The sequence below is a fragment of the Drosophila miranda genome, assembly GCF_003369915.1.
Source record: "Drosophila miranda strain MSH22 chromosome Y unlocalized genomic scaffold, D.miranda_PacBio2.1 Contig_Y1_pilon, whole genome shotgun sequence".
NCBI classification, from domain to species: Eukaryota; Metazoa; Arthropoda; class Insecta; order Diptera; family Drosophilidae; genus Drosophila; species Drosophila miranda.
Window position 1 is genome coordinate 24828808 of NW_022881603.1, and position 278002 is coordinate 25106809.

The 278002-nt window shown below is 46.9% G+C and overlaps 32 protein-coding genes and 11 pseudogenes across 41 annotated transcripts; 26 read left to right on the forward strand and 17 right to left on the reverse strand.

The window, feature by feature from the left end:
- The first annotated feature begins 19014 nt into the window (after positions 1–19014).
- On the forward strand, positions 19015–19949 carry LOC117190546 (inhibitor of Bruton tyrosine kinase-like). Its single transcript, XM_033395606.1, has 3 exons — positions 19015–19258; positions 19317–19579; positions 19641–19949. The coding sequence occupies exons 1-3, from the start codon at positions 19091–19093 to the stop codon at positions 19942–19944; spliced, it is 735 nt and encodes a 244-aa protein (XP_033251497.1). The 5' UTR covers positions 19015–19090; the 3' UTR covers positions 19945–19949.
- Positions 19949–21008, forward strand: LOC117190547. Its single transcript, XM_033395607.1, has 4 exons — positions 19949–20214; positions 20281–20408; positions 20469–20612; positions 20668–21008. The coding sequence occupies exons 1-4, from the start codon at positions 20200–20202 to the stop codon at positions 20981–20983; spliced, it is 603 nt and encodes a 200-aa protein (XP_033251498.1). The 5' UTR covers positions 19949–20199; the 3' UTR covers positions 20984–21008.
- On the forward strand, positions 20984–23452 carry LOC117190544 (inhibitor of Bruton tyrosine kinase-like). The gene is made up of 3 exons (XM_033395604.1): positions 20984–21257; positions 21318–22126; positions 22177–23452. Exons 1-3 carry the CDS (start codon positions 21203–21205, stop codon positions 22411–22413), a joined length of 1101 nt encoding a protein of 366 aa, XP_033251495.1. The 5' UTR covers positions 20984–21202; the 3' UTR covers positions 22414–23452.
- Positions 23453–23556: 104 nt separating this feature from the next.
- On the reverse strand, positions 23557–28444 carry LOC117191544 (annotated as a pseudogene).
- A 605-nt stretch (positions 28445–29049) lies between these two features.
- LOC117190545 (inhibitor of Bruton tyrosine kinase-like) lies at positions 29050–30280 on the forward strand. The gene is made up of 2 exons (XM_033395605.1): positions 29050–29500; positions 29551–30280. Exons 1-2 carry the CDS (start codon positions 29132–29134, stop codon positions 30166–30168), a joined length of 987 nt encoding a protein of 328 aa, XP_033251496.1. The 5' UTR covers positions 29050–29131; the 3' UTR covers positions 30169–30280.
- A 134-nt stretch (positions 30281–30414) lies between these two features.
- Positions 30415–39055, reverse strand: LOC117191545 (annotated as a pseudogene).
- Positions 39056–39658: 603 nt separating this feature from the next.
- LOC117189459 (inhibitor of Bruton tyrosine kinase-like) lies at positions 39659–41500 on the forward strand. Its single transcript, XM_033394587.1, has 2 exons — positions 39659–40110; positions 40161–41500. Exons 1-2 carry the CDS (start codon positions 39742–39744, stop codon positions 40821–40823), a joined length of 1032 nt encoding a protein of 343 aa, XP_033250478.1. The 5' UTR covers positions 39659–39741; the 3' UTR covers positions 40824–41500.
- Positions 41501–41524: 24 nt separating this feature from the next.
- Positions 41525–49260, reverse strand: LOC117189449 (annotated as a pseudogene).
- A 27709-nt stretch (positions 49261–76969) lies between these two features.
- LOC117189451 (autophagy-related protein 9A-like) lies at positions 76970–79737 on the reverse strand. Its single transcript, XM_033394576.1, has one exon. The coding sequence runs from the start codon at positions 79621–79623 to the stop codon at positions 77164–77166; it is 2460 nt and encodes an 819-aa protein (XP_033250467.1). The 5' UTR covers positions 79624–79737; the 3' UTR covers positions 76970–77163.
- Positions 79738–79919: 182 nt separating this feature from the next.
- On the forward strand, positions 79920–81830 carry LOC117191546 (annotated as a pseudogene).
- LOC117191547 lies at positions 81775–82363 on the reverse strand (annotated as a pseudogene).
- Positions 82364–83725: 1362 nt separating this feature from the next.
- On the reverse strand, positions 83726–85625 carry LOC117189475 (annotated as a pseudogene).
- A 307-nt stretch (positions 85626–85932) lies between these two features.
- LOC108159151 lies at positions 85933–86363 on the forward strand (the record flags this gene model as incomplete). Its single annotated transcript, XM_017292148.2, has 1 exon — positions 85933–86363. A coding segment is annotated over one exon (411 nt), but the record flags the coding sequence as incomplete, so codon positions are not given.
- Positions 86364–86477: 114 nt separating this feature from the next.
- On the forward strand, positions 86478–87168 carry LOC108159152. Its single transcript, XM_017292149.2, has one exon. The coding sequence runs from the start codon at positions 86585–86587 to the stop codon at positions 87077–87079; it is 495 nt and encodes a 164-aa protein (XP_017147638.2). The 5' UTR covers positions 86478–86584; the 3' UTR covers positions 87080–87168.
- A 93-nt stretch (positions 87169–87261) lies between these two features.
- On the forward strand, positions 87262–88516 carry LOC117189457 (annotated as a pseudogene).
- On the reverse strand, positions 88503–89183 carry LOC117189473. Of its 2 annotated transcripts, none has more exons than XM_033394607.1 (3): positions 88831–89183; positions 88713–88770; positions 88503–88662 (listed from the first exon to the last, which is right to left on the reverse strand). In XM_033394607.1, the coding sequence occupies exons 1-2, from the start codon at positions 89116–89118 to the stop codon at positions 88738–88740; spliced, it is 321 nt and encodes a 106-aa protein (XP_033250498.1). In that variant the 5' UTR covers positions 89119–89183; the 3' UTR covers positions 88503–88662; positions 88713–88737. The 2 variants fall into 2 exon arrangements, with proteins under 2 accessions (XP_033250498.1, XP_033250497.1); XM_033394606.1 differs by having other exon boundaries at positions 88717–88770; positions 88831–89181.
- An 8598-nt stretch (positions 89184–97781) lies between these two features.
- On the forward strand, positions 97782–98378 carry LOC117189472 (protein atonal homolog 1-like). Its single transcript, XM_033394605.1, has one exon. The coding sequence runs from the start codon at positions 97817–97819 to the stop codon at positions 98336–98338; it is 522 nt and encodes a 173-aa protein (XP_033250496.1). The 5' UTR covers positions 97782–97816; the 3' UTR covers positions 98339–98378.
- A 17-nt stretch (positions 98379–98395) lies between these two features.
- LOC108159143 lies at positions 98396–103387 on the reverse strand. 3 transcript variants are annotated; one of them, XM_033394584.1, is made up of 4 exons: positions 102910–103387; positions 102696–102849; positions 100940–102634; positions 98396–100875 (listed from the first exon to the last, which is right to left on the reverse strand). In XM_033394584.1, the coding sequence occupies exons 1-3, from the start codon at positions 103186–103188 to the stop codon at positions 102228–102230; spliced, it is 840 nt and encodes a 279-aa protein (XP_033250475.1). In that variant the 5' UTR covers positions 103189–103387; the 3' UTR covers positions 98396–100875; positions 100940–102227. The 3 variants fall into 3 exon arrangements, with proteins under 3 accessions (XP_033250475.1, XP_033250476.1, XP_033250474.1); XM_033394585.1 differs by lacking the exons at positions 102696–102849; positions 102910–103387 and having other exon boundaries at positions 98396–99176; positions 99275–100875; positions 100940–102228; XM_033394583.1 differs by lacking the exons at positions 102696–102849; positions 102910–103387 and having other exon boundaries at positions 100940–102228.
- A 3919-nt stretch (positions 103388–107306) lies between these two features.
- On the forward strand, positions 107307–113591 carry LOC108159269 (kinesin heavy chain). The gene is made up of 4 exons (XM_017292428.2): positions 107307–107940; positions 110387–110846; positions 110905–112784; positions 112852–113591. The coding sequence occupies exons 1-4, from the start codon at positions 107794–107796 to the stop codon at positions 113281–113283; spliced, it is 2919 nt and encodes a 972-aa protein (XP_017147917.2). The 5' UTR covers positions 107307–107793; the 3' UTR covers positions 113284–113591.
- Positions 113592–113663: 72 nt separating this feature from the next.
- LOC117189453 (protein arginine N-methyltransferase 5-like) lies at positions 113664–115882 on the reverse strand. Its single transcript, XM_033394579.1, has 6 exons — positions 115457–115882; positions 114949–115393; positions 114723–114888; positions 114510–114672; positions 113940–114451; positions 113664–113868 (listed from the first exon to the last, which is right to left on the reverse strand). Exons 1-6 carry the CDS (start codon positions 115521–115523, stop codon positions 113716–113718), a joined length of 1506 nt encoding a protein of 501 aa, XP_033250470.1. The 5' UTR covers positions 115524–115882; the 3' UTR covers positions 113664–113715.
- A 269-nt stretch (positions 115883–116151) lies between these two features.
- LOC117189461 (coiled-coil domain-containing protein 93-like) lies at positions 116152–117449 on the forward strand. Of its 2 annotated transcripts, none has more exons than XM_033394590.1 (4): positions 116152–116361; positions 116420–116628; positions 116689–116818; positions 116873–117449. In XM_033394590.1, the coding sequence occupies exons 1-4, from the start codon at positions 116278–116280 to the stop codon at positions 117146–117148; spliced, it is 699 nt and encodes a 232-aa protein (XP_033250481.1). In that variant the 5' UTR covers positions 116152–116277; the 3' UTR covers positions 117149–117449. The 2 variants fall into 2 exon arrangements, with proteins under 2 accessions (XP_033250481.1, XP_033250482.1); XM_033394591.1 differs by having other exon boundaries at positions 116164–116361; positions 116856–116975.
- Positions 117450–119847: 2398 nt separating this feature from the next.
- On the reverse strand, positions 119848–122032 carry LOC117189455 (protein arginine N-methyltransferase 5-like). The gene is made up of 6 exons (XM_033394581.1): positions 121638–122032; positions 121133–121574; positions 120907–121072; positions 120694–120856; positions 120124–120635; positions 119848–120052 (listed from the first exon to the last, which is right to left on the reverse strand). The coding sequence occupies exons 1-6, from the start codon at positions 121702–121704 to the stop codon at positions 119900–119902; spliced, it is 1503 nt and encodes a 500-aa protein (XP_033250472.1). The 5' UTR covers positions 121705–122032; the 3' UTR covers positions 119848–119899.
- A 122-nt stretch (positions 122033–122154) lies between these two features.
- On the forward strand, positions 122155–125664 carry LOC117189464 (coiled-coil domain-containing protein 93-like). Of its 3 annotated transcripts, XR_004473412.1 has the most exons (5): positions 122155–122542; positions 122601–122809; positions 122870–122999; positions 123054–124193; positions 124300–125664. XR_004473412.1 is itself a non-coding variant. In XM_033394595.1 (4 exons), the coding sequence occupies exons 1-4, from the start codon at positions 122459–122461 to the stop codon at positions 123327–123329; spliced, it is 699 nt and encodes a 232-aa protein (XP_033250486.1). In that variant the 5' UTR covers positions 122155–122458; the 3' UTR covers positions 123330–124257. The 3 variants fall into 3 exon arrangements, 2 of the variants coding, with proteins under 2 accessions (XP_033250486.1, XP_033250487.1); XM_033394595.1 differs by lacking the exon at positions 124300–125664 and having other exon boundaries at positions 123054–124257; XM_033394596.1 differs by lacking the exon at positions 124300–125664 and having other exon boundaries at positions 122312–122542; positions 123037–123156.
- A 373-nt stretch (positions 125665–126037) lies between these two features.
- Positions 126038–128246, reverse strand: LOC117189456 (protein arginine N-methyltransferase 5-like). Its single transcript, XM_033394582.1, has 6 exons — positions 127828–128246; positions 127323–127764; positions 127097–127262; positions 126884–127046; positions 126314–126825; positions 126038–126242 (listed from the first exon to the last, which is right to left on the reverse strand). The coding sequence occupies exons 1-6, from the start codon at positions 127892–127894 to the stop codon at positions 126090–126092; spliced, it is 1503 nt and encodes a 500-aa protein (XP_033250473.1). The 5' UTR covers positions 127895–128246; the 3' UTR covers positions 126038–126089.
- Positions 128247–128502: 256 nt separating this feature from the next.
- LOC117189463 (coiled-coil domain-containing protein 93-like) lies at positions 128503–129537 on the forward strand. Its single transcript, XM_033394594.1, has 4 exons — positions 128503–128726; positions 128785–128993; positions 129054–129183; positions 129238–129537. Exons 1-4 carry the CDS (start codon positions 128643–128645, stop codon positions 129511–129513), a joined length of 699 nt encoding a protein of 232 aa, XP_033250485.1. The 5' UTR covers positions 128503–128642; the 3' UTR covers positions 129514–129537.
- Positions 129538–132060: 2523 nt separating this feature from the next.
- Positions 132061–134176, reverse strand: LOC117189474 (annotated as a pseudogene).
- A 389-nt stretch (positions 134177–134565) lies between these two features.
- On the forward strand, positions 134566–136377 carry LOC117189462 (coiled-coil domain-containing protein 93-like). Of its 2 annotated transcripts, none has more exons than XM_033394592.1 (4): positions 134566–134754; positions 134813–135021; positions 135082–135211; positions 135266–136377. In XM_033394592.1, the coding sequence occupies exons 1-4, from the start codon at positions 134671–134673 to the stop codon at positions 135539–135541; spliced, it is 699 nt and encodes a 232-aa protein (XP_033250483.1). In that variant the 5' UTR covers positions 134566–134670; the 3' UTR covers positions 135542–136377. The 2 variants fall into 2 exon arrangements, with proteins under 2 accessions (XP_033250483.1, XP_033250484.1); XM_033394593.1 differs by having other exon boundaries at positions 134573–134754; positions 135249–135368.
- Positions 136378–138143: 1766 nt separating this feature from the next.
- Positions 138144–140272, reverse strand: LOC117189454 (protein arginine N-methyltransferase 5-like). Its single transcript, XM_033394580.1, has 6 exons — positions 139937–140272; positions 139429–139873; positions 139203–139368; positions 138990–139152; positions 138420–138931; positions 138144–138348 (listed from the first exon to the last, which is right to left on the reverse strand). Exons 1-6 carry the CDS (start codon positions 140001–140003, stop codon positions 138196–138198), a joined length of 1506 nt encoding a protein of 501 aa, XP_033250471.1. The 5' UTR covers positions 140004–140272; the 3' UTR covers positions 138144–138195.
- A 150-nt stretch (positions 140273–140422) lies between these two features.
- LOC117189465 (coiled-coil domain-containing protein 93-like) lies at positions 140423–142610 on the forward strand. Of its 2 annotated transcripts, none has more exons than XM_033394597.1 (4): positions 140423–140841; positions 140900–141108; positions 141169–141298; positions 141353–142610. In XM_033394597.1, the coding sequence occupies exons 1-4, from the start codon at positions 140758–140760 to the stop codon at positions 141626–141628; spliced, it is 699 nt and encodes a 232-aa protein (XP_033250488.1). In that variant the 5' UTR covers positions 140423–140757; the 3' UTR covers positions 141629–142610. The 2 variants fall into 2 exon arrangements, with proteins under 2 accessions (XP_033250488.1, XP_033250489.1); XM_033394598.1 differs by having other exon boundaries at positions 140629–140841; positions 141336–141455.
- Positions 142611–144223: 1613 nt separating this feature from the next.
- LOC117191548 (protein arginine N-methyltransferase 5-like) lies at positions 144224–145906 on the reverse strand (the record flags this gene model as incomplete). Its single annotated transcript, XM_033396380.1, has 5 exons — positions 144224–144428; positions 144500–145011; positions 145070–145232; positions 145283–145448; positions 145509–145906. Coding segments are annotated over 5 exons (1392 nt in total), but the record flags the coding sequence as incomplete, so codon positions are not given.
- Positions 145907–148682: 2776 nt separating this feature from the next.
- Positions 148683–151371, forward strand: LOC117191549 (protein naked cuticle homolog). The gene is made up of 3 exons (XM_033396381.1): positions 148683–148943; positions 148993–149503; positions 151271–151371. Exons 1-3 carry the CDS (start codon positions 148843–148845, stop codon positions 151316–151318), a joined length of 660 nt encoding a protein of 219 aa, XP_033252272.1. The 5' UTR covers positions 148683–148842; the 3' UTR covers positions 151319–151371.
- A 27-nt stretch (positions 151372–151398) lies between these two features.
- On the forward strand, positions 151399–153918 carry LOC117189471 (protein naked cuticle homolog). The gene is made up of 3 exons (XM_033394604.1): positions 151399–151447; positions 151497–152019; positions 153770–153918. The coding sequence occupies exons 2-3, from the start codon at positions 151513–151515 to the stop codon at positions 153815–153817; spliced, it is 555 nt and encodes a 184-aa protein (XP_033250495.1). The 5' UTR covers positions 151399–151447; positions 151497–151512; the 3' UTR covers positions 153818–153918.
- A 560-nt stretch (positions 153919–154478) lies between these two features.
- On the forward strand, positions 154479–161033 carry LOC117189469. Its single transcript, XM_033394602.1, has 4 exons — positions 154479–154518; positions 158485–158661; positions 158711–159197; positions 160947–161033. Exons 2-4 carry the CDS (start codon positions 158561–158563, stop codon positions 160992–160994), a joined length of 636 nt encoding a protein of 211 aa, XP_033250493.1. The 5' UTR covers positions 154479–154518; positions 158485–158560; the 3' UTR covers positions 160995–161033.
- LOC117189467 lies at positions 161007–165758 on the forward strand. The gene is made up of 3 exons (XM_033394600.1): positions 161007–161123; positions 161173–161695; positions 165672–165758. Exons 1-3 carry the CDS (start codon positions 161023–161025, stop codon positions 165717–165719), a joined length of 672 nt encoding a protein of 223 aa, XP_033250491.1. The 5' UTR covers positions 161007–161022; the 3' UTR covers positions 165720–165758.
- On the forward strand, positions 165732–171122 carry LOC117189468. Its single transcript, XM_033394601.1, has 3 exons — positions 165732–165848; positions 165898–166408; positions 171036–171122. Exons 1-3 carry the CDS (start codon positions 165748–165750, stop codon positions 171081–171083), a joined length of 660 nt encoding a protein of 219 aa, XP_033250492.1. The 5' UTR covers positions 165732–165747; the 3' UTR covers positions 171084–171122.
- On the forward strand, positions 171096–172050 carry LOC117189466. Its single transcript, XM_033394599.1, has 2 exons — positions 171096–171212; positions 171262–172050. The coding sequence occupies exons 1-2, from the start codon at positions 171112–171114 to the stop codon at positions 171857–171859; spliced, it is 699 nt and encodes a 232-aa protein (XP_033250490.1). The 5' UTR covers positions 171096–171111; the 3' UTR covers positions 171860–172050.
- A 29269-nt stretch (positions 172051–201319) lies between these two features.
- Positions 201320–203675, forward strand: LOC117189452 (inhibitor of Bruton tyrosine kinase-like). 2 transcript variants are annotated; one of them, XM_033394577.1, is made up of 7 exons: positions 201320–201561; positions 201618–201880; positions 201942–202515; positions 202582–202709; positions 202770–202913; positions 202969–203558; positions 203619–203675. In XM_033394577.1, exons 1-6 carry the CDS (start codon positions 201394–201396, stop codon positions 203282–203284), a joined length of 1593 nt encoding a protein of 530 aa, XP_033250468.1. In that variant the 5' UTR covers positions 201320–201393; the 3' UTR covers positions 203285–203558; positions 203619–203675. The 2 variants fall into 2 exon arrangements, with proteins under 2 accessions (XP_033250468.1, XP_033250469.1); XM_033394578.1 differs by lacking the exon at positions 203619–203675 and having other exon boundaries at positions 201321–201561; positions 202582–202638; positions 202969–203057.
- LOC117189460 (inhibitor of Bruton tyrosine kinase-like) lies at positions 203676–205790 on the forward strand. Its single transcript, XM_033394588.1, has 2 exons — positions 203676–204427; positions 204478–205790. The coding sequence occupies exons 1-2, from the start codon at positions 203684–203686 to the stop codon at positions 204712–204714; spliced, it is 981 nt and encodes a 326-aa protein (XP_033250479.1). The 5' UTR covers positions 203676–203683; the 3' UTR covers positions 204715–205790.
- Positions 205791–205883: 93 nt separating this feature from the next.
- On the reverse strand, positions 205884–210665 carry LOC117191550 (annotated as a pseudogene).
- A 421-nt stretch (positions 210666–211086) lies between these two features.
- LOC117189458 (inhibitor of Bruton tyrosine kinase-like) lies at positions 211087–212832 on the forward strand. The gene is made up of 2 exons (XM_033394586.1): positions 211087–211517; positions 211568–212832. The coding sequence occupies exons 1-2, from the start codon at positions 211149–211151 to the stop codon at positions 212228–212230; spliced, it is 1032 nt and encodes a 343-aa protein (XP_033250477.1). The 5' UTR covers positions 211087–211148; the 3' UTR covers positions 212231–212832.
- A 103-nt stretch (positions 212833–212935) lies between these two features.
- Positions 212936–216702, reverse strand: LOC117191551 (annotated as a pseudogene).
- Positions 216703–218159: 1457 nt separating this feature from the next.
- On the forward strand, positions 218160–219926 carry LOC117189470 (inhibitor of Bruton tyrosine kinase-like). The gene is made up of 2 exons (XM_033394603.1): positions 218160–218607; positions 218658–219926. The coding sequence occupies exons 1-2, from the start codon at positions 218239–218241 to the stop codon at positions 218892–218894; spliced, it is 606 nt and encodes a 201-aa protein (XP_033250494.1). The 5' UTR covers positions 218160–218238; the 3' UTR covers positions 218895–219926.
- Positions 219927–220029: 103 nt separating this feature from the next.
- Positions 220030–227761, reverse strand: LOC117189450 (annotated as a pseudogene).
- Positions 227762–278002: the final 50241 nt, after the last annotated feature.

The window sequence follows — 278002 nt, forward strand, 5'->3', positions numbered from 1 at the left end:
CAACGTTCCCCCTCGTTATACCCGATACTCAAAATGAGTATTGGGGTATATTAGATTTGTGGTAAAAGTGGATGTGTGTAACGTCCAGAAGGAATCGTTTCCGACCCCATAAAGTATATATATTCTTGATCAGCATCAATAGCCGAGTCGATTGGGCCCTGTCTGTCTGTCTGTCTGTCCGTCTGTCCGTCTGTCCGTCTGTCCGTCCGTCCGTCCCCTTCAGCGCCTAGTGCTCAAAGACTATAAGAGCTAGAGCAACGATGTTTTGGATCCAGACTTCTGTGATATGTCACTGCTACAAAAATATTTCAAAACTTCGCCCCGCCCACTTCCGCCCCCACAAAGGACGAAAATCTGTGGCATCCACAATTTCGACGATACGAGAAAACTAAAAACGCAGAATCGTAGAAGATGACTATATCTTCTAGAGTGCAAAGTCTGAACCAGATCGTATAATTATTATAGCCAGAATCAAGAAAACAATTTCATTCTTTCTCGCTCTGTCTCTCTCTAACACACATTTTTCATGGTCGGTTTTGCCAATTGCAAAATATGAGTTCAAGGATCTCAGAACCCATAAGAGCTAGAGCAACCAAATTTGGTATCCACACTCCTGTGATATCGGACCTTGACCGTTTCGTGTCCAAATTTCGCCACACCCCTTTCCGCCCCCGCAAAGGACGAAAAACTGGGGCATCCACAAATCTCAGAGACTATTAAGGCTAGAGTAACCAAATTTGGTATCCGCACTTCTGTTAGATCTCACTATAAAACGTTTATCTCAGAATTTCGCCCCACCCTTTTCCGCCCCCACAAAGGACGAAAATCTGTTGCATCCACAATATTGCACATTTGAGAAAACTAAAAACGCAGAATCATAGATAATGACCAGATCTATCTATCAGATTGCTGAATCTGGATCAGATCAGATCATTTTTATAGCCAATAAGAACAAATCAATTTGCAGTGGCTACGCAGCGCCCGACGTCACGCTCAGACTGATTTTTTGTCTCTCTCGCACGCACTCTTTGTCGTGTCGTTTAATATTAGCGGCGTCTGCCGGAGGAGAGCCAAACTGACTTAGTATCGGGTATAACCGTAGAGTTGCGGTGTCCGCAGCAACTCACAACGTTCCCCCTCGTTTTGTATACCCGATACTCAAAATGAGTATTGGGGTATATTAGATTTGTGGTAAAAGTGGATGTGTGTAACGTCCAGAAGGAATCGTTTCCGACCCCATAAAGTATATATATTCTTGATCAGCATCAATAGCCGAGTCGATTGAGCCACTCTGTCTGTCCGTGTGTCCGTCTGTCCGTCCGTCCGTCTGTCCGTCCCCTTCAGCGCCTAGTGCTCAAAGACTATAAGAGCTAGAGCAACGATGTTTTGGATCCAGACTTCTGTGATATGTCACTGCTACAAAAATATTTCAAGACTTCGCCCCGCCCACTTCCGCCCCCACAAAGGACGAAAATCTGTGGCATCCACCATTTCGACGATACGAGAAAACTAAAAACGCAGAATCGTAGAAGATGACTATATCTTCTAGAGTGCAAAGTCTGAACCAGATCGTATTATTATTATAGCCAGAATCAAGAAAACAATTTCATTCTTTCTCGCTCTGTCTCTCTCTAACACACATTTTTCATGGTCGGTTTTGCCAATTGCAAAATATGAGTTCAAGGATCTCAGAACCCATAAGAGCTAGAGCAACCAAATTTGGTATCCACACTCCTGTGATATCGGACCTTGACCGTTTCGTGTCCAAATTTCGCCACACCCCTTTCCGCCCCCGCAAAGGACGAAAAACTGGGGCATCCACAAATCTCAGAGACTATTAAGGCTAGAGTAACCAAATTTGGTATCCGCACTTCTGTTAGATCTCACTATAAAACGTTTATCTCAGAATTTCGCCCCACCCTTTTCCGCCCCCACAAAGGACGAAAATCTGTTGCATCCACAATATTGCACATTTGAGAAAACTAAAAACGCAGAATCATAGATAATGACCAGATCTATCTATCAGATTGCTGAATCTGGATCAGATCAGATCATTTTTATAGCCAATAAGAACAAATCAATTTGCAGTGGCTACGCAGCGCCCGACGTCACGCTCAGACTGATTTTTTGTCTCTCTCGCACGCACTCTTTGTCGTGTCGTTTAATATTAGCGGCGTCTGCCGGAGGAGAGCCAAACTGACTTAGTATCGGGTATAACCGTAGAGTTGCGGTGTCCGCAGCAACTCACAACGTTCCCCCTCGTTTTGTATACCCGATACTCAAAATGAGTATTGGGGTATATTAGATTTGTGGTAAAAGTGGATGTGTGTAACGTCCAGAAGGAATCGTTTCCGACCCCATAAAGTATATATATTCTTGATCAGCATCAATAGCCGAGTCGATTGAGCCACTCTGTCTGTCCGTCCGTCCGTCTGTCCGTCCCCTTCAGCGCCTAGTGCTCAAAGACTATAAGAGCTAGAGCAACGATGTTTTGGATCCAGACTTCTGTGATATGTCACTGCTACAAAAATATTTCAAAACTTCGCCACACCCCCTTCCGCCCCCGCAAAGGACGAAAATCTGGGGCATCCACAAATCTCAGAGACTATTAAGGCTAGAGTAACCAAATTTGGTACCCGCACTTCTGTTAGATGTCACTATAAAACGTATATCTCAGAATTTCGCCCCACCCTTTTCCGCCCCCACAAAGGACAAAAATCTGTTGCATCCACAATATTGCACATTCGAGAAAACTAAAAACGCAGAATCATAGATAATGACCATATCTATCAGATTGCTGAATCTGGATCAGATCAGATCCTTTTTATAGCCAATAGGAACAAATCAATTTGCAGTGGCTACGCAGCGCCCGACGTCACGCTCAGACTGATTTTCTGTCTCTCTCGCACGCACTCCTTGTCGTGTCGTTTAATATTAGCGGCGTCTGCCGGAGGAGAGCCATACTGACTTAGTATCGGGTATAACTGTAGAGATGCGGTCTCCGCAGCAACTCACAACGTTCCCCCTCGTTATACCCGATACTCAAAATGAGTATTGGGGTATATTAGATTTGTGGTAAAAGTGGATGTGTGTAACGTCCAGAAGGAATCGTTTCCGACCCCATAAAGTATATATATTCTTGATCAGCATCAATAGCCGAGTCGATTGGGCCCTGTCTGTCTGTCTGTCTGTCCGTCTGTCCGTCTGTCCGTCCGTCCGTCCCCTTCAGCGCCTAGTGCTCAAAGACTATAAGAGCTAGAGCAACGATGTTTTGGATCCAGACTTCTGTGATATGTCACTGCTACAAAAATATTTCAAAACTTCGCCCCGCCCAATTCCGCCCCCACAAAGGACGAAAATCTGTGGCATCCACAATTTCGACGATACGAGAAAACTAAAAACGCAGAATCGTAGAAGATGACTATATCTTCTAGAGTGCAAAGTCTGAACCAGATCGTATAATTATTATAGCCAGAATCAAGAAAACAATTTCATTCTTTCTCGCTCTGTCTCTCTCTAACACACATTTTTCATGGTCGGTTTTGCCAATTGCAAAATATGAGTTCAAGGATCTCAGAACCCATAAGAGCTAGAGCAACCAAATTTGGTATCCACACTCCTGTGATATCGGACCTTGACCGTTTCGTGTCCAAATTTCGCCACACCCCTTTCCGCCCCGCAAAGGACGAAAAACTGGGGCATCCACAAATCTCAGAGACTATTAAGGCTAGAGTAACCAAATTTGGTATCCGCACTTCTGTTAGATCTCACTATAAAACGTTTATCTCAGAATTTCGCCCCACCCTTTTCCGCCCCCACAAAGGACGAAAATCTGTTGCATCCACAATATTGCACATTTGAGAAAACTAAAAACGCAGAATCATAGATAATGACCAGATCTATCTATCAGATTGCTGAATCTGGATCAGATCAGATCATTTTTATAGCCAATAAGAACAAATCAATTTGCAGTGGCTACGCAGCGCCCGACGTCACGCTCAGACTGATTTTTTGTCTCTCTCGCACGCACTCTTTGTCGTGTCGTTTAATATTAGCGGCGTCTGCCGGAGGAGAGCCAAACTGACTTAGTATCGGGTATAACCGTAGAGTTGCGGTGTCCGCAGCAACTCACAACGTTCCCCCTCGTTTTGTATACCCGATACTCAAAATGAGTATTGGGGTATATTAGATTTGTGGTAAAAGTGGATGTGTGTAACGTCCAGAAGGAATCGTTTCCGACCCCATAAAGTATATATATTCTTGATCAGCATCAATAGCCGAGTCGATTGAGCCACTCTGTCTGTCCGTGTGTCCGTCTGTCCGTCCGTCCGTCTGTCCGTCCCCTTCAGCGCCTAGTGCTCAAAGACTATAAGAGCTAGAGCAACGATGTTTTGGATCCAGACTTCTGTGATATGTCACTGCTGCAAAAATATTTCAAGACTTCGCCCCGCCCACTTCCGCCCCCACAAAGGACGAAAATCTGTGGCATCCACCATTTCGACGATACGAGAAAACTAAAAACGCAGAATCGTAGAAGATGACTATATCTTCTAGAGTGCAAAGTCTGAACCAGATCGTATTATTATTATAGCCAGAATCAAGAAAACAATTTCATTCTTTCTCGCTCTGTCTCTCTCTAACACACATTTTTCATGGTCGGTTTTGCCAATTGCAAAATATGAGTTCAAGGATCTCAGAACCCATAAGAGCTAGAGCAACCAAATTTGGTATCCACACTCCTGTGATATCGGACCTTGACCGTTTCGTGTCCAAATTTCGCCACACCCCTTTCCGCCCCCGCAAAGGACGAAAAACTGGGGCATCCACAAATCTCAGAGACTATTAAGGCTAGAGTAACCAAATTTGGTATCCGCACTTCTGTTAGATCTCACTATAAAACGTTTATCTCAGAATTTCGCCCCACCCTTTTCCGCCCCCACAAAGGACGAAAATCTGTTGCATCCACAATATTGCACATTTGAGAAAACTAAAAACGCAGAATCATAGATAATGACCAGATCTATCTATCAGATTGCTGAATCTGGATCAGATCAGATCATTTTTATAGCCAATAAGAACAAATCAATTTGCAGTGGCTACGCAGCGCCCGACGTCACGCTCAGACTGATTTTTTGTCTCTCTCGCACGCACTCTTTGTCGTGTCGTTTAATATTAGCGGCGTCTGCCGGAGGAGAGCCAAACTGACTTAGTATCGGGTATAACCGTAGAGTTGCGGTGTCCGCAGCAACTCACAACGTTCCCCCTCGTTTTGTATACCCGATACTCAAAATGAGTATTGGGGTATATTAGATTTGTGGTAAAAGTGGATGTGTGTAACGTCCAGAAGGAATCGTTTCCGACCCCATAAAGTATATATATTCTTGATCAGCATCAATAGCCGAGTCGATTGAGCCACTCTGTCTGTCCGTGTGTCCGTCTGTCCGTCCGTCCGTCTGTCCGTCCCCTTCAGCGCCTAGTGCTCAAAGACTATAAGAGCTAGAGCAACGATGTTTTGGATCCAGACTTCTGTGATATGTCACTGCTACAAAAATATTTCAAGACTTCGCCCCGCCCACTTCCGCCCCCACAAAGGACGAAAATCTGTGGCATCCACCATTTCGACGATACGAGAAAACTAAAAACGCAGAATCGTAGAAGATGACTATATCTTCTAGAGTGCAAAGTCTGAACCGGATCGTATTATTATTATAGCCAGAATCAAGAAAACAATTTCATTCTTTCTCGCTCTGTCTCTCTCTAACACACATTTTTCATGGTCGGTTTTGCCAATTGCAAAATATGAGTTCAAGGATCTCAGAACCCATAAGAGCTAGAGCAACCAAATTTGGTATCCACACTCCTGTGATATCGGACCTTGACCGTTTCGTGTCCAAATTTCGCCACACCCCTTTCCGCCCCCGCAAAGGACGAAAAACTGGGGCATCCACAAATCTCAGAGACTATTAAGGCTAGAGTAACCAAATTTGGTATCCGCACTTCTGTTAGATCTCACTATAAAACGTTTATCTCAGAATTTCGCCCCACCCTTTTCCGCCCCCACAAAGGACGAAAATCTGTTGCATCCACAATATTGCACATTTGAGAAAACTAAAAACGCAGAATCATATATAATGACCAGATCTATCTATCAGATTGCTGAATCTGGATCAGATCAGATCATTTTTATAGCCAATAAGAACAAATCAATTTGCAGTGGCTACGCAGCGCCCGACGTCACGCTCAGACTGATTTTTTGTCTCTCTCGCACGCACTCTTTGTCGTGTCGTTTAATATTAGCGGCGTCTGCCGGAGGAGAGCCAAACTGACTTAGTATCGGGTATAACCGTAGAGTTGCGGTGTCCTCAGCAACTCACAACGTTCCCCCTCGTTTTGTATACCCGATACTCAAAATGAGTATTGGGGTATATTAGATTTGTGGTAAAAGTGGATGTGTGTAACGTCCAGAAGGAATCGTTTCCGACCCCATAAAGTATATATATTCTTGATCAGCATCAATAGCCGAGTCGATTGAGCCACTCTGTCTGTCCGTGTGTCCGTCTGTCCGTCCGTCCGTCTGTCCGTCCCCTTCAGCGCCTAGTGCTCAAAGACTATAAGAGCTAGAGCAACGATGTTTTGGATCCAGACTTCTGTGATATGTCACTGCTACAAAAATATTTCAAGACTTCGCCCCGCCCACTTCCGCCCCCACAAAGGACGAAAATCTGTGGCATCCACCATTTCGACGATACGAGAAAACTAAAAACGCAGAATCGTAGAAGATGACTATATCTTCTAGAGTGCAAAGTCTGAACCAGATCGTATTATTATTATAGCCAGAATCAAGAAAACAATTTCATTCTTTCTCGCTCTGTCTCTCTCTAACACACATTTTTCATGGTCGGTTTTGCCAATTGCAAAATATGAGTTCAAGGATCTCAGAACCCATAAGAGCTAGTGCAACCAAATTTGGTATCCACACTCCTGTGATATCGGACCTTGACCGTTTCGTGGCCAAATTTCGCCACACCCCTTTCCGCCCCCGCAAAGGACGAAAAACTGGGGCATCCACAAATCTCAGAGACTATTAAGGCTAGAGTAACCAAATTTGGTATCCGCACTTCTGTTAGATCTCACTATAAAACGTTTATCTCAGAATTTCGCCCCACCCTTTTCCGCCCCCACAAAGGACGAAAATCTGTTGCATCCACAATATTGCACATTTGAGAAAACTAAAAACGCAGAATCATAGATAATGACCAGATCTATCTATCAGATTGCTGAATCTGGATCAGATCAGATCATTTTTATAGCCAATAAGAACAAATCAATTTGCAGTGGCTACGCAGCGCCCGACGTCACGCTCAGACTGATTTTTTGTCTCTCTCGCACGCACTCTTTGTCGTGTCGTTTAATATTAGCGGCGTCTGCCGGAGGAGAGCCAAACTGACTTAGTATCGGGTATAACCGTAGAGTTGCGGTGTCCGCAGCAACTCACAACGTTCCCCCTCGTTTTGTATACCCGATACTCAAAATGAGTATTGGGGTATATTAGATTTGTGGTAAAAGTGGATGTGTGTAACGTCCAGAAGGAATCGTTTCCGACCCCATAAAGTATATATATTCTTGATCAGCATCAATAGCCGAGTCGATTGAGCCACTCTGTCTGTCCGTGTGTCCGTCTGTCCGTCCGTCCGTCTGTCCGTCCCCTTCAGCGCCTAGTGCTCAAAGACTATAAGAGCTAGAGCAACGATGTTTTGGATCCAGACTTCTGTGATATGTCACTGCTACAAAAATATTTCAAAACTTCGCCACACCCCCTTCCGCCCCCGCAAAGGACGAAAATCTGGGGCATCCACAAATCTCAGAGACTATTAAGGCTAGAGTAACCAAATTTGGTACCCGCACTTCTGTTAGATGTCACTATAAAACGTTAATCTCAGAATTTCGCCCCACCCTTTTCCGCGCCCACAAAGGACGAAAATCTGTTGCATCCACAATATTGCACATTCGAGAAAACTAAAAACGCAGAATCATAGATAATGACCATATCTATCAGATTGCTGAATCTGGATCAGATCAGATCCTTTTTATAGCCAATAGGAACAAATCAATTTGCAGTGGCTACGCAGCGCCCGACGTCACGCTCAGACTGATTTTCTGTCTCTCTCGCACGCACTCCTTGTCGTGTCGTTTAATATTAGCGGCGTCTGCCGGAGGAGAGCCATACTGACTTAGTATCGGGTATAACTGTAGAGATGCGGTCTCCGCAGCAACTCACAACGTTCCCCCTCGTTATACCCGATACTCAAAATGAGTATTGGGGTATATTAGATTTGTGGTAAAAGTGGATGTGTGTAACGTCCAGAAGGAATCGTTTCCGACCCCATAAAGTATATATATTCTTGATCAGCATCAATAGCCGAGTCGATTGGGCCCTGTCTGTCTGTCTGTCTGTCCGTCTGTCCGTCTGTCCGTCTGTCCGTCCGTCCGTCCCCTTCAGCGCCTAGTGCTCAAAGACTATAAGAGCTAGAGCAACGATGTTTTGGATCCAGACTTCTGTGATATGTCACTGCTACAAAAATATTTCAAAACTTCGCCCCGCCCACTTCCGCCCCCACAAAGGACGAAAATCTGTGGCATCCACAATTTCGACGATACGAGAAAACTAAAAACGCAGAATCGTAGAAGATGACTATATCTTCTAGAGTGCAAAGTCTGAACCAGATCGTATTATTATTATAGCCAGAATCAAGAAAACAATTTCATTCTTTCTCGCTCTGTCTCTCTCTAACACACATTTTTCATGGTCGGTTTTGCCAATTGCAAAATATGAGTTCAAGGATCTCAGAACCCATAAGAGCTAGAGCAACCAAATTTGGTATCCACACTCCTGTGATATCGGACCTTGACCGTTTCGTGTCCAAATTTCGCCACACCCCTTTCCGCCCCCGCAAAGGACGAAAAACTGGGGCATCCACAAATCTCAGAGACTATTAAGGCTAGAGTAACCAAATTTGGTATCCGCACTTCTGTTAGATCTCACTATAAAACGTTTATCTCAGAATTTCGCCCCACCCTTTTCCGCCCCCACAAAGGACGAAAATCTGTTGCATCCACAATATTGCACATTTGAGAAAACTAAAAACGCAGAATCATAGATAATGACCAGATCTATCTATCAGATTGCTGAATCTGGATCAGATCAGATCATTTTTATAGCCAATAAGAACAAATCAATTTGCAGTGGCTACGCAGCGCCCGACGTCACGCTCAGACTGATTTTTTGTCTCTCTCGCACGCACTCTTTGTCGTGTCGTTTAATATTAGCGGCGTCTGCCGGAGGAGAGCCAAACTGACTTAGTATCGGGTATAACCGTAGAGTTGCGGTGTCCGCAGCAACTCACAACGTTCCCCCTCGTTTTGTATACCCGATACTCAAAATGAGTATTGGGGTATATTAGATTTGTGGTAAAAGTGGATGTGTGTAACGTCCAGAAGGAATCGTTTCCGACCCCATAAAGTATATATATTCTTGATCAGCATCAATAGCCGAGTCGATTGAGCCACTCTGTCTGTCCGTGTGTCCGTCTGTCCGTCCGTCCGTCTGTCCGTCCCCTTCAGCGCCTAGTGCTCAAAGACTATAAGAGCTAGAGCAACGATGTTTTGGATCCAGACTTCTGTGATATGTCACTGCTACAAAAATATTTCAAGACTTCGCCCCGCCCACTTCCGCCCCCACAAAGGACGAAAATCTGTGGCATCCACCATTTCGACGATACGAGAAAACTAAAAACGCAGAATCGTAGAAGATGACTATATCTTCTAGAGTGCAAAGTCTGAACCAGATCGTATTATTATTATAGCCAGAATCAAGAAAACAATTTCATTCTTTCTCGCTCTGTCTCTCTCTAACACACATTTTTCATGGTCGGTTTTGCCAATTGCAAAATATGAGTTCAAGGATCTCAGAACCCATAAGAGCTAGAGCAACCAAATTTGGTATCCACACTCCTGTGATATCGGACCTTGACCGTTTCGTGTCCAAATTTCGCCACACCCCTTTCCGCCCCCGCAAAGGACGAAAAACTGGGGCATCCACAAATCTCAGAGACTATTAAGGCTAGAGTAACCAAATTTGGTATCCGCACTTCTGTTAGATCTCACTATAAAACGTTTATCTCAGAATTTCGCCCCACCCTTTTCCGCCCCCACAAAGGACGAAAATCTGTTGCATCCACAATATTGCACATTTGAGAAAACTAAAAACGCAGAATCATAGATAATGACCAGATCTATCTATCAGATTGCTGAATCTGGATCAGATCAGATCATTTTTATAGCCAATAAGAACAAATCAATTTGCAGTGGCTACGCAGCGCCCGACGTCACGCTCAGACTGATTTTTTGTCTCTCTCGCACGCACTCTTTGTCGTGTCGTTTAATATTAGCGGCGTCTGCCGGAGGAGAGCCAAACTGACTTAGTATCGGGTATAACCGTAGAGTTGCGGTGTCCGCAGCAACTCACAACGTTCCCCCTCGTTTTGTATACCCGATACTCAAAATGAGTATTGGGGTATATTAGATTTGTGGTAAAAGTGGATGTGTGTAACGTCCAGAAGGAATCGTTTCCGACCCCATAAAGTATATATATTCTTGATCAGCATCAATAGCCGAGTCGATTGAGCCACTCTGTCTGTCCGTGTGTCCGTCTGTCCGTCCGTCCGTCTGTCCGTCCCCTTCAGCGCCTAGTGCTCAAAGACTATAAGAGCTAGAGCAACAATGTTTTGGATCCAGACTTCTGTGATATGTCACTGCTACAAAAATATTTCAAGACTTCGCCCCGCCCACTTCCGCCCCCACAAAGGACGAAAATCTGTGGCATCCACCATTTCGACGATACGAGAAAACTAAAAACGCAGAATCGTAGAAGATGACTATATCTTCTAGAGTGCAAAGTCTGAACCAGATCGTATTATTATTATAGCCAGAATCAAGAAAACAATTTCATTCTTTCTCGCTCTGTCTCTCTCTAACACACATTTTTCATGGTCGGTTTTGCCAATTGCAAAATATGAGTTCAAGGATCTCAGAACCCATAAGAGCTAGAGCAACCAAATTTGGTATCCACACTCCTGTGATATCGGACCTTGACCGTTTCGTGTCCAAATTTCGCCACACCCCTTTCCGCCCCGCAAAGGACGAAAAACTGGGGCATCCACAAATCTCAGAGACTATTAAGGCTAGAGTAACCAAATTTGGTATCCGCACTTCTGTTAGATCTCACTATAAAACGTTTATCTCAGAATTTCGCCCCACCCTTTTCCGCCCCCACAAAGGACGAAAATCTGTTGCATCCACAATATTGCACATTTGAGAAAACTAAAAACGCAGAATCATAGATAATGACCAGATCTATCTATCAGATTGCTGAATCTGGATCAGATCAGATCATTTTTATAGCCAATAAGAACAAATCAATTTGCAGTGGCTACGCAGCGCCCGACGTCACGCTCAGACTGATTTTTTGTCTCTCTCGCACGCACTCTTTGTCGTGTCGTTTAATATTAGCGGCGTCTGCCGGAGGAGAGCCAAACTGACTTAGTATCGGGTATAACCGTAGAGTTGCGGTGTCCGCAGCAACTCACAACGTTCCCCCTCGTTTTGTATACCCGATACTCAAAATGAGTATTGGGGTATATTAGATTTGTGGTAAAAGTGGATGTGTGTAACGTCCAGAAGGAATCGTTTCCGACCCCATAAAGTATATATATTCTTGATCAGCATCAATAGCCGAGTCGATTGAGCCACTCTGTCTGTCCGTCCGTCCGTCTGTCCGTCCCCTTCAGCGCCTAGTGCTCAAAGACTATAAGAGCTAGAGCAACGATGTTTTGGATCCAGACTTCTGTGATATGTCACTGCTACAAAAATATTTCAAAACTTCGCCACACCCCCTTCCGCCCCCGCAAAGGACGAAAATCTGGGGCATCCACAAATCTCAGAGACTATTAAGGCTAGAGTAACCAAATTTGGTACCCGCACTTCTGTTAGATGTCACTATAAAACGTATATCTCAGAATTTCGCCCCACCCTTTTCCGCCCCCACAAAGGACGAAAATCTGTTGCATCCACAATATTGCACATTCGAGAAAACTAAAAACGCAGAATCATAGATAATGACCATATCTATCAGATTGCTGAATCTGGATCAGATCAGATCCTTTTTATAGCCAATAGGAACAAATCAATTTGCAGTGGCTACGCAGCGCCCGACGTCACGCTCAGACTGATTTTCTGTCTCTCTCGCACGCACTCCTTGTCGTGTCGTTTAATATTAGCGGCGTCTGCCGGAGGAGAGCCATACTGACTTAGTATCGGGTATAACTGTAGAGTTGCGGTCTCCGCAGCAACTCACAACGTTCCCCCTCGTTATACCCGATACTCAAAATGAGTATTGGGGTATATTAGATTTGTGGTAAAAGTGGATGTGTGTAACGTCCAGAAGGAATCGTTTCCGACCCCATAAAGTATATATATTCTTGATCAGCATCAATAGCCGAGTCGATTGGGCCCTGTCTGTCTGTCTGTCTGTCCGTCTGTCCGTCTGTCCGTCTGTCCGTCCGTCCGTCCCCTTCAGCGCCTAGTGCTCAAAGACTATAAGAGCTAGAGCAACGAGGTTTTGGATCCAGACTTCTGTGATATGTCACTGCTACAAAAATATTTCAAAACTTCGCCCCGCCCACTTCCGCCCCCACAAAGGACGAAAATCTGTGGCATCCACAATTTCGACGATACGAGAAAACTAAAAACGCAGAATCGTAGAAGATGACTATATCTTCTAGAGTGCAAAGTCTGAACCAGATCGTATAATTATTATAGCCAGAATCAAGAAAACAATTTCATTCTTTCTCGCTCTGTCTCTCTCTAACACACATTTTTCATGGTCGGTTTTGCCAATTGCAAAATATGAGTTCAAGGATCTCAGAACCCATAAGAGCTAGAGTAACCAAATTTGGTATCCACACTTCTGTGATATCGGACCTTGACCGTTTCGTGTCCAAATTTCGCCACACCCCTTTCCGCCCCCGCAAAGGACGAAAAACTGGGGCATCCACAAATCTCAGAGACTATTAAGGCTAGAGTAACCAAATTTGGTATCCGCACTTCTGTTAGATCTCACTATAAAACGTTTATCTCAGAATTTCGCCCCACCCTTTTCCGCCCCCACAAAGGACGAAAATCTGTTGCATCCACAATATTGGATTGGATGCCGTGACGGCAGCCGCTTGTAGGCACTCTAGAGCCTCCCTGATTGCTATGACTTCCGCTTGAAAGACACTGCAATGATCTGGGAGTCTGAAGGAATGCCTTATGCTTAGCTGTTCAGAGTAGATTCCCCCTCCGACTCTGTCGTCCAGCTTTGATCCATCTGTGAAGATGTTTATGGCCCCATCTGGGCCTGGGAGTCCCTCGAGCCATTCGTCTCTGTGAGGCATGATTGTGTCGAAGGGAGTGTCTGTGTACTCTCTTGGAACTTGGTAGTCTGTTTTTGAGGGGACGGTACTGCTATTATTTAATATGGCTGAGTGACCTATGCACTGTGTCACCCATTGATCTGAGTCTCTTAGACGTATTGCTGCTGCTTCTGCCCGTTCCTTTCCTGCGAGGTCAAGGCTCTGTAGGCATAGGATGGCATTTAGCGCATCATTTGGGGTGGTGCGAAGAGCTCCGCTGATGCATAGGGCGGCAGTCCGCTGGACTTTGCCCAGTTGCTTGGTGATCGCCCTTTTTGATAGGGCCGGCCACCACACCGTAACTCCGTAGAGTAGTATTGGTCTAACTATAGCTTGATATATCCATTGGACTATGCTTGGGATCATACCCCATCTTAGCCCAATAGCTTTTTTGCATGTGTAGAGTGCAGTCATTGCCTTCTTCACTCTGTCTTTGACATTCAGGTTCCAGCTAAGCTTCTTGTCAATTACCAACCCTAAGTAACTGGCACTGTCGCTAAAGGAGAGCCTGCATCCTTGTAGTATTGGAGGGTTGAGGGGCGGGACCTTGTATTTATTTGTGAATAGTACGAGTTCCGTTTTTGAGGGATTTACTCCCAGACCGCGCGATTCTGTCCAATCCGACAGTTGCGCTAGCTTTGTGGACATTAAGTCGCACAGTGTTTGGGGGTATTTCCCCGAGAAGATAATCGCAACGTCGTCCGCATAGGCCACGACATTGCAGCCCCCCCCTTCTAGGTCACATAGAATCTTGTTGACTGCTATGTTCCACAGAAGAGGAGACAGGACACCACCTTGCGGGGTGCCTCTGTTGACATACCTTGACTGGGCGGACGATCCCATCGATGATGTCACCGTCCTGCATGTGAGCAATTGATCAATGAGCATCACCAAGTGACGGTCCACCCCCAGGTCAGTCAGGGCTTCTGTAATGGCGCCCGGTACAACGTTGTTGAAAGCTCCCTCAATATCGAGAAAGGCTATGAGTGAGTACTCTTTGTGATGCAGAGATTTCTCTACCGCTGAGATCACTTCATGAAGAGCCGTTTCCGTGGATTTTCCTTTCCGGTAGGCATGCTGTGCGCCTGTGCGTCCTCGGTTGCAGCCCGACGAGTCTCTCAAAGGTTTTGAGGAGGAAGGGCGATAGGCTGATTGGTCTAAAGTCTTTTGCAGCTGAGTGCGAGCCTTTCCCAGCTTTGGGAATGAAGACTATCTTTGCCTTAAGCCATGTTCGCGGTATTGTACCCACAGCCAGTATCTTCCTGAAGATACCTTGTAGCCAGTTGATGGCCGTATCCCCGGCCTTCTGAAGTTGGGCCGGTATTACCTGGTCTGGGCCTCGCGATTTGAACGGGTTGAAGCTGTTTATTGCCCAGCTTATGTTACGTTTTGTGAGGATGTGATCCATCGAGGTTACCGGTCCCTCTCCTGGAAGATGTGCCGTCTCGATGGTTGTGCACCCTGGAAAATGTGTGTCTAGTAGAATGTGCAGGGACTCCTCACTGGAGTTAGTCCACGTGCCGTCATTCCTTTTAAGATACCCTACCGAGGGGTTAGTTTTTGAGAGAATCTTGCGAAGCCTTGCAGCCTCTGACGTTTCCTCAATTTCCGAGCAAAATTTTTGCCAAGAGGCCCTTTTTGCTTTCCTTGTTTCCTTTTTATATAGTGACAGACTGATTTTGTAGTCTGCCCAGTGGCTCTCCTCGTTCGCGCTTTTGGCCCTGTTGAAGAGGGTCCTGCAGCTTTTACGTAGGATGTCTATTTGTTTTGACCACCAGGGGGGTTTCTTTTTCCCTCTAGGTTTGCTAGAAGGGCACGCTACCGCGAAGGCTTTGTTGCATGCCTCTGTGAACCTGTTCACTAGGCGATCTAGGTCGTCTTTTGTGTCAGGGCATGATGGTGCTTTGGAGGGGAGTAAGTCCTCCAGGGCTGAGCTATATTTTTCCCAGTTGGCTTTCCTGGGATTAATATAGTCCTTAGGTTTCGGACACTCGAGGGATAGTGTGGTCTCGATGTATCTGTGGTCAGAGAAAGAGTGGTCATCAAGGACTTGCCAACTCTTGACTATGTCTAACAGGTTGGAAGACACTAGGGTGATGTCAATAACCTCCTGTCGATTTTTAATTATGAAGGTGGGGTCGTTGCCCCGATTACAAATAAATAGATTTGAGTTAAGGATGAAGCTGAAAAGTGACTCACCCCTTACATTTGTGTTCGAGCTCCCCCATTGAGTGTGGTGAGCGTTGGCATCGCAACCTATTAATAGGTCTATGTCCGACCTCTCGCTGTCGCTGGCTAGTTTGCGAACCAGGTCGCTGGGAGGATCGTTTCCCTCATGGGCCATGTAGGACGACATCAGCCTTAGATGTGTCCCTTTCAGCTCTAGGCTTGCCGCCGTGTTGTCGCTATCGCTATAGTTATGGAGCAGAAAGATATTAAGGTGCTTTCTGGCGAGAATGCAGGTGCCGGTTCTACCTTCATGTTGAGCTACAATTATCTTGTACTCCTTCGACCCTAGTCCACAAACCTTGTCTCCCACTATCCAAGGTTCCTGGATCAGGGCTACGTCTGCTCCGCTCTCTTCGAGGCGGAGTATAAGAGCAGCGGATGCTGCTTTACAGTGGTGGAGATTGATCTGAAGGAGCCTCAAGGACATCCTTAGTGTTCTCCACCACTGTAATGTCGGCATCCGGATCGTCCTCGACTTCCTCGTGGCAACACATCGCCTCGAAGTCGCATCTCAGCGTGCCATTGGTGGAGTAGCCCTCTGGGTCTATCTCTGTGTGATCGTCGGGTGCTTCGATCTCCGAGGCAGCGTCCTGCTCAACTGGCTTGTCGACAGGACGTGCCTCGGCCGCCGCATCCGACTTGTAGACCTTTACGGTCACAGAGCTGAACCCAAAATTGAGCTCGCCTTTGGCAGCCTCAATCGGCAGCACTCTGGAGCGCTTCGGTGTCGGCCCCGGAGTCTCTTGTGAGCGCTGCCTTTTTGGCTGAGGGGCTTCCTTCTTCGGTGCTTCCTTGCCAAAGTTCGGCAGCACCTTCGAGGCCCACTCAACCTTCTTTATCCATTTGTCCGTCGGGCTGGACATCTGGCTTGCGTTCTGCCGACGGAGTATATTGCCAGCACTCCTTCTATCGGCATATGTAAAAGATTTGGCTTGGACACTAGTAGATGGTGACTCATCACCCGCCACTTTACCAGCAGGCAGAGCAGCCGCAGGATTGCATAGCCACTCTGCCAAGGTATCGGTTTTGGGAGCCAATTCACCACCCACCCCGACACCGGGATGGGACCCCTTTGGGCTCTCCCTAGCATCTTCCGCCGCGCAGGTTTTCCCTGCTGATTTGCGGGTCGGGCCAGGCCTTTGGGCCGCTGCCTTTCCCTGTTTGGGATTGCTCCCTGTTGGCATTTGGGGAGTGCCAGACTCATTTTTTTTGTTTTTAAATTCTTCAATTCTTTTCCCACGAGCTGCAGAGAAGGGGTACGGTCCGTCCGGGCAGAGATCCACGTTGCCCGGATAAGGCATACTTAGAACAGGGGGCTGCCAAGTTCCTGAGCTCTCCGTTAACGACTGGGCTAGTTTTATATACCGGGCCCCAGCCAGGCTGACTCTCGGCACGGGTCGAATAACACTCTTAGTCCGGCCCGGTGTGAGCTGAATGTGGGGGGTTGGGATGTGGGTAGGTAGTGTGTAGGGATAGGGGAGTGTGTGAGCTACTTATACGAGGCGGCACCACAAGCGCATCGTCAGTGTTGCTACTTCGCGAACACCCGCTGGCTGTCCGGGGCTGCTTATTTTCGGTACTCTCCCTAGGGATGTCCGATTATTCGCAGCTGACCTACCTATATGACCTGTATATAGGTAGGTCGTTCGCTATCCGCAACCTGCGACCCGTCCGGTGGCCTCAGCTAGGCCCCCTTTGAGCCACCTCACGAGCTCATCAGACCAGATCCTTAAACCTACCAGGAACGATATCTATCTAGAAGCCCGCGTAGCCACTCCCTCAAAGTCCTTGTTGTCGATAGCCAGATGGAAGGATGACGATGGCTTCTTAGTTTCGGATCTTGCAAGGGGTGCGCTTCTGTCCTGCTGGGATACGAGTCTGTTTGGCTGGAATAGGACTCGGTGTGTCTCGAATTGGACTCTATCTGGCGGGGGAATATCGGATACGACTCGGTAGGGTACATGAGTGAGCCGTCGTCGAGCCCACACTCATTCACTCGAACCGAAAGACCAGAAGAGTGAAGTCGCTGGTAAACGATGGGGCATATCGGTGTTCACGGGCACGCAACAGGTATTCCTCGCCACCGGAGGGTGCGGCCTGTTAAAATTAAAGGATTTTATTGAATTAAAGTTTAATATATTATATTATTATTATTTAAATAGAGTAATAAAATAAATAATAACGTTATAAATTTACCTGGCGTGGTAAGAGGAGGGGATCGCGGCATATCAGTTGGCAGCCAGAGAAGGTCCTGGCCAATAGAGCTGGAGATATTGATCCGGTACCACCCAAACGGGTAAGGCCGCCGGAGAGATTTAAAGTGGGAAAATCGCCACAGCGGCGCAGGACACCGAGTAATATTCCACGGAATATCAAAATCGAGGCATATGGTTTAAATTGACGGAGAACGGTTAACCCATTGAAAGCCAAGGGGATATTTTAATATACCGCCGAAAATAATGAAAAATTAATAACTTTAGCGCAGTTCAGGTTAAAGATATCGTGTTTTTTTAAGTTCAGATGAAAGATATCTTGGATCTACAAGGGCTTCTTCATCATACGAGACGCTATATTGTTGTTGCGGAAAACACAATCAAAGCAATCGCGTAGTAGGAAAAAATTCCAGTGTTTAAAATAAGCCAGCCAAGTAGAAAATATGTTCATTATTTGCATACAATTATGTGGGAAGGTCTGATAGATCTATCTAGCTAGTAATATTTGACGCAATATCAAAATCGAGGAATATGTATAACAGAACATTAATTCGTCAGTATATTTACGGTTGTTTAAGCCTTGTTTTAGCTAAAATACTATAAAAGCAAGGACTAAAAACTAGCCAGTCTTGAAAAAAAATTATTCATCAACGGGCTAAAATTATGTGGTCAGAACTAAGGGTTTTAGTTAGCCAGAAGTATTAAACGGATTTCAAAAATTGAACAATATTAACGAATATCCTCTTTCGTTTTTTTGTGTGACCTATTTCGCTAAAACCTTTTTTTCTTTGACCTATTTCGCTAAAACTTTTTTTCAGACAAAATCCAATAAATGCAAGTGGTTAAAATACGCCAGTCAGGTAGAAAAATGATTCATTAATCGGATGAAATTATGTGGGCAGGACTGAGGATTCTATTAAGTTAGTTATATTGCACGGAATATCAAATAGAATATGGAATATGGAATAGAATAGGAATATGTATAATAGAGCTTGTACTCGTCAGTATATTTATGGTATATTTTTAAAATTAAACCGTATATTTTGGTATATTTCTGAGGGTCGATAAAACTGATTTCAACTGCATATTCCACTTACTTGAACGAATTATTGCGGCGAATTATTGTGAAATATCTGCATGTCAACAGCCAAGGCCCAGGAATATGACTGCACTGCCAAGTGTACATGTCGCCAACATGGAAACAGCACTACAGCCGCACTCACAAAGCGCTCAATCGACAATCAAAATCTGGGAGCGTTCATCTTCAAGACCTGCGGAAATTTCGCCAACATCATAGATGACCTGGTAAGGGGAGCCCTAAGTGATCGCCTATGTGTGCACTGACACTATTAAATTTCCCCAGGGCCGCTCAGCTGTGCACATGTCAGCTTCGGTGGCGCGATATGAGATTCTGGAGTGGCTTTTGAACCACGGAGCGTACATTAACGGACTCGATTACGAGTCTGGCAGTAGTCCCTTGCACAGGGCCTTGTACTATGGCTCCATAGACTGTGCTGTGCTTCTGCTGCGCTATGGGGCAAGTCTGGAACTGCTAGACGATGACACACGGTTTCCGCTGCAAGCCATCTGCCGCAAGTGCGACGAAGATTTCACCACAGAGTCTCAGTGAGTCCATCCAGAGCTACATACAAGCAGTCCTAAACTAACCAATTCTGTCGCCGTGCAGGAACGATGTTCTCGTCTGGGGCTCCAATAAGAACTATAACCTCGGCATTGGCAACGAGCAGAACACCAATGCTCCTCAGGCAGTGGATTTCTTTCGGAAGTCCAACATCTGGATAGAGCAAGTAGCATTGGGAGCCTATCACAGTCTTTTTTGCGACAAGAAGGGTCATCTCTATGCCGTCGGCCATGGCAAGGGTGGACGTCTGGGCATTGGTGTGGAGAACAGCTTGCCGGCGCCGAAGCGTGTGAAGGTCTCTTCGAAGCTGAACGACGATTCCATCATGTGCATAAGTGTCTCCCGATAACACTCTCTGCTGCTCACGCGTCGTTCGCTGGTATTTGCCTGCGGCATCAACACCGACCATCAGCTGGGAGTGCGAGATGCGCCCGAGAATCTGACACAGTTCAGGGAGGTTGTCGCATTACGTGACAATGGGGCCATCGACCTGCTGCATGTGATCGCCTGCGACCAGCACTCCATTGCCTACAGCACCAAGTGTGTATACGTCTGGGGTGCCAATCAGGGGCAATTTGGCATAAGTCGCACCACAGTCATTATTATGGCGCCCACATTGGTGAGTCTTTCTATATATTTAGATGAATATAGAACGTAAACATACAAGCCCTTGGTAATATTTCAGATAAAACTACCTGCGCGAACTTCAATCCGCTTTGTGGAAGCTAACAATGCAGCCACGGTAATTTACACAGAGGAGAAGATGATTACGTTATTTTATGGTGACAAGATTAGATACATTAAGACTCCTAAGTCAGTTTAACCTATTATTTATTCCCATATTATTATTGATGTACATGTTCTTTTCTTCAGCTACGAAGATCTCAAAAGCATTGCGGTGATAGGCGGTCATTTAAAGAGCTCCACGAAAGGATCTGCAGCAGCCCTAAAGCTATTGATGCTCACTGAGACGAATGTGGTGTTCCTGTGGTACGAGAATACACAGCAATTTTACAGGTGAGTTATTCCGGATCCCTAATAACCTTTAACCACACAACAATTATCCTTCCAGGTGTAATTTTTCGCCAATACGCCTGCCTGAGATTAAAAAGATACTGTACAAGTGCAATCAAGTCCTAATACTATCTTTGGACGGCTGCGTCTATCGCGGCAAGTGCAATCAGATAGCCGTGCCAGCCGTCATGCTGGAAGAGAAATCCAAGCCCAATATGGATATATGGCACAACAACGATCAGAATCGCACGGAGATTTCAAGAGAGCATGTGATCCGCATCGAGCTGCAGCGTTTCCCAATATTGATCGTGCTACCGATATCTTTTGCGACGAGAGCTTCTCCTCGTTCGCCGTGCTGCAAGAGTCTCTTATGAAGTACTTCCGCAAGCCCCCACTGCCACGCAGGGAGCAAGAAGCTCTACCATGAAACCTGCGAATCGGATGCCGTGCACGATGTCGTCTTCCATGTGGATGGGGAGCGCTTTGCGGCCCACAAGTTTATCCTGTATAGTCGCGCACCAGGCCTCAGGGAGCTCACTCGCATCTACTTGGACAAGGATGTCTATCTAAATTATGAAAATCTCACGGGGAAGATGTTTGAGCTGATCCTAAAGTATATCTACACCAGTTACTGGCCAGCAGAGGATGGTAAGTCGAAATTTATTCTGCATGGGAAAGCTTTTTTAAATGCTGTGTTCCTTCTTTTAGATATCGACTGCATCCAGGAGAGTCTGGGACCCGCCAACCCTCGGGAGCGAAGTCGAGCCTGCGAAATGTTTATCCCTCACTTGGAGATGTTTCAATTGGTCGATCTAGCCAGATACTTGCAGAGCTACGTACGAGATAATCAATTTCCCATACCTAGTACCCGGCAGCGTTTCAATCGGCTGCATCGCTCAGACTATCCAGAGGTCTACGATGTGCGAATCGTGTGCGAGGATTCGAAGGTTCTGGAGGCCCATAAATGCATGCTGGTGTCACGCTTGGAGTACTTTCAAATGATGTTCACGACCTCGCGGGCCGAGCGCACTACAGTCAACATGGAGGGTGTGCCCGCTGAGTACATGGAGCCAGTCCTGGACTATCTATACAGCCTGGATACAGAGGCATTCTGCAAGCAGAACTATACGGAAACCTTTCTCTACAACATGGTCACGTTCTGCGATCAGTACTTCATTGAATCGCTGCAGAACGTTTGCGAATCGCTTATTCTAGGCAAGATCAGCATACGGAAGTGCGGCGAGATGTTGGACTTTGCCGCGATGTACAACTGCAAGCTGCTGCACAAGGGATGCATGGACTTCATCTGCCACAACCTGGCCAGAGTTCTCTGCTACCGCAGCATCGAACAGTGCGATGAGGCGACTCTCAAATGCCTTAACGACCATTACCGTAAGATGTTCTCCAATGTCTTCGACTACCGCCAGATCACGCCCTTCTCGGAGGCCATAGAAGATGAACTGCTGCTTAGTTTTGTCGTTGACTGCGATATTGACCTGGACTATCGAATGGACCCGGTTTGTGTGCCGTACTGTTACTTCCCCTAAATATCTCTTTTCTTTTTCAGGAAACAAAGCTAAAAGCGGCAGCTGAGCTTAAGCAGAAGGACTTGCGGAGGCAAGACGCCCGTCACTACTACGAACAGCAGGCCATATCCAGCATGATGAGATCGCTGAGCGTAAGTGAGTCTGCCTCTGGCCCTGAGGCGACTACCGGACCGCACCGACCGGACCGGAAAGCACTCGAAGCGAGGGCAAGAACTGGTCTCGTGTGGTGGACAAAAAGGAACAGAAACGAAAGCTAGCCGACACTGCCCTGAAAGTGAACAACACACTTAAGCTGGAAGAGCCACCGAGGCCAGAGCTAGAGGTCATTGAAAGGGCTCCCATTAAGGAACAAACGCCACCGCCAACCTCCCCTGCAGAAGAGACCAGTACGCCGCTGAGTAAGAGCTACAATCTGGATCTCAGCTCCCTGACGCCCCTGTCGCAGAAACTGTCGCAGAAGCAACGGAAACGGCTGTCCTCCGAATTGAAGAGCTGGCGTTCGCCTCTGGTGGAGCAAGAGCCCACCACTCCTGTGGTTGTGCCGAATGCCTGGGGCTTGCCACCCGCCACTCCGTCGAGTAGTTCCTTTAGCGACTCACCAGCAACAGGCAGCCTTTCGGACCCCACCTCCTTTGCCAATATGATGCGAGGCCAAGCGGCTGCCGCAAAGTTTCTCGAGGATCCTCGCCGATGAGCGACGACAGCGGGAGTCCTTCGAAAGGATGCGGAACAAGTCACTGGCCCACACACAGATCGAGGAGACAGCCATTGCCGAGTTGCGTGAATTTTACAACGTGGATAATACCGATGACGAGACAATAACCATTGAACGCAAGTCCAGACCCACAGGCATCAACTTCAGTACTTGGTTGAAGCACTGAATGTGGTATATCACATATCACCCCTGAGGCTTCTGTCTAGTCGGATATTTAGTGATCAGAATTAGTCGCCCAAAGGAAAGGAACGTTTTCTAATGTGCATTTTAATTTGTATTTTATTAGAGTGTCCGTATTGTAATTTTAGTTGTAACTGCTCTTGAAGATTAGTAAGAATGTGCCGTCAATCAAATGTAGAACTCGGAGCCACCTGGAAAGGGGCGCATAATGTACTGGCTGGAACTTGGGTGCAATCAGAGGACGACACATCGAGTAACAAACTTTATTGTATGAGTATATAGATATACATACCTATATGTATGCGGATACAGATATTTACAAGCTGTGGGGGACACATTCAACAGATGAGACAACAACAACATATGACGAATAAATAGCCATCTAAGCTTCGCTAACCGAACCGTACCCGAAAATAAAACACGTTGCTTATGCAAATGAGATAGCAATGGAGGGACAGATCAATGGACACAATGGACAGAGAGAACCACAGAGACGGATAGGGAGAGAGAGAGGTGGGATGGCTTCTTCAGAAGCACTCCTTACGAAATGAGAACCCGTACTGATCGCACTTGTAGCGCAGCGTCTTGGCCAGCTGCGGGGGACCGCAGTAGAAGACAGTCACCTTGCCCTTTTGCTGTGCCTGCAGTTGCTTGAACACCTTGTCCCAGTTGGGGCGTCCTGCATTTGTGCGTGTCTTCAAACCCGTGATAAGATCCCGCTTGCCCTGATATAGAAAATAGGTGAATTTTAATAGATTGAATAGCAACTGATATGCTTTACGGATATTACCTTCTCGTGGAGCAGATCCAGTGCTAGCTGAAGACCCCTTTCATGTCGGTCCTCTGCAGGGCACTTGTGATGTACATATGCATGTCCAGGAAACTATAAAACGCAAACCCATCAGCAAATCTCTAGGAAAGAAAAATATTTCTGGGCCTACCGTTCCTTGGCGCCGCCTAGCTCCGCCTGCTCAATCTCCAGCTGGGAGAGAAGATTCACAAACCACTCGAAGGATCGCTGATCGCGGTTGATCCAGAAAAAGTCCACCCTCCGCAGATTCATCACAGACTTGGGGATCTCACTAGCTCACTCAAATTGGCAGCGTGGACAGCTGTGCCGCGCCTTCCAGTAGCGGTGCATGATGGACTGCAAAATGGAGGCGAAGGGTGTGACACCGATCCCGGTGCCGATGAGCACCGCATGCTGGGCCCCAAAGATGTGGCTCGAGGGAGCACCGTACGGGCCGTCAATGAAGATCTAAGAGCGTATGGGAACACGGGGCGAAACAGAGAAGTTGGCAAATGAGATCGGGTAAGTCCCCAGGCCGAGTGGCTGAGTATGTGTGTATGTTGGTGTGACCCAAACCTCCATGACGCCCTCATCGAGTGTGACATTGCTACCGCTGTTAGTTGTGGAGCTACCGCCTCCACCTCCACCTCCGCCGCCTCGGTTGGTTAGGGATGTGGACAAAGTGCGGAGGAATGTGGGACGCCGCAGAATGGATTTTCTGCTGCTCGTACACGTTTGGTTGCTGTCCTTTTTGGTCGAGTGGATGATTGTTAGATTCAGGTGGCAGATCTGTTAGTTCTACGGCTCTTCGCTACGGCAACATACCTCGAGTGGCTTGCACACGACATCCGCTGTCAGGCTGAGCCTGGTCGTATGAAGCCTGTCGCTGGACTCCGCCTTGGCAAGCTGCCCCTGTTCCGCCCTGCTGGCCGGACTACCGCTGTTCTCCGGCGCAATCGTCAGCTGGGACTGCGACTCGTGCTCCTCCATGCTGGGCGTCTTGAAGGCGATGATGGTGGGCTTGTTGCGCATGTACCGGAAGGTCTGGGCCAGCGACTTGTTCTGCGGACTGAGATACGCCAGGCCCACGCTGTTGTTGCGGGCACGGCGCACCCGTTTGTCATCGAAAGTACGCTCCGACTCCGAACGGCCCAGGGCACGAAGACTTCGAAGAGAAAGATGGGGTTACTGATTATTCTGGCTGGATCTGGCGGCAGCGGATATACTTACGCCTTGAGTCGGCTGCGCTTCTTGATCTTTACGCTGAACCTCCCGGATCCTCGCGCTCACCGTCGCTGATGAAGGATCCGTTAACCATGCCCGTCGGACTGGGCTTACCCTTCGGCTCACCTGGCTCTTTCCGGGAGAAGGTTCGCTGCAGGTTTTTCTTGATGCTCCGGATGCGATTCACGCCCGTGGTTTGGGCGGGATCCGGTGCTTGGGGACTGAAGGCCACGAGCTTGCGATGCTGACGAGGAGGTCGCACCGGCGGCTTTGCCTGTCCCACCATGTTTCGGGCCAGGAAATCTGTTTGCGGAGTAGACGTGGTGGTGGCCATGTCTCCGTTCAGCGCGGGATTTCGTGCCTCGTTGAGGAGCATGAAGCTGGGCGTGGGAATGGCGTGCATGTGCTGGCCCACTTCGCTCTTGTGCAGCTTCTGCTGCTCGCTCTCGAAGTAGCGGTAGAGGCGGTTGGTCCACTCGCCCACTGTACGGATGTGTAGCCACTTGTAGTCCTTCTGCTCGGGCGCGGAGCTGATGGTGAACGGGTGCCACTCGTAGTTGGCGATGGCGGGAATGTTCACGAACACATAGTCGCCGGGGCGGAAGTTGAAGTTGAACGGCCGCTTGATGACCAGATGGATTACTTTGGAAGGCAGTAGCAGGCCGGAGCTGATATAGGTTTTGCCGTGCTCGCCCCGCATCCACACGTAGCGCAGCACCCGCTCCACGATGTAGACGAGACCCGGCAGCAGGAACCACTTCCAGAAGTTGGGCCCGTGGAACAGGGTGAGTATCCAAAAGGGGACGTACAGGTGCGTCCAGTAGAAGACCTCGAAGCTGCCCTTGCGCCGCACGAACGGCTGCGAGCACACGAACATCACCACGAGGATGGCCAGCAGGGCGACGCCCGTGGGATTGGCGCAGCCCGGAATCAGTCTAAACAGGCCCGGCCGATCCGTCAGTAGCCACTCCCCGATCGTGTAGTGCCCGGCGTTGATGTTGGGGTCGTTGATCACGATGATGGAGAAGTTGAACAGATGCATGATCGTGTGCACCAGGCTGAGAACCGAAATTGTGATCCCCGTCAGCTTGTGCAGGTAGACATGGTGGTCCAGCGGCAGATACGAAGACAATCCCCGTCCCCTGAGATACGTTAGGGAGTGCCGCAGCATCAGCACCAGGACCCATGCACAGTTGAAGTTTAGGCATTGTCCTACAAGGAGTTTGAAGATGGGACGCTGAAGGTCGTAAGAATCGGAGGTTACAAGGGCCTACGACTACTCACCGCAGGCTCTGGCTATGATGACGAAGCCATTGCTGGCCCGGTACTGGATGGCACGTGAGATGAACAGGCAGAGATTTACGGCTATGTAAAAGAAGAGGTACGTGACAAAAACCTGGTTGTTCTTCATGTAGGCCAGCGTCAGCTGGTGAGGTATCGTGTTCCACAGCCTGCCAGTGCCCGCCGGACGATCCTCAGCCACGGGCACCAGCCAGCGATCGATCCTATCAGATGGGAATCATTCAATTTAGAGTCTCTTTTTCTTTTCTAGAGCTTACGTTATACTGAGGTTCTCCAGGAGACCACCGTGTTTGTTAAGTTGATTTTTGAGTGCCTCGTAAGTGATCTCGCCGCTGTTGTGGGGATCCGCATCCTCGAACATGGCGCTGGTGAGGTCTTCGATCTGATCTTCGGAGAACTCCATGCCATTCTCCTTGATGCAGTGACGTATCACATCGTGCAGCTCCTTGTGCTGAATGAGGCCATCGCCTACGAAGGATGGATATGGATGCGATTAACTGTGGATCCTCATCGGATCCCTACCATCGCTCAACTTACCATCTATGTCGTAGACCTTGAACAAGAAGCGTATCTTATCATCGGCCGACTGTCCCGAGAACTGATGTATGGCATCAATGAACTCCTGCAGCGAAATGGAGCCGGAGTTGTCCTTGACAAATATTAGAAAGACCCGCTCCGTGAAGAAGGGCTATCCACACACGAGAAAGAGAGTTTGTTAGCCTGAAGGTATTTATGGAATACACCACTCTAAACCCACATTCTTGGAGGTGACAATCTTCTGGAACTCCTCGCGGCGAATCTCCTGCTCGTTGCCGACGGTGTTGCGGAACAGGTGCTCCAGGCGGGCCAGAGAGCTCTTGTCGAAGCCGGTCCGCGGCCGGGAGATGGTCAGATGCGATATAAACTCCATTACCTGATTGGTGGAAATGAGATTGGTCCCATCCATGTCTATCAGGCGATACAACTGGTCCAGTATCTAGGATTAGTGGTGGATTAGTGAATGTCGATGGCTGTACACCTGCTGTGGGGGCTATCACTTACTCCGCGCTTATGCCAGATGTCGCGGAAGTTCTTGAAGCTACCTCTGCCGTTCACCCCGCAGATCACATAGGCTACCGATTCGATCTGCTCGGCAAAGTCCATCTGACGGTCGTCGCTGTAACCAGAGTCCAGAGAGATCGATCTCAGTATTACCATTAACGATACCCAATACCATGGCCCCCATCTCCCCATGGCCTGCTCCCGATCTCCTCTCCCGCTGTTGGGCTGCACGCGCTATATTTGTATTTGAATGACTTCATTACGACAGGCAGCCAATGACAGTTTCTGGCGCAGTCTCAGTCTTGGTCTTGGTCTTAGTCCCAGCTCCATTCCCATTCCCAGTCGCAATCGCAGCTTTAGCTCTAGTCTTAGTCTCAGTCTCAGTCTCAGTGCCAGCTTTAGCTGTTGCTGTTGCTGTCGAGGCATGCGGACTATGTTAGCTGTTGTATATGCTAACATACAACACAGATAGCATCGCCATTGGCGATGCCATCGTACGGCAGACTACGCAGTGCGTGTGTGTGGAGTCGAGTGGAGTGGACAGCCTGCATGGCTTACCATTTTTTACTCCTCGCCTTTTTGCTGGCAAGCGAGCTAATTGTTTTGGCACCGTCACAGCACCGATCCGTGGAAGGAGGCGGAGACAGAAAACAGGGCACAGGGAGATCTAACTGCGAGTAAAGCTAAAATCCCAAAAAAAACTTACGTTAAACGCCCCTTGATATGCTCGATCCAGCGGTCTTGTAGAAGATAACCATGCCGTTCGAGATCGAAAAGCTGGAAGAGCTTTTGCTGGAATTCCTGTAAGCAGATCCGAGAAACAAGTTGTAAAATAATGAATTTATGTGTCCAGTTTGCCAGTGAGTTCCCCCATCCCTATCCCCATCCGCATCTCCATCCCCATCTAAATCTCCAGTTCGAGCCAAGTGTTAATTAATTTATGAGCATTTGTTTATGGCCCGCACGTGAAGATTTATACTCGTTCCAGTGTTTACACTGGAATCGGATTGAGATCGAGAGAGAAAGATACTGCCATTTCCACTTGTATAGCATCGTAATGAGCATAATCCAAACTATTCTCGGTTCATACGATCCCACGGCGCACTCAACTATGCGGCAGTGATGGTGATGAATGTTTTGCATAAATTATCCGCTTATTAATATTTTAATGAAATTCGATCGCACGATCATGAGCGCCCAGCACTGTCTGCACATCGAAGATAGAGCAGCCGGTTTGCATTTGGTCACCGATGATCGCCCCTCGAAGAGGAGTCCCAAAGATGATGATGAAAAATGTGCATATTTAACGGATGAGCTCTGGGGGATCGCGCCGCGGCGATGACTGGTTGGACAGCTTTCGGGGAGCCCATAATACGAAATACAGACGAAACGAAACACAAAGCACGAAAGTAAACACAACACACAAAAAATGTAAGCCCATCGAGAGAGACACAAATCAAACGAGAGGGAACGTTGTGAGTTACTGCGGACACCGCAACTCTACAGTTATACCCGATACTAAGTCAGTATGGCTCTCCTCCGGCAGACGCCGCTAATATTAAACGACGCGACAAAGAGTGCGTGCGAGAGAGACAGAAAATTAGTCTGAGCGTGACGTCGGGCGCTGCGTAACAACTGCAAATTGATTTGTTCCTATTGGCTATACAGCCTGGATACAGAGGCATTCTGCAAGCAGAACTATACGGAAACCTTTCTCTACAACATGGTCACGTTCTGCGATCAGTACTTCATTGAATCGCTGCGGAACGTTTGCGAATCGCTTATTCTAGACAAGATCAGCATACGGAAGTGCGGCGAGATGTTGGACTTTGCCGCGATGTACAACTGCAAGCTGCTGCACAAGGGATGCATGGACTTCATCTGCCACAACCTGGCCAGAGTTCTCTGCTACCGCAGCATCGAACAGTGCGATGAGGCGACTCTCAAATGCCTTAACGACCATTACCGTAAGATGTTCTCCAATGTCTTCGACTACCGCCAGATCACGCCCTTCTCGGAGGCCATAGAAGATGAACTGCTGCTTAGTTTTGTCGTTGACTGCGATATTGACCTGGACTATCGAATGGACCCGGTTTGTGTGCCGTACTGTTACTTCCCCTAAATATCTCTTTTCTTTTTCAGGAAACAAAGCTAAAAGCGGCAGCTGAGCTTAAGCAGAAGGACTTGCGGAGGCAAGACGCCCGTCACTACTACGAACAGCAGGCCATATCCAGCATGATGAGATCGCTAAGCGTAAGTGAGTCTGCCTCTGGCCCTGAGGCGACTACCGGACCGCAGGAAAGCACTCGAAGCGAGGGCAAGAACTGGTCTCGTGTGGTGGACAAAAAGGAACAGAAACGAAAGCTAACCGACACTGCCCTGAAAGTGAACAACACACTTAAGCTGGAAGAGCCACCGAGGCCAGAGCTAGAGGTCATTGAAAGGGCTCCCATTAAGGAGCAAACGCCACCGCCAACCTCCCCTGCAGAAGAGACCAGTACGCCGCTGAGTAAGAGCTACAATCTGGATCTCAGATCCCTGACCTCCGAATTGAAGAGCTGGCGTTCGCCTCTGGTGGAGCAAGAGCCCACCACTCCTGTGGTTGTGCCGAATGCCTGGGGCTTGCCACCCGCCACTCCGTCGAGTAGTTCCTTTAGCGAGTCACCAGCAACAGGCAGCCGTTCGGACCCCACCTCCTTTGCCAATATGATGCGAGGCCAAGCGGCTGCCGCAAAGTTTCTCGAGGATCCTCGCCGATGAGCGACGACAGCGGGAGTCCTTCGAAAGGATGCGGAACAAGTCACTGGCCCACACACAGATCGAGGAGACAGCCATTGCCGAGTTGCGTGAATTTTACAACGTGGACAATACCGATGACGAGACAATAACCATTGAACGCAAGTCCAGACCCACAGGCATCAACTTCAGTACTTGGTTGAAGCACTGAATGTGGTATATCACATATCACCCCTGAGGCTTCTGTCTAGTCGGATATTTAGTGATCAGAATTAGTCGCCCAAAGGAAAGGAACGTTTTCTAATGTGCATTTTAATTTGTATTTTATTAGAGTGTCCGTATTGTAATTTTAGTTGTAACTGCTCTTGAAGATTAGTAAGAATGTGCCGTCAATCAAATTTAGAACTCGGAGCCACTTGGAAAGGGGCGCATAATGTACTGGCTGGAACTTGGATGCAATCAGAGGACGACACATCGAGTAACAAACTTTATTGTATGAGTATATAGATATACATACCTGTTAGGTATTATATTAATATCTATATACGGTCACACCATCCAAGGGGGATAGAATAAAAGCGAATCTTGAAGACAACGCGTGCTTAAGTCTGAGTGTCAATACACTACATAATTGGCGACGAGCATAAAATAAAACGTATTAATATACATACACATGTTAAAAGTGCATATAATATATGAATAGCAACATGACGAAAAATGAAGCACCAACATTCTATCAAATGGCAACAATTGCTGAGTTTTCGCCACACCAAGAAACGTTCTGCATTTGGAAGGAAAAATTCGACATACATTTGTGCGAATTGAATGTGAAAGAGGAAAACACAGAAAAGGCAGTTTTGTTGAAGTCGATCGGTACAGCGGCTTACACTGTACTACATAGTTTGTGCAATCCGGTATCACCCGTATCAAAAGCATACAAAGAATTATGTGAAATTTTAAAAACACACTACACACCACCTACACTCATATTCAGAGAAAGAAAAAAATTTCACATGTCCACAAAAAGTGAAGATGAGACTGTAGCGGAGTGGTATGCTCGAGTTAAACAATTGGCATTGGAATGCAAATTTGGCTCAAATCTGGAAGCGTTTGTATTAAACCAATTTGTGATGAGCCTTCCCAACCCTATATATGAAAGAATATGTGAAGAAGACGAAAATCTAACTCTGGCTGATGCACTCAAGAAGGCGATGATCATGGAGACGAAGATCAGCACAAGGAAGACAGAACACAACGTCAACTACATGCATCAAAAGAACGGGACTAGTCAATGGCAGAGGCAAAGAGGCGAGAACAGAGATCAAGCAAAGAGCAACGGCAGAAGTCATTTCAAGGGCAACCGAAACGTGAGTTACAGAGGCGGCAGAAGCGACGGTGACGGCGACGGCGAAAACGACTGCGACGCTGGCAGAGAAAAGAAGCAGCAGCCATGCACACACTGTGGCTGGCGAAATCATAACTCAAACAATTGCAAGTATAAGGCATGCAAATGTCACAGCTGTGGAAAAATAGGTCACTTGGCGAGCATTTGTAAAAATAAATCAAAAAAATCCGTAAATTATGTATCTCAAACAAAACATGACACCTATTCTGATAATAATTTTGATAATGATAATTATAACTTTTCTATCTATAGCGTTGATACAACCTCAACTAATGGAGTATATTATTTACCTGTAAAAATTGATGGAAACATAACGAAAATTGCTTGCGACACTGGTGCACCGTGCACATTGGTTCCAAAAACATTTTACGAAAGCTTAAATACCAGCAGACCACTTAGAAAATGTCTAGTTCCATATGTAGATTACAATGGAGATTCAATCAAAGTTATTGGTGAGTACGATGCAACGATCGAATATCGAGGTCTAAAAAAACAAATTGTTGTTGTTGTAACCAATGCAGTGAGTCCACCTTTGCTAGGTAGAACATTTTTGAGAGCTTTTAATTTTGAGTTAATGCAGGTGAACAATGTGTACGTAAATGAACCAAATTCTGTAATTACAGAACAGATTAAATCGGAGTTTGCTGCAGTTTTTGAGCCTCGTTTAGGTTCATATACTACGAATACGATATCGTTACTATTAAAAGAAGATGCAAAACCAATATTTTTCAAGCCTAGGTCAGTACCATTAGCATGGAAAGAAAAGATTGAAGTGCAGTTACGAAAATTCATAGATGATGGAATTTTAGAGCAAGTTGTTAGTTCTGAATGGGCAACACCTTTGGTACCGATTTTAAAACCAAACGGTGACATACGAATTTGTGGTGACTATAAGGTTACATTAAACCGGTCTTTAGTCGACGTAAAGTATCCACTACCTCGAATAGACGACATTTTTGCAGCGCTTGATACCCCCTTCAAAACTTGACCTGTCAAATGCTTACAATCAGCTAAATTTAGATGAGCAATCTATATACTATATACAGTCCGAAAAGGTGTTCAAAATTAGCTTCAAAGAAATAGCTCGTGAAACACGACGTGACCCAATATTATCAAAAGTTTGTGAGGCAATTAACACTGGTTCGAAGACAAGATTAAAAGGCAGCGAGTTTTCTGCCTACATCTCTAAAACAAATGAACTTTCAGTGGAATATGATTGTATCTTATGGGGACACAGAGTAGTAATTCCAACCAAACTGAGACAAGCTATCTTAGCAGAATTTCATGCATCGCATTTGGGAATAGTAAAAACCAAAATGTTAGCACGTTCTTATGTGTGGTGGCCTTGCATGGATTCTGAAATTGAGAAATTAATTCGAGATTGTATTCCTTGTCAGGAACTACAATCAAGTCCAGAAAAGAGTCTGTTAATACCGTGGAAATCCACAGGAAAGGCTTGGAGTCGAGTACACATAGACTTTGCAGGACCAATTAGAGGTTTTCATTTATTGGTTATTATAGATTCTTATACAAAATGGGCAGAAGTATTCAAAACGAAGGAAATAACTTCATTGTTTACTATCAACAAGCTTAGAGAAGTATTTTGTCGATATGGTTTTCCAGACGTGTTAGTTAGTGACAATGGACGACAGTTTACTTCTGATGATTTTAAAACGTTTATGAAAAACAATGGTGTTAATCACATTTTTACTGCTCCAGGACATCCAGCGACTAATGGTCAAGCAGAAAATTTTGTAAAGACTGTTAAGAAATCACTATATGCAAACATAAAGGCTAATGAAAGACAAGATTTTAATACAATTTTAAATAGATTTTTGATCGATTACCGAAATACGATTCATTGTACTACGGGCGAATCTCCTGCTAAATTATTTTTTGGTCGTACACTAAAAACAAGATTTTCGTTGTTAAAACCACCTACGGTCGAAAGCATAATAAATAAAAAACAGACTGAGTGTGTTGTAAATCACAAGGGGACACGAACACCAGAAGTGTTAAAGGGTCAAAAAGTTATGGTTAGGGACTACAAAAATCCTAACAAAGCAAGCTGGACTCAGGCAACTGTAAAACAACAACTGGGCCCGCGTTCGTATTGTTGTATTTTGGCGAACAATAACAGAGAAATAAAACGTCACCTGGATCAAATTAGAAACCAAAGCACTAACAATCATACATCGCCTAATGCGAAAACACCTGATGTCGAAAGCAATTGTTCAGTAGATGACAATTCCAAAACCAACAATGAACAAATAGTTTCTCAACCAACACCCACCAGGAGAGAGTTGAGACCACGTGAGGCAGGGAAGGTAGTAAAGCGTATTTAACAATAAAATAATATAAAGAAAGGAATTATGAAATCAAATTATGTACAAATTAAACACTGAAACAAATACTAAACAGATTAAGAAGAAAGAAAAATACGAAATCACATAAATTTTATATACGCTAATTAGATTAAGTACACAAATCAAATTGTTATAAGAAAATAGATTTGTAAATGACATGTATATTAAACATCTAAGGAGAGGCGTGTTAGGTATTATATTAATATCTATATACGGTCACACCATCCAAGGGGGATAGAATAAAAGAGAATCTTGAAGACAACGCGTGCTTAAGTCTGAGTGTCAATACACTACAATACCTATATGTATGCGGATACAGATATTTACAAGCTGTGGGGGACACATTCAACAGATAAGACATCAACAACATATGACGAATAAATAGCCATCTAAGCTTCGCTAACCGAACCGTACCCGAAAATAAAACACGTTGCTTATGCAAATGAGATAGCAATGGAGGGACAGATCAATGGACACAATGGACAGAGAGAACCACAGAGACGGATAGGGAGAGAGAGAGGTGGGATGGCTTCTTCAGAAGCACTCCTTACGAAATAAGAACCCGTACTGATCGCACTTGTAGCGCAGCGTCTTGGCCAGCTGCGGGGGACCGCAGTAGAAGACAGTCACCTTGCCCTTTTGCTGTGCCTGCAGTTGCTTGAACACCTTGTCCCAGGTGGGGCGTCCTGCATTTGTGCGTGTCTTCAAACCCGTGATAAGATCCCGCTTGCCCTGATATAGAAAATAGGTGAATTTTAATGGATTGAATAGAAACTGATATGCTTTACGGATATTACCTTCTCGTGGAGCAGATCCAGTGCTAGCTGAAGACCCACCGCTTTCATGTCGGTCCTCTGCAGGGCACTTGTGATGTACATATGCATGTCCAGGAAACTATAAAACGCAAACCCATCAGCAAATCTCTAGGAAAGAAAAATATTTCTGGGCCTACCGTTCCATGGCGCCGCCTAGCTCCGCCTGCTCAATCTCAATCTCTCTCTGGGAGAGAAGATTCACAAACCACTCGAAGGATCGCTGATCGCGGTTGATCCAGAAAAAGTCCACCTTCCGCAGATTCATCACAGACTTGGGGATCTCACTAGCCCACTCAAATTGGCAGCGTGGACAGCTGTGCCGCGCCTTCCAGTAGCGGTGCATGATGGACTGCAAAATGGAGGCGAAGGGTGTGACACCGATCCCGGTGCCGATGAGCACCGCATGCTGGGCCCCAAAGATGTGGCTCGAGGGAGCACCGTACGGGCTGTCAATGAAGATCTAAGAGCGTATGCAAACACGGGGCGAAACAGAGAAGTTGGCAAATGAGATCGGGTTAGTCCCCAGGCCGAGTGGCTGAGTATGTGTGTATGTTGGTGTGACCCAAACCTCCATGACGCCCTCATCGAGTGTGACATTGCTACCGCTGTTAGTTGTGGAGCTACCGCCTTCTCTTCCACCTCCGCCGCCTCGGTTGGTTAGGGATGTGGACAAAGTGCATAGGAATGTGGGACGCCGCAGAATGGATTTTCTGCTGCTCGTACACGTTTGGTTGCTGTCCTTTTTGGTGGAGTGGATGATTGTTAGATTCAGGTGGCAGATCTGTTAGTTCTACGGCTCTTCGCTACGGCAACATACCTCGAGTGGCTTGCACACGACATCCGCTGTCAGGCTGAGCCTGGTCATATGAAGCCTGTCGCTGGACTCCGCCTTGGCAAGCTGCCCCTGTTCCGCCCTGCTGGCCGGACTACCGCTGTTCTCCGGCGCAATCGTCAGCTGGGACTGCGACTCGTGCTCCTCCATGCTGGGCGTCTTGAAGGCGATGATGGTGGGCTTGTTGCGCATGTACCGGAAGGTCTGGGCCAGCGACTTGTTCTGCGGACTGAGATACGCCAGGCCCACGCTGTTGTTGCGGGCACGGCGCACCCGTTTGTCATCGAAAGTACGCTCCGACTCCGAACGGCCGAGGGCACGAAGACTTCGAAGAGAAAGATGGGGTTACTGATTATTCTGGCTGGATCTGGCGGCAGCGGATATACTTACGCCTTGAGTCGGCTGCGCTTCTTGATCTTTACGCTGAACCTCCCGGATCCTCGCGCTCACCGTCGCTGATGGAGGATCCGTTAACCATGCCCGTCGGACTGGGCTTACCCTTCGGCTCACCTGGCTCTTTCCGGGAGAAGGTTCGCTGCAGGTTTTTCTTGATGCTCCGGATGCGATTCACGCCCGTGGTTTGGGCGGGATCCGGTGCTTGGGGACTGAAGGCCACGAGCTTGCGATGCTGACGAGGAGGTCGCACCGGCGGCTTTGCCTGTCCCACCATGTTTCGGGCCAGGAAATCTGTTTGCGGAGTAGACGTGGTGGTGGCCATGTCTCCGTTCAGCGCGGGATTTCGTGCCTCGTTGAGGAGCATGAAGCTGGGCGTGGGAATGGCGTGCATGTGCTGGCCCACTTCGCTCTTGTGCAGCTTCTGCTGCTCGCTCTCGAAGTAGCGGTAGAGGCGGTTGGTACACTCGCCCACTGTACGGATGTGTAGCCACATGTAGTCCTCCTGCTCGGGCGCGGAGCTGATGGTGAACGGGTGCCACTCGTAGTTGGCGATGGCGGGAATGTTCACGAACACATAGTCGCCGGGGCGGAAGTTGAAGTTGAACGGCCGCTTGATGACCAGATGGATTACTTTGGAAGGCAGTAGCAGGCCGGAGCTGATATAGGTTTTGCCGTGCTCGACCCGCATCCACACGTAGCGCAGCACCCGCTCCACGATGTAGACGAGACCCGGCAGCAGAAACCACTTCCAGAAGTTGGGCCCGTGGAACAGGGTGAGTATCCAAAAGGGGACGTACAGCAGGTGCGTCCAGTAGAAGACCTCGAAGCTGCCCTTGCGCCGCACGAACGGCTGTGAGCACACGAACATCACCACGAGGATGGCCAGCAGGGCGACGACCGTGGGATTGGCGCAGCCCGGAATCAGTCCAAACAGGCCCGGGCGATCCGTCAGTAGCCACTCCCCGATCGTGTAGTGCCCGGCGTTGATGTTGGGGTCGTTGATCACGATGATGGAGAAGTTGAACAGATGCATGATCGTGTGCACCAGGCTGAGAACCGAAATTGTGATCCCCGTCAGCTTGTGCAGGTAGACATGGTGGTCCAGCGGCAGATACGAAGACAATCCCCGTCCCCTGAGATACGTAAGGGAGTGCCGCAGCATCAGCACCAGGACCCATGCACAGTTGAAGTTTAGGCATTGTCCTACAAGGAGTTTGAAGATGGGACGCTGAAGGTCGTAAGAATCGGAGGTTACAAGGGCCTACGACTACTCACCGCAGGCTCTGGCTATGATGACGAAGCCATTGCTGGCCCGGTACTGGATGGCACGTGAGATGAACAGGCAGAGATTTACGGCTATGTAGAAGAAGAGGTACGTGACAAAAACCTGGTTGTTCTTCATGTAGGCCAGCGTCAGCTGGTGAGGTATCGTGTTCCACAGCCTGCCAGCGCCCGCCGGACGATCCTCAGCCACGGGCACCAGCCAGCGATCGATCCTATCAGATGGGAATCATTCAATTTAGAGTCTCTTTTTCTTTTCTAGAGCTTACGTTCTACTGAGGTTCTCCAGGAGACCACCGTGTTTGTTAAGTTGATTTTTGAGTGCCTCGTAAGTGATCTCGCCGCTGTTGTGGGGATCCGCATCCTGGAACATGGCGCTGGTGAGGTCTTCGATCTGATCTTCGGAGAACTCCATGCCATTCTCCTTGATGCAGTGACGTATCACATCGTGCAGCTCCTTGTGCTGAATGAGGCCATCGCCTGCGAAGGATGGATATGGATGCGATTAACTGTGGATCCTCATCGGATCCCTACCGTCGTAGACCTTGAACAAGAAGCGTATCTTATCATCGGCCGACTGTCCCGAGAACTGATGTATGGCATCAATGAACTCCTGCAGCGAAATGGAGCCGGAGTTGTCCTTGTCAAAGATTTGAAAGACACGCTCCGTGAAGAAGGGCTATCCACACACGAGAAAGAGAGTTTGTTAGCCTGAAGGTATTTATGGAATACACCACTCTAAACCCACATTCTTGGAGGTGACAATCTTCTGGAACTCCTCGCGGCGAATCTCCTGCTCGTTGCCGACGGTGTTGCGGAACAGGTGCTCCAGGCGGGCCAGAGAGCTCTTGTCGAAGCCGGTCCGCGGCCGGGAGCGGGTCAGATGCGATATAAACTCCATTACCTGATTGGTGGAAATGAGATTGGTCCCATCCATGTTTATCAGGCGATACAACTTGTCCAGTATCTAGGATTAGTGGTGGATTAGTGAATGTCGATGGCTGTACACCTGCTGTGGGGGCTATCACTTACTCCGCGCTTATGCCAGATGTCGCGGAAGTTCTTGAAGCTACCTCTGCTGTTCTCCCCGCAGATCACATAGGCTACCGATTCGATCTGCTCGGCAAAGTCCATCTGACGGTCGTCGCTGTAACCAGAGTCCAGAGAGATCGATCTCAGTATTACCATTAACGATACCCAATACCATGGCCGGAGCCATTGGCGATGCCATCGCACGGCAGACTACGTCTTTGGCCTGCCGCAGCTGGAATGCCTGGAGCACGCCAGAAAGGTGCGTGTGTGTGGAGTCGAGTGGAGTGGACAGCCTGCATGGCTTACCATTTTTTACTCCTCGCCTTTTTGCTGGCAAGCGAGCTAATTGTTTTGGCACCGTCACAGTACCGATCCGTGGAAGGAGGCGGAGACAGAAAACAGGGCACAGGGAGATCTAACTGCGAGTAAAGCTAAAATCCCAAAAAAAACTTACGTTAAACGCCCCTTGATATGCTCGATCCAGCGGTCTTGTAGAAGATAACCATGCCGTTCGAGATCGAAAAGCTGGAAGAGCTTTTGCTGGAATTCCTGTAAGCAGATCCGAGAAACAAGTTGTAAAATAATGAATTTATGTGTCCAGTTTGCCAGTGAGTTCCCCCATCCCTATCCCCATCCGCATCTCCATCCCCATCTAAATCTCCAGTTCGAGCCAAGTGTTAATTAATTTATGAGCATTTGTTTATGGCCCGCACGTGAAGATTTATACTCGTTCCAGTGTTTACACTGGAATCGGATTGAGATCGAGAGAGAAAGATACTGCCATTTCCACTTGTATAGCATCGTAATGAGCATAATCCAAACTATTCTCGGTTCATACGATCCCACGGCGCACTCAACTATGCGGCAGTGATGGTGATGAATGTTTTGCATAAATTATCCGCTTATTAATATTTTAATGAAATTCGATCGCACGATCATGAGCGCCCAGCACTGTCTGCACATCGAAGATAGAGCAGCCGGTTTGCATTTGGTCACCGATGATCGCCCCTCGAAGAGGAGTCCCAAAGATGATGATGAAAAATGTGCATATTTAACGGATGAGCTCTGGGGGATCGCGCCGCGGCGATGACTGGTTGGACAGCTTTCGGAAGCCCATAATACGAAATACAGACGAAACGAAACACAAAGCACGAAAGTAAACACAACACACAAAAAATGTAAGCCCATCGAGAGAGACACAAATCAAACGAGAGGGAACGTTGTGAGTTACTGCGGACACCGCAACTCTACAGTTATACCCGATACTAAGTCAGTATGGCTCTCCTCTGGCAGACGCCGCTAATATTAAACGACACGACAAAGAGTGCGTGCAAGAGAGACAGAAAATCAGTCTGAGCGTGACGTCGGGCGCTCCGTAACAACTGCAAATTGATTTGTTCCTATTGGCTATACAGCCTGGATACAGAGGCATTCTGCAAGCAGAACTATACGGAAACCTTTCTCTACAACATGGTCACGTTTTGCGATCAGTACTTCATTGAATCGCTGCAGAACTTTTGCGAATCGCTTATTCTAGACAAGATCAGCATACGGAAGTGCGGCGAGATGTTGGACTTTGCCGCGATGTACAACTGCAAGCTGCTGCACAAGGGATGCATGGACTTCATCTGCCACAACCTGGCCAGAGTTCTCTGCTACCGCAGCATCGAACTGTGCGATGAGGCGACTCTCAAATGCCTTAACGACCATTACCGTAAGATGTTCTCCAATGTCTTCGACTACCGCCAGATCACGCCCTTCTCGGAGGCCATAGAAGATGAACTGCTGCTTAGTTTTGTCGTTGACTGCGATATTGACCTGGACTATCGAATGGACCCGGTTTGTGTGCCGTACTGTTACTTCCCCTAAATATCTCTTTTCTTTTTCAGGAAACAAAGCTAAAAGCGGCAGCTGAGCTTAAGCAGAAGGACTTGCGGAGGCAAGACGCCAGTCACTACTACGAACAGCAGGCCATATCCAGCATGATGAGATCGCTAAGCGTAAGTGAGTCTGCCTCTGGCCCTGAGGCGACTACCGGACCGCAGGAAAGCACTCGAAGCGAGGGCAAGAACTGGTCTCGTGTGGTGGACAAAAAGGAACAGAAACGAAAGCTAACCGACACTGCCCTGAAAGTGAACAACACACTTAAGCTGGAAGAGCCACCGAGGCCAGAGCTAGAGGTCATTGAAAGGGCTCCCATTAAGGAGCAAACGCCACCGCCAACCTCCCCTGCAGAAGAGACCAGTACGCCGCTGAGTAAGAGCTACAATCTGGATCTCAGATCCCTGACGCCCCAGTCGCAGAAACTGTCGCAGAAGCAACGGAAACGTCTGTCCTCCGAATTGAAGAGCTGGCGTTCGCCTCTGGTGGAGCAAGAGCCCACCACTCCTGTGGTTGTGCCGAATGCCTGGGGCTTGCCACCCGCCACTCCGTCGAGTAGTTCCTTTAGCGACTCACCAGCAACAGGCAGCCTTTCGGACCCCACCTCCTTTGCCAATATGATGCGAGGCCAAGCGGCTGCCGCAAAGTTTCTCGAGGATCCTCGCCGATGAGCGACGACAGCGGGAGTCCTTCGAAAGGATGCGGAACAAGTCACTGGCCCACACACAGATCGAGGAGACAGCCATTGCCGAGTTGCGTGAATTTTACAACGTGGACAATACCGATGACGAGACAATAACCATTGAACGCAAGTCCAGACCTATCAACTTCAGTACTTGGTTGAAGCACTGAATGTGGTATATCACATATCACCCCTGAGGCTTCTGTCTAGTCGGATATTTAGTGATCAGAATTAGTCGCCCAAAGGAAAGGAACGTTTTCTAATGTGCATTTTAATTTGTATTTTATTAGAGTGTCCGTATTGTAATTTTAGTTGTAACTGCTCTTGAAGATTAGTAAGAATGTGCCGTCAATCAAATTTAGAACTCGGAGCCACTTGGAAAGGGGCGCATAATGTACTGGCTGGAACTTGGATGCAATCAGAGGACGACACATCGAGTAACAAACTTTATTGTATGAGTATATAGATATACATACCTATATGTATGCGGATACAGATATTTACAAGCTGTGGGGGACACATTCAACAGATAAGACATCAACAACATATGACGAATTAATAGCCATCTAAGCTTCGCTAACCGAACCGTACCCGAAAATAAAACACGTTGCTTATGCAAATGAGATAGCAATGGAGGGACAGATCAATGGACACAATGGACAGAGAGAACCACAGAGACGGATAGGGAGAGAGAGAGGTGGGATGGCTTCTTCAGAAGCACTCCTTACGAAATAAGAACCCGTACTGATCGCACTTGTAGCGCAGCGTCTTGGTCAGCTGCGGGGGACCGCAGTAGAAGACAGTCACCTTGCCCTTTTGCTGTGCCTGCAGTTGCTTGAACACCTTGTCCCAGGTGCGGCGTCCTGCATTTGTGCGTGTCTTCAAACCCGTGATAAGATCCCGCTTGCCCTGATATAGAAAATAGGTGAATTTTAATGGATTGAATAGAAACTGATATGCTTTACGGATATTACCTTCTCGTGGAGCAGATCCAGTGCTAGCTGAAGACCCACCGCTTTCATGTCGGTCCTCTGCAGGGCACTTGTGATGTACATATGCATGTCCAGGAAACTATAAAACGCAAACCCATCAGCAAATCTCTAGGAAAGAAAAATATTTCTGGGCCTACCGTTCCATGGCGCCGCCTAGCTCCGCCTGCTCAATCTCCAGCTGGGAGAGAAGATTCACAAACCACTCGAAGGATCGCTGATCGCGGTTGATCCAGAAAAAGTCCACCTTCCGCAGATTCATCACAGACTTGGGGATCTCACTAGCCCACTCAAATTGGCAGCGTGGACAGCTGTGCCGCGCCTTCCAGTAGCGGTGCATGATGGACTGCAAAATGGAGGCGAAGGGTGTGACACCGATCCCGGTGCCGATGAGCCACGCATGCTGGGCCCCAAAGATGTGGCTCGAGGGAGCACCGTACGGGCTGTCAATGAAGATCTAAGAGCGTATGCGAACACGGGGCGAAACAGAGAAGTTGGCAAATGAGATCGGGTTAGTCCCCAGGCCGAGTGGCTGAGTATGTGTGTATGTTGGTGTGACCCAAACCTCCATGACGCCCTCATCGAGTGTGACATTGCTACCGCTGTTAGTTGTGGAGCTACCGCCTCCACCTCCACCTCCGCCGCCTCGGTTGGTTAGGGATGTGGACAAAGTGCGTAGGAATGTGGGACGCCGCAGAATGGATTTTCTGCTGCTCGTACACGTTTGGTTGCTGTCCTTTTTGGTGGAGTGGATGATTGTTAGATTCAGGTGGCAGATCTGTTAGTTCTACGGCTCTTCGCTACGGCAACATACCTCGAGTGGCTTGCACACGACATCCGCTGTCAGGCTGAGCCTGGTCATATGAAGCCTGTCGCTGGACTCCGCCTTGGCAAGCTGCCCCTGTTCCGCCCTGCTGGCCGGACTACCGCTGTTCTCCGGCGCAATCGTCAGCTGGGACTGCGACTCGTGCTCCTCCATGCTGGGCGTCTTGAAGGCGATGATGGTGGGCTTGTTGCGCATGTACCGGAAGGTCTGGGCCAGCGACTTGTTCTGCGGACTGAGATACGCCAGGCCCACGCTGTTGTTGCGGGCACGGCGCACCCGTTTGTCATCGAAAGTACGCTCCGACTCCGAACGGCCGAGGGCACGAAGACTTCGAAGAGAAAGATGGGGTTACTGATTATTCTGGCTGGATCTGGCGGCAGCGGATATACTTACGCCTTGAGTCGGCTGCGCTTCTTGATCTTTACGCTGAACCTCCCGGATCCTCGCGCTCACCGTCGCTGATGGAGGATCCGTTAACCATGCCCGTCGGACTGGGCTTACCCTTCGGCTCACCTGGCTCTTTCCGGGAGAAGGTTCGCTGCAGGTTTTTCTTGATGCTCCGGATGCGATTCACGCCCGTGGTTTGGGCGGGATCCGGTGCTTGGGGACTGAAGGCCACGAGCTTGCGATGCTGACGAGGAGGTCGCACCGGCGGCTTTGCCTGTCCCACCATGTTTCGGGCCAGGAAATCTGTTTGCGGAGTAGACGTGGTGGTGGCCATGTCTCCGTTCAGCGCGGGATTTCGTGCCTCGTTGAGGAGCATGAAGCTGGGCGTGGGAATGGCGTGCATGTGCTGGCCCACTTCGCTCTTGTGCAGCTTCTGCTGCTCGCTCTCGAAGTAGCGGTAGAGGCGGTTGGTACACTCGCCCACTGTACGGATGTGTAGCCACATGTAGTCCTCCTGCTCGGGCGCGGAGCTGATGGTGAACGGGTGCCACTCGTAGTTGGCGATGGCGGGAATGTTCACGAACACATAGTCGCCGGGGCGGAAGTTGAAGTTGAAAGGCCGCTTGATGACCAGATGGATTACTTTGGAAGGCAGTAGCAGGCCGGAGCTGATATAGGTTTTGCCGTGCTCGACCCGCATCCACACGTAGCGCAGCACCCGCTCCACGATGTAGACGAGACCCGGCAGCAGAAACCACTTCCAGAAGTTGGGCCCGTGGAACAGGGTGAGTATCCAAAAGGGGACGTACAGCAGGTGCGTCCAGTAGAAGACCTCGAAGCAGCCCTTGCGCCGCACGAACGGCTGCGAGCACACGAACATCACCACGAGGATGGCCAGCAGGGCGACGCCCGTGGGATTGGCGCAGCCCGGAATCAGTCCAAACAGGCCCGGCCGATCCGTCAGTAGCCACTCCCCGATCGTGTAGTGCCCGGCGTTGATGTTGGGGTCGTTGATCACGATGATGGAGAAGTTGAACAGATGCATGATCGTGTGCACCAGGCTGAGAACCGAAATTGTGATCCCCGTCAGCTTGTGCAGGTAGACATGGTGTTCCAGCGGCAGATACGAAGACAATCCCCGTCCCCTGAGATACGTGAGGGAGTGCCGCAGCATCAGCACCAGGACCCATGCACAGTTGAAGTTTAGGCATTGTCCTACAAGGAGTTTGAAGATGGGACGCTGAAGGTCGTAGGAATCGGAGGTTACAAGGGCCTACGACTACTCACCGCAGGCTCTGGCTATGATGACGAAGCCATTGCTGGCCCGGTACTGGATGGCACGTGAGATGAACAGGCAGAGATTTACGGCTATGTAGAAGAAGAGGTACGTGACAAAAACCTGGTTGTTCTTCATGTAGGCCAGCGTCAGCTGGTGAGGTATCGTGTTCCACAGCCTGCCAGTGCCCGCCGGACGATCTTCAGCCACGGGCACCAGCCAGCGATCGATCCTATCAGATGGGAATCATTCAATTTAGAGTCTCTTTTTCTTTTCTAGAGCTTACGTTATACTGAGGTTCTCCAGGAGACCACCGTGTTTGTTAAGTTGATTTTTGAGTGCCTCGTAAGTGATCTCGCCGCTGTTGTGGGGATCCGCATCCTCGAACATGGCGCTGGTGAGGTCTTCGATCTGATCTTCAGAGAACTCCATGCCATTCTCCTTGATGCAGTGACGTATCACATCGTGCAACTCCTTGTGCTGAATGAGGCCATCGCCTGCGAAGGATGGATATGGATGCGATTAACTGTGGATCCTCATCGGATCCCTACCATCGCTCAACTTACCATCTATGTCGTAGACCTTGAACAAGAAGCGTATCTTAACATAGGCCGCCTGCCCCGAGAACTGATGTATGGCATCAATGAACTCCTGCAGCGAAATGGAGCCGGAGTTGTCCTTGTCAAAGATTTGAAAGACACGCTCCGTGAAGAAGGGCTATCCACACACGAGAAAGAGAGTTTGTTAGCCTGAAGGTATTTATGGAATACACCACTCTAAACCCACATTCTTGGAGGTGACAATCTTATGGAACTCCTCGCGGCGAATCTCCTGCTCGTTGCCGACGGTGTTGCGGAACAGGTGCTCCAGGCGGGCCAGAGAGCTCTTGTCGAAGCCGGTCCGCGGCCGGGAGTTGGTCAGATGCGATATAAACTCCATTACCTGATTGGTGGAAATGAGATTGGTCCCATCCATGTCTATCAGGCGATACAACTTGTCCAGTATCTAGGATTAGTGGTGGATTAGTGAATGTCGATGGCTGTACACCTGCTGTGGGGGCTATCACTTACTCCGCGCGTATGCCAGATGTCGCGGAAGTTCTTGAAGCTCACTCTGCTGTTCTCCCCGCAGATCACATAGGCTACCGATTCGATCTGCTCGGCAAAGTCCATCTGACGGTCGTCGCTGTAACCAGAGTCCAGAGAGATCGATCTCAGTATTACCATTAACGATACCCAATACCATGGCCCCCATCTCCCCATGGCCTGCTCCCGATCTCCTCTCCCGCTGTTGGGCTGCACGCGCTATATTTGTATTTGAATGACTTCATTACGACAGGCAGCCAATGACAGTTTCTGGCGCAGTCTCAGTCTTGGTCTTGGTCTTAGTCCCAGCTCCATTCCCATTCCCAGTCGCAATCGCAGCTTTAGCTCTAGTCTTAGTCTCAGTCTCAGTCTCAGTGCCAGCTTTAGCTGTTGCTGTTGCTGTCGAGGCATGCGGACTATGTTAGCTGTTGTATATGTTAACATACAACACAGATAGCATCGCCATTGGCGATCCCATCGTACGGCAGACTACGCAGCTGGAATGCCTGGAGCACGCCAGAAAGGTGCGTGTGTGTGGAGTCGAGTGGAGTGGACAGCCTGCATGGCTTACCATTTTTTACTCCTCGCCTTTTTGCTGGCAAGCGAGCTAATTGTTTTGGCACCGTCACAGCACCGATCCGTGGAAGGAGGCGGAGACAGAAAACAGGGCACAGGGAGATCTAACTGCGAGTAAAGCTAAAATCCCAAAAAAAACTTACGTTAAACGCCCCTTGATATGCTCGATCCAGCGGTCTTGTAGAAGATAACCATGCCGTTCGAGATCGAAAAGCTGGAAGAGCTTTTGCTGGAATTCCTGTAAGCAGATCCGAGAAACAAGTTGTAAAATAATGAATTTATGTGTCCAGTTTGCCAGTGAGTGCCCCCATCCCTATCCCCATCCGCATCTCCATCCCCATCTAAATCTCCAGTTCGAGCCAAGTGTTAATTAATTTATGATCGTATTGTATTGTTTAAAGAAGCATTTGTTTATGGCCCGCACGTGAAGATTTATACTCGTTCCAGTGTTTACACTGGCATCGGATTGAGATCGAGAGAGAAAGATACTGCCATTTCCACTTGTATAGCATCGTAATGAGCATAATCCAAACTATTCTCGGTTCATACGATCCCACGGCGCACTCAACTATGCGGCAGTGATGGTGATGAATGTTTTGCATAAATTATCCGCTTATTAATATTTTAATGAAATTCGATCGCACGATCATGAGCGCCCAGCACTGTCTGCACATCGAAGATAGAGCAGCCGGTTTGCATTTGGTCACCGATGATCGCCCCTCGTAGAGGAGCCCCAAAGATGATGATGAAAAATGTGCATATTTAACGGATGAGCTCTGGGGGATCGCGCCGCGGCGATGACTGGTTGGACAGCTTTCGGGGAGCCCATAAAACGAAATACAGACGAAACGAAACACAAAGCACGAAAGTAAACACAACACACAAAAAATGTAAGCCCATCGAGAGAGACACAAATTAAACGAGAGGGAACGTTGTGAGTTACTGCGGACACCGCAACTCTACAGTTATACCCGATACTAAGTCAGTATGGCTCTCCTCCGGCAGACGCCGCTAATATTAAACGACACGACAAAGAGTGCGTGCGAGAGAGACAGAAAATCAGTCTGAGCGTGACGTCGGGCGCTGCGTAACAACTGCAAATTGATTTGTTCCTATTGGCTATAAAAATGATCCGATCTGATCCAGATTCAGGAATCTGATAGATATGGTCATTATCTATGATTCTGCGTTTTTAGTTTTAGTTAGTTTTAGTTCTCGTATCTTCAATATTGTGGATGCAACAGATTTTCGTCTTTGGTGTGGGCGGAAGGGGGTGAGTTGAAATTTTGAGATATACGTTTTATAGTGTGATCTAACAGGAGTGCGGATACCAAATTTGGTTACTCTAGCGTTAATTGTCTCTGAGATTTGTGAATATTCCCAGATTTTCGTCCATAGCGGTGTGGCGAAATTTTGAAACAAACTCGTCTCGGTCCGATATATTAGGAGTGTGGATACCAAATTTGGTTGCTCTAGCTTTTGTAGTCTCTGAGATCTAGGCGCTAATGTTTTACTCTAAGCAAAGCCGCCTATGCTACGTGTGTGTTAGAGAGAGACAGGGCGAGAAAAAATGAAATTGTTTTCTTGATGCTGGCTATAATAATATTACGATCCAATTCAAATTCTGCAGTCTAAAAGATATGGTCATTCTCTACAATTCTACGTTTTTAATTTTCTCATATCTTTAAAATTGTGGATGCCACAGATTTTCGTCCTTTGTGGGGGCGGAAGTGTGCGGGGCGAAGTTTTGAAATATTTTTGTAGCAGTGACATATCACAGAAGTCTGGGTCCAAAACATCGTTGCTCTAGCTCTTATAGTCTTTGAGCAATAGGCGCTGAAGGGGACGGACAGACGGACGGACGGACAGACGGACAGACAGACATGGCTCAATCGACTCGGCTATTGATGCTGATCAAGAATATATATACTTTATGGGGTCGGAAACGATTCCCAAACGAAACGACGAAACGACGTTACACACATCCACTTTTACCACAAATCTAATATACCCCAATACTCATTTTGAGTATCGGGTATAAAAATGAGTTTCTATTCTCGCATCAGGTAAAGGACCACAACACGACGCGATGACCACAAATATGTGGCACAAGGTCAGACCCAGCAGAGAGCTTTAACTGCACAAGTACCCTGGTCCCATTGTCCCATCCAATTCCCATTCCCAGTGCTCCCATTTGCATGGCATCTCTCCCCGGTTGACGTAATTAAACCCGTTGATATAAAACAATTAAGGCTGGTACATGGTGCAGCGGAAGGAGGGACAGACAGTCCCCAGGGATACGACGACTTACCTCATCCAGAAAGAGCTTGCGGAAGGCTTCACGTGTGTGCCTCCCCTCGCCCTCGTCAAAGAGCGCACTGCACTCTGATATCAAGAGCCAGCGCTGCTTCTCCCGACGTGCCTCCAACTCCATGGAGCTGCAGTTTTTATCTAAATTGAGGTTGTATCGTTCCATGTACAAATTTGATTGCAACTGAGTCGTATTCTGATGTTGATTCTGAATCGGACTCCAGCTCTGATGCTGATGCTGAATCTGATTCGAGTTCGTATTCGCCAGCGTCGCTTCCTGTTTGCCCACGCTGCTGCTGCCATCGTTGGCTATCAGAATGCTGGGAGAGGTGGCGAGCACTAAACCAACTGGGGCCGTCGCCGACGGTGGCGGCACAGCTCCATCCGTTGAGTCCAGGTCGAGTACGGCGGCGCTTGTGGTGCTATCGCCATCTGAATCCGCATTAGCGTGGACTTCCTCTACAGGATGATCGCGAGAACCGCCGTGTAATCTCTCCAGGTACTGGGCCGCCTGGTGCAGCACGTGACTGACTCCACTCGCCTGCAGCGGGACTGGCTGATGGGCCGGGGACTGCGACTCGAACTTTGGGTCCGCTTCTGCTGCTGCCGCTGCCGCTGCCGTGGTGGGCAGCTCGTCAGAGAAGGAGACCTTCTTGGGGAACGCGAGGGAGTGATGGGTATTTCCAGAGACCTGCTCGAGGACACCGAGCCCCTATGGTTCTCCGCTTGACTCTTGGCGTCGTTGTCCTTATCCATTCTAAAGGTTTATCACTGAATACACCACAGTTCGTTCACTTTTACCACATTCTAGATCCTGTCGATCAATATCAATCACTGAATCACGTTAATCTCGATTATTCTCGCGCTTCGGGGTCCGCAGTGATCGAAGTCTAACGGTTCGGTTCGATACGATTCGGTTCGGCACGACGGAGATCCAATAAGCACTTTAATAATAAGTCCAATCGGACGCAGGTGCGAGCAGCAACTGAAAGCGAAAACCCCAACGGCGCACGAATGAGGTGAGACGAGGGCCTCGGCCGCGTCGGGGCTGGGAATCGGATTTACTCGGGTTCTGGGGGCTGCTGCCTGGCTGCCCGCTTGGCTCGGCTGAATGATCGCTTTTGAAAACGCGTTTCGGCTTAAAACGTGCCGAATATCGGTTTAATATTTCAAATAATATTTCTGCCAGCGAGAGACCCACAACCAGAACCAGCGAGCGATCGAGCAAGTTTTTATACCCGATACTCAAAATGAGTATTGGGGTATATTAGATTTGTGGTGAAAGTGGATGTGTGTAACGTCCAGAAGGAATCGTTTCAGACCCCATAAAGTATATATATTCTTGATCAGCATCAATAGCCGAGTCGATTGAGCCCTGTCTGTCCGTCTGTCCGTCCCCTTCAGCGCCTAGTGCTCAAAGACTATAAGAGCTAGAGCAACAATGTTTTGGATACAGACTGTGATATGTCACTGCTACAAAAATATTTCAAAACTTCGCCCCGCCCACTTCCGCCCCACAAAGGACGAAAATCTGTGGCATCCACATTTTTAAAGATACGATAAAACCAAAAACGCAGAATCGTAGAGGATGACTATATGTTCTAGAATGTAAGATCTCAACTAGATCGTATAATTATTATAGCCAGAATCAAGAAAACAATTTCATTCTTTCTCGCTCTGTCTCTTTCTAACACAGAGGTTTCATGGTCGGTTTTGCCAATTGCAAAATATGAGTTCAAGGATCTCAGAATCCATAAGAGCTAGAGCATTGGATTGGATGGATATGCTCATATCGTACGTCTCGTACGCCATACAATGTATGGGGTATGAATCTGTATCTGTATCTTGAATCTGAATATCGAGTCGTAAAATGCCTGCCTATCGCTGAGCGGAGCTGTTGCTGTTGTTGCCCCTGGTGCTGCTCCAATTGCCTTGTCCGTATCTGTGCGTCATTTGGTTGATATTCTAATTTGGTTTTTGCGACTCCCATACGAATGGGATGCCGATGCCCCTGCCCATAACCATGACAGGCAGGTGCAAATAATTCTGTTGTAGTCACAGACGCTTCTTCCAGCGAATCGACGTCTTCAGTTTTTATACCCGATACTCAAAATGAGTATTGGGGTATATTAGATTTGTGGTAAAAGTGGATGTGTGTAACGTCCAGAAGGAATCGTTTCCGACCCCATAAAGTATATATATTCTTGATCAGCATCAATAGCCGAGTCGATTGAGCCATGTCTGTCTGTCCGTCTGTCCGTCTGTCCGTCCGTCCGTCTGTCCGTCCCCTTCAGCGCCTAGTGCTCAAAGACTATAAGAGCTAGAGAACCGATGTTTTGGATCCAGACTTCTGTGATATGTCACTGCTACAAGAATATTTCAAAACTTTGCCCGGCCCACTTCCGCCCCCACAAAGGGCGAAAATCTGTGGCATCCACAATTTCGACGATACGAGAAAACTAAAAACCCAGAATCGTAGAAGATGACTATATCTTCTAGAGTGCAAAATCTGAACCAGATCGTATAATTATTATAGCCAGAATCAAGAAAACAATTTCATTTTTTCTCGCCCTGTCTCTCTCTAACACACACGTAGCATAGCCGGCTTTGCTTAGAGTAAAACATTAGCGCCTAGATCTCAGAGACTATAAAAGCTAGAGCAACCAAATTTGGTATCCACACTCCTAATATATCGGACCGAGACGAGTTTGTTTCCAAGTTTCGCCACACCCCCTTCCGCCCCCGCAAAGGATGAAAATCTGGGGATATTCACAAATCTCAGAGACTATTAAGGCTAGAAAAACCAAATTTGGTATCCGCACTTCTGTTAGATCTCACTATAAAACGTATTTCTCAAAATTTCGCCCCACCCCTTTCCGCCCCCACAAAGGACGAAAATCTGTTGCATCCACAATATTGAGGATACGAGAAAACTAAAAACGCAGAATCATAGATAATGATCATATATCATATATCAGATCATTTTTATAGCCAAAAGGAACAAATCAATTTGCACTGGCTACGCAGCACCCGACGTCACGCTCAGACTGATTTTCTGTCTCTCTCGCACGCACTCCTTGTCGTGTCGTTTAATATTAGCGGCGTCTGCCGGAGGAGAGCCATACTGACTTATTAGCGGGTATAACTGTAGAGTTGCGGTCTCCGCAGCAACTCACAACGTTCCCCCTCGTTTTTTCTCGCCCTGTCTCTCTCTAACACACACGTAGCATAGGCGGCTTTGCTTAGAGTAAAACATTAGCGCCTAGATCTCAGAGACTACAAAAGCTAGAGCAACCAAATTTTGTATCCACACTCCTAATATATCGGACCGAGACGAGTTTGTTTCAAAATTTCGCCACACCCCCTTCCGCCCCCGCAAAGGACGAAAATCTGGGGATATTCAAAAATCTCAGAGACTATTAAGGCTAGAGTAACCAAATTTGGTATCCGCACTCCTGTTAGATCTTACTATAAAACGTGTATCTCAAAATTTCGGCACACACCCTTCCGCCTACACAAAGAACGAAAATCTGTTGCATCCACAATATTGCACATTCGAGAAAACTAAAAACGTTGAATCATAGATAATGACCATATCTAGCAGATTGCTGAATCTGGATCAGATCAGATCATTTTTATAGCCAACAGAAACAAATCAATTTGCAGTGGCTACGCAGCGCCCGACGTCACGCTCAGACTGATTTTCTGTCTCTCTCGCACGCACTCTTTGTCGTGTCGTTTAATATTAGCGGCGTCTGCCGGAGGAGAGCCATACTGACTTAGTATCGGGTATAACCGTAGAGTTGCGGTGTCCGCAGCAACTCACAACGTTCCCCCTCGTTTTTTATACCCGATACTCAAAATGAGTATTGGGGTATATTAGATTTGTGGTAAAAGTGGATGTGTGTAACGTCCAGAAGGAATCGTTTCCGACCCCATAAAGTATATATATTCTTGATCAGCATCAATAGCCGAGTCGATTGAGCCCTGTCTGCCTGTCCGTCTGTCCGTCCGTCCGTCTGTCCGTCTGTCCGTCCCCTTCAGCGCCTGGTGCTCAAAGACTATAAGAGCGAGAGCAACGATGTTTTGGATCCAGACTTCTGTGATATGTCACTGCTACAAGAATATTTCAAAACTTTGCGCCGCCCACTTCCGCCCCCACAAACGGCGAAAATCTGTGGCATCCACAATTTCAACGATACGAGAAAACTAAAAACGCAGAATCGTAGAAGATGACTATATCTTGTAGAGTGCAAAATCTGAACCAGATCGTATAATTATTATAGCCAGAATCAAGAAAACAATTTCATTTTTTCTCGCCCTGTCTCTCTCTAACACACACGTAGCATAGCCGGCTTTGCTTAGAGTAAAACATTAGCGCCTAGATCTCAGAGACTATAAAAGCTAGAGCAACCAAATTTGGTATCCACACTCCTAATATATCGGACCGAGACGAGTTTGTTTCAAAATTTCGCCACACCCCCTTCCGCCCCGCAAAGGATGAAAATCTGGGGATATTCACAAATCTCAGAGACTATTAAGGCTAGAAAAACCAAATTTGGTATCCGCACTTCTGTTAGATCTCACTATAAAACGTTTATCTCAGAATTTCGCCCCACCCCTTTCCGCCCCCACAAAGGACGAAAATCTGTTGCATCCACAATATTGAGGATACGAGAAAACTAAAAACGCAGAATCATAGATAATGATCATATCTATCAGATTGCTGAATCTGGATCAGATCAGATCATTTTTATAGCCAAAAGGAACAAATCAATTTGCACTGGCTACGCAGCACCCGACGTCACGCTCAGACTGATTTTCTGTCTCTCTCGCACGCACTCTTTGTCGTGTCGTTTAATATTAGCGGCGTCTGCCGGAGGAGAGCCATACTGACTTAGTATCGGGTATAACTGTAGAGTTGCGGTCTTCGCAGCAACTCACAACGTTCCCCCTCGTTATACCCGATACTCAAAATGAGTATTGGGGTATATTAGATTTGTGGTAAAAGTGGATGTGTGTAACGTCCAGAAGGAATCGTTTCCGACCCCATAAAGTATATATATTCTTGATCAGCATCAATAGCCGAGTCGATTGGGCCCTGTCTGTCTGTCTGTCTGTCCGTCTGTCCGTCTGTCCGTCCGTCCGTCTGTCCGTCCCCTTCAGCGCCTAGTGCTCAAAGACTATAAGAGCTAGAGCAACGATGTTTTGGATCCAGACTTCTGTGATATGTCACTGCTACAAAAATATTTCAAAACTTCGCCCCGCCCACTTCCGCCCCCACAAAGGACGAAAATCTGTGGCATCCACAATTTTAAAGATATGAGAAAACCAAAAACGTAGAATTGTAGAGAATGACCATATCTTTAAGACTGCGGAAGCTGAATTGGATCGTATTATTATTATAGCCACAATCAAGAAAACAATTTCATTTTTTCTCGCCCTGTCTCTCTCTAACACACACGTAGCATAGGCGGCTTTGCTTAGAGTAAAACATTAGCGCCTAGATCTCAGAGACTACAAAAGCTAGAGCAACCAAATTTGGTATCCACACTCCTAATATATCGGACCGAGACGAGTTTGTTTCTAAATTTCGCCACACCCCCTTCCGCCCCCGCAAAGGGCGAAAATCTGGAGATATTCAAAAACCTCAGAGACTATTAAGGCTAGAGTAACCAAATTTGGTATCCGCACTCCTGTTAGATCTTACTATAAAACGTGTATCTCAAAATTTAGCCCCACCCCCTTCCGCCCACACAAAGGACGAAAATCTGTTGCATCCACAATATTGCACATTCGAGAAAACTAAAAACGAATCATAGATAATGACCATATCTATCAGATTGCTGAATCTGGATCAGATCAGATCATTTTTATAGCCAATAGGTACAAATCAATTTGCAGTGGCTACGCAGCGCCCGACGTCACGCTCAGACTGATTTTCTGTCTCTCTCGCACGCACTCTTTGTCGTGTCTTTTAATATTAGCGGCGTCTGCCGGAGGAGAGCCATACTGACTTAGTATCGGGTATAACCGTAGAGTTGCGGTGTCCGCAGCAACTCACAACGTTCCCCCTCGTTTTTTTTATACCCGATACTCAAAATGAGTATTGGGGTATATTAGATTTGTGGTAAAAGTGGATGTGTGTAACGTCCAGAGGGAATCGTTTCTGACCCCATAAAGTATATATATTCTTGATCAGCATCAATAGCCGAGTCGATTGAGCCCTGTCTGTCTGTCCGTCCGTCCGTCTGTCCGTCCCTTCAGCGCCTAGTGCTCAAAGACTATAAGAGCTAGAGCAACGATGTTTTGGATCCAGACTTCTGTGATATGTCACTGCTACAAAAATATTTCAAAACTTCGCCCCGCCCACTTCCGCCCCCACAAAAGACGAAAATCTGTGGCATCCACAATTTTAAAGATATGAGAAAACCAAAAACGTAGAATTGTAAAGAATGACCATATCTTTAAGACTGCGGAATCTGAATTGGATCGTATCATTATTATAGCCAGCATCAAGAAAACAATTTCATTTTTTCTCGCCCTGTCTCTCTCTAACACACACGTAGCATAGGCGGCTTTGCTTAGAGTAAAACATTAGCGCCTAGATCTCAGAGACTACAAAAGCTAGAGTAACCAAATTTGTTATCCACACTCCTAATATATCGGACCGAGACGAGTTTGTTTCAAAATTTCGCCACACCCCTTCCGCCACCGCAAAGGACGAAAATCTGGGGATATTCAAAAATCTCAGAGACTATTAAGGCTAGAGTAACCAAATTTGGTATCCGCACTCCTGTTAGATCTCACTATAAAACGTGTATCTCAAAATTTCGCCCCACCCCTTTCCGCCTACACAAAGGACGAAAATCTGTTGCATCCACAATATTGCACATTCGAGAAAACTAAAAAAGCAGAATCATAGATAATGACCATATCTATCAGATTGCTGAATCTGGATCAGATCAGATCATTTTTATAGCCAATAGGAACAAATCAATTTGCAGTGGCTACGCAGCGCCCGACGTCACGCTCAGACTGATTTTCTGTCTCTCTCGCACGCACTCTTTGTCGTGTCGTTTCATATTAGCGGCGTCTGCCGGAGGAGAGCCATACTGACTTAGTATCGGGTATAACCGTAGAGTTGCGGTGTCCGCAGCAACTCACAACGTTCCCCCTCGTTATACCCGATACTCAAAATGAGTATTGGGGTATATTAGATTTGTGGTAAAAGTGGATGTGTGTAACGTCCAGAAGGAATCGTTTCCGACCCCATAAAGTATATATATTCTTGATCAGCATCAATAGCCGAGTCGATGGAGCCATGTCTGTCTGTCCGTCTGTCCGTCTGTCCGTCCGTCCGTCTGTCCGTCCCCTTCAGCGCCTAGTGCTCAAAGACTATAAGAGCTAGAGCAACGATGTTTTGGACCCAGACTTCTGTGATATGTCACTGCTACAAAAATATTTCAAAACTTCGCCCCGCCCACTTCCGCCCCCACAAAGGACGAAAATCTGTGGCATCCACAATTTTAAAGATATGAGAAAATTAAAAACGTAGAATTGTAGAGAATGACCATATCTTTTAGACTGCAGAATTTGAATTGGATCGTATTATTATTATAGCCAGCATCAAGAAAACAATTTCATTTTTTCTCGCCCTGTCTCTCTCTAACACACACGTAGCATAGGCGGCTTTGCTTAGAGTAAAACATTAGCGCCTAGATCTCAGAGCCTACAAAAGCTAGAGTAACCAAATTTGGTATCCACACTCCTAATATATCGGACCGAGACGAGTTTGTTTCAAAATTTCGCCACACCCCCTTCCGCCCCCGCAAAGGACGAAAATCTGGGGATATTCAAAAATCTCAGAGACTATTAAGGCTAGAGTAACCAAATTTGGTATCCGCACTCCTGTTAGATCTTACTATAAAAAGTGTATCCCAAAATTTCGCCCCCCCCCCTTCCGCCCACACAAAGGACGAAAATCTGTTGCATCCACAATATTGCACATTCGAGAAAACTAAAAACGCAGAATCATAGATAATGACCATATCTATCAGATTGCTGAATCTGGATCAGATCAGATCATTTTTATAGCCAAAAGGAACAAATCAATTTGCACTGGCTTCGCTGCGCCCGACGTCACGCTAGACTGATTTTCTGTCTCTCTCGCACGCACTCTTTGTCGTGTCGTTTAATATTAGCTGCGTCTGCCGGAGGAGAGCCATACTGACTTAGTATCGGGTATAACTTTAGAGTTGCGGTGTCCGCAGCAACTCACAACGTTCCCCTCGTTTTTTTTTTTAAAAATGCTAACAGCACGTTTGTTAGTTAAAGCCTAACAGAATTAGTATTTCGCAAGCTGCATTTTCATGCATCAGCTTGCTTTGTGGTAGGACTTATATTAAGGCAAGTTAAGGCTTGCGCATTTCTGCGGCCCCTTTGCGTTTCTTCGCTCTTTGGCGAAGTGTTGCCTTTATATTTGCAATACGCTCTATGCAGCGTTGTCGGTCCTCTTCTTCAGTTAACGACTTCAGGATGTCCTCTTCTAAATGTTTTTGGGTTAGAAGTTTCCTTACTTCTCCTCCTCGTTGGGTTTTGGGTTTCAGCTTCTTTTGCTGGCGAGCCCTGTACTCAGCTATTGTGAGTGGGCGTGGTCCATCAGCTGGACACACCTCAAGCGCCTCTTTCAGCGTCGGTGCGTCCCTTTGTTCAATAGGAACAGCATTTTTCATTGGTTCCTTTTCCATGGGCCTATGGGCTCAGGCGGTGCCGGTGCCGGTCATCGCACAGGTCAAGTTATATATTTGTAAGTATGTTATGTTTGTAGTTTATTTTCTTCTTTTAGGCCTATGAGCTCAGGCGGTGCCGGTGCTGGTCATCACACAGGTGCTTCTAGTGACACACGCTCTTTGTAGCGTTGTCGGTGCCTTTTGAGGTCTTTATATTGTTCCGTTTTCTTTTGTCGCACTTTTAATTCACTTTTAATTTTAATTGTCCATTGGTTAATTGTTCCATTGTAGTTAAAGAATGGTTATTGGCGTGTGCTCCTTCCGGTTGCGTATTTATAATTTTTTCACTAATTTATTTTTCACAAAGGGTCCTGTCACGGTCGCCATGTAGAAATGGAATCGTAATCGAATAGAAACAGCGAAAACACTTCTGTTCTTTCTTCGGGTTGTATTCGGAATGAATTCAATTTATTCTTCATAAACTTATTTAGCCTAAAGTACATAATGTTCTTGGTTGAGTTCTGTCGCTAAGGGCAGCGGCAGAACGGGATCATGTAGCATGCCATATGTATGTGTATATTTATGTTTGTAAGAATGTATATGCAGAATGCATATACATTGGAATGCTCATTTGGCCACTTGGAATATATTGCCGACACTGCAGCTCTCACGCTGCAGGCCAGTCCACATATAAGGGACTGATCGTATTACGGCTCTTGAGTGTGGCTATGTTACGTAAACATTGCGACAAAGTGTCTTTATGTTTATGAGCGTGATACTCTACATTAACTTTGGGCATATGACCACTTGACATATTGTATACACTACAATACGGTGAGCATATGCTTATTTGGCATACAACATACTACAGGCAAAGGGCAATTCTTTATGGAGCATAATTTTGACTCCTGTCTTGTCTCTACGTAACGTTTCGCATGCGATCTGATCTGCTGATTAATGTTCGAGCGCGGCCTTTGGCTTTGTTAACAGGTTACTGCCCGCGATTCATATCGTTTCCGTCTCCGTCTCCACCTCCGCTTCCTCCACTTCCTCTTATTCTTCTTCTTCTTCTTCCATCTTCTCTAATCCCTCAGTGCACTCTGTGTATATGCCTCTCGCATCCGCATGGCTCACCTGCGTGAGCAATTTTTATGGCCATTGTTAATTGCTGAAATTGGCATTCCCTGGCACAGCGGGCGACACTCTCCGCCGAGCCGATCAGTGGTGGCGGTGGCCAGCAGCAAGTCACATTACCATGGCTCCCCCGGGGGCGGTCCAGGAATTGGTGTTTCATTGTGATGGCGCTGCAATTGACACCGCTGCGGCCAATTAAGTGTCCAACTTGGTATCAGAGTTGGAGTTGGAGTCGGAGTCCTCGACCGCCGGGTGGTCTGCAATCGTAACATATCCCCCATACCCCATGATCCATCTGCGACGGCTGGCATGCAGATTGATTTGCTCGGCAAACGTTCGCCGCTTGTTGGCAATTTTCCAAACGGCCGGCGACGAGAGGCAGTGTCATCAATTTAAATTAAGTTCCAGCTTTTTATCGCCACTCGGCGAGACCAGACCACTCCGGGCAGCCCCCTTCTCCAGGCCCCTATCTACTCGTAGTCTCCTGCCCCGTCATCATTATCCAAAACATGTCATTAGGCGACCGCGAGCAGCGACCATCGAGAGGAGTACAGAATCCTGTTCTTGCAACTGCGTTGCTCTCTCTTTCTCTATCTCTCTCCGTCTCTGTCTCTGTTTCTGCCTGTGCTATCAACTGGAATTCCAGCAGCTCCGTGGCAGCGGCAGAGGCAGGGACAGCGACAGCGACTGAGCGTTGCGTGCAGCGGACAAAGAGACGGGGACGACCAATGCGACATCTACGCCGACGTCGACATCGATGTCGATGGCTTAGAGTCAGACTCTGCGCAGACGCAGACGCGTATACACCGTCGTCGCCTAATTAAAATAATTGAAATTTCTCACGGGAAACGCGCAATCGGGACACTTGCAGGGCATCCTTTAGCTCAAAGACCATCATCCATTTCATTCTGATTCTGATTCCGATTCTGATTCTCATCCTCCTCCTCCAGTGCTAAAGCCATATCCGTTGCAAGTGCGGCTAATTTCAAATTGCAACATGGACATGTCCAACAATCGCATTGACAGCTGCTTTAACCTTGGCACATGTGATGGACATTAACATGGATCATCGTTCGATTTTCGTTCTGTTCGCTTGCCTGCAGATGAGCACTCTCCATTCCGATTTCCATTCTCATTCCCATCTCCGCATAAATGCATAAATTTCATTAGCCGAAGACAGTTGTTGTTCTCTCTAGTGTTTGGCACTTAAATTAAATGTCAGCTTAGTTGGTTGGCTATTCCCAGCTTTGGCCTCTTTTTGTTGCAGTAGTACGAGTACTTAAAGAGTGCCACAGGAAATGGTAACCAAAAAAGAAGAAAAAAAACAGAACTGCACGATAAATAAACAGAAAATATTATTGCAAGAGATCGAGGATCGTTGCATGCGCACTCTGATCGAGATCTCAGCGACAGATAGCGGACCCAAGTTACGATCATACATATGCATATAGACTTTGACCGGCTTCGAGTCCAGATCCCCCTACCCCACCCTATTCCCTACACAGGCCACGGGCTCCGCCTGGGCCGTAAAGTTGTCGAAAATGATTTGCAGATCAAGATTTGTGCGCACAATTTATGTGATAACCCAAAGAGCAACCAAAATGGTAATACTCGCACTACAAAAAGGAAAAAGCACTCTTGAAAGAAATGCAATTGCTATGCGAGATCAGCCTGTCCTCTCCACCCAGTCCTCTGTTCCCCCTCTATTCCCCACAGCTCCGGCCGGGTCCAATTAGTGCCTGGACTCGGACTCCGGCTCAGCATTTCAAATGCATGGACAATTGTTAGTGCCTCCATGTAGCGCTAATAATGACGCCTTTAAATGTGCAATAACAATTTTTGAAACGCGCAAAAAGTGCACTCTTTTTTATATGTATACTATATTCGTATATCTATAGCTATATCTGTCTGCCTGATGTGTCTCTGTGTGAATGAGTGAGTGCGTTTAAGTACCGCCCATAGGCTGGCAAACCAGCTACTGTTGTCTGCTGCTTGCTCGCTGCTCCACCTCCAGCTTCTTCTCGCACTCCTGCTGATCTGCAAAAAGATGCTCATGAGCTACGGGGTTTCCGGCCTCTGCTCGTCGACTATTGGAGTGATGTTCTTGCCCCCCCTCCTGCTGGTGGCCTATACGCATTATACCGCGAATGAAGTAGCGTGTCACGACGAAAATGCTTAACCGGGAGACACTGTTTATCCCTGAATAGAATTGTGGATGTGTGCTGGAAAGGTATCTCAACTCCGCCTCTGGTGTTGTCGAGGTCGTGTCGCCCACCCTACCATGGCCATTCCAAACCGTTCGATTTAATGACGGAATGGCCCCTTTGTCCGGGGCGTCCTACATGGGGAATTTGCCAGCGAAAGCAAAGCGGTAGATTAATACATTATAAAGTTTATTCACTTACTGGCTAAAACACTAACATTACCCGCAAATACCATAATATAATCACCCACATTAAAAGAGTAGCTAAATGAAATATATGTATAAAAATTCCTACAAATACTTGGCTATGTGTCATACAAACGATATACTAAATAAGTCCGAAATGGACAAACTAACTTGCTTGCTGACTCCGTAATGTTACGAAACCAATTCGAGTGGGCACTTCTCCCTCTCACTCACCGACCGGCCCTAGTTCCCTTGTTTCAAGTTGTATTTATTAATAATAGAATTTAAGTCCACTCATATCTTTTCTCCAGTTTATGGCTACATCGGCGAAAGCGCTTTCCTCGATGAATACCTAAAGCTGCTGTGGTGGAAGAACACTTAAATGGGCACAAGGTTGGGGGAAATCATATTTGCAGATCGGCGAGAGTCACGAGAAGCCACTACCGGAATCAAATCTAAATCTCTCCTAATTAACTCCGCACAGAAATCATAATTAATTACACATTTACAAACACGAATACAATTACTCCGTCAATCCGTTGCTTCCTCTTTTTTTTTCTATTCTCTTTCTCCCGACTGTTATCTATGTTTCCTATCCACCTCCTGGGCGAACGGGAACAGCTCAAATTCTTTCCCCTGCTTCTGCAGGTGAAAGGTACGCGAAAGCAAAGAAAAAGGCCAAACGGCCAATCTCCGACGGTGCTAGATTAACACTTTCTCTCCGCCGATCTGCTCGCGACCAAGGGACGGGCCCTCCTTATCTGCCGCGTCGCGCTCGACTACTAAAGTGCCGACGCCAACGCCTCGGGAAGCTAGCCGCTTGAGGGGACCGAGCGCTCCCCAAATGTCTTCTCCCTCTGCTTCCACGCTCGCTTCTCCGATGGCTGAGCGCTTTCCAGACAATCCCAAAGGTTTAAACGCCACTTTGTTAGGCTTGCGGCTGTTGTTGTTTGCTGGCTGGCTTCCTTGGACGATCGAATCCGCACTGATTAACTCGATTTACTAAGCGCCAAGACTACAAATGGGACAACTCTTTATTCTCCTTTAGCCCTTATCTTCTCTTCCCGCAGCACTTACCCCAACCGGACTCAGCGCTATACGGCTTCTGACGACTGAATAGCCCACTCGCCTTCAACCAAGAATCTCGCAGTCGAATCTTGGATTTAGATATTTAGATTCCCTAGAGTTTTTCTCTTCACTAAATTCTTGGTTTTCCTTTCCGTCGGACCGATACGCAACCGACTCAATTGACTTTCACGAGGGAATAGCCGATAGGGACGCCAACGTTCTGGCGGCAAATCCTCTAACAGGTCCCTGGATGCATTTTCAACAGAGATAGCCTGACGTTTTGACCTGTTACCGTCTTTTTGGTTTTCCCTTGACTTGTCGTTCGCCTGCCACTCTGAGCACTAGATGGCGCCACAAAAAACTCAGCATTCCCTGCTACAAGCGCTACAAAAGCCCCCCCGAAAGATCAGGCTTGGGGTTACACTCCCAAGAATGATAACAGGACAGCTTGAAGCAGTTGGTTTACTGACGAAGATCTTTCGCGTGAAACCGTCCTACGTAACGACCCTGCAAATCCTCTAACTCATAGTAGGCCTGCCCTATCTTCTTTTTGACCCTGGCCTTCAGAAAGGCCGGACCCAACTTCGCGCTGTACCCTGACTGAAAATTGCTCTGCCTGAAATTTCTTCGGAACACCTCCTGGCCGACATTGTAGGATATGTCTCTCGACCGTAAGTTATACTGCCGTTCATTCTTATCGTTCTGTTTTTTCATGACTTCTAGAGCCTTGCTTCGAACCAAGTCTAATGAATCCTCCCGCGAGAAAACTGCTGACCTGTCGTCCATCACCCGCAATGCTCTCAGAAGCTTGTATGTTGCCCCGGAAGTGATGAAATGCTGTCCGAACACCATATAATAAGGAGTTGCATTCAGACTTGCATGCACCGCCGAACGCAATGCGCAGCAAATGCTGCTGAGGTGCTCGTCCCAGTCCTTCTGATCCTCGCGCACATAAGATCGGATTGCTGCAATCACCGAGCGATTTACACGTTCGGAAGCATGCTTTTGGAATGCCTCAGACTTAAATTGTGTGCCATTGTCAGATACTATTGTCTCCGGAACCCCGAAAGCATGAAAAAGATCTTGCTGCATGTATTTGACTACCACGTCCGCGGTCAACTTCTTTACTGCCTTAAGAAACACATATTTAGAATAGTGATCGAGGACGATAAAGATGCCTATATGTCCACTTCTTGAACGGGGATATGGCCCCAGGAAATCTACATATAATTTCTGAAAGAAACGTTGTGACTCGGGCGCAATTCCAATCTTCGGTCTCTGGATTGTATTGGGGGCCTTGGTAGTCTTGCAGACATCACAAGCCTGGATATACTTCTTCACATCGGCAACCAAACCAGGCCAGTAATAATACCGCCGTATCCTTTCTAGGGTTTTGTGAATGCCTCCATGGGAAGCCAGTGGATTGTCGTGCGCGTTACGCAAAACGTCAACCACTAACCCTTGAGGAATCCAGAGTTTCCAAATGAACACATCATGTAGCACCTCTCCTGTCGCGTGATCTGACCTACGATACAACAAGTTATCTACAATTTTGAGATCTGGCAACTTATCAATATTGGCCCTAACCCTTTCTACGATCTCCACGTAATCTTCTGCCTTGAATTCTGGCGATTCCAAATCCACCAACAACCCATTGCTCGCGTCTAGAGTCGCCACTTCCTCCTCATTTACGCGAGAAAGAGCATCCGGAACCACATTAAGCCTGCCGCTACGATGCTCGATTTTAAACGAGAAACTCTGCAGCTTTAATGCCCATCGGGCTAGACGTGAGTGTAAGTCAGTTTGTGACATGAGCCACTTTAAAGAGGCGTGATCAGTGATTACAGTAAATTCATGCCCCTCGATATAAGCTCTGAACCTATTTATGCAAACTATTGCGGCCAGACATTCTTGTTCGGTGACCGAATAATTCTTTTGGGCTTTGTTGAGTTTTTTCGATACAAACGCAATCGGATATTCGTGCCCCTCCGGCGTCTTCTGCACCAGCACTCCCCCAACGCCTGTCTTGCTAGCGTCGCAGTGAACATAGAATGGTTTGCTAAAATCAGGACTACGCAAAACTGGCGCTGAGCAAAGCATCTCCTTCAACTTTTCAAAAGCCTCCTGACCCTCTGGAGTCATTGAAAATTTCTGTCTGGGTTTGAGCAAGTCCGTGAGAGGCGCGGCCACCGATGCGAAGTTGCTTATAAACTTCCTGTACCAGCCTACCATACCTAGGAAGCGACGCAGAGACTTTAAGGATTTTGGCAATGGAAAATCGGACATGGCCGAAATCTTATCCGGATCTGTACGAATCACCCCTTCGCCTACTATATGCCCCAAATACCGCACTGACTTCATGCAAAACTTGCTTTTCTCCACATTCAGCGTTAACCCTGCCGCTTTAATGTAACTTGCCACTTCACTCAACACCCTCCGATGTGACTCAAAACTGTCCGACACAATCAAAAGGTCGTCCAGGTACACAAAAACTTCATTTCTTAAACTGGCCGGAATTACCTTGTCCATCAGCCTTGTCATGGTCTGCGAAGCATTAGTGAGACCAAAAGGCATTACCTTATACTGGTAGAGAGGTTTCCCCGGAACCGTGAACGCTGTTTTATCGCGTGAGCTCGGCTCTAAGGGAACTTGCCAATAGGCATCCTTAAGATCCAGGCTCGAAATAAACAACGCCTTAGGAAGACGTCCTAGAATCCCATCAATTTGTGGTAACGGATACGCGTCTTTTTTGGTCACCGCGTTAACTTTCCTACTATCTAAACATAGCCTCACCTTTCCTGGCTTCTGCACCAATACTACCGGTGATGACCACGCACTATCGGATTCCTCTATCACCCCTAAGCTGAGCATCCGATCTATCTCCGCATATAACAATTTCTCTACCGCAGGAGATACAGGGAAGTGTCTCTGCTTCACGGCTTTTGCATCACCTACATCAATTGAATGCGAAAGCAGAGCCGTCTTTCCTAGACCGGAAACGGAAAACGAAGGAAATAAATTGATGGTCGCTTGCAACTGGTCCATTTCCCCTCGGCTGAGGTTCTGCGGTTCATGAACTATCTCTGCCAGCGACATGCTGGGTGGTAATAAATCGAAACTTGACCAAAAGTCGATCCCTAAATACAAGTCCTGGCTGAGCGATGGAATAATGTGCAGCTCAAGGTCCTTCACTGCACCCTTATACTGCACCGGTGTCCGCAGTCGTCCCACTACCTCTTGCCTCCGTCCATCCGCAGTGGAAGCATTTACAACTCCTCTCTTAAAAGGAATTCGGCTTTGGATTACGCGTTCTGCTAACTTTCCGCCTATAACACTCATAGCTGCTCCGGTGTCCAATAGACCAAGGACCGTTTGATCCAACAGGCGAACTTCCGCATATGGACGCTTGTCCTTCTGCTTGTAACGAATGCAATTTATCGCTTTCGCCGCCTGCCGGAACGCTCTCATCCTTCTCTCACTCCTTGTGAGGGACTTATTACTGGGTTGGTCGTTGGTGAAAAGCGAATGGGATCTGGCATGGACTAGTTTTGGCCAGACTAAAGCTTGGTGTATGTCGGATTCTGATTTCTCAGACGGAAGCTGGGCGGTAGTTTTAAGTATCCCTACTGGGATTTCGCCTCTGCACTCGACTGCTTGCGCTGAACACTGACCGGCTGGCGAGGCTGGGTTTTCACTTTGCCGTTTTTTTGGCATTTGCTACACGACGGCTTCTATTTATTAGGTGCTCCGCACCCAAAGCAAAAAATTTTCCTTTTGCTATCGCAATCGTGGTAGCGATGCCCCTCCTTTCGGCAGTTCCAGCAAATCAGTGCCATGGCTGCCACCTCGTCCTCTTCTTCTACATCCGAGAATTCGGAGGCCTCCTCTAATTGGGCTTCCTCTACCAATTCCGCAACCTGTTTCCGGAAAGGAATCAATTTCTGGTACCCATGACTCCGCCTAACGTCGTCGAGAAAACCCTCCCTTCTACGACAGACTTCTCTCAAGCGTTCTACGGAGTCGATTTGGACATTCAGGAGCTCATGTCTAATTTCAGGTCGCAAATTGCGCCGTAAAGTTTCCACAATCGCTTTCTCTGACATGGGAGTTTCCAAATCATCCATCAGCTGTATCAGGGCGTCGTGGAAGGAATCGAAATTTTCTTTTTCTTTTTGCTTCCTGTCCCTTATCGCTTCTCTGATATCCACATCGGTTCGAGAATCCCTAAACTGCTTTCTTAGGGCTTGGCATAACCGGTCCCATCTCATCGATCCGGAAGTCTTGTGGTAACGCCAATAAAAATCTCTGGCCTTTCCGTCAAAAAGCAGACTGGCGTTACTGCACAGAACTGGAAAATTTCCTTCGAGAGTCTGATGCGTCAAAGCCTCTACCCTATAGAGAAAATTATCAATGCTCAATCCTTCTTGGGTACCATTAAAACGTAATTTCCAACTATTGAGGATATGGGCGACTTTGTCCGGTCGCTGACTCAGATCTGAGACTGCACTGCTTGGACGGTCGTAGCTCGGAAACTGTGCTGAATACTGACTATTCAGTCCCTGTCGGAATGTTTCCTCCCCTTCTCTGTCCCTATTTTGTTGGACCGGATTATCCGCTTCCCCACGTCTATTCCCTTGAGGAATGCTATTGCCAGTCTCTTGGAAATGTGCTGCTATGCTGGACTGAATGATTTGAGCCATTTTGTCCGTGAGCTGGGCTACCACCTCGTTTTGCATCGTGCTGATGGCCTGTGTAACCATGCTACTAACTCTTTCAGCGGTTATGGCTGCTGCATCGTTTTGCTTGGCCTGGGACCTGGTATTATGAGGAGTACTTCTATCGACGCATAGCGTCTTGCATGTGGGACAGGTAGTATGGGTCTTGACATGCGACTCAATACAAGTTTTGTGAAACTCGTGGCTGCACTTTGTTTTCAATGTAGGAGCCGAGGCCAAAGTTTTCCCACACAACTGGCATTTTGGCGCCGGAGCCGGTTCAGGCTCGTTATCGGGGTTCTCCATTGTAAAAAAAATAAATCAAACTTAATTGCTAACTGTCCTGACAAAAATATGTCCCACAAAAACTACACGACAAAACCTAAACACTTACTTATCAAACGCAGACAAAACCAAAGTTAAAAATGTGTTAATAGTAAAACTAAATTAAGTATTCTAGTTAAAAGTCAGATAACTTATGCTAGCAAACCTAAGATGACCTAAAAATTCAAAAATAATAAGTAATTGTACGTGAACTCAAATTGCAAAGAGAACTGATTCCTCGTGTTATAATTCATAGCTTCCTACGTTGCCAACTTAGGGTCAATGGCCCAGCAAACGGCACAGCTGTTCTCAAGTCTCGCTTCCCTTGTACAGCGAGAGAGCTAGCAAACCAACAGCCCTACCAAATAACACACATGGAATGTAAACCACAAGAATAGAACGCAAAGAATATGATACGATAAAATAAAGTCATAAAAATGTTTGCCTTACGCATAGCTAATCCCCATGCGAAACGGACCCTATGCTAATTGAGACCCCAATTCCTAAGCACAAAAGAAAATGAAAAGAATGTGTACGCGCGCAGACGCCTTGCACTTGTCGCTGTCTAATCAAAACCAACAACAACTGCATGCGCGAGCCGTGGCCAGCTGCTGCTTTGATTCGCGCCGCTGTCGTCCAAACATCTCGGCTCAGCACTCTACACTTGAAATGAGCATGCTGCTTCTGATTTCACTCGTGGCCAACGGAATTCTATAATCAAGATTAATCCGAGTATGTCCAACGCGCTAAAGCTCATCAGCAGCAATGGCTAAGCCTTCCGCACAGTCCCTCAGCCGTGGGCAGGGTTCCGTAAGTAAACGAGATTCCCTCTGCAGTCCTATGCGCCCGAAAGACCATGTTTAAGACTCCTGCCTCAGAAAAAGTAGGGTATTATTAAGATCGATGCACTTTTCGAAACGCTCCTCAGACGTGGCCGGATGAAAAGTCAAAACTTCTGCTTCCGTTTTCCGAATCGTCTGACAAGCCCTCTACTTGGTGTTGAGAAAAGAAGATATTCTTGAGCAATGACCACTTCTAGAGAAACAATTTTGGTCAATGCCGTCTATGCTGAATCGGGAAGTTTTAAAGACAAAAAAAAAGGATGTCACAGTGTTGATGGTGTCACACCTGAATAGGTGTGGCCCCACGTTGGGCGCCAATTTTTAGTTATAATACTATATCTATGATTCATAAATGTAACGTGTCATCTACGCACGTCTGTGTATATAAATCCTGCCAGGCTAGCTGTCATTCAGCGAAGGGAAGCACACGCTTTGGGTTTCCGGCCTCTGCTCGTCGGCTATTGGAGTGATGTTCTTGCCCCCCCTCCTGCTGGTGGCCTATACGCATTATACCGCGAATGAAGTAGCGTGTCACGACGAAAATGCTTAACCGGGAGACACTGTTTATCCCTGAATAGAATTGTGGATGTGTGCTGGAAAGGTATCTCAACTCCGCCTCTGGTGTTGTCGAGGTCGTGTCGCCCACCCTACCATGGCCATTCCAAACCGTTCGATTTAATGACGGAATGGCCCCTTTGTCCGGGGCGTCCTACATGGGGAATTTGCCAGCGAAAGCAAAGCGGTAGATTAATACATTATAAAGTTTATTCACTTACTGGCTAAAACACTAACATTACCCGCAAATACCATAATATAATCACCCACATTAAAAGAGTAGCTAAATGAAATATATGTATAAAAATTCCTACAAATACTTGGCTATGTGTCATACAAACGATATACTAAATAAGTCCGAAATGGACAAACTAACTTGCTTGCTGACTCCGTAATGTTACGAAACCAATTCGAGTGGGCACTTCTCCCTCTCACTCACCGACCGGCCCTAGTTCCCTTGTTTCAAGTTGTATTTATTAATAATAGAATTTAAGTCCACTCATACCTTTTCTCCAGCTTATGGCTCCATCGGCGAAAGCGCTTTCCTCGATGAATACCTAAAGCTGCTGTGGTGGAAGAACACTTAAATGGGCACAAGGTTGGGGGAAATCATATTTGCAGATCGGCGAGAGTCACGAGAAGCCACTACCGGAATCAAATCTAAATCTCTCCTAATTAACTCCGCACAGAAATCATAATTAATTACTCATTTACAAACACGAATACAATTACTCCGTCAATCCGTTGCTTCCTCTTTTTTTTTCTATTCTCTTTCTCCCGACTGTTATCTATGTTTCCTATCCACCTCCTGGGCGAACGGGAACAGCTCAAATTCTTTCCCCTGCTTCTGCAGGTGAAAGGTACGCGAAAGCAAAGAAAAAGGCCAAACGGCCAATCTCCGACGGTGCTAGATTAACACTTTCTCTCCGCCGATCTGCTCGCGACCAAGGGACGGGCCCTCCTTATCTGCCGCGTCGCGCTCGACTACTAAAGTGCCGACGCCAACGCCTCGGGAAGCTAGCCGCTTGAGGGGACCGAGCGCTCCCCAAATGTCTTCTCCCTCTGCTTCCACGCTCGCTTCTCCGATGGCTGAGCGCTTTCCAGACAATCCCAAAGGTTTAAACGCCACTTTGTTAGGCTTGCGGCTGTTGTTGTTTGCTGGCTGGCTTCCTTGGACGATCGAATCCGCACTGATTAACTCGATTTACTAGGCGCCAAGACTACAAATGGGACAACTCTTTATTCTCCTTTAGCCCTTATCTTCTCTTCCCGCAGCACTTACCCCAACCGGACTCAGCGCTATACGGCTTCTGACGACTGAATAGCCCACTCGCCTTCAACCAAGAATCTCGCAGTCGAATCTTGGATTTAGATATTTAGATTCCCTAGAGTTTTTCTCTTCACTAAATTCTTGGTTTTCCTTTCCGTTCTGGCGGCAAATCCTCTAACAGGTCCCTGGATGCATTTTCAACAGAGATAGCCTGACGTTTTGACCTGTTACCGTCTTTTTGGTTTTCCCTTGACCTGTCGTTCGCCTGCCACTCTGAGCACTAGATGGCGCCACAAAAAACTCAGCATTCCCTGCTACAAGCGCTACACAGGCAACAAGGCAGAAGATTGACTTTGATCTATGGAGCAGACGGAGCAGGCAGATATCGCTTAACCAGACTGAAAAGCCATCCTATGGTTGCAGATTAAATGTTTAATCTATATTACGTATACGCACAGATACACCCCAAAAATGGGGGGCTTGGGGGGAAACACTGCAAAAGATTAAGTAAATAAATAGTTCGATAATTGAAATAGTGAGAGAAGGGGACATGGAACTGCTGAAAGAAATACACTTAATTTATGCGAGAGCGGTCGTGCTGAAAGATTTCTCCCACTCAAATACAATTCTTATATCAACCTTAAAAGGTGTGGGATCAACTCTTCAGGAAGTGTTAACTCCTCTTTTAGCTAGTAATTGGAATAGATAGTTCCACTCTTTACCTTAAAGGTCCCCTTATTTCATGCCCACTTTTTCTTTCCCCCAACTTCCACGCAGTTTATCCTTGAGTTTAACCAAAGACAAATCCAAATCTCTTGGTCGCAATCATTAATCAATATAATGCACTAGGCGTGGCTGATTAAAATTGGGCGCATGTCGCTCTACTCAGGCCAAATTAAGCCCTTGGGAGTGGCCTCAGCATCCCAATTGAAATGCCAGATCATGTTTGGGGACTGGGACAGAGCTGCAACTGGGGCTGGTACTGGGGTTGGGGCTGCGGCTGCGGCTGAGGCCTCGAGACCGCCTGGGCGACAGCTAAACAAAGTGTGTGTCAGTTGCAGTCAAGTGGAGCCATAAAGCTCCAAGAGATCGACGGTGGCGATGGCGATGCCTGTGTCAGCTACTGCGATCAGTCACGGGGCAACGGCAATTGGACTTGGTTGTGGATGTGGATATGTGGATATGGACGGGTGGGCGGATTTATGGCCTGCCCAGGGTCAGTTTAATGAGTTGCCTGCATCCATAATGCCGGTCCAAAAGGAGTTAAGGGGCAGCCACAGCAACCACAAGCAAATAAAAAAAACCGCCATACGTACATATATTCGTAAAAAGAGAAAAAAAGTCAATGGATTAGCTTAGACGGCGCAGCTGTCGTGACAGGTTGAGCTGCGTTTGGGAAACGGGCACGAAATCGAAGCGGGCGAATGAGAATTTATGGCCAATGCCAAGCGAGCTGCAGCGAAGCTCAATCTCAGCCAGAGTCAGAGCCTGGGACTGGGACTGTGGCTGGGATCTGGTGCGTGCATGGGACGCAATATTTTATAATGACTCCATTACAACAACTGCAACAGGAGAGCCACAGTCGGAGGCAGAGGCACAGCCAGAGTCGGGACCAAGAGCCTGGGGCCACAAAAATTGTAATAACGAGGGGGAACGTTGTGAGTTGCTGCGGACAACGCAACTCTACAGTTATACCCGATACTTAGACAGTATGGCTCTCCTCCGGCAGACGCCGCTAATATTGAACGACACGACAAAGAGTGCGTGCGAGAGAGACAGAAAATCAGTCTGAGCGTGACGTCGGGCGCTGCGTAGCCAGTGCAAATTCATTTGTTTCTTTTGGGTATAAAAATGATCCGATCTGATCCAGATTCAGCAATCTGATAGACATGGTCATTATCTATGATTCTGCGTTTTTAGTTTTCTCGAATCTGCAATATTGTGGATGCAACAGATTTTCGTCTTTTGTGGGGGCGGAAGGGGGTGGGGCGAAATTCTGAGATATACGGTTTAACAGAAGTGCAGATACCAAATTTGGTTACTCTAGCCTTAATAGTCTCTGAGATGTGTGGATGCCCCAGATTTTCGTCCTTTGCGTGGGCGGAAGGGGGTGTGGCGAAATTTGGACACGAAACGGTCAAGGTCCGATATCACAGGAGTGTGGATACCAAATTTGGTTGCTCTGGCTCTTATAGGTTCTGAGATCCTTGAACTCATATTTAGCAATTGGCAAAACCGACCATGAAACCTGTGTGTTAGAGAGAGACAGAGCGAGAAAGAATGAAATTGTTTTCTTGATTCCGGCTATAATAATCTGGTTGAGATTTTACACTCTAGAACATATAGTTATCCTCTACGACTCTGCGTTTTTTGTTTTATCGTATCTTTAAAAATGTGGATGCCACAGATTTTCGTCCTTTGTGGGGGCGAAAGTGGGCGGGGCGAAGTTTTAAAATATTTTTGTAGCAGTGACATATCACAGAAGTCTGGATCCAAAACATCGTTGCTCTAGCTCTTATAGTCTTTGAGCACTAGGCGCTGAAGGGGACGGACAGACGGACAGACGGACGGACGGACGGACGGACGGACGGACAGACGGACAGACAGACAGGGCTCAGTCGACTCGGCTATTGACACATCCACTTTTACCACAAATCTAATATACCCCAATACTCATTTTGAGTATCGGGTATAAAAACTTGGCTTTATTTTGACTTTTTTCCGGCCAAATTTGGCCACTTTGATTCGTCGCATAATTGGCAATTATCGTCGGATTCAGAGCCACGTCCAGGTCCCAAGAGTGAAGTCGTGGGCGATACCGGCAAGAGGGATATCTCTCTTTCTCTCTCTTGTTATCTCTCTTACCCAGTGTGATGAAGCACGCAAACCCTGCGGGTTGTCTTTGTCGGCCGAAGGATTTATGCGGATTTTATTCATTGTTTATTGAGCTCTGCCCACAGGGGAATGGGCATGGGGCATGTTCAGGTGCAGTGCCAGTCAATGGGAGAGCTGTGGAGCCATTTATTAATTGCATTTCCATTCACTTTGCCTCCAGTCTCCCTTCGCGATCTTAGGAATTAGGCCCCACAAGTGAATGTGGCACACACTCACACTGTGGCAATCGAGGAAAACTCCTGCACGCACATTTGCATTTTATGGCTGAAATTAGCGTCTAATCGGAGTTTACACGCTGCATATTTTATTCGCAAATAAATTGTGCTGCTGTGGTGGTGGGGCTCCACTTTTCGATTTGGGGGTTTGGCTGCGGTTTTTGCGGTTTTTCATTTGCCATTTTCTGAATTTGTCAGTGTTTCGCGCTCTCTCAATTCAAATAAAACCGAAAGTCGAATACCGCAGCTCGAAAAAACAGGCAACAAGGGCCCCAATCCATTCACCGCACACACGCGCGGCACGCACACCGGCCTGCTGTCCCGCTCGCTCGCTTTGCCTATGCGTGGCAATATAATTGAAAATTACAAATACATTCAAATGCCGATCAAGTGCGACACACACTTTCGCACAGCCAGCGACACACAGACACAGGGACACACGCACAGGTGGCTGACAAGTGGCTGCTCGGACTGCAGGTAGGCGTGTTTATTAGTCGGCCTTAAAACGCACACATTTCCAAAATGGCGGCCATATCGCTGGCATAGCAATAACAACAACTACTGTAATATCCAATTCGATAAGCCGAAAAAAGAAAATAAAAACTAAAACTTAAAGGTGACACGAGTTGTTGGCTTTGCTTTACAGGTGCTATCGATCGGTGAGAGCAGAGCACGATCGATATTGCAACACTGTATGGGAAATTGACAGAATATATATGTATCCCCGTGAAAGGGATATTCCCCTCCTCATGAAGGGATATTGAAACTTCAGTCCTGGAATGCAGCTCGAAATTACAGTTGCACTTTTTCTGGCGTTCCGTTTTCTACATTTCGTCTCGCTTCCTCGACAGACATCGGATACGGCGCATGTCGTCAGGCTGGGACCTGGGGCACTTCTCCTGTTACCGCTGCCGGCTCCTGCCGCTTGTTGAACATGTGCTTGGAAGCTGCAGCTGCTATCTATCGGCCGGCCGCAGTTTAGTCTTACTCCCAAGTGACAGGCGCTGGCTACCAGCGGGCAGCGTGAAATTCGATATGCCATTTGTATGTGGATGTGGATCTGGATGTTCTGCGCTGGGACTGCGCTGCAATTGCGCTGCACCACGATTCGCTTCCCACTTTTGGCCTGGCATTTTCCAATTAACTTCGCATTAGCCACCGCCCAAAGTTCTGTGGTGGGGACTTTCATATTTCGCCTCTGCCGCTTGTCACTTGCGGCCATGTAACGTCATCCTCAACATGACAGACGCGGGCTAATCCACACCTACCCGCTGTGGCCCAAGTGGCCAGCCGTCTTCCGTTTGCTTGCAAAATTATTAACGCCATTAACGGCAATAGAAATATTTGTGTTGGCTAGCCCAATCCCCAATCCCCCTGCTGCTCACGGCCAAACGGGTTGCAGTTGCAGCTCCGGGCCACAGGGGAATGGAAAAAGATTACAAGTCATGGCTACAAGTGCCTGAGACTGTGGCCCACAAATGTGACTAATGGCATTTTTGAATGCAGATGCGGACGCAAATGGGATGGAGAGAGAGAGACAGCAAGAGAGTGTCATGGATGGAGCTGAAGCTGGAGCTTAGGCCGCGACTCCTCTGCAGTTCTTTAAGTTTATAGGCAACAATTTTTAACGCCTTGCCAGGCAGGCAGTCAGATCAGCAGATCGCGGATTCCATCCGCATGCCGATGTGCGTGTGCTTTTCTGCAGCGTCATTAATTATGCCATGAATTGACAAAAACATCATAAACTACTTGTTGAACAGAAAATCCACTTCGGGCGACAGCATCCCCGCCCACGCGCCAATCCGGGGCTGCGCCGAGACGGGAGACGGGCGGCATTGCAGATGCCTTTGCCGCCCGGCAGGCTCATGTTCAGCTTTGTGCTGCGCCTGTGCGTCTGTGGGGAGCGGCTGGCAGCCTCATAAATATGGCAAAGACTTCCTTCCCCTTCCTATCCCAGCCAATGACCTGCAAGTGGAGGGCTTGAAGGCAAATTAATGGGCCCAAAGAATGCAATTTCAGATCAGATCAGTGGAAGAAGCATCCTACTCCTGCTCCCTAATCCCTCATCACTGATTTGCACTGTTTGGAAGCAATGGCAGTGAAGTGGAAAATCCTAAAAATCACACGACTGACTGCTCTCTCTCTGTTGACCCACGCGACGTATGCGCAATTTTAATCCACCTAATGATCGCAAAGATCGCAGAGTGAAAAACGAACAAACATTCTGCAATTTCAGGCAACAAACATTTTCAAACAGGCGACAGCAATTGGATGTTTAATGAATTACAATACTCAATCGAGTATATCCCTTGCCGCAGCCCCTCTCTCCCTCCTTCCTGTTCCCGGAAAACAAGTAGCCGGGCAAAAAGGTAAATCGAAGCCGAGATTTATAGCGATAAGGCTATTGATTAGCATTTTAGCCACCGCCATTAGACGGAGGAGCGAAGCAACAAAATTGTAGAAGACCCACTCTAGATGTTATCCAGGTGATTGCAAGGTGAGGAGCAGTAGGGAGCAGGGTTCGGAAGGTGTTGCAAGCATGCGATGCAAAGATAATTCAAGCGGATGCCACAGACCAGACCAAACCAAACCAGAACCGAGTCTCTAGTTGATCGAAAATTAAGCGCACGCCGGCAATTGCATAAAAGCAGTTTAATGTTTAAATGTTTTATTGAATCGAGGCTCGATTACAAGCAGATCGAGAAGCGATGCAGATAGCGGGTAGGGGATACGCAGTTGATGCAGATGCGGATGCAGATGGAGCGGGAGCGGGAGAAAGGAGAAAAGAAGTCGAGCCTAATTTGCAATGCAAATCCCGTCGTTGGGATGCGACTGACTAAACTATTTGATCCAAGTCCCCCGCTCGTACCATCCTCCATCTCGGGCTGGAGCCGGAACCGAAGTCTATTTGTAAGAAGCCAAAGTAAACTGAAAAATCGTGAAAAAAATCAATAACTTATCAGCCGAAGATGCAGCAGCGGTAACATCAGCAAGAGGAGGTGGACAGCCTGGCAGGGCAGGAACGTGCGTGTCCAAAAGTGGGAAACGTTGCAGCTGCATCGCCGATGATGATCCCGACTGAATGCTGCTGATGCTGGCTGATCAGTTGTCAGTCAAAGGCGACGCTGATGCTTCACACTCGACAATCGACAAGGTCCAATGGATGTCTATGTGGATCGGGCTGTGGATTTGGCTGGCTGGAGAGAGAGGGACAGATGGGGAGACCAAAGACACTGGACTATCATCATTAGTCGCTGCCAGAGACATACAGACACGTTTGATACCAGCCGACGTGCCAGACAACAACGCATCGACGACGACGGCGACTGGCCAGGCTCTAATTGCAGAATGGCAGCTGGGATCTGGAAATGGCAGCCCGGCTACTTTATCCAACTCCAAAGCAACTGCAACTATCAGCGGCACTGGTTCTTGAACTTGAACTGGTTCTGTTCTCGACGCGGTGGTCCACGGCCATCACAGCTCTAGACATTCGCATATGCAAGTGACTCCCGTTCACGTTCCCGTTCCTGTCCCAATCCCGACCTGGCCTTTCTAATTCTCCAGTCGGTCCGTTTTGCGGGCCCTGCTGTGCCCAAATTGCGTATCGATTGATCGTGAATGATATGATATTTTCGGGGTCCAAAGGGGTCTACCACATGCCGTGTCATTACTCGTTCGGTGTCTCTGTCCAATTGGTGCAGGAAATCATAAATTAAATTCGATTGTTTGACAAGGCTCGTGAAATGTTTCCATTTTGAGCGGCCAGCAGCAGCAGCACCAGCAGCAGGCAGCAGCGTTCCGCCGCTGTCCGTTCACCTAGAATCGGATAATATGAGCTCTACAATTAGTACTACATGCAACTGCAACTGCAACTGCATCTCCATCTCCTCCACAGACGCAGAGACCAGAGTTCTTCGCGATGCCCCCAAAACGGGCATAAGACACCATCCACATTCGTGTAATGTTGGGCAATGCTCCCCCCAAAATTGGCGTGCAGCGGAAAAATGAGACAACGTGTTCTGCCACAGAAACAGAGGATCCAGCCACAGCACCAGCTCCATGCAACACGCACATAATTCATAAAACTTGCCAGATCCATTCCTGCAGCTGGCGGGGATCTGCAGCATCTGTAAGAGTATCGCGGTCGGTGTCTGTATCGCTGGGAGATTCATATGCACGCACCTAGGCGGCTTCGCCTGAATTGCCTGCTTCTCCTGTTCTCAGTTCTCTGCATATGCCATCAACACCAGTCGCCAAATGGCGTTCGTGTGCGGCAAGTGACACACGAGGCGATGCAGCACAGCTGGAAGCGTCGTCGTCCACTCCACTCCAGTTCCAGCTCTGCCAGTGGATGCAGTGGTGTGCCAACAATGCCTACAAATGGTGGCTATCTATCAGCGTGCAGCACACACTGGAGATGGCATCGTGTCACGTGTGTAGGAGAGCCAAGATCTGGAAATATACTCGTACATTCGAACAAAAGTAAATACCCCTGTCTCTGACTATTATTTCTCTCAGGAGAAGAGCAGGGTGTGGGCACAGCAGACTCTTGATGACGATGTTAGGTTTAATGCTTGTCGTTTAGATTATTTTAGTTCGGTTTCGGTTTCGTATTAGTATAGCTATACACTAGACACGTCCTTCGCTTCGATTCACACTGACTTTAAAACTTACTTTAATCACTAATAGCAGAATGGGGTTCTTAGTGCTAGGTAGATTATTAGATCCACACGGGCCGCTGCTATGAGCGGATGCTACCCAGCAGCGGTGTGCTCTCGGCAGCCTTTGAGGTAATCACGTTATGGCGGGAGCTCGATGAAGCCGGCGGGGGCGGGTGTGCACCACCTGGACCTGGTGGCCGCTGCCAATGGTTTGGCCCTGGCTGCTCGTCCTCCATCTCGACGATGCGCGACTGGCGCGCCTTGCGCTTTCGCTGGCTCAGCTCGTGCAGGTAGAGGGCGCTGAGGCACATGTCGGCCACGCCCACACTCATGGGATTCTTGGAGAGCCGCGGATCCACACCGTAGAGGCTGTATAGGAGCGTGTCTGCGGGTCCTTCGAGGCGGCCCTCAGCCCTGCTAAGCCGCAGGCGGCGCATGCTGTCCAGGGGTCCCACGCTGGCGGTCAGATTCTGCTGCAGCATCTGGCGGAAGTCGCTGCCGGCGACGGGAAAGCCTCCGGGGCGAAGGGACCGGGAGAGCTCCATCTGGGTGGGACTCAGCTGGGCGGCCAGAACCGAGTTGGCAATTGGGCAGTACTCCTCGCCAATGGTGCCGAATGAGATCAGGCTGTGGGTGAGCGGATTGTCCTGAAAGGCCGAGGTCTTGGCCTGTACCAGCTCCTCTATGGCGTGCTCCCGGATGCCCTTGATAAACAACGAAGCTTCCTTGGGCATCTGCCATTCAGGATTGTTGAGCGTGAAGCGAACCAGCGACATCTCCGTCTTTCCACCGAACAGACTCGTCTGCTGCGGTTTGGCGAACTCCTCCAGGTCGCTGTTCAACTGCCAGTCTGGATTGCCGTGCTTGCGCACATCCATCTGGGCGAACGAGCAGACGTTGCCCACTCCACGCACCGAGACCGTAAAGGTTCTGAAGAACTTGACAATCTCCATGGCCTTGGGCCTGAACACGAAGATCAGGACGAATGGAGTCACGAACGGACTGAAGATCTCGCTGAGCAGGTAGCCCGCCTTGAATTGAAAGAAGTTGCTAAACTCATTGCGGACCAGTGCCGTGTGGGAAAGCTGCTTCCACTCTGTAGGCAGGTAGTGGACGTGGGCGAGAATGGCAGTCATTAGCTGTTCGGGACACCATATCATGTTCTCATCGGGAACCATCGTTCGGGCGACGACGCCCACCACAGTGAGAACGGCTATGATGGTGAAAACGTGCTCCACTTGGAAGACGTGCTCCTCGTATATGCCAAAGGCCAGGATCAGCAGAAGAAGACCTCCGCTCACGAACAGCAGATTGCGGGCTATCACAGCGGCCAGCGGGGAGGAGAAGGAACTGAGGTAGCGGTCGGCATACTCGTAGGCGCGGTTCAGTCTCGCATCGAGCTCGTGATCCAGCTCGTTGAAGTGACGCAGATAGAGGCGTCCATAGTTGGACCAGGTGCGTAGGCCCAAGGCACTCGGCTCCTTCCGCAGGATATTTGCGTAGGAGAAACTGAAGTAGATGAGCTCCCAGATAAAGATCACAGGGGACAGGAGGAGATTGACCAGGGCCACACCCAGTATCAGCTTGGACAAGCGCTGGGCCAGCTCCGTTTGGTTACTTCTCACCGCGAACTCGTCCCTCAGCTGCCAATTGTTCTGGAAGGGCGATCCGGGACCGCGAAACAGAATAAAGTCGATGTTGAAGAGCATCCCTCGGCTGAGGGAGCATATCTCGCCCAGAAACGGCAGGTGGAAGCGCACGGGCAGCAGCTGCTTGTTCATCAGGGCCACCAGATAGTTCTTGAACCGCAGCACGCGATGGTAGATATCCAGCTCCGTGAGGGACTCCTTGTCAATGCACATGTGCTGCTCGGCTTGAACCTTGCGAATGCGCTGCTGCACCTCGTGCCAGGTGATGTTGTCCAGGTCCGTGTCCTCGATGCCAAGGGCCGTGTTGTAGAACTTCTTGATATCCGCGTATTGCGTGATGTGATAGATCATCTTGAGCACCCGAAAGCCTAAGTAGATGGCAGCTATGAATATGACAAGGTAGGTGAACCAACTGAATTTGGCCACGCACTCCCCGGTGGTCATGCCCACATCGCTGAGTGTGGTTTTGATGGGGTTGCTCCCCGGGGGCAGCGTGTCCCCGAAGAGCACGTCGTGCTTGATGCAGTACATTACGAAGGTCAGCAGCCATACCACAAAGCCAAACTCCAGCACCTGGAACACCTCGTCTAGGACAATCACCTGAAAGCCGTGCTTCTGCTGGTAGTTGTACATGCGGGAGAAGAACGAGTCGAGGTCCTCGATGTGGTTCCATCGCGCCCTGCCCGTCTCTGGCACCATGTGTATCATGATGCCACTGTTGCGTGGAGTATCTTCGTTCTCTGGCTCATGGTCGTTGTGGGGGTCTAAATGCGCAGCAGCTGTAAATGATTTTGCGTCGTCCGCTTTTGTTGTTGCTTCGTCATGTTGCTCGGGCCCTCGAAACGGATTCGCCTCGGCCAAGGAGCTGTAGTTGATATTTGGGCTTGACATCTTGCACCAAGCCCAAGGTCAATTGGCTAACTTATTTATATCACTTTGGTTGTCTATATATAGGTCAAATTGGAAAATTCCTTCGCCTTTGTTCGATTTTACTGAACCGTCCTAAACTAGTGCTGGCAAACCACTTATTTTCACATATGGTGGCAGCGCTATCAGCTGTTCGAACCGATTACAACAACGAATCGCTATCGATTTAATTGGCAACAGTTGGCAGCTCTATTGCGGCATCGTAAACAATTTGTTTTGACACATTTTGTTTGAATAAAAATAGCAATAAATTCGCAAAAATGGGCAAACGACAGCACCAAAAGGATAAAATGCAAGTCCCAACGATTATAACCATACAATGCAATCAATATTACAACCGAATTCTGCAGGTACTTGACGTACACGGAGTAGAGCGAGAAGTACGGCGGAAAGAAAACGGAATCCGCGGAGAACGACCATGTGAAGTTCAAGCGGTTGCCCTACGAGTACTGCTCCATTACCATGGCTCCCTACGAGATGCCCTACTGCGACCTCAATGGCAATGTCTTCGAGTATGAAGCAATCTTGAAGTTTTTGAAAACCTTTAAGATCAATCCTATAACAGGCGAGAAAATGGATTCAAAGTCATTGGTGAAGCTGAACTTTTACAAGAATGCTACCGATGATTATCACTGTCCCGCTCTGTTTAAGCCCTTCACTAAGAACTCGCACATTGTCGCCGTGGCTACAACGGGCAATGTCTACTGCTGGGAGGCCATTGCTCAGCTGAATATTAAGACCAAAAACTGGAAGGACTTGATGGATGATACACCGTTCCAGCGCATGGATATTATTACCATACAAGATCCGCAGAAGCTGGAGAAGTTTGATATATTCACCTTCCACCACATTCGCAAAAACTTGCGAGCGCAAAGATCCGGCCAGTGGGCGCATTAAGACCATGAATCTGGAAACGAAAGAGACCTTGGCACAGCTGCAAAGGGACTACCAGCCTGCTGAAGAGGCACCTTCCACCTCCAAGCGAACAGCAGACAAATTCAATGCGGCTCATTATTCCACTGGAGCGGTGTCTGCCAGTTTCACATCCACAGCCATGATGCCTGTCTCCCAGATTGAGGCGGCTATCATTGACGATGATTTGGTGAAATATGAGCGGGTCAAGCAGAAGGGCTATGTGCGTTTAAACACCAACTTTGGCCCATTAAACATTGAGCTCTACTGCGATCAGATACCACGCGCCTGCGACAACTTTATCAAACATTGCGCCGATGGTTACTTCAACAATGTATTGTTCCATCGATCCATTCTGAACTTTATAGTAAGTACACTCCAGGAGAAGTATGAAATCATATAACAAAATGTGTATTACAGGTTCAAGGTGGCGGGAGGTGAATCTATCTGGGGCTAAAAGTTCGACGATGAATTCAAGCCGAATCTGACGCACACGGGACGGGGAGTTCTTTCCATGGCGAATTCAGGACCCAACACAAATGGTTCCCAGTTGTTAGTAGTTCAATCAATTGTATACGACTCCTTCTTCATTGTATTGCCACTTGCAGCTTCATCACCTATCGATCCTGCAAACATATCGACGGCAAACACACCATCTTTGGCAAGGTGGTTGGCGGCCTTGACACACTCTAAAAAATAGAAAACATCGAGGTGGACAACAAAGATCGACCAATCGAGGATATCATAATTGAAAATGCCCAAGTCTTTGTTAATCCCTTTGCTGATGCCGCGGAACAGCTGGCCAAGGAGCGAGAGAATGAAGCGGCCAGCATACAGGAGACGGCGAAAAGGCAGAACAGCAGAAACGCCTCAATGAGCCACTCAAGGTATACAGGGAGTTTTCTCCATTAAAATGGGCATCAAGCTTGTCTAGGAGAAGTTTTCGTGCCTCTACGCGATTTTTGCAGGCCAGTCGATGTGTGTGACACTTTATGGTGATGTTGGTGGGCAAATGACGCAGGAATACGCAGTTGGATGTTTTGTTTACCGCCTGACCCCCAGGTCCACTGCCGCGCATGAAGGTCTCTTCGATTTCCGACTCTTGCAGCTTTGGATAGCGCGAGTAATCCAAGTTAGCGGTGGACTTGCAGCGGACAACTAGCGGAGGGAGAGCCAACCGTGAAACCAAGGCCCGTATCATCCCTACAGTATGCGTCCGTTCTTCAGCAATGTATCTCCTCGCTGCGCAAGGTAAAAGTTAATTATGAAACACATAAGCAGACTCCTGCACGTACCCTGAAGTTGAACTCGTGTCGCACGCGACCCAAAAAGTAGTTCTTGTCCGTCAACTTCAGATGATTGCCGTATCGGATAAGGTGTTTATAAAGCCGGAGAATCTACTGCCGAGATGGTTGAAAAATTTTAAGGTCTTTACGAACATGTGTGATAATGCCAATACAGCACAGGTTGGCAGCACCACCTGCAAACAGCTGGTCGTTGAGCGAAACTGAGATCAAAAGGAAATAAAAAAAAAAAACAAAATGTACGCATGAGGAAAAATAAAACATTCCGAAGTGGATTGGATTCCACTTTATCGATTTATATATTATAACAATTGATTGTGTTTATATCAAATACATAATTAGATATTGTGCATCGCCTCATCGATTGGAACATTGTACGTTCGACTTAACTCAAACAGTTGATGCGCGATTTCCCGGTCCACTATCTCGCCGCCTGATTTCATGGTGCTCTCAATGATTTCCTCGTCCGTAACTTGACAGTTGATCATTTCCTCCGAGGAAAATCCTGACGGTTCGACGAGTGAGAAGAGAAAGTAGGCCGTGATGGACACACTGTAAGGAAGGAAGCGGATGTACTCCTTCAGAAGCTCCGTCCGACTATAAAACGAGGGGGAACGTTGTGAGTTGCTACGGACACCGCAACTCTACAGTTATACCCGATACTAAGTCAGTATGGCTCTCCTCCGGCAGACGCCGCTAATATTAAACGACACGACAAAGAGTGCGTGCGAGAGAGACAGAAAATCAGTCTGAGCGTGACGTCGGGCGCTGCGTAGCCACTGCAAATTGATTTGTTTCTGTTGGCTATAAAAATGATCTGATCTGATCCAGATTCAGCAATCAGATAGATATGGTCGTTACCTATGATTTTGCGTTTTTAGTTTTCTCGAATCTGCAATATTGTGCATGCAACAGATTTTCGTCCTTTGTGTGGGCGGAAGGGGGTGGGGTGAAATTTTGAGAAATACGTTTTATAGTGAGATCTAACAGGAGTGCGGATACTAAATTTGGTTACTCTAGCGTTAATAGTCTCTGAGATTTGTGAATATCCCCAGATTTTCGTCCTTTGCGGGGGCGGAAGGGGGTGTGGCGAAATTTTGAAACAAACTCGTCTCGGTACGATATCTTAGGAGTGTGAATACCAAATTTGGTTGCTCTAGCTTTTATAGTCTCTGAGATCTAGGCGCTAATGTTTTACTCTAAGCAAAGCCGCCTATGCTACGTGTGTGTTAGAGAGAGACAGGGCGAGAAAAAATGAAATTGTTTTCTTGATGCTGGCTATAATAATAATACGATCCAATTCAGATTCTGCAGTCTAAGAGATATGGTCATTCTCTACGATTCTACGCTTTTGGTTTTCTCATATCTTTAAAATTGTGATTGCCACAGATTTTCGTCCTTTGTGGGGGCGGAAGTGGGCGGGGCGAAGTTTTGAAATATTTTTGTAGCAGTGACATATCACAGAAGTCTGGATCCAAAACATCGTTGCTCTAGCTCTTATAGTCTTTGAGCACTAGGCGCTGAAGGGGACGGACAGACGGACAGACGGACGGACGGACGGACGGACAGACAGACAGGGCTCAATCGACTCGGCTATTGATGCTGATCAAGAATATATATACTTTATGGGGTCGGAAACGATTCCTTCTGGACGTTACACACATCCACTTTTACCACAAATCTAATATACTCATTTTGAGTATCGGGTATAAAAACAGAAACAGTAATTCAATCAACTTCTTCTTCTTTTAAGTACATATATCGTGCTTGTCAGCTCGGAGATAAAATGAAACGATGGAAAAAAGGTGTTCCGGCCACGGAAATAATACGAATGTACATACTATATCGGGTAAAGATATAAACAATTCATTGTGTTTAATTCAAGTAATTAGATCTTCGGCAACGCATCAACATCGATGCCATCCTCAATTTGGACATTGTATTTTCGACAGTTCTCGCCGCCTTTTTTCATAGTGCGCTCAATGACTTCCTCGTCCGAAACCTGAACGTTGTACATTTCCTCCGGGGACAGTCCCATCGGTTCGACGAGCTCAAAGAGGAAGCTGGCCGTGATGGACACACTGTAGGGCAAGAAGCGAATGTACTCCTTCACAAGCTCCGTACGGCTGAAGAAAACCAACCAGTAACATTAAAATAACCATTTTGTTAGATGCCATTTGGATACCCACTTCATGAATTCTGGCACCTCATCCTTCGCGTGCTTCCTATAGCTTTCGTAGAGAGCCGAGCAGTAGTCGTCGAAAATGCTATCGAAATGGGTACATTTCCGCACATCCGCATAGACAGAAATGGCCAGAAAGACGGACAGATCGATCATGGGGGAGGACACACGCAGCGTCTGGTAGTCGAACATCATGATTTCCTGTGGCTCCTCCTTGCCATCGTACTTGTAGGCCACATTGTTCCGCACATAATCGCCGTGACAGAGAGTTGCCAACGGCTCCCTGGGCGCCACTCGTTGGCATCCATATTGGATGTAATCCGATATTAAGAAGCCGAACAATTTCACAAAATCTTTATCCACTTGGGGCTGATAGGTGGCCACAGCCTGAACAGCGCGCTTAACACTTGCCTGCAGCGTCACCTTGTATTGGGGGTGCACGGTGTCATTGGCATATCGGGATTCCTTGAGGTTTCTAGTCAGTTTTTCGAAGTTCTCCAGATTCTTGTGCTTGATGGCGTATGTAAAGCCGTGGAACTTTCCCAAATACTTCACTGCAATCCGGACATGCTCCAGGCTAAGGCCCACCCTATCCTTGGTTCCCTCCACCTATCCTCAGCAAAGTCACTGAGAATGACGATTGCCGAAAGCGGATTCAGCTCACTGTAATAATACTTGGGTGCCGCAAACTTTCCCTCCGCCACCTTTTGTATCTGTGGCAGGATTTTCGTATAGAAATCGATCTTATTGGCGAAAAGATCTCCAAACTGTACTGCTTCGTACACATCTGGTGGAACCATAGGCGTTTTCTACAACAAAATAAACAAACTGTCATGATAGTTGGTTTCCAGGCAGTTCGTTAATCATTAGTATTTTCGATTAACCGATCGTTTAACAGTAGATCTATGGATCAATAACCCGCTGATAACATATCAATACTTGTGGAGGTTGGGAAATAGTGTGTACATTTGAATAGAACACCATAATCTTATCTATGGGAATTTTTGGCTACCTATTTGGTAGTATGGGAAATAGTGTGTACATTTGAATAGAACACCATAATCTTATCTATGGGAATTTTTGGCTACATTTCACCATCTCACCGAAAAATTAATTTCCAACTCCGTATCACTTGGTTTATTTGGTTTAAATAGCAAAGACATAAATGTCTCCCATAATGGTTTTAATCTGCGCTTCCAGACTTGAACCGGTTATGTGGCGTTAAAACAGAAATATGGTCTACAGCTCACTCAATGCTCATCTGTTTCGTGCCTACGATATGACGACATTTAATAGTTACCTTTGCGACCACTTTCCGCTCAAACTGCTCGCCGTCGTACTCAAGGCGGATGGTTGTCCGATAGCAGAGTGTCAGCATGAAGGCCTCTTTGGGACCAATTACATCGACATCGATGTCCCCCACCCGGAATGTGTCCGCCTTCGACGCGCTGTAGGTATTCAGCAGTCTACCGCTCTCCAAAATCTTTGGCAGAATGGTAGTGCGCAGCCATTGGGACTCCGTCTCGATCAGCGACATGTTGGGTTCTAGTATACAGAATAGAACCGATCAGCGTCGAGTTCAGCGAATAACTGAACGATCGTATGCCATGTGCCGTGAATTTGTATGCTTCGGTCAACATCGTGCTCTCTGAGATAAGACGAAGCTGATTGAACAAAAATAAATCGGTACCGCTCTGAAACAGGCAAGACTGATAGCTCGTAGAGAGAGAATCCAACTCAGAGCACAATTCTTTTATCTTCTAAATTCTAAATTTGAATATGGGAACTTCAGAAAAAATTCAAAGCAAATGGTTCAATCTTTCCCTGACCGGGTCGCTGTCTAACAACAACACCTTTGTGAGAAGGTACTGAGAACAATCGGAACGCGGCGGTGTTCTCCTTGGCAAGAGAAAAGGTCCGGCCAGTCGAGTCCAGTCGAAAGAAAACCGGCCAAATGAAGCGGCCACGAACAGCAGTCGAAACAGCAGTGGGACCAGTAGTCGAAGAAAAAAGGAGAGGAGCATTAACTCCAATATTCTCGAGAGTAGAATCGAATGCCAGAGTGAAAAGTGCGAGCAGAAGAACGTAGCAGACTCTCCACGTATGCGGGAGTTCTTTAAAGAAGTCCAACAGCGGGAACTCAAGCAATACTACCTCCAGATGAGGGCCTCCCAAAGGGTGAGAATTGCCCCGAACCCCTTGTGTCCGGACTGGGGACTGGCAAAGCGAACGGAGAGGGATATTGCGCATAATGTATACTGTAGGGGACCTCAGAGATTGTGTTAAAGGCAGGGGAGATGGGCTGGCGATGGATAGAGCTCTTCCGGAGCACATTCAATTGAACCTTGTATATGTCGGAAGTAGCTCCCTTGAAATCCCCTATCCAGCTCTCTGTGCCTTTGCTGTCAGCGTCCGTTTCAGTGTTCGTTCATTCGGGCTCAGTCGGCACACAATCAAAATCCCCCGTACTGGAAACCCCGCGTTCCGATTTTCCCGCACGGATTCCACAACTTCCACTGGCCCTAAGATGTACTCCCTTCCAAAACAAGTGTCACAGGGGACGCAGACCATACCGCAGCCGGCCCCGAAGCCCATATGCGTACCGCTGCTGATGGTCGACGAGGATGGAAAGAAACGATACTGCTACCATGGCGGCAAGTGCCGATGCGAGACTTGTGAGAAGATGCGCGAGCAGCAAGCGGATGAACTAGACGCGCAGCTACTCGCCGTCCTCCCACATAGTCGCTTGAAGCTGGAGCCGCCGTTGCATCAGGTGAGGCCGAAGCAGTACCGCTTGGAGGCCATTTACGCCAAGCCCGAGTTGGCCGAGTATCTGAAGAAGGAGCACGAGGAGCTTCGCAAAAAGTATAGGACCTACTATCTGCCCGATAAGTACTACGAGCTGAATGCATGGAGGGTCCCCGGTCCGCAGCACAAGCAGACCCAGACGGATGTCCGGATCGGCAACTACGGCATCGACGGTTGTCCGTGCGTCGACAAATCTCTCTGCTGGGACATATAGTCTTTGGGTTCGTTGAATTGTGGAAGGCAAGGGGAGGATTGATCTGTGGAACCAGGGGAACAATAAAGAGTGCATATTAAGAAGCGGAATACTTGCGTTGTCTTATCTGGCTCTTCTTATCAAGAAACGTCTGATCTAGGTCGCCGCAGGAGGCCTTGGAAGAGATATCAATATTTAGATCGGGCCGTAGTTATCAGAAAAATTTAATATAGCTATCCAATACGGCTCGGTTCTATAGAATGCTGCGCCGCCTTAGAGACACCCGGATCCTGTCCGCCGCACAGCTTAATCGCTGCTGCCGCTACCTGGCTGATGCTCCTGCAAAGCCCTCGGATCCATATGTCGTCACCACGGGGCTCAGTGCCAACGTGGCAAAGGGGCAGATGCGTTCCTTGCCGGTGAGCGGGCTGCCCCCGTCCAAGTATGGGGGCATCACCCATTTCTCTCTGCTCACCGGCAGCACGATCATTGGCCAGCAGGGGGCCAAGTTTGTGACAGCCTTGCTACACAGCACGCGGGTGCCAGTGGAGCTGCAGCGTATTGCCTCCGACCAGGAGGAGGAGTACTTCAATTCGGTGCTGCGTAACCATGCCGCGGTCCATGTGGACATCCTATGCGATAAAGAGGCGAAGAAGAAGTCCCTCAAGATCTGCAACGACCTGGACCTGTACGTGTTCATGACGTGCCTGCGCAGCTTCCCCGGCTTCAAGTGCCGCTTTCCCGACGTGGACATCCAGTTGATAGCCCAGAACAACATTGGCAACTACTCGGAGCTCGAGTACGCCCCCGTCAAGGGTGTGGTGGAGGCCCTGCGCGTCGTTACCCATGAGAAAGTAACAAAGTATCTGCGGCACGCCTTCGAGGGGCGCCTTCGTAACCCTCATCCACAAGGCCAACGAGTGGCCGGTGACCGATGGGGCGATGGTGGAAATTGCAGAGAAGATGCACGCGGAGGACTACTGCTCCATCAAATTGGAGCTGATGGAGCTGGACGACTGCGTGAACCGGCTAATCACCGATCCCGCCTACTTCGACACTATCTTCACCAACGTTTGCTACGCCACCTTCCTGGCTACCATCTGCAGCGGTGTTGCCGGAGGCGCAAATCTCTTCAGCGCTATCGAATTGGGGGACAGTCATGCTGTGTTCAAGCCACTCCAGACCAAGCTCTCGCTGACCAACTACTCCCTCCTCAGTCCCTACGGCATTGTGTCCACCTGTGTGGACTTACTGAACCATGTTGGCCAAGAAAGCTGCGCCAAGTCCCTCAGGAAGGGGATGCTCCGCACCATGACCGATGGCATTAAGACTGTCGAATTCGACGGACCAGACACCGGTGAATATGTGATCTGCAATATCATGAACAAGTTGCGGTGCAGTGCTTTGGGAGAGAATGCCGAGAAAAAGAGAATACCTTGTTAAATATATTCACTAAAATTTAATTAATTATGCAACAACGACTTTTAACGAGATAATTTTTAAATGTGAGCTTATGGGTCTGGAGCATCTTGGGGTCTAGGGCAATCTTTGATTCGTAGAAATGGAAGACATTATAAGATGAGAGCCGATTCATCAGACTTTTCCTATAAGAGAACGGTGGTAGAATAGGCTATACCATATTTGTGTACACTACCTACTCCTCTTTGGTACGTGAGCGATTAAAAATTGTCGCGCTTCATTGTACTCTTAGACTGGAGAAACCGCATTAATTAAATTATTGGTAGAAAAGGTTATATTTTTATGGATATTACCTGATCCTCTTCGGTGCGCAGAGCAACCTCCTGTATGTTAATTTTGCCGTTGTTCGTGTACGTCACCATTTCCACGAACTTGCTGAAGTGGACCGTTCTCTTGGTATTGAAGCTCTTAGCCGCAAGCTTGTTTCTCTTCTTCTTGTTCGGATATCTCATGTAGTCGTAGATAATCGGCTCATCAATGTTGCCATCATTATCGGATGGGCCTGCGATTGCGGGTGCCTCTGCCATAGCGTTGTGCACTCGCAATTCAGTTTCGTTTGGGAAATCTTCAATTTTATCCATACTTCTAAGACATTTTTGTTGCACAGAAATAAAAACAAAACAAAAAAAAACCCAGAAGAGCAATGCTTCAATGATAAATAAAGAATCAAAATATAAATTTCATGTGCTCACATTTCCCCCTTGCTTTAAGCAGACCAATAAAACTACTATACTTTTATTCTCATGTAGAAGGGGCTCTAAGTTTAGCGTATTTTCAGAGTCCAGGACCAAAAGCCACCCACAAACCTACATATGTACTGCATGGGAAAAACGACCGCGTCAAACAAATCATTTCCAACCCCTCGCAAGAGGTTGCCCATTCTTAAATTATTGCCCAATTACCAGGACAAGAAAACAGATCATAATTATAATAATTTATTGGTGCTCTCTGGAACATTTACAAAGTTATGCTTTTTCTATTGAACCATATATGTTTATCCTATACGAAAAGGTTTCACCTAGAACATTTACACAGACATTTATGCTTATTCCTATAGATATTGCATCGCTAATTGAACTTTCACACACACATGAAGAAGAACAAGTCATGTTCGCGTTTGGTTCGGCTACGCACCGCGCGTCATGCGGCAGCGCCCCTCGGTCGGTTGGGCGGGAGGAGGGCTGCGTTTTGCCTGGGATCCGCGCGTAACAGCCTTCTGCTGGTGTCACACGGGCCACTTGACGGTGCTGTAACTGCATCGCCTCTTGAAAGATGCAGTCATTGCATGTCAACGTCCACACATCATTCACACTATCGAATTGGCAGTAGGCTCCACATCTATGTAGTCATGCTGCCATCCGTTGGGTCAAGGCTCTGCCATCTCGATGGCCTTGGTGTTGTTCCACTTGGACTTGATCGCGTTGCATATCATCATGCAGGTGAAGAGAGACAGCTCCAGGACACGACACAGGACGAAGAAAGTTATCTCCATTAGATCGTCAGTGGCTTCCAAATAAACACACATTTTGCGATTACTTTTCTGTGGCAATTTTTAAGGCAAAGATTTTGTGCAGCTTGCAGTTTTTGTCGGCTCGCCTGTTAAGGTACACAAATGTTTGTGGAAGCTGAAAGATTTCGTGAATGGCAACACTCTGCAGGTTGGGGTCCTGTTATATCCTGCCCTGTTGCTGTATCAGCGAGCACACGAAGGACCTCGTCGGCTCGGAATGCGAGAGCGAAAGCCAAGTGTACTGATACGAGCATAGGGTGAGGCGATTGCAGGCGCTCTCACGATACTCTGCAAGAAGCTGTAGTACTACCATTTGTTGGTTTCACCACTAATTAACTATGAGTCAATCAAATTACAGTGCTTATCAGTGTCGGTAATATTCGAAGCATATACATACTTGCGACATAAGCTAACGGACGTTAATAGCGGTCGAGAGTGCCAAGAAAAGAATGCCTCACCTTATATGCATACACCTTGAGCAAAACTGTAAGGGAGAGGGAGAAAAAGAGTGCGTGGGTGTGGGAAAGGGGGAATGGGGACGGTACATGCGCAAACATGTTCCGGGTACATGCAGTTCTGCGGGGAAAGAGCGCCCCAGCTTCAGCTATCTATCTCTGTTGCACTTAACACAGCAGTGCTGCAAATGCATTCCAAAGGTAAAATGGGATATTTCAGGGATACATATACACTGTATGTAGGGATATTTATCTGATATATATTTGATGGGATGTATTGGATAACTAGCTATGACAATTAGTAAACGAATGACAGTACCAAGTTATATTTTTCTTTAAAGATTATTTATGTATTTCTTGATTACTTTTTGCTGCAACACCGGTCCACACACTCAATTCGAGATCACACAAAAGAAAGAGGAAGTGGACACTTCAAGTGTGACCAGACTAACTTTACATATTAATACTTAATATATCGATAGTATTATTTAATATTATTTAATGTTATTATTTGAATGTGGGAATAGGCGTATTCCAACACGCCCCCCTCAAAAATAACATTAATCATCAAAATCATAAAAATAAAAAAAAATGTTTTCATCATTAAATCAAAAAGGTAACATTCAATTGTTATTTTAATGTGGTTGGTGTGCATTCTGGGAAGTGTTATGTGATCTAGCATTTGCTCTAAGGATACGGGGAAAAACGAGAAAAACCCGATCAGATCACTTTAAAATTAGATTAACATAAAATTAAATTACTTTAACAATTCATTGGTTCTTTTGGTTCAAATCAAAAAAAAATAAATAAAATAAAAAAAAAATTAAATATGAATTAATGTAATAAATTTGTTAATAAAGCATGTTTTCCTTAAATTGGAATCATTCTTCTTGTAGTAGTCCTAAATTGTTCCGCAGTTCCGCAAATCTTCCAGCAGGTAGTGGCTTCGTGAAGATGTCAGCAAGTTGGTTGTCTATATTAATATACTCAAGAGAAATCTCATTAGTTTCTATCTGTTCTCTTGAAAAATGATATTTTATTTCAATATGCTTTGCTTTTTTATGACATGAGGGATTATTTGCAATGCTAATACAGCCTTGGTTGTCTTCATAAATTTTAATGGGTTTGTCGAGTTTAAGATTAATACTATTTAGAAGAGACTTTAGCCATAAAGCTTATCTTACAGCTTCGAATAGGGCCATATATTCAGCTTCAGTTGATGAAGCTGCCACTGAATTCTGTCTTTTTGTATTCCAACAAATTAAATTGGAATCAATCATTTTAAACAAATAACCCGTTGTACTTTTTCTATCAATCTCATTACTAACCCAATCGAAGTCTACATAGCCAACTAATGTATTTTCAAATGATGTATTCTTTTTAAATATAAGCTTCATATCAATAGTTCCCTTTAAATATCTAATAACCCGTTTTAAACATTGCCATAACTCAGCATTGTTCTTGCTACTATATCTACTCAAGATATTTACAGCGGCAGCTAAATCTGGTCGTGTACACAGCATTATGTACATTAAACAGCCAATAAGGTTACGACATGGAGCATTGCAGTCTTCATCTGAGTTAAGTAACTCATAATTTAGTTTATATAGTAATGGAGTACTGACTAAATTGCAACTATCCATGTTAAATTTATTTAAAATTCTTTTTACATATGCAGCTTGACTCAAATATATTTTGTCTTCAAACATTTCTACTCTGATACCGATAAAATGTTTTATCTCATTTAAGTCAGTCATTCTAAATCTTTCGCTTAAATACTTTTTGAAATTATTCATTCTATCCATATCCCTTGTCGCTATTACTACATCATCAACATATAATAATACATATATGTTTTTCTTTATGTCACCTCTATCAAGAATATATATGCAACGATCCACGGGAGAGATAACAAAATCGAATTCTTTCAATGCTTGCTCAAATACTTGAAACCAGCATCTAGCTGCTTGTTTGAGCCCATAAATGGCTTTGTTCAGTTTGCATACATGCCCAGCACCGCATGATACGCCCTGAGGAGGCCGCATATATATCTCCTCACTTAATGTACCATTGAGGAAAGCTGTTTTAACATCCATCTGATGGACTTTCAAATTAAACTGGACTGCCAACGATAGTACGAACCTAAAACTGGCAATTCTAGCAACGGGAGCAAATTTTTCTTCATAGTCTACTTGGTACTTTTGAGTAAATCCTCTTGCAACCAGTCTAGCTTTGTATTTTATTGGGACTCCTAGTTCATTATATTTAATGGAAAATACCCATCTACTGTCTACAATATTTTTGTTTTCTGGCTTCTTTATAATTGTCCAGGTGTTATTAATTTCATGGGCATTTTACTCTGTATTTATTGCCTCCTCCCAATCAGATGTATCATTCCTAAAATTTATTTCATCAAAAGAATTTGGAACTTCATCAAACATTATATGGGCATTTAATATAAATTTGTTAAAGCTTTTATCATGTTCTTTATAAGACACCTTCGGTTTAGACTGTAACCTCTCACTTTTTCTACTAATTATATTAGTATCCTTATTTTCTTCACGACAATTATCTGGCTGATCAGATTTTTCACAATCCTTACTCTCATTCGGGATATATAATTCCTTACTATCATTCAGGAAATCAGTTTTTCTTTTCCTACTTTCATTCGGAAAATTTAGCTTTTCGCATTCCTTACTTTCATTCAGGATTTCACATTCCGTACTTTCATTCGGGAAATTAAACTGATCACATTCCTTACTCTCATTCAGGATTCCACATTCCGTACTATCATTCGGGAAATAAAACTGATCACATTCCTTACTCTCATTCAGGATTCCACATTCCGTACTATCATTCGGGAAATTAAGCTGATCAGATTCCTTACTCTCATTCAGGAATTCTTGTTGACTTCTTTCCTTACTCTCTTTCGGGAAATCTGTTTCAAATTTTACTTCTCTAGAATAAAGCATATTAGTCTCGTCTACGACATCTCTTGCAACAATAACTTTTCCTTTAATGACATCCCACAATTTGAGTCCATTTTGTTCATACCCTATCAAGATAGCTTTGAATGATTTTTCATCAAATTTACCTTTTTTAATTTTGTTGTGCACATACACGGTTGAACCGAATACTCTTAAAAACTTTAAATTGGGCTTTCTATTGTGCCACAGCTCATATGGGGTCATTTTACAATCACCAAGTGCTTTGCTTGGAATTCTGTTGATTAGATATGTTGCAGTTAGCACAGCTTCACCCCAAAAACTTTTGTCTAATTTTGCACCATTTACCATAGCACGAGCTGTCTCTGTCTCTGTCATTCGCTCCGAAACACCATTCAACTGAGGTGTATGTGACACTGTCAAATGATAACTTATTCCTTTATTAACGCAGAACTCACGCATTTCATTCGACAGGTGTTCTCTACCGTTGTCAATGTACAAATTGACAATCTTGAAATTAAAATGAGCCTCGCTCTTTGCTACAAAATCTTTAAATACATTGAATACATCTGATTTATATTTTAACAAATAGGTTACACAATAACGTGTAAATTGATCTACGAAGATCACAAAATAATTTTTATCGTCTAGTGTAACTGGTTTAATGGGGCCACATACATCTGAATGTATTACAAACAAGGGTCGTTTTATATAACTTTTATCTTTAGATTGCTTAAATGGCAAGCTAGCCTGTTTCCCATTTAAACATGACTCACAAATTTCATCTGATATTTTTAAAGTAACAAGAAGATTACTGACATTAAATAAATTATTATTCTTTATTTCAAGCAATTTTGCATTGCTTATATGCCCCAACCTCTCATGCCATAATAGATAATTATTTTTGTTCCTAGCATCTACACTGTATGCTTGGAATTTGACTACAGGTATATCCAACATACTTGTATTTTTAACAACAATTACTCCATTTTTTGATATGCAGACACCACCACAGTCAAACTTAATTGACATCCCTGCCTGTTGCAGACGCTTGACAGACATGAGGTTTCCTGCTGCCTCCTTGCAGTAGAGCACATCCTCCAGTGTGATATTGTGTCCATTGTGCAGCCGCACAATTCCACGCTTAGTGGCATATAAAAACTCGCATTCTTTTGCCACAGCGATTTTAAATGGCTGCTCCAATTCGATGCAATCGGCGTACAGCGAGTCAAATGATCAAATGATCCGTTGCACCAGAATCGAGTATAAAACCGAGTTCATTATTTATTTGATCACTCTTTGTCATTTTCCGCATCATAAATGCGAACCCATGGCCCGATGCTGCAAGCTGAGATTGTTTATTATGTTTATAATTTTCTTTATTTTGATTTAACCTTATAAACTGGTAACAGTCTTTTTTCATGTGCTCTTCTTTGCCACAGTGATGGCATTTAATGTTACTTCTAGCTTTTCCCTTAAATAATATCTTTTGCCGTGTGTTTCTAGATCCAAACGTTTTACGATTATTAAAATTGTTATTATTTCTTACAACTGCCTTCATGACTTTACTACTTGTATCAGTACTTTCATTTCTTAATTTGGTCTCGTAGTCGAACAATTTATTTTTTACAAACGCTAATAATAGAGTTTCATCCGACAAAGTTTCGATTGCCGTGATGACACCATTATAGGTTGAAGGTAGAGTCTGCAGCAAATGTGCCACTTTGTCCATCTCATCCATTTTAGCGCCCGCCCCTAACAACTCACTCACTGTTTCATCAAAAATAACAAAATGACTCGAAAGTGTCATTTCACTTGAGAGTTTGAGTGTTATTAAACGTTTACGTGCAGCTAATTGCGACGCAAGGCTTCTACGCTCATATATGGCGTCTAAATTCTTCAGAATATCACGTGCCGAAATGTCGACTGCCGCGAAGTTTAGAAATGCGTCGCCTAAATATTGAATTAAAATGCTCTTCGCACATCGCTCTGCCTTTTTCCAATTATCATCTACTTCGTTAGGCATTATGTTATCGACTACTTGGAGCACCTCTAGTTCAGCAAACAAAGCTCTGATTCTAAATTTCCATATAGAATATATCTCGCCACAAAAAGGCTTAATATGTTGCTTATTTCTTTCCTTTTTTTATGTATGTATGTATATATTATACACACACACACACTACAAAAAAAAAAAAACTACACAAGAACGCACGCGGAACTAATTTTACAACTATTTGTTATTAATTTAATTTATTTAAATTGGCGTGGACTGGGCCCATAACCTATTGGATAACTAGCTATGACAATTAGTAAACGAATGACAGTACCAAGTTATATTTTTCTTTAAAGATTATTTATGTATTTCTTGATTACTTTTTGCTGCAACACCGGTCCACACACTCAATTCGAGATCACACAAAAGAAAGAGGAAGTGGACACTTCAAGTGTGACCAGACTAACTTTACATATTAATACTTAATATATCGATAGTATTATTTAATATTATTTAATGTTATTATTTGAATGTGGGAATAGGCGTATTCCAACAGGATGTTCAATCCAAGAGCTGGCGAGACAACAAATGTCGTGTCTCAACTGGATTCATTGTTTGCTTCAAGGACTGCTATTGGCACAAGTATTTCCGAGCTTTGACCATATGGCTGTGGCTGTCGGATGGAATTGGGTTCTGGGCTCAGTGCAACATATGGTCACGAGAGACGAGCCAGAATGCAGTTCCAGAAGCGAGTTAAGTGATGGCCCAGGACAGCCAGTAGCTCATCCTCGTCGAAGTTCCCCTCTGCTCACCTCCCTGGCTGGTGTGCTGTTGAGCGTGAAAGTCACAAATTACAAAAAAAACAAGGGGGAACGTTGTGAGTTGCTGCGGACACCGCAACTCTACAGTTATACCCGATACTAAGTCAGTATGGCTCTCCTCCGGCAGACGCAGCTAATATTAAACGACACGACAAAGAGTGCGTGCGAGAGAGACAGAAAATCAGTCTGAGCATGACGTCGGGTGCTGCGTAGCCAGTGCAAATTGATCTGATCCAGATTCAGCAATCTGATAGATATGGTCATTATCTATGATTCTGCGTTTTTAGTTTTCTCGAATCTGCAATATTGTGGATGCAACAGATTTTCGTCCTTTATGGGGGCGGAAGGGGGTGGGGCGAAATTTTGAGATATACGTTTTATAGCGACATCTTAAAGGAGTGTGTGTACCAAATTTGGTTACTCTAGCCTTAATAGTCTCTGAGATTTGTGGATGCCTCAGATTTTCGTCTTTGCGGGGTCGGAAGGGGGTGTGGCGAAATTTGGACACAAAATGGTCAAGGTCCGATATCACAAGAGGGTGGATACCAAATTTGGTTGCTCTGGCTCTTATAGGTTCTGAGATCCTTGAACTCATATTTTGCAATTGGCAAAACCGACCATGAAACCTGTGTGTTAGAGAGAGACAGAGCGAGAAAGAATGAAATTGTTTTCTTGATTCTGGCTATAACAATTATACGATCTGGGTCAGATTTTGCACTCTAGAAGATATAGTTATCTTCTACGATTCTGCGTTTTTAGTTTTCTCGTATCGTCGAAATTGTGGATGCCACAGATTTTCGCCCTTCGTGGGGGAGGAAGTGGGCGGGGCAAAGTTTTGAAATATTCTTGTAGCAGTGACATATCACAGAAGTCTGGATCCAAAACATCGTTGCTCTCGCTCTTATAGTCTTTGAGCACTAGGCGCTGAAGGGGACGGACAGACGGACAGACGGACAGACAGACATGGCTCAATCGACTCGGCTATTGATGCTGATCAAGAATATATATACTTTATGGGGTCGGAAACGATTCCTTCTGGACGTTACACACATCCACTTTTACCACAAATCTAATATACCCCAATACTCATTTTGAGTATCGGGTATAAAAAGAAGAGAGAGGAAGATCACATGCCATGATAGCGCCAATTTGGCAAGCTATGACGCGTGCCAGAGCAGTGCAGCGCAAATAGTGAATGAAAGGTCGAAGAAGATCAAAGTGTAGGCGTGCGCAAGGGAGCGAAAGAGCGAGGGAGAGCGTTCGTATTTCTAACCCCTAACTGGCACCGACAGCGACGTCGACGTCGACAGAGAGTAGCCACTCCTGCCGACGATCCTTGGGATATGGTAATGGCTTTGAGGATCCTGCCAGAGGGGCAAGGGGCCATTTACACAAACTTGGTCAACGCAGCGGTAAAAATATTTGTAAAGCCCTCCCATCCCATCCCTTTCGAGGGTTGCCCGATCGGAGAGCTCGTGTTGTTCCGTGCAGCAGCAGCAGCAGTCGCGCGGCAGTTGCGGTGGAACTTTCGAGCCGTGCAGAACCCCGAGTCATGAGCTACTGCTACTCGTCCGAGGAGGACAAAAGCAGCTCCCAGTACTTGGGCAGCCCTAACTACAACCTGACGCCGATGGTATGCTCCACGCAGGAGTACAGCCATACCGCCTACCTCTCTCCCGACTGGCAGTTTCTGGATGTAGCAGATGGAGCTAGCCTGGAGCTGCCCCCGGCCACCCACTCCGTTGACCTTGAGATGCGCACAGAGGCGGGCATGGACCAGCTCAAGAGGCGCAAGAGCGAGGGCTCCAGGAGATCAGAGGGCCAGTGCCAAGCAGCCGGCCAAGCAGCCGGCCAAGAGACGGTCGTTCTCAGTCTCACGGTGCAAAAGCGACGACGCCACGCGGCCAATGCCCGGGAAAGAAAGCGCATGAATGGCCTAAACGAGGCCTTCGACCGCTTGCGGGAAGTGGTCCCACTTATTGAAAAGTTCATTGATAGGAAAACAATGAGCCCCAGTCCCCGTCCCCGTTCCACATCGGAGTTCCCCGCCAACGCGCTTTGCAGTGGAGCGTGACACCCTCGGATCACGACTCCCGGCCAGGGATCTCATTGAATATAAGGCAGCTGAGTCCTGCGGCTTCGGTTTGTTGCTGTTCTTTACTATGATACTCTGGTACATTGGTTGGGGCAGAGAACTATGTGTGAAGAAATATCAGCTATGCTATGGCTGGATGGCTACGCCATAGAGTTCAACCTCTGGATGGCACTGTTTTAGATCACATCGGCCTCGGGCTCACATGCGGCTCGCTGTGCTGAACTTTGATAAGCTGCATCTGCACATCATCCAGGCAGAGGGAGTTCTTGGAGGGTCGAAAGCCAAGGACGGGCGGATGCAGTACGATTAACTCTTGATTGGAACTTGAACCCGGATTTTTGGAGAGCAGTACGGTGCGGTTCTCCGCCAATATTGAACTTGTCTCATGGATCGGTCGAAGGATGGGCGTGCGATTATAAGCCATTGCTGTCATCGGTTTGGGCTCAGGCTTGCATTGCATCTTAGGAGGAGAATTCACGTTTTTCTTGCTGGTGCAGTATTTATGGTTCTTTTGGATCAGTTCTACTACTGGGTTTTGCCCTACTATCGACATTTTAATGTGCTGGTTGATAATGCTCATGGTGGTCTCTGCGGCGACTGGTGGCACCATATAGGAGAGACCCTCCGTTTTCCTTGGATACGACTGGTGAGCGGGCTTTGGACTGGCCCAGGACAAAGTATCGAAGCCAGAGCACTGCCGCGGGGTGCAGGGCTTCCTCTTCGCAAGCTCTTGTCCTGGGCAAGTCCTGTTGACACTCATCCTACGATACTTAGCTTCGGGCACTATAATCAGATACTGATTCTCTTCATCTTCATCCTGTAATTGGCAAATGTAGTATGAAGCCCTGTTTAAATCAAAAGGGCAGCCGCTACTGGTGCCACCATCATAGTCGGCGTTTTTCATGGATCTCTTACCGCTGATTTGACGATTGTGTTTGCTACTTCTCGAAGAAATGGGCTTCTTTGCCATCTCTTCCGCGTTGGAGCTACGCCTGAGCTTAGACTTTGGGGTCGCACTGGACTGGCTCCGTGACGTTGCCTTGGCGATCTGCTGAGTACGAAGCTTCTTCTTGGCGGACGTCTCCTCCTCCGCTTTGTCATCTGTTGGCTTCTCCTCTTCGTCCTCGCAAAAGCATTCGCAATCACATAAACTGGTAGAATCCTCCAAATCATCCATACTTTCTGTACCGGACTTTTTCATTGAAGTTATCTTGGACTCTTTCGTACTGTGTGGAATATTCCTCCCATTAGCCTTCTTCGAATAGTTATCGGGCTGCCGGTAAGAATTCTCAGCATCATCGCATTCACACTTCTGTTCGTTTACATAATTTTTAAAAGTAATGTTCTTTTTGGGTGTGGATTTCTTCGGTTCTTCATTATTGTTTCGACTTCCTTTCGTATTATCCGTCTGTGGTTTAGTATCCTCATCATCCTTTCTACTGTTTTTATTCCTGTTTCTCTTTGATGCGGCGATCTCCACATTCTCATCACAGCGGCAATCATCGACTTCCTTTGGTTCCATTGGCTTTTTATTTCCGACATTCATTTTCTGTGAAGTAGGTGCAAATTTTCCCTTACGGTCGTTCTGACTGTTTCTCTTTGGTCGGGCAATCATCGCTTTCGTTTAGATCCGTTGACTTTTCTTGGCTGTCATACATTTTCTTTGATGTCGTTATTGATTTGGGCGGCCGATTCTCTTGGCTATTTCTCTTCGATGAGGTAGTATCTGGAACACTTGGTTCTTCCCGACGACTACTTCTCTTTGGTGAGGTAACCTCTGGAACTCTTGGCTCTTCCTGGCGGTCATCTCGGTTGTTTCTTTTTGTTGAGGCTGTCACTGGACAGCTTGAATCTTCCAGGCGGATATTTCTCTTTGCTGAAGTTTTCTCTGGAACCATGGAATCATCCTCGCGGAGATAATCATCGATTTCGTTTAGATCCGTTGACTCTTCTTGGCTGCTATCCAATTTCTTTGAAGTCGGATTTGATTTGGGCGGCTGGTTCTCTTGGCTATTTCTCTTCGATGAGGTATTCTCTGGAAAATTTGGGTTTACAAATGGGCACAAATCATTGTTGCAAGGGATTTCCTGAAATCTTTGGCCTTGTGGTAGATTCTTTGCAGTCTCCTCCCGCTGATACGATCTCCGCTGGGAACACTGTTTTGGCCTTTGCTCTTGATGCCGGTCATCCCGGTTGTTTCTCTCTGAAGACGGAATCCCTAGATCACCCTGCCGGCTTTTTCTTTTTGTTGGGGCAATCTCTTGGGGATACTTGGGGTAATCTTCGCAGAGGCAATCATCGACTTCGTATGGATCGATTAAATTTTCAAGACTTCTATACTTTTGGTTTAAAGTCGGTGTTGATTCTGGCTGACTGTCGTTTGGGCTGCTTGGCAGGCATCTATTGGTCATGTATGGGTCGTCGGTGCCATCCATCCCACGTCTTTGTCTGTAGTCTGTTTGGCCTCGTAGTTGCTGTTGGCGTTCTGACGAAGGGGTGCGCTTTTCAGGTTTAGTCTGTAAATCGGAGATGACGTTAGATCGCCTGCGTTGCTGCTGTGTAGTTAAAGGCTCACTATACCTGGCCTTTATCGGACGATCTCCTCGGAACTTGTCTTGGAGCCACTTCCATTGTTCGGTTTAAAAGTGGGCATGTGTCATCCTTCCAAGGGATTTTCTCAAATCTTTGGAAAGGCGGTTGGGAACCTTGGGCTTCCTCTCGAATATACGATCTTCTCTGGGGAATCTGTTTTGGCCTCTGCTCGGCATCTTCAAAAGATTCTTGGGCATCGTACTCGTACTGGCCTTGTTGTCTGTCCTGAGTGTATTCTCGAGCAAATTGATTGGAAGTCCTCCTCCCTTGGTCGTGTTCCGTACTTTTCACGAAATCATCTTGAGGAGCATATTTGTACTCATCTCTTTCCTTCGACACCTTTGAAGGAGAACTCTCCCTTCGCCTCGCCACTTCATTTCTGGGTTGTCCTTGCCTCCGGGCTGGACACTCTACATAAATTATGTCTTCGGGCTGGTAACGTCTTTGGGGTCGCCTGGCCACTGGCTCTTCGCAGAATTCATCAACATCATCCGGATACGTTTTCTGCACGCGTCTGCATTGGCCGAGACAATAATCGTCCATAATTTGTGCAGCAAGTGCAGCGCACTGTTGTGCCCCATAAGAATCTACCCCAGAGCTACGGGATCCCTGACTCCTCACAATCGGAGCGGAGTTCGTGGTATCTTTTGAGCTGGACCCAGGAATATCTTCCTGGCGGGGTTGCGGCATGCGTTTGAAGCGGTTGGGACTGAACTGCTCTCTCGTTTGTGCATCAGTTGGAAGATCATCAAGTCCGGTGTTGCTGTATTTCCTCTGGTATCCAACAAACGGCTGGGGACGCCGCAAGGTTGGCTCTTCGTTGGCTATCGATTCCTCTCCCTGATGATAAAGTTGAGCGACTTGCTGAGCTGGCGTACAGTAGCAATCGTTATATTCATATGGGTCTGATACTTCCGGATAATAAAAATTTTGATCCTGCTCGTTATGCTCTGTGTTCTGCTGCGCGTATCCCTGAGTGTATTGATGACTGGGGTCATAGCTGTAGCTGCAGTCCGCCGGAAGAGCTTTGTTCTCGTTGGAGTTGTAATACTCGAACAATGGAGTTTCGGCTGATTGTAGTTGCTGTCCGCTGGCGTCGATGTCGTTATAGTCTCGATTGTCCTCTTGGATCTCTCTGTTTTCAGCAGGATGATAGGTACAAAAGACTTTGTTATTAGTTCGTGGCCGCATGTCATTTTCTGGATTAAACTTGAGCAACAGGACATTGCACTCCTCCTTGTCAGAAGGTCGACTGCAGTAGTTACTGCGGGCGCTACTACTTTGGTGCTCGGTGGTTTCTGCTGCATTGCCTGTTGCTGGCCTCCATCCTCGGTCTGAGTGGTTGCAGATGCTCGGCTAGTGAATTGCGAGGAGTGGTTGCTGGTGCGACCTCGTACGGACCATTGTGGCTATATTTTTCTGTAGGTCTGGCATGTCTTTGGAATCCTCCTTCCCGATCAAAATCTGGGGGACACGGGCATGCGCCTCTAACCAGATACCGTTCCCTCGACTGCTGGTGGGACGAGGAGTTGCTAGACTCCTTTTCATCTTGCCCATCATACTGACGATCGGCTCCGGAAGTGGCACGTAATGGTGATGAAGTTACCGGCGTCTCGAAGTCCGAGTCAGACAAGAACGAGATATCGAAGTCAACGAATTCCTTGGAGCTTTTATTTGGAGAGGCTATAATGCAAAAGAGATCATTAATGCGAATTGAATGGATCTCGAAACTGGCTTGACTTACAGATATCTGAATCGGATATTTTCTCGCAGAAGGGTGCTTGGAGGTCGACGTGTAAACTGCGCCTGCACTCCACCAAGTCCTTGCTCATGACTGACATGACATCATCAATAATAAACTGCAGTTGGTCGTCGCAGACGCTAGATCTGCCGTTGAACTGTGGGTTATTATCGAGTGATTGCTGTACGGATCAAATCGTGCGGATATGTGTCCTTACCTTCTCTGCCTCATCCGGTTCCAGGTCGGGCAGGAATTGGAGGTCCTTAAAAATCGAGCGACAGGGAACGTAGGTTAATCCCTCCCGCTGGCTACGCTTGATGGCCTGGCATTCCGTGTCGTAGTAGTTGCGAAGGGAGAGCACCTGCAGCTTTACCTGATCCGTCGTTAGGCCGTTGTTGAGAATCCGCGTGATGCGGTTCCAGGCGCTCTGCTTTAGGGGCACACAGTGGTAACCCGGGGACTTGGGATTCCAGAGACACTGGTTGGCTCGGTACATGCGAATCAGCCGCTCTACATTGACCTCCTTGTTTGTAAGTCGCTCATTTTTCGTGTAAATGTTGTTCTTCGAGTCCCCTCCGCGCCTGGAACCAATGTTCCATAGAAAAGGGAAAAACTTGTACAAAGAGAACAGACAACACAACTATAAATTTAGATTTAGATGTGTCAAAAGTTGAAGTATTTATTCCTAACTGCTAAAACAGAGCCAGCCTTATGGGAAAAGCATGCAGTAAGAGCGAGAGAGATACAATATGCGTCGAACCAGCAGTAGCTGCGTTTTACCAATAATACGGTATAAAACAAAATATATCATTAAATTTATCAATTAAATTTGCATGTAACTTATTCACTTTCAGTATACTGTATGGTTAGTGGTTGTATGAACTGGCACATCTGTATACTGTATGGTTAGTGACAGTATACAGTATACATACTGTATGGTTAGGTTAGGTTAGGTTGAGGCGGCTGCCGGGCTCGCTCGCTCGGCCCGTCACACTTAGGCCGGTTTCGGCCCGTTGTGATACCGCATAGGATCATTTCCTTCCTGCGTTGTGAGACTTCGCTATCCTCCTGGGACATAGTTTGGACATCTCTGAGATGTCGTGTAGAAAGGCTGAGCCCAGGTGCTGTAGCCTTCTTCTGCTGAGAGCTGGGCACGAGCAGAACAGATGTTCCACTGTCTCCTCCTCTTCCTCGTCTCTACAGCTGCGACAAAAATCGTTATGTGGGGCCCCCAGCCTGTTAGCGTGGGTGCCTATTAGCCAGTGTCCCGTGAGGGAACGTGTGACTACGCTGCACCTTTTCCTGCTTAACTTGAGGAGCTCGGAGGTGCGCTTCATGTCCATGGTCGGCCATGTTTGCCGAGTTGTGCGACATCGTGGCACTGTTTGCCACATATCGTTGTTTAGTCGCTTGTATTGCTCCCTTATAATGAGCTTACAGGTGGCCATTGGCATACAGATATCCTCCTTGTCTTGGAGAAGGGGGATTGTAGTGCCAGATCTGGCCAGCTCGTCCGCTATACAGTTGCCCTCGATGTCCCGGTGGCCCGGGACCCAAATCAGGCTAATAGCAAATTGCTGAGCCATCTCGTGCAGAGATTTGCGGCAGTCTGCCACGGTGGCCGAGTTCGAGGAAATCGCGCTTAGCGATTTGATCGCAGCCTGGCTGTCGCTATAAATGTTTAGCTTGGTTGCCGTGACGGCAGCCGCTTGTAGGCAGTCTAGAGCCTCCCTGATTGCTATGACTTCCGCTTGAAAGACACTGCAATGATCTGGGAGTCTGAAGGAATGCCTTATGCTTAGCTGTTCAGAGTAGATTCCCCCTCCGACTCTGTCGTCCAGCTTTGATCCATCTGTGAAGATGTTTATGGCCCCATCTGGGCCTGGGAGTCCCTCGAGCCATTCGTCTCTGTGAGGGATGATTGTGTCGAAGGGAGTGTCTGTGTACTCTCTTGGAACTTGGTAGTCTGTTTTTGAGGGGACGGTACTGCTATTATTTAATATGGCTGAGTGACCTATGCACTGTGTCACCCATTGATCTGAGTCTCTTAGACGTATTGCTGCTGCTTCTGCCCGATCCTTTCCTGCGAGGTCAAGGCTCTGTAGGCATAGGATGGCATTTAGCGCATCATTTGGGGTGGTGCGAAGAGCTCCGCTGATGCATAGGGCGGCAGTCCGCTGGACTTTGCCCAGTTGCTTGGTGATCGCCCTTTTTGATAGGGCCGGCCACCACACCGTAACTCCGTAGAGTAGTATTGGTCTAACTATAGCTTGATATATCCATTGGACTATGCTTGGGATCATACCCCATCTTAGCCCAATAGCTTTTTTGCATGTGTAGAGTGCAGTCATTGCCTTCTTCACTCTGTCTTTGACATTCAGGTTCCAGCTAAGCTTCTTGTCAATTACCAACCCTAAGTAACTGGCACTGTCGCTAAAGGAGAGCCTGCATCCTTGTAGTATTGGAGGGTTGAGGGGCGGGACCTTGTATTTATTTGTGAATAGTACGAGTTCCGTTTTTGAGGGATTTACTCCCAGACCGCGCGATTCTGTCCAATCCGACAGTTGCGCTAGCTTTGTGGACATTAAGTCGCACAGTGTTTGGGGGTATTTCCCCGAGAAGATAATCGCAACGTCGTCCGCATAGGCCACGACATTGCAGCCCCCCCTTCTAGGTCACATAGAATCTTGTTGACTGCTATGTTCCACAGAAGAGGAGACAGGACACCACCTTGCGGGGTGCCTCTGTTGACATACCTTGACTGGGCGGACGATCCCATCGATGATGTCACCGTCCTGCATGTGAGCAATTGATCAATGAGCATCACCAAGTGACGGTCCACCCCCAGGTCAGTCAGGGCTTCTGTAATGGCGCCCGGTACAACGTTGTTGAAAGCTCCCTCAATATCGAGAAAGGCTATGAGTGAGTACTCTTTGTGATGCAGAGATTTCTCTACCGCTGAGATCACTTCATGAAGAGCCGTTTCCGTGGATTTTCCTTTCCGGTAGGCATGCTGTGCGCCTGATAGCAACTGAGGGTGTATAGTTGTCCTCAGTTGCAGCCCGACGAGTCTCTCAAAGGTTTTGAGGAGGAAGGACGATAGGCTGATTGGTCTAAAGTCTTTTGCAGCTGAGTGCGAGGCTTTCCCAGCTTTGGGAATGAAGACTATCTTTGCCTTAAGCCATGTTCGCGGGATTGTACCCACAGCCAGTATCTTCCTGAAGATACCTTGTAGCCAGTTGATGGCCGTATCCCCGGCCTTCTGAAGTTGGGCCGGGATTACCTGGTCTGGGCCTGGCGATTTGAACGGGTTGAAGCTGTTTATTGCCCAGCTTATGTTACGTTTTGTGAGGATGTGATCCATCGAGGTTACCGGTCCCTCTCCTGGAAGATGTGCCGTCTCGATGGTTGTGCACCCTGGAAAATGTGTGTCTAGTAGAATCTGCAGGGTCTCCTCACTGGAGTTAGTCCACGTGCCGTCATTCCTTTTAAGATACCCTACCGAGGGGTTAGTTTTTGAGAGAATCTTGCGAAGCCTTGCGGCCTCTGACGTTTCCTCAATTTCCGAGCAAAATTTTTGCCAAGAGGCCCTTTTTGCTTTCCTTGTTTCCTTTTTATATAGTGACAGACTGATTTTGTAGTCTGCCCAGTGGCTCTCCTCGTTCGCGCTTTTGGCCCTGTTGAAGGGGGTCCTGCAGCTTTTACGTAGGATGTCTATTTGTTTTGACCACCAGGGGGGTTTCTTTTTCCCCCTAGGTTTGCTAGAGGGGCACGCTGCCGCGAAGGCTTTGTTGCATGCCTCTGTGAACCTGTTCACTAGGCGATCTAGGTCGTCTTTTGTGTCAGGGCATGATGGTGCTTTGGAGGGGAGTAAGTCCTCCAGGACTGAGCTATATTTTTCCCAGTTGGCTTTCCTGGCATTAATATAGTCCTTAGGTTTCGGACACTCGAGGGATAGTGTGGTCTCGATGTATCTGTGGTCAGAGAAAGAGTGGTCATCAAGGACTTGCCAACTCTTGACTATGTCTAACAGGTTGGAAGACACAAGGGTGATGTCAATAACCTCCTGTCGATTTTTAATTATAAAAGTGAGGTCGTTGCCCCGATTACAAATAAATAGATTTGAGTTGAGGATGAAGCTGAAAAGTGACTCACCCCTTACATTTGTGTTCGAGCTCCCCCATTGAGTGTGGTGAGCGTTGGCATCGCTGTCGCTGGCTAGTTTGCGAACCAGGTCGTTGGGAGGATCATTTCCCTCATGGGCCATGTAGGACGACATCAGCCTGTATGGTTAGTGCTCTTGCTCTCTCTTCGTGGCGGGATATTTCTTCACAATAATGTCCTTTTTCCTAGCACTTTCGTTTTATGTTTGACCTTTTTTGTTTAAACCTTATTTTGGAAACAATCCAATAAAAGAGGATCCCCAAAAATTAGCCAATCTTGTAGCAAATTAATTCATTAATCGGATCTATCTAGCTAGTAATATTCCAAGGAATATCAAAAACGAGGAATATGTAAAACAGAACTTGAATGCTTCAGTATATTTACGGTATATTTTTTAAATGAGACGGTATATTTCTGTATATTTCTGAGGGCTAGTCACACTGTTCGGTGCGTTCGTGGGCAAGAAATAGGCGAAAGAAAATAGGAAAATAAAATTGATACTGCAACAAACTCCAAAACACTCAACGCATGCGAGTGCATTTACCAGCTGCACCTCATCAAACCGGGCTAGTGAAAACGACCAAAGCCGTAAAATCAATCGAGCTTAATCAAAACAGGGCCGCTACAATTCATCCGCGAACTGTGCGTCTCGTATAACCACAAAATTTTCTCTGCATTTGAGCCTAATTTTCGCGAGTTGGACTATATAGAACACACCAATCAGATATCAGATTGCCCATGTGGGGTTCGTCACTACCTTTTCTGTTATTCCATTTGTATTAATGCTTGTTTCAAACGAGACCCCAACACCGAAACATAAACGACAAACGTTTACCACGTAAACAGCTGCATGCGCAAAGATAAAAGTTTGATCGAACACTAACTAGAGCCGCAGTTCCGCCAGACGGATACCAGATCAGAGACAGAGAGTTCGAAGATGTCCGCGGAGCGCGAAATTCCCGCTGAGGACAGCATCAAAGTTGTCTGTCGCTTCCGACCGCTTAACGACAGTGAGGAGAAGGCCGGCTCGAAGTTTGTCGTCAAATTCCCCAACAATGTCGAGGAGAACTGCATATCTATTGCGGTAAGTGTATTTCACCTTAGTAAAGTGATTCACTCCACCGTCAGTGCCTCCTCCACACACATTTCATTTCCCTTTACTTTGTGTGTTATGCATTAATCTCTGCGTGCTGTCACGGCCCATGACGTCATGCCTAACATTAGACCGTACGCCCCCGTACATTAGCCTTCCCCAGCAGCAGTGCCGTCGACCAATTGGAGCAGTTTGGATAATTAGCGCAAAGCTTGTGTATTCCACATCCAGTGAGCGTGTCTCGAGCGACTGCCCACAGGCGGAAAACTATAAGAAATCCGAAATTACTTCAGATCAGTAGTATATTTTGCAACAAATTGATTTTCCGCCCAAAGACAGAAAAAACGAGGGGGAACGTTGTGAGTTGCTGCGGACACCGCAACTCTACGGTTATACCCGATACTAAGTCAGTATGGCTCTCCTCCGGCAGACGCCGCTAATATTAAACGACACGACAAAGAGTGCGTGCGAGAGACAGAAAATCAGTCTGAGCGGGACGTCGGGCGCTGCGTAGCCACTGCAAATTGATTTGTTCCTATTGGCTATAAAAATGATCTGATCTGATCCAGATTCAGCAATCTGATAGATATGGTCATTATCTATGATTCTGCGTTTTTAGTTTTTTCGAATGTGCAATATTGTGGATGCAACAGATTTTCGTCCTTTGTGTGGGCGGAAGGGGGTGGGGCGAAATTTTGAGATACACGTTTTATAGTAAGATCTAACAGGAGTGCGGATACCAAATTTGGTTACTCTAGCCTTAATAGTCTCTGAGATTTTTGAATATCCCCAGATTTTCGTCCTTTGCGGGGGCGGAAGGGGGTGTGGCGAAATTTTGAAGCAAACTCGTCTTGGTCCGATATATTAGGAGTGTGGATACCAAATTTGGTTGCTCTAGCTTTTGTAGTCTCTGAGATCTAGGCGCTAATGTTTTACTCTAAGCAAAGCCGCCTATGCTACGTGTGTGTTAGAGAGAGACAGGGCGAGAAAAAATGAAATTGTTTTCTTGATGCTGGCTATAATAATGATACGATCCAATTCAGATTCCGCAGTCTTAAAGATATGGTCATTCTCTACAATTCTACGCTTTTGGTTTTCTCATATCTTCAAAATTGTTGATGCCACAGATTTTCGTCCTTTGTGGGGGCGGAAGTGGGCGGGGCGAAGTTTTGAAATATTTTTGTAGCAGTGACATATCACAAAAGTCTGGATCCAAAACATCGTTGCTCTAGCTCTTATAGTCTTTGAGCACTAGGCGCTGAAGGGGACGGACAGACGGACAGACGGACGGACGGACAGACAGACAGGGCTCAATCGACTCGGCTATTGATGCTGATCAAGAATATATATACTTTATGGGGTCGGAAACGATTCCTTCTGGACGTTACACACATCCACTTTTACCACAAATCTAATATACCCCAATACTCATTTTGAGTATCGGCTATAAAAAGAGCGAGTGAGAGGGAAAGTGAAACGGGGTGTTTTTGTGTGTATGGGAACGTCAAAGAATAAAAGCCGAAAGCAAGGCAGTCCCCACCCACAATTATAGTTCCACTTGTGTCCCAATCCACAGAAATTTGCATTGCTAACCTTCTCTGCAGCAGCGGTCTCGCCGTCTAAAGTTCCAGCCAGTCCGCCTTCTATGCTTACCTCACTTACATTGTACTTGCCCCCTGTGTCTTCATGTGTGTGTGTGTGTGTGTGTGTGTGCCCTCCCATTGCCACCAGCTGCCGCCACTTCACTCCACCAGCAGCAACAGTGACTCATGCACGCAAACCACATAAAATGAGGAACATAGGGCAATGGAATTTACTGGTTTTTGGCGCTCATAAATAATAGATGTATGTATTGTGGAACCACTGAGTTTTCACCATAACTCAGCCTGTAAACGAACATTTTCCCAGAAATCGGTTTGGCAACAACAGTTTCTACTACTTTCTACTACTACTTCTCTTGCCACTAGCCACTTACTGTTAAACATTAAGATTGTTAGCCGCTATATATATCTTCAATTAAACTGTGAACTTACCGTAACTCGAACTGTAACGTAGTCAAACATTTTCGCGGAAATTATATCTAGAGCAACAATGTCTTATATCCTTGTCTATCTCGTCCCATCAGCGAACTAGTTCTTTCGTTGAACCATAGCAGGCAGCTCTATTACATACAAACACATGAAAGTACATGTGTATGCATGTATTTATCATTACTAACGCTTCTCTTTCGCTCTTTCTTCTGCTGCTCGTTATTCATTACTGCTTTCCTCCCATCTCCACTCCGCTCGTCTCTTTCTTTTGTTAATGCTCATAATTACAGTCCGTTTCGCGGCCAGAAATCCGGCATTGGCAGGGAGGGGATAGGGTAAAAGCTGAAGATCGACTAGAAATTTGGGAGAAAAGAAAAGAAAAAACCTTAATACGTCTCTTTTTTCAGGGCAAAGTCTACCTATTCGACAAAGTCTTCAAGCCGAATGCCTCCCAGGAGAAGGTTTACAACGAGGCGGCCAAGTCCATTGTCACGGACGTCCTGGCCGGCTACAATGGAACGATATTCGCCTATGGACAGACTTCGTCCGGCAAGACGCACACAATGGAGGGCGTCATTGGCGACTCGGCGAAGCAGGGCATTATTCCACGCATTGTCAATGATATCTTCAATCACATCTATGCCATGGAGGTGAATCTGGAGTTCCACATAAAGGTCTCGTACTATGAGATCTATATGGACAAGATCCGAGATCTGCTGGACGTGTCCAAGGTGAACCTGAGCGTGCACGAGGACAAAAATCGAGTGCCCTATGTGAAGGGTGCCACGGAGCGGTTCGTCTCCTCGCCAGAGGATGTATTTGAGGTGATCGAAGAGGGCAAATCGAATCGTCATATTGCCGTTACAAGTGAGTGGTCGAAATGGGCTTGTGCTTGGTGTTTACTGAAACGATCCATTCTTTGCAGACATGAACGAGCACTCCTCTCGATCGCACTCAGTATTTCTGATCAACGTGAAGCAGGAGAATCTGGAGAACCAGAAGAAACTATCGGGTAAACTATATCTGGTCGATTTAGCCGGTTCCGAGAAGGTTTCCAAGACAGGGGCAGAGGGAACGGTGCTCGACGAGGCGAAGAACATCAACAAGTCGCTGTCGGCGCTGGGCAACGTGATCTCAGCGCTGGCGGATGGCAACAAAACGCACATACCCTATCGCGACTCGAAGCTGACGCGCATCCTGCAGGAGTCGCTGGGAGGCAACGCACGCACAACCATTGTCATCTGCTGCTCTCCGGCCAGCTTCAATGAGTCCGAGACGAAGTCCACGCTGGACTTTGGCCGGCGCGCCAAGACAGTAAAGAATGTGGTCTGTGTGAACGAGGAGCTCACCGCCGAAGAGTGGAAACGACGCTACGAAAAGGAGAAAGAGAAGAACGGTCGCCTCAAGGGCAAGGTGGAGAAGCTGGAGATAGAGCTGGCTCGTTGGCGGGCGGGAGAGACAGTCAAGGCCGAGGAGCAAATCAACATGGAAGATCTCATGGAGGCCAGCACGCCCAATCTGGAGGTGGAGGCAGCACAGCAGAAGGCTGCGGAGGCGGCCAGTGCCGCTCAGAGGACGGCCCTGGCCAATATGTCCGCTTCGGTGGCTGCCGACGAACGGGCCCGCCTGGCCACGGAGTGTGAACGTCTCTACCAGCAGCTGGACGACAAGGATGAGGAGATTAACCAGCAGAGCCAGTATGCCGAGCAGATGAAGGAGCAGGTCATGGAGCAGGAAGAGCTGATAGCCAATGCCCGGCGGGAGTATGAAGCTTTGCAGTCAGAGATGGCACGCATCCAGCACGAGAACGAGTCTGCCAAGGAAGAGGTTAAGGAAGTGCTGCAGGCGCTGGAGGAGCTGGCTGTCAATTATGATCAGAAGTCGCAGGAAATCGACAACAAGAACAAGGACATCGATGCCCTCAACGAAGAGCTGCAGCAAAAGCAGACTGTGTTCATTGCAACGTCCGCAGAGCTGCAGCAGCTCAAGGACATGTCCTCGCACCAGAAGAAGCGCATCACTGAGATGCTGACCAACCTTCTGCGCGATCTCGGTGAAGTGGGCCAGGCCATAGCCCCCGGAGACTCCGCCATCGACCTCAAGATGAGCACCCTAGCCGGCACAGATGTCACCAAAGTTGAGGAGGACTTCACCATGGCCCGCCTGTACATTAGCAAGATGAAGACTGAGGCGAAAAACATTGCTCAGCGCTGCGCCAACATGGAGGCCCAGCAGTCGGACTCCAACAAGAAGATATTCGAGTACGAGAAGGATCTGGGCGAGTACCGTCTGCTCATCTCGCAGCACGAGGCGCGCATGAAGTCGCTACAAGAGTCGATGCGGGAGGCGGAGAACAAGAAGAGGACTCTCGAGGAGCAGATCGATTCCCTGCGCGAGGAGTGCGCCAAGCTGAAGGCTGCCGAACACGTGTCCGCCGTCAATGCAGAGGGGAAGCAGCGCGCCGAGGAGCTGCGCTCCATGTTCGACTCGCAAATGGACGAGCTGCGCGAGGCCCACACCAAGCAGGTGTCCGAGCTGCGGGACGAGATTTCCGCCAAGCAGCACGAAATGAACGAGATGAAGGATGTGCATCAGAAGCTGCTGCTGGCCCACCAACAGATGACCGCCGACTACGAGAAGGTCAAACAGGAGGAGGCCCAGAAATCCAACGAACTACAGACCATGATTCTCACCAGCGAGCGACGGGAACAGGCGCGCAAAGACCTCAAGGGCCTCGAAGACACCGTGGCCAAGGAACTGCAGACGCTGCACAATCTCCGCAAGCTCTTCGTTCAGGATTTACAGGTAATTGTCCCATACTTAATGTTTCTTTCAATTTGAAAACTGATCTTTCCCACATTCTGTTTAATAGCAACGAATCCGAAAAAATGTGGTCAACGAGGAGAGCGAGGAGGATGGCGGATCGTTAGCGCAGAAGCAGAAGATCTCCTTCCTGGAGAACAACCTCGATCAGTTGACCAAGGTGCACAAACAGCTGGTGCGCGACAACGCTGACCTGCGCTGTGAGCTGCCCAAGCTGGAGAAGCGTCTACGCACGACAATGGAAAGGGTGAAGGCCCTGGAGACGGCGCTAAAGGAGGCAAAGGAGGGTGCTATGAGGGATCGCAAACGCTACCAGTACGAGGTGGATCGCATCAAGGAAGCGGTACGTCAGAAGCATCTAGGACGGCGGGGACCGCAGGCACAAATCGCCAAGCCCATTAGAGCGGGCCAGGGCGCCATTGCCCTACGAGGCGGTGGCGCTGTCGGCGGAGCTCCATTGCAGACCCCCGCCAACTCCTAGATTCACACACACCACCACGCACCCCGTCGCCGCCCAGTCCATCTCTGCTTTAAACTAAAAACTAAATGGATTGATTACGTTATACATACTTAAAATAATTGATAATTGCCTTCGCTTAAAGAGATGTCGTTTCGCGATCATGTGCAGCGCCTTAAATATATATATATATATACATAAAAATATAATATAAATAATTGAATGAGTGGAAAACGGAAAAAAATAACTAAATTTTACAAAAGCAAACAAAAACCCACAGATATTTAAGGACATCTATTGTACGTTTAAGAATATTTTTTAAACTTTTCAAAGCATAAAACTAAATAAAAGTCGCAGACAAATTAATTACAGAGTTCAAATTTATATTCCCTTTAGCTAATTATTTATAATATTTGTATTTTTATTGGTGGTCAATTCTCGAAAGATTGAATGTAACTAAAGTCGAATGTGGTAGCCACTTCCACCCGCATTGTGATGCTCCCAGGCGTCTCGTGTGCTCACCTGCCACTCGTACCACACCTTGTCCGCATCAACGCAGCGCCAGATCTTGACTGAGATTGTCTGTCCCTCCTTGAGGGTCCTCGGATGCTGCAAGAACACGATTAGAACGATTAACCATTATGATCAATGAAAAGCCGGGTCCGAACGCCATCACTTACTGTCGGAAAGAACATGGGAAACCACGAGAAAATGCCGGGCGTGTGGGTCAGTGGGTTGATGCTCAGGTGGATATCCTTATAAAGCATTGTATCAAAATAGCCACCAATGCCATGTAGCACGCAGTCTTTTTGGACAGTAAAAGAGATCTCCTTGCAGCGTGTATTGTCAATAGTCGCCTCACGATTCGGATGTGAGAATTCAAACAGCGCTTGGGCATTGTCAATGTGATAAACGTTTTTGAGGAGTGATACATAACCATAGTCGAAGGCTGGAACGGTGGTGTCCATCTGGCTGACATTCTGATGCAGCACTGCCGACATGATTGGATTGATGCACGACGTTGACTTGTAGGGTATGCTTATGCCATCCGTTTTGAGCAGCTTCAATGCGCCGTCAAGGCACTCTGGCGACAGTTCGTTATCCCCAAACGAGCCAAGCAGCTCGGAGACGAGAATATCAGCCTGCTCTGGAGGTGAAAAGTCGCGCATGTCCTTGGAGAATATGTGCACATCTAAATTATAATTAGAATCAGGATAACTCATATCCGTTTTTCACTCTCTGCTGCTTACCTTTGTCTTCCCAAAGAGTATCTACCATGTGGGAGAGGGTGCGAATGGCATTGGGATTCTTTTCGATGATGTAGAGTCGCACCTGACGCTTTTTCAGTTCCGCGGCATTAAAGATGGCCCTCGCTAAAGGACCACGTCCCCCACCCAGCAACATCACTACGGTCTGGAGGGATTATCTGGAATCTGCGCCCAATTGAAGACTAGTTTCCTTACCAGCTTGTTCGGCGCGTCTATGTCGCTCACTCGATCAATCAGAGCCGCTTTTACCGCGTTCTGGTAGATTTTATACTTCACTGGATCCGACTCGAACACCTCGTATGTATAGCTATCCAGATTATCGAGGAGAGGTTGCAGTGGAATCTTCAGAACGTTTTCATAGCTAATTGGCAAAAGGTTAGTGTGCGGATGAAGGGTTCTACTCTGCTCCACAGACACTTACCTATTAAGAATGTGGCTGTCGTTGTGGTCACTGGCGAGTTTCCGCAAATAATCGGCGTACTGGGAAATAGACAGGCCATTCGGATTGGCGGAGATTATTATATTGGCCCGTGCCGAGAGAAAGTGGCCTATGACTATTTGCCACTGCTTCTGCAGAACATAGTAGTTGGCTTTGTTTCGGATGAACAGAGAGGACGGAATGATAATGGCTTCGATGGGCTTGCCCAGCCACAGGCGAACCGTCTCCTTACTGGGACGATCCAAGGCATTCAGCTCAATTAAAACTTTCACTTTGCTGTTGTGCTTGACGGCAAAGCGCAGGCTATTCCACCAAGTCCATGGATCTTTCGCCTCCGCCTCGGCTATTTCTGCATTGTTGACGTCTTTGCGGTGCTCGAAGCTACCCATCTCTGGGTTGCTGATAGGTACTTGTATAAACCAGTTGCCTAAATGGAAATTAAACATACATTTTTAATTGGATTCGTTTTACGGCAGTTTTCACTCATAACCTTTCGTTTTGGCCCTTACGATCTCGGCCAAGTTGTCGATATTTGGTCCCCGCAGTCGCTTCATCATGCTACCAACATTCTTCAAATGCTCCGCCCATGCTACACCTCAAAGGAGAATCTGTTTGGCATGCTCGCGTAGCTTGGGGTTCGGGGAATCGACATCCACATCGGACAGCAAGTCGAGTTCCAGTCGACAGCGTTCAGCAATGTGCCCGGGTATGTGGGGTCCGTCTCATATGGGTCCAGCGGGACCATATTAGCGTTGATCGATGTGGCCACCACATTGTAGTTGTTAGCATTAGCGTGTTGTATCAGTTTTGGTATACTGTTTTAATGAGTCATGAGTCGTCAAAAACGCTGTCACCGGCTTGATTGAACGAACTTAGCCTTCTTAGCCCCCTCGAATTAAACAGGTGAACAGCTTGAGGTACACCGCGGAAAATAATACTGTATGTACATATAACTGGTACGCCAATCCATTCCTTAAAAAAAAAATGGACCAAATATCTTTCACCTGAACTTCGCTTAAATTCTTCAAGATTTAAAATTTTCGTGGAGTGAATTTTTAATTGTGGTTGACAACGGGCTAATCGTTCTCTGTCCTTAATTTAATAGTGCTGCCATACAGTTTTTGAGACCAGGCTGCCATACCGCAACCACTTGCAGCACTATATTCGATGTATTCGATATAATTCGATAATATGTTGATATTTGGTTTTATAATTTTTTGCTGATAACTCGCTTGTTTTCTTATTTGTGGGTGGAACTTTGCCTCATTTGGCATACTTGAAGTTCCTTGGCACCAGTCAGCTGAACGTTTCATGGCTAACCGTGATGTATTCTCAAAAATCCTGCCAAATGTCAAGTTGGCCACTCGATACGATGAAGACGGACGCGAAGTTCAGGTAACTACATCTGAGCCAGCTGAAATGCCTCTTAGTAATGCCCGTTCTTGTTTTTTAGGTGGAGAGTCGCGAGGACTCGGATGCGACAGCAAAGCAGCAGGACACTTTCGACATTCTAATGGACGCCGGCTACTATCGGGCCCGCATCAAAGGCCTGTCCGCCTTCGACAAGGTTGTGGGCGGCATGACTTGGTGCATCGAATGCGCCGACTATGACGAGGACGTGGATCTGCTTTTCCACGAAAGTCTATCGATTGGCCAAAAAATGTAGAAATTAACCCTACGAATTTCTTGGAAAAGAATGTGATCCATCTTATATATCTGCAGAGCTCTCGTGGAAAAGATTGTTTCGGTTCTGATCGATATGAAGTGTCCACATAGCTTGGAGCCGCATCAGGTGCAGGGTCTGGAGTTTTTAGCCATTCATCCCGTCATCCAGTGGCTAGTGAAGACTTCGGTAAGTAGCTTTTCCACCGATATATGCATATAAATAGATAAAACCTCTTTGCAGGTGGAAAATCGAGCTGTGCGTGGACAGCGCTTGAAGAAATTTGCCATTGGAGTGTTCCACAATCATTATCAGTATAAAAGCGACAAAGACAATTTGACCAAAATACGTTGTTTGCTCCAGTTAGACAGTCTTCAACATAGAAATCGGTTTTTAATGTTGTTGATCCTACTGGTAGTCTGTCTTTGTATTGTATTGCCAAATGATCCAGACATTTCGTTGCTAGGAACGGAGCAGCTGTTGTCCCATATGTTACTGTTTTCAGGCGATAGTACCTGATCTCTTCGGATGGATTGTTTCTCCAGACTATCATCTGATGGAATTGATCCTCCGGATTCATCCACACTTGCCGGTACATCTTTTCTATGTCCGCTGTGAATACGTACTTATGAATTCGAAATCGTAGCAGAATGGACATAAGTTCGCTCTGAACGGTGGGTCCAGCCTGCAGAATGTCGTTCAAAGATTACCCGCTTGTTGATTTGCATGAGGCATCGAATACTACCCGAAGCTTTGTGGTGGTGCTCTCAGGTTTGAGTACACAATGATGTGGAATGAAGTAGTGCCTTTTGGGAACTTTTGATGCTAGCACAATATTCATATGTCCTAGTCCTTCATACTCTTCCATGAAGTCCAGCTCTTCCAAGTTTCCAACGACTCCCACAGGGCTGAAGGGTGTTCGGAAAATGGGAGCTTTAGAATAAAACGGCCGTCTGAAGCTGTCTGAAGATTTTCTATAAAATGAGCTTCGCACCGTGCTTCCACTGGAGTGCGTGGTTTGTCTTCCGTCTCTAGATTGTCCAGAGTCCAGAATCTTTCCATGAGCTCGTTTACTCCCGTTGCACAAATGGGTGAGGAATTGTGGGCAGATTTGACTTTTCCTGCCACAATCCATCCCAGTTTCGTGTTTTGTTGCAACGGGCTGTCCTTAGCTGCTGTTGATCTGGTAGCAGCAGCGAGTAGTAATGGTCGGCTCCGATTAGCATGTCGATTTTGCCTGGCCTATGGAAGTTTGGATCTGCCAGTGAGATCTTGCTTGGTACGTTTAAGCTCTCTGAATCGAGTGCCTGAGCTGGTTGATCAGCTATTATCTGTGGTAATACGAAAGCTTCAATTCTTTGCGTAAAACCATTGTGAAGGTATTTCATATGTGAAACTAGATTAAGTTGCCACGAAAGGTAGCAGTAAACTTGTTTACAATAAAATACAAATTTTCCACATGAAAAAAAAAAAAAAAAAAGGTATTTCATGAGCACATTTACTCGTGCTCTGCTGGTCTTTGATTGACCTCCAATTCCTTCGATCCGTAATGTTGTGTCTTTTAGTTTAAGTGACAACATTGATGCTATTCGTTCAGAGATCAAGTTTATCTGTGATCTTGAATCTAGCAGTGCTCTGAAATTAGCAACCTGCCAGTTGTTGGCTTCTACTGCCACCTTTGTTGTGGCCAGAAGATTGTAACTATTGTTACTTGCTGCACCAACCGTCGGGCCTCTTGATTATGTAGCTGCGCCTGATGCTGTTTCCAAATGTAGCATCGTGTTGTGCTTCTTGTCACACTTGAAGCTGTTTCGACCAGGGCATGCGTTTGTTTTGTGATTTGTTCTAAAACAATTAACGCACATTTTTTGTTTTTGTACCCAATTTAGTCGTTCTGATGGAGATTTGGAGCGAAATTCTTCGCATCCGTAGAGCCAATGGCTTGCTTTCTTGCAGAATGTGCATAAGGGTGCTCGGGCTCTCCCTGTGTTTGCGGATGCATATGTCGTGCATTTTGGCTCTCTCCTTGATGCTGGTGGCTTCTTACTGGTTCCTAGAACCCGAATTCTTTGCTCCAAGAACTGAAGCATCGTATCCAGCGCCTGAATGTCCTTTGAGCTTCCCAATGATTGCTCATACAAGGCCTCATTTGTTACATCCAGTTTGTTTCTGATAATGGCAATCAATATCGGATCCCATGTAGATATATTGATGCCCAATCCCTTTAGTGATGCAAGCGATTCTATGGTTGTTATATACAACTCTTTTAATGACTTGGATCGTCATTAATTGTTTGGTGATTGAGGAAGCGGTTCAGTACCGTGTTCGAAACATCTCTGGGATTGTTGTATGCGTCAACTAGTATTTCCCAAGCGGCCTCATTATTTTCTTCCTTTAGATCGTTGCCTCGCCGGTAACGGTGGTTTTAAGATACCACATCTTTTTCACCGTAGGCATGTTGGTCTCATGCACCATGCATGAGAACAGATCGAAGAACTGGGTCCATTTTAATAGATCCCCATCAAACTTTGGGATGCTGATGCGTGGAAGCTGCACGTTATCCGTGTTTGGTGTGGCTGATATTGCCAATGCTCTTTGGACCTTACTTTCCAGTGTTAGGTAGGATTCCATGTCATATCCTCCTTCCACTGGGTCCTCGTATTCCTCATGAATTGTGAAGTGGACTTACTGCGCTTGAGTCCATAGTGATTTTATCAAATCACTTGATGTGCGTCCTTCCGCCTCTGAAGGTTGTTTCACATTGCGTTTAACCAAAGACTATACAATACGAAGATGTCGCATGAGGAACAAATGCTTTTTCAATTTTCGTTTGACGCTTCATCGTACGGGCGCGCGGGGCTAGTACTTCAATTCTCTTTTACCAAAGACTATACAATACCAAGATGTCGCATGAGGAACAAATGCTTTTTCAATTTTCGTTTGACGCTTCATGGTACGGGCGCACGGGGCTAGTACTTCAATTCTCTTTTACCAAAGACTATATTGTATAGTCTTTGTATAGTCATCTATACAATATAGTCTTTGGTATGACGCTACTTGAGTACGGAGATCCAGGGTGAGATCAAATAAATTCTTTTAAAATGCCACAAAAAAAACTACGAGAATGATTTCTTTAGCAACTTGTTTTGGAGCAGTACCTTCGTACCCAATCGCTGGCTAAAACAGAGTTCAAATTTATATTCCCTTTAGCTAATTATTTATAATATTTGTATTTTTATTGGTGGTCAATTCTCGAAAGATTGAATGTAACTAAAGTCGAATGTGGTAGCCACTTCCACCCGCATTGTGATGCTCCCAGGCCTCTCGTGTGCTCACCTGCCACTCGTACCACACCTTGTCCGCATCAACGCAGCGCCAGATCTTGACTGAGATTGTCTGTCCCTCCTTGAGGGTCCTCGGATGCTGCAAGAACACGATTAGAACGATTAACCATTATGATCAATGAAAAGCCGGGTCCGAACGCCATCACTTACTGTCGGAAAGAACATGGGAAACCACGAGAAAATGCCGGGCGTGTGGGTCAGTGGGTTGATGCTCAGGTGGATATCCTTATAAAGCATTGTATCAAAATAGCCACCAATGCCATGTAGCACGCAGTCTTTTTGGACAGTAAAAGAGATCTCCTTGCAGCGTGTATTGTCAATAGTCGCCTCACGATTCGGATGTGAGAATTCAAACAGCGCTTGGGGATTGTCAATGTGATAAACGTTTTTGAGGAGTGATACATAACCATAGTCGAAGGCTGGAACGGTGGTGTCCATCTGGCTGACATTCTGATGCAGCACTGCCGACATGATTGGATTGATGTACGACGTTGACTTGTAGGGTATGCTTATGCCATCCGTTTTGAGCAGCTTCAATGCGCCGTCAAGGCACTCTGGCGACAGTTCGTTATCCCCAAACGAGCCAAGCAGCTCGGAGACGAGAATATCAGCCTGCTCTGGAGGTGAAAAGTCGCGCATGTCCTTGGAGAATATGTGCACATCTAAATTATAATTAGAATCAGGATAACTCATATCCGTTTTTCACTCTCTGCTGCTTACCTTTGTCTTCCCAAAGAGTATCTACCATGTGGGAGAGGGTGCGAATGGCATTGGGATTCTTTTCGATGATGTAGAGTCGCACCTGACGCTTTGTCAGTTCCGCGGCATTAAAGATGGCCCTCGCTAAAGGACCACGTCCCCCACCCAGCAACATCACTACGGTCTGGAGGGATTATCTGGAATCTGCGCCCAATTGAAGACTAGTTTCCTTACCAGCTTGTTCGGCGCGTCTATGTCGCTCACTCGATCAATCAGAGCCGCTTTTACCGCGATCTGGTAGATTTTATACTTCACTGGATCCGACTCGAACACCTCGTATGTATAGCTATCCAGATTATCGAGGAGAGGTTGCAGTGGAATCTTCAGAACGTTTTCATAGCTAATTGGCAAAAGGTTAGTGTGCGGATGAAGGGTTCTACTCTGCTCCACAGACACTTACCTATTAAGAATGTGGCTGTCGTTGTGGTCACTGGCGAGTTTCCGCAAATAATCGGCGTACTGGGAAATAGACAGGCCATTCGGATTGGCGGAGATTATTATATTGGCCCGTGCCGAGAGAAAGTGGCCTATGACTATTTGCCACTGCTTCTGCAGAACATAGTAGTTGGCTTTGTTTCGGATGAACAGAGAGGACGGAATGATAATGGCTTCGATGGGCTTGCCCAGCCACAGGCTCGTCTCCTTACTGGGACGATCCAAGTCATTCAGCTCAATTAAAACTTTCACTTTGCTGTTGTGCTTGACGGCAAAGCGCAGGCTATTCCACCAAGTCCATGGATCTTTCGCCTCCGCCTCGGCTATTTCTGCATTGTTGACGTCTTTGCGGTGCTCGAAGCTACCCATCTCTGGGTTGCTGATAGGTACTTGTATAAACCAGTTGCCTAAATGGAAATTAAACATACATTTTTAATTGGATTCGTTTTACGGCAGTTTTCACTCATAACCTTTCGTTTTGGCCCTTACGATCTCGGCCAAGTTGTCGATATTTGGTCCCCGCAGTCGCTTCATCATGCTACCAACATTCTTCAAATGCTCCGCCCATGCTACACCTCAAAGGAGAATCTGTTTGGCATGCTCGCGTAGCTTGGGGTTCGGGGAATCGACATCCACATCGGACAGCAAGTCGAGTTCCAGTCGACAGCGTTCAGCAATGTGCCCGGGTATGTGGGGTCCGTCTCATATGGGTCCAGCGGGACCATATTAGCGTTGATCGATGTGGCCACCACATTGTAGTTGTTAGCATTAGCGTGTTGTATCAGTTTTGGTATACTGTTTTAATGAGTCATGAGTCGTCAAAAACGCTGTCACCGGCTTGATTGAACGAACTTAGCCTTCTTAGCCCCCTCGAATTAAACAGGTGAACAGCTTGAGGTAAACCGCGGAAAATAATACTGTATGTACATATAACTGGTACGCCAATCCATTCCTTAAAAAAAAAATGGACCAAATATCTTTCACCTGAACTTCGCTTAAATTCTTCAAGATTTAAAATTTTCGTGGAGTGAATTTTTAATTGTGGTTGACAACGGGCTAATCGTTCTCTGTCCTTAATTTAATAGTGCTGCCATACAGTTTTTGAGACCAGGCTGCCATACCGCAACCACTTGCAGCACTATATTCGATGTATTCGATATAATTCGATAATATGTTGATATTTGGTTTTATAATTTTTTGCTGATAACTCGCTTGTTTTCATATTTGTGGGTGGAACTTTGCCTCATTTGGCATACTTGAAGTTCCTTGGCACCAGTCAGCTGAACGTTTCATGGCTAACCGTGATGTATTCTCAAAAATCCTGCCAAATGTCAAGTTGGCCACTCGATACGATGAAGACGGACGCGAAGTTCAGGTAACTACATCTGAGCCAGCTGAAATGCCTCTTAGTAATGCCCGTTCTTGTTTTTTAGGTGGAGAGTCGCGAGGACTCGGATGCGACAGCAAAGCAGCAGGACACTTTCGACATTCTAATGGACGCCGGCTACTATCGGGCCCGCATCAAAGGCCTGTCCGCCTTCGACAAGGTTGTGGGCGGCATGACTTGGTGCATCGAATGCGCCGACTATGACGAGGACGTGGATCTGCTTTTCCACGAAAGTCTATCGATTGGCCAAAAAATGTAGAAATTAACCCTACGAATTTCTTGGAAAAGAATGTGATCCATCTTATATATCTGCAGAGCTCTCGTGGAAAAGATTGTTTCGGTTCTGATCGATATGAAGTGTCCACATAGCTTGGAGCCGCATCCGGTGCAGGGTCTGGAGTTTTTAGCCATTCATCCCGTCATCCAGTGGCTAGTGAAGACTTCGGTAAGTAGCTTTTCCACCGATATATGCATATAAATAGATAAAACCTCTTTGCAGGTGGAAAATCGAGCTGTGCGTGGACAGCGCTTGAAGAAATTTGCCATTGGAGTGTTCCACAATCATTATCAGTATAAAAGCGACAAAGACAATTTGACCAAAATACGTTGTTTGCTCCAGTTAGACAGTCTTCAACATAGAAATCGGTTTTTAATGTTGTTGATCCTACTGGTAGTCTGTCTTTGTATTGTATTGCCAAATGATCCAGACATTTCGTTGCTAGGAACGGAGCAGCTGTTGTCCCATATGTTACTGTTTTCAGGCGATAGTACCTGATCTCTTCGGATGGATTGTTTCTCCAGACTATCATCTGATGGAATTGATCCTCCGGATTCATCCACACTTGCCGGTACATCTTTTCTATGTCCGCTGTGAATACGTACTTATGAATTCGAAATCGTAGCAGAATGGACATAAGTTCGCTCTGAACGGTGGGTCCAGCCTGCAGAATGTCGTTCAAAGATTACCCGCTTGTTGATTTGCATGAGGCATCGAATACTACCCGAAGCTTTGTGGTGGTGCTCTCAGGTTTGAGTACACAATGATGTGGAATGAAGTAGTGCCTTTTGGGAACTTTTGATGCTGGCACAATATTCATATGTCCTAGTCCTTCATACTCTTCCATGAAGTCCAGCTCTTCCAAGTTTCCAACGACTCCCACAGGGCTGAAGGGTGTTCGGAAAATGGGAGCTTTAGAATAAAACGGCCGTCTGAAGCTGTCTGAAGATTTTCTATAAAATGAGCTTCGCACCGTGCTTCCACTGGAGTGCGTGGTTTGTCTTCCGTCTCTAGATTGTCCAGAGTCCAGAATCTTTCCATGAGCTCGTTTACTCCCGTTGCACAAATGGGTGAGGAATTGTGGGCAGATTTGACTTTTCCTGCCACAATCCATCCCAGTTTCGTGTTTTGTTGCAACGGGCCTCCTGTCCTTAGCTGCTGTTGATCTGGTAGCAGCAGCGAGTAGTAATGGTCGGCTCCGATTAGCATGTCGATTTTGCCTGGCTTATGGAAGTTTGGATCTGCCAGTGAGATCTTGCTTGGTACGTTTAAGCTCTCTGAATCGAGTGCCTGAGCTGGTTGATCAGCTATAATCTGTGGTAATACGAAAGCTTCAATTCTTTGCGTAAAACCATTGTGAAGGTATTTCATATGTGAAACTAGATTAAGTTGCCACGAAAGGTAGCAGTAAACTTGTTTACAATAAAATACAAATTTTCCACATGAAAAAAAAAAAAAAAAAAAGAAGGTATTTCATGAGCACATTTACTCGTGCTCTGCTGGTCTTTGATTGACCTCCAATTCCTTCGATCCGTAATGTTGTGTCTTTTAGTTTAAGTGACAACATTGATGCTATTCGTTCAGAGATCAAGTTTATCTGTGATCTTGAATCTAGCAGTGCTCTGAAATTAGCAACCTGCCAGTTGTTGGCTTCTACTGCCACCTTTGTTGTGGCCAGAAGATTGTAACTATTGTTACTTGCTGCACCAACCGTCGGGCCTCTTGATTATGTAGCTGCGCCTGATGCTGTTTCCAAATGTAGCATCGTGTTGTGCTTCTTGTCACACTTGAAGCTGTTTCGACCAGGGCATGCGTTTGTTTTGTGATTTGTTCTAAAACAATTAACGCACATTTTTTGTTTTTGTACCCAATTTAGTCGTTCTGATGGAGATTTGGAGCGAAATTCTTCGCATCCGTAGAGCCAATGGCTTGCTTTCTTGCAGAATGTGCATAAGGGTGCTCGGGCTCTCCCTGTGTTTGCGGATGCATATGTCGTGCATTTTGGCTCTCTCCTTGATGCTGGTGGCTTCTTACTGGTTCCTAGAACCCGAATTCTTTGCTCCAAGAACTGAAGCATCGTATCCAGCGCCTGAATGTCCTTTGAGCTTCCCAATGATTGCTCATACAAGGCCTCATTTGTTACATCCAGTTTGTTTCTGATAATGGCAATCAATATCGTATCCCATGTAGATATATTGATGCCCAATCCCTTTAGTGATGCAAGCGATTCTATGGTTGTTATATACAACTCTTTTAATGACTTGGGATCGTCATTAATTGTTTGGTGATTGAGGAAGCGGTTCAGTACCGTGTTCGAAACATCTCTGGGATTGTTGTATGCGTCAACTAGTATTTCCCAAGCGGCCTCATTATTTTCTTCCTTTAGATCGTTGCCTCGCCGGTAACGGTGGTTTTAAGATACCACATCTTTTTCACCGTAGGCATGTTGGTCTCATGCACCATGCATGAGAACAGATCGAAGAACTGGGTCCATTTTAATAGATCCCCATCAAACTTTGGGATGCTGATGCGTGGAAGCTGCACGTTATCCGTGTTTGGTGTGGCTGATATTGCCAATGCTCTTTGGACCTTACTTTCCAGTGTTAGGTAGGATTCCATGTCATATCCTCCTTCCACTGGGTCCTCGTATTCCTCATGAATTGTGAAGTGGACTTACTGCGCTTGAGTCCATAGTGATTTTATCAAATCACTTGATGTGCGTCCTTCCGCCTCTGAAGGTTGTTTCACATTGCGTTTAACCAAAGACTATACAATACGAAGATGTCGCATGAGGAACAAATGCTTTTTCAATTTTCGTTTGACGCTTCATCGTACGGGCGCGCGGGGCTAGTACTTCAATTCTCTTTTACCAAAGACTATACAATACCAAGATGTCGCATGAGGAACAAATGCTTTTTCAATTTTCGTTTGACGCTTCATGGTACGGGCGCACGGGGCTAGTACTTCAATTCTCTTTTACCAAAGACTATATTGTATAGTCTTTGTATAGTCATCTATACAATATAGTCTTTGGTATGACGCTACTTGAGTACGGAGATCCAGGGTGAGATCAAATAAATTCTTTTAAAATGCCACAAAAAAAACTACGAGAATGATTTCTTTAGCAACTTGTTTTGGAGCAGTACCTTCGTACCCAATCGCTGGCTAAAACAGAGTTCAAATTTATATTCCCTTTAGCTAATTATTTATAATATTTGTATTTTTATTGGTGGTCAATTCTCGAAAGATTGAATGTAACTAAAGTCGAATGTGGTAGCCACTTCCACCCGCATTGTGATGCTCCCAGGCCTCTCGTGTGCTCACCTGCCACTCGTACCACACCTTGTCCGCATCAACGCAGCGCCAGATCTTGACTGAGATTGTCTGTCCCTCCTTGAGGGTCCTCGGATGCTGCAAGAACACGATTAGAACGATTAACCATTATGATCAATGAAAAGCCGGGTCCGAACGCCATCACTTACTGTCGGAAAGAACATGGGAAACCACGAGAAAATGCCGGGCGTGTGGGTCAGTGGGTTGATGCTCAGGTGGATATCCTTATAAAGCATTGTATCAAAATAGCCACCAATGCCATGTAGCACGCAGTCTTTTTGGACAGTAAAAGAGATCTCCTTGCAGCGTGTATTGTCAATAGTCGCCTCACGATTCGGATGTGAGAATTCAAACAGCGCTTGGGGATTGTCAATGTGATAAACGTTTTTGAGGAGTGATACATAACCATAGTCGAAGGCTGGAACGGTGGTGTCCATCTGGCTGACATTCTGATGCAGCACTGCCGACATGATTGGATTGATGTACGACGTTGACTTGTAGGGTATGCTTATGCCATCCGTTTTGAGCAGCTTCAATGCGCCGTCAAGGCACTCTGGCGACAGTTCGTTATCCCCAAACGAGCCAAGCAGCTCGGAGACGAGAATATCAGCCTGCTCTGGAGGTGAAAAGTCGCGCATGTCCTTGGAGAATATGTGCACATCTAAATTATAATTAGAATCAGGATAACTCATATCCGTTTTTCACTCTCTGCTGCTTACCTTTGTCTTCCCAAAGAGTATCTACCATGTGGGAGAGGGTGCGAATGGCATTGGGATTCTTTTCGATGATGTAGAGTCGCACCTGACGCTTTGTCAGTTCCGCGGCATTAAAGATGGCCCTCGCTAAAGGACCACGTCCCCCACCCAACAACATCACTACGGTCTGGAGGGATTATCTGGAATCTGCGCCCAATTGAAGACTAGTTTCCTTACCAGCTTGTTCGGCGCGTCTATGTCGCTCACTCGATCAATCAGAGCCGCTTTTACCGCGTTCTGGTAGATTTTATACTTCACTGGATCCGACTCGAACACCTCGTATGTATAGCTATCCAGATTATCGAGGAGAGGTTGCAGTGGAATCTTCAGAACGTTTTCATAGCTAATTGGCAAAAGGTTAGTGTGAGGATGAAGGGTTCTACTCTGCTCCACAGACACTTACCTATTAAGAATGTGGCTGTCGTTGTGGTCACTGGCGAGTTTCCGCAAATAATCGGCGTACTGGGAAATAGACAGGCCATTCGGATTGGCGGAGATTATTATATTGGCCCGTGCCGAGAGAAAGTGGCCTATGACTATTTGCCACTGCTTCTGCAGAACATAGTAGTTGGCTTTGTTTCGGATGAACAGAGAGGACGGAATGATAATGGCTTCGATGGGCTTGCCCAGCCACAGGCTCGTCTCCTTACTGGGACGATCCAAGTCATTCAGCTCAATTAAAACTTTCACTTTGCTGTTGTGCTTGACGGCAAAGCGCAGGCTATTCCACCAAGTCCATGGATCTTTCGCCTCCGCCTCGGCTATTTCTGCATTGTTGACGTCTTTGCGGTGCTCGAAGCTACCCATCTCTGGGTTGCTGATAGGTACTTGTATAAACCAGTTGCCTAAATGGAAATTAAACATACATTTTTAATTGGATTCGTTTTACGGCAGTTTTCACTCATAACCTTTCGTTTTGGCCCTTACGATCTCGGCCAAGTTGTCGATATTTGGTCCCCGCAGTCGCTTCAACATGCTACCAACATTCTTCAAATGCTCCGCCCATGCTACACCTCAAATCTGTTTGGCATGCTCGCGTAGCTTGGGGTTCGGGGAATCGACATCCACATCGGACAGCAAGTCGAGTTCCAGTCGACAGCGTTCAGCAATGTGCCCGGGTATGTGGGGTCCGTCTCATATGGGTCCAGCGGGACCATATTAGCGTTGATCGATGTGGCCACCACATTGTAGTTGTTAGCATTAGCGTGTTGTATCAGTTTTGGTATACTGTTTTAATGAGTCATGAGTCGTCAAAAACGCTGTCACCGGCTTGATTGAACGAACTTAGCCTTCTTAGCCCCCTCGAATTAAACAGGTGAACAGCTTGAGGTAAACCGCGGAAAATAATACTGTATGTACATATAACTGGTACGCCAATCCATTCCTTAAAAAAAAAATGGACCAAATATCTTTCACCTGAACTTCGCTTAAATTCTTCAAGATTTAAAATTTTCGTGGAGTGAATTTTTAATTGTGGTTGACAACGGGCTAATCGTTCTCTGTCCTTAATTTAATAGTGCTGCCATACAGTTTTTGAGACCAGGCTGCCATACCGCAACCACTTGCAGCACTATATTCGATGTATTCGATATAATTCGATAATATGTTGATATTTGGTTTTATAATTTTTTGCTGATAACTCGCTTGTTTTCATATTTGTGGGTGGAACTTTGCCTCATTTGGCATACTTGAAGTTCCTTGGCACCAGTCAGCTGAACGTTTCATGGCTAACCGTGATGTATTCTCAAAAATCCTGCCAAATGTCAAGTTGGCCACTCGATACGATGAAGACGGACGCGAAGTTCAGGTAACTACATCTGAGCCATCTGAAATGCCTCTTAGTAATGCCCGTTCTTGTTTTTTAGGTGGAGAGTCGCGAGGACTCGGATGCGACAGCAAAGCAGCAGGACACTTTCGACATTCTAATGGACGCCGGCTACTATCGGGCCCGCATCAAAGGCCTGTCCGCCTTCGACAAGGTTGTGGGCGGCATGACTTGGTGCATCGAATGCGCCGACTATGACGTGGACGTGGATCTGCTTTTCCACGAAAGTCTATCGATTGGCCAAAAAATGTAGAAATTAACCCTACGAATTTCTTGGAAAAGAATGTGATCCATCTTATATATCTGCAGAGCTCTCGTGGAAAAGATTGTTTCGGTTCTGATCGATATGAAGTGTCCACATAGCTTGGAGCCGCATCAGGTGCAGGGTCTGGAGTTTTTAGCCATTCATCCCGTCATCCAGTGGCTAGTGAAGACTTCGGTAAGTAGCTTTTCCACCGATGTATGCATATAAATAGAGAAAACCTCTTTGCAGGTGGAAAATCGAGCTGTGCGTGGACAGCGCTTGAAGAAATTTGCCATTGGAGTGTTCCACAATCATTATCAGTATAAAAGCGACAAAGACAATTTGACCAAAATACGTTGTTTGCTCCAGTTAGACAGTCTTCAACATAGAAATCGGTTTTTAATGTTGTTGATCCTACTGGTAGTCTGTCTTTGTATTGTATTGCCAAATGATCCAGACATTTCGTTGCTAGGAACGGAGCAGCTGTTGTCCCATATGTTACTGTTTTCAGGCGATAGTACCTGATCTCTTCGGATGGATTGTTTCTCCAGACTATCATCTGATGGAATTGATCCTCCGGATTCATCCACACTTGCCGGTACATCTTTTCTATGTCCGCTGTGAATACGTACTTATGAATTCGAAATCGTAGCAGAATGGACATAAGTTCGCTCTGAACGGTGGGTCCAGCCTGCAGAATGTCGTTCAAAGATTACCCGCTTGTTGATTTGCATGAGGCATCGAATACTACCCGAAGCTTTGTGGTGGTGCTCTCAGGTTTGAGTACACAATGATGTGGAATGAAGTAGTGCCTTTTGGGAACTTTTGATGCTGGCACAATATTCATATGTCCTAGTCCTTCATACTCTTCCATGAAGTCCAGCTCTTCCAAGTTTCCAACGACTCCCACAGGGCTGAAGGGTGTTCGGAAAATGGGAGCTTTACAATAAAACGGCCGTCTGAAGCTGTCTGAAGATTTTCTATAAAATGAGCTTCGCACCGTGCTTCCACTGGAGTGCGTGGTTTGTCTTCCGTCTCTAGATTGTCCAGAGTCCAGAATCTTTCCATGAGCTCGTTTACTCCCGTTGCACAAATGGGTGAGGAATTGTGGGCAGATTTGACTTTTCCTGCCACAATCCATCCCAGTTTCGTGTTTTGTTGCAACGGGCCTCCTGTCCTTAGCTGCTGTTGATCTGGTAGCAGCAGCGAGTAGTAATGGTCGGCTCCGATTAGCATGTCGATTTTGCCTGGCTTATGGAAGTTTGGATCTGCCAGTGAGATCTTGCTTGGTACGTTTAAGCTCTCTGAATCGAGTGCCTGAGCTGGTTGATCAGCTATAATCTGTGGTAATACGAAAGCTTCAATTCTTTGCGTAAAACCATTGTGAAGGTATTTCATGAGCACATTTACTCGTGCTCTGCTGGTCTTTGATTGACCTCCAATTCCTTCGATCCGTAATGTTGTGTCTTTTAGTTTGAGTGACAACATTGATGCTATTCGTTCTGAGATCAAGTTTATCTGTGATCTTGAATCTAGCAGTGCTCTGAAATTAGCAACCTGCCCGTTGTTGGCTTCTACTGCCACCTTTGTTGTGGCCAGAAGATTGTAACTATTGTTACTTGCTGCACCAACCGTCGGGCCTCTTGATTCTGTAGCTGCGCCTGATGCTGTTTCCAAATGTAGCATCGTGTTGTGCTTCTTGTCACACTTGAAGCTGTTTCGACCAGGGCATGCGTTTGTTTTGTGATTTGTTCTAAAACAATTAAAGCACATTTTTTGTTTTTGTACCCAATTTAGTCGTTCTGATGGAGATTTGGAGCGAAATTCTTCGCATCCGTAGAGCCAATGGCTTGCTTTCTTGCAGAATGTGCATAAGGGTGCTCGGGCTCTCCCTGTGTTTGCGGATGCATATGTCGTGCATTTTGGCTCTCTCCTTGATGCTGGTGGCTTCTTACTGGTTCCTAGAACCCGAATTCTTTGCTCCAAGAACTGAAGCATCGTATCCAGCGCCTGAATGTCCTTTGAGCTTCCCAATGATTGCTCATACAAGGCCTTATTTGTTACATCCAGTTTGTTTCTGATAATGGCAATCAATATCGGATCCCATGTAGATATATTGATGCCCAATCCCTTTAGTGATGCAAGCGATTCTATGGTTGTTATATACAACTCTTTTAATGACTTGGGATCGTCATTAATTGTTTGGTGATTGAGGAAGCGGTTCAGTACCGTGTTCGAAACATCTCTGGGATTGTTGTATGCGTCAACTAGTATTTCCCAAGCGGCCTCATTATTTTCTTCCTTTAGATCGTTGCCTCGCCGGTAACGGTGGTTTTAAGATACCACATCTTTTTCACCGTAGGCATGTTGGTCTCATGCACCATGCATGAGAACAGATCGAAGAACTGGGTCCATTTTAATAGATCCCCATCAAACTTTGGGATGCTGATGCGTGGAAGCTGCACGTTATCCGTGTTTGGTGTGGCTGATTTTGCCAATGCTCTTTGGACCTTACTTTCCAGTGTTAGGTAGGATTCCATGTCATATCCTCCTTCCACTGGGTCCTCGTATTCCTCATGAATTGTGAAGTGGACTTACTGCGCTTGAGTCCATAGTGATTTTATCAAATCACTTGATGTGCGTCCTTCCGCCTCTGAAGGTTGTTTCACATTGCGTTTAACCAAAGACTATACAATACGAAGATGTCGCATGAGGAACAAATGCTTTTTCAATTTTCGTTTGACGCTTCATCGTACGGGCGCGCGGGGCTAGTACTTCAATTCTCTTTTACCAAAGACGATACAATACCAAGATGTCGCATGAGGAACAAATGCTTTTTCAATTTTCGTTTGACGCTTCATGGTACGGGCGCACGGGGCTAGTACTTCAATTCTCTTTTACCAAAGAGTACTTGAGTACGGAGATCCAGGGTGAGATCAAATAAATTCTTTTAAAATGCCACAAAAAAAACTACGAGAATGATTTCTTTAGCAACTTGTTTTGGAGCAGTACCTTCGTACCCAATCGCTGGCTAAAACAGAGTTCAAATTTATATTCCCTTTAGCTAATTATTTATAATATTTGTATTTTTATTGGTGGTCAATTCTCGAAAGATTGAATGTAACTAAAGTCGAATGTGGTAGCCACTTCCACCCGCATTGTGATGCTCCCAGCCCTCTCGTGTGCTCACCTGCCACTCGTACCACACCTTGTCCGCATCAACGCAGCGCCAGATCTTGACTGAGATTGTCTGTCCCTCCTTGAGGGTCCTCGGATGCTGCAAGAACACGATTAGAACGATTAACCATTATGATCAATGAAAAGCCGGGTCCGAACGCCATCACTTACTGTCGGAAAGAACATGGGAAACCACGAGAAAATGCCGGGCGTGTGGGTCAGTGGGTTGATGCTCAGGTGGATATCCTTATAAAGCATTGTATCAAAATAGCCACCAATGCCATGTAGCACGCAGTCTTTTTGGCCAGTAAAAGAGATCTCCTTGCAGCGTGTATTGTCAATAGTCGCCTCACGATTCGGATGTGAGAATTCAAACAGCGCTTGGGGATTGTCAATGTGATAAACGTTTTTGAGGAGTGATACATAACCATCGTCGAAGGCTGGAACGGTGGTGTCCATCTGGCTGACATTCTGATGCAGCACTGCCGACATGATTGGATTGATGTACGACGTTGACTTGTAGGGTATGCTTATGCCATCCGTTTTGAGCAGCTTCAATGCGCCGTCAAGGCACTCTGGCGACAGTTCGTTATCCCCAAACGAGCCAAGCAGCTCGGAGACGAGAATATCAGCCTGCTCTGGAGGTGAAAAGTCGCGCATGTCCTTGGAGAATATGTGCACATCTAAATTATAATTAGAATCAGGATAACTCATATCCGTTTTTCACTCTCTGCTGCTTACCTTTGTCTTCCCAAAGAGTATCTACCATGTGGGAGAGGGTGCGAATGGCATTGGGATTCTTTTCGATGATGTAGAGTCGCACCTGACGCTTTGTCAGTTCTGCAGCATTAAAGATGGCCCTCGCTAAAGGACCACGTCCCCACCCAACAACATCACTACGGTCTGGAGGGATTATCTGGAATCTGCGCCCAATTGAAGACTAGTTTCCTTACCAGCTTGTTCGGCGCGTCTATGTCGCTCACTCGATCAATCAGAGCCGCTTTTACCGCGTTCTGGTAGATTTTATACTTCACTGGATCCGACTCGAACACCTCGTATGTATAGCTATCCAGATTATCGAGGAGAGGTTGCAGTGGAATCTTCAGAACGTTTTCATAGCTAATTGGCAAAAGGTTAGTGAGAGGATGAAGGGTGGTACTCTGCTCCACAGACACTAACCTATTAAGAATGTGGCTGTCGTTGTGGTCACTGGCGAGTTTCCGCAAATAATCGGCGTACTGGGAAATAGACAGGCCATTCGGATTGGCGGAGATTATTATATTGGCCCGTGCCGAGAGAAAGTGGCCTATGACTATTTGCCACTGCTTCTGCAGAACATAGTAGTTGGCTTTGTTTCGGATGAACAGAGAGGACGGAATGATAATGGCTTCGATGGGCTTGCCCAGCCACAGGCTCGTCTCCTTACTGGGACGATCCAAGTCATTCAGCTCAATTAAAACTTTCACTTTGCTGTTGTGCTTGACGGCAAAGCGCAGGCTATTCCACCAAGTCCATGGATCTTTCGCCTCCGCCTCGGCTATTTCTGCATTGTTGACGTCTTTGCGGTGCTCGAAGCTACCCATCTCTGGGTTGCTGATAGGTACTTGTATAAACCAGTTGCCTAAATGGAAATTAAACATACATTTTTAATTGGATTCGTTTTACGGCAGTTTTCACTCATAACCTTTCGTTTTGGCCCTTACGATCTCGGCCAAGTTGTCGATATTTGGTCCCCGCAGTCGCTTCATCATGCTACCAACATTCTTCAAATGCTCCGCCCATGCTACACCTCAAAGGAGAACCTGTTTGGCATGCTCGCGTAGCTTGGGGTTCGGGGAATCGACATCCACATCGGACAGCAAGTCGAGTTCCAGTCGACAGCGTTCAGCAATGTGCCCGGGTATGTGGGGTCCGTCTCATATGGGTCCAGCGGGACCATATTAGCGTTGATCGATGTGGCCACCACATTGTAGTTGTTAGCATTAGCGTGTTGTATCAGTTTTGGTATACTGTTTTAATGAGTCATGAGTCGTCAAAAACGCTGTCACCGGCTTGATTGAACGAACTTAGCCTTCTTAGCCCCCTCGAATTAAACAGGTGAACAGCTTGAGGTACACCGCGGAAAATAATACTGTATGTACATATAACTGGTACGCCAATCCATTCCTTAAAAAAAAAATGGACCAAATATCTTTCACCTGAACTTCGCTTAAATTCTTCAAGATTTAAAATTTTCGTGGAGTGAATTTTTAATTGTGGTTGACAACGGGCTAATCGTTCTCTGTCCTTAATTTAATAGTGCTGCCATACAGTTTTTGAGACCAGGCTGCCATACCGCAACCACTTGCAGCACTATATTCGATGTATTCGATATAATTCGATAATATGTTGATATTTGATTTTATAATTTTTTGCTGATAACTCGCTTGTTTTCTTATTTGTGGGTGGAACTTTGCCTCATTTGGCATACTTGAAGTTCCTTGGCACCAGTCAGCTGAACGTTTCATGGCTAACCGTGATGTATTCTCAAAAATCCTGCCAAATGTCAAGTTGGCCACTCGATACGATGAAGACGGACGCGAAGTTCAGGTAACTACATCTGAGCCAGCTGAAATGCCTCTTAGTAATGCCCGTTCTTGTTTTTTAGGTGGAGAGTCGCGAGGACTCGGATGCGACAGCAAAGCAGCAGGACACTTTCGACATTCTAATGGACGCCGGCTACTATCGGGCCCGCATCAAAGGCCTGTCCGCCTTCGACAAGGTTGTGGGCGGCATGACTTGGTGCATCGAATGCGCCGACTATGACGAGGACGTGGATCTGCTTTTCCACGAAAGTCTATCGATTGGCCAAAAAATGTAGAAATTAACCCTACGAATTTCTTGGAAAAGAATGTGATCCATCTTATATATCTGCAGAGCTCTCGTGGAAAAGATTGTTTCGGTTCTGATCGATATGAAGTGTCCACATAGCTTGGAGCCGCATCAGGTGCAGGGTCTGGAGTTTTTAGCCATTCATCCCGTCATCCAGTGGCTAGTGAAGACTTCGGTAAGTAGCTTTTCCACCGATATATGCATATAAATAGATAAAACCTCTTTGCAGGTGGAAAATCGAGCTGTGCGTGGACAGCGCTTGAAGAAATTTGCCATTGGAGTGTTCCACAATCATTATCAGTATAAAAGCGACAAAGACAATTTGACCAAAATACGTTGTTTGCTCCAGTTAGACAGTCTTCAACATAGAAATCGGTTTTTAATGTTGTTGATCCTACTGGTAGTCTGTCTTTGTATTGTATTGCCAAATGATCCAGACATTTCGTTGCTAGGAACGGAGCAGCTGTTGTCCCATATGTTACTGTTTTCAGGCGATAGTACCTGATCTCTTCGGATGGATTGTTTCTCCAGACTATCATCTGATGGAATTGATCCTCCGGATTCATCCACACTTGCCGGTACATCTTTTCTATGTCCGCTGTGAATACGTACTTATGAATTCGAAATCGTAGCAGAATGGACATAAGTTCGCTCTGAACGGTGGGTCCAGCCTGCAGAATGTCGTTCAAAGATTACCCGCTTGTTGATTTGCATGAGGCATCGAATACTACCCGAAGCTTTGTGGTGGTGCTCTCAGGTTTGAGTACACAATGATGTGGAATGAAGTAGTGCCTTTTGGGAACTTTTGATGCTGGCACAATATTCATATGTCCTAGTCCTTCATACTCTTCCATGAAGTCCAGCTCTTCCAAGTTTCCAACGACTCCCACAGGGCTGAAGGGTGTTCGGAAAATGGGAGCTTTAGAATAAAACGGCCGTCTGAAGCTGTCTGAAGATTTTCTATAAAATGAGCTTCGCACCGTGCTTCCACTGGAGTGCGTGGTTTGTCTTCCGTCTCTAGATTGTCCAGAGTCCAGAATCTTTCCATGAGCTCGTTTACTCCCGTTGCACAAATGGGTGAGGAATTGTGGGCAGATTTGACTTTTCCTGCCACAATCCATCCCAGTTTCGTGTTTTGTTGCAACGGGCCTCCTGTCCTTAGCTGCTGTTGATCTGGTAGCAGCAGCGAGTAGTAATGGTCGGCTCCGATTAGCATGTCGATTTTGCCTGGCTTATGGAAGTTTGGATCTGCCAGTGAGATCTTGCTTGGTACGTTTAAGCTCTCTGAATCGAGTGCCTGAGCTGGTTGATCAGCTATAATCTGTGGTAATACGAAAGCTTCAATTCTTTGCGTAAAACCATTGTGAAGGTATTTCATGAGCACATTTACTCGTGCTCTGCTGGTCTTTGATTGACCTCCAATTCCTTCGATCCGTAATGTTGTGTCTTTTAGTTTGAGTGACAACATTGATGCTATTCGTTCTGAGATCAAGTTTATCTGTGATCTTGAATCTAGCAGTGCTCTGAAATTAGCAACCTGCCCGTTGTTGGCTTCTACTGCCACCTTTGTTGTGGCCAGAAGATTGTAACTATTGTTACTTGCTGCACCAACCGTCGGGCCTCTTGATTCTGTAGCTGCGCCTGATGCTGTTTCCAAATGTAGCATCGTGTTGTGCTTCTTGTCACACTTGAAGCTGTTTCGACCAGGGCATGCGTTTGTTTTGTGATTTGTTCTAAAACAATTAAAGCACATTTTTTGTTTTTGTACCCAATTTAGTCGTTCTGATGGAGATTTGGAGCGAAATTCTTCGCATCCGTAGAGCCAATGGCTTGCTTTCTTGCAGAATGTGCATAAGGGTGCTCGGGCTCTCCCTGTGTTTGCGGATGCATATGTCGTGCATTTTGGCTCTCTCCTTGATGCTGGTGGCTTCTTACTGGTTCCTAGAACCCGAATTCTTTGCTCCAAGAACTGAAGCATCGTATCCAGCGCCTGAATGTCCTTTGAGCTTCCCAATGATTGCTCATACAAGGCCTTATTTGTTACATCCAGTTTGTTTCTGATAATGGCAATCAATATCGGATCCCATGTAGATATATTGATGCCCAATCCCTTTAGTGATGCAAGCGATTCTATGGTTGTTATATACAACTCTTTTAATGACTTGGGATCGTCATTAATTGTTTGGTGATTGAGGAAGCGGTTCAGTACCGTGTTCGAAACATCTCTGGGATTGTTGTATGCGTCAACTAGTATTTCCCAAGCGGCCTCATTATTTTCTTCCTTTAGATAGTTGCCTCGCCGGTAACGGTGGTTTTAAGATACCACATCTTTTTCACCGTAGGCATGTTGGTCTCATGCACCATGCATGAGAACAGATCGAAGAACTGGGTCCATTTTAATAGATCCCCATCAAACTTTGGGATGCTGATGCGTGGAAGCTGCACGTTATCCGTGTTTGGTGTGGCTGATTTTGCCAATGCTCTTTGGACCTTACTTTCCAGTGTTAGGTAGGATTCCATGTCATATCCTCCTTCCACTGGGTCCTCGTATTCCTCATGAATTGTGAAGTGGACTTACTGCGCTTGAGTCCATAGTGATTTTATCAAATCACTTGATGTGCGTCCTTCCGCCTCTGAAGGTTGTTTCACATTGCGTTTAACCAAAGACTATACAATACGAAGATGTCGCATGAGGAACAAATGCTTTTTCAATTTTCGTTTGACGCTTCATCGTACGGGCGCGCGGGGCTAGTACTTCAATTCTCTTTTACCAAAGACTATACAATACCAAGATGTCGCATGAGGAACAAATGCTTTTTCAATTTTCGTTTGACGCTTCATGGTACGGGCGCACGGGGCTAGTACTTCAATTCTCTTTTACCAAAGACTATATTGTATAGTCTTTGTATAGTCATCTATACAATATAGTCTTTGGTATGACGCTACTTGAGTACGGAGATCCAGGGTGAGATCAAATAAATTCTTTTAAAATGCCACAAAAAAAACTACGAGAATGATTTCTTTAGCAACTTGTTTTGGAGCAGTACCTTCGTACCCAATCGCTGGCTAAAACAGAGTTCAAATTTATATTCCCTTTAGCTAATTATTTATAATATTTGTATTTTTATTGGTGGTCAATTCTCGAAAGATTGAATGTAACTAAAGTCGAATGTGGTAGCCACTTCCACCCGCATTGTGATGCTCCCAGGCCTCTCGTGTGCTCACCTGCCACTCGTACCACACCTTGTCCGCATCAACGCAGCGCCAGATCTTGACTGAGATTGTCTGTCCCTCCTTGAGGGTCCTCGGATGCTGCAAGAACACGATTAGAACGATTAACCATTATGATCAATGAAAAGCCGGGTCCGAACGCCATCACTTACTGTCGGAAAGAACATGGGAAACCACGAGAAAATGCCGGGCGTGTGGGTCAGTGGGTTGATGCTCAGGTGGATATCCTTATAAAGCATTGTATCAAAATAGCCACCAATGCCATGTAGCACGCAGTCTTTTTGGACAGTAAAAGAGATCTCCTTGCAGCGTGTATTGTCAATAGTCGCCTCACGATTCGGATGTGAGAATTCAAACAGCGCTTGGGGATTGTCAATGTGATAAACGTTTTTGAGGAGTGATACATAACCATAGTCGAAGGCTGGAACGGTGGTGTCCATCTGGCTGACATTCTGATGCAGCACTGCCGACATGATTGGATTGATGTACGACGTTGACTTGTAGGGTATGCTTATGCCATCCGTTTTGAGCAGCTTCAATGCGCCGTCAAGGCACTCTGGCGACAGTTCGTTATCCCCAAACGAGCCAAGCAGCTCGGAGACGAGAATATCAGCCTGCTCTGGAGGTGAAAAGTCGCGCATGTCCTTGGAGAATATGTGCACATCTAAATTATAATTAGAATCAGGATAACTCATATCCGTTTTTCACTCTCTGCTGCTTACCTTTGTCTTCCCAAAGAGTATCTACCATGTGGGAGAGGGTGCGAATGGCATTGGGATTCTTTTCGATGATGTAGAGTCGCACCTGACGCTTTGTCAGTTCCGCGGCATTAAAGATGGCCCTCGCTAAAGGACCACGTCCCCCACCCAACAACATCACTACGGTCTGGAGGGATTATCTGGAATCTGCGCCCAATTGAAGACTAGTTTCCTTACCAGCTTGTTCGGCGCGTCTATGTCGCTCACTCGATCAATCAGAGCCGCTTTTACCGCGTTCTGGTAGATTTTATACTTCACTGGATCCGACTCGAACACCTCGTATGTATAGCTATCCAGATTATCGAGGAGAGGTTGCAGTGGAATCTTCAGAACGTTTTCATAGCTAATTGGCAAAAGGTTAGTGTGCGGATGAAGGGTTCTACTCTGCTCCACAGACACTTACCTATTAAGAATGTGGCTGTCGTTGTGGTCACTGGCGAGTTTCCGCAAATAATCGGCGTACTGGGAAATAGACAGGCCATTCGGATTGGCGGAGATTATTATATTGGCCCGTGCCGAGAGAAAGTGGCCTATGACTATTTGCCACTGCTTCTGCAGAACATAGTAGTTGGCTTTGTTTCGGATGAACAGAGAGGACGGAATGATAATGGCTTCGATGGGCTTGCCCAGCCACAGGCGAACCGTCTCCTTACTGGGACGATCCAAGTCATTCAGCTCAATTAAAACTTTCACTTTGCTGTTGTGCTTGACGGCAAAGCGCAGGCTATTCCACCAAGTCCATGGATCTTTCGCCTCCGCCTCGGCTATTTCTGCATTGTTGACGTCTTTGCGGTGCTCGAAGCTACCCATCTCTGGGTTGCTGATAGGTACTTGTATAAACCAGTTGCCTAAATGGAAATTAAACATACATTTTTAATTGGATTCGTTTTACGGCAGTTTTCACTCATAACCTTTCGTTTTGGCCCTTACGATCTCGGCCAAGTTGTCGATATTTGGTCCCCGCAGTCGCTTCATCATGCTACCAACATTCTTCAAATGCTCCGCCCATGCTACACCTCAAAGGAGAATCTGTTTGGCATGCTCGCGTAGCTTGGGGTTCGGGGAATCGACATCCACATCGGACAGCAAGTCGAGTTCCAGTCGACAGCGTTCAGCAATGTGCCCGGGTATGTGGGGTCCGTCTCATATGGGTCCAGCGGGACCATATTAGCGTTGATCGATGTGGCCACCACATTGTAGTTGTTAGCATTAGCGTGTTGTATCAGTTTTGGTATACTGTTTTAATGAGTCATAAGTTTTCAACAACGCTGTCACCGGCTTGATTGAACGAACTTAGCCTTCTTAGCCCCCTCGAATTAAACAGGTGAACAGCTTGAGGTAAACCGCGGAAAATAATACTGTATGTACATATAACTGGTACGCCAATCCATTCCTTAAAAAAAAAATGGACCAAATATCTTTCACCTGAACTTCGCTTAAATTCTTCAAGATTTAAAATTTTCGTGGAGTGAATTTTTAATTGTGGTTGACAACGGGCTAATCGTTCTCTGTCCTTAATTTAATAGTGCTGCCATACAGTTTTTGAGACCAGGCTGCCATACCGCAACCACTTGCAGCACTATATTCGATGTATTCGATATAATTCGATAATATGTTGATATTTGGTTTTATAATTTTTTGCTGATAACTCGCTTGTTTTCTTATTTGTGGGTGGAACTTTGCCTCATTTGGCATACTTGAAGTTCCTTGGCACCAGTCAGCTGAACGTTTCATGGCTAACCGTGATGTATTCTCAAAAATCCTGCCAAATGTCAAGTTGGCCACTCGATACGATGAAGACGGACGCGAAGTTCAGGTAACTACATCTGAGCCAGCTGAAATGCCTCTTAGTAATGCCCGTTCTTGTTTTTTAGGTGGAGAGTCGCGAGGACTCGGATGCGACAGCAAAGCAGCAGGACACTTTCGACATTCTAATGGACGCCGGCTACTATCGGGCCCGCATCAAAGGCCTGTCCGCCTTCGACAAGGTTGTGGGCGGCATGACTTGGTGCATCGAATGCGCCGACTATGACGAGGACGTGGATCTGCTTTTCCACGAAAGTCTATCGATTGGCCAAAAAATGTAGAAATTAACCCTACGAATTTCTTGGAAAAGAATGTGATCCATCTTATATATCTGCAGAGCTCTCGTGGAAAAGATTGTTTCGGTTCTGATCGATATGAAGTGTCCACATAGCTTGGAGCCGCATCCGGTGCAGGGTCTGGAGTTTTTAGCCATTCATCCCGTCATCCAGTGGCTAGTGAAGACTTCGGTAAGTAGCTTTTCCACCGATATATGCATATAAATAGATAAAACCTCTTTGCAGGTGGAAAATCGAGCTGTGCGTGGACAGCGCTTGAAGAAATTTGCCATTGGAGTGTTCCACAATCATTATCAGTATAAAAGCGACAAAGACAATTTGACCAAAATACGTTGTTTGCTCCAGTTAGACAGTCTTCAACATAGAAATCGGTTTTTAATGTTGTTGATCCTACTGGTAGTCTGTCTTTGTATTGTATTGCCAAATGATCCAGACATTTCGTTGCTAGGAACGGAGCAGCTGTTGTCCCATATGTTACTGTTTTCAGGCGATAGTACCTGATCTCTTCGGATGGATTGTTTCTCCAGACTATCATCTGATGGAATTGATCCTCCGGATTCATCCACACTTGCCGGTACATCTTTTCTATGTCCGCTGTGAATACGTACTTATGAATTCGAAATCGTAGCAGAATGGACATAAGTTCGCTCTGAACGGTGGGTCCAGCCTGCAGAATGTCGTTCAAAGATTACCCGCTTGTTGATTTGCATGAGGCATCGAATACTACCCGAAGCTTTGTGGTGGTGCTCTCAGGTTTGAGTACACAATGATGTGGAATGAAGTAGTGCCTTTTGGGAACTTTTGATGCTGGCACAATATTCATATGTCCTAGTCCTTCATACTCTTCCATGAAGTCCAGCTCTTCCAAGTTTCCAACGACTCCCACAGGGCTGAAGGGTGTTCGGAAAATGGGAGCTTTAGAATAAAACGGCCGTCTGAAGCTGTCTGAAGATTTTCTATAAAATGAGCTTCGCACCGTGCTTCCACTGGAGTGCGTGGTTTGTCTTCCGTCTCTAGATTGTCCAGAGTCCAGAATCTTTCCATGAGCTCGTTTACTCCCGTTGCACAAATGGGTGAGGAATTGTGGGCAGATTTGACTTTTCCTGCCACAATCCATCCCAGTTTCGTGTTTTGTTGCAACGGGCCTCCTGTCCTTAGCTGCTGTTGATCTGGTAGCAGCAGCGAGTAGTAATGGTCGGCTCCGATTAGCATGTCGATTTTGCCTGGCTTATGGAAGTTTGGATCTGCCAGTGAGATCTTGCTTGGTACGTTTAAGCTCTCTGAATCGAGTGCCTGAGCTGGTTGATCAGCTATAATCTGTGGTAATACGAAAGCTTCAATTCTTTGCGTAAAACCATTGTGAAGGTATTTCATGAGCACATTTACTCGTGCTCTGCTGGTCTTTGATTGACCTCCAATTCCTTCGATCCGTAATGTTGTGTCTTTTAGTTTGAGTGACAACATTGATGCTATTCGTTCTGAGATCAAGTTTATCTGTGATCTTGAATCTAGCAGTGCTCTGAAATTAGCAACCTGCCCGTTGTTGGCTTCTACTGCCACCTTTGTTGTGGCCAGAAGATTGTAACTATTGTTACTTGCTGCACCAACCGTCGGGCCTCTTGATTCTGTAGCTGCGCCTGATGCTGTTTCCAAATGTAGCATCGTGTTGTGCTTCTTGTCACACTTGAAGCTGTTTCGACCAGGGCATGCGTTTGTTTTGTGATTTGTTCTAAAACAATTAAAGCACATTTTTTGTTTTTGTACCCAATTTAGTCGTTCTGATGGAGATTTGGAGCGAAATTCTTCGCATCCGTAGAGCCAATGGCTTGCTTTCTTGCAGAATGTGCATAAGGGTGCTCGGGCTCTCCCTGTGTTTGCGGATGCATATGTCGTGCATTTTGGCTCTCTCCTTGATGCTGGTGGCTTCTTACTGGTTCCTAGAACCCGAATTCTTTGCTCCAAGAACTGAAGCATCGTATCCAGCGCCTGAATGTCCTTTGAGCTTCCCAATGATTGCTCATACAAGGCCTTATTTGTTACATCCAGTTTGTTTCTGATAATGGCAATCAATATCGGATCCCATGTAGATATATTGATGCCCAATCCCTTTAGTGATGCAAGCGATTCTATGGTTGTTATATACAACTCTTTTAATGACTTGGGATCGTCATTAATTGTTTGGTGATTGAGGAAGCGGTTCAGTACCGTGTTCGAAACATCTCTGGGATTGTTGTATGCGTCAACTAGTATTTCCCAAGCGGCCTCATTATTTTCTTCCTTTAGATAGTTGCCTCGCCGGTAACGGTGGTTTTAAGATACCACATCTTTTTCACCGTAGGCATGTTGGTCTCATGCACCATGCATGAGAACAGATCGAAGAACTGGGTCCATTTTAATAGATCCCCATCAAACTTTGGGATGCTGATGCGTGGAAGCTGCACGTTATCCGTGTTTGGTGTGGCTGATTTTGCCAATGCTCTTTGGACCTTACTTTCCAGTGTTAGGTAGGATTCCATGTCATATCCTCCTTCCACTGGGTCCTCGTATTCCTCATGAATTGTGAAGTGGACTTACTGCGCTTGAGTCCATAGTGATTTTATCAAATCACTTGATGTGCGTCCTTCCGCCTCTGAAGGTTGTTTCACATTGCGTTTAACCAAAGACTATACAATACGAAGATGTCGCATGAGGAACAAATGCTTTTTCAATTTTCGTTTGACGCTTCATCGTACGGGCGCGCGGGGCTAGTACTTCAATTCTCTTTTACCAAAGACTATACAATACCAAGATGTCGCATGAGGAACAAATGCTTTTTCAATTTTCGTTTGACGCTTCATGGTACGGGCGCACGGGGCTAGTACTTCAATTCTCTTTTACCAAAGACTATATTATATAGTCTATAGACTATACAATATAGTCTTTGGTATGACGCTACTTGAGTACGGAGATCCAGGGTGAGATCAAATAAATTCTTTTAAAATGCCACAAAAAAAACTACGAGAATGATTTCTTTAGCAACTTGTTTTGGAGCAGTACCTTCGTACCCAATCGCTGGCTAAAACAGAGTTCAAATTTATATTCCCTTTAGCTAATTATTTATAATATTTGTATTTTTATTGGTGGTCAATTCTCGAAAGATTGAATGTAACTAAAGTCGAATGTGGTAGCCACTTCCACCCGCATTGTGATGCTCCCAGGCCTCTCGTGTGCTCACCTGCCACTCGTACCACACCTTGTCCGCATCAACGCAGCGCCAGATCTTGACTGAGATTGTCTGTCCCTCCTTGAGGGTCCTCGGATGCTGCAAGAACACGATTAGAACGATTAACCATTATGATCAATGAAAAGCCGGGTCCGAACGCCATCACTTACTGTCGGAAAGAACATGGGAAACCACGAGAAAATGCCGGGCGTGTGGGTCAGTGGGTTGATGCTCAGGTGGATATCCTTATAAAGCATTGTATCAAAATAGCCACCAATGCCATGTAGCACGCAGTCTTTTTGGACAGTAAAAGAGATCTCCTTGCAGCGTGTATTGTCAATAGTCGCCTCACGATTCGGATGTGAGAATTCAAACAGCGCTTGGGGATTGTCAATGTGATAAACGTTTTTGAGGAGTGATACATAACCATAGTCGAAGGCTGGAACGGTGGTGTCCATCTGGCTGACATTCTGATGCAGCACTGCCGACATGATTGGATTGATGTACGACGTTGACTTGTAGGGTATGCTTATGCCATCCGTTTTGAGCAGCTTCAATGCGCCGTCAAGGCACTCTGGCGACAGTTCGTTATCCCCAAACGAGCCAAGCAGCTCGGAGACGAGAATATCAGCCTGCTCTGGAGGTGAAAAGTCGCGCATGTCCTTGGAGAATATGTGCACATCTAAATTATAATTAGAATCAGGATAACTCATATCCGTTTTTCACTCTCTGCTGCTTACCTTTGTCTTCCCAAAGAGTATCTACCATGTGGGAGAGGGTGCGAATGGCATTGGGATTCTTTTCGATGATGTAGAGTCGCACCTGACGCTTTGTCAGTTCCGCGGCATTAAAGATGGCCCTCGCTAAAGGACCACGTCCCCCACGCAGCAACATCACTACGGTCTGGAGGGATTATCTGGAATCTGCGCCCAATTGAAGACTAGTTTCCTTACCAGCTTGTTCGGCGCGTCTATGTCGCTCACTCGATCAATCAGAGCCGCTTTTACCGCGATCTGGTAGATTTTATACTTCACTGGATCCGACTCGAACACCTCGTATGTATAGCTATCCAGATTATCGAGGAGAGGTTGCAGTGGAATCTTCAGAACGTTTTCATAGCTAATTGGCAAAAGGTTAGTGTGCGGATGAAGGGTTCTACTCTGCTCCACAGACACTTACCTATTAAGAATGTGGCTGTCGTTGTGGTCACTGGCGAGTTTCCGCAAATAATCGGCGTACTGGGAAATAGACAGGCCATTCGGATTGGCGGAGATTATTATATTGGCCCGTGCCGAGAGAAAGTGGCCTATGACTATTTGCCACTGCTTCTGCAGAACATAGTAGTTGGCTTTGTTTCGGATGAACAGAGAGGACGGAATGATAATGGCTTTGATGGGCTCGCCCAGCCACAGGCGAACCGTCTCCTTACTGGGACGATCCAAGTCATTCAGCTCAATTACAACTTTCACTTTGCTGTTGTGCTTGACGGCAAAGCGCAGGCTATTCCACCAAGTCCATGGATCTTTCGCCTCCGCCTCGGCTATTTCTGCATTGTTGACGTCTTTGCGGTGCTCGCATCAGTGACATATCACAGAAGTCTGGATCCAAAACATCGTTGCTCTCGCTCTTATAGTCTTTGAGCACTAGGCGCTGAAGGGGACGGACAGACGGACGGACGGACAGACGGACAGACAGACATGGCTCAATCGACTCGGCTATTGATGCTGATCAAGAATATATATACTTTATGGGGTCGGAAACGATTCCTTTTGGACGTTACACAAATCCACTTTTACCACAAATCTAATATACCCCAATAGTCATTTTGAGTATCGGGTATAAAAAAAAACGAGGGGGAACGCTGCGGAGACCGCAACTCTACAGTTATACCCGATACTAAGTCAGTAGGAGAGACAGCCACTCCGGCAGACACCGCTAGTTTGAACGACACGACAAAGAGTGCGTGCGAGAGAGACAGAAAATCAGTCTGAGCGTGACGTCGGGGGCTGCGTAGCCAGTGCAAATTGATTTGTTCCTTTTGGCTATAAAAATGATCTGATCTGATCCAGATTCAGCAATCTGATAGATATGATCATTATCTATGATTCTGCGTTTTTAGTTTTCTCGTATCCTCAATATTGTGGATGCAACAGATTTTCGTCCTTTGTGGGGGCGGAAGGGGGCGGGGCGAAATTTTGAGATATACGTTTTAAAGTTAGATCTAACAGGAGTGCGGATACCAAATTTGGTTACTCTAGCCTTAATAGTCTCTGAGATTTTTGAATATCCCCAGATTTTCGTCCTTTGCGGGGGCGGAAGGGGGTGTGGCGAAATTTTGAAACAAAATCGTCTCGGTCCGATATATTAGGAGTGTGGATACCAAATTTGGTTGCTCTAGCTTTTATAGTCTCTGAGATCTAGGCGCTAATGTTTTACTCTAAGCAAAGCCGGCTATGCTACGTGTGTGTTAGAGAGAGACAGGGCGAGAAAAAATGAAATTGTTTTCTTGATTCTGGCTATAATAATTATACGATCTGGTTCAGATTTAGCACTCTAGAAGATATAGTCATCTTCTACGATTCTACGATTCGATTTTTAGTTTTCTCGTATCGTCGAAATTGTGGATGCCACAGATTTTCGCTGTTTGTGGGGGCGGAAGTGGGCGGGGCGAAGTTTTGAAATATTTTTGTATCAGTGACATATCACAGAAGTCTGGATCCAAAACATCGTTGCTCTCGCTCTTATAGTCTTTGAGCACTAGGCGCTGAAGGGGACGGACAGACGGACAGACGGACGGACGGACAGACGGACAGACAGACATGGCTCAATCGACTCGGCTATTGATGCTGATCAAGAATATATATACTTTATGGGGTCGGAAACGATTCCTTTTGGACGTTACACACATCCACTTTTACCACAAATCTAATATACCCCAATACTCATTTTGAGTATCGGGTATAACGAGGGGGAACGTTGTGAGTTGCTGCGAACACCGCAACTCTACGGTTATACCCGATACTAAGTCAGTATGGCTCTCCTCCGGCAGACGCCGCTAATATTAAACGACACGACAAAGAGTGCGTGAGAGAGAGACAGAAAATCAGTCTGAGCGTGAATTCGGGCGCTGCGTAGCCACTGCAAATTGATTTGTTCCTTTTGGCTATAAAAATGATCTGATCTGATCCAGATTCAGCAATCTGATAGATATGGTCATTATCTATGATTCTGCGTTTTTAGTTTTCTCGAATGTGCAATATTGTGGATGCAACAGATTTTAGTCCTTTGTGTGGGCGGAAGGGGGTGGGGCGAAATTTTGAGATACACGTTTTATAGTGAGATCTAACAGGAGTGCGGATACCAAATTTGGTTACTCTAGCCTTAATAGTCTCTGAGATTTTTGAATATCCCCAGATTTTCGTCCTTTGCAGGGGCGGAAGGGGGTGTGGCGAAATTTTGAAACAAACTCGTCTCGGTCCGATATATTAGGAGTGTGGATACCAAATTTGGTTGCTCTAGCTTTTATAGTCTCTGAGATCTAGGCGCTAATGTTTTACTCTAAGCAAAGCCGCCTATGCTACGTGTGTGTTAGAGAGAGACAGGGCGAGAAAAAATGAAATTGTTTTCTTGATGCTGGCTATAATAATAATACGATCCAATTCAGATTCCGCAGTCTTAAAGAGATGGTCATTCTCTACAATTCTACGTTTTTGGTTTTCTCATATCTTTAAAATTGTGGATGCCACAGATTTTCGTCCTTTGTGGGGGCGGAAGTGGGCGGAGCGAAGTTTTGAAATATTTTTGTAGCAGTGACATATCACAGAAATCTGGGTCCAAAACATCGTTGCTCTAGCTCTTATAGTCTTTGAGCACTAGGCGCTGAAGGGGACGGACGGACCGACGGACGGACGGACAGACGGACAGACAGACAGGGCTCAATCGACTCGGCTATTGATGCTGATCAAGAATATATATACTTTATGGGGTCGGAAACGATTCCTTCTGGACGTTACACACATCCACTTTTACCACAAATCTAATATACCCCAATACTCATTTTGAGTATCGGGTATAAAAAAGCCAACAGTTTTATATTTAATTGCTTAGTTACTGCTGCAGCAGTACTGCCCTATAACATCCCTCCCTTCTTTCCTTCACTCTCCTCACTAAGCGGCTGCCGTTTATGCTTACGTCTCTCAAACTGTTTTATGACCCTGCGGCAAGGAGTCTTTATGACTGCCTCGAGTCCTCCTCTGCGGTGCAGCTGGCAGGCGGGTGCCAAACCAGAATTGCTGTCAAGCGGGCGTTTAGCCACTTCAGCCACCAACAACTTTAACTTCAACTTAAAGCTGAAGTTGAATTGAAGTTGAATACAAAACTTTTCATCCTTACATTATGTATGCTTTCCGCTTTTCTACAAACTACATTCCCGTGCAGACTTCGACCTTGGTCTTCATAATGCGAATGTGTTCGTGCCCTGCGTAGTCGCATTCCATCCCTTGACAGCTCAACAATGTGGACCTACATGATGGCTGCCGCCCGCGGAGATCGGGTTAACTCAATGATGTCCACCAGAAGACGCCCCGAAACCGAATCCCCAAAATACGGATACAAGTAAGTTTATACATCGAGAGAGTGACTACTGTACTTATATGCATCGAAGCCTCTCCTCCCGCCCCATGTACCGCACCACCCGCTTCGTGGGACCCGCCTCCTCAGCGCCCGCCCAGTTGCAGCTGCCCCATCAATCGCACCACCAGCAGCCAGGGGCGTTGCCGGTCCCACCTCCACTCGAAGAGATTAGCGGTGGCTTGCTCGCTCCGTTTGCGCCAACCGCAGCGATTTCTGTCGAACAGGCAGCCAGCTCGATTCCCTTGGGAGCGGAAACCGATGAGCGCGTGGAGGTGCATCAACTTCATTATCCACGCAGAAGTTTGCAAAGGATCCATAGCCATGGAAATCAGGTTGAGGTGGATGACGACGAGGATGATGATGATTTCGGTGGGGCTAATGGTGAGGACAGCCAAGAGGAAGTCATTGCTCCGGCTGATCTGCAGCAGCATCGACACAAGCACCACCAGCTGCAGAACCATCGCCACCAACGACAACAGCAGCCGCACCAGCAGCACTCCAGTGATCCCAGCTACGTGGAAAACGGCAGAAAGCTGATACAGGTAGGAAAAAAGAAGAAAATGCACATCATTTTTCCATCGTGGCGTACATATAATTTGATTGGAGCTGAAGATAACCGATAGCACAGAGCAGATAACTGATCAACGATAGCCCCTCCAACCCATAACCGATACATTATGGCCGCCATTGTTCCGGGCCAGCATTCAAATATGTGGAAATCTAATTAAGTAATTGCTTTAATTGATTGACTCCACTGCTGCCTGCAGGAATTGGCCTAGTTTCTGGCCATACTGCATGCTTCATGCTCCATGCCTGTAGTGCGCTTGTTGTAAGAAAAAACGAGGGGGAACGTTGTGAGTTGCTGCGGAGACCGCAACTCTACATTTATACCCGATACTTAGTCAGTATGGCTCTCCTCCGGCAGACGCCGCTAATATTAAACGACACGACAAAGAGTGCGTGCGAGAGAGACAGAAAATCAGTCTGAGCGTGACGTCGGGCGCTGCGTAGCCAGTGCAAATTGATTTGTTCCTTTTGGGTATAAAAATGATCCGATCTGATCCAGATTCAGCAGTCTGATAGATATGGTCATTATCTATGATTCTGCGTTTTTAGCTTTCTCGAATCTGCAATATTGTGGATGCAACAGATTTACGTCCTTTGTGGGGGCGGAAAAAGGTGGGGCGAAATTTTGAGATACACGTTTTATAGTAAGATCTAACAGGAGTGCGGATACCAAATTTGGTTACTCTAGCCTTAATAGTCTCTGAGATTTTTGAATATCCCCAGATTTTCGTCCTTTGCGGGGGCGGAAGGGGGTGTGGCGAAATTTTGAAACAAACTCGTTTCGGTCCGATATATTAGGACTGTGGATACCAAATTAGGTTGCTCTAGCTTTTGTAGTCTCTGAGATCTAGGCGCTAATGTTTTACTCTAAGCAAAGCCGCCTATGCTACGTGTGTGTTAGAGAGAGACAGGGCGAGAAAAAATGAAATTGTTTTCTTGATGCTGGCTATAATAATAATACGATCTAATTCAGATTCCGCAGTCTTAAAGATATGGTCATTCCCTACAATTCTACGTTTTTGGTTTTCTCATATCTTTAAAATTGTGGATGCCACAGATTTTCGTTCTTTGTGGGGGCGGAAGTGGGCGGGGCGAAGTTTTGAAATATTTTTGTAGCAGTGACATATCACAGAAGTCTGGATCCAAATTATCGTTGCTCTAGCTCTTATAGTCCTTGAGCACTATACGCTGAAGGGGACGGACAGACGGACAGACGGACGGACGGACAGACAGACAGGGCTCAATCGACTCGGCTATTGATGCTGATCAAGAATATATATACTTTATGGGGTCGGAAACGATTCCTTCTGAACGTTACACACATCCACTTTTACCACAAATCTAATATACCCCAATACTCATTTTGAGTATCGGGTATAAAAAAGCCAACAGTTTTATATTTAATTGCTTAGTTACTGCTGCAGCAGTACTGCCCTATAACATCCCTCCCTTCTTTCCTTCACTCTCCTCACTAAGCGGCTGCCGTTTATGCTTACGTCTCTCAAACTGTTTTATGACCCTGCGGCAAGGAGTCTTTATGACTGCCTCGAGTCCTCCTCTGCGGTGCAGCTGGCAGGCGGGTGCCAAACCAGAATTGCTGTCAAGCGGGCGTTTAGCCACTTCAGCCACCAACAACTTTAACTTCAACTTAAAGCTGAAGTTGAATTGAAGTTGAATACAAAACTTTTCATCCTTATATTATGTATGCTTTCCGCTTTTCTACAAACTACATTCCCGTGCAGACTTCGACCTTGGTCTTCATAATGCGAATGTGTTCGTGCCCTGCGTAGTCGCATTCCATCCCTTGACAGCTCAACAATGTGGACCTACATGATGGCTGCCGCCCGCGGAAATTGGGTTAACACAATGATGTCCACCAGAAGACGCCCCGAAACCGAATCCCCAAAATACGGATACAAGTAAGTTTATACATCGAGAGAGTGACTACTGTACTTATATGCATCGAAGCCTCTCCTCCCGCCCCATGTACCGCACCACCCGCTTCGTGGGACCCGCCTCCTCAGCGCCCGCCCAGTTGCAGCTGCCCCATCAATCGCACCACCAGCAGCCAGGGGCGTTGCCGGTCCCACCTCCACTCGAAGAGATTAGGGGTGGCTTGTTCGCTCCGTTTGCGCCAACCGCAGCGATTTCTGTCGAACAGGCAGCCAGCTCGATTCCCTTGGGAGCGGAAACCGATGAGCGCCTGGAGGTGCATCAACTTCATTATCCACGCAGAAGTTGGCAAAGGACCCATCGCCATGGAAATCAGGTTGAGGTGGATGACGACGAGGATGACGACGAGGATGATGATGATTTCGGTGGGGCCAATGGTGAGGACAACCAAGAGGAAGTCATTGCTCCGGCTGATCTGCAGCAGCATCGACACAAGCACCACCAGCTGCAGAACCATCGCCACCAACGACAACAGCAGCCGCACCAGCAGCACTCCAGTGATCCCAGCTACGTGGAAAACGGCAGAAAGCTGATACAGGTAGGAAAAAAGAAGAAAATGCACATCATTTTTCCATCGTGGCGTACATATAATTTGATTGGAGCTGAAGATAACCGATAGCACAGAGCAGATAACTGATCAACGATAGCCCCTCCAACCCATAACCGATACATTATGGCCGCCATTGTTCCGGGCCAGCATTCAAATATGTGGAAATCTAATTAAGTAATTGCTTTAATTGATTGACTCCACTGCTGCCTGCAGGAATTGGCCTAGTTTCTGGCCATACTGCATGCTTCATGCTCCATGCCTGTAGTGCGCTTGTTGTAAGAAAAAACGAGGGGGAACGTTGTGAGTTGCTGCGGAGACCGCAACTCTACATTTATACCCGATACTTAGTCAGTATGGCTCTCCTCCGGCAGACGCCGCTAATATTAAACGACACGACAAAGAGTGCGTGCGAGAGAGACAGAAAATCAGTCTGAGCGTGACGTCGGGCGCTGCGTAGCCAGTGCAAATTGATTTGTTCCTTTTGGGTATAAAAATGAACCGATCTGATCAAGATTCAGCAATCTAATAGATATGGTCATTATCTATGATTTTGCGTTTTTAGTTTTCTCGAATGTGCAATATTGTGGATGCAACAGATTTTCGTCCTTTGTGGGGGCGGAAAGGGGTAGGGCGAAATTCTGAGATACACGTTTTATAGTAAGATCTAACAGGAGTGCGGATACCAAATTTGGTTACTCTAGCCTTAATAATCTCTGAGATTTTTGAATATCCCCAGATTTTCGTCCTTTGCGGGGGCGGAAGGGGTGTGGCGAAATTTTGAAACAAACTCGTCTCGGTCCGATATATTAGGAGTGTGGATACCAAATTTGGTTACTCTAGCTTTTGTAGTCTCTGAGATCTAGGCGCTAATGTTTTACTCTAAGCAAAGCCGCCTATGCTACGTGTGTGTTAGAGAGAGACAGGGCGAGAAAGAATGAAATTGTTTTCTTGATGCTGGCTATAATAATGATAAGATCCATTTCAGATTCCGCAGTCTTAAAGATATGGTCATTCTTTACAATTCTACGTCTTTGGTTTTCTCATATCTTTAAAATTGTGGATGCCACAGATTTTCGTCCTTTGTGGGGGCGGAAGTGGGCGGGGCGAAGTTTTGAAATATTTTTGTAGCAGTGACATATCACAGAAGTCTGGATCTAGCTCTTATAGTCTTTGAGCACTAGGCGCTGAAGGGGACGGACAGACGGACAGACGGACGGACGGACAGACAGACAGGGCTCAATCGACTCGGCTATTGATGCTGATCAAGAATATATATACTTTATGGGGTCGGAAACGATTCCTTCTGGACGTTACACACATCCACTTTTACCACAAATCTAATATACCCCAATACTCATTTTGAGTATCGGGTATAAAAAAGCCAACAGTTTTATATTTAATTGCTTAGTTACTGCTGCAGCAGTACTGCCCTATAACATCCCTCCCTTCTTTCCTTCACTCTCCTCACTAAGCGGCTGCCGTTTATGCTTACGTCTCTCAAACTGTTTTATGACCCTGCGGCAAGGAGTCTTTATGACTGCCTCGAGTCCTCCTCTGCGGTGCAGCTGGCAGGCGGGTGCTAAACCAGAATTGCTGTCAAGCGGGCGTTTAGCCACTTCAGCCACCAACAACTTTAACTTCAACTTAAAGCTGAAGTTGAATTGAAGTTGAATACAAAACTTTTCATCCTTATATTATGTATGCTTTCCGCTTTTCTACAAACTACATTCCCGTGCAGACTTCGACCTTGGTCTTCATAATGCGAATGTGTTCGTGCCCTGCGTAGTCGCATTCCATCCCTTGACAGCTCAACAATGTGGACCTACATGATGGCTGCCACCCGCGGAGATCGGGTTAACTCAATGATGTCCACCAGAAGACGCCCCGAAACCGAATCCCCAAAATATGGATACAATTAAGTTTATACATCGAGAGAGTGACTACTGTACTTATATGCATCGAAGCCTCTCCTCCCGCCCCATGTACCGCACCACCCGCTTCGTGGGACCCGCCTCCTCAGCGCCCGCCCAGTTGCAGCTGCCCCATCAATCGCACCACCAGCAGCCAGGGGCGTTGCCGGTCCCACCTCCACTCGAAGAGATTAGCGGTGGCTTGTTCGCTCCGTTTGCGCCAACCGCAGCGATTTCTGTCGAACAGGCAGCCAGCTCGATTCCCTTGGGAGCGGAAACCGATGAGCGCGTGGAGGTGCATCAACTTCATTATCCACGCAGAAGTTGGCAAAGGACCCATCGCCATGGAAATCAGGTTGAGGTGGATGACGACGAGGATGACGACGAGGATGATGATGATTTCGGTGGGGCTAATGGTGAGGACAACCAAGAGGAAGTCATTGCTCCGGCTGATCTGCAGCAGCATCGACACAAGCACCACCAGCTGCAGAACCATCGCCACCAACGACAACAGCAGCCGCACCAGCAGCACTCCAGTAATCCCAGCTACGTGGAAAACGGCAGAAAGCTGATACAGGTAGGAAAAAAGAAGAAAATGCACATCATTTTTCCATCGTGGCGTACATATAATTTGATTGGAGCTGAAGATAACCGATAGCACAGAGCAGATAACTGATCAACGATAGCCCCTCCAACCCATAACCGATACATTATGGCCGCCATTGTTCCGGGCCAGCATTCAAATATGTGGAAATCTAATTAAGTAATTGCTTTAATTGATTGACTCCACTGCTGCCTGCAGGAATTGGCCTAGTTTCTGGCCATACTGCATGCTTCATGCTCCATGCCTGTAGTGCGCTTGTTGTAAGAAAAAACGAGGGGGAACGTTGTGAGTTGCTGCGGAGACCGCAACTCTACATTTATACCCGATACTTAGTCAGTATGGCTCTCCTCCGGCAGACGCCGCTAATATTAAACGACACGACAAAGAGTGCGTGCGAGAGAGACAGAAATCAGTGTGAGCGTGACGTCGGGCGCTGCGTAGCCACTGCAAATTGATTTCTTGCTTTTGGCTACAAAAATGATCCGATCTGATCAAGATTCAGCAATCTAATAGATATGGTCATTATCTATGATTTTGCGTTTTTAGTTTTCTCGAATGTGCAATATTGTGGATGCAACAGATTTTCGTTCTTTGTGGGGGCGGAAGGGGGTGGGGCGAAATTCTGAGATATACGTTTTATAGTGAGATCTAACAGAAGTGCGGATACTAAATTTGGTTACTCTAGCGTTAATAGTCTCTGAGATTTGTGGATGCCTCAGATTTTCGTCCTTTGCGGGGGCGGAAGGGGGTGTGGCGAAATTTGGACACGAAACGGTCAAGGTCCGATATCACAGGAGTGTGGATACCAAATTTGGTTGCTATGCCTCTTATAGGTTCTGAGATCCTTGAACTCATATTTTGCAATCGGCAAAACAGACCATGAAACCTGTGTGTTAGAGAGAGACAGAGCGAGAAAGAATGAAATTGTTTTCTTGATTCTGGCTATAATAATTGTACGATCTGGTTGAGATTTTACACTCTAGATCATATAGTCATCCTCTACGATTCTGCGTTTTTGGATTTATCGTATCTTTAAAAATGAGGATGCCACAGATTTTCGTCTTTTGTGGGGGCGGAAGTGGGCGGGGCGAAGTTTTGAAATATTTTTGTAGCAGTGACATATCACAGAAGTCTGGTACCAAAACATCGTTGCTCTCGCTCTTATAGTCTTTGAGCACTAGGCGCTGAAGGGGACGGACAGACGGACAGACAGACATGGCTCAATCGACTCGGCTATTGATGCTGATCAAGAATATATATACTTTATGGGGTCGGAAACGATTCCTTTTGGACGTTTCACACATCCACTTTTACCACAAATCTAATATACCCCAATACTCATTTTGAGTATCGGGTATAACGAGGGGGAACGTTGTGAGTTGCTGCGGACACCGCAACTCTACGGTTATACCCGATACTAAGTCAGTATGGCTCTCCTCCGGCAGACGCCGCTAATATTAAACGACACGACAAAGAGTGCGTGCGAGAGAGACAGAAAATCAGTCTGAGCGTGACGTCGGGCGCTGCGTAGCCAGTGCAAATTGATTTGTTCCTTTTGGGTATAAAAATGATCCGATCTGATCCAGATTCAGCAGTCTGATAGATATGGTCATTATCTATGATTCTGCGTTTTTAGCTTTTTCGAATCTGCAATATTGTGGATGCAACAGATTTACGTCCTTTGTGGTGGCGGAAGGGGGTGGGGCGAAATTCTGAGATATACGTTTTATAGTGAGATCTAACAGAAGTGCGGATACCAAATTTGGTTACTCTAGCCTTAATAGTCTCTGAGATTTGTGGATGCCCCATTTTCGTCCTTTGCGGTGGCGGAAGGGGGTGTGGCGATATTTTGACACGAAACGGTCAAGGTCCGATATTACAGGAGTGTGGATACCAAATTTGGTTGATCTGGCTCTTATAGGTTCTGAGATCCTTGAACTCATATTTTGCAATTGGCAAAGCCGACCATGAAACCTGTGTGTTAGGGAGAGACAGAGCGAGAAAGAATGAAATTGTTTTCTTGATTCTGGCTATAACAATTATACGATCTGGTTGAGACTTCACACTTTAGAACATATAGTCATCCTCTACGATTCTGCGTTTTTGGTTTTCTCGTATCGTTGAAATTGTGGATGCCACAGATTTTCGCTGTTTGTGGGGGCGGAAGTGGGCGGGGCAAAGTTTTGAAATATTCTTGTAGCAGTGACATATCACAGAAGTCTGGATCCAAAACATCGTTGCTCTCGCTCTTATAGTCTTTGAGCACTAGGCGCTGAAGGGGACGGACAGACGGACATACGGACGGACGGACAGACGGACAGACAGACATGGCTCAATCGACTCGGCTATTGATGCTGGTCAATAATATATATACTTTATGGGGTCGGAAACGATTCCTTTTGGACGTTACACACATCCACTTTTACCACAAATCTAATATACCCCAATACTCATTTTGAGTATCGGGTATAACGAGGGGGAACGTTGTGAGTTGCTGCGGACACCGCAACTCTACGGTTATACCCGATACTAAGTCAGTATGGCTCTCCTCCGGCAGACGCCGCTAATATTAAACGACACGACAAAGAGTGCGTGCGAGAGAGACAGAAAATCAGTCTGAGCGTGACGTCGGGCGCTGCGTAGCCACTGCAAATTGATTTGTTCCTTTTGGCTATAAAAATGATCTGATCTGATCCAGATTCAGCAATCTGATAGATATGGTCATTATCTATGATTCTGCGTTTTTAGTTTTCTCTAATGTGCAATATTGTGGATGCAACAGATTTTAGTCCTTTGTGTGGGCGGAAGGGGGTGGGGCGAAATTTTGAGATACACGTTTTATAGTGAGATCTAACAGGAGTGCGGATACCAAATTTGGTTACTCTAGCCTTAATAGTCTCTGAGATTTTTGAATATCTCCAGATTTTCGTCCTTTGCAGGGGCGGAAGGGGGTGTGGCGAAATTTTGAAACAAACTCGTCTCGGTCCGATATATTAGGACTGTGGATACCAAATGTGGTTGCTCTAGCTTTTGTAGTCTCTGAGATCTAGGCGCTAATGTTTTACTCTAAGCAAAGCCGCCTATGCTACGTGTGTTAGAGAGAGACAGGGCGAGAAAAAATGAAATTGTTTTCTTGATGCTGGCTATAATAAAAATACGATCCAATTCAGATTCCGCAGTCTTAAAGATATGGTCATTTTCTACAATTCTACGTTTTTGGTTTTCTCATATCTTTAAAATTGTGGATGCCGCAGATTTTCGTTCTTTGTGGGGGCGGAAGTGGGCGGGGCGAAGTTTTGAAATATTTTTGTAGCAGTGACATATCACAGAAGTCTGGATCCAAATTATCGTTGCTCTAGCTCTTATAGTCTTTGAGCACTAGGCGCTGAAGGGGACGGACAGACGGACAGACGGACGGACGGACAGACAGACAACTCTCAATCGACTCGGCTATTGATGCTGATCAAGAATATATATACTTTATGGGGTCGGAAACGATTCCTTCTGGACGTTACACACATCCACTTTTACCACAAATCTAATATACCCCAATACTCATTTTGAGTATCGGGTATAAAAAAGCCAACAGTTTTATATTTAATTGCTTAGTTACTGCTGCAGCAGTACTGCCCTATAACATCCCTCCCTTCTTTCCTTCACTCTCATCACTAAGCGGCTGCCGTTTATGCTTACGTCTCTCAAACTGTTTTATGACCCTGCGGCAAGGAGTCTTTATGACTGCCTCGAGTCCTCCTCTGCGGTGCAGCTGGCAGGCGGGTGCCAAACCAGAATTGCTGTCAAGCGGGCGTTTAGCCACTTCAGCCACCAACAACTTTAACTTCAACTTAAAGCTGAAGTTGAATTGAAGTTGAATACAAAACTTTTCATCCTTATATTATGTATGCTTTCCGCTTTTCTACAAACTACATTCCCGTGCAGACTTCGACCTTGGTCTTCATAATGCGAATGTGTTCGTGCCCTGCGTAGTCGCATTCCATCCCTTGACAGCTCAACAATGTGGACCTACATGATGGCTGCCGCCCGCGGAGATCGGGGTAACTCAATGATGTCCACCAGAAGACGCCCCGAAACCGAATCCCCAAAATACGGATACAAGTAAGTTTATACATCGAGAGAGTGACTACTGTACTTATATGCATCGAAGCCTCTCCTCCCGCCCCATGTACCGCACCACCCGCTTCGTGGGACCCGCCTCCTCAGCGCCCGCCCAGTTGCAGCTGCCCCATCAATCGCACCACCAGCAGCCAGGGGCGTTGCCGGTCCCACCTCCACTCGAAGAGATTAGGGGTGGCTTGTTCGCTCCGTTTGCGCCAACCGCAGCGATTTCTGTCGAACAGGCAGCCAGCTCGATTCATCAACTTCATTATCCACGCAGAAGTTGGCAAAGGACCCATCGCCATGGAAATCAGGTTGAGGTGGATGACGACGAGGATGACGACGAGGATGATGATGATTTCGGTGGGGCTAATGGTGAGGACAACCAAGAGGAAGTCATTGCTCCGGCTGATCTGCAGCAGCATCGACACAAGCACCACCAGCTGCAGAACCATCGCCACCAACGACAACAGCAGCCGCACCAGCAGCACTCCAGTGATCCCAGCTACGTGGAAAACGGCAGAAAGCTGATACAGGTAGGAAAAAAGAAGAAAATGCACATCATTTTTCCATCGTGGCGTACATATAATTTGATTGGAGCTGAAGATAACCGATAGCACAGAGCAGATAACTGATCAACGATAGCCCCTCCAACCCATAACCGATACATTATGGCCGCCATTGTTCCGGGCCAGCATTCAAATATGTGGAAATCTAATTAAGTAATTGCTTTAATTGATTGACTCCACTGCTGCCTGCAGGAATTGGCCTAGTTTCTGGCCATACTGCATGCTTCATGCTCCATGCCTGTAGTGCGCTTGTTGTAAGAAAAAACGAGGGGAACGTTGTGAGTTGCTGCGGAGACCGCAACTCTACATTTATACCCGATACTTAATCAGTATGGCTCTCCTCCGGCAGACGCCGCTAATATTAAATGACACGACAAAGAGTGCGTGCGAGAGAGACAGAAAATCAGTCTGAGCGATACGTCGGGCGCTGCGTAGCCAGTGCAAATTGATTTGTTCCTTTTGGGTATAAAAATGATCCGATCTGATCAAGATTCAGCAATCTAATAGATATGGTCATTATCTATGATTTTGCGTTTTTAGTTTTCTCGAATGTGCAATATTGTGGATGCAACAGATTTTCGTCCTTTGTGGGGGCGGAAGGGCGTGGGGCGAAATTTTGAGATACACGTTTTATAGTAAGATCTAACAGGAGTGCGGATACCAAATTTGGTTACTCTAGCCTTAATAGTCTCTGAGATTTTTGAATATCTCCAGATTTTCGTCCTTTGCGGGGGCGGAATGGGGTGTGGCGAAATTTTGAAACAAACTCGTCTCGGTCCGATATATTAGGAGTGTGGATACCAAATTTGGTTACTCTAGCTTTTGTAGTCTCTGAGATCTAGGCGCTAATGTTTTACTCTAAGCAAAGCCGCCTATGCTACGTGTGTGTTAGAGAGAGACAGGGCGAGAAAGAATGAAATTGTTTTCTTGATGCTGGCTATAATAATGATAAGATCCAATTCAGATTCCGCAGTCTTAAAGATATGGTCATTCTTTACAATTCTACTTCTTTGGTTTTCTCATATCTTTAAAATTGTGGATGCCACAGATTTTCGTTCTTTGTGGGGGCGGAAGTGGGCGGGGCGAAGTTTTGAAATATTTTTGTAGCAGTGGCATATCACAGAAGTCTGGATCTAGCTCTTATAGTCTTTGAGCACTAGGCGCTGAAGGGGACGGACAGACGGACAGACGGACGGACGGACAGACAGACAGGGCTCAATCGACTCGGCTATTGATGCTGATCAAGAATATATATACTTTATGGGGTCGGAAACGATTCCTTCTGGACGTTACACACATCCACTTTTACCACAAATCTAATATACCCCAATACTCATTTTGAGTATCGGGTATAAAAAAGCCAACAGTTTTATATTTAATTGCTTAGTTACTGCTGCAGCAGTACTGCCCTATAACATCCCTCCCTTCTTTCCTTCACTCTCATCACTAAGCGCTGCCGTTTATGCTTACGTCTCTCAAACTGTTTTATGACCCTGCGGCAAGGAGTCTTTATGACTGCCTCGAGTCCTCCTCTGCGGTGCAGCTGGCAGGCGGGTGCCAAACCAGAATTGCTGTCAAGCGGGCGCTTAGCCACTTCAGCCACCAACAACTTTAACTTCAACTTAAAGCTGAAGTTGAATTGAAGTTGAATACAAAACTTTTCATCCTTATATTATGTATGCTTTCCGCTTTTCTACAAACTACATTCCCGTGCAGACTTCGACCTTGGTCTTCATAATGCGAATGTGTTCGTGCCCTGCGTAGTCGCATTCCATCCCTTGACAGCTCAACAATGTGGACCTACATGATGGCTGCCGCCCGCGGAGATCGGGTTAACTCAATGATGTCCACCAGAAGACGCCCCGAAACCGAATCCCCAAAATACGGATACAAGAAGGTTTATACATCGAGAGAGTGACTACTGTACTTATATGCATCGAAGCCTCTCCTCCCGCCCCATGTACCGCACCACCCGCTTCGTGGGACCCGCCTCCTCAGCGCCCGCCCAGTTGCAGCTGCCCTATCAATCGCACCACCAGCAGCCAGGGGCGTTGCCGGTCCCACCTCCACTCGAAGAGATTAGCGGTGGCTTGTTCGCTCCGTTTGCGCCAACCGCAGCGATTTCTGTCGAACAGGCAGCCAGCTCGATTCCCTTGGGAGCGGAAACCGATGAGCGCCTGGAGGTGCATCAACTTCATTATCCACGCAGAAGTTGGCAAAGGACCCATCGCCATGGAAATCAGGTTGAGGTGGATGACGACGAGGATGACGACGAGGATGATGATGATTTCGGTGGGGCTAATGGTGAGGACAACCAAGAGGAAGTCATTGCTCCGACTGATCTGCAGCAGCATCGACACAAGCACCACCAGCTGCAGAACCATCGCCACCAACGACAACAGCAGCCGCACCAGCAGCACTCCAGTGATCCCAGCTACGTGGAAAACGGCAGAAAGCTGATACAGGTAGGAAAAAAGAAGAAAATGCACATCATTTTTCCATCGTGGCGTACATATAATTTGATTGGAGATAACCGATAGCACAGAGCAGATAACTGATCAACGATAGCCCCTCCAACCCATAACCGATACATTATGGCCGCCATTGTTCCGGGCCAGCATTCAAATATGTGGAAATCTAATTAAGTAATTGCTTTAATTGATTGACTCCACTGCTGCCTGCAGGAATTGGCCTAGTTTCTGGCCATACTGCATGCTTCATGCTCCATGCCTGTAGTGCGCTTGTTGTAAGAAAAAACGAGGGGGAACGTTGTGAGTTGCTGCGGACACCGCAACTCTACGGTTATACCCGATACTAAGTCAGTAGGAGAGACAGCCACTCCGGCAGACACCGCTAATTTGAACGACACGACAAAGAGTGCGTGCGAGAGAGACAGAAAATCAGTCTGAGCGTGACGTCGGGCGCTGCGTAGCCACTGCAAATTGATTTGTTCCTATTGGCTATAAAAATGATCTGATCTGATCCAGATTCAGCAATCTGATAGATATGGTCATTATCTATGATTCTGCGTTTTTAGTTTTCTCGAATGTGCAATATTGTGGATCCAACAGATTTTCGTCCTTTGTGGGGGCGAAAAAGGGTAGGGTGAAATTTTGAGATATACGTTTTATAGTGAGATCCAACAGGAGTGCGGGTACCAAATTTGGTTACTTTACCCTTTATAGTCTCTGAGATTTGTGAATATCCCCAGATTTTCATTCTTTGCGGGGGCGGAAGGGGGTGTGGCGAAATTTTGAAACAAACTCGTCTCGGTCCGATATATTAGGAGTGTGGATACCAAATTTGGTTGCTCTAGCTTTTATAGTCTCTGAGATCTAGGCGCTAATGTTTTACTCTAAGCAAAGCCGGCTATGCTACGTGTGTGTTAGAGAGAGACAGGGCGAGAAAAAATGAAATTGTTTTCTTGATGCTGGCTATAATAATAATACGATCTGGTTCAGACTTTGCACTCTAGAAGATATAGTCATCTTCTACGATTCTGCGTTTTTAGTTTTCTCGTATCGTCGAAATTGTGGATGCCACAGATTTTCGCCCTTTGTGGGGGCGGAAGTGGGCGGGGCAAAGTTTTGAAATATTTTTGTATCAGTGACATATCACAGAAGTCTGGATCCAAAACATCGTTGCTCTAGCTCTTATAGTGTTTGAGCACTAGGCGCTGAAGGGGACGGACAGACGGACGGACGGACAGACGGACAGACAGACATGGCTTAATCGACTCGGCTATTGATGCTGATCAAGAATATATATACTTTATGGGGTCGGAAACGATTCCTTCTGGACGTTACACACATCCACTTTTACCACAAATCTAATATACCCCAATACTCATTTTGAGTATCGGGTATAAAAAAAACGAGGGGGAACGTTGTGAGTTGCTGCGGACACCGCAACTCTACAGTTATACCCGATACTTAGTCAGTATGGCTCTCCTCCGGCAGACGCCGCTAATATTGAACGACACGACAAAGAGTGCGTGCGAGAGAGACAGAAAATCAGTCTGAGCGTGACGTCGGGCGCTGCGTAGCCACTGCAAATTGATTTGTTCCTATTGGCTATAAAAATGATCTGATCTGATCCAGATTCAGCGATCTGATAGATATGGTCATTATCTATGATTCTGCGTTTTTAGTTTTCTCGAATCTGCAATATTGTGGATGCAACAGATTTTCGTCTTTTGTGGGGGCGGAAGGGGGTGGGGTGAAATTTTGAGATATACGTTTTATAGTGAGATCTAACAGGAGTGCGAATACCAAATTTGGTTACTCTAGCCTTTATAGTCTCTGAGATTTGTGAATATCCCCAGATTTTCATCCTTTGCGGGGGCGGAAGGGGATGTGGCGAAATTTTGAAACAAACTCGTCTCGGTCCGATATATTAGGAGTGTGGATACCAAATTTGGTTGCTCTAGCTTTTGTAGTCTCTGAGATCTAGGCGCTAATGTTTTACTCTAAGCAAAGCCGCCTATGCTACGTGTGTGTTAGAGAGAGACAGGGCGAGAAAAAATGAAATTTTTTTCTTGATGCTGGCTATAATAATAATACGATCCAATTCAGATTCCGCAGTCTTAAAGAGATGGTCATTCTCTACAATTCTACGTTTTTGGTTTTCTCATATATTTAAAATTGTGGATGCCACAGATTTTCGTCCTTTGTGGGGGCGGAAGTGGGCGGAGCGAAGTTATGAAATATTTTTGTAGCAGTGACATATCACAGAAATCTGGGTCCAAAACATCGTTGCTCTAGCTCTTATAGTCTTTGAGCACTAGGCGCTGAAGGGGACGGACAGACGGACGGACGGACAGACGGACAGACAGACAGGGCTCAATCGACTCGGCTATTGATGCTGATCAAGAATATATATACTTTATGGGGTCGGAAACGATTCCTTCTGGACGTTACACACATCCACTTTTACCACAAATCTAATATACCCCAATACTCATTTTGAGTATCGGGTATAAAAAAACGAGGGGGAACGTTGTGAGTTGCAGCGGACACCGCAACTCTACAGTTATACCCGATACTAAGTCAGTAGGAGAGACAGCCACTCCGGCAGACACCGCTAATTTGAACGACACGACAAAGAGTGCGTGCGAGAGAGACAGAAAATCAGTCTGAGCGTGACGTCGGGCGCTGCGTAGCCACTGCAAATTGATTTGTTCCTATTGGCTATAAAAATGATCTGATCTGATCCAGATTCAGCGATCTGATAGATATGGTCATTATCTATGATTCTGCGTTTTTAGTTTTCTCGAATGTGCAATATTGTGGATGCAACAGATTTTCGTCCTTTGTGGGGGCGGAAGGGCGTGGGGCGAAATTTTGAGATACACGTTTTATAGTAAGATCTAACAGGAGTGCGGATACCAAATTTGGTTACTCTAGCCTTAATAGTCTCTGAGATTTTTGAATATCTCCAGATTTTCGTCCTTTGCGGGGGCGGAATGGGGTGTGGCGAAATTTTGAAACAAACTCGTCTCGGTCCGATATATTAGGAGTGTGGATACCAAATTTGGTTACTCTAGCTTTTGTAGTCTCTGAGATCTAGGCGCTAATGTTTTACTCTAAGCAAAGCCGCCTATGCTACGTGTGTGTTAGAGAGAGACAGGGCGAGAAAGAATGAAATTGTTTTCTTGATGCTGGCTATAATAATGATAAGATCCAATTCAGATTCCGCAGTCTTAAAGATATGGTCATTCTTTACAATTCTACGTCTTTGGTTTTCTCATATCTTTAAAATTGTGGATGCCACAGATTTTCGTCCTTTGTGGGGCGGAAGTGGGCGGGGCGAAGTTTTGAAATATTTTTGTAGCAGTGACATATCACAGAAGTCTGGATCTAGCTCTTATAGTCTTTGAGCACTAGGCGCTGAAGGGGACGGACAGACGGACAGACGGACGGACGGACAGACAGACAGGGCTCAATCGACTCGGCTATTGATGCTGATCAAGAATATATATACTTTATGGGGTCGGAAACGATTCCTTCTGGACGTTACACACATCCACTTTTACCACAAATCTAATATACCCCAATACTCATTTTGAGTATCGGGTATAAAAAAGCCAACAGTTTTATATTTAATTGCTTAGTTACTGCTGCAGCAGTACTGCCCTATAACATCCCTCCCTTCTTTCCTTCACTCTCATCACTAAGCGCTGCCGTTTATGCTTACGTCTCTCAAACTGTTTTATGACCCTGCGGCAAGGAGTCTTTATGACTGCCTCGAGTCCTCCTCTGCGGTGCAGCTGGCAGGCGGGTGCCAAACCAGAATTGCTGTCAAGCGGGCGCTTAGCCACTTCAGCCACCAACAACTTTAACTTCAACTTAAAGCTGAAGTTGAATTGAAGTTGAATACAAAACTTTTCATCCTTATATTATGTATGCTTTCCGCTTTTCTACAAACTACATTCCCGTGCAGACTTCGACCTTGGTCTTCATAATGCGAATGTGTTCGTGCCCTGCGTAGTCGCATTCCATCCCTTGACAGCTCAACAATGTGGACCTACATGATGGCTGCCGCCCGCGGAGATCGGGTTAACTCAATGATGTCCACCAGAAGACGCCCCGAAACCGAATCCCCAAAATACGGATACAAGAAGGTTTATACATCGAGAGAGTGACTACTGTACTTATATGCATCGAAGCCTCTCCTCCCGCCCCATGTACCGCACCACCCGCTTCGTGGGACCCGCCTCCTCAGCGCCCGCCCAGTTGCAGCTGCCCTATCAATCGCACCACCAGCAGCCAGGGGCGTTGCCGGTCCCACCTCCACTCGAAGAGATTAGCGGTGGCTTGTTCGCTCCGTTTGCGCCAACCGCAGCGATTTCTGTCGAACAGGCAGCCAGCTCGATTCCCTTGGGAGCGGAAACCGATGAGCGCCTGGAGGTGCATCAACTTCATTATCCACGCAGAAGTTGGCAAAGGACCCATCGCCATGGAAATCAGGTTGAGGTGGATGACGACGAGGATGATGATGATTTCGGTGGGGCTAATGGTGAGGACAACCAAGAGGAAGTCATTGCTCCGACTGATCTGCAGCAGCATCGACACAAGCACCACCAGCTGCAGAACCATCGCCACCAACGACAACAGCAGCCGCACCAGCAGCACTCCAGTGATCCCAGCTACGTGGAAAACGGCAGAAAGCTGATACAGGTAGGAAAAAAGAAGAAAATGCACATCATTTTTCCATCGTGGCGTACATATAATTTGATTGGAGATAACCGATAGCACAGAGCAGATAACTGATCAACGATAGCCCCTCCAACCCATAACCGATACATTATGGCCGCCATTGTTCCGGGCCAGCATTCAAATATGTGGAAATCTAATTAAGTAATTGCTTTAATTGATTGACTCCACTGCTGCCTGCAGGAATTGGCCTAGTTTCTGGCCATACTGCATGCTTCATGCTCCATGCCTGTAGTGCGCTTGTTGTAAGAAAAAACGAGGGGGAACGTTGTGAGTTGCTGCGGAGACCGCAACTCTACATTTATACCCGATACTTAGTCAGTATGGCTCTCCTCCGGCAGACGCCGCTAATATTAAACGACACGACAAAGAGTGCGTGCGAGAGAGACAGAAATCAGTCTGAGCGTGACGTCGGGCGCTGCGTAGCCACTGCAAATTAATTTCTTGCTTTTGGCTACAAAAATGATCCGATCTGATCAAGATTCAGCAATCTAATAGATATGGTCATTATCTATGATTTTGCGTTTTTAGTTTTCTCGAATGTGCAATATTGTGGATGCAACAGATTTTCGTCCTTTGTGGGGGCGGAAGGGGGTGGAGCGAAATTTTGAGATACACGTTTTATAGTAAAATCTAACAGGAATGCGGATACCAAATTTGGTTACTCTAGCCTTAATAGTCTCTGAGATTTTCGAATATCTCCAGATTTTCGTCCTTTGCGGGGGCGGAAGGGGGTCTGGCGAAATTTTGAAACAAACTCGTCTCGGTCCGATATATTAGGAGTGTGGATACCAAATTTGGTTACTCTAGCTTTTGTAGTCTCTGAGATCTAGGCGCTAATGTTTTACTCTAAGCAAAGCCGCCTATGCTACGTGTGTGTTAGAGAGAGACAGGGCGAGAAAGAATGAAATTGTTTTCTTGATGCTGGCTATAATAATGATAAGATCCAATTCAGATTCCGCAGTCTTAAAGATATGGTCATTCTTTACAATTCTACGTTTTTGGTTTTCTCATATCTTTAAAATTGTGGATGCCACAGATTTTCGTCCTTTGTGGGGACGGAAGTGGGCGGGGCGAAGTTTTGAAATATTTTTGTAGCAGTGACATATCACAGAAGTCTGGATCTAGCTCTTATAGTCTTTGAGCACTAGGCGCTGAAGGGGACGGACAGACGGACAGACGGACGGACGGACAGACAGACAGGGCTCAATCGACTCGGCTATTGATGCTGATCAAGAATATATATACTTTATGGGGTCGGAAACGATTCCTTCTGGACGTTACACACATCCACTTTTACCACAAATCTAATATACCCCAATACTCATTTTGAGTATCGGGTATAACAAAAACGAGGGGGAACGTTGTGAGTTGCTGCGGACACCGCAACTCTACGGTTATACCCGATACTAAGTCAGTATGGCTCTCCTCCGGCAGACGCCGCTAATATTAAACGACACGACAAAGAGTGCGTGCGAGAGAGACAGAAAATCAGTCTGAGCGTGACGTCGGGCGCTGCGTAGCCAGTGGAAATTGATTTCTTCCTTTTGGCTATAAAAATGATCTGATCTGATCCAGATTCAGCAGTCCGATAGATATGGTCATTATCTATGATTTTGCGTTTTTAGTTTTCTCGAATGTGCAATATTGTGGATGCCACAGATTTTCGTCCTTTGTGGGGGCGGAAGTGGGCGGAGCGAAGTTTTGAAATATTTTTGGAGCAGTGACATATCACAGAAGTCTGGATCCAAAACATCGTTGCTCTAGCTCTAATAGTCTTTGAGCACTAGGCGCTAATAGGGACGAACAGACGGACAGACGGACGGACGGACAGACGGACAGACAGACATGGCTCAATCGACTCGGCTATTGATGCTGATCAAGAATATATATACTTTATGGGGTCGGAAACGATTCCTTCTGGACGTTACACACATCCACTTTTACCACAAATCTAATATACCCCAATACTCATTTTGAGTATCGGGTATAAAAAAACGAGGGGGAACGTTGTGAGTTGCAGCGGACACCGCAACTCTACAGTTATACCCGATACTAAGTCAGTAGGAGAGACAGCCACTCCGGCAGACACCGCTAATTTGAACGACACGACAAAGAGTGCGTGCGAGAGAGACAGAAAATCAGTCTGAGCGTGACGTCGGGCGCTGCGTAGCCACTGCAAATTGATTTGTTCCTATTGGCTATAAAAATGATCTGATCTGATCCAGATTCAGCAATCTGATAGATATGGTCATTATCTATGATTCTGCGTTTTTAGTTTTCTCGAATGTGCAATATTGTGGATGCAACAGATTTTCGTCCTTTGTGGGGGCGAAAAAGGGTGGGGTGAAATTTTGAGATATACGTTTTATAGTGAGATCCAACAGGAGTGCGGGTACCAAATTTGGTTACTTTACCCTTTATAGTCTCTGAGATTTGTGAATATCCCCAGATTTTCATTCTTTGCGGGGGCGGAAGGGGGTGTGGCGAAATTTTGAAACAAACTCGTCTCGGTCCGATATATTAGGAGTGTGGATACCAAATTTGGTTGCTCTAGCTTTTATAGTCTCTGAGATCTAGGCGCTAATGTTTTACTCTAAGCAAAGCCGCCTATGCTACGTGTGTGTTAGAGAGAGACAGGGCGAGAAAAAATGAAATTGTTTTCTTGATGCTGGCTATAATAATAATACGATCTGGTTCAGACTTTGCACTCTAGAAGATATAGTCATCTTCTACGATTCTGCGTTTTTAGTTTTCTCGTATCGTCGAAATTGTGGATGCCACAGATTTTCGCCCTTTGTGGGGGCGGAAGTGGGCGGGGCAAAGTTTTGAAATATTTTTGTATCAGTGACATATCACAGAAGTCTGGATCCAAAACATCGTTGCTCTCGCTCTTATAGTGTTTGAGCACTAGGCGCTGAAGGGGACGGACAGACGGACGGACGGACAGACGGACAGACAGACATGGCTCAATCGACTCGGCTATTGATGCTGATCAAGAATATATATACTTTATGGGGTCGGAAACGATTCCTTCTGGACGTTACACACATCCACTTTTACCACAAATCTAATATACCCCAATACTCATTTTGAGTATCGGGTATAAAAAAAACGAGGGGGAACGTTGTGAGTTGCTGCGGACACCGCAACTCTACAGTTATACCCGATACTTAGTCAGTATGGCTCTCCTCCGGCAGACGCCGCTAATATTGAACGACACGACAAAGAGTGCGTGCGAGAGAGACAGAAAATCAGTCTGAGCGTGACGTCGGGCGCTGCGTAGCCACTGCAAATTGATTTGTTCCTATTGGCTATAAAAATGATCTGATCTGATCCAGATTCAGCGATCTGATAGATATGGTCATTATCTATGATTCTGCGTTTTTAGTTTTCTCGAATCTGCAATATTGTGGATGCAACAGATTTTCGTCTTTTGTGGGGGCGGAAGGGGGTGGGGTGAAATTTTGAGATATACGTTTTATAGTGAGATCTAACAGGAGTGCGAATACCAAATTTGGTTACTCTAGCCTTAATAGTCTCTGAGATTTGTGAATATCCCCAGATTTTCATCCTTTGCGGGGGCGGAAGGGGGTGTGGCGAAATTTTGAAACAAACTCGTCTCGGTCCGATATATTAGGAGTGTGGATACCAAATTTGGTTGCTCTAGCTTTTGTAGTCTCTGAGATCTTGGCGCTAATGTTTTACTCTAAGCAAAGCCGCCTATGCTACGTGTGTGTTAGAGAGAGACAGGGCGAGAAAAAATGAAATTGTTTTCTTGATGCTGGCTATAATAATAATACGATCCAATTCAGATTCCGCAGTCTTAAAGAGATGGTCATTCTCTACAATTCTACGTTTTTGGTTTTCTCATATATTTAAAATTGTGGATGCCACAGATTTTCGTCCTTTGTGGGGCGGAAGTGGGCGGAGCGAAGTTATGAAATATTTTTGTAGCAGTGACATATCACAGAAATCTGGGTCCAAAACATCGTTGCTCTAGCTCTTATAGTCTTTGAGCACTAGGCGCTGAAGGGGACGGACAGACGGACGGACGGACAGACGGACAGACGGGCAGACAGACAGGGCTCAATCGACTCGGCTATTGATGCTGATCAAGAATATATATACTTTATGGGGTCGGAAACGATTCCTTCTGGACGTTACACACATCCACTTTTACCACAAATCTAATATACCCCAATACTCATTTTGAGTATCGGGTATAAAAAAGCCAACAGTTTTATATTTAATTGCTTAGTTACTGCTGCAGCAGTACTGCCCTATAACATCCCTTCCTTCTTTCCTTAACTCTCCTCACTAAGCGGCTGCCGTTTATGCTTACGTCTCTCAAACTGTTTTATGACCCTGCGGCAAGGAGTCTTTATGACTGCCTCGAGTCCTCCTCTGCGGTGCAGCTGGCAGGCGGGTGCCAAACCAGAATTGCTGTCAAGCGGGCGTTTAGCCACTTCAGCCACCAACAACTTTAACTTCAACTTAAAGCTGAAGTTGAATTGAAGTTGAATACAAAACTTTTCATCCTTATATTATGTATGCTTTCCGCTTTTCTACAAACTACATTCCCGTGCAGACTTCGACCTTGGTCTTCATAATGCGAATGTGTTCGTGCCCTGCGTAGTCGCATTCCATCCCTTGACAGCTCAACAATGTGGACCTACATGATGGCTGCCGCCCGCGGAGATCGGGTTAACTCAATGATGTCCACCAGAAGACGCCCCGAAACCGAATCCCCAAAATACGGATACAAGTAAGTTTATACATCGAGAGAGTGACTACTGTACTTATATGCATCGAAGCCTCTCCTCCCGCCCCATGTACCGCACCACCCGCTTCGTGGGACCCGCCTCCTCAGCGCCCGCCCAGTTGCAGCTGCCCCATCAATCGCACCACCAGCAGCCAGGGGCGTTGCCGGTCCCACCTCCACTCGAAGAGATTAGGGGTGGCTTGTTCGCTCCGTTTGCGCCAACCGCAGCGATTTCTGTCGAACAGGCAGCCAGCTCGATTCCCTTGGGAGCGGAAACCGATGAGCGCCTGGAGGTGCATCAACTTCATTATCCACGCAGAAGTTGGCAAAGGACCCATCGCCATGGAAATCAGGTTGAGGTGGATGACGACGAGGATGACGACGAGGATGATGATGATTTCGGTGGGGCCAATGGTGAGGACAACCAAGAGGAAGTCATTGCTCCGGCTGATCTGCAGCAGCATCGACACAAGCACCACCAGCTGCAGAACCATCGCCACCAACGACAACAGCAGCCGCACCAGCAGCACTCCAGTGATCCCAGCTACGTGGAAAACGGCAGAAAGCTGATACAGGTAGGAAAAAAGAAGAAAATGCACATCATTTTTCCATCGTGGCGTACATATAATTTGATTGGAGATAACCGATAGCACAGAGCAGATAACTGATCAACGATAGCCCCTCCAACCCATAACCGATACATTATGGCCGCCATTGTTCCGGGCCAGCATTCAAATATGTGGAAATCTAATTAAGTAATTGCTTTAATTGATTGACTCCACTGCTGCCTGCAGGAATTGGCCTAGTTTCTGGCCATACTGCATGCTTCATGCTCCATGCCTGTAGTGCGCTTGTTGTAAGAAAAAACGAGGGGGAACGTTGTGAGTTGCTGCGGAGACCGCAACTCTACATTTATACCCGATACTTAGTCAGTATGGCTCTCCTCCGGCAGACGCCGCTAATATTAAACGACACGACAAAGAGTGCGTGCGAGAGAGACAGAAATCAGTCTGAGCGTGACGTCGGGCGCTGCGTAGCCACTGCAAATTGATTTCTTGCTTTTGGCTACAAAAATGATCCGATCTGATCAAGATTCAGCAATCTAATAGATATGGTCATTAGCTATGATTTTGCGTTTTTAGTTTTCTCGAATTTGCAATATTGTGGATGCAACAGATTTTCGTCCTTTGTGGGGGCGGAAGGGGTGGGGCGAAATTTTGAGATACACGTTTTATAGTAAAATCTAACAGGAATGCGGATACCAAATTTGGTTACTCTAGCCTTAATAGTCTCTGAGATTTTTGAATATCTCCAGATTTTCGTCCTTTGCGGGGCGGAAGGGGGTGTGGCGAAATTTTGAAACAAACTCGTCTCGGTCCGATATATTAGGAGTGTGGATACCAAATTTGGTTGCTCTAGCTTTTATAGTCTCTGAGATCTAGGCGCTAATGTTTTACTCTAAGCAAAGCCGCCTATGCTACGTGTGTGTTAGAGAGAGACAGGGCGAGAAAAAATGAAATTGTTTTCTTGATGCTGGCTATAATAATAATACGATCTGGTTCAGACTTTGCACTCTAGAAGATATAGTCATCTTCTACGATTCTGCGTTTTTAGTTTTCTCGTATCGTCGAAATTGTGGATGCCACAGATTTTCGCCTTTGTGGGGGCGGAAGTGGGCGGGGCAAAGTTTTGAAATATTTTTGTATCAGTGACATATCACAGAAGTCTGGATCCAAAACATCGTTGCTCTAGCTCTTATAGTGTTTGAGCACTAGGCGCTGAAGGGGACCGATAGACGGACGGACGGACAGACGGACAGACAGGCATGGCCAAATCGACTAGGCTATTGATGCTGATCAAGAATATATATACTTTATGGGGTCGGAAACGATTCCTTCTGGACGTTACACACATCCACTTTTACCACAAATCTAATATACCCCAATACTCATTTTGAGTATCGGGTATAAAAAAAACGAGGGGGAACGTTGTGAGTTGCTGCGGACACCGCAACTCTACAGTTATACCCGATACTTAGTCAGTATGGCTCTCCTCCGGCAGACGCCGCTAATATTGAACGACACGACAAAGAGTGCGTGCGAGAGAGACAGAAAATCAGTCTGAGCGTGACGTCGGGCGCTGCGTAGCCACTGCAAATTGATTTGTTCCTATTGGCTATAAAAATGATCTGATCTGATCCAGATTCAGCGATCTGATAGATATGGTCATTATCTATGATTCTGCGTTTTTAGTTTTCTCGAATCTGCAATATTGTGGATGCAACAGATTTTCGTCTTTTGTGGGGGCGGAAGGGGGTGGGGTGAAATTTTGAGATATACGTTTTATAGTGAGATCTAACAGGAGTGCGAATACCAAATTTGGTTACTCTAGCCTTAATAGTCTCTGAGATTTGTGAATATCCCCAGATTTTCATCCTTTGCGGGGGCGGAAGGGGATGTGGCGAAATTTTGAAACAAACTCGTCTCGGTCCGATATATTAGGAGTGTGGATACCAAATTTGGTTGCTCTAGCTTTTATAGTCTCTGAGATCTAGGCGCTAATGTTTTACTCTAAGCAAAGCCGCCTATGCTACGTGTGTGTTAGAGAGAGACAGGGCGAGAAAAAATGAAATTGTTTTCTTGATGCTGGCTATAATAATAATACGATCCAATTCAGATTCCGCAGTCTTAAAGAGATGGTCATTCTCTACAATTCTACGTTTTTGGTTTTCTCATATCTTTAAAATTGTGGATGCCACAGATTTTCGTCCTTTGTGGGGGCGGAAGTGGGCGGAGCGAAGTTATGAAATATTTTTGTAGCAGTGACATATCACAGAAGTCTGGGTCCAAAACATCGTTGCTCTAGCTCTTATAGTCTTTGAGCACTAGGCGCTGAAGGGGACGGACAGACGGACGGACGGACAGACGGACAGACAGACAGGGCTCAATCGACTCGGCTATTGATGCTGATCAAGAATATATATACTTTATGGGGTCGGAAACGATTCCTTCTGGACGTTACACACATCCACTTTTACCACAAATCTAATATACCCCAATACTCATTTTGAGTATCGGGTATAAACGAGGGGGAACGTTGTGAGTTGCTGCGGACACCGCATCTCTACAGTTATACCCGATACTAAGTCAGTATGGCTCTCCTCCGGCAGACGCCGCTAATATTAAACGACACGACAAGGAGTGCGTGCGAGAGAGACAGAAAATCAGTCTGAGCGTGACGTCGGGCGCTGCGTAGCCACTGCAAATTGATTTGTTCCTATTGGCTATAAAAATGATCTGATCTGATCCAGATTCAGCAATCTGATAGATATGGTCATTATCTATGATTCTGCGTTTTTAGTTTTCTCGAATGTGCAATATTGTGGATGCAACAGATTTTCGTCTTTTGTGGGGCGGAAGGAGGTGGGGTGAAATTTTGAGATATACGTTTTATAGTGAGATCTAACAGGAGCGCGGATACCAAATTTGGTTACTCTAGCCTTAATAGTCTCTGAGATTTGTGAATATCCCCAGATTTTCATCCTTTGCGGGGGCGGAAGGGGGTGTGGCGAAATTTTGAAACAAACTCGTCTCGGTCCGATATATTAGGAGTGTGGATACCAAATTTGGTTGCTCTAGCTTTTGTAGTCTCTGAGATCTAGGCGCTAATGTTTTACTCTAAGCAAAGCCGCCTATGCTACGTGTGTGTTAGAGAGAGACAGGGCGAGAAAAAATGAAATTGTTTTCTTGATGCTGGCTATAATAATAATACGATCCAATTCAGATTCCGCAGTCTTAAAGAGATGGTCATTCTCTACAATTCTACGTTTTTGGTTTTTTCGTATCTTTAAAATTGTGGATGCCACAGATTTTCGTCCTTTGTGGGAGCGGAAGTGGGCGGGGCGAAGTTTTGAAATATTTTTGGAGCAGTGACATATCACAGAAGTCTGGATCCAAAACATCGTTGCTCTAGCTCTTATAGTCTTTGAGCACTAGGCGCTGAAGGGGACGGACAGACGGACGGACGGACAGACGGACAGACGGACAGACGGACAGACAGACAGACAGACAGGGCCCAATCGACTCGGCTATTGATGCTGATCAAGAATATATATACTTTATGGGGTCGGAAACGATTCCTTCTGGACGTTACACACATCCACTTTTACCACAAATCTAATATACCCCAATACTCATTTTGAGTATCGGGTATAACGAGGGGGAACGTTGTGAGTTGCTGCGGAGACCGCATCTCTACAGTTATACCCGATACTAAGTCAGTATGGCTCTCCTCCGGCAGACGCCGCTAATATTAAACGACACGACAAGGAGTGCGTGCGAGAGAGACAGAAAATCAGTCTGAGCGTGACGTCGGGCGCTGCGTAGCCACTGCAAATTGATTTGTTCCTATTGGCTATAAAAAGGATCTGATCTGATCCAGATTCAGCAATCTGATAGATATGATCATTATCTATGATTCTGCGTTTTTTGTTTTCTCGTGTCCTCAATATTGTGGATGCAACAGATTTTCGTCCTTTGTGGTGGCGGAAGGGGGTGGGGCGAAATTTTGAGATATACGTTTTATAGAGAGATCTAACAGGAGTGCGGATACCAAATTTGGTTACTCTACCCTTAATAGTCTCTGAGATTTGTGAATATCCCCAGATTTTATCCTTTGCGAGGGCGGAAGGGGGTGTGGCGAAATTTTGAAACAAACTCGTCTCGGTCCGATATATTAGGAGTGTGGATACCAAATTTGGTTGCTCTAGCTTTTGTAGTCTCTGAGATCTAGGCGCTAATGTTTTACTCTAAGCAAAGCCGGCTATGCTACGTGTGTGTTAGAGAGAGACAGGGCGAGAAAAAATGAAATTGTTTTCTTGATTCTGGCTATAAAAGATATTCCATCTGGTTCAGATTTTGCAGTCTAAAAGATATGGTCATTCTCTACGATTCTGCGTTTTTGATTTTCTCGTATCTTTCAAATTGTGGATGCCACAGATTTTCGTCCTTTGTGGGAGCGGAAGTGGGCGGGGCGAAGTTTTGAAATATTTTTGTAGCAGTGACATATCACAGAAGTCTGGATCCAAAACATCGTTGCTCTAGCAACATCGGACAGACGGACAGACAGACAGGGCTCAATCGACTCGGCTATTGATGCTGATCAAGAATATATATACTTTATGGGGTCGGAAACGATTCCATCTGGACGTTACACACATCCACTTTTACCACAAATCTAATATACCCCAATACTCATTTTGAGTATCGGGTATAAAAAAAACGAGGGGGAACGTTGTGAGTTGCTGCGGACACCGCAACTCTACAGTTATACCCGATACTTAGTCAGTATGGCTCTCCTCCGGCAGACGCCGCTAATATTGAACGACACGACAAAGAGTGCGTGCGAGAGAGACAGAAAATCAGTCTGAGCGTGACGTCGGGCGCTGCGTAGCCACTGCAAATTGATTTGTTCCTATTGGCTATAAAAATGATCTGATCTGATCCAGATTCAGCAATCTGATAGATATGGTCATTATCTATGATTCTGCGTTCTTAGTTTTCTCGAATCTGCAATATTGTGGATGCAACAGATTTTCGTCTTTTGTGGGGGCGGAAGGGGGTGGGGTGAAATTTTGAGATATACGTTTTATAGTGAGATCTAACAGGAGTGCGGATCTTAATAGTCTTAATAATAGTCTTAATAATCTTAATAGTCTCTGAGATTTGTGAATATCCCCAGATTTTCATCCTTTGCGGGGGCGGAAGGGGGTGTGGCGAAATTTTGAAACAAACTCGTCTCGGTCCGATATATTAGGAGTGTGGATACCAAATTTGGTTGCTCTAGCTTTTGTAGTCTCTGAGATCTAGGCGCTATTGTTTTACTCTAAGCAAAGCCGGCTATGCTACGTGTGTGTTAGAGAGAGACAGGGCGAGAAAAAATGAAATTGTTTTCTTGATGCTGGCTATAATAATAATACGATCCAATTCAGATTCCGCAGTCTTAAAGAGATGGTCATTCTCTACAATTCTACGTTTTTGGTTTTCTCATATCTTTAAAATTGTGGATGCCACAGATTTTCGTCCTTTGTGGGGGCGGAAGTGGGCGGGGCGAAGTTTTGAAATATTTTTGGAGCAGTGACATATCACAGAAGTCTGGATCCAAAACATCGTTGCTCTAGCTCTTATAGTCTTTGAGCACTAGGCGCTGAAGGGGACGGACAGACGGACGGACGGACAGACGGACAGACAGACAGGGCTCAATCGACTCGGCTATTGATGCTGATCAAGAATATATATACTTTATGGGGTCGGAAACGATTCCATCTGGACGTTACACACATCCACTTTTACCACATATCTAATATACCCCAATACTCATTTTGAGTATCGGGTATAAAAAAAACGAGGGGGAACGTTGTGAGTTGCTGCGGACACCGCAACTCTACAGTTATACCCGATACTTAGTCAGTATGGCTCTCCTCCGGTAGACGCCGCTAATATTAAACGACACGACAAGGAGTGCGTGCGAGAGAGACAGAAAATCAGTCTGAGCGTGACGTCGGGCGCTGCGTAGCCACTGCAAATTGATTTGTTCCTATTGGCTATAAAAATGATCTGATCTGATCCAGATTCAGCAATCTGATAGATATGGTCATTATCTATGATTCTGCGTTTTTAGTTTTCTCGAATCTGCAATATTGTGGATGCAACAGATTTTCGTCTTTTGTGGGGGCGGAAGGGGGTGGGGTGAAATTTTGAGATATACGTTTTATAGTGAGATCTAACAGGAGTGCGGATCTTAATAGTCTTAATAATAGTCTTAAACAAACTCGTCTCGGTCCGATATATTAGGAGTGTGGATACCAAATTTGGTTGCTCTAGCTTTTGTAGTCTCTGAGATCTAGGCGCTAATGTTTTACTCTAAGCAAAGCCGCCTATGCTACGTGTGTGTTAGAGAAGTGGGCGGGGCGAAGTTTTGAAATATTTTTGGAGCAGTGACATATCACAGAAGTCTGGATCCAAAACATCGTTGCTCTAGCTCTTATAGTCTTTGAGCACTAGGCGCTGAAGGGGACGGACGGACAGACGGACAGACAGACAGGGCTCAATCGACTCGGCTATTGATGCTGATCAAGAATATATATACTTTATGGGGTCGGAAACGATTCCATCTGGACGTTACACACATCCACTTTTACCACATATCTAATATACCCCAATACTCATTTTGAGTATCGGGTATAAAAAAAACGAGGGGGAACGTTGTGAGTTGCTGCGGACACCGCAACTCTACAGTTATACCCGATACTTAGTCAGTATGCCTCTCCTCCGGCAGACGCCGCTAATATTGAACGACACGACAAAGCGTGCGTGCGAGAGAGACAGAAAATCAGTCTGAGCGTGACGTCGGGCGCTGCGTAGCCACTGCAAATTGATTTGTTCCTATTGGCTATAAAAATGATCTGATCTGATCCAGATTCAGCAATCTGATAGATATGGTCATTATCTATGATTCTGCGTTTTTAGTTTTCTCGAATGTGCAATATTGTGGATGCAACAGATTTTCGTCCTTTGTGGGGCGGAAAAGGGTGGGGCGAAATTCTGAGATATACGTTTTATAGTGACATCTAACAGAAGTGCGGGTACCAAATTTGGTTACTCTAGCTTTAATAGTCTCTGAGATTTGTGGATGCCCTAGATTTTCGTCCTTTGCGGGGCGGAAGGGGGTGTGGCGAAATTTGGACACGAAACGGTCAAGGTCCGATATCAAGGGGTGTGGATACCAAATTTGGTTGCTCTGGCTCTTATAGGTTCTGAGATCCTTGAACTCATATTTTTCAATTGACAAAACCGACCATGAAACCTGTGTGTTAGAGAGAGACAGAGCGAGAAAAAATGAAATTGTTTTCTTGATTCTGGCTATAATAATTATACGATCTGGTTCAGATTTTGCACTCTAGAAGATATAGTCATCTTCTACGATTCTGCGTTTTTAGTTTTCTCGTATCGTCGAAATTGTGGATGCCACAGATTTTCGTCCTTTGTGGGGGCGGAAGTGGGCGGGGCGAAGTTTTGAAATATTTTTGTAGCAGTGACATATCACAGAAGTCTGGATCCAAAACATCGTTGCTCTAGCTCTTATAGTCTTTGAGCACTAGGCGCTGAAGGGGACGGACGGACGGACAGACGGACAGACAGACAGGGCTCAATCGACTCGGCTATTGATGCTGATCAAGAATATATATGCTGTATGGGGGCGGAAACGATTCCTTCTGGACGTTACACACATCCACTTTTACCACAAATCTAATATACCCCAATACTCATTTTGAGTATCGGGTATAAAAAAAACGAGGGGGAACGTTGTGAGTTGCTGCGGACACCGCAACTCTACAGTTATACCCGATACTTAGTCAGTATGGCTCTCCTCCGGCAGACGCCGCTAATATTGAACGACACGACAAAGCGTGCGTGCGAGAGAGACAGAAAATCAGTCTGAGCGTGACGTCGGGCGCTGCGTAGCCACTGCAAATTGATTTGTTCCTATTGGCTATAAAAATGATCTGATCTGATCCAGATTCAGGAATCTGATAGATATGATCATTATCTATGATTCTGCGTTTTTAGTTTTCTCGTCTCCTCAATATTGTGGATGCAACAGATTATCGTTCTTTGTGGTGGCGGAAGGGGGTGGGGCGAAATTTTGAGAAATACGGTTTATAGTGAGATCTAACAGGAGTGCGGATACCAAATTTGGTTACTCTAGCCTTAATAGTCTCTGAGATTTTTGAATATCCCCAGATTTTCGTCCTTTGCGGGGGCGGAAGGGGGTGTGGCGAAATTTTGAAACAAACTCGTCTCGGTCCGATATATTAGGAGTGTGGATACCAAATTTGGTTGCTCTAGCTTTTGTAGTCTCTGAGATATAGGCGCTATTGTTTTACTCTAAGCAAAGCCGCCTATGCTACGTGTGTGTTAGAGAGAGACAGGGCGATTGGATTGGATATTGGATATTGGATTAATGGATTGCTAATTATTTACTTTTAATCGTTATAAAAATTGCTATTTATTCTTACATGCCACCGCCGACCTGTCTTCTTCATCCCGTGCTGCTCGGACCCTCCTTGGCCTGGGTGAGTTCTCCCGACCCGGATGACTTTTACTCAATCCTTCCTCCCTTTCCAGCTCGCCCTCTGCCCTCAATGCGGGCCGCTTGCCGCGATTCCGCTCGTGAACAATGGGTCCTCCGACCCTCCGCCCGGGCTGGAATCTTGGGCTCACATCCCAGGGCAACTCCTATGCGCCACCGGCGCAGGTGACAGGTGTCTCCCTCACACAGTGGCTCGGACCCGAGGATCATCCGACTCCTCGCCCGGTAGTCCACGCATGAGCGGCACCCGTCGTTCCGGCCCGACGCTCGTAGTTGCCCCGTGAGTCCGCGTTGAGGCGTGAGCCTGGCCCCTGGGTTTTTCCTGGTCATCCGCTGTCTGAGATTACACTCCCCGACCCTGGATTCGCCTCCCAGCTTTGGGTGACGCGTTTCCTGTTCAGGTTTGCTGAGCTTTTCCTCTTCTCGTTTTATTTTCCTTTCTTTTTACTAATTTTCGCTTTTTTCAGATTTCTCCAACCACAGTCTTCCTGTTCGCCTTTTTTTTTTTTTTTAATCTAAGTGCACAAGTCCATCACCCTGCGTGCTGACGAGTCTCGTGCGTGTCCTGCGCGGCACCCTTCCCCAGTGTCCTGCGTGGCACTCTACCGTTCCTGGTCCTGCGTGACCTTTTAGGGCGACCTATTACAGCCATTCTCCTTCACCCCTGTGTCTCTCTCTCCTCGGGTTGGGGTTTCAGATCTCGTATGTGTGCCGTTCTCTTCTTCCTGTCGCCCTCCTTTCTTAGGTTGCAGATAACCGGGTATATAAAGTCCTCTATCTGGTATGGCCCATCGCAGTGGTATAGCAGAGAAAACTAAATATTTTTGATTGGGGAAAATGTCCTTGATCCTTGATAAGGACTACATTAAATCGGGGACATTTTTCCGATCACAGGAAGCCGTCGCACGTTCCGATCGATCCAAAAATAAGGGAGAAAACTAGATATGTATGACTGGGGATGTTGAAGTCCTTGCCGAAGGATCAAGGAGCTTTTCTCATCACGGCAGGCCCTGGAACGCCTCGATCGGGCCTCAAATAACGGAGAAGTCAAGATATATATATCTTGAGAAAATATCCTTGATCCTTGGTCCTTGATAAGGACTCCATCAAATCAGGGACTTTTTCCGATCACAGGAAGCGGTCGCACGTTCCGATCGGTCCAAAAATAAGGGAGAAAACTAGATATGTATGACTGGGGATGTTGAAGTCCTTACCGAAGGATCAAGGAGCTTTTCTCATCACGGCAGGCCATGGAACGCCTCGATCGGGCCTCAAATAACGGAGAAGTCAAGATATATATATCTGGAGAAAATATCCTTGATCCTTGATCCTTGGTCCTTGATAAGGACTCCATCAAATCAGGGACTTTTTCCGATCACAGGAAGCCGTCGCACGTTCCGATCGGTCCAAAAATAAGGGAGAAAACTAGATATGTATGACTGGGGATGTTGAAGTCCTTACCGAAGGGTCAAGGAGCTTTTCTCATCACGGCAGGCCATGGAACGCCTCGATCGGGCCTCAAATAACGGAGAAGTCAAGATATATGTACATATGTATATGTCTGGAGTAAATATCCTTGATCCTTGGTCTTTGATAAGGACTCCATCACATCAGGGACATTTTTCCGATCGCAGGATGCCGTCGCATGTCCCGATCGGTCCTCAAATAACGAAGAAAACAACAAAAGTTTTTGTTGTCAATTGTTGTACAAAATGTATTCTTGTTGTTGTACAACTTTCAACTAGCGACCGCTCAAATGGCCAAAAACGGGAATTTCAAATCTCGGATACCAGGCGAACAGAAATCTGCACAAGGTCACTGGTCTTTCTTAAATTTTTTTATTTTTCCCGCCATTTTTCAAATTCCAAAATTTTTCAACGTTTTTTCATATTTTCTTTAGCCACTTTTTCCGTTCTTCGGCCGCTTAAAATGGTGGAAGACGAGAATTTCACGTCTGGGATACCAGGCGAACAGAAATTAGCAGAAGGTCCCGGTTTTTTAAAATTCCTTTTAATTTTACTTTTCTGTTTTTCCATATGTTCGTTTTTCAAGAATAAATTTTGTACAGCAATTGACAACAAAAACTTTTGTTATTTTCTCCGATATTTGAGGCCCGATCGGGACATGTGACGGCATCCTGCGATCGGAAAAATGTCCCTGATGTGATGGAGTCCTTATCAAGGATCAAGGATATATACTCCAGACATATATGTATATCTTGAGTTCTCCGTTATTTGAGGCCCGATCGAGTCGTTCCATGGCCTGTCGTGATGAGAAAAGCTCCTTGATCCTTCGGTAAGGACTTCAACATCCCCAGTCATACATATCTAGTTTTCTCCCTTATTTTTTGACCGATCGGAGCGTGCGACGGCTTCCTGTGATCGGAAAAAGTCCCTGATTTGATGGAGTCCTTATCAAGGATCAAGGATCAAGGATATTTTCTCAAGATATATATATCTTGACTTCTCCGTTATTTGAGGCCCGATCGAGGCGTTCCAGGGCCTGTCGTGATGAGAAAAGCTCCTTGATCCTTCGGCAAGGACTTCAACATCCCCAGTCATACATATCTAGTTTTCTCCCTTATTTTTGGATCGATCGGAACGTGCGACGGCTTTCTGTGATCGGAAAAATGTCCCCGATTTAATGTAGTCCTTATCGAGGATCAAGGACACTTTTTGCCCAATCAAAAATATTTAGTTTTCTCTGCTATACCACTGCGATGGGCCATACCAGATAGAGGACTTTATATCCCCGGTTATCTGCAACCTAAGAAAGGAGGGCGACAGGAAGAAGAGAACGGCACACATACGAGATCTGAAACCCCAACCCGAGGAGCGAGAGACACAGGGGTGAAGGAGAATGGCTGTAATAGGTCGCCCTAAAAGGTCACGCAGGACCAGGAACGGTAGAGTGCCACGCAGGACACTGGGGAAGGGTGCCGCGCAGGACACGCACGAGACTCGTCAGCACGCAGGGTGATGGACTTGTGCACTTAGATTAAAAAAAAAAAAAGGCGAACAGGAGGACTGTGGGTGGAGAAATCTGAAAAAAAGCGAAAATTAGTAAAAAGAAAGGAAAATAAAACGAGAAGAGGAAAAGCTCAGCAAACCTGAACAGGAAACGCGTCACCCAAAGCTGGGAGGCGAATCCAGGGTCGGGGAGTGTAATCTCAGACAGCGGATGACCAGGAAAAACCCAGGGGCCAGGCTCACGCCTCAACGCGGACTCACGAGGCAACTACGAGCGTCGGGCCGGAACGACGGGTGCCGCTCATGCGTGGACTACCGGGCGAGGAGTCGGATGATCCTCGGGTCCGAGCCACTGTGTGAGGGAGACACCTGTCACCTGCGCCGGTGGCGCATAGGAGTTGCCCTGGGATGTGAGCCCAAGATTCCAGCCCGGGCGGAGGGGCGGAGGACCCATTGTTCACGAGCGGAATCGCGGCAAGCGGCCCGCATTGAGGGCAGAGGGCGAGCTGGAAAGGGAGGAAGGATTGAGTAAAAGTCATCCGGGTCGGGAGAACTCACCCAGGCCAAGGAGGGTCCGAGCAGCACGGGATGAAGAAGACAGGTCGGCGGTGGCATGTAAGAATAAATAGCGAGTCGTTCCATGGCCTGTCGTGATGAGAAAAGCTCCTTGATCCTTCGGTAAGGACTTCAACATCCCCAGTCATACATATCTAGTTTTCTCCCTTATTTTTTGACCGATCGGAGCGTGCGACGGCTTCCTGTGATCGGAAAAAGTCCCTGATTTGATGGAGTCCTTATCAAGGATCAAGGATCAAGGATCAAGGATATTTTCTCAAGATATATATATCTTGACTTCTCCGTTATTTGAGGCCCGATCGAGGCGTTCCATGGCCTGTCGTGATGAGAAAAGCTCCTTGATCCTTCGGTAAGGACTTCAACATCCCCAGTCATACATATCTAGTTTTCTCCCTTAGTTTTGGATCGATCGGAACGTGCGACGGCTTTCTGTGATCGGAAAAATGTCCCCGATTTAATGTAGTCCTTATCGAGGATCAAGGACACTTTTTGCCCAATCAAAAATATTTAGTTTTCTCTGCTATACCACTGCGATGGGCCATACCAGATAGAGGACTTTATATCCCCGGTTATCTGCAACCTAAGAAAGGAGGGCGACAGGAAGAAGAGAACGGCACACATACGAGATCTGAAACCCAGCCCGAGGAGCGAGAGACACAGGGGTGAAGGAGAATGGCTGTAATAGGTCGCCCTAAAAGGTCACGCAGGACCAGGAACGGTAGAGTGCCACGCAGGACACTGGGGAAGGGTGCCGCGCAGGACACGCACGAAACTCGTCAGCACGCAGGGTGATGGACTTGTGCACTTAGATTAAAAAAAAAAAGGCGAACAGGAAGACTGTGGTTGGAGAAATCTGAAAAAAAGCGAAAATTAGTAAAAAGAAAGGAAAATAAAACGAGAAGAGGAAAAGCTCGGCAAACCTGAACAGGAAACGCGTCACCCAAAGCTGGGAGGCGAATCCAGGGTCGGGGAGTGTAATCTCAGACAGCGGATGACCAGGAAAAACCCAGGGGCCAGGCTCACGCCTCAACGCGGACTCACGAGGCAACTACGAGCGTCGGGCCGGAACGACGGGTGCCGCTCATGCGTGGACTACCGGGCGAGGAGTCGGATGATCCTCGGGTCCGAGCCACTGTGTGAGGGAGACACCTGTCACCTGCGCCGGTGGCGCATAGGAGTTGCCCTGGGATGTGAGCCCAAGATTCCAGCCCGGGCGGAGGGTCGGAGGACCCATTGTTCACGAGCGGAATCGCGGCAAGCGGCCCGCATTGAGGGCAGAGGGCGAGCTGGAAAGGGAGGAAGGATTGAGTAAAAGTCATCCGGGTCGGGAGAACTCACCCAGGCCAAGGAGGGTCCGAGCAGCACGGGATGAAGAAGACAGGTCGGCGGTGGCATGTAAGAATAAATAGCAATTTTTATAACGATTAAAAGTAAATAATTAGCAATCCATTAATCCATTAAATAGCAATTAAAATAAACAAGAATAAAGGGCTAAATAAAAATTGTGAATAAGCAAAAATAAAAGGGGGGAATAAAAAGCAAAATAATCATGAACGGGAAGGGGGTGGGTCCATCAAAGATGGAAAAGTGTTATCCATGAGCCAACAGAGAAACGCGGCGAGAACACAACAGTATCCAAAAAAAAGGGATAAGGCGAAATCGGATAGAGAGCGGAGAGCGCGACGGCACTCACACAACCAGGGGAAAGATGCCGTTAGAGAGCGCGGCCGGCAGAGAGACGAGGCTGAGGGCCATGAGTACAAACGCAACAACCGTTAGAACCAGGCAGGAGAGACCGAAACACGGAGCACCGGCACCGGTAGAGGGAACGATTGGCAATGCAACGCGTGTATATAGGCGGGTGGAAAACGGAACAGCGAACACTTGAAGGTAATTATCACCAGAAAGAACGCAAGAAAAGTAGCAAGAATAAAAAAATGGAGATGAAACGCGGGCTCAACCACGACGATGGCAGGAAGAAGATGGAGGATATTAGGGCCTTCCTGGAGGAGCAACAGGCGATCGTGGGAGAAGGGGGCTATCGCGCCGATACTTCTCGTCAGCGACGGGAGTCTCTGCTCTCGCGTAGCGACGAGGAGGATTGGTGCGATGGCTCCCAGTTCCTTCAACTGCTGGCCTCGCCGTTGGTGTCACCGGCGCCATCGGGGCACGACTCGGTGTCGCCGACGGTGTCATCGGATGAGGAGGAGGAGGACGACGACGAGGTCATATGCACCGACGGCCCGCGCGCGCCAACCGCTCAGGTGAAGGCCAGATGGAGACGGCAGCAAGGGGCGGAGCCGGAGACGAGGAATGGAAGGCCGCTGATCCTGCGCGACAAAATCGAGGCGGTGAGGCGGAGGTTTCAGGAGGCGACGCCGGAGGAGAAGCGCCGGATGCACCAAGTGCTGGAGAGGGCGCGGGCGATCAGGCGGCGGAGGGACTAGCGGATGGAGGCGCGGCGGCGACAGGCGGAAAGAGCCGCCAGTACGGAGGAGCACGGCCAAGAGAGCGACGAGGCGCCGCCACCCCCACCATTCCGGGTGGTGCTGCCGCCGATGCAGCCCCGGACCGACGAGGCGGAGACCGAGGGAACGCCGCCCCAGGCCACGGGCAAGCAGGCTACGAACCCCGAGGCCGAGTGGCAGCGGCGGCTGCAGCAGGCCGAGGAGGAGGAAGGCGAGCTGTGGCAACCTACGCCACCGGCCGAGGATGACGAGGGCTCCGAGAGGCGGCAGCCGCAGGCCGAGGAGGAGCAGCACCAGCAGCACCAGCAGCAGCAGCCCCAGCAGCAGCAGCAACAGCAGCACCAGCAGCAGCAGCAACAGCAGCACCAGCAGCCGCATCACCAGCAGCAGGGGCAGGAGCAGTGGCAGCAGCAACCACAGTGGAGGGGACCGGAGGCGGCCGTAATGGGACCGTATGTATCGCAGGAGGTGCGGACCGCCGTGCGCCAGGGGATGGTGTGGCACCACCAGACCCTGCACATCACGTGGGCCTCGGGGCCCGCCCCGAGCGAAGCCCAGCCAGAGGCCGGCGCCCGGGTGTGGGAGGAGTGTCAACGCGGCAGCAACAACAGGGACCCGCGGAGGAGAAAACCCGGACCCGCCCCCACGACCTCAGCGGCAGCAATGGCGACGGCGGAGGCAGCGACGCGGACTGCAGAAGCGGCGAAGGTGACAGCAGAGACGCAGGCCGCGGAAATGGCGACGGCGGCCCAGACGGCGACGGCGGTCCCGACGGCGACGGCCGAAGCAGCGGCAGCCACGGCGACGGCGGAGGCGGCGATGCGAACGGCAGAGGCGGCGACGACGGCAGCAGGGACGCAGACCGCGGAAACGGCGACGGCGGTCCAGACAGCGACGGCCGAGGCAGCGGCAGAGGCGGCGACGGCGGCAGCAGGGACGCAGACCGCGGAAACGGCGACGGCGGCCCAGACGGCGACGGCCGAGGCAGCGGCAGAAGCAGAGACGCGGGCCGCGGAAACGGCGACGGCGGCGACAGCACCGACGGAGGTGGAACTCGAGGCGTGGGAGCGCGACGGCGGCCGAGCGCCCGGCTCTGAAGCGGCAGGCCTCCTGCCGGAGCCCTGTGCAGGACCGAAGCGACCGGCCCTGCAACGGCAGAGCTCGGCACCGGCAGCCACGGTCCACTGGACGGCGATCCCGCGGGAGGAGTGGCCGGCGGCGGTGGTCCGCGCGCAGACCCAGATTCGCCTCGTGGGTAGGAGGGTGAAGAAGCTGGTGAGCGAGCGGGGTACCCGGTACCGCATTGCGATGTCGGCCACACGCACGGAGGTGTTCCGTGAACAAAAGTAAGGAAAAAAAAGGGGAAAGGAAAAAAAGAGCAAAAAGGAAAAAAAAGAAAACAAGGGCGAAACAAGCGGGAAGGAAATGAATAAAGAGAAGACAAAAAAGAGAAAAGTGGAATACTTACTGGGGAGAGATATCGAGTGGATCGCCTAAACGCCCCTACACCTTATCGATAGGCGGGGATTCGGCCCCAGCCAGAAAATTGCAAGGGCTGGCAGCGCCGCCCGAGCAAAGGCGCCAGAGGGCGCCAGGGCGCCCGTGATCCCAGATGCAGTAAGGAGCGCGCGTAAAATGGGGCCGTTTGAATGGGGAAAGCACACTCCGTCGCAAGGTCGCGGAAAAGGGGGGTGTGAGGAACCGCGGTTCCCACAGGCCGAATTCGACCAAAGCATAGCCGGATAAAGGCGGTGGGACGGTCGGATAAAGGCTGATGGCTGGCTGGATAAGGCGAAGAGGCCAAGGGCCCCGAGAGGAGAAGTGTCCCGAAATGTCCTTGATCCTTGATAAGGACTACATTAAATCGGGGACATTTTTCCGATCACAGGAAGCCGTCGCACGTTCCGATCGATCCAAAAATAAGGGAGAAAACTAGATGGGGATGTTGAAGTCCTTGCCGAAGGATCAAGGAGCTTTTCTCATCACGGCAGGCCCTGGAACGCCTCGATCGGGCCTCAAATAACGGAGAAGTTTCTTGAGAAAATATCCTTGATCCTTGATCCTTGGTCCTTGATAAGGACTCCATCAATTCCACGGCAGGCCATGGAACGCCTCGTGATGAGAAAAGCTCCTTGATCCTTCGGTAAGGACTTTAACATCCCCAGTCATACATATCTAGTTTTCTCCCTTATTTTTGGACCGATCGGAACGTGCGACGGCTTCCTGTGATCGGAAAAATGTCCCCGATTTAATGTAGTCCTTATCAAGGATCAAGGACATTTTCCCCAATCAAAAATATTTAGTTTTCTCTGCTATTTATGAACCGATCTGGGCGTGCCACGCCTTTTGGTAATCGGTATAGTTTCCCCAAAACAGGACACAGCAAGGATGATTTTTCAATAAATTTATTCATCATAACTTAGCTTAGTATAATTCGAATTCGGCCTGTGGGAACCGCGGTTCCTCACACCCCCCTTTTCCGCGACCTTGCGACGGAGTGTGCTTTCCCCATACAAACGGCCCCATTTTACGCGCGCTCCTTACTGCATCTGGGATCACGGGCGCCCTGGCGCCCTCTGGCGCCTTTGTTCGGGCGGCGCTGCCAGCCCTTGCGGCCACTCCTCCCGCGGGATCGCCGTCCAGTGGACCGTGGCTGCCGGTGCCGAGCTCTGCCGTTGCAGGGCCGGTCGCTTCGGTCCTGCACAGGGCTCAGGGCAGGAGGCCTGCCGCTTCAGAGCCGGGCGCTCGGCCGCCGTCGACCTCTCCGGTGCGGGCCACACCCACGGTCTGCGCTTCCACGCCTCGAGTTCCACCTCCGTCGGTGCTGTCGCCGCCGTCGCCGTTTCCGCGGTCTGCGTCCCTTCTGCCGCCGTCGCCGCCTCTGCCGCTGCCTCGGCCGTCGCTGTCTGGACCGCCGTCGCCGTTTCCGCGGTCTGCGTCCCTGCTGCCGTCGTCGCCGCCTCTGCCGTTCGCATCGCCGACTCCGCCGTCGCCGTGGCTGCCGCTGCTTCGGCCGTCGCCGTCGGGACCGCCGTCGCCGTCTGGGCCGCCGTCGCCATTTCCGCGGCCTGCGTCTCTGCTGTCACCTTCGCCGCTTCTGAGTACGCGTCGCTGCCTCCGCCGTCGCCATTGCTGCCGCTGAGGTCGTGGGGGCGGGTCCGGGGTTCCTCCTCCGCGGGTCCCTGTTGTTGCTGCCGCGTGGACTCTCCTCCCACACCCGGGCGCCGGCCTCTGACTGGGCTTCGCTCGGGGCGGGCCCCGAGGCCCACGTGATGTGCAGGGTCTGGTGGTGCCACACCATCCCCTGGCGCACGGCGGTCCGCAACTCCTGCGATACATACGGTCCCATTACGGCCGCCTCCGGTCCCCTCCACTGTGGTTGCTGCTGCCACTGCTCCTGCACCTGCTGCTGGTGATGCGGCTGCTGGTGCTGCTGGTGCTGCTGGTGCTGCTGGTGCTGCTGCTGCTGCTGGTGCTGCTGTTGCTGCTGCTGCTGGTGCTGCTGGTGCTGCTCCTCCTCGGCCTGCGGCTGCCGCCTCTCGGGGCCCTCGTCATACTCGGCCGGTGGCGTAGGTTGCCACAGCTCGCCTTCCTCCTCCTCGGCCTGCTGCAGCCGCCGCTGCCACTCGGCCTCGGGGTTCGTAGCCTGCTTGCCCGTGGCCTGGGGCGGCGTTCCCTCGGTCTCCGCCTCGTCGGTCCGGGGCTGCATCGGCGGCAGCACCACCCGGAATGGTGGGGGTGGCGGCGCCTCGTCGCTCTCTTGGCCGTGCTCCTCCGGACTGGCGGCTCTTTCCGCCTGTCGCCGCCGCGCCTCCATCCGCTCGTCCCTCCGCCGCCTGATCGCCCGCGCCCTCTCCAGCACTTGATGCATCCGGCGCTTCTCCTCCGGCGTCGCCTCCTGAAACCTCCGCCTCACCGCCTCGATTTTGTCGCGCAGGATCAGCGGCCTTCCATTCCTCGTCTCCGGCTCCGCCCCTTGCTGCCGTCTCCATCTGGTCTTCACCTGAGCGGTTGGCGCGCGCGGGCCGTCGGTGCATATGACCTCGTCGTCGTCCTCCTCCTCCTCATCCGATGACACCGTCGGCGACACCGAGTCGTGCCCCGATGGCGCCGGTGACACCAACGGCGAGGCCAGCAGTTGAAGGAACTGGGAGCCATCGCACCAATCCTCCTCGTCGCTACGCGAGAGCAGAGACTCCCGTCGCTGACGAGAAGTATCGGCGCGATAGCCCCCTTCTCCCACGATCGCCTGTTGCTCCTCCAGGAAGGCCCTAATATCCTCCATCTTCTTCCTGCCATCGTCGTGGTTGAGCCCGCGTTTCATCTCCATTTTTTTATTCTTGCTACTTTTCTTGCGTTCTTTCTGGTGATAATTACCTTCAAGTGTTCGCTGTTCCGTTTTCCACCCGCCTATATACACGCGTTGCATTGCCAATCGTTCCCTCTACCGGTGCCGGTGCTCCGTGTTTCGGTCTCTCCTGCCTGGTTCTAACGGTTGTTGCGTTTGTACTCATGGCCCTCAGCCTCGTCTCTCTGCCGGCCGCGCTCTCTAACGGCATCTTTCCCCTGGTTGTGTGAGTGCCGTCGCGCTCTCCGCTCTCTATCCGATTTCGCCTTATCCCTTTTTTTTGGATACTGTTGTGTTCTCGCCGCGTTTCTCTGTTGGCTCATGGATAACACTTTTCCATCTTTGATGGACCCACCACCTTCCCGTTCATGATTATTTTGCTTTTTATTCCCCCCTTTTATTTTTGCTTATTCACAATTTTTATTTAGCCCTTTATTCTTGTTTATTTTAATTGCTATTTAATGGATTAATGGATTGCTAATTATTTACTTTTAATCGTTATAAAAATTGCTATTTATTCTTACATGCCACCGCCGACCTGTCTTCTTCATCCCGTGCTGCTCGGACCCTCCTTGGCCTGGGTGAGTTCTCCCGACCCGGATGACTTTTACTCAATCCTTCCTCCATTTCCAGCTCGCCCTCTGCCCTCAATGCGGGCCGCTTGCCGCGATTCCGCTCGTGAACAATGGGTCCTCCGACCCTCCGCCCGGGCTGGAATCTTGGGCTCACATCCCAGGGCAACTCCTATGCGCCACCGGCGCAGGTGACAGGTGTCTCCCTCACACAGTGGCTCGGACCCGAGTATCATCCGACTCCTCGCCCGGTAGTCCACGCATGAGCGGCACCCGTCGTTCCGGCCCGACGCTCGTAGTTGCCCCGTGAGTCCGCGTTGAGGCGTGAGCCTGGCCCCTGGGTTTTTCCTGGTCATCCGCTGTCTGAGATTACAATCCCCGACCCTGGATTCGCCTCCCAGCTTTGGGTGACGCGTTTCCTGTTCAGGTTTGCTGAGCTTTTCCTCTTCTCGTTTTATTTTCCTTTCTTTTTACTAATTTTCGCTTTTTTCAGATTTCTCCAACCACAGTCTTCCTGTTCGCATTCTTTTTTTTTTTTAATCTAAGTGCACAAGTCCATCACCCTGCGTGCTGACGAGTCTCGTGCGTGTCCTGCGCGGCACCCTTCCCCAGTGTCCTGCGTGGCACTCTACCGTTCCTGGTCCTGCGTGACCTTTTAGGGCGACCTATTACAGCCATTCTCCTTCACCCCTGTGTCTCTCGCTCCTCGGGTTGGGGTTTCAGATCTCGTATGTGTGCCGTTCTCTTCTTCCTGTCGCCCTCCTTTCTTAGGTTGCAGATAACCGGGGATATAAAGTCCTCTATCTGGTATGGCCCATCGCAGTGGTATAGCAGAGAAAACTAAATATTTTTGATTGGGGAAAATGTCCTTGATCCTTGATAAGGACTACATTAAATCGGGGACATTTTTCCGATCACAGGAAGCCGTCGCACGTTCCGATCGGTCCAAAAATAAGGGAGAAAACTAGATATGTATGACTGGGGATGTTGAAGTCCTTGCCGAAGGATCAAGGAGCTTTTCTCATCACGGCAGGCCCTGGAACGCCTCGATCGGGCCTCAAATAACGGAGAAGTCAAGATATATATATCTTGAGAAAATATCCTTGATCCTTGATCCTTGGTCCTTGATAAGGACTCCATCAAATCAGGGACTTTTTCCGATCACAGGAAGCCGTCGCACGTTCCGATCGGTCCAAAAATAAGGGAGAAAACTAGATATGTATGACTGGGGATGTTGAAGTCCTTACCGAAGGATCAAGGAGCTTTTCTCATCACGGCAGGCCATGGAACGCCTCGATCGGGCCTCAAATAACGGAGAAGTCAAGATATATATATCTGGAGAAAATATCCTTGATCCTTGGTCCTTGATAAGGACTCCATCAAATCAGGGACTTTTTCCGATCACAGGAAGCCGTCGCACGTTCCGATCGGTCCAAAAATAAGGGAGAAAACTAGATATGTATGACTGGGGATGTTGAAGTCCTTACCGAAGGGTCAAGGAGCTTTTCTCATCACGGGAGGCCATGGAACGCCTCGATCGGGCCTCAAATAACGGAGAAGTCAAGATATATGTACATATGTATATGTCTGGAGTAAATATCCTTGATCCTTGGTCCTTGATAAGGACTCCATCACATCAGGGACATTTTTCCGATCGCAGGATGCCGTCGCATGTCCCGATCGGTCCTCAAATAACGAAGAAAACAACAAAAGTTTTTGTTGTCAATTGTTGTACAAAATGTATTCTTGTTGTTGTACAACTTTCAACTAGCGACCGCTCAAATGGCCAAAAACGGGAATTTCAAATCTCGGATACCAGGCGAACAGAAATCTGCACAAGGTCACTGGTCTTTCTTAAATTTTTTTATTTTTCCCGCCATTTTTCAAATTCCAAAATTTTTCAACGTTTTTTCATATTTTCCTTAGCCACTTTTTCCGTTCTTCGGCCGCTTAAAATGGTGGAAGACGAGAATTTCACGTCTGGGATACCAGGCGAACAGAAATTAGTAGAAGGTCCCGGTTTTTTTTGTAAAATGGGGGAAAACGAGAATATGAAAAACGAACATATGGAAAAACAGAAAAGTAAAATTAAAAGGAATTTTAAAAAACCGGAACCCTCTGCTGATTTCTTTTCGCCTGGTACCCAGATTTGAAATTCCCGTTTTTGGCCATTTGTTGTTGTACAACAACAAGAATAAATTTTGTACAGCAATTGACAACAAAAACTTTTGTTATTTTCTCCGATATTTGAGGCCCGATCGGGACATGTGACGGCATCCTGCGATCGGAAAAATGTCCCTGATGTGATGGAGTCCTTATCAAGGATCAAGGATATTTACTCCAGACATATATGTATATCTTGAGTTCTCCGTTATTTGAGGCCCGATCGAGTCGTTCCATGGCCTGTCGTGATGAGAAAAGCTCCTTGATCCTTCGGTAAGGACTTCAACATCCCCAGTCATACATATCTAGTTTTCTCCCTTATTTTTTGACCGATCGGAGCGTGCGACGGCTTCCTGTGATCGGAAAAAGTCCCTGATTTGATGGAGTCCTTATCAAGGACCAAGGATCAAGGATATTTTCTCCAGATATATATATCTTGACTTCTCCGTTATTTGAGGCCCGATCGAGACGTTCCAGGGCCTGCCGTGATGAGAAAAGCTCCTTGATCCTTCGGTAAGGACTTCAACATCCCCAGTCATACATATCTAGTTTTCTCCCTTATTTTTGGACCGATCGGAACGTGCGACGGCTTCCTGTGATCGGAAAAATGTCCCTGATTTAATGGAGTCCTTATCAAGGACCAAGGATCAAGGATATTTTCTCCAGACATATATATCTTGACTTCTCCGTTATTTGAGGCCCGATCGAGGCGTTCCATGGCCTGCCGTCATCAGAAAAACTCTTGGATCCTTCGGGAAGGACTTCAACATTCCCAGTCATAAACACATGTATCTAGTTGACTCTCTTATTTTTGGCCCGATCGGGACGTGCGATGGCTTAATGTGATCGGAAAAATGTCCCTGATCTGGTGGAGTCCTTAAGAAGGGTCAAGGATATTTTCACCAGACATAAATATATTTTTATCTCCATAATTTGTGGCCCGATCGCGGCATGCCATATCTCGTTGTGATCAGAAAAATCTCCTTGATCCTTCGGTAAGGACTATAACAACCCCAACCATACATACATATGTATTTATTTTTCTTGGCCATTTGTGGTCCGATCTAGGAGTGCGACAACTTCCTGCGGTCGGAAAAATGTCCCTGATTTAATGGAGTCCTTATCAAGGATCAAGGACATTTTCGCCAATCAAAAATTTTCTCTGCTATTTGTGAACCGATCTGGGCGTGCCACGCCTTTTGGTAATCGGTATAGTTTCGCCAAAACAGGACACAGCAAGGATGATTTTTCAATAAATTTATTCATCATAACTTAGCTTAGTATAAATAAATAAACTATCTGTATCTACTATCTAAATAAATGGACGCGTATATCCTTAAACCTAGGTTAGGTTAGGTTGAGGCGGCTGCCGGGCTCGCTCGGAACCCGTCACACTTAGGCCGGTTTCGGCCCGTTGTGATACCGCATAGGATCATTTCCTTCCTGCGTTGTGAGACTTTCTGTCAGCAATTATCCCATCCAGATGCTCTCACAAAGTTCGCTATCCTCCTGGGACATAGTTTGGACATCTCTGAGATGTCGTGTAGAAAGGCTGAGCCCAGGTGCTGTAGCCTTCTTCTGCTGAGAGCTGGGCAGGAGCAGAACAGATGTTCCACCGTCTCCTCCTCTTCCTCGTCTCTACATCTGCGACAAAAATCGTTATGTGGGGCCGCCAGCCTGTTAGCGTGGGTGCCTATTAGCCAGTGTCCCGTGAGGGAACGTGTGACTACGCTGCACCTTTTCCTGCTTAACTTGAGGAGCTCGGAGGTGCGCTTCATGTCCATGGTCGGCCATGTTTGCCGAGTTGTGCGACATCGTGGCACTGTTTGCCACATATCGTTTTTTAGTCGCTTGTATTGCTCCCTTATAATGAGCTTACAGGTGGCCATTGGCATACAGATATCCTCCTTGTCTTGGAGAAGGGGGATTGTAGTGCCAGATCTGGCCAGCTCGTCCGCTATACAGTTGCCCTCGATGTCCCGGTGGCCCGGGACCCAAATCAGGCTAATAGCAAATTGCTGAGCCATCTCGTGCAGAGATTTGCGGCAGTCTGCCACGGTGGCCGAGTTCGAGGAAATCGCGCTTAGCGATTTGATCTCAGCCTGGCTGTCGCTATAAATGTTTAGCTTGGTTGCCGTGACGGCAGCCGCTTGTAGGCACTCTAGAGCCTCCCTGATTGCTATGACTTCCGCTTGAAAGACACTGCAATGATCTGGGAGTCTGAAGGAATGCCTTATGCTTAGCTGTTCAGAGTAGATTCCCCCTCCGACTCTTTCGTCCAGCTTTGATCCATCTGTGAAGATGTTTATGGCCCCATCTGGGCCTGGGAGTCCCTCGAGCCATTCGTCTCTGTGAGGCATGATTGTGTCGAAGGGAGTGTCTGTGTACTCTCTTGGAACTTGGTAGTCTGTTTTTGAGGGGACGGTACTGCTATTATTTAATATGGCTGAGTGACCTATGCACTGTGTCACCCATTGATCTAAGTCTCTTAGACGTATTGCTGCTGCTTCTGCCCGTTCCTTTCCTGCGAGGTCAAGGCTCTGTAGGCATAGGATGGCATTTAGCGCATCATTTGGGGTGGTGCGAAGAGCTCCGCTGATGCATAGGGCGGCAGTCCGCTGGACTTTGCCCAGTTGCTTGGTGATCGCCCTTTTTGATAGGGCCGGCCACCACACCGTAACTCCGTAGAGTAGTATTGGTCTAACTATAGCTTGATATATCCATTGGACTATGCTTGGGATCATACCCCATCTTAGCCCAATAGCTTTTTTGCATGTGTAGAGTGCAGTCATTGCCTTCTTCACTCTGTCTTTGACATTCAGGTTCCAGCTAAGCTTCTTGTCAATTACCAACCCTAAGTAACTGGCACTGTCGCTAAAGGAGAGCCTGCATCCTTGTAGTATTGGAGGGTTGAGGGGCGGGACCTTGTATTTATTTGTGAATAGTACGAGTTCCGTTTTTGAGGGATTTACTCCCAGACCGCGCGATTCTGTCCAATCCGACAGTTGCGCTAGCTTTGTGGACATTAAGTCGCACAGTGTTTGGGGGTATTTCCCCGAGAAGATAATCGCAACGTCGTCCGCATAGGCCACGACATTGCAGCCCCCCCCTTCTAGGTCACATAGAATCTTGTTGACTGCTATGTTCCACAGAAGAGGAGACAGGACACCACCTTGCGGGGTGCCTCTGTTGACATACCTTGACTGGGCGGACGATCCCATCGATGATGTCACCGTCCTGCATGTGAGCAATTGATCAATGAGCATCACCAAGTGACGGTCCACCCCCAGGTCAGTCAGGGCTTCTGTAATGGCGCCCGGTACAACGTTGTTGAAAGCTCCCTCAATATCGAGAAAGGCTATGAGTGAGTACTCTTTGTGATGCAGAGATTTCTCTACCGCTGAGATCACTTCATGAAGAGCCGTTTCCGTGGATTTTCCTTTCCGGTAGGCATGCTGTGCGCCTGTGCGTCCTCAGTTGCAGCCCGACGAGTCTCTCAAAGGTTTTGAGGAGGAAGGGCGATAGGCTGATTGGTCTAAAGTCTTTTGCAGCTGAGTGCGAGGCTTTCCCAGCTTTGGGAATGAAGACTATCTTTGCCTTAAGCCATGTTCGCGGTATTGTACCCACAGCCAGTATCTTCCTGAAGATACCTTGTAGCCAGTTGATGGCCGTATCCCCGGCCTTCTGAAGTTGGGCCGGTATTACCTGGTCTGGGCCTGGCGATTTGAACGGGTTGAAGCTGTTTATTGCCCAGCTTATGTTACGTTTTGTGAGGATGTGATCCATCGAGGTTACCGGTCCCTCTCCTGGAAGATGTGCCGTCTCGATGGTTGTGCACCCTGGAAAATGTGTGTCTAGTAGAATGTGCAGGGACTCCTCACTGGAGTTAGTCCACGTGCCGTCATTCCTTTTAAGATACCCTACCGAGGGGTTAGCTTTTGAGAGAATCTTGCGAAGCCTTGCAGCCTCTGACGTTTCCTCAATTTCCGAGCAAAATTTTTGCCAAGAGGCCCTTTTTGCTTTCCTTGTTTCCTTTTTATATAGTGACAGACTGATTTTGTAGTCTGCCCAGTGGCTCTCCTCGTTCGCGCTTTTGGCCCTGTTGAAGAGGGTCCTGCAGCTTTTACGTAGGATGTCTATTTGTTTTGACCACCAGGGGTTTCTTTTTCCCTCTAGGTTTGCTAGAAGGGCACGCTACCGCGAAGGCTTTGTTGCATGCCTCTGTGAACCTGTTCACTAGGCGATCTAGGTCGTCTTTTGTGTCAGGGCATGATGGTGCTTTGGAGGGGAGTAAGTCCTCCAGGGCTGAGCTATATTTTTCCCAGTTGGCTTTCCTGGGATTAATATAGTCCTTAGGTTTCGGACACTCGAGGGATAGTGTGGTCTCGATGTATCTGTGGTCAGAGAAAGAGTGGTCATCAAGGACTTGCCAACTCTTGACTATGTCTAACAGGTTGGAAGACACTAGGGTGATGTCAATAACCTCCTGTCGATTTTTAATTATGAAGGTGGGGTCGTTGCCCCGATTACAAATAAATAGATTTGAGTTAAGGATGAAGCTGAAAAGTGACTCACCCCTTACATTTGTGTTCGAGCTCCCCCATTGAGTGTGGTGAGCGTTGGCATCGCAACCTATTAATAGGTCTATGTCCGACCTCTCGCTGTCGCTGGCTAGTTTGCGAACCAGGTCGCTGGGAGGATCGTTTCCCTCATGGGCCATGTAGGACGACATCAGCCTTAGATGTGTCCCTTTCAGCTCTAGGCTTGCCGCCGTGTTGTCGCTATCGCTATAGTTATGGAGCAGAAAGATATTAAGGTGCTTTCTGGCGAGAATGCAGGTGCCGGTTCTACCTTCATGTTGAGCTACAATTATCTTGTACTCCTTCGACCCTAGTCCACAAACCTTGTCTCCCACTATCCAAGGTTCCTGGATCAGGGCTACGTCTGCTCCGCTCTCTTCGAGGCGGAGTATAAGAGCAGCGGATGCTGCTTTACAGTGGTGGAGATTGATCTGAAGGAGCCTCAAGGACATCCTTAGTGTTCTCCACCACTGTAATGTCGGCATCCGGATCGTCCTCGACTTCCTCGTGGCAACACATCGCCTCGAAGTCGCATCTCAGCGTGCCATTGGTGGAGTAGCCCTCTGGGTCTATCTCTGTGTGATCGTCGGGTGCTTCGATCTCCGAGGCAGCGTCCTGCTCAACTGGCTTGTCGACAGGACGTGTCTCGGCCGCCGCATCCGACTTGTAGACCTTTACGGTCACAGAGCTGAACCCAAAATTGAGCTCGCCTTTGGCAGCCTCAATCGGCAGCACTCTGGAGCGCTTCGGTGTCGGCCCGGAGTCTCTTGTGAGCGCTGCCTTTTTGGCTGAGGGGCTTCCTTCTTCGGTGCTTCCTTGCCAAAGTTCGGCAGCACCTTCGAGGCCCACTCAACCTTCTTTATCCATTTGTCCGTCGGGCTGGACATCTGGCTTGCGTTCTGCCGACGGAGTATATTGCCAGCACTCCTTCTATCGGCATATGTAAAAGATTTGGCTTGGACACTAGTAGATGGTGACTCATCACCCGCCACTTTACCAGCAGGCAGAGCAGCCGCAGGATTGCATAGCCACTCTGCCAAGGTATCGGTTTCGGGAGCCAATTCACCACCCACCCCGACACCGGGATGGGACCCCTTTGGGCTCTCCCTAGCATCTTCCGTCGCGCAGGTTTTCCCTGCTGATTTGCGGGTCGGGCCAGGCCTTTGGGCCGCTGCCTTTCCCTGTTTGGGATTGCTCCCTGTTGGCATTTGGGGAGTGCCAGACTCATTTTTTTTGTTTTTAAATTCTTCCATTCTTTTCCCACGAGCTGCAGAGAAGGGGTACGGTCCGTCCGGGCAGAGATCCACGTTGCCCGGATAAGGCATACTTAGAACAGGGGGCTGCCAAGTTCCTGAGCTCTCCGTTAACGACTGGGCTAGTTTTATATACCGGGCCCCCAGCCAGGCTGACTCTCGGCACGGGTCGAATAACACTCTTAGTCCGGCCCGGTGTGAGCTGAATGTGGGGGGTTGGGATGTGGGTAGGTAGTGTGTAGGGATAGGGGAGTGTGTGAGCTACTTATACGAGGCGGCACCACAAGCGCATCGTCAGTGTTGCTACTTCGCGAACACCCGCTGGCTGTCCGGGGCTGCTTATTTTCGGTACTCTCCCTAGGGATGTCCGATTATTCGCAGCTGACCTACCTATATGACCTGTATATAGGTAGGTCGTTCGCTATCCGCAACCTGCGACCCGTCCGGTGGCCTCAGCTAGGCCCCCTTTGAGCCACCTCACGAGCTCATCAGACCAGATCCTTAAACCTAACAGGAACGATATCTATCTAGAAGCCCGCGTAGCCACTCCCTCAAAGTCCTTGTTGTCGATAGCCAGATGGAAGGATGACGATGGCTTCTTAGTTTCGGATCTTGCAAGGGGTGCGCTTCTGTCCTGCTGGGATACGAGTCTGTTTGGCTGGAATAGGACTCGGTGTGTCTCGAATTGGACTCTATCTGGCGGGGGAATATCGGATACGACTCGGTAGGGTACCTGCGTGAGCCGTCGTCGAGCCCACACTCATTCACTCGAACCGAAAGACCAGAAGAGTGAAGTCGCTGGTAAACGATGGGGCATATCGGTGTTCACGGGCACGCAACAGGTATTCCTCGCCACCGGAGGGTGCGGCCTGTTAAAATTAAAGGATTTTATTGAATTAAAGTTTAATATATTATATTATTATTATTTAAATAGAGTAATAAAATAAATAATAACGTTATAAATTTACCTGGCGTGGTAAGAGGAGGGGATCGCGGCATATCAGTTGGCAGCCAGAGAAGGTCCTGGCCAATAGAGCTGGAGATATTGATCCGGTACCACCCAAACGGGTAAGGCCGCCGGAGAGATTTAAAGTGGGAAAATCGCCACAGCGGCGCAGGACACCGAGTAATATTCCACGGAATATCAAAATCGAGGCATATGGTTTACAATCCTTGACGGAGAACGGTTAACCCATTGAAAGCCAAGGGGATATTTTAATATACCGCCGAAAATAATGAAAAATTAATAACTTTAGCGCAGTTCAGGTTAAAGATATCGTGTTTTTTTAAGTTCAGATGAAAGATATCTTGGATCTACAAGGGCTTCTTCATCATACGAGACGCTATATTGTTGTTGCGGAAAACACAATCAAAGCAATCGCGTAGTAGGAAAAAATTCCAGTGTTTAAAATAAGCCAGCCAAGTAGAAAATATGTTCATTATTTGCATACAATTATGTGGGAAGGTCTGATAGATCTATCTAGCTAGTAATATTTGACGCAATATCAAAATCGAGGAATATGTATAACAGAACATTAATTCGTCAGTATATTTACGGTTGTTTAAGCCTTGTTTTAGCTAAAATACTATAAAAGCAAGGACTAAAAACTAGCCAGTCTTGAAAAAAAATTATTCATCAACGGGCTAAAATTATGTGGTCAGAACTAAGGGTTTTAGTTAGCCAGAAGTATTAAACGGATTTCAAAAATTGAACAATATTAACGAATATCCTCTTTCGTTTTTTTGTGTGACCTATTTCGCTAAAACCTTTTTTTGTTTGACCTATTTCGCTAAAACTTTTTTTCAGACAAAATCCAATAAATGCAAGTGGTTAAAATAAACCAGTCAGGTAGAAAAATGATTCATTAATCGGATGAAATTATGTGGGCAGGACTGAGGATTCTATTAAGTTAGTTATATTGCACGGAATATCAAAAAAGGGGAATATGTATAATAGAGCTTGTACTCGTCAGTATATTTATGGTATATTTTTAAAATTAAACCGTATATTTTGGTATATTTCTGAGGGTCGATAAAACTGATTTCAACTGCATATTCCACTTACTTGAACGAATTATTGCGGCGAATTATTGTGAAATATCTGCATGTCAACAGCCAAGGCCCAGGAATATGACTGCACTGCCAAGTGTACATGTCGCCAACATGGAAACAGCACTACAGCCGCACTCACAAAGCGCTCAATCGACAATCAAAATCTGGGAGCGTTCATCTTCAAGACCTGCGGAAAATTCGCCAACATCATAGATGACCTGGTAAGGGGAGCCCTAAGTGATCGCCTGTGTGCACTGACACTATTAAATTTCCCCAGGGCCGCTCAGCTGTGCACATGTCAGCTTCGGTGGCGCGATATGAGATTCTGGAGTGGCTTTTGAACCACGGAGCGTACATTAACGGACTCGATTACGAGTCTGGCAGTAGTCCCTTGCACAGGGCCTTGTACTATGGCTCCATAGACTGTGCTGTGCTTCTGCTGCGCTATGGGGCAAGTCTGGAACTGCTAGACGAAGACACACGGTTTCCGCTGCAAGCCATCTGCCGCAAGTGCGACGAAGATTTCACCACAGAGTCTCAGTGAGTCCATCCAGAGCTACATACAAGCAGTCCTAAACTAACCAATTCTGTCGCCGTGCAGGAACGATGTTCTCGTCTGGGGCTCCAATAAGAACTATAACCTCGGCATTGGCAACGAGCAGAACACCAATGCTCCTCAGGCAGTGGATTTCTTTCGGAAGTCCAACATCTGGATAGAGCAAGTAGCATTGGGAGCCTATCACAGTCTTTTTTGCGACAAGAAGGGTCATCTCTATGCCGTCGGCCATGGCAAGGGTGGACGTCTGGGCATTGGTGTGGAGAACAGCTTGCCGGCGCCGAAGCGTGTGAAGGTCTCTTCGAAGCTGAACGACGATTCCATCATGTGCATAAGTGTCTCCCGACAACACTCTCTGCTGCTCACGCGTCGTTCGCTGGTATTTGCCTGCGGCATCAACACCGACCATCAGCTGGGAGTGCGAGATGCGCCCGAGAATCTGACACAGTTCAGGGAGGTTGTCGCATTACGTGACAATGGGGCCATCGACCTGCTGCATGTGATCGCCTGCGACCAGCACTCCATTGCCTACAGCACCAAGTGTGTATACGTCTGGGGTGCCAATCAGGGGCAATTTGGCATAAGTCGCACCACAGTCATTATTATGGCGCCCACATTGGTGAGTCTTTCTATATATTTAGATGAATATAGAACGTAAACATACAAGCCCTTGGTAATATTTCAGATAAAACTACCTGCGCGAACTTCAATCCGCTTTGTGGAAGCTAACAATGCAGCCACGGTAATTTACACAGAGGAGAAGATGATTACGTTATTTTATGGTGACAAGATTAGATACATTAAGACTCCTAAGTCAGTTTTACCTATTATTTATTCCCATATTATTATTGATGTACATGTTCTTTTCTTCAGCTACGAAGATCTCAAAAGCATTGCGGTGATAGGCGGTCATTTAAAGAGCTCCACGAAAGGATCTGCAGCAGCCCTAAAGCTATTGATGCTCACTGAGACGAATGTGGTGTTCCTGTGGTACGAGAATACACAGCAATTTTACAGGTGAGTTATTCCGGATCCCTAATAACCTTTAACCACACAACAATTATCCTTCCAGGTGTAATTTTTCGCCAATACGCCTGCCTGAGATTAAAAAGATCCTGTACAAGTGCAATCAAGTCCTAATACTATCTTTGGACGGCTGCGTCTATCGCGGCAAGTGCAATCAGATAGCCGTGCCAGCCGTCATGCTGGAAGAGAAATCCAAGCCCAATATGGATATATGGCACAACAACGATCAGAATCGCACGGAGATTTCAAGAGAGCATGTGATCCGCATCGAGCTGCAGCGTTTCCCAATATTGATCGTGCTACCGATATCTTTTGCGACGAGAGCTTCTCCTCGTTCGCCGTGCTGCAAGAGTCTCTTATGAAGTACTTCCGCAAGCCCCCACTGCCACGCAGGGAGCAAGAAGCTCTACCATGAAACCTGCGAATCGGATGCCGTGCACGATGTCGTCTTCCATGTGGATGGGGAGCGCTTTGCGGCCCACAAGTTTATCCTGTATAGTCGCGCACCAGGCCTCAGGGAGCTCACTCGCATCTACTTGGACAAGGATGTCTATCTAAATTATGAAAATCTCACGGGGAAGATGTTTGAGCTGATCCTAAAGTATATCTACACCAGTTACTGGCCAGCAGAGGATGGTAAGTCGAAATTTATTCTGCATGGGAAAGCTTTTTTAAATGCTGTGTTCCTTCTTTTAGATATCGACTGCATCCAGGAGAGTCTGGGACCCGCCAACCCTCGGGAGCGAATTCGAGCCTGCGAAATGTTTATCCCTCACTTGGAGATGTTTCAATTGGTCGATCTAGCCAGATACTTGCAGAGCTACGTACGAGATAATCAATTTCCCATACCTAGTACCCGGCAGCGTTTCAATCGGCTGCATCGCTCAGACTATCCAGAGGTCTACGATGTGCGAATCGTGTGCGAGGATTCGAAGGTTCTGGAGGCCCATAAATGCATGCTGGTGTCACGCTTGGAGTACTTTCAAATGATGTTCACGACCTCGCGGGCCGAGCGCACTACAGTCAACATGGAGGGTGTGCCCGCTGAGTACATGGAGCCAGTCCTGGACTATCTATACAGCCTGGATACAGAGGCATTCTGCAAGCAGAACTATACGGAAACCTTTCTCTACAACATGGTCACGTTCTGCGATCAGTACTTCATTGAATCGCTGCAGAACGTTTGCGAATCGCTTATTCTAGGCAAGATCAGCATACGGAAGTGCGGCGAGATGTTGGACTTTGCCGCGATGTACAACTGCAAGCTGCTGCACAAGGGATGCATGGACTTCATCTGCCACAACCTGGCCAGAGTTCTCTGCTACCGCAGCATCGAACAGTGCGATGAGGCGACTCTCAAATGCCTTAACGACCATTACCGTAAGATGTTCTCCAATGTCTTCGACTACCGCCAGATCACGCCCTTCTCGGAGGCCATAGAAGATGAACTGCTGCTTAGTTTTGTCGTTGACTGCGATATTGACCTGGACTATCGAATGGACCCGGTTTGTGTGCCGTACTGTTACTTCCCCTAAATATCTCTTTTCTTTTTCAGGAAACAAAGCTAAAAGCGGCAGCTGAGCTTAAGCAGAAGGACTTGCGGAGGCAAGACGCCCGTCACTACTACGAACAGCAGGCCATATCCAGCATGATGAGATCGCTGAGCGTAAGTGAGTCTGCATCTGGCCCTGAGGCGACTACCGGACCGCACCGACCGGACCGGAAAGCACTCGAAGCGAGGGCAAGAACTGGTCTCGTGTGGTGGACAAAAAGGAACAGAAACGAAAGCTAGCCGACACTGCCCTGAAAGTGAACAACACACTTAAGCTGGAAGAGCCACCGAGGCCAGAGCTAGAGGTCATTGAAAGGGCTCCCATTAAGGAACAAACGCCACCGCCAACCTCCCCTGCAGAAGAGACCAGTACGCCGCTGAGTAAGAGCTACAATCTGGATCTCAGCTCCCTGACGCCCCAGTCGCAGAAACTGTCGCAGAAGCAACGGAAACGGCTGTCCTCCGAATTGAAGAGCTGGCGTTCGCCTCTGGTGGAGCAAGAGCCCACCACTCCTGTGGTTGTGCCGAATGCCTGGGGCTTGCCACCCGCCACTCCGTCGAGTAGTTCCTTTAGCGACTCACCAGCAACAGGCAGCCTTTCGGACCCCACCTCCTTTGCCAATATGATGCGAGGCCAAGCGGCTGCCGCAAAGTTTCTCGAGGATCCTCGCCGATGAGCGACGACAGCGGGAGTCCTTCGAAAGGATGCGGAACAAGTCACTGGCCCACACACAGATCGAGGAGACAGCCATTGCCGAGTTGCGTGAATTTTACAACGTGGACAATACCGATGACGAGACAATAACCATTGAACGCAAGTCCAGACCCACAGGCATCAACTTCAGTACTTGGTTGAAGCACTGAATGTGGTATATCACATATCACCCCTGAGGCTTCTGTCTAGTCGGATATTTAGAGATCAGAATTAGTCGCCCAAAGGAAAGGAACGTTTTCTAATGTGGGATTTGTGGTGCTTCTAGAACAACGGGGAGCTGCCGCATTTTAATTTGTATTTTATTAGAGTGTCCGTATTGTAATTTTAGTTGTAACTGCTCTTGAAGATTAGTAAGAATGTGCCGTCAATCAAATGTAGAACTCGGAGCCACCTGGAAAGGGGCGCATAATGTACTGGCTGGAACTTGGGTGCAATCAGAGGACGACACATCGAGTAACAAACTTTATTGTATGAGTATATAGATATACATACCTATATGTATGCGGATACAGATATTTACAAGCTGTGGGGGACACATTCAACAGATGAGACAACAACAACATATGACGAATAAATAGCCATCTAAGCTTCGCTAACCGAACCGTACCCGAAAATAAAACACGTTGCTTATGCAAATGAGATAGCAATGGAGGGACAGATCAATGGACAGAGAGAACCACAGAGACGGATAGGGAGAGAGAGAGGTGGGATGGCTTCTTCAGAAGCACTCCTTACGAAATGAGAACCCGTACTGATCGCACTTGTAGCGCAGCGTCTTGGCCAGCTGCGGGGGACCGCAGTAGAAGACAGTCACCTTGCCGGTTTGCTGTGCCTGCAGTTGCTTGAACACCTTGTCCCAGTTGGGGCGTCCTGCATTTGTGCGTGTCTTCAAACCCGTGATAAGATCCCGCTTGCCCTGATATAGAAAATAGGTGAATTTTAATAGATTGAATAGCAACTGATATGCTTTACGGATATTACCTTCTCGTGGAGCAGATCCAGTGCTAGCTGAAGACCCCTTTCATGTCGGTCCTCTGCAGGGCACTTGTGATGTACATATGCATGTCCAGGAAACTAAAAAACGCAAACCCATCAGCAAATCTCTAGGAAAGAAAAATATTTCTGGGCCTACCGTTCCTTGGCGCCGCCTAGCTCCGCCTGCTCAATCTCCAGCTGGGAGAGAAGATTCACAAACCACTCGAAGGATCGCTGATCGCGGTTGATCCAGAAAAAGTCCACCCTCCGCAGATTCATCACAGACTTGGGGATCTCACTAGCTCACTCAAATTGGCAGCGTGGACAGCTGTGCCGCGCCTTCCAGTAGCGGTGCATGATGGACTGCAAAATGGAGGCGAAGGGTGTGACACCGATCCCGGTGCCGATGAGCACCGCATGCTGGGCCCCAAAGATGTGGCTCGAGGGAGCACCGTACGGGCCGTCAATGAAGATCTAAGAGCGTATGGGAACACGGGGCGAAACAGAGAAGTTGGCAAATGAGATCGGGTAAGTCCCCAGGCCGAGTGGCTGAGTATGTGTGTATGTTGGTGTGACCCAAACCTCCATGACGCCCTCATCGAGTGTGACATTGCTACCGCTGTTAGTTGTGGAGCTACCGCCTCCACCTCCACCTCCGCCGCCTCGGTTGGTTAGGGATGTGGACAAAGTGCGTAGGAATGTGGGACGCCGCAGAATGGATTTTCTACGGCTCTTCGCTACGGCAACATACCTCGAGTGGCTTGCACACGACATCCGCTGTCAGGCTGAGCCTGGTCGTATGAAGCCTGTCGCTGGACTCCGCCTTGGCAAGCTGCCCCTGTTCCGCCCTGCTGGCCGGACTACCGCTGTTCTCCGGCGCAATCGTCAGCTGGGACTGCGACTCGTGCTCCTCCATGCTGGGCGTCTTGAAGGCGATGATGGTGGGCTTGTTGCGCATGTACCGGAAGGTCTGGGCCAGCGACTTGTTCTGCGGACTGAGATACGCCAGGCCCACGCTGTTGTTGCGGGCACGGCGCACCCGTTTGTCATCGAAAGTACGCTCCGACTCCGAACGGCCCAGGGCACGAAGACTTCGAAGAGAAAGATGGGGTTACTGATTATTCTGGCGGCAGTGGATATACTTACGCCTTGAGTCGGCTGCGCTTCTTGATCTTTACGCTGAACCTCCCGGATCCTCGCGCTCACCGTCGCTGATGAAGGATCCGTTAACCATGCCCGTCGGACTGGGCTTACCCTTCGGCTCACCTGGCTCTTTCCGGGAGAAGGTTCGCTGCAGGTTTTTCTTGATGCTCCGGATGCGATTCACGCCCGTGGTTTGGGCGGGATCCGGTGCTTGGGGACTGAAGGCCACGAGCTTGCGATGCTGACGAGGAGGTCGCACCGGCGGCTTTGCCTGTCCCACCATGTTTCGGGCCAGGAAATCTGTTTGCGGAGTAGACGTGGTGGTGGCCATGTCTCCGTTCAGCGCGGGATTTCGTGCCTCGTTGAGGAGCATGAAGCTGGGCGTGGGAATGGCGTGCATGTGCTGGCCCACTTCGCTCTTGTGCAGCTTCTGCTGCTCGCTCTCGAAGTAGCGGTAGAGGCGGTTGGTCCACTCGCCCACTGTACGGATGTGTAGCCACTTGTAGTCCTTCTGCTCGGGCGCGGAGCTGATGGTGAACGGGTGCCACTCGTAGTTGGCGATGGCGGGAATGTTCACGAACACATAGTCGCCGGGGCGGAAGTTGAAGTTGAACGGCCGCTTGATGACCAGATGGATTACTTTGGAAGGCAGTAGCAGGCCGGAGCTGATATAGGTTTTGCCGTGCTCGCCCCGCATCGGGGCTGCGAGCACACGAACATCACCACGAGGATGGCCAGCAGGGCGACGCCCGTGGGATTGGCGCAGCCCGGAATCAGTCCAAACAGGCCCGGCCGATCCGTCAGTAGCCACTCCCCGATCGTGTAGTGCCCGGCGTTGATGTTGGGGTCGTTGATCACGATGATGGAGAAGTTGAACAGATGCATGATCGTGTGCACCAGGCTGAGAACCGAAATTGTGATCCCCGTCAGCTTGTGCAGGTAGACATGGTGGTCCAGCGGCAGATACGAAGACAATCCCCGTCCCCTGAGATACGTGAGGGAGTGCCGCAGCATCAGCACCAGGACCCATGCACAGTTGAAGTTTAGGCATTGTCCTACAAGGAGTTTGAAGATGGGACGCTGAAGGTCGTAAGAATCGGAGGTTACAAGGGCCTACGACTACTCACCGCAGGCTCTGGCTATGATGACGAAGCCATTGCTGGCCCGGTACTGGATGGCACGTGAGATGAACAGGCAGAGATTTACGGCTATGTAAAAGAAGAGGTACGTGACAAAAACCTGGTTGTTCTTCATGTAGGCCAGCGTCAGCTGGTGAGGTATCGTGTTCCACAGCCTGCCAGTGCCCGCCGGACGATCCTCAGCCACGGGCACCAGCCAGCGATCGATCCTATCAGATGGGAATCATTCAATTTAGAGTCTCTTTTTCTTTTCTAGAGCTTACGTTATACTGAGGTTCTCCAGGAGACCACCGTGTTTGTTAAGTTGATTTTTGAGTGCCTCGTAAGTGATCTCGCCGCTGTTGTGGGGATCCGCATCCTCGAACATGGCGCTGGTGAGGTCTTCGATCTGATCTTCGGAGAACTCCATGCCATTCTCCTTGATGCAGTGACGTATCACATCGTGCAGCTCCTTGTGCTGAATGAGGCCATCTATGTCGTAGACCTTGAACAAGAAGCGTATCTTATCATCGGCCGACTGTCCCGAGAACTGATGTATGGCATCAATGAACTCCTGCAGCGAAATGGAGCCGGAGTTGTCCTTGTCAAAGAAGAAGGGCTATCCACACACGAGAAAGAGAGTTTGTTAGCCTGAAGGTATTTATGGAATACACCACTCTAAACCCACATTCTTGGAGGTGACAATCTTCTGGAACTCCTCGCGGCGAATCTCCTGCTCGTTGCCGACGGTGTTGCGGAACAGGTGCTCCAGGCGGGCCAGAGAGCTCTTGTCGAAGCCGGTCCGCGGCCGGGAGATGGTCAGATGCGATATAAACTCCATTACCTGATTGGTGGAAATGAGATTGGTCCCATCCATGTCTATCAGGCGATACAACTGGTCCAGTATCTAGGATTAGTGGTGGATTAGTGAATGTCGATGGCTGTACACCTGCTGTGGGGGCTATCACTTACTCCGCGCTTATGCCAGATGTCGCGGAAGTTCTTGAAGCTACCTCTGCCGTTCTCCCCGCAGATCACATAGGCTACCGATTCGATCTGCTCGGCAAAGTCCATCTGACGGTCGTCGCTGTAACCAGAGTCCAGAGAGATCGATCTCAGTATTACCATTAACGATACCCAATACCATGGCCCCCATCTCCCCATGGCCTGCTCCCGATCTCCTCTCCCGCTGTTGGGCTGCACGCGCTATATTTGTATTTGAATGACTTCATTACGACAGGCAGCCAATGACAGTTTCTGGCGCAGTCTCAGTCTTGGTCTTGGTCTTAGTCCCAGCTCCATTCCCATTCCCAGTCGCAATCGCAGCTTTAGCTCTAGTCTTAGTCTCAGTCTCAGTCTCAGTGCCAGCTTTAGCTGTTGCTGTTGCTGTCGAGGCATGCGGACTATGTTAGCTGTTGTATATGCTAACATACAACACAGATAGCATCGCCATTGGCGATGCCATCGTACGGCAGACTACGCAGCTGGAATGCCTGGAGCACGCCAGAAAGGTGCGTGTGTGTGGAGTCGAGTGGAGTGGACAGCCTGCATGGCTTACCATTTTTTACTCCTCGCCTTTTTGCTGGCAAGCGAGCTAATTGTTTTGGCACCGTCACAGCACCGATCCGTGGAAGGAGGCGGAGACAGAAAACAGGGCACAGGGAGATCTAACTGCGAGTAAAGCTAAAATCCCAAAAAAAACTTACGTTAAACGCCCCTTGATATGCTCGATCCAGCGGTCTTGTAGAAGATAACCATGCCGTTCGAGATCGAAAAGCTGGAAGAGCTTTTGCTGGAATTCCTGTAAGCAGATCCGAGAAACAAGTTGTAAAATAATGAATTTATGTGTCCAGTTTGCCAGTGAGTTCCCCCATCCCTATCCCCATCCGCATCTCCATCCCCATCTAAATCTCCAGTTCGAGCCAAGTGTTAATTAATTTATGAGCATTTGTTTATGGCCCGCACGTGAAGATTTATACTCGTTCCAGTGTTTACACTGGCATCGGATTGAGATCGAGAGAGAAAGATACTGCCATTTCCACTTGTATAGCATCGTAATGAGCATAATCCAAACTATTCTCGGTTCATACGATCCCACGGCGCACTCAACTATGCGGCAGTGATGGTGATGAATGTTTTGCATAAATTATCCGCTTATTAATATTTTAATGAAATTCGATCGCACGATCATGAGCGCCCAGCACTGTCTGCACATCGAAGATAGAGCAGCCGGTTTGCATTTGGTCACCGATGATCGCCCCTCGAAGAGGAGTCCCAAAGATGATGATGAAAAATGTGCATATTTAACGGATGAGCTCTGGGGGATCGCGCCGCGGCGATGACTGGTTGGACAGCTTTCGGGGAGCCCATAATACGAAATACAGACGAAACGAAACACAAAGCACGAAAGTAAACACAACACACAAAAAATGTAAGCCCATCGAGAGAGACACAAATCAAACGAGAGGGAACGTTGTGAGTTACTGCGGACACCGCAACTCTACAGTTATACCCGATACTAAGTCAGTATGGCTCTCCTCCGGCAGACGCCGCTAATATTAAACGACGCGACAAAGAGTGCGTGCGAGAGAGACAGAAAATTAGTCTGAGCGTGACGTCGGGCGCTGCGTAACAACTGCAAATTGATTTGTTCCTATTGGCTATACAGCCTGGATACAGAGACATTCTGCAAGCAGAACTATACGGAAACCTTTCTCTACAACATGGTCACGTTCTGCGATCAGTACTTCATTGAATCGCTGCGGAACGTTTGCGAATCGCTTATTCTAGACAAGATCAGCATACGGAAGTGCGGCGAGATGTTGGACTTTGCCGCGATGTACAACTGCAAGCTGCTGCACAAGGGATGCATGGACTTCATCTGCCACAACCTGGCCAGAGTTCTCTGCTACTGCAGCATCGAACAGTGCGATGAGGCGACTCTCAAATGCCTTAACGACCATTACCGTAAGATGTTCTCCAATGTCTTCGACTACCGCCAGATCACGCCCTTCTCGGAGGCCATAGAAGATGAACTGCTGCTTAGTTTTGTCGTTGACTGCGATATTGACCTGGACTATCGAATGGACCCGGTTTGTGTGCCGTACTGTTACTTCCCCTAAATATCTCTTTTCTTTTTCAGGAAACAAAGCTAAAAGCGGCAGCTGAGCTTAAGCAGAAGGACTTGCGGAGGCAAGACGCCCGTCACTACTACGAACAGCAGGCCATATCCAGCATGATGAGATCGCTAAGCGTAAGTGAGTCTGCCTCTGGCCCTGAGGCGACTACCGGACCGCAGGAAAGCACTCGAAGCGAGGGCAAGAACTGGTCTCGTGTGGTGGACAAAAAGGAACAGAAACGAAAGCTAACCGACACTGCCCTGAAAGTGAACAACACACTTAAGCTGGAAGAGCCACCGAGGCCAGAGCTAGAGGTCATTGAAAGGGCTCCCATTAAGGAGCAAACGCCACCGCCAACCTCCCCTGCAGAAGAGACCAGTACGCCGCTGAGTAAGAGCTACAATCTGGATCTCAGATCCCTGACGCCCCAGTCGCAGAAACTGTCGCAGAAGCAACGGAAACGTCTGTCCTCCGAATTGAAGAGCTGGCGTTCGCCTCTGGTGGAGCAAGAGCCCACCACTCCTGTGGTTGTGCCGAATGCCTGGGGCTTGCCACCCGCCACTCCGTCGAGTAGTTCCTTTAGCGACTCACCAGCAACAGGCAGCCTTTCGGACCCCACCTCCTTTGCCAATATGATGCGAGGCCAAGCGGCTGCCGCAAAGTTTCTCGAGGATCCTCGCCGATGAGCGACGACAGCGGGAGTCCTTCGAAAGGATGCGGAACAAGTCACTGGCCCACACACAGATCGAGGAGACAGCCATTGCCGAGTTGCGTGAATTTTACAACGTGGACAATACCGATGACGAGACAATAACCATTGAACGCAAGTCCAGACCCACAGGCATCAACTTCAGTACTTGGTTGAAGCACTGAATGTGGTATATCACATTTCACCCCTGAGGCTTCTGTCTAGTCGGATATTTAGTGATCAGAATTAGTCGCCCAAAGGAAAGGAACGTTTTCTAATGTGCATTTTAATTTGTATTTTATTAGAGTGTCCGTATTGTAATTTTAGTTGTAACTGCTCTTGAAGATTAGTAAGAATGTGCCGTCAATCAAATTTAGAACTCGGAGCCACTTGGAAAGGGGCGCATAATGTACTGGCTGGAACTTGGATGCAATCAGAGGACGACACATCGAGTAACAAACTTTATTGTATGAGTATATAGATATACATACCTATATGTATGCGGATACAGATATTTACAAGCTGTGGGGGACACATTCAACAGATAAGACATCAACAACATATGACGAATAAATAGCCATCTAAGCTTCGCTAACCGAACCGTACCCGAAAATAAAACACGTTGCTTATGCAAATGAGATAGCAATGGAGGGACAGATCAATGGACACAATGGACAGAGAGAACCACAGAGACGGATAGGGAGAGAGAGAGGTGGGATGGCTTCTTCAGAAGCACTCCTTACGAAATAAGAACCCGTACTGATCGCACTTGTAGCGCAGCGTCTTGGCCAGCTGCGGGGGACCGCAGTAGAAGACAGTCACCTTGCCCTTTTGCTGTGCCTGCAGTTGCTTGAACACCTTGTCCAGGTGGGGCGTCCTGCATTTGTGCGTGTCTTCAAACCCGTGATAAGATCCCGCTTGCCCTGATATAGAAAATAGGTGAATTTTAATGGATTGAATAGAAACTGATATGCTTTACGGATATTACCTTCTCGTGGAGCAGATCCAGTGCTAGCTGAAGACCCACCGCTTTCATGTCGGTCCTCTGCAGGGCACTTGTGATGTACATATGCATGTCCAGGAAACTAAAAAACGCAAACCCATTAGCAAATCTCTAGGAAAGAAAAATATTTCTGGGCCTACCGTTCCATGGCGCCGCCTAGCTCCGCCTGCTCAATCTCCAGCTGGGAGAGAAGATTCACAAACCACTCGAAGGATCGCTGATCGCGGTTGATCCAGAAAAAGTCCACCTTCCGCAGATTCATCACAGACTTGGGGATCTCACTAGCCCACTCAAATTGGCAGCGTGGACAGCTGTGCCGCGCCTTCCAGTAGCGGTGCATGATGGACTGCAAAATGGAGGCGAAGGGTGTGACACCGATCCCGGTGCCGATGAGCACCGCATGCTGGGCCCCAAAGATGTGGCTCGAGGGAGCACCGTACGGGCTGTCAATGAAGATCTAAGAGCGTATGCGAACACGGGGCGAAACAGAGAAGTTGGCAAATGAGATCGGGTTAGTCCCCAGGGCGAGTGGCTGAGTATGTGTGTATGTTGGTGTGACCCAAACCTCCATGACGCCCTCATCGAGTGTGACATTGCTACCGCTGTTAGTTGTGGAGCTACCGCCTCCACCTCCACCTCCGCCGCCTCGGTTGGTTAGGGATGTGGACAAAGTGCGTAGGAATGTGGGACGCCGCAGAATGGATTTTCTGCTGCTCGTACACGTTTGGTTGCTGTCCTTTTTGGTGGAGTGGATGATTGTTAGATTCAGGTGGCAGATCTGTTAGTTCTACGGCTCTTCGCTACGGCAACATACCTCGAGTGGCTTGCACACGACATCCGCTGTCAGGCTTAGCCTGGTCATATGAAGCCTGTCGCTGGACTCCGCCTTGGCAAGCTGCCCCTGTTCCGCCCTGCTGGCCGGACTACCGCTGTTCTCCGGCGCAATCGTCAGCTGGGACTGCGACTCGTGCTCCTCCATGCTGGGCGTCTTGAAGGCGATGATGGTGGGCTTGTTGCGCATGTACCGGAAGGTCTGGGCCAGCGACTTGTTCTGCGGACTGAGATACGCCAGGCCCACGCTGTTGTTGCGGGCACGGCGCACCCGTTTGTCATCGAAAGTACGCTCCGAACGGCCGAGGGCACGAAGACTTCGAAGAGAAAGATGGGGTTACTGATTATTCTGGCTGGATCTGGCGGCAGCGGATATACTTACGCCTTGAGTCGGCTGCGCTTCTTGATCTTTACGCTGAACCTCCCGGATCCTCGCGCTCACCGTCGCTGATGGAGGATCCGTTAACCATGCCCGTCGGACTGGGCTTACCCTTCGGCTCACCTGGCTCTTTCCGGGAGAAGGTTCGCTGCAGGTTTTTCTTGATGCTCCGGATGCGATTCACGCACGTGGTTTGGGCGGGATCCGGTGCTTGGGGACTGAAGGCCACGAGCTTGCGATGCTGACGAGGAGGTCGCACCGGCGGCTTTGCCTGTCCCACCATGTTTCGGGCCAGGAAATCTGTTTGCGGAGTAGACGTGGTGGTGGCCATGTCTCCGTTCAGCGCGGGATTTCGTGCCTCGTTGAGGAGCATGAAGCTGGGCGTGGGAATGGCGTGCATGTGCTGGCCCACTTCGCTCTTGTGCAGCTTCTGCTGCTCGCTCTCGAAGTAGCGGTAGAGGCGGTTGGTACACTCGCCCACTGTACGGATGTGTAGCCACATGTAGTCCTCCTGCTCGGGCGCGGAGCTGATGGTGAACGGGTGCCACTCGTAGTTGGCGATGGCGGGAGTGTTCACGAACACATAGTCGCCGGGGCGGAAGTTGAAGTTGAACGGCCGCTTGATGACCAGATGGATTACTTTGGAAGGCAGTAGCAGGCCGGAGCTGATATAGGTTTTGCCGTGCTCGACCCGCATCCACACGTAGCGCAGCACCCGCTCCACGATGTAGACGAGACCCGGCAGCAGAAACCACTTCCAGAAGTTGGGCCCGTGGAACAGGGTGAGTATCCAAAAGGGGACGTACAGCAGGTGCGTCCAGTAGAAGACCTCGAAGCTGCCCTTGCGCCGCACGAACGGCTGCGAGCACACGAACATCACCACGAGGATGGCCAGCAGGGCGACGCCCGTGGGATTGGCGCAGCCCGGAATCAGTCCAAACAGGCCCGGGCGATCCGTCAGTAGCCACTCCCCGATCGTGTAGTGCCCGGCGTTGATGTTGGGGTCGTTGATCACGATGATGGAGAAGTTGAACAGATGCATGATCGTGTGCACCAGGCTGAGAACCAAAATTGTGATCCCCGTCAGCTTGTGCAGGTAGACATGGTGGTCCAGCGGCAGATACGAAGACAATCCCCGTCCCCTGAGATACGTAAGGGAGTGCCGCAGCATCAGCACCAGGACCCATGCACAGTTGAAGTTTAGGCATTGTCCTACAAGGAGTTTGAAGATGGGACGCTGAAGGTCGTAAGAATCGGAGGTTACAAGGGCCTACGACTACTCACCGCAGGCTCTGGCTATGATGACGAAGCCATTGCTGGCCCGGTACTGGATGGCACGTAAGATGAACAGGCAGAGATTTACGGCTATGTAGAAGAAGAGGTACGTGACAAAAACCTGGTTGTTCTTCATGTAGGCCAGCGTCAGCTGGTGAGGTATCGTGTTCCACAGCCTGCCAGCGCCCGCCGGACGATCCTCAGCCACGGGCACCAGCCAGCGATCGATCCTATCAGATGGGAATCATTAAATTTAGAGTCTCTTTTTCTTTTCTAGAGCTTACGTTCTACTGAGGTTCTCCAGGAGACCACCGTGTTTGTTAAGTTGATTTTTGAGTGCCTCGTAAGTGATCTCGCCGCTGTTGTGGGGATCCGCATCCTCGAACATGGCGCTGGTGAGGTCTTCGATCTGATCTTCGGAGAACTCCATGCCATTCTCCTTGATGCAGTGACGTATCACATCGTGCAGCTCCTTGTGCTGAATGAGGCCATCGCCTGCGAAGGATGGATATGGATGCGATTAACTGTGGATCCTCATCGGATCCCTACCGTCGTAGACCTTGAACAAGAAGCGTATCTTATCATCGGCCGACTGTCCCGAGAACTGATGTATGGCATCAATGAACTCCTGCAGCGAAATGGAGCCGGAGTTGTCCTTGTCAAAGATTTGAAAGACACGCTCCGTGAAGAAGGGCTATCCACACACGAGAAAGAGAGTTTGTTAGCCTGAAGGTATTTATGGAATACACCACTCTAAACCCACATTCTTGGAGGTGACAATCTTCTGGAACTCCTCGCGGCGAATCTCCTGCTCGTTGCCGACGGGGTTGCGGAACAGGTGCTCCAGGCGGGCCAGAGAGCTCTTGTCGAAGCCGGTCCGCGGCCGGGAGTTGGTCAGATGCGATATAAACTCCATTACCTGATTGGTGGAAATGAGATTGGTCCCATCCATGTCTATCAGGCGATACAACTTGTCCAGTATCTAGGATTAGTGGTGGATTAGTGAATGTCGATGGCTGTACACCTGCTGTGGGGGCTATCACTTACTCCGCGCTTATGCCAGATGTCGCGGAAGTTCTTGAAGCTACCTCTGCTGTTCTCCCCCCAGATCACATAGGCTACCGATTCGATCTGCTCGGCAAAGTCCATCTGACGGTCGTCGCTGTAACCAGAGTCCAGAGAGATCGATCTCAGTATTACCATTAACGATACCCAATACCATGGCCGGAGCCATTGGCGATGCCATCGCACGGCAGACTACGTCTTTGGCCTGCCGCAGCTGGAATGCCTGGAGCACGCCAGAAAGGTGCGTGTGTGTGGAGTCGAGTGGTGTGGACAGCCTGCATGGCTTACCATTTTTTACTCCTCGCCTTTTTGCTGGCAAGCGAGCTAATTGTTTTGGCACCGTCACAGTACCGATCCGTGGAAGGAGGCGGAGACAGAAAACAGGGCACAGGGAGATCTAACTGCGAGTAAAGCAAAAATACCAAAAAAAAATTACGTTAAACGCCCCTTGATATGCTCGATCCAGCGGTCTTGTAGAAGATAACCATGCCGTTCGAGATCGAAAAGCTGGAAGAGCTTTTGCTGGAATTCCTGTAAGCAGATCCGAGAAACAAGTTGTAAAATAATGAATTTATGTGTCCAGTTTGCCAGTGAGTTCCCCCATCCCTATCCCCATCCGCATCTCCATCCCCATCTAAATCTCCAGTTCGAGCCAAGTGTTAATTAATTTATGAGCATTTGTTTATGGCCCGCACGTGAAGATTTATACTCGTTCCAGTGTTTACACTGGAATCGGATTGAGATCGAGAGAGAAAGATACTGCCATTTCCACTTGTATAGCATCGTAATGAGCATAATCCAAACTATTCTCGGTTCATACGATCCCACGGCGCACTCAACTATGCGGCAGTGATGGTGATGAATGTTTTGCATAAATTATCCGCTTATTAATATTTTAATGAAATTCGATCGCACGATCATGAGCGCCCAGCACTGTCTGCACATCGAAGATAGAGCAGCCGGTTTGCATTTGGTTACCGATGATCGCCCCTCGAAGAGGAGTCCCAAAGTTGATGATGAAAAATGTGCATATTTAACGGATGAGCTCTGGGGGATCGCGCCGCGGCGATGACTGGTTGGACAGCTTTCGGGGAGCCCATAATACGAAATACAGACGAAACGAAACACAAAGCACGAAAGTAAACACAACACACAAAAAATGTAAGCCCATCGAGAGAGACACAAATCAAACGAGAGGGAACGTTGTGAGTTACTGCGGACACCGCAACTCTACAGTTATACCCGATACTAAGTCAGTATGGCTCTCCTCCGGCAGACGCCGCTAATATTAAACGACACGACAAAGAGTGCGTGCAAGAGAGACAGAAAATCAGTCTGAGCGTGACGTCGGGCGCTCCAAAACAACTGCAAATTGATTTGTTCCTATTGGCTATACAGCCTGGATACAGAGGCATTCTGCAAGCAGAACTATACGGAAACCTTTCTCTACAACATGGTCACGTTTTGCGATCAGTACTTCATTGAATCGCTGCAGAACTTTTGCGAATCGCTTATTCTAGACAAGATCAGCATACGGAAGGGCGGCGAGATGTTGGACTTTGCCGCGATGTACAACTGCAAGCTGCTGCACAAGGGATGCATGGACTTCATCTGCCACAACCTGGCCAGAGTTCTCTGCTACCGCAGCATCGAACTGTGCGATGAGGCGACTCTCAAATGCCTTAACGACCATTACCGTAAGATGTTCTCCAATGTCTTCGACTACCGCCAGATCACGCCCTTCTCGGAGGCCATAGAAGATGAACTGCTGCTTAGTTTTGTCGTTGACTGCGATATTGACCTGGACTATCGAATGGACCCGGTTTGTGTGCCGTACTGTTACTTCCCCTAAATATCTCTTTTCTTTTTCAGGAAACAAAGCTAAAAGCGGCAGCTGAGCTTAAGCAGAAGGACTTGCGGAGGCAAGACGCCCGTCAATACTACGAACAGCAGGCCATATCCAGCATGATGAGATCGCTAAGCGTAAGTGAGTCTGCCTCTGGCCCTGAGGCGACTACCGGACCGCACCGACCGGACCGGAAAGCACTCGAAGCGAGGGCAAGAACTGGTCTCGTGTGGTGGACAAAAAGGAACAGAAACGAAAGCTAACCGACACTGCCCTGAAAGTGAACAACACACTTAAGCTGGAAGAGCCACCGAGGCCAGAGCTAGAGGTCATTGAAAGGGCTCCCATTAAGGAGCAAACGCCACCTCCCCTGCAGAAGAGACCAGTACGCCGCTGAGTAAGAGCTACAATCTGGATCTCAGATCCCTGACGCCCCAGTCGCAGAAACTGTCGCAGAAGCAACGGAAACGTCTGTCCTCCGAATTGAAGAGCTGGCGTTCGCCTCTGGTGGAGCAAGAGCCCACCACTCCTGTGGTTGTGCCGAATGCCTGGGGCTTGCCACCCGCCACTCCGTCGAGTAGTTCCTTTAGCGACTCACCAGCAACAGGCAGCCTTTCGGACCCCACCTCCTTTGCCAATATGATGCGAGGCCAAGCGGCTGCCGCAAAGTTTCTCGAGGATCCTCGCCGATGAGCGACGACAGCGGGAGTCCTTCGAAAGGATGCGGAACAAGTCACTGGCCCACACACAGATCGAGGAGACAGCCATTGCCGAGTTGCGTGAATTTTACAACGTGGACAATACCGATGACGAGACAATAACCATTGAACGCAAGTCCAGACCCACAGGCATCAACTTCAGTACTTGGTTGAAGCACTGAATGTGGTATATCACATATCACCCCTGAGGCTTCTGTCTAGTCGGATATTTAGTGATCAGAATTAGTCGCCCAAAGGAAAGGAACGTTTTCTAATGTGCATTTTAATTTGTATTTTATTAGAGTGTCCGTATTGTAATTTTAGTTGTAACTGCTCTTGAAGATTAGTAAGAATGTGCCGTCAATCAAATTTAGAACTCGGAGCCACTTGGAAAGGGGCGCATAATGTACTGGCTGGAACTTGGATGCAATCAGAGGACGACACATCGAGTAACAAACTTTATTGTATGAGTATATAGATATACATACCTATATGTATGCGGATACAGATATTTACAAGCTGTGGGGGACACATTCAACAGATAAGACATCAACAACATATGACGAATAAATAGCCATCTAAGCTTCGCTAACCGAACCGTACCCGAAAATAAAACACGTTGCTTATGCAAATGAGATAGCAATGGAGGGACAGATCAATGGACACAATGGACAGAGAGAACCACAGAGACGGATAGGGAGAGAGAGAGGTGGGATGGCTTCTTCAGAAGCACTCCTTACGAAATAAGAACCCGTACTGATCGCACTTGTAGCGCAGCGTCTTGGCCAGCTGCGGGGGACCGCAGGAGAAGACAGTCACCTTGCCCTTTTGCTGTGCCTGCAGTTGCTTGAACACCTTGTCCCAGGTGGGGCGTCCTGCATTTGTGCGTGTCTTCAAACCCGTGATAAGATCCCGCTTGCCCTGATATAGAAAATAGGTGAATTTTAATGGATTGAATAGAAACTGATATGCTTTACGGATATTACCTTCTCGTGGAGCAGATCCAGTGCTAGCTGAAGACCCACCGCTTTCATGTCGGTCCTCTGCAGGGCACTTGTGATGTACATATGCATGTCCAGGAAACTATAAAACGCAAACCCATCAGCAAATCTCTAGGAAAGAAAGGCCTACCGTTCCATGGCGCCGCCTAGCTCCGCCTGCTCAATCTCCAGCTGGGAGAGAAGATTCACAAGCCACTCGAAGGATCGCTGATCGCGGTTGATCCAGAAAAAGTCCACCTTCCGCAGATTCATCACAGACTTGGGGATCTCACTAGCCCACTCAAATTGGCAGCGTGGACAGCTGTGCCGCGCCTTCCAGTAGCGGTGCATGATGGACTGCAAAATGGAGGCGAAGGGTGTGACACCGATCCCGGTGCCGATGAGCACCGCATGCTGGGCCCCAAAGATGTGGCTCGAGGGAGCACCGTACGGGCTGTCAATGAAGATCTAAGACCGTATGCGAACACGGGGCGAAACAGAGAAGTTGGCAAATGAGATCGGGTTAGTCCCCAGGCCGAGTGGCTGAGTATGTGTGTATGTTGGTGTGACCCAAACCTCCATGACGCCCTCATCGAGTGTGACATTGCTACCGCTGTTAGTTGTGGAGCTACCGCCTCCACCTCCACCTCCGCCGCCTCGGTTGGTTAGGGATGTGGACAAAGTGCGTAGGAATGTGGGACGCCGCAGAATGGATTTTCTGCTGCTCGTACACGTTTGGTTGCTGTCCTTTTTGGTGGAGTGGATGATTGTTAGATTCAGGTGGCAGATCTGTTAGTTCTACGGCTCTTCGCTACGGCAACATACCTCGAGTGGCTTGCACACGACATCCGCTGTCAGGCTGAGCCTGGTCATATGAAGCCTGTCGCTGGACTCCGCCTTGGCAAGCTGCCCCTGTTCCGCCCTGCTGGCCGGACTACCGCTGTTCTCCGGCGCAATCGTCAGCTGGGACTGCGACTCGTGCTCCTCCATGCTGGGCGTCTTGAAGGCGATGATGGTGGGCTTGTTGCGCATGTACCGGAAGGTCTGGGCCAGCGACTTGTTCTGCGGACTGAGATACGCCAGGCCCACGCTGTTGTTGCGGGCACGGCGCACCCGTTTGTCATCGAAAGTACGCTCCGACTCCGAACGGCCGAGGGCACGAAGACTTCGAAGAGAAAGATGGGGTTACTGATTATTCTGGCTGGATCTGGCGGCAGCGGATATACTTACGCCTTGAGTCGGCTGCGCTTCTTGATCTTTACGCTGAACCTCCCGGATCCTCGCGCTCACCGTCGCTGATGGAGGATCCGTTAACCATGCCCGTCGGACTGGGCTTACCCTTCGGCTCACCTGGCTCTTTCCGGGAGAAGGTTCGCTGCAGGTTTTTCTTGATGCTCCGGATGCGATTCACGCCCGTGGTTTGGGCGGGATCCGGTGCTTGGGGACTGAAGGCCACGAGCTTGCGATGCTGACGAGGAGGTCGCACCGGCGGCTTTGCCTGTCCCACCATGTTTCGGGCCAGGAAATCTGTTTGCGGAGTAGACGTGGTGGTGGCCATGTCTCCGTTCAGCGCGGGATTTCGTGCCTCGTTGAGGAGCATGAAGCTGGGCGTGGGAATGGCGTGCATGTGCTGGCCCACTTCGCTCTTGTGCAGCTTCTGCTGCTCGCTCTCGAAGTAGCGGTAGAGGCGGTTGGTACACTCGCCCACTGTACGGATGTGTAGCCACATGTAGTCCTCCTGCTCGGGCGCGGAGCTGATGGTGAACGGGTGCCACTCGTAGTTGGCGATGGCGGGAATGTTCACGAACACATAGTCGCCGGGGCGGAAGTTGAAGTTGAACGGCCGCTTGATGACCAGATGGATTACTTTGGAAGGCAGTAGCAGGCCGGAGCTGATATAGGTTTTGCCGTGCTCGACCCGCATCCACACGTAGCGCAGCACCCGCTCCACGATGTAGACGAGACCCGGCAGCAGAAACCACTTCCAGAAGTTGGGCCCGTGGAACAGGGTGAGTATCCAAAAGGGGACGTACAGCAGGTGCGTCCAGTAGAAGACCTCGAAGCTGCCCTTGCGCCGCACGAACGGCTGCGAGCACACGAACATCACCACGAGGATGGCCAGCAGGGCGACGACCGTGGGATTGGCGCAGCCCGGAATCAGTCCAAACAGGCCCGGGCGATCCGTCAGTAGCCACTCCCCGATCGTGTAGTGCCCGGCGTTGATGTTGGGGTCGTTGATCACGATGATGGAGAAGTTGAACAGATGCATGATCGTGTGCACCAGGCTGAGAACCGAAATTGTGATCCCCGTCAGCTTGTGCAGGTAGACATGGTGGTCCAGCGGCAGATACGAAGACAATCCCCGTCCCCTGAGATACGTAAGGGAGTGCCGCAGCATCAGCACCAGGACCCATGCACAGTTGAAGTTTAGGCATTGTCCTACAAGGAGTTTGAAGATGGGACGCTGAAGGTCGTAAGAATCGGAGGTTACAAGGGCCTACGACTACTCACCGCAGGCTATGGCTATGATGACGAAGCCATTGCTGGCCCGGTACTGGATGGCACGTAAGATGAACAGGCAGAGATTTACGGCTATGTAGAAGAAGAGGTACGTGACAAAAACCTGGTTGTTCTTCATGTAGGCCAGCGTCAGCTGGTGAGGTATCGTGTTCCACAGCCTGCCAGCGCCCGCCGGACGATCCTCAGCCACGGGCACCAGCCAGCGATCGATCCTATCAGATGGGAATCATTCAATTTAGAGTCTCTTTTTCTTTTCTAGAGCTTACGTTATACTGAGGTTCTCCAGGAGACCACCGTGTTTGTTAAGTTGATTTTTGAGTGCCTCGTAAGTGATCTCGCCGCTGTTGTGGGGATCCGCATCCTCGAACATGGCGCTGGTGAGGTCTTCGATCTGATCTTCAGAGAACTCCATGCCATTCTCCTTGATGCAGTGACGTATCACATCGTGCAACTCCTTGTGCTGAATGAGGCCATCGCCTGCGAAGGATGGATATGGATGCGATTAACTGTGGATCCTCATCGGATCCCTACCATCGCTCAACTTACCATCTATGTCGTAGACCTTGAACAAGAAGCGTATCTTATCATCGGCCGACTGTCCCGAGAACTGATGTATGGCATCAATGAACTCCTGCAGCGAAATGGAGCCGGAGTTGTCCTTGTCAAAGATTTGAAAGACACGCTCCGTGAAGAAGGGCTATCCACACACGAGAAAGAGAGTTTGTTAGCCTCAAGGTATTTATGGAATACACCACTCTAAACCCACATTCTTGGAGGTGACAATCTTCTGAAACTCCTCGCGGCGAATCTCCTGCTCGTTGCCGACGGTGTTGCGGAACAGGTGCTCCAGGCGGGCCAGAGAGCTCTTGTCGAAGCCGGTCCGCGGCCGGGAGTTGGTCAGATGCGATATAAACTCCATTACCTGATTGGTGGAAATGAGATTGGTCCCATCCATGTCTATCAGGCGATACAACTTGTCCAGTATCTAGGATTAGTGGTGGATTAGTGAATGTCGATGGCTGTACACCTGCTGTGGGGGCTATCACTTACTCCGCGCGTATGCCAGATGTCGCGAAAGTTCTTGAAGCTCACTCTGCTGTTCTCCCCGCAGATCACATAGGCTACCGATTCGATCTGCTCGGCAAAGTCCATCTGACGGTCGTCGCTGTAACCAGAGTCCAGAGAGATCGATCTCAGTATTACCATTAACGATACCCAATACCATGGCCCCCATCTCCCCATGGCCTGCTCCCGATCTCCTCTCCCGCTGTTGGGCTGCACGCGCTATATTTGTATTTGAATGACTTCATTACGACAGGCAGCCAATGACAGTTTCTTGCGCAGTCTCAGTCTTGGTCTTGGTCTTAGTCCCAGCTCCATTCCCATTCCCAGTCGCAATCGCAGCTTTAGCTCTAGTCTTAGTCTCAGTCTCAGTCTCAGTGCCAGCTTTAGCTGTTGCTGTTGCTGTCGAGGCATGCGGACTATGTTAGCTGTTGTATATGTTAACATACAACACAGAAAGCATCGCCATTGGCGATCCCATCGTACGGCAGACTACGCAGCTGGAATGCCTGGAGCACGCCAGAAAGGTGCGTGTGTGTGGAGTCGAGTGGAGTGGACAGCCTGCATGGCTTACCATTTTTTACTCCTCGCCTTTTTGCTGGCAAGCGAGCTAATTGTTTTGGCACCGTCACAGCACCGATCCGTGGAAGGAGGCGGAGACAGAAAACAGGGCACAGGGAGATCTAACTGCGAGTAAAGCTAAAATCCCAAAAAAAACTTACGTTAAACGCCCCTTGATATGCTCGATCCAGCGGTCTTGTAGAAGATAACCATGCCGTTCGAGATCGAAAAGCTGGAAGAGCTTTTGCTGGAATTCCTGTAAGCAGATCCGAGAAACAAGTTGTAAAATAATGAATTTATGTGTCCAGTTTGCCAGTGAGTGCCCCCATCCCTATCCCCATCCGCATCTCCATCCCCATCTAAATCTCCAGTTCGAGCCAAGTGTTAATTAATTTATGATCGTATTGTATTGTTTAAAGAAGCATTTGTTTATGGCCCGCACGTGAAGATTTATACTCGTTCCAGTGTTTACACTGGCATCGGATTGAGATCGAGAGAGAAAGATACTGCCATTTCCACTTGTATAGCATCGTAATGAGCATAATCCAAACTATTCTCGGTTCATACGATCCCACGGCGCACTCAACTATGCGGCAGTGATGGTGATGAATGTTTTGCATAAATTATCCGCTTATTAATATTTTAATGAAATTCGATCGCACGATCATGAGCGCCCAGCACTGTCTGCACATCGAAGATAGAGCAGCCGGTTTGCATTTGGTCACCGATGATCGCCCCTCGAAGAGGAGTCCCAAAGATGATGATGAAAAATGTGCATATTTAACGGATGAGCTCTGGGGGATCGCGCCGCGGCGATGACTGGTTGGACAGCTTTCGGGGAGCCCATAAAACGAAATACAGACGAAACGAAACACAAAGCACGAAAGTAAACACAACACACAAAAAATGTAAGCCCATCGAGAGAGACACAAATTAAACGAGAGGGAACGTTGTGAGTTACTGCGGACACCGCAACTCTACAGTTATACCCGATACTAAGTCAGTATGGCTCTCCTCCGGCAGACGCCGCTAATATTAAACGACACGACAAAGAGTGCGTGCGAGAGAGACAGAAAATCAGTCTGAGCGTGACGTCGAGCGCTGCGTAACAACTGCAAATTGATTTGTTCCTATTGGCTATAAAAATGATCCGATCTGATCCAGATTCAGGAATCTGATAGATATGGTCATTATCTTTGATTCTGCGTTTTTAGTTTTAGTTAGTTTTAGTTCTCGTATCTTCAATATTGTGGATGCAACAGATTTTCGTCTTTGGTGTGGGCGGAAGGGGGTGAGTTGAAATTTTGAGATATACGTTTTATAGTGTGATCTAACAGGAGTGCGAATACCAAATTTGGTTACTCTAGCGTTAATTGTCTCTGAGATTTGTGAATATTCCCAGATTTTCGTCCATAGCGGGGGCGGAAAGGGGTGTGGCGAAATTTTGAAACAAACTCGTCTCGGTCCGATATATTAGGAGTGTGGATACCAAATTTGGTTGCTCTAGCTTTTGTAGTCTCTGAGATCTAGGCGCTAATGTTTTACTCTAAGCAAAGCCGCCTATGCTACGTGTGTGTTAGAGAGAGACAGGGCGAGAAAAAATGAAATTGTTTTCTTGATGCTGGCTATAATAATATTACGATCCAATTCAAATTCTGCAGTCTAAAAGATATGGTCATTCTCTACAATTCTACGTTTTTAATTTTCTCATATCTTTAAAATTGTGGATGCCACAGATTTTCGTCCTTTGTGGGGGCGGAAGTGGGCGGGGCGAAGTTTTGAAATATTTTTGTAGCAGTGATATATCACAGAAGTCTGGGTCCAAAACATCGTTGCTCTAGCTCTTATAGTCTTTGAGCACTAGGCGCTGAAGGGGACGGACAGACGGACGGACGGACAGACGGACAGACAGACATGGCTCAATCGACTCGGCTATTGATGTTGATCAAGAATATATATACTTTATGGGGTCGGAAACGATTCCTTCTGGACGTTACACACATCCACTTTTACCACAAATCTAATATACCCCAATACTCATTTTGAGTATCGGGTATAAAAATGAGTTTCGATTCTGGCATCAGGTAAAGGACCACAACACGACGCGATGACCACAAATATGTGGCACAAGGTCAGACCCAGCAGAGAGCTTTAACTGCACAAGTACCCTGGTCCCATTGTCCCATCCAATTCCCATTCCCAGTGCTCCCATTTGCATGGCATCTCTCCCCGGTTGACGTAATTAAACCCGTTGATATAAAACAATTAAGGCTGGTACATGGTGCAGCGGAAGGAGGGACAGACAGTCCCCAGGGATACGACGACTTACCTCATCCAGAAAGAGCTTGCGGAAGGCTTCACGTGTGTGCCTCCCCTCGCCCTCGTCAAAGAGCGCACTGCACTCTGATATCAAGAGTCAGCGCTGCTTCTCCCGACGTGCCTCCAACTCCATGGAGCTGCAGTTTTTATCTAAATTGAGGTTGTATCGTTCCATGTACAAATTTGATTGCAACTGAGTCGTATTCTGATGTTGATTCTGAATCGGACTCCAGCTCTGATGCTGATGCTGAATCTGATTCGAGTTCGTATTCGCCAGCGTCGCTTCCTGTTTGCCCACGCTGCTGCTGCCATCGTTGGCTATCAGAATGCTGGGAGAGGTGGCGAGCACTAAACCAACTGGGGCCGTCGCCGACGGTGGCGGCACAGCTCCATCCGTTGAGTCCAGGTCGAGTACGGCGGCGCTTGTGGTGCTATCGCCATCTGAATCCGCATTAGCGTGGACTTCCTCTACAGGATGATCGCGAGAACCGCCGTGTAATCTCTCCAGGTACTGGGCCGCCTGGTGCAGCACGTGACTGACTCCACTCGCCTGCAGCGGGACTGGCTGATGGGCCGGGGACTGCGACTCGAACTTTGGGTCCGCTTCTGCTGCTGCCGCTGCCGCTGCCGTGGTGGGCAGCTCGTCAGAGAAGGAGACCTTCTTGGGGGAACGCGAGGGAGTGATGGGTATTTCCAGAGACCTGCTCGAGGACACCGAGCCCCTATGGTTCTCCGCTTGACTCTTGGCGTCGTTGTCCTTATCCATTCTAAAGGTTTATCACTGAATACACCACAGTTCGTTCACTTTTACCACATTCTAGATCCTGTCGATCAATATCAATCACTGAATCACGTTAATCTCGATTATTCTCGCGCTTCGGGGTCCGCAGTGATCGAAGTCTAACGGTTCGGTTCGATACGATTCGGTTCGGCACGACGGAGATCCAATAAGCACTTTAATAATAAGTCCAATCGGACGCAGGTGCGAGCAGCAACTGAAAGCGAAAACCCCAACGGCGCACGAATGAGGTGAGACGAGGGCCTCGGCCGCGTCGGGGCTGGGAATCGGATTTACTCGGGTTCTGGGGGCTGCTGCCTGGCTGCCCGCTTGGCTCGGCTGAATGATCGCTTTTGAAAACGCGTTTCGGCTTAAAACGTGCCGAATATCGGTTTAATATTTCAAATAATATTTCTGCCAGCGAGAGACCCACAACCAGAACCAGCGAGCGATCGAGCAAGTTTTTATACCCGATACTCAAAATGAGTATTGGGGTATATTAGATTTGTGGTGAAAGTGGATGTGTGTAACGTCCAGAAGGAATCGTTTCAGACCCCATAAAGTATATATATTCTTGATCAGCATCAATAGCCGAGTCGATTGAGCCCTGTCTGTCCGTCTGTCCGTCCCCTTCAGCGCCTAGTGCTCAAAGACTATAAGAGCTAGAGCAACAATGTTTTGGATACAGACTGTGATATGTCACTGCTACAAAAATATTTCAAAACTTCGCCCCGCCCACTTCCGCCCCACAAAGGACGAAAATCTGTGGCATCCACATTTTTAAAGATACGATAAAACCAAAAACGCAGAATCGTAGAGGATGACTATATGTTCTAGAATGTAAGATCTCAACTAGATCGTATAATTATTATAGCCAGAATCAAGAAAACAATTTCATTCTTTCTCGCTCTGTCTCTTTCTAACACAGAGGTTTCATGGTCGGTTTTGCCAATTGCAAAATATGAGTTCAAGGATCTCAGAATCCATAAGAGCTAGAGCATTGGATTGGATGGATATGCTCATATCGTACGTCTCGTACGCCATACAATGTATGGGGTATGAATCTGTATCTGTATCTTGAATCTGAATATCGAGTCGTAAAATGCCTGCCTATCGCTGAGCGGAGCTGTTGCTGTTGCTGCCGCTGCTGCTGCTCCAATTGCCTTGTCCGTATCTGTGCGTCATTTGGTTGATATTCTAATTTGGTTTTTGCGACTCCCATACGAATGGGATGCCGATGCCCCTGCCCATAACCATGACAGGCAGGTGCAAATAATTCTGTTGTAGTCACAGACGCTTCTTCCAGCGAATCGACGTCTTCAGTTTTTATACCCGATACTCAAAATGAGTATTGGGGTATATTAGATTTGTGGTAAAAGTGGATGTGTGTAACGTCCAGAAGGAATCGTTTCCGACCCCATAAAGTATATATATTCTTGATCAGCATCAATAGCCGAGTCGATTGAGCCATGTCTGTCTGTCCGTCTGTCCGTCTGTCCGTCCGTCCGTCTGTCCGTCCCCTTCAGCGCCTAGTGCTCAAAGACTATAAGAGCTAGAGAACCGATGTTTTGGATCCAGACTTCTGTGATATGTCACTGCTACAAGAGTATTTCAAAACTTTGCCCGGCCCACTTCCGCCCCCACAAAAGGCGAAAATCTGTGGCATCCACAATTTCGACGATACGAGAAAACTAAAAACGCAGAATCGTAGAAGATGACTATATCTTCTAGAGTGCAAAGTCTGAACCAGATCGTATAATTATTATAGCCAGAATCAAGAAAACAATTTCATTTTTTCTCGCTCTGTCTCTCTCTAACACACAGGTTTCATGGTCGGTTTTGTCAATTGAAAAATATGAGTTCAAGGATCTCAGAACCTATAAGAGCCAGAGCAACCAAATTTGGTATCCACACCCCTTGATATCGGACCTTAAACGTTTCGTGTCCAAATTTCGCCACACCCCCTTCCGCCCCCGCAAAGGACGAAAATCTGGGGCATCCACAAATCTCAGAGACTATTAAGGCTAGAGTAACCAAATTTGGTACCCGCACTTCTGTTAGATGTCACTATAAAACGTTTATCTCAGAATTTCGCCCCACCCTTTTCCGCCCCCACAAAGGACGAAAATCTGTTGCATCCACAATATTGCACATTCGAGAAAACTAAAAATGCAGAATCATAGATAATGACCATATCTATCAGATTGCTGAATCTGGATCAGATCAGATCCTTTTTATAGCCAATAGGAACAAATCAATTTGCAGTGGCTACGCAGCGCCCGACGTCACGCTCAGACTGATTTTCTGTCTCTCTCGCACGCACTCCTTGTCGTGTCGTTTAATATTAGCGGCGTCTGCCGGAGGAGAGCCATACTGACTTAGTATCGGGTATAACTGTAGAGATGCGGTCTCCGCAGCAACTCACAACGTTCCCCCTCGTTATACCCGATACTCAAAATGAGTATTGGGGTATATTAGATTTGTGGTAAAAGTGGATGTGTGTAACGTCCAGATTTCCGACCCCATAAAGTATATATATTCTTGATCAGCATCAATAGCCGAGTCGATTGGGCCCTGTCTGTCTGTCTGTCTGTCCGTCTGTCCGTCTGTCCGTCCCCTTCAGCGCCTGGTGCTCAAAGACTATAAGAGCGAGAGCAACGATGTTTTGGATCCAGACTTCTGTGATATGTCACTGCTACAAGAATATTTCAAAACTTTGCGCCGCCCACTTCCGCCCCCACAAACGGCGAAAATCTGTGGAATCCACAATTTCAACGATACGAGAAAACTAAAAACGCAGAATCGTAGAAGATGACTATATCTTGTAGAGTGCAAAATCTGAACCAGATCGTATAATTATTATAGCCAGAATCAAGAAAACAATTTCATTTTTTCTCGCCCTGTCTCTCTCTAACACACACGTAGCATAGCCGGCTTTGCTTAGAGTAAAACATTAGCGCCTAGATCTCAGAGACTACAAAAGCTAGAGCAACCAAATTTGGTATCCACACTCCTAATATATCGGACCGAGACGAGTTTGTTTCAAAATTTCGCCACACCCCCTTCCGCCCTCGCAAAGGATGAAAATCTGGGGATATTCACAAATCTCAGAGACTATTAAGGGTAGAGTAACCAAATTTGGTATCCGCACTCCTGTTAGATCTCTCTATAAAACGTATATCTCAAAATTTTGCCCCACCCCCTTCCGCCCCGACAAAGGACGAAAATCTGTTGCATCCACAATATTGAGGATACGAGAAAACTAAAAACGCAGAATCATAGATAATGATCATATATAATATATCAGATCATTTTTATAGCCAAAAGGAACAAATCAATTTGCACTGGCTACGCAGCACCCGACGTCACGCTCAGACTGATTTTCTGTCTCTCTCGCACGCACTCCTTGTCGTGTCGTTTAATATTAGCGGCGTCTGCCGGAGGAGAGCCATACTGACTTATTAGCGGGTATAACTGTAGAGTTGCGGTCTCCGCAGCAACTCACAACGTTCCCCCTCGTTTTTTCTCGCCCTGTCTCTCTCTAACACACACGTAGCATAGGCGGCTTTGCTTAGAGTAAAACATTAGCGCCTAGATCTCAGAGACTACAAAAGCTAGAGCAACCAAATTTGGTATCCACACTCCTAATATATCGGACCGAGACGAGTTTGTTTCAAAATTTCGCCACACCCCCTTCCGCCCCCGCAAAGGACGAAAATCTGGGGATATTCAAAAATCTCAGAGACTATTAAGGCTAGAGTAACCAAATTTGGTATCCGCACTCGTGTTAGATCTTACTATAAAACGTGTATCTCAAAATTTCGCCACACCCCCTTCCGCCTACACAAAGAACGAAAATCTGTTGCATCCACAATATTGCACATTCGAGAAAACTAAAAACGTTGAATCATAGATAATGACCATATCTAGCAGATTGCTGAATCTGGATCAGATCAGATCATTTTTATAGCCAACAGAAACAAATCAATTTGCAGTGGCTACGCAGCGCCCGACGTCACGCTCAGACTGATTTTCTGTCTCTCTCGCACGCACTCTTTGTCGTGTCGTTTAATATTAGCGGCGTCTGCCGGAGGAGAGCCATACTGACTTAGTATCGGGTATAATCGTAGAGTTGCGGTGTCCGCAGCAACTCACAACGTTCCCCTCGTTTTTTATACCCGATACTCAAAATGAGTATTGGGGTATATTAGATTTGTGGTAAAAGTGGATGTGTGTAACGTCCAGAAGGAATCGTTTCCGACCCCATAAAGTATATATATTCTGGATCAGCATCAATAGCCGAGTCGATTGAGCCATGTCTGTCTGTCCGTCTGTCCGTCCGTCCGTCTGTCCGTCTGTCCGTCCCCTTCAGCGCCTGGTGCTCAAAGACTATAAGAGCGAGAGCAACGATGTTTTGGATCCAGACTTCTGTGATATGTCACTGCTACAAGAATATTTCAAAACTTTGCGCCGCCCACTTCCGCCCCCACAAACGGCGAAAATCTGTGGAATCCACAATTTCAACGATACGAGAAAACTAAAAACGCAGAATCGTAGAAGATGACTATATCTTGTAGAGTGCAAAATCTGAACCAGATCGTATAATTATTATAGCCAGAATCAAGAAAACAATTTCATTTTTTCTCGCCCTGTCTCTCTCTAACACACACGTAGCATAGCCGGCTTTGCTTAGAGTAAAACATTAGCGCCTAGATCTCAGAGACTACAAAAGCTAGAGCAACCAAATTTGGTATCCACACTCCTAATATATCGGACCGAGACGAGTTTGTTTCAAAATTTCGCCACACCCTCTTCCGCCCCCGCAAAGGATGAAAATCTGGGGATATTCACAAATCTCAGAGACTATTAAGGCTAGAAAAACCAAATTTGGTATCCGCACTTCTGTTAGATCTCACTATAAAACGTATATCTCAAAATTTCGCCCCACCCCTTTCCGCCCCCACAAAGGACGAAAATCTGTTGCATCCACAATATTGAGGATACAAGAAAACTAAAAACGCAGAATCATAGATAATGATCATATCTATCAGATTGCTGAATCTGGATCAGATCAGATCATTTTTATAGCCAAAAGGAACAAATCAATTTGCACTGGCTACGCAGCACCCGACGTCACGCTCAGACTGATTTTCTGTCTCTCTCGCACGCACTCTTTGTCGTGTCGTTTAATATTAGCGGCGTCTGCCGGAGGAGAGCCATACTGACTTAGTATCGGGTATAACTGTAGAGTTGCGGTCTCCGCAGCAACTCACAACGTTCCCCCTCGTTATACCCGATACTCAAAATGAGTATTGGGGTATATTAGATTTGTGGTAAAAGTGGATGTGTGTAACGTCCAGAAGGAATCGTTTCCGACCCCATAAAGTATATATATTCTTGATCAGCATCAATAGCCGAGTCGATTGGGCCCTGTCTGTCTGTCTGTCTGTCCGTCTGTCCGTCTGTCCGTCCGTCCGTCTGTCCGTCCCCTTCAGCGCCTAGTGCTCAAAGACTATAAGAGCTAGAGCAACGATGTTTTGGATCCAGACTTCTGTGATATGTCACTGCTACAAAAATATTTCAAAACTTCGCCCCGCCCCCTTCCGCCCCCACAAAGGACGAAAATCTGTGGCATCCACAATTTTAAAGATATGAGAAAACCAAAAACGTAGAATTGTAGAGAATGACCATATCTTTAAGACTGCGGAAGCTGAATTGGATCGTATTATTATTATAGCCAGCATCAAGAAAACAATTTCATTTTTTCTCGCCCTGTCTCTCTCTAACACACACGTAGCATAGGCGGCTTTGCTTAGAGTAAAACATTAGCGCCTAGATCTCAGAGACTACAAAAGCTAGAGCAACCAAATTTGGTATCCACACTCCTAATATATCGGACGGAGACGAGTTTGTTTCTAAATTTCGCCACACCCCCTTCCGCCCCCGCAAAGGGCGAAAATCTGGAGATATTCAAAAACCTCAGAGACTATTAAGGCTAGAGTAACCAAATTTGGTATCCGCACTCCTGTTAGATCTTACTATAAAACGTGTATCTCAAAATTTAGCCCCACCCCTTTCCGCCCACACAAAGGACGAAAATCTGTTGCATCCACAATATTGCACATTCGAGAAAACTAAAAACGAATCATAGATAATGACCATATCTATCAGATTGCTGAATCTGGATCAGATCAGATCATTTTTATAGCCAATAGGAACAAATCAATTTGCAGTGGCTACGCAGCGCCCGACGTCACGCTCAGACTGATTTTCTGTCTCTCTCGCACGCACTCTTTGTCGTGTCTTTTAATATTAGCGGCGTCTGCCGGAGGAGAGCCATACTGACTTAGTATCGGGTATAACCGTAGAGTTGCGGTGTCCGCAGCAACTCACAACGTTCCCCTCGTTTTTTTTATACCCGATACTCAAAATGAGTATTGGGGTATATTAGATTTGTGGTAAAAGTGGATGTGTGTAACGTCCAGAGGGAATCGTTTCCGACCCCATAAAGTATATATATTCTTGATCAGCATCAATAGCCGAGTCGATTGAGCCCTGTCTGTCTGTCCGTCCGTCCGTCTGTCCGTCTGTCCGTCCCCTTCAGCGCCTAGTGCTCAAAGACTATAAGAGCTAGAGCAACGATGTTTTGGATCCAGACTTCTGTGATATGTCACTGCTACAAAAATATTTCAAAACTTCGCTCCGCCCACTTCCGCCCCCACAAAGGACGAAAATCTGTGGCATCCACAATTTTAAGGATACGAGAAAACCAAAAACGTAGAATTGTAAAGAATGACCATATCTTTAAGACTGCTGAATCTGAATTGGATCGTATCATTATTATAGCCAGCATCAAGAAAACAATTTCATTTTTTCTCGCCCTGTCTCTCTCTAACACACACGTAGCATAGGCGGTTTTGCTTAGAGTAAAACATTAGCGCCTAGATCTCAGAGACTACAAAAGCTAGAGTAACCAAATTTGTTATCCACACTCCTAATATATCGGACCGAGACGAGTTTGTTTCAAAATTTCGCCACACCCCCTTCCGCCACCGCAAAGGACGAAAATCTGGGGATATTCAAAAATCTCAGAGACAGAGTAACCAAATTTGGTATCCGCACTCCTGTTAGATCTTACTATAAAACGTGTATCTCAAAATTTAGCCCCACCCCTTTCCGCCCACACAAAGGACGAAAATCTGTTGCATCCACAATATTGCACATTCGAGAAAACTAAAAACGAATCATAGATAATGACCATATCTATCAGATTGCTGAATCTGGATCAGATCAGATCATTTTTATAGCCAAAAGGAACAAATCAATTTGCACTGGCTACGCAGCACCCGACGTCACGCTCAGACTGATTTTCTGTCTCTCTCGCACGCACTCTTTGTCGTGTCTTTTAATATTAGCGGCGTCTGCCGGAGGAGAGCCATACTGACTTAGTATCGGGTATAACCGTAGAGTTGCGGTGTCCGCAGCAACTCACAACGTTCCCCTCGTTTTTTTTATACCCGATACTCAAAATGAGTATTGGGGTATATTAGATTTGTGGTAAAAGTGGATGTGTGTAACGTCCAGAAGGAATCGTTTCCGACCCCATAAAGTATATATATTCTTGATCAGCATCAATAGCCGAGTCGATGGAGCCATGTCTGTCTGTCCGTCTGTCCGTCCGTCCGTCTGTCCGTCCCCTTCAGCGCCTAGTGCTCAAAGACTATAAGAGCTAGAGCAACGATGTTTTGGACCCAGACTTCTGTGATATGTCACTGCTACAAAAATATTTCAAAACTTCGCCCCGCCCACTTCCGCCCCCACAAAGGACGAAAATCTGTGGCATCCACAATTTTAAAGATATGAGAAAATTAAAAACGTAGAATTGTAGAGAATGACCATATCTTTTAGACTGCAGAATTTGAATTGGATCGTATTATTATTATAGCCAGCATCAAGAAAACAATTTCATTTTTTCTCGCCCTGTCTCTCTCTAACACACACGTAGCATAGGCGGCTTTGCTTAGAGTAAAACATTAGCGCCTAGATCTCAGAGACTACAAAAGCTAGAGCAACCAAATTTGGTATCCACACTCCTAATATATCGGACCGAGACGAGTTTGTTTCAAAATTTCGCCACACCCCCTTCCGCCCCGAAAAGGACGAAAATCTGGGGATATTCAAAAATCTCAGAGACTATAAAGGCTAGAGTAACCAAATTTGGTATCCGCACTCCTGTTAGATCTTACTATAAAACGTGTATCCCAAAATTTCGCCCCACCCCCTTCCGCCCACACAAAGGACGAAAATCTGTTGCATCCACAATATTGCACATTCGAGAAAACTAAAAACGCAGAATCATAGATAATGACCATATCTATCAGATTGCTGAATCTGGATCAGATCAGATCATTTTTATAGCCAAAAGGAACAAATCAATTTGCACTGGCTTCGCTGCGCCCGACGTCACGCTAGACTGATTTTCTGTCTCTCTCGCACGCACTCTTTGTCGTGTCGTTTAATATTAGCTGCGTCTGCCGGAGGAGAGCCATACTGACTTAGTATCGGGTATAACTTTAGAGTTGCGGTGTCCGCAGCAACTCACAACGTTCCCCCTCGTTTTTTTTTTTAAAAATGCTAACAGCACGTTTGTTAGTTAAAGCCTAACAGAATTAGTATTTCGCAAGCTGCATTTTCATGCATCAGCTTGCTTTGTGGTAGGACTTATATTAAGGCAAGTTAAGGCTTGCGCATTTCTGCGGCCCCTTTGCGTTTCTTCGCTCTTTGGCGAAGTGTTGCCTTTATATTTGCAATACGCTCTATGCAGCGTTGTCGGTCCTCTTCTTCAGTTAACGACTTCAGGATGTCCTCTTCTAAATGTTTTTGGGTTAGAAGTTTCCTTACTTCTCCTCCTCGTTGGGTTTTGGGTTTCAGCTTCTTTTGCTGGCGAGCCCTGTACTCAGCTATTGTGAGTGGGCGTGGTCCATCAGCTGGACACACCTCAAGCGCCTCTTTCAGCGTCGGTGCGTCCCTTTGTTCAATAGGAACAGCATTTTTCATTGGTTCCTTTTCCATGGGCCTATGGGCTCAGGCGGTGCCGGTGCCGGTCATCGCACAGGTCAAGTTATATATTTGTAAGTATGTTATGTTTGTAGTTTATTTTCTTCTTTTAGGCCTATGAGCTCAGGCGGTGCCGGTGCTGGTCATCACACAGGTGCTTCTAGTGACACACGCTCTTTGTAGCGTTGTCGGTGCCTTTTGAGGTCTTTATATTGTTCCGTTTTCTTTTGTCGCACTTTTAATTCACTTTTAATTTTAATTGTCCATTGGTTAATTGTTCCATTGTAGTTAAAGAATGGTTATTGGCGTGTGCTCCTTCCGGTTGCGTATTTATAATTTTTTCACTAATTTATTTTTCACAAAGGGTCCTGTCACGGTCGCCATGTAGAAATGGAATCGTAATCGAATAGAAACAGCGAAAACACTTCTGTTCTTTCTTCGGGTTGTATTCGGAATGAATTCAATTTATTCTTCATAAACTTATTTAGCCTAAAGTACATAATGTTCTTGGTTGAGTTCTGTCGCTAAGGGCAGCGGCAGAACGGGATCATGTAGCATGCCATATGTATGTGTATATTTATGTTTGTAAGAATGTATATGCAGAATGCATATACATTGGAATGCTCATTTGGCCACTTGGAATATATTGCCGACACTGCAGCTCTCACGCTGCAGGCCAGTCCACATATAAGGGACTGATCGTATTACGGCTCTTGAGTGTGGCTATGTTACGTAAACATTGCGACAAAGTGTCTTTATGTTTATGAGCGTGATACTCTACATTAACTTTGGGCATATGACCACTTGACATATTGTATACACTACAATACGGTGAGCATATGCTTATTTGGCATACAACATACTACAGGCAAAGGGCAATTCTTTATGGAGCATAATTTTGACTCCTGTCTTGTCTCTACGTAACGTTTCGCATGCGATCTGATCTGCTGATTAATGTTCGAGCGCGGCCTTTGGCTTTGTTAACAGGTTACTGCCCGCGATTCATATCGTTTCCGTCTCCGTCTCCACCTCCGCTTCCTCCACTTCCTCTTATTCTTCTTCTTCTTCTTCCATCTTCTCTAATCCCTCAGTGCACTCTGTGTATATGCCTCTCGCATCCGCATGGCTCACCTGCGTGGAGCAATTTTTATGGCCATTGTTAATTGCTGAAATTGGCATTCCCTGGCACAGCGGGCGACACTCTCCGCCGAGCCGATCAGTGGTGGCGGTGGCCAGCAGCAAGTCACATTACCATGGCTCCCCCGGGGGCGGTCCAGGAATTGGTGTTTCATTGTGATGGCGCTGCAATTGACACCGCTGCGGCCAATTAAGTGTCCAACTTGGTATCAGAGTTGGAGTTGGAGTCGGAGTCCTCGACCGCCGGGTGGTCTGCAATCGTAACATATCCCCCATACCCCATGATCCATCTGCGACGGCTGGCATGCAGATTGATTTGCTCGGCAAACGTTCGCCGCTTGTTGGCAATTTTCCAAACGGCCGGCGACGAGAGGCAGTGTCATCAATTTAAATTAAGTTCCAGCTTTTTATCGCCACTCGGCGAGACCAGACCACTCCGGGCAGCCCCCTTCTCCAGGCCCCTATCTACTCGTAGTCTCCTGCCCCGTCATCATTATCCAAAACATGTCATTAGGCGACCGCGAGCAGCGACCATCGAGAGGAGTACAGAATCCTGTTCTTGCAACTGCGTTGCTCTCTCTTTCTCTATCTCTCTCCGTCTCTGTCTCTGTTTCTGCCTGTGCTATCAACTGGAATTCCAGCAGCTCCGTGGCAGCGGCAGAGGCAGGGACAGCGGCAGCGACAGCGACTGAGCGTTGCGTGCAGCGGACAAAGAGACGGGGACGACCAATGCGACATCTACGCCGACGTCGACATCGATGTCGATGGCTTAGAGTCAGACTCTGCGCAGACGCAGACGCGTATACACCGTCGTCGCCTAATTAAAATAATTGAAATTTCTCACGGGAAACGCGCAATCGGGACACTTGCAGGGCATCCTTTAGCTCAAAGACCATCATCCATTTCATTCTGATTCTGATTCCGATTCTGATTCTCATCCTCCTCCTCCAGTGCTAAAGCCATATCCGTTGCAAGTGCGGCTAATTTCAAATTGCAACATGGACATGTCCAACAATCGCATTGACAGCTGCTTTAACCTTGGCACATGTGATGGACATTAACATGGATCATCGTTCGATTTTCGTTCTGTTCGCTTGCCTGCAGATGAGCACTCTCCATTCCGATTTCCATTCTCATTCCCATCTCCGCATAAATGCATAAATTTCATTAGCCGAAGACAGTTGTTGTTCTCTCTAGTGTTTGGCACTTAAATTAAATGTCAGCTTAGTTGGTTGGCTATTCCCAGCTTTGGCCTCTTTTTGTTGCAGTAGTACGAGTACTTAAAGAGTGCCACAGGAAATGGTAACCAAAAAAGAAGAAAAAAAACAGAACTGCACGATAAATAAACAGAAAATTCTATTGCAAGAGATCGAGGATCGTTGCATGCGCACTCTGATCGAGATCTCAGCGACAGATAGCGGACCCAAGTTACGATCATACATATGCATATAGACTTTGTCCGGCTTCGAGTCCAGATCCCCCTACCCCACCCTATTCCCTACACAGGCCACGGGCTCCGACAGGTCCGTAAAGTTGTCGAAAATGATTTGCAGATCAAGATTTGTGCGCACAATTTATGTGATAACCCAAAGAGCAACCAAAATGGTAATACTCGCACTACAAAAAGGAAAAAGCACTCTTGAAAGAAATGCAATTGCTATGCGAGATCAGCCTGTCCTCTCCACCCAGTCCTCTGTTCCCCCTCTATTCCCCACAGCTCCGGCCGGGTCCAATTAGTGCCTGGACTCGGACTCCGGCTCAGCATTTCAAATGCATGGACAATTGTTAGTGCCTCCATGTAGCGCTAATAATGACGCCTTTAAATGTGCAATAACAATTTTTGAAACGCGCAAAAAGTGCACTCTTTTTTATATGTATACTATATTCGTATATCTATAGCTATATCTGTCTGCCTGATGTGTCTCTGTGTGAATGAGTGAGTGCGTTTAAGTACCGCCCATAGGCTGGCAAACCAGCTACTGTTGTCTGCTGCCTGCTCGCTGCTCCACCTCCAGCTTCTTCTCGCACTCCTGCTGATCTGCAAAAAGATGCTCATGAGCTACGTGAGTGTTTTACTGATCGCCAACAGCCAGGCAACAAGGCAGAAGATTGACTTTGATCTATGGAGCAGACGGAGCAGGCAGATATCGCTTAACCAGACTGAAAAGCCATCCTATGGTTGCAGATTAAATGTTTAATCTATATTACGTATACGCACAGATACACCCCAAAAATGGGGGGCTTGGGGGGAAACACTGCAAAAGATTAAGTAAATAAATAGTTCGATAATTGAAATAGTGAGAGAAGGGGACATGGAACTGCTGAAAGAAATACACTTAATTTATGCGAGAGCGGTCGTGCTGAAAGATTTCTCCCACTCAAATACAATTCTTATATCAACCTTAAAAGGTGTGGGATCAACTCTTCAGGAAGTGTTAACTCCTCTTTTAGCTAGTAATTGGAATAGATAGTTCCACTCTTTACCTTAAAGGTCCCCTTATTTCATGCCCACTTTTTCTTTCCCCCAACTTCCACGCAGTTTATCCTTGAGTTTAACCAAAGACAAATCCAAATCTCTTGGTCGCAATCATTAATCAATATAATGCACTAGGCGTGGCTGATTAAAATTGGGCGCATGTCGCTCTACTCAGGCCAAATTAAGCCCTTGGGAGTGGCCTCAGCATCCCAATTGAAATGCCAGATCATGTTTGGGGACTGGGACAGAGCTGCAACTGGGGCTGGTACTGGGGTTGGGGCTGCGGCTGCGGCTGAGGCCTCGAGACCGCCTGGGCGACAGCTAAACAAAGTGTGTGTCAGTTGCAGTCAAGTGGAGCCATAAAGCTCCAAGAGATCGACGGTGGCGATGGCGATGCCTGTGTCAGCTACTGCGATCAGTCACGGGGCAACGGCAATTGGACTTGGTTGTGGATGTGGATATGTGGATATGGACGGGTGGGCAGATTTATGGCCTGCCCAGCGTCAGTTTAATGAGTTGCCTGCATCCATAATGCCGGTCCAAAAGGAGTTAAGGGGCAGCCACAGCAACCACAAGCAAATAAAAAAAACCGCCATACGTACATATATTCGTAAAAAGAGAAAAAAAGTCAATGGATTAGATTAGACGGCGCAGCTGTCGTGACAGGTTGAGCTGCGTTTGGGAAACGGGCACGAAATCGAAGCGGGCGAATGAGAATTTATGGCCAATGCCAAGCGAGCTGCAGCGAAGCTCAATCTCAGCCAGAGTCAGAGCCTGGGACTGGGACTGTGGCTGGGATCTGGTGCGTGCATGGGACGCAATATTTTATAATGACTCCATTACAACAACTGCAACAGGAGAGCCACAGTCGGAGGCAGAGGCACAGCCAGAGTCGGGACCAAGAGCCTGGGGACACAAAAATTGTAATAACGAGGGGGAACGTTGTGAGTTGCTGCGGACACCGCAACTCTACAGTTATACCCGATACTTAGACAGTATGGCTCTCCTCCGGCAGACGCCGCTAATATTGAACGACACGACAAAGAGTGCGTGCGAGAGAGACAGAAAATCAGTCTGAGCGTGACGTCGGGCGCTGCGTAGCCAGTGCAAATTGATTTGTTTCTTTTGGGTATAAAAATGATCCGATCTGATCCAGATTCAGCAATCTGATAGACATGGTCATTATCTATGATTCTGCGTTTTTAGTTTTCTCGAATCTGCAATATTGTGGATGCAACAGATTTTCGTCTTTTGTGGGCGCGGAAGGGGGTGGGGCGAAATTCTGAGATATACGGTTTAACAGAAGTGCAGATACCAAATTTGGTTACTCTAGCCTTAATAGTCTCTGAGATGTGTGGATGCCCCAGATTTTCGTCCTTTGCGTGGGCGGAAGGGGGTGTGGCGAAATTTGGACACGAAACGGTCAAGGTCCGATATCACAGGAGTGTGGATACCAAATTTGGTTGCTCTGGCTCTTATAGGTTCTGAGATCCTTGAACTCATATTTAGCAATTGGCAAAACCGACCATGAAACCTGTGTGTTAGAGAGAGACAGAGCGAGAAAGAATGAAATTGTTTTCTTGATTCCGGCTATAATAATCTGGTTGAGATTTTACACTCTAGAACATATAGTTATCCTCTACGACTCTGCGTTTTTTGTTTTATCGTATCTTTAAAAATGTGGATCCACACTCCTAATATATCGGACCGAGACGAGTTTGTTTCAAAATTTCGCCACACCCCCTTCCGCCCCCGCAAAGGATGAAAATCTGGGGATATTCACAAATCTCAGAGACTATTAAGATTATTAAGACTATTATTAAGACTATTAAGATCCGCACTCCTGTTAGATCTCACTATAAAACGTATATCTCAAAATTTCACCCCACCCCCTTCCGCCACCACAAAAGACGAAAATCTGTTGCATCCACAATATTGCAGATTCGAGAAAACTAAAAACGCAGAATCATAGATAATGACCATATCTATCAGATTGCTGAATCTGGATCAGATCAGATCATTTTTATAGCCAATAGGAACAAATCAATTTGCAGTGGCTACGCAGCGCCCGACGTCACGCTCAGACTGATTTTCTGTCTCTCTCGCACGCCCTCTTTGTCGTGTCTTTCAATATTAGCGGCGTCTGCCGGAGGAGAGCCATACTGACTAAGTATCGGGTATAACTGTAGAGTTGCGGTGTCCGCAGCAACTCACAACGTTCCCCCTCGTTTTTTTTATACCCGATACTCAAAATGAGTATTGGGGTATATTAGATTTGTGGTAAAAGTGGATGTGTGTAACGTCCAGATGGAATCGTTTCCGACCCCATAAAGTATATATATTCTTGATCAGCATCAATAGCCGAGTCGATTGAGCCCTGTCTGTCTCTCTGTCTGTCCGATGTTGCTAGAGCAACGATGTTTTGGATCCAGACTTCTGTGATATGTCACTGCTACAAAAATATTTCAAAACTTCGCCCCGCCCACTTCCGCTCCCACAAAGGACGAAAATCTGTGGCATCCACAATTTTAAAGATACGAGAAAACCAAAAACGCAGAATCGTAGAGAATGACCATATCTTTTAGACTGCAAAATCTGAACCAGATGGAATATCTTTTATAGCCAGAATCAAGAAAACAATTTCATTTTTTCTCGCCCTGTCTCTCTCTAACACACACGTAGCATAGCCGGCTTTGCTTAGAGTAAAACATTAGCGCCTAGATCTCAGAGACTACAAAAGCTAGAGCAACCAAATTTGGTATCCACACTCCTAATATATCGGACCGAGACGAGTTTGTTTCAAAATTTCGCCACACCCCCTTCCGCCCTCGCAAAGGATGAAAATCTGGGGATATTCACAAATCTCAGAGACTATTAAGGGTAGAGTAACCAAATTTGGTATCCGCACTCCTGTTAGATCTCTCTATAAAACGTATATCTCAAAATTTCGCCCCACCCCCTTCCGCCACCACAAAGGACGAAAATCTGTTGCATCCACAATATTGAGGACACGAGAAAACTAAAAACGCAGAATCATAGATAATGATCATATCTATCAGATAGCTGAATCTGGATCAGATCAGATCATTTTTATAGCCAATAGGAACAAATCAATTTGCAGTGGCTACGCAGCGCCCGACGTCACGCTCAGACTGATTTTCTGTCTCTCTCGCACGCACTCCTTGTCGTGTCGTTTAATATTAGCGGCGTCTGCCGGAGGAGAGCCATACTGACTTAGTATCGGGTATAACTGTAGAGATGCGGTCTCCGCAGCAACTCACAACGTTCCCCCTCGTTATACCCGATACTCAAAATAAGTATTGGGGTATATTAGATTTGTGGTAAAAGTGGATGTGTGTAACGTCCAGAAGGAATCGTTTCCGACCCCATAAAGAATATATATTCTTGATCAGCATCAATAGCCGGGTCGATTGGGCCCTGTCTGTCTGTCTGTCTGTCCGTCTGTCCGTCTGTCCGTCTGTCCGTCCGTCCGTCTGTCCGTCCCTTCAGCGCCTAGTGCTCAAAGACTATAAGAGCTAGAGCAACGATGTTTTGGATCCAGAGGTCTGTGAGATGTCACTGCTCCAAAAATATATCAAAACTTCGCCCCGCCCACTTCCGCTCCCACAAAGGACGAAAATCTGTGGCATCCACAATTTTAAAGATACGAAAAAACCAAAAACGTAGAATTGTAGAGAATGACCATCTCTTTAAGACTGCGGAATCTGAATTGGCTCGTATTATTATTATAGCCAGAATCAATAAAACAATTTCATTTTTTCTCGCCCTGTCTCTCTCTAACACACACGTAGCATAGGCGGCTTTGCTTAGAGTAAAACAATAGCGCCTAGATCTCAGAGACTACAAAAGCTAGAGCAACCAAATTTGGTATCCACACTCCTAATATATCGGACCGAGACGAGTTTGTTTCAAAATTTCGCCACACCCCCTTCCGCCCCCGCAAAGGACGAAAAAATGGGGATATTCAAAAATCTCAGAGACTATTAAGGCTAGAGTAACCAAATTTGGTATCCGCACTCCCGTTAGATCTTACTATAAAACGTATATCTCAAAATTTCGCCCCACCCCCTTCCGCCCACACAAAGAACGAAAATCTGTTGCATCCACAATATTGCACATTCGAGAAAACTAAAAACGCAGAATCATAGATAATGACCATATCTATCAGATTGCTGAATCTGGATCAGATCAGATTATTTTTATAGCCAATAGGAACAAATCAATTTGCAGTGGCTACGCTGCGCCCGACCTCACGCTCAGACTGATTTTCTGTCTCTCTCGCACGCACTCCTTGTCGTGTCGTTTAATATTAGCGGCGTCTGCCGGAGGAGAGCCATACTGACTAAGTATCGGGTATAACTGTAGAGTTGCGGTGTCCGCAGCAACTCACAACGTTTCCCCTCGTTTTTTTTATACCCGATACTCAAAATGAGTATTGGGGTATATTAGATTTGTGGTAAAAGTGGATGTGTGTAACGTCCAGAAGGAATCGTTTCCGACCCCATAAAGTATATATATTCTTGATCAGCATCAATAGCCGAGTCGATTGAGCCCTGTCTGTCTGTCCGTCTGTCCGTCCGTCCGTCTGTCCGTCCCCTTCAGCTCCTAGTGCTCAAAGACATAAGAGCTAGAGCTACGCTGTTTTGGACCCAGACTTCTGTGATATGTCACTGCTACAAAAATATTTCAAAACTTCGCTCCGCCCACTTCCGCCCCCACAAAGGACGAAAATCTGTGGCATCCACAATTTTAAAGATATGAGAAAACCAAAAACGTAGAATTGTAGAGAATGACCATATCTTTAAGACTGCGGAATCTGAATTGGATCGTATTATTATTATAGCCAGCATCAAGAAAACAATTTCATTTTTTCTCGCCCTGTCTCTCTTTAACACACACGTAGCATAGGCGGCTTTGCTTAGAGTAAAACATTAGCGCCTAGATCCCAGAGACTACAAAAGCTAGAGCAACCAAATTTGGTATCCACCCTCCTAATATATCGGACCGAGACGAGTTTGTTTCAAAATTTCGCCACACCCCCTTCCGCCCCCGCAAAGGACGAAAATCTAGGGATATTCAAAAATCTCAGAGACAATTAAGGCTAGAGTAACCAAATTTGGTATCCGCACTCCCGTTAGATCTCACTATAAAACGTATATCTCAAAATTTCGCCCCACCCCCTTCCGCCACACAAAGAACGAAAATCTGTTGCATCCACAATATTGCACATTCGAGAAAACTAAAAACGCAGAATCATAGATAATAACCATATCTATTAGATTGCTGAATCTGGATCAGATCAGATCATTTTTATAGCCAATAGGAACAAATCAATTTGCAGTGGCTACGCAGCGCCCGACGTCACGCTCAGACTGATTTTCTGTCTCTCTCGCACGCACGCTTTGTCGTGTCGTTCAATATTAGCGGCGTCTGCCGGAGGAGAGCCATACTGACTAAGTATCGGGTATAACTGTAGAGTTGCGGTGTCCGCAGCAACTCACAACGTTCCCCCTCGTTTTTTTTATACCCGATACTCAAAATGAGTATTGGGGCATATTAGATTTGTGGTAAAAGTGGATGTGTGTAACGTCCAGAAGGAATCGTTTCCGACCCCATAAAGTATATATATTCTTGATCAGCATCAATAGCCGAGTCGATTGAGCCCTGTCTGTCTGTCCGTCTGTCCGTCCGTCCGTCTGTCCGTCCCCTTCAGCGCCTAGTGCTCAAAGACTATAAGAGCTAGAGCAACGATGTTTTGGATCCAGACTTCTGTGATATGTCACTGCTACAAAAATATTTCAAAACTTCGCCCCGCCCACTTCCGCCCCCACAAAGGACGAAAATCTGTGGCATCCACAATTTCGACGATACGAGAAAACTAAAAACGCAGAATCGTAGAAGATGACTATATCTTCTAGAGTGCAAAGTCTGAACCAGATCGTATAATTATTATAGCCAGAATCAAGAAAACAATTTCATTTTTTTTCTTTCTTCTTTCATGGTCGGTTTTGTCAATTGAAAAATATGAGTTCAAGGATCTCAGAACCTATAAGAGCCAGAGCAACCAAATTTGGTATCCACACCCCTTGATATCGGACCTTGACCGTTTCGTGTCCAAATTTCGCCACACCCCCTTCCGCCCCCGCAAAGGACGAAAATCTGGGGCATCCACAAATCTCAGAGACTATTAAGGCTAGAGTAACCAAATTTGGTACCCGCACTTCTGTTAGATGTCACTATAAAACGTTTATCTCAGAATTTCGCCCCACTTTTTTCCGCCCCCACAAAGGACGAAAATCTGTTGCATCCACAATATTGCACATTCGAGAAAACTAAAAACGCAGAATCATAGATAATGACCATATCTATCAGATTGCTGAATCTGGATCAGATCAGATCCTTTTTATAGCCAATAGGAACAAATCAATTTGCAGTGGCTACGCAGCGCCCGACGTCACGCTCAGACTGATTTTCTGTCTCTCTCGCACGCACTCCTTGTCGTGTCGTTTAATATTAGCGGCGTCTGCCGGAGGAGAGCCATACTGACTTAGTATCGGGTATAACTGTAGAGATGCGGTCTCCGCAGCAACTCACAACGTTCCCCCTCGTTATACCCGATACTCAAAATGAGTATTGGGGTATATTAGATTTGTGGTAAAAGTGGATGTGTGTAACGTCCAGATTTCCGACCCCATAAAGTATATATATTCTTGATCAGCATCAATAGCCGAGTCGATTGGGCCCTGTCTGTCTGTCTGTCTGTCCGTCTGTCCGTCTGTCCGTCTGTCCGTCCGTCCGTCTGTCCGTCCCCTTCAGCGCCTAGTGCTCAAAGACTATAAGAGCTAGAGCAACGATGTTTTGGATCCAGACTTCTGTGATATGTCACTGCTCCAAAAATATTTCAAAACTTCGCCCCGCCCACTTCCGCTCCCACAAAGGACGAAAATCTGTGGCATCCACAATTTTAAAGATACGAGAAAACCAAAAACGTAGAATTGTAGAGAATGACCATATCTTTAAGACTGCGGAATCTGAATTGGATCGTATTATTATTATAGCCAGCATCAAGAAAACAATTTCATTTTTTCTCGCCCTGTCTCTCTCTAACACACACGTAGCATAGGCGGCTTTGCTTAGAGTAAAACATTAGCGCCTAGATCTCAGAGACTACAAAAGCTAGAGCAACCAAATTTGGTATCCACACTCCTAATATATCGGACCGAGACGAGTTTGTTTCAAAATTTCGCCACACCCCTTCCGCCCCGCAAAGGACGAAAATCTGGGGATATTCAAAAATCTCAGAGACTATTAAGGCTAGAGTAACCAAATTTGGTATCCGCACTCCTGTTAGATCTCTACTATAAAACGTATATCTCAAAATTTCGCCCCACCCCCCTTCCGCCACCGCAAAGAACGAAAATCTGTTGCATCCACAATATTGCACATTCGAGAAAACTAAAAACGCAGAATCATAGATAATGACCATATCTATCAGATTGCTGAATCTGGATCAGATCAGATCATTTTTATAGCCAATAGGAACAAATCAATTTGCAGTGGCTACGCAGCGCCCGACGTCACGCTCAGACTGATTTTCTGTCTCTCTCGCACGCACTCCTTGTCGTGTCGTTTAATATTAGCGGCGTCTGCCGGAGGAGAGCCATACTGACTAAGTATCGGGTATAACTGTAGAGTTGCGGTGTCCGCAGCAACTCACAACGTTCCCCCTCGTTTTTTTTATACCCGATACTCAAAATGAGTATTGGGGTATATTAGATTTGTGGTAAAAGTGGATGTGTGTAACGTCCAGAAGGAATCGTTTCCGACCCCATAAAGTATATATATTCTTGATCAGCATCAATAGCCGAGTCGATTGAGCCCTGTCTGTCTGTCCGTCTGTCCGTCCGTCCGTCTGTCCGTCCCCTTCAGCTCCTAGTGCTCAAAGACTATAAGAGCTAGAGCTACGCTGTTTTGGATCCAGACTTCTGTGATATGTCACTGCTACAAAAATATTTCAAAACTTCGCTCCGCCCACTTCCGCCCCACAAAGGACGAAAATCTGTGGCATCCACAATTTTAAAGATATGAGAAAACCAAAAACGTAGAATTGTAGAGAATGACCATATCTTTAAGACTGCGGAATCTGAATTGGATCGTATTATTATTATAGCCAGCATCAAGAAAACAATTTCATTTTTTCTCGCCCTGTCTCTCTCTAACACACACGTAGCATAGGCGGCTTTGCTTAGAGTAAAACATTAGCGCCTAGATCTCAGAGACTACAAAAGCTAGAGCAACCAAATTTGGTATCCACACTCCTAATATATCGGACCGAGACGAGTTTGTTTCAAAATTTCGCCACACCCCCTTCCGCCCCCGCAAAGGACGAAAATCTGGGGATATTCAAAAATCTCAGAGACTATTAAGGCTAGAGTAACCAAATTTGGTATCCGCACTCCGTTAGATCTCACTATAAAACGTATATCTCAAAATTTCGCCCCACCCCCTTCCGCCACCACAAAGAACGAAAATCTGTTGCATCCACAATATTGCACATTCGAGAAAACTAAAAACGCAGAATCATAGATAATGACCATATCTATCAGATTGCTGAATCTGGATCAGATCAGATCCTTTTTATAGCCAATAGGAACAAATCAATTTGCACTGGCTACGCAGCGCCCGACGACACGCTCAGACTGATTTTCTGTCTCTCTCGCACGCACTCTTTGTCGTGTCGTTTAATATTAGCGGCGTCTGCCGGAGGAGAGCCATACTGACTAAGTATCGGGTATAACTGTAGAGTTGCGGTGTCCGCAGCAACTCACAACGTTCCCCCTCGTTTTTTTTATACCCGATACTCAAAATGAGTATTGGGGTATATTAGATTTGTGGTAAAAGTGGATGTGTGTAACGTCCAGAAGGAATCGTTTCCGACCCCATAAAGTATATATATTCTTGATCAGCATCAATAGCCGAGTCGATTGAGCCCTGTCTGTCTGTCTGTCCGTCTGTCCGTCCGTCCGTCTGTCCGTCCCTTCAGCGCCTAGTGCTCAAAGACTATAAGAGCTAGAGCAACGATGTTTTGGATCCAGACTTCTGTGATATGTCACTGCTACAAAAATATTTCAAAACTTCGCCCCGCCCACTTCCGCCCCCACAAAGGACGAAAATCTGTGGCATCCACAATTTCGACGATACGAGAAAACTAAAAACGCAGAATCGTAGAAGATGACTATATCTTCTAGAGTGCAAAGTCTGAACCAGATCGTATTATTATTATAGCCAGAATCAAGAAAACAATTTCATTTTTTCTCGCTCTGTCTCTCTCTAACACACAGGTTTCATGGTCGGTTTTGTCAATTGAAAAATATGAGTTCAAGGATCTCAGAACCTATAAGAGCCAGAGCAACCAAATTTGGTATCCACACCCTTGATATCGGACCTTGACCGTTTCGTGTCAAAATTTCGCCACACCCCCTTCCGCCCCCGCAAAGGACGAAAATCTGGGGATATTCAAAAATCTCAGAGACTATTAAGGCTAGAGTAACCAAATTTGGTATACGCACTCCTGTTAGATCTCACTATAAAACGTATATCTCAAAATTTCGCCCCACCCCTTCCGCCCCACAAAGGACGAAAATCTGTTGCATCCACAATATTGCACATTCGAGAAAACTAAAAACGCAGAATCATAGATAATGACCATATCTATCAGATTGCTGAATCTGGATCAGATCAGATCATTTTTATAGCCAATAGGAACAAATCAATTTGCAGTGGCTACGCAGCGCCCGACGTCACGCTCAGACTGATTTTCTGTCTCTCTCGCACGCACGCTTTGTCGTGTCGTTCAATATTAGCGGCGTCTGCCGGAGGAGAGCCATACTGACTAAGTATCGGGTATAACTGTAGAGTTGCGGTGTCCGCAGCAACTCACAACGTTCCCCCTCGTTTTTTTTATACCCGATACTCAAAATGAGTATTGGGGTATATTAGATTTGTGGTAAAAGTGGATGTGTGTAACGTCCAGAAGGAATCGTTTCCGACCCCATAAAGTATATATATTCTTGATCAGCATCAATAGCCGAGTCGATTGATCCCTGTCTGTCTGTCCGTCTGTCCGTCCGTCCGTCTGTCCGTCCCCTTCAGCTCCTAGTGCTCAAAGACTATAAGAGCTAGAGCAACGATGTTTTGGATCCAGACTTCTGTGATATGTCACTGCTCCAAAAATATTTCAGAACTTCGCCCCGCCCACTTCCGCCCACAAAGGACGAAAATCTGTGGCATCCACAATTTTAAAGATATGAGAAAACCAAAAACGTAGAATTGTAGAGAATGACCATATCTTTAAGACTGCGGAATCTGAATTGGATCGTATTATTATTATAGCCAGCATCAAGAAAACAATTTCATTTTTTCTCGCCCTGTCTCTCTCTAACACACACGTAGCATAGGCGGCTTTGCTTAGAGTAAAACATTAGCGCCTAGATCTCAGAGACTACAAAAGCTAGAGCAACCAAATTTGGTATCCACACTCCTAATATATCGGACCGAGACGAGTTTGTTTCAAAATTTCGCCACACCCCCTTCCGCCCCGCAAAGGACGAAAATCTGGGATATTCAAAATCTCAGAGACTATTAAGGTAGAGTAACCAAATTTGGTATCCGCACTCCGTTAGATCTCACTATAAAACGTATATCTCAAAATTTCGCCCCACCCCTTCCGCCCCACAAAGACGAAAATCTGTTGCATCCACAATATTGCACATTCGAGAAAACTAAAAACGCAGAATCATAGATAATGACATATCTATCAGATTGCTGAATCTGGATCAGATCAGATCATTTTATAGCCAATAGGAACAAATCAATTTGCAGTGGCTACGCAGCGCCCGACGTCACGCTCAGACTGATTTTCTGTCTCTCTCGCACGCACTCCTTGTCGTGTCGTTTAATATTAGCGGCGTCTGCCGGAGGAGAGCCATACTGACTTAGGATCGGGTATAACTGTAGAGATGCGGTGTCCGCAGCAACTCACAACGTTCCCCCTGGTTTTTTATACCCGATACTCAAAATGAGTATTGGGGTATATTAGATTTGTGGTAAAAGTGGATGTGTGTAACGTCCAGAAGGAATCGTTTCCGACCCCATAAAGTATATATATTCTTGATCAGCATCAATAGCCGAGTCGATTGGGCCCTGTCTGTCTGTCTGTCCGTCTGTCCGTCTGTCCGTCCGTCTGTCCGTCCCCTTCAGCGCCTAGTGCTCAAAGACTATAAGAGCTAGAGCAACGATGTTTTGGATCCAGACTTCTGTGATATGTCACTGCTCCAAAAATATTTCAAAACTTCGCCCCGCCCACTTCCGCTCCCACAAAGGACGAAAATCTGTGGCATCCACAATTTTAAAGATACGAAAAAACCAAAAACGTAGAATTGTAGAGAATGACCATCTCTTTAAGACTGCGGAATCTGAATTGGATCGTATTATTATTATAGCCAGAATCAAGAAAACAATTTCATTTTTTCTCGCCCTGTCTCTCTCTAACACACACGTAGCATAGGCGGCTTTGCTTAGAGTAAAACAATAGCGCCTAGATCTCAGAGACTACAAAAGCTAGAGCAACCAAATTTGGTATCCACACTCCTAATATATCGGACCGAGACGAGTTTGTTTCAAAATTTCGCCACACCCCCTTCCGCCCCCGCAAAGGACGAAAATCTGGGGATATTCAAAAATCTCAGAGACTATTAAGGCTAGAGTAACCAAATTTGGTATCCGCACTCCTGTTAGATCTCACTATAAAACGTATATCTCAAAATTTCGCCCCACCCCTTCCGCCACCACAAAGAACGAAAATCTGTTGCATCCACAATATTGCAGCATTCGAGAAAACTAAAAACGCAGAATCATAGATAATGACCATATCTATCAGATTGCTGAATCTGGATCAGATCAGATCATTTTTATAGCCAATAGGAACAAATCAATTTGCAGTGGCTACGCAGCGCCCGACGTCACGCTCAGACTGATTTTCTGTCTCTCTCGCACGCACTCTTTGTCGTGTCGTTCAATATTAGCGGCGTCTGCCGGAGGAGAGCCATACTGACTAAGTATCGGGTATAACTGTAGAGTTGCGGTGTCCGCAGCAACTCACAACGTTCCCCCTCGTTTTTTTTATACCCGATACTCAAAATGAGTATTGGGGTATATTAGATTTGTGGTAAAAGTGGATGTGTGTAACGTCCAGAAGGAATCGTTTCCGACCCCATAAAGTATATATATTCTTGATCAGCATCAATAGCCGAGTCGATTGAGCCCTGTCTGTCTGTCCGTCTGTCCGTCCGTCCGTCTGTCCGTCCCCTTCAGCGCCTAGTGCTCAAAGACTATAAGAGCTAGAGCAACGATGTTTTGGATCCAGACTTCTGTGATATGTCACTGCTCCAAAAATATTTCAAAACTTCGCCCCGCCCACTTCCGCCCCACAAAGGACGAAAATCTGTGGCATCCACAATTTTAAAGATATGAGAAAACCAAAAACGTAGAATTGTAGAGAATGACCATCTCTTTAAGACTGCGGAATCTGAATTGGATCGTATTATTATTATAGCCAGCATCAAGAAAACAATTTCATTTTTTCTCGCCCTGTCTCTCTCTAACACACACGTAGCATAGGCGGCTTTGCTTAGAGTAAAACAATAGCGCCTAGATCTCAGAGACTACAAAAGCTAGAGCAACCAAATTTGGTATCCACACTCCTAATATATCGGACCGAGACGAGTTTGTTTCAAAATTTCGCCACACCCCCTTCCGCCCCCGCAAAGGATGAAAATCTGGGGATATTCACAAATCTCAGAGACTATTAAGGCTAGAGTAACCAAATTTGGTATCCGCACTCCTGTTAGATCTCACTATAAAACGTATATCTCAAAATTTCGCCCCACCCCCTTCCGCCCCACAAAAGACGAAAATCTGTTGCATCCACAATATTGCAGATTCGAGAAAACTAAAAACGCAGAATCATAGATAATGACCATATCTATCAGATTGCTGAATCTGGATCAGATCAGATCATTTTTATAGCCAATAGGAACAAATCAATTTGCAGTGGCTACGCAGCGCCCGACGTCACGCTCAGACTGATTTTCTGTCTCTCTCGCACGCACTCTTTGTCGTGTCGTTCAATATTAGCGGCGTCTGCCGGAGGAGAGCCATACTGACTAAGTATCGGGTATAACTGTAGAGTTGCGGTGTCCGCAGCAACTCACAACGTTCCCCCTCGTTTTTTTTATACCCGATACTCAAAATGAGTATTGGGGTATATTAGGTTTGCGGTCAAGGAGGATGGGTGTAACGTCCAGAAGGAATCGTTTCCGACCCCATAAAGTATATATATTCTTGATCAGCATCAATAGCCGAGTCGATTGAGCCCTGTCTGTCTGTCCGTCTGTCCGTCGTCCGTCTGTCCGTCCCTTCAGCGCCTAGTGCTCAAAGACTATAAGAGCTAGAGCAACGATGTTTTGGATCCAGACTTCTGTGATATGTCACTGCTACAAAAATATTTCAAAACTTCGCCCCGCCCACTTCCGCTCCCACAAAGGACGAAAATCTGTGGCATCCACAATTTGAAAGATACGAGAAAACCAAAAACGCAGAATCGTAGAGAATGACCATATCTTTAGACTGCAAATCTGAACCAGATCGTATTATTATTATAGCCAGAATCAAGAAAACAATTTCATTTTTTCTCGCCCTGTCTCTCTCTAACACACACGTAGCATAGGCGGCTTTGCTTAGAGTAAAACATTAGCGCCTAGATCTCAGAGACTACAAAAGCTAGAGCAACCAAATTTGGTATCCACACTCCTAATATATCGGACCGAGACGAGTTTGTTTCAAAATTTCGCCACACCCCCTTCCGCCCCGCAAAGGATGAAAATCTGGGGATATTCACAAATCTCAGAGACTATTAAGGCTAGAGTAACCAAATTTGGTATCCGCACTCCTGTTAGATCTCTCTATAAAACGTATATCTCAAAATTTCGCCCCACCCCCTTCCGCCACCACAAAGGACGAAAATCTGTTGCATCCACAATATTGAGGACACGAGAAAACTAAAAACGCAGAATCATAGATAATGATCATATCTATCAGATTGCTGAATCTGGATCAGATCAGATCCTTTTTATAGCCAATAGGAACAAATCAATTTGCAGTGGCTACGCAGCGCCCGACGTCACGCTCAGACTGATTTTCTGTCTCTCTCGCACGCACTCCTTGTCGTGTCGTTTAATATTAGCGGCGTCTGCCGGAGGAGAGCCATACTGACTTAGTATCGGGTATAACTGTAGAGATGCGGTCTCCGCAGCAACTCACAACGTTCCCCCTCGTTATACCCGATACTCAAAATGAGTATTGGGGTATATTAGATTTGTGGTAAAAGTGGATGTGTGTAACGTCCAGAAGGAATCGTTTCCGACCCCATAAAGTATATATATTCTTGATCAGCATCAATAGCCGAGTCGATTGGGCCCTGTCTGTCTGTCTGTCTGTCCGTCTGTCCGTCTGTCCGTCCGTCCGTCTGTCCGTCCCCTTCAGCGCCTAGTGCTCAAAGACTATAAGAGCTAGAGCAACGATGTTTTGGATCCAGACTTCTGTGATATGTCACTGCTCCAAAAATATTTCAAAACTTCGCCCCGCCCACTTCCGCTCCCACAAAGGACGAAAATCTGTGGCATCCACAATTTTAAAGATACGAAAAAACCAAAAACGTAGAATTGTAGAGAATGACCATCTCTTTAAGACTGCGGAATCTGAATTGGATCGTATTATTATTATAGCCAGAATCAAGAAAACAATTTCATTTTTTCTCGCCCTGTCTCTCTCTAACACACACGTAGCATAGGCGGCTTTGCTTAGAGTAAAACAATAGCGCCTAGATCTCAGAGACTACAAAAGCTAGAGCAACCAAATTTGGTATCCACACTCCTAATATATCGGACCGAGACGAGTTTGTTTCAAAATTTCGCCACACCCCCTTCCGCCCCCGCAAAGGACGAAAATCTGGGGATATTCAAAAATCTCAGAGACTATTAAGGCTAGAGTAACCAAATTTGGTATCCGCACTCCCGTTAGATCTCACTATAAAACGTATATCTCAAAATTTCGCCCCACCCCCCTTCCGCCACCGCAAAAAACGAAAATCTGTTGCATCCACAATATTGCACATTCGAGAAAACTAAAAACGCAGAATCATAGATAATGACCATATCTATCAGATTGCTGAATCTGGATCAGATCAGATCATTTTTATAGCCAATAGGAACAAATCAATTTGCAGTGGCTACGCAGCGCCCGACGTCACGCTCAGACTGATTTTCTGTCTCTCTCGCACGCACTCCTTGTCGTGTCGTTTAATATTAGCGGCGTCTGCCGGAGGAGAGCCATACTGACTAAGTATCGGGTATAACTGTAGAGTTGCGGTGTCCGCAGCAACTCACAACGTTCCCCCTCGTTTTTTTTATACCCGATACTCAAAATGAGTATTGGGGTATATTAGATTTGTGGTAAAAGTGGATGTGTGTAACGTCCAGAAGGAATCCTTTCCGACCCCATAAAGTATATATATTCTTGATCAGCATCAATAGCCGAGTCGATTGAGCCCTGTCTGTCTGTCCGTCTGTCCGTCCGTCCGTCTGTCCGTCCCCTTCAGCTCCTAGTGCTCAAAGACATAAGAGCTAGAGCTACGCTGTTTTGGACCCAGACTTCTGTGATATGTCACTGCTACAAAAATATTTCAAAACTTCGCTCCGCCCACTTCCGCCCCCACAAAGGACGAAAATCTGTGGCATCCACAATTTTAAAGATATGAGAAAACCAAAAACGTAGAATTGTAGAGAATGACCATATCTTTAAGACTGCGGAATCTGAATTGGATCGTATTATTATTATAGCCAGCATCAAGAAAACAATTTCATTTTTTCTCGCCCTGTCTCTCTTTAACACACACGTAGCATAGGCGGCTTTGCTTAGAGTAAAACATTAGCGCCTAGATCTCAGAGACTACAAAAGCTAGAGCAACCAAATTTGGTATCCACACTCCTAATATATCGGACCGAGACGAGTTTGTTTCAAAATTTCGCCACACCCCCTTCCGCCCCCGCAAAGGACGAAAATCTGGGGATATTCAAAAATCTCAGAGACTATTAAGGCTAGAGTAACCAAATTTGGTATCCGCACTCCCGTTAGATCTCACTATAAAACGTATATCTCAAAATTTCGCCCCACCCCCCTTCCGCCACCGCAAAGAACGAAAATCTGTTGCATCCACAATATTGCACATTCGAGAAAACTAAAAACGCAGAATCATAGATAATGACCATATCTATCAGATTGCTGAATCTGGATCAGATCAGATCATTTTTATAGCCAATAGGAACAAATCAATTTGCAGTGGCTACGCAGCGCCCGACGTCACGCTCAGACTGATTTTCTGTCTCTCTCGCACGCACGCTTTGTCGTGTCGTTCAATATTAGCGGCGTCTGCCGGAGGAGAGCCATACTGACTAAGTATCGGGTATAACTGTAGAGTTGCGGTGTCCGCAGCAACTCACAACGTTCCCCCTCGTTTTTTTTATACCCGATACTCAAAATGAGTATTGGGGTATATTAGATTTGTGGTAAAAGTGGATGTGTGTAACGTCCAGAAGGAATCGTTTCCGACCCCATAAAGTATATATATTCTTGATCAGCATCAATAGCCGAGTCGATTGGGCCCTGTCTGTCTGTCTGTCTGTCCGTCTGTCCGTCTGTCCGTCCGTCCGTCTGTCCGTCCCCTTCAGCGCCTAGTGCTCAAAGACTATAAGAGCTAGAGCAACGATGTTTTGGATCCAGACTTCTGTGATATGTCACTGCTACAAAAATATTTCAAAACTTCGCCCCGCCCACTTCCGCCCCCACAAAGGACGAAAATCTGTGGCATCCACAATTTCGACGATACGAGAAAACTAAAAACGCAGAATCGTAGAAGATGACTATATCTTCTAGAGTGCAAAGTCTGAACCAGATCGTATAATTATTATAGCCAGAATCAAGAAAACAATTTCATTTTTTCTCGCTCTGTCTCTCTCTAACACACAGGTTTCATGGTCGGTTTTGTCAATTGAAAAATATGAGTTCAAGGATCTCAGAACCTATAAGAGCCAGAGCAACCAAATTTGGTATCCACACCCTTGATATCGGACCTTGACCGTTTCGTGTCCAAATTTCGCCACACCCCCTTCCGCCCCCGCAAAGGACGAAAATCTGGGGCATCCACAAATCTCAGAGACTATTAAGGCTAGAGTAACCAAATTTGGTACCCGCACTTCTGTTAGATGTCACTATAAAACGTATATCTCAGAATTTCGCCCCACCCTTTTCCGCCCCCACAAAGGACGAAAATCTGTTGCATCCACAATATTGCACATTCGAGAAAACTAAAAACGCAGAATCATAGATAATGACCATATCTATCAGATTGCTGAATCTGGATCAGATCAGATCATTTTTATAGCCAATAGGAACAAATCAATTTGCAGTGGCTACGCAGCGCCCGACGTCACGCTCAGACTGATTTTCTGTCTCTCTCGCACGCACGCTTTGTCGTGTCGTTCAATATTAGCGGCGTCTGCCGGAGGAGAGCCATACTGACTAAGGATCGGGTATAACTGTAGAGTTGCGGTGTCCGCAGCAACTCACAACGTTCCCCCTCGTTTTTTTTATACCCGATACTCAAAATGAGTATTGGGGTATATTAGATTTGTGGTAAAAGTGGATGTGTGTAACGTCCAGAAGGAATCGTTTCCGACCCCATAAAGTATATATATTCTTGATCAGCATCAATAGCCGAGTCGATTGGGCCCTGTCTGTCTGTCTGTCTGTCCGTCTGTCCGTCTGTCCGTCCGTCCGTCTGTCCGTCCCCTTCAGCGCCTAGTGCTCAAAGACTATAAGAGCTAGAGCAACGATGTTTTGGATCCAGACTTCTGTGATATGTCACTGCTCCAAAAATATTTCAAAACTTCGCCCCGCCCACTTCCGCTCCCACAAAGGACGAAAATCTGTGGCATCCACAATTTTAAAGATACGAAAAAACCAAAAACGTAGAATTGTAGAGAATGACCATCTCTTTAAGACTGCGGAATCTTAATTGGATCGTATTATTATTATAGCCAGAATCAAGAAAACAATTTCATTTTTTCTCGCCCTGTCTCTCTCTAACACACACGTAGCATAGGCGGCTTTGCTTAGAGTAAAACAATAGCGCCTAGATCTCAGAGACTACAAAAGCTAGAGCAACCAAATTTGGTATCCACACTCCTAATATATCGGACCGAGACGAGTTTGTTTCAAAATTTCGCCACACCCCCTTCCGCCCCCGCAAAGGACGAAAATCTGGGGATATTCAAAAATCTCAGAGACTATTAAGGCTAGAGTAACCAAATTTGGTATCCGCACTCCTGTTAGATCTCACTATAAAACGTATATCTCAAAATTTCGCCCCACCCCCTTCCGCCACCACAAAGAACGATAATCTGTTGCATCCACAATATTGAGGAGACGAGAAAACTAAAAACGCAGAATCATAGATAATGATCATATCTATCAGATTGCTGAATCTGGATCAGATCAGATCATTTTTATAGCCAATAGGAACAAATCAATTTGCAGTGGCTACGCAGCGCCCGACGTCACGCTCAGACTGATTTTCTGTCTCTCTCGCACGCACGCTTTGTCGTGTCGTTCAATATTAGCGGCGTCTGCCGGAGGAGAGCCATACTGACTAAGTATCGGGTATAACTGTAGAGTTGCGGTGTCCGCAGCAACTCACAACGTTCCCCCTCGTTTTTTTTATACCCGATACTCAAAATGAGTATTGGGGTATATTAGATTTGTGGTAAAAGTGGATGTGTGTAACGTCCAGAAGGAATCGTTTCCGACCCCATAAAGTATATATATTCTTGATCAGCATCAATAGCCGAGTCGATTGAGCCCTGTCTGTCTGTCCGTCTGTCCGTCCGTCCGTCTGTCCGTCCCCTTCAGCGCCTAGTGCTCAAAGACTATAAGAGCTAGAGCAACGATGTTTTGGATCCAGACTTCTGTGATATGTCACTGCTACAAAAATATTTCAAAACTTCGCCCCGCCCACTTCCGCCCCCACAAAGGACGAAAATCTGTGGCATCCACAATTTCGACGATACGAGAAAACTAAAAACGCAGAATCGTAGAAGATGACTATATCTTCTAGAGTGCAAAGTCTGAACCAGATCGTATAATTATTATAGCCAGAATCAAGAAAACAATTTCATTTTTTCTCGCTCTGTCTCTCTCTAACACACAGGTTTCATGGTCGGTTTTGTCAATTGAAAAATATGAGTTCAAGGATCTCAGAACCTATAAGAGCCAGAGCAACCAAATTTGGTATCCACACCCCTTGATATCGGACCTTGACCGTTTCGTGTCCAAATTTCGCCACACCCCCTTCCGCCCCCGCAAAGGACGAAAATCTGGGGCATCCACAAATCTCAGAGACTATTAAGGCTAGAGTAACCAAATTTGGTACCCGCACTTCTGTTAGATGTCACTATAAAACGTTTATCTCAGAATTTCGCCCCACCCTTTTCCGCCCCACAAAGGACGAAAATCTGTTGCATCCACAATATTGCACATTCGAGAAAACTAAAAACGCAGAATCATAGATAATGACCATATCTATCAGATTGCTGAATCTGGATCAGATCAGATCCTTTTTATAGCCAATAGGAACAAATCAATTTGCAGTGGCTACGCAGCGCCCGACGTCACGCTCAGACTGATTTTCTGTCTCTCTCGCACGCACTCCTTGTCGTGTCGTTTAATATTAGCGGCGTCTGCCGGAGGAGAGCCATACTGACTTAGTATCGGGTATAACTGTAGAGATGCGGTCTCCGCAGCAACTCACAACGTTCCCCCTCGTTATACCCGATACTCAAAATGAGTATTGGGGTATATTAGATTTGTGGTAAAAGTGGATGTGTGTAACGTCCAGATTTCCGACCCCATAAAGTATATATATTCTTGATCAGCATCAATAGCCGAGTCGATTGGGCCCTGTCTGTCTGTCTGTCTGTCCGTCTGTCCGTCTGTCCGTCCGTCCGTCTGTCCGTCCCCTTCAGCGCCTAGTGCTCAAAGACTATAAGAGCTAGAGCAACGATGTTTTGGATCCAGACTTCTGTGATATGTCACTGCTCCAAAAATATTTCAAAACTTCGCCCCGCCCACTTCCGCCCCCACAAAGGACGAAAATCTGTGGCATCCACAATTTTAAAGATATGAGAAAACCAAAAACGTAGAATTGTAGAGAATGACCATCTCTTTAAGACTGCGGAATCTGAATTGGATCGTATTATTATTATAGCCAGCATCAAGAAAACAATTTCATTTTTTCTCGCCCTGTCTCTCTCTAACACACACGTAGCATAGCCGGCTTTGCTTAGAGTAAAACATTAGCGCCTAGATCTCAGAGACTACAAAAGCTAGAGCAACCAAATTTGGTATCCACACTCCTAATATATCGGACCGAGACGAGTTTGTTTCAAAATTTCGCCACACCCCCTTCCGCCCTCGCAAAGGATGAAAATCTGGGGATATTCACAAATCTCAGAGACTATTAAGGGTAGAGTAACCAAATTTGGTATCCGCACTCCTGTTAGATCTCTCTATAAAACGTATATCTCAAAATTTCGCCCCACCCCCTTCCGCCACCACAAAGGACGAAAATCTGTTGCATCCACAATATTGAGGACACGAGAAAACTAAAAACGCAGAATCATAGATAATGATCATATCTATCAGATTGCTGAATCTGGATCAGATCAGATCATTTTTATAGCCAATAGGAACAAATCAATTTGCAGTGGCTACGCAGCGCCCGACGTCACGCTCAGACTGATTTTCTGTCTCTCTCGCACGCACTCCTTGTCGTGTCGTTTAATATTAGCGGCGTCTGCCGGAGGAGAGCCATACTGACTTAGTATCGGGTATAACTGTAGAGATGCGGTCTCCGCAGCAACTCACAACGTTCCCCCTCGTTATACCCGATACTCAAAATGAGTATTGGGGTATATTAGATTTGTGGTAAAAGTGGATGTGTGTAACGTCCAGAAGGAATCGTTTCCGACCCCATAAAGTATATATATTCTTGATCAGCATCAATAGCCGAGTCGATTGGGCCCTGTCTGTCTGTCTGTCTGTCCGTCTGTCCGTCTGTCCGTCTGTCCGTCCGTCCGTCTGTCCGTCCCCTTCAGCGCCTAGTGCTCAAAGACTATAAGAGCTAGAGCAACGATGTTTTGGATCCAGACTTCTGTGATATGTCACTGCTCCAAAAATATTTCAAAACTTCGCCCCGCCCACTTCCGCTCCCACAAAGGACGAAAATCTGTGGCATCCACAATTTTAAAGATACGAAAAAACCAAAAACGTAGAATTGTAGAGAATGACCATATCTTTAAGACTGCGGAATCTGAATTGGATCGTATTATTATTATAGCCAGAATCAAGAAAACAATTTCATTTTTTCTCGCCCTGTCTCTCTCTAACACACACGTAGCATAGGCGGCTTTGCTTAGAGTAAAACATTAGCGCCTAGATCTCAGAGACTACAAAAGCTAGAGCAACCAAATTTGGTATCCACACTCCTAATATATCGGACCGAGACGAGTTTGTTTCAAAATTTCGCCACACCCCCTTCCGCCCCCGCAAAGGACGAAAATCTGGGGATATTCAAAAATCTCAGAGACTATTAAGGCTAGAGTAACCAAATTTGGTATCCGCACTCCTGTTAGATCTCACTATAAAACGTATTTCTCAAAATTTCGCCCCACCCCCTTCCGCCACCACAAAGAACGATAATCTGTTGCATCCACAATATTGAGGAGACGAGAAAACTAAAAACGCAGAATCATAGATAATGATCATATCTATCAGATTGCTGAATCTGGATCAGATCAGATCATTTTTATAGCCAATAGGAACAAATCAATTTGCAGTGGCTACGCAGCGCCCGACGTCACGCTCAGACTGATTTTCTGTCTCTCTCGCACGCACGCTTTGTCGTGTCGTTCAATATTAGCGGCGTCTGCCGGAGGAGAGCCATACTGACTAAGTATCGGGTATAACTGTAGAGTTGCGGTGTCCGCAGCAACTCACAACGTTCCCCCTCGTTTTTTTTATACCCGATACTCAAAATGAGTATTGGGGTATATTAGATTTGTGGTAAAAGTGGATGTGTGTAACGTCCAGAAGGAATCGTTTCCGACCCCATAAAGTATATATATTCTTGATCAGCATCAATAGCCGAGTCGATTGAGCCCTGTCTGTCTGTCCGTCTGTCCGTCCGTCCGTCCCCTTCAGCGCCTAGTGCTCAAAGACTATAAGAGCTAGAGCAACGATGTTTTGGATCCAGACTTCTGTGATATGTCACTGCTACAAAAATATTTCAAAACTTCGCCCCGCCCACTTCCGCCCCCACAAAGGACGAAAATCTGTGGCATCCACAATTTCGACGATACGAGAAAACTAAAAACGCAGAATCGTAGAAGATGACTATATCTTCTAGAGTGCAAAGTCTGAACCAGATCGTATAATTATTATAGCCAGAATCAAGAAAACAATTTCATTCTTTCTCGCTCTGTCTCTCTCTAACACACAGGTTTCATGGTCGGTTTTGTCAATTGAAAAATATGAGTTCAAGGATCTCAGAACCTATAAGAGCCAGAGCAACCAAATTTGGTATCCACACCCCTTGATATCGGACCTTGACCGTTTCGTGTCCAAATTTCGCCACACCCCCTTCCGCCCCCGCAAAGGACGAAAATCTGGGGCATCCACAAATCTCAGAGACTATTAAGGCTAGAGTAACCAAATTTGGTACCCGCACTTCTGTTAGATGTCACTATAAAACGTATATCTCAGAATTTCGCCCCACCCTTTTCCGCCCCACAAAGGACGAAAATCTGTTGCATCCACAATATTGCACATTCGAGAAAACTAAAAACGCAGAATCATAGATAATGACCATATCTATCAGATTGCTGAATCTGGATCAGATCAGATCATTTTTATAGCCAATAGGAACAAATCAATTTGCAGTGGCTACGCAGCGCCCGACGTCACGCTCAGACTGATTTTCTGTCTCTCTCGCACGCACTCTTTGTCGTGTCGTTCAATATTAGCGGCGTCTGCCGGAGGAGAGCCATACTGACTAAGTATCGGGTATAACTGTAGAGTTGCGGTGTCCGCAGCAACTCACAACGTTCCCCCTCGTTTTTTTATACCCGATACTCAAAATGAGTATTGGGGTATATTAGATTTGTGGTAAAAGTGGATGTGTGTAACGTCCAGAGGAATCGTTTCCGACCCCATAAAGTATATATATTCTTGATCAGCATCAATAGCCGAGTCGATTGGCCCTGTCTGTCTGTCTGTCTGTCCGTCTGTCCGTCTGTCCGTCCGTCCGTCTGTCCGTCCCCTTCAGCGCCTAGTGCTCAAAGACTATAAGAGCTAGAGCAACGATGTTTTGGATCCAGACTTCTGTGATATGTCACTGCTCCAAAAATATTTCAAAACTTCGCCCCGCCCACTTCCGCCCCACAAAGGACGAAAATCTGTGGCATCCACAATTTTAAAGATACGAGAAAACCAAAAACGTAGAATTGTAGAGAATGACCATCTCTTTAAGACTGCGGAATCTGAATTGGATCGTATTATTATTATAGCCAGAATCAAGAAAACAATTTCATTTTTTCTCGCCCTGTCTCTCTCTAACACACACGTAGCATAGGCGGCTTTGCTTAGAGTAAAACATTAGCGCCTAGATCTCAGAGACTACAAAAGCTAGAGCAACCAAATTTGGTATCCACACTCCTAATATATCGGACCGAGACGAGTTTGTTTCAAAATTTCGCCACACCCCCTTCCGCCCCGCAAAGGACGAAAATCTGGGATATTCACAAATCTCAGAGACTATTAAGGTAGAGTAACCAAATTTGGTATCCGCACTCCTGTTAGATCTCACTATAAAACGTATATCTCAAATTTCGCCCCACCCCTTCCGCCACCACAAAGGACGAAAATCTGTTGCATCCACAATATTGAGACACGAGAAAACTAAAAACGCAGAATCATAGATAATGATCATATCTATCAGATTGCTGAATCTGGATCAGATCAGATCATTTTTATAGCCAATAGGAACAAATCAATTTGCAGTGGCTACGCAGCGCCCGACGTCACGCTCAGACTGATTTTCTGTCTCTCTCGCACGCACTCCTTGTCGTGTCGTTTAATATTAGCGGCGTCTGCCGGAGGAGAGCCATACTGACTTAGTATCGGGTATAACTGTAGAGATGCGGTCTCCGCAGCAACTCACAACGTTCCCCCTCGTTATACCCGATACTCAAAATGAGTATTGGGGTATATTAGATTTGTGGTAAAAGTGGATGTGTGTAACGTCCAGAAGGAATCGTTTCCGACCCCATAAAGTATATATATTCTTGATCAGCATCAATAGCCGAGTCGATTGGGCCCTGTCTGTCTGTCTGTCTGTCCGTCTGTCCGTCTGTCCGTCTGTCCGTCCGTCCGTCTGTCCGTCCCCTTCAGCGCCTAGTGCTCAAAGACTATAAGAGCTAGAGCAACGATGTTTTGGATCCAGACTTCTGTGATATGTCACTGCTCCAAAAATATTTCAAAACTTCGCCCCGCCCACTTCCGCTCCCACAAAGGACGAAAATCTGTGGCATCCACAATTTTAAAGATACGAAAAAACCAAAAACGTAGAATTGTAGAGAATGACCATCTCTTTAAGACTGCGGAATCTTAATTGGATCGTATTATTATTATAGCCAGAATCAAGAAAACAATTTCATTTTTTCTCGCCCTGTCTCTCTCTAACACACACGTAGCATAGGCGGCTTTGCTTAGAGTAAAACAATAGCGCCTAGATCTCAGAGACTACAAAAGCTAGAGCAACCAAATTTGGTATCCACACTCCTAATATATCGGACCGAGACGAGTTTGTTTCAAAATTTCGCCACACCCCCTTCCGCCCCCGCAAAGGACGAAAATCTGGGGATATTCAAAAATCTCAGAGACTATTAAGGCTAGAGTAACCAAATTTGGTATCCGCACTCCTGTTAGATCTCACTATAAAACGTATTTCTCAAAATTTCGCCCCACCCCCTTCCGCCACCACAAAGAACGATAATCTGTTGCATCCACAATATTGAGGAGACGAGAAAACTAAAAACGCAGAATCATAGATAATGATCATATCTATCAGATTGCTGAATCTGGATCAGATCAGATCATTTTTATAGCCAATAGGAACAAATCAATTTGCAGTGGCTACGCAGCGCCCGACGTCACGCTCAGACTGATTTTCTGTCTCTCTCGCACGCACGCTTTGTCGTGTCGTTCAATATTAGCGGCGTCTGCCGGAGGAGAGCCATACTGACTAAGTATCGGGTATAACTGTAGAGTTGCGGTGTCCGCAGCAACTCACAACGTTCCCCCTCGTTTTTTTTATACCCGATACTCAAAATGAGTATTGGGGTATATTAGATTTGTGGTAAAAGTGGATGTGTGTAACGTCCAGAAGGAATCGTTTCCGACCCCATAAAGTATATATATTCTTGATCAGCATCAATAGCCGAGTCGATTGAGCCCTGTCTGTCTGTCCGTCTGTCCGTCCGTCCGTCTGTCCGTCCCCTTCAGCGCCTAGTGCTCAAAGACTATAAGAGCTAGAGCAACGATGTTTTGGATCCAGACTTCTGTGATATGTCACTGCTACAAAAATATTTCAAAACTTCGCCCCGCCCACTTCCGCCCCCACAAAGGACGAAAATCTGTGGCATCCACAATTTCGACGATACGAGAAAACTAAAAACGCAGAATCGTAGAAGATGACTATATCTTCTAGAGTGCAAAGTCTGAACCAGATCGTATAATTATTATAGCCAGAATCAAGAAAACAATTTCATTTTTTCTCGCTCTGTCTCTCTCTAACACACAGGTTTCATGGTCGGTTTTGTCAATTGAAAAATATGAGTTCAAGGATCTCAGAACCTATAAGAGCCAGAGCAACCAAATTTGGTATCCACACCCCTTGATATCGGACCTTGACCGTTTCGTGTCCAAATTTCGCCACACCCCCTTCCGCCCCCGCAAAGGACGAAAATCTGGGGCATCCACAAATCTCAGAGACTATTAAGCTAGAGTAACCAAATTTGGTACCCGCACTTCTGTTAGATGTCACTATAAAACGTATATCTCAGAATTTCGCCCCACCCTTTTCCGCCCCCACAAAGGACGAAAATCTGTTGCATCCACAATATTGCACATTCGAGAAAACTAAAAACGCAGAATCATAGATAATGACCATATCTATCAGATTGCTGAATCTGGATCAGATCAGATCATTTTTATAGCCAATAGGAACAAATCAATTTGCAGTGGCTACGCAGCGCCCGACGTCACGCTCAGACTGATTTTCTGTCTCTCTCGCACGCACGCTTTGTCGTGTCGTTCAATATTAGCGGCGTCTGCCGGAGGAGAGCCATACTGACTAAGTATCGGGTATAACTGTAGAGTTGCGGTGTCCGCAGCAACTCACAACGTTCCCCCTCGTTTTTTTTATACCCGATACTCAAAATGAGTATTGGGGTATATTAGATATGTGGTAAAAGTGGATGTGTGTAACGTCCAGATGGAATCGTTTCCGACCCCATAAAGTATATATATTCTTGATCAGCATCAATAGCCGAGTCGATTGAGCCCTGTCTGTCTGTCCGTCTGTCCGTCCGTCCGTCTGTCCGTCCCCTTCAGCGCCTAGTGCTCAAAGACTATAAGAGCTAGAGCAACGATGTTTTGGATCCAGACTTCTGTGATATGTCACTGCTCCAAAAATATTTCAAAACTTCGCCCCGCCCACTTCCGCCCCCACAAAGGACGAAAATCTGTGGCATCCACAATTTTAAAGATATGAGAAAACCAAAAACGTAGAATTGTAGAGAATGACCATCTCTTTAAGACTGCGGAATCTGAATTGGATCGTATTATTATTATAGCCAGCATCAAGAAAACAATTTCATTTTTTCTCGCCCTGTCTCTCTCTAACACACACGTAGCATAGGCGGCTTTGCTTAGAGTAAAACATTAGCGCCTAGATCTCAGAGACTACAAAAGCTAGAGCAACCAAATTTGGTATCCACACTCCTAATATATCGGACCGAGACGAGTTTGTTTCAAAATTTCGCCACACCCCCTTCCGCACCCGCAAAGGATGAAAATCTGGGATAAAATTCAGAACATAAGTAGAGTAAAAATTGTATCGATCTTAGATTCTATAAAACTATATCAAAACGACTTCGCACAAAAACAAAATTGTTGCATCAAATATGAAACGAAAAACAAAAAGCAGAATCATAGATAATAATATCTATCAGATTGCTGAATCTGACAGACAATATTTATAGCAATAGAAAAATCAATTGCAGTGCTACGCAGCGCCGACGTCAGCTCAGACTGATTTTCTGTCTCTCTCGCACGCCCTCCTTGTCGTCTCGTTTAATATTAGCGGCGTCTGCCGGAGGAGAGCCCTACTGTCTTAGTATCGGGTATAACTGTAGAGATGCGGTCTCCGCAGCAACTCACAACGTTCCCCCTCGTTATACCCGATACTCAAAATGAGTATTGGGGTATATTAGATTTGTGGTAAAAGTGGATGTGTGTAACGTCCAGAAGGAATCGTTTCCGACCCCATAAAGTATATATATTCTTGATCAGCATCAATAGCCGAGTCGATTGGGCCCTGTCTGTCTGTCTGTCTGTCCGTCTGTCCGTCTGTCCGTCCGTCCGTCTGTCCGTCCCCTTCAGCGCCTAGTGCTCAAAGACTATAAGAGCTAGAGCAACGATGTTTTGGATCCAGACTTCTGTGATATGTCACTGCTACAAAAATATTTCAAAACTTCGCCCCGCCCACTTCCGCTCCCACAAAGGACGAAAATCTGTGGCATCCACAATTTTAAAGATACGAAAAAACCAAAAACGTAGAATTGTAGAGAATGACCATCTCTTTAAGACTGCGGAATCTTAATTGGATCGTATTATTATTATAGCCAGAATCAAGAAAACAATTTCATTTTTTCTCGCCCTGTCTCTCTCTAACACACACGTAGCATAGGCGGCTTTGCTTAGAGTAAAACAATAGCGCCTAGATCTCAGAGACTACAAAAGCTAGAGCAACCAAATTTGGTATCCACACTCCTAATATATCGGACCGAGACGAGTTTGTTTCAAAATTTCGCCACACCCCCTTCCGCCCCCGCAAAGGACGAAAATCTGGGGATATTCAAAAATCTCAGAGACTATTAAGGCTAGAGTAACCAAATTTGGTATCCGCACTCCTGTTAGATCTCACTATAAAACGTATATCTCAAAATTTCGCCCCACCCCCTTCCGCCACCACAAAGAACGATAATCTGTTGCATCCACAATATTGAGGAGACGAGAAAACTAAAAACGCAGAATCATAGATAATGATCATATCTATCAGATTGCTGAATCTGGATCAGATCAGATCATTTTTATAGCCAATAGGAACAAATCAATTTGCAGTGGCTACGCAGCGCCCGACGTCACGCTCAGACTGATTTTCTGTCTCTCTCGCACGCACGCTTTGTCGTGTCGTTCAATATTAGCGGCGTCTGCCGGAGGAGAGCCATACTGACTAAGTATCGGGTATAACTGTAGAGTTGCGGTGTCCGCAGCAACTCACAACGTTCCCCCTCGTTTTTTTTATACCCGATACTCAAAATGAGTATTGGGGTATATTAGATTTGTGGTAAAAGTGGATGTGTGTAACGTCCAGAAGGAATCGTTTCCGACCCCATAAAGTATATATATTCTTGATCAGCATCAATAGCCGAGTCGATTGAGCCCTGTCTGTCTGTCCGTCTGTCCGTCTGTCCGTCCGTCCGTCCCCTTCAGCGCCTAGTGCTCAAAGACTATAAGAGCTAGAGCAACGATGTTTTGGATCCAGACTTCTGTGATATGTCACTGCTACAAAAATATTTCAAAACTTCGCCCCGCCCACTTCCGCCCCCACAAAGGACGAAAATCTGTGGCATCCACAATTTCGACGATACGAGAAAACTAAAAACGCAGAATCGTAGAAGATGACTATATCTTCTAGAGTGCAAAGTCTGAACCAGATCGTATAATTATTATAGCCAGAATCAAGAAAACAATTTCATTTTTTCTCGCTCTGTCTCTCTCTAACACACAGGTTTCATGGTCGGTTTTGTCAATTGAAAAATATGAGTTCAAGGATCTCAGAACCTATAAGAGCCAGAGCAACCAAATTTGGTATCCACACCCCTTGATATCGGACCTTGACCGTTTCGTGTCCAAATTTCGCCACACCCCCTTCCGCCCCCGCAAAGGACGAAAATCTGGGGCATCCACAAATCTCAGAGACTATTAAAGCTAGAGTAACCAAATTTGGTACCCGCACTTCTGTTAGATGTCACTATAAAACGTATATCTCAGAATTTCGCCCCACCCTTTTCCGCCCCCACAAAGGACGAAAATCTGTTGCATCCACAATATTGCACATTCGAGAAAACTAAAAACGCAGAATCATAGATAATGACCATATCTATCAGATTGCTGAATCTGGATCAGATCAGATCATTTTTATAGCCAATAGGAACAAATCAATTTGCAGTGGCTACGCAGCGCCCGACGTCACGCTCAGACTGATTTTCTGTCTCTCTCGCACGCACGCTTTGTCGTGTCGTTCAATATTAGCGGCGTCTGCCGGAGGAGAGCCATACTGACTAAGTATCGGGTATAACTGTAGAGTTGCGGTGTCCGCAGCAACTCACAACGTTCCCCCTCGTTTTTTTTATACCCGATACTCAAAATGAGTATTGGGGTATATTAGATTTGTGGTAAAAGTGGATGTGTGTAACGTCCAGAAGGAATCGTTTCCGACCCCATAAAGTATATATATTCTTGATCAGCATCAATAGCCGAGTCGATTGAGCCCTGTCTGTCTGTCTGTCCGTCTGTCCGTCGTCGTCGTCCGTCTGTCCGTCCCCTTCAGCGCCTAGTGCTCAAAGACTATAAGAGCTAGAGCAACGATGTTTTGGATCCAGACTTCTGTGATATGTCACTGCTCCAAAAATATTTCAAAACTTCGCCCCGCCCACTTCCGCCCCACAAAGGACGAAAATCTGTGGCATCCACAATTTTAAAGATATGAGAAAACCAAAAACGTAGAATTGTAGAGAATGACCATCTCTTTAAGACTGCGGAATCTGAATTGGATCGTATTATTATTATAGCCAGCATCAAGAAAACAATTTCATTTTTTCTCGCCCTGTCTCTCTCTAACACACACGTAGCATAGGCGGCTTTGCTTAGAGTAAAACATTAGCGCCTAGATCTCAGAGACTACAAAAGCTAGAGCAACCAAATTTGGTATCCACACTCCTAATATATCGGACCGAGACGAGTTTGTTTCAAAATTTCGCCACACCCCCTTCCGCCCCGCAAAGGATGAAAATCTGGGATATTCACAAATCTCAGAGACTATTAAGGTAGAGTAACAAATTTGTATCCGCACTCCTGTTAGATCTCACTATAAAACGTATATCTCAAAATTTCGCCCCACCCCTTCCGCCACCACAAAGACGAAAATCTGTTGCATCCACAATATTGAGAACGAGAAAACTAAAAACGCAGAATCATAGATAATGATCATATCTATCAGATTGCTGAATCTGGATCAGATCAGATCATTTTTATAGCCAATAGGAACAAATCAATTTGCAGTGGCTACGCAGCGCCCGACGTCACGCTCAGACTGATTTTCTGTCTCTCTCGCACGCACTCCTTGTCGTGTCGTTTAATATTAGCGGCGTCTGCCGGAGGAGAGCCATACTGACTTAGTATCGGGTATAACTGTAGAGATGCGGTCTCCGCAGCAACTCACAACGTTCCCCCTCGTTATACCCGATACTCAAAATGAGTATTGGGGTATATTAGATTTGTGGTAAAAGTGGATGTGTGTAACGTCCAGAAGGAATCGTTTCCGACCCCATAAAGTATATATATTCTTGATCAGCATCAATAGCCGAGTCGATTGGGCCCTGTCTGTCTGTCTGTCTGTCCGTCTGTCCGTCTGTCCGTCCGTCCGTCTGTCCGTCCCCTTCAGCGCCTAGTGCTCAAAGACTATAAGAGCTAGAGCAACGATGTTTTGGATCCAGACTTCTGTGATATGTCACTGCTCCAAAAATATTTCAAAACTTCGCCCCGCCCACTTCCGCTCCCACAAAGGACGAAAATCTGTGGCATCCACAATTTTAAAGATACGAAAAAACCAAAAACGTAGAATTGTAGAGAATGACCATCTCTTTAAGACTGCGGAATCTGAATTGGATCGTATTATTATTATAGCCAGAATCAAGAAAACAATTTCATTTTTTCTCGCCCTGTCTCTCTCTAACACACACGTAGCATAGGCGGCTTTGCTTAGAGTAAAACAATAGCGCCTAGATCTCAGAGACTACAAAAGCTAGAGCAACCAAATTTGGTATCCACACTCCTAATATATCGGACCGAGACGAGTTTGTTTCAAAATTTCGCCACACCCCCTTCCGCCCCCGCAAAGGACGAAAATCTGGGGATATTCAAAAATCTCAGAGACTATTAAGGCTAGAGTAACCAAATTTGGTATCCGCACTCCTGTTAGATCTCACTATAAAACGTATATCTCAAAATTTCGCCCCACCCCCTTCCGCCACCACAAAGAACGAAAATCTGTTGCATCCACAATATTGCAGACGAGAAAACTAAAAACGCAGAATCATAGATAATGATCATATCTATCAGATTGCTGAATCTGGATCAGATCAGATCATTTTTATAGCCAATAGGAACAAATCAATTTGCAGTGGCTACGCAGCGCCCGACGTCACGCTCAGACTGATTTTCTGTCTCTCTCGCACGCACGCTTTGTCGTGTCGTTCAATATTAGCGGCGTCTGCCGGAGGAGAGCCATACTGACTAAGTATCGGGTATAACTGTAGAGTTGCGGTGTCCGCAGCAACTCACAACGTTCCCCCTCGTTTTTTTTATACCCGATACTCAAAATGAGTATTGGGGTATATTAGATTTGTGGTAAAAGTGGATGTGTGTAACGTCCAGAAGGAATCGTTTCCGACCCCATAAAGTATATATATTCTTGATCAGCATCAATAGCCGAGTCGATTGAGCCCTGTCTGTCTGTCCGTCTGTCCGTCTGTCCGTCGTCCGTCCCCTTCAGCGCCTAGTGCTCAAAGACTATAAGAGCTAGAGCAACGATGTTTTGGATCCAGACTTCTGTGATATGTCACTGCTACAAAAATATTTCAAAACTTCGCCCCGCCCACTTCCGCCCCCACAAAGGACGAAAATCTGTGGCATCCACAATTTCGACGATACGAGAAAACTAAAAACGCAGAATCGTAGAAGATGACTATATCTTCTAGAGTGCAAAGTCTGAACCAGATCGTATAATTATTATAGCCAGAATCAAGAAAACAATTTCATTTTTTCTCGCTCTGTCTCTCTCTAACACACACGTTGCATGGTCGGCTTTGCTTAGAGTAAAAATATAGCGCTAGATCTCAGAGACTACAAAAGCTAGAGCAACCAAATTTGGTATCCACACTCCTATATATCGGACCGAGACGAGTTTCGTTTCAAATTTCGCCACACCCCCTTCCGCCCCCGCAAAGGATGAAAATCTGGGGATATTCACAAATCTCAGAGACTATTAAGGCTAGAGTAACCAAATTTGGTATCCGCACTTCTGTTAGATCGAACTATAAAACGTGTATCTCCAAATTTCGCCCCACCCTTTCCGCCCCACAAAGGACGAAAATCTGTTGCATCCACAATATTGCACATTCGAGAAAACTAAAAACGCAGAATCATAGATAATGACCATATCTATCAGATTGCTGAATCTGGATCAGATCAGATCATTTTTATAGCCAATAGGAACAAATCAATTTGCAGTGGCTACGCAGCGCCCGACGTCACGCTCAGACTGATTTTCTGTCTCTCTCGCACGCACTCTTTGTCGTGTCGTTCAATATTAGCGGCGTCTGCCGGAGGAGAGCCATACTGACTAAGTATCGGGTATAACTGTAGAGTTGCGGTGTCCGCAGCAACTCACAACGTTCCCCCTCGTTTTTTTTATACCCGATACTCAAAATGAGTATTGGGGTATATTAGATTTGTGGTAAAAGTGGATGTGTGTAACGTCCAGATGGAATCGTTTCCGACCCCATAAAGTATATATATTCTTGATCAGCATCAATAGCCGAGTCGATTGAGCCCTGTCTGTCTGTCCGTCTGTCCGTCCGTCCGTCTGTCCGTCCCCTTCAGCGCCTAGTGCTCAAAGACTATAAGAGCTAGAGCAACGATGTTTTGGATCCTGACTTCTGTGATATGTCACTGCTCCAAAAATATTTCAAAACTTCGCCCCGCCCACTTCCGCCCCCACAAAGGACGAAAATCTGTGGCATCCACAATTTTAAAGATATGAGAAAACCAAAAACGTAGAATTGTAGAGAATGACCATCTCTTTAAGACTGCGGAATCTGAATTGGATCGTATTATTATTATAGCCAGCATCAAGAAAACAATTTCATTTTTTCTCGCCCTGTCTCTCTCTAACACACACGTAGCATAGGCGGCTTTGCTTAGAGTAAAACATTAGCGCCTAGATCTCAGAGACTACAAAAGCTAGAGCAACCAAATTTGGTATCCACACTCCTAATATATCGGACCGAGACGAGTTTGTTTCAAAATTTCGCCACACCCCCTTCCGCCCCGCAAAGGATGAAAATCTGGGGATATTCACAAATCTCAGAGACTATTAAGGCTAGAGTAACCAAATTTGGTATCCGCACTCCTGTTAGATCTCACTATAAAACGTATATCTCAAAATTTCGCCCCACCCCCTTCCGCCCCACAAAGACGAAAATCTGTTGCATCCACAATATTGCAGATTCGAGAAAACTAAAAACGCAGAATCATAGATAATGACCATATCTATCAGATTGCTGAATCTGGATCAGATCAGATCATTTTTATAGCCAATAGGAACAAATCAATTTGCAGTGGCTACGCAGCGCCCGACGTCACGCTCAGACTGATTTTCTGTCTCTCTCGCACGCACTCTTTGTCGTGTCGTTCAATATTAGCGGCGTCTGCCGGAGGAGAGCCATACTGACTAAGTATCGGGTATAACTGTAGAGTTGCGGTGTCCGCAGCAACTCACAACGTTCCCCCTCGTTTTTTTTATACCCGATACTCAAAATGAGTATTGGGGTATATTAGATTTGTGGTAAAAGTGGATGTGTGTAACGTCCAGAAGGAATCGTTTCCGACCCCATAAAGTATATATATTCTTGATCAGCATCAATAGCCGAGTCGATTGAGCCCTGTCTGTCTGTCCGTCTGTCCGTCCGTCGTCCGTCTGTCCGTCCCCTTCAGCGCCTAGTGCTCAAAGACTATAAGAGCTAGAGCAACGATGTTTTGGATCCAGACTTCTGTGATATGTCACTGCTCCAAAAATATTTCAAAACTTCGCCCCGCCCACTTCCGCTCCCACAAAGGACGAAAATCTGTGGCATCCACAATTTTAAAGATATGAGAAAACCAAAAACGTAGAATTGTAGAGAATGACCATCTCTTTAAGACTGCGGAATCTGAATTGGATCGTATTATTATTATAGCCAGAATCAAGAAAACAATTTCATTTTTTCTCGCCCTGTCTCTCTCTAACACACACGTAGCATAGGCGGCTTTGCTTAGAGTAAAACAATAGCGCCTAGATCTCAGAGACTACAAAAGCTAGAGCAACCAAATTTGGTATCCACACTCCTAATATATCGGACCGAGACGAGTTTGTTTCAAAATTTCGCCACACCCCCTTCCGCCCCCGCAAAGGATGAAAATCTGGGGATATTCACAAATCTCAGAGACTATTAAGGCTAGAGTAACCAAATTTGGTATCCGCACTCCTGTTAGATCTCACTATAAAACGTATATCTCAAAATTTCGCCCCACCCCCTTCCGCCCCACAAAAGACGAAAATCTGTTGCATCCACAATATTGCACATTCGAGAAAACTAAAAACGCAGAATCATAGATAATGACCATATCTATCAGATTGCTGAATCTGGATCAGATCAGATCATTTTTATAGCCAATAGGAACAAATCAATTTGCAGTGGCTACGCAGCGCCCGACGTCACGCTCAGACTGATTTTCTGTCTCTCTCGCACGCACTCTTTGTCGTGTCGTTCAATATTAGCGGCGTCTGCCGGAGGAGAGCCATACTGACTAAGTATCGGGTATAACTGTAGAGTTGCGGTGTCCGCAGCAACTCACAACGTTCCCCCTCGTTTTTTTTATACCCGATACTCAAAATGAGTATTGGGGTATATTAGATTTGTGGTAAAAGTGGATGTGTGTAACGTCCAGAAGGAATCGTTTCCGACCCCATAAAGTATATATATTCTTGATCAGCATCAATAGCCGAGTCGATTGAGCCCTGTCTGTCTGTCCGTCTGTCCGTCCGTCCGTCTGTCCGTCCCCTTCAGCGCCTAGTGCTCAAAGACTATAAGAGCTAGAGCAACGATGTTTTGGATCCAGACTTCTGTGATATGTCACTGCTACAAAAATATTTCAAAACTTCGCCCCGCCCACTTCCGCCCCACAAAGGACGAAAATCTGTGGCATCCACAATTTTAAAGATATGAGAAAACCAAAAACGTAGAATTGTAGAGAATGACCATATCTTTAAGACTGCGGAATCTGAATAGATCGTATTATTATTATAGCCAGCATCAAGAAAACAATTTCATTTTTTCTCGCCCTGTCTCTCTCTAACACACACGTAGCATAGGCGGCTTTGCTTAGAGTAAAACATTAGCGCCTAGATCTCAGAGACTACAAAAGCTAGAGCAACCAAATTTGGTATCCACACTCCTAATATATCGGACCGAGACGAGTTTGTTTCAAAATTTCGCCACACCCCCTTCCGCCCCGCAAAGGATGAAAATCTGGGGATATTCACAAATCTCAGAGACTATTAAGGCTAGAGTAACCAAATTTGGTATCCGCACTCCTGTTAGATCTCACTATAAAACGTATATCTCAAAATTTCGCCCCACCCCCTTCCGCCACCACAAAGGACGAAAATCTGTTGCATCCACAATATTGAGACATCGAGAAAACTAAAAACGCAGAATCATAGATAATGACCATATCTATCAGATTGCTGAATCTGGATCAGATCAGATCATTTTTATAGCCAATAGGAACAAATCAATTTGCAGTGGCTACGCAGCGCCCGACGTCACGCTCAGACTGATTTTCTGTCTCTCTCGCACGCACTCCTTGTCGTGTCGTTTAATATTAGCGGCGTCTGCCGGAGGAGAGCCATACTGACTAAGTATCGGGTATAACTGTAGAGATGCGGTGTCCGCAGCAACTCACAACGTTCCCCCTCGTTTATACCCGATACTCAAAATGAGTATTGGGGTATATTAGATTTGTGGTAAAAGTGGATGTGTGTAACGTCCAGATGGAATCGTTTCCGACCCCATAAAGTATATATATTCTTGATCAGCATCAATAGCCGAGTCGATTGAGCCCTGTGTCTGTCTGTCTGTCCGTCTGTCCGTCTGTCCGTCCGTCCGTCTGTCCGTCCCCTTCAGCGCCTAGTGCTCAAAGACTATAAGAGCTAGAGCAACGATGTTTTGGATCCAGACTTCTGTGATATGTCACTGCTCCAAAAATATTTCAAAACTTCGCCCCGCCCACTTCCGCTCCCACAAAGGACGAAAATCTGTGGCATCCACAATTTTAAAGATACGAGAAAACCAAAAACGTAGAATTGTAGAGAATGACCATCTCTTTAAGACTGCGGAATCTGAATTGGATCGTATTATTATTATAGCCAGAATCAAGAAAACAATTTCATTTTTTCTCGCCCTGTCTCTCTCTAACACACACGTAGCATAGGCGGCTTTGCTTAGAGTAAAACAATAGCGCCTAGATCTCAGAGACTACAAAAGCTAGAGCAACCAAATTTGGTATCCACACTCCTAATATATCGGACCGAGACGAGTTTGTTTCAAAATTTCGCCACACCCCCTTCCGCCCCCGCAAAGGACGAAAATCTGGGGATATTCAAAAATCTCAGAGACTATTAAGGCTAGAGTAACCAAATTTGGTATCCGCACTCCGTTAGATCTCACTATAAAACGTATATCTCAAAATTTCGCCCCACCCCCCTTCCGCCACCGCAAAAAACGAAAATCTGTTGCATCCACAATATTGCACATTCGAGAAAACTAAAAACACAGAATCATAGATAATGACCATATCTATCAGATTGCTGAATCTGGATCAGATCAGATCATTTTTATAGCCAATAGGAACAAATCAATTTGCAGTGGCTACGCAGCGCCCGACGTCACGCTCAGACTGATTTTCTGTCTCTCTCGCACGCACTCTTGTCGTGTCGTTTAATATTAGCGGCGTCTGCCGGAGGAGAGCCATACTGACTAAGTATCGGGTATAACTGTAGAGTTGCGGTGTCCGCAGCAACTCACAA

Excerpts from the sequence above, each read along its gene's own strand:
- LOC117190546 (XM_033395606.1), top strand. The coding sequence starts at position 19,091 with ATGTCAACAGCCAAGGCCCAGGAATATGACTGCACTGCCAAGTGTACA. Across the intron at positions 19,259-19,316 it reads CCAACATCATAGATGACCTG|GGCCGCTCAGCTGTGCACAT; the intron begins GTAAGGGGAGCC and ends AAATTTCCCCAG. Across the intron at positions 19,580-19,640 it reads GATTTCACCACAGAGTCTCA|GAACGATGTTCTCGTCTGGG; the intron begins GTGAGTCCATCC and ends GTCGCCGTGCAG.
- LOC117190547 (XM_033395607.1), top strand. Across the intron at positions 20,409-20,468 it reads AGATACATTAAGACTCCTAA|CTACGAAGATCTCAAAAGCA; the intron begins GTCAGTTTAACC and ends TCTTTTCTTCAG. Across the intron at positions 20,613-20,667 it reads AATACACAGCAATTTTACAG|GTGTAATTTTTCGCCAATAC; the intron begins GTGAGTTATTCC and ends TTATCCTTCCAG.
- LOC117190544 (XM_033395604.1), top strand. The coding sequence starts at position 21,203 with ATGTTTGAGCTGATCCTAAAGTATATCTACACCAGTTACTGGCCAGCA. Across the intron at positions 21,258-21,317 it reads TTACTGGCCAGCAGAGGATG|ATATCGACTGCATCCAGGAG; the intron begins GTAAGTCGAAAT and ends TCCTTCTTTTAG. Across the intron at positions 22,127-22,176 it reads TGGACTATCGAATGGACCCG|GAAACAAAGCTAAAAGCGGC; the intron begins GTTTGTGTGCCG and ends TTTCTTTTTCAG.
- LOC117190545 (XM_033395605.1), top strand. The coding sequence starts at position 29,132 with ATGGTCACGTTCTGCGATCAGTACTTCATTGAATCGCTGCGGAACGTT. Across the intron at positions 29,501-29,550 it reads TGGACTATCGAATGGACCCG|GAAACAAAGCTAAAAGCGGC; the intron begins GTTTGTGTGCCG and ends TTTCTTTTTCAG.
- LOC117189459 (XM_033394587.1), top strand. The coding sequence starts at position 39,742 with ATGGTCACGTTTTGCGATCAGTACTTCATTGAATCGCTGCAGAACTTT. Across the intron at positions 40,111-40,160 it reads TGGACTATCGAATGGACCCG|GAAACAAAGCTAAAAGCGGC; the intron begins GTTTGTGTGCCG and ends TTTCTTTTTCAG.
- LOC117189451 (XM_033394576.1), bottom strand. The coding sequence starts at position 79,623 with ATGTCAAGCCCAAATATCAACTACAGCTCCTTGGCCGAGGCGAATCCG.
- LOC108159152 (XM_017292149.2), top strand. The coding sequence starts at position 86,585 with ATGTACTCCCTTCCAAAACAAGTGTCACAGGGGACGCAGACCATACCG.
- LOC117189473 (XM_033394607.1), bottom strand. The coding sequence starts at position 89,118 with ATGGATAAAATTGAAGATTTCCCAAACGAAACTGAATTGCGAGTGCAC. Across the intron at positions 88,771-88,830 it reads TGCGCACCGAAGAGGATCAG|TCTAAGAGTACAATGAAGCG; the intron begins GTAATATCCATA and ends CGGTTTCTCCAG.
- LOC117189472 (XM_033394605.1), top strand. The coding sequence starts at position 97,817 with ATGAGCTACTGCTACTCGTCCGAGGAGGACAAAAGCAGCTCCCAGTAC.
- LOC108159143 (XM_033394583.1), bottom strand. The coding sequence starts at position 99,974 with ATGATTGCCCGACCAAAGAGAAACAGTCAGAACGACCGTAAGGGAAAA.
- LOC108159269 (XM_017292428.2), top strand. The coding sequence starts at position 107,794 with ATGTCCGCGGAGCGCGAAATTCCCGCTGAGGACAGCATCAAAGTTGTC. Across the intron at positions 107,941-110,386 it reads AGAACTGCATATCTATTGCG|GGCAAAGTCTACCTATTCGA; the intron begins GTAAGTGTATTT and ends CTCTTTTTTCAG. Across the intron at positions 112,785-112,851 it reads TCTTCGTTCAGGATTTACAG|CAACGAATCCGAAAAAATGT; the intron begins GTAATTGTCCCA and ends TCTGTTTAATAG.
- LOC117189453 (XM_033394579.1), bottom strand. The coding sequence starts at position 115,523 with ATGATGAAGCGACTGCGGGGACCAAATATCGACAACTTGGCCGAGATC. Across the intron at positions 114,889-114,948 it reads GACAGCCACATTCTTAATAG|CTATGAAAACGTTCTGAAGA; the intron begins GTAAGTGTCTGT and ends TTTGCCAATTAG. Across the intron at positions 114,673-114,722 it reads TAGACGCGCCGAACAAGCTG|ACCGTAGTGATGTTGCTGGG; the intron begins GTAAGGAAACTA and ends TAATCCCTCCAG.
- LOC117189461 (XM_033394590.1), top strand. The coding sequence starts at position 116,278 with ATGGCTAACCGTGATGTATTCTCAAAAATCCTGCCAAATGTCAAGTTG. Across the intron at positions 116,362-116,419 it reads AAGACGGACGCGAAGTTCAG|GTGGAGAGTCGCGAGGACTC; the intron begins GTAACTACATCT and ends CTTGTTTTTTAG. Across the intron at positions 116,629-116,688 it reads CTATCGATTGGCCAAAAAAT|AGCTCTCGTGGAAAAGATTG; the intron begins GTAGAAATTAAC and ends ATATATCTGCAG.
- LOC117189455 (XM_033394581.1), bottom strand. The coding sequence starts at position 121,704 with ATGATGAAGCGACTGCGGGGACCAAATATCGACAACTTGGCCGAGATC. Across the intron at positions 121,575-121,637 it reads CGTAAGGGCCAAAACGAAAG|GCAACTGGTTTATACAAGTA; the intron begins GTTATGAGTGAA and ends ATTTCCATTTAG. Across the intron at positions 120,636-120,693 it reads TACTCTTTGGGAAGACAAAG|ATGTGCACATATTCTCCAAG; the intron begins GTAAGCAGCAGA and ends ATTATAATTTAG.
- LOC117189464 (XM_033394595.1), top strand. The coding sequence starts at position 122,459 with ATGGCTAACCGTGATGTATTCTCAAAAATCCTGCCAAATGTCAAGTTG. Across the intron at positions 122,543-122,600 it reads AAGACGGACGCGAAGTTCAG|GTGGAGAGTCGCGAGGACTC; the intron begins GTAACTACATCT and ends CTTGTTTTTTAG. Across the intron at positions 123,000-123,053 it reads AGTGGCTAGTGAAGACTTCG|GTGGAAAATCGAGCTGTGCG; the intron begins GTAAGTAGCTTT and ends ACCTCTTTGCAG.
- LOC117189456 (XM_033394582.1), bottom strand. The coding sequence starts at position 127,894 with ATGTTGAAGCGACTGCGGGGACCAAATATCGACAACTTGGCCGAGATC. Across the intron at positions 127,047-127,096 it reads TAGACGCGCCGAACAAGCTG|ACCGTAGTGATGTTGTTGGG; the intron begins GTAAGGAAACTA and ends TAATCCCTCCAG. Across the intron at positions 126,826-126,883 it reads TACTCTTTGGGAAGACAAAG|ATGTGCACATATTCTCCAAG; the intron begins GTAAGCAGCAGA and ends ATTATAATTTAG.
- LOC117189463 (XM_033394594.1), top strand. The coding sequence starts at position 128,643 with ATGGCTAACCGTGATGTATTCTCAAAAATCCTGCCAAATGTCAAGTTG. Across the intron at positions 128,727-128,784 it reads AAGACGGACGCGAAGTTCAG|GTGGAGAGTCGCGAGGACTC; the intron begins GTAACTACATCT and ends CTTGTTTTTTAG. Across the intron at positions 129,184-129,237 it reads AGTGGCTAGTGAAGACTTCG|GTGGAAAATCGAGCTGTGCG; the intron begins GTAAGTAGCTTT and ends ACCTCTTTGCAG.
- LOC117189462 (XM_033394592.1), top strand. The coding sequence starts at position 134,671 with ATGGCTAACCGTGATGTATTCTCAAAAATCCTGCCAAATGTCAAGTTG. Across the intron at positions 134,755-134,812 it reads AAGACGGACGCGAAGTTCAG|GTGGAGAGTCGCGAGGACTC; the intron begins GTAACTACATCT and ends CTTGTTTTTTAG. Across the intron at positions 135,022-135,081 it reads CTATCGATTGGCCAAAAAAT|AGCTCTCGTGGAAAAGATTG; the intron begins GTAGAAATTAAC and ends ATATATCTGCAG.
- LOC117189454 (XM_033394580.1), bottom strand. The coding sequence starts at position 140,003 with ATGATGAAGCGACTGCGGGGACCAAATATCGACAACTTGGCCGAGATC. Across the intron at positions 139,874-139,936 it reads CGTAAGGGCCAAAACGAAAG|GCAACTGGTTTATACAAGTA; the intron begins GTTATGAGTGAA and ends ATTTCCATTTAG. Across the intron at positions 138,932-138,989 it reads TACTCTTTGGGAAGACAAAG|ATGTGCACATATTCTCCAAG; the intron begins GTAAGCAGCAGA and ends ATTATAATTTAG.
- LOC117189465 (XM_033394597.1), top strand. The coding sequence starts at position 140,758 with ATGGCTAACCGTGATGTATTCTCAAAAATCCTGCCAAATGTCAAGTTG. Across the intron at positions 140,842-140,899 it reads AAGACGGACGCGAAGTTCAG|GTGGAGAGTCGCGAGGACTC; the intron begins GTAACTACATCT and ends CTTGTTTTTTAG. Across the intron at positions 141,299-141,352 it reads AGTGGCTAGTGAAGACTTCG|GTGGAAAATCGAGCTGTGCG; the intron begins GTAAGTAGCTTT and ends ACCTCTTTGCAG.
- LOC117191549 (XM_033396381.1), top strand. The coding sequence starts at position 148,843 with ATGTGGACCTACATGATGGCTGCCGCCCGCGGAGATCGGGTTAACTCA. Across the intron at positions 148,944-148,992 it reads TCCCCAAAATACGGATACAA|CCTCTCCTCCCGCCCCATGT; the intron begins GTAAGTTTATAC and ends TATGCATCGAAG. Across the intron at positions 149,504-151,270 it reads ACGGCAGAAAGCTGATACAG|ACTTCGACCTTGGTCTTCAT; the intron begins GTAGGAAAAAAG and ends ATTCCCGTGCAG.
- LOC117189471 (XM_033394604.1), top strand. The coding sequence starts at position 151,513 with ATGTACCGCACCACCCGCTTCGTGGGACCCGCCTCCTCAGCGCCCGCC. Across the intron at positions 152,020-153,769 it reads ACGGCAGAAAGCTGATACAG|ACTTCGACCTTGGTCTTCAT; the intron begins GTAGGAAAAAAG and ends ATTCCCGTGCAG.
- LOC117189469 (XM_033394602.1), top strand. The coding sequence starts at position 158,561 with ATGTGGACCTACATGATGGCTGCCGCCCGCGGAGATCGGGGTAACTCA. Across the intron at positions 158,662-158,710 it reads TCCCCAAAATACGGATACAA|CCTCTCCTCCCGCCCCATGT; the intron begins GTAAGTTTATAC and ends TATGCATCGAAG. Across the intron at positions 159,198-160,946 it reads ACGGCAGAAAGCTGATACAG|ACTTCGACCTTGGTCTTCAT; the intron begins GTAGGAAAAAAG and ends ATTCCCGTGCAG.
- LOC117189467 (XM_033394600.1), top strand. The coding sequence starts at position 161,023 with ATGTGGACCTACATGATGGCTGCCGCCCGCGGAGATCGGGTTAACTCA. Across the intron at positions 161,124-161,172 it reads TCCCCAAAATACGGATACAA|CCTCTCCTCCCGCCCCATGT; the intron begins GAAGGTTTATAC and ends TATGCATCGAAG. Across the intron at positions 161,696-165,671 it reads ACGGCAGAAAGCTGATACAG|ACTTCGACCTTGGTCTTCAT; the intron begins GTAGGAAAAAAG and ends ATTCCCGTGCAG.
- LOC117189468 (XM_033394601.1), top strand. The coding sequence starts at position 165,748 with ATGTGGACCTACATGATGGCTGCCGCCCGCGGAGATCGGGTTAACTCA. Across the intron at positions 165,849-165,897 it reads TCCCCAAAATACGGATACAA|CCTCTCCTCCCGCCCCATGT; the intron begins GAAGGTTTATAC and ends TATGCATCGAAG. Across the intron at positions 166,409-171,035 it reads ACGGCAGAAAGCTGATACAG|ACTTCGACCTTGGTCTTCAT; the intron begins GTAGGAAAAAAG and ends ATTCCCGTGCAG.
- LOC117189466 (XM_033394599.1), top strand. The coding sequence starts at position 171,112 with ATGTGGACCTACATGATGGCTGCCGCCCGCGGAGATCGGGTTAACTCA. Across the intron at positions 171,213-171,261 it reads TCCCCAAAATACGGATACAA|CCTCTCCTCCCGCCCCATGT; the intron begins GTAAGTTTATAC and ends TATGCATCGAAG.
- LOC117189452 (XM_033394577.1), top strand. The coding sequence starts at position 201,394 with ATGTCAACAGCCAAGGCCCAGGAATATGACTGCACTGCCAAGTGTACA. Across the intron at positions 201,562-201,617 it reads CCAACATCATAGATGACCTG|GGCCGCTCAGCTGTGCACAT; the intron begins GTAAGGGGAGCC and ends AAATTTCCCCAG. Across the intron at positions 202,914-202,968 it reads AATACACAGCAATTTTACAG|GTGTAATTTTTCGCCAATAC; the intron begins GTGAGTTATTCC and ends TTATCCTTCCAG.
- LOC117189460 (XM_033394588.1), top strand. The coding sequence starts at position 203,684 with ATGTTTATCCCTCACTTGGAGATGTTTCAATTGGTCGATCTAGCCAGA. Across the intron at positions 204,428-204,477 it reads TGGACTATCGAATGGACCCG|GAAACAAAGCTAAAAGCGGC; the intron begins GTTTGTGTGCCG and ends TTTCTTTTTCAG.
- LOC117189458 (XM_033394586.1), top strand. The coding sequence starts at position 211,149 with ATGGTCACGTTCTGCGATCAGTACTTCATTGAATCGCTGCGGAACGTT. Across the intron at positions 211,518-211,567 it reads TGGACTATCGAATGGACCCG|GAAACAAAGCTAAAAGCGGC; the intron begins GTTTGTGTGCCG and ends TTTCTTTTTCAG.
- LOC117189470 (XM_033394603.1), top strand. The coding sequence starts at position 218,239 with ATGGTCACGTTTTGCGATCAGTACTTCATTGAATCGCTGCAGAACTTT. Across the intron at positions 218,608-218,657 it reads TGGACTATCGAATGGACCCG|GAAACAAAGCTAAAAGCGGC; the intron begins GTTTGTGTGCCG and ends TTTCTTTTTCAG.